This window comes from Mobula hypostoma, chromosome 19 (genome assembly GCF_963921235.1).
Source record: "Mobula hypostoma chromosome 19, sMobHyp1.1, whole genome shotgun sequence".
NCBI lineage: Eukaryota > Metazoa > Chordata > Chondrichthyes > Myliobatiformes > Myliobatidae > Mobula > Mobula hypostoma.
The window spans coordinates 57,263,786-57,552,143 of NC_086115.1; the positions used below are offsets into that span (position 1 = coordinate 57,263,786).

At 41.5% G+C, this 288,358-nt stretch overlaps 1 protein-coding gene, 1 long non-coding RNA gene and 1 other non-coding gene across 34 annotated transcripts; 1 reads left to right on the top strand and 2 right to left on the bottom strand.

Annotated features, from left to right (window-relative positions):
• The first annotated feature begins 308 nt into the window (after window positions 1-308).
• tcf7l2 (transcription factor 7 like 2) lies at window positions 309-192,495 on the top strand. 32 transcript variants are annotated; one of them, XM_063071946.1, is made up of 15 exons: window positions 309-852; window positions 1,130-1,199; window positions 1,429-1,553; window positions 74,029-74,130; window positions 154,003-154,135; window positions 171,304-171,394; window positions 172,016-172,102; window positions 180,470-180,610; window positions 181,046-181,208; window positions 181,868-181,975; window positions 182,319-182,367; window positions 183,144-183,216; window positions 183,498-183,570; window positions 184,604-184,628; window positions 190,473-192,495. In XM_063071946.1, exons 1-15 carry the CDS (start codon window positions 664-666, stop codon window positions 190,913-190,915), a joined length of 1,872 nt encoding a protein of 623 aa, XP_062928016.1. In that variant the 5' UTR covers window positions 309-663; the 3' UTR covers window positions 190,916-192,495. The 32 variants fall into 32 exon arrangements, with proteins under 32 accessions (XP_062928016.1, XP_062928018.1, XP_062928028.1 ...); XM_063071948.1 differs by having other exon boundaries at window positions 180,485-180,610; XM_063071958.1 differs by having other exon boundaries at window positions 171,304-171,406; window positions 190,495-190,718.
• Window positions 192,496-219,191: 26,696 nt separating this feature from the next.
• trnat-agu (transfer RNA threonine (anticodon AGU)) lies at window positions 219,192-219,265 on the bottom strand. Its single transcript has one exon. It is a non-coding gene; the product is annotated as a tRNA-Thr (tRNA).
• Window positions 219,266-231,715: 12,450 nt separating this feature from the next.
• Window positions 231,716-278,388, bottom strand: LOC134358750 (uncharacterized). The gene is made up of 3 exons (XR_010020937.1): window positions 278,275-278,388; window positions 270,988-271,095; window positions 231,716-231,962 (listed from the first exon to the last, which is right to left on the bottom strand). It is a non-coding gene; the product is annotated as an uncharacterized LOC134358750 (long non-coding RNA).
• Between the last annotated feature and the right edge of the window lie 9,970 nt (window positions 278,389-288,358).

The following is a 288,358-nucleotide window of genomic DNA, read 5'->3' on the forward strand; positions in this document are numbered from 1 at the left end:
CATGTTGCGATAAAAAAAATCTAGGCACCCTTGACGGGTTGATGGAAAAACTGGAGCAAAAGTTAAGATGATCAAAACAGAGCAGAGCAAAGAAAAAAATACATAAAAAATTTGAGGAAATCAAGTTCAAGGGCTTTTGATTATCACTAAAAAAACCTCAGCCAGCCCCTCTCCCTCTCTCTGTGTTCCCTTTTAATTTATTTATGCAGACGTCATGGAAGTCCCTCCTCATTACTCGATACGCATTGCCCTCTTGTGCATCTCATTAGTTTGCAAGCGGGACAGTCTGTGGAGCTTTTCCTGTCAATCAAAGTGTCAATCAAACAGCGGCGAGCCTTTGAAGTGGAGCAGCCGCCGCCGAGTCTGCAACAACTTCACTCCGAGCAGGAGAGCTAGCTCCTCGGCGTGCATTCACTAACAATTACCGCTCCTGCAATTTATTTACTTACTCCCAGACAGCGAGGGGGGCAAGAAGAAGGAGGAGAAGAAGAAGAAAGAGAGAGAGAGAGAGAGAGAAAAAGAAATCATACTTGCGACGGACTAACAACCCCCTCCTCCTTTCCCCACTCCTTTCCCCTCTCTCTCCGGACGAGTTGCAGCAAGTCGATCACTTTATAAAAAAAGGGGGGAAAAGGGGGCATTTAAAAAAAAACAAAATTAAAGATGCCGCAGCTGAACAGCGGTGGCGGCGACGATCTAGGGGCCAATGATGAAATGATCTCTTTTAAAGATGAAGGGGAGCAGGAAGAAAAGATCTCGGAAAACGCTTCTGCAGAAAGGGATTTAGCAGACGTCAAGTCTTCATTAGTAAACGAATCAGAGACCAACCAAAACAGTTCATCAGACTCCGAGGTAAGGAGCAAACCTCTTGTTTATGTATTTTTATATATGTGAGGGAAGAGAAAGTGTGTTTCTGTATGTCTGTGTGTGTGTGTGGGGGTTATTATTAGTTGCAACACCCACACAAAAAAATTCTCCATCTCATACTTAGCAGGCGTGAGATTGCGTATTTATATGTTTTATTTCACCCGTTTTTAAAATAAATACATTCTTACAACCTGATGATCTCTGCTAAATAATCGCAATTCTTGTGTCTCTCTCCCTGACCCATCCACCATGTTCCTTTCAGGCGGAAAGGCGGCCGCCGCCTCGGCATTCAGAAACTTTTCGGGACAAGTCCAGGGAGAGTTTAGAAGAAGGTGAGTTGTTTGTGAAGGAGGAAAAAAAAGGAAAATGATTTTACTTATTTTTTGTTTGCCTTGCTAAATTTCTTTCGACTATTTTTTTCTCGCTAAAGCGAGAGCGGCTACTTTTTGGGGGAAATGATCTTGTTTTTTTAAAAAGAAGTCAGAAAAAGTTTTGATCCCTAACTTTGTTTGTCACTCTCTCTCGCCTTCTTATTCCCCGCCATGTTTCTTGACCGAGTAGCAAAGAGGCAAGATGGAGGAAGTCTGTTCAAAGGCCCACCATATCCCGGCTACCCGTTCATTATGATTCCCGACCTGGCAAGTCCTTACCTCCCCAATGGATCTTTATCTCCCAGCGCGAGGACGGTAGGTTGTGCATTTACTTCAAATAAAGGAGCTTCTTTAACAAAAAAAAAGTTTTAAAAGTTTTGTGTTCCAGGATAATATTTAAGAAATTCACACTATTTTCCCGTTTAATGAGCAGTGTTGTTTTCCCCACCCCGTTTGCCACGTTTCTCCTCATATTTTAGGTAAAGACATTTACTGTAAAAATAAGGAACCCTCCCCTCCCCAAAACAACAGCTGCAAACTTATTTTTGATGCTCTGGTGACTTTTAAAAGCCCGTGCTGGGTATTTGAGTGCAGGAATTTTTGGGTGCAAAATAAGACCCCCCTCCCCCCCTCAGTCTTGGTTCAACAAGTGGATGTTGTTCAGATTTTCCTCTGACAGTTGCCACTTTCAAGCTCGATTGTTTCAGGGTCTTATTTTTCCTGTCACCACATTTTGTATGTGTGTGCCTTTCTCTTCACACACAGGAATATCCTGTGTTTTTATTTCTGAAAGCTGACTGATTGGGGGGGGGCGTGTTTTTGAAAACGGCAGCTTTTGTGAACAGTCATTACAGTAATTTGTAGAAAGCGATTTCGGATTTCCCCCCCCAGTGCAGGAGACTCCGTTGCGGCGGTTTGCTTTTGTTTTCGTGGCATTCCGATTAGGGGAGTCGGACCTTTTTGTCAAACCTTAGCTGTGCTGGAAATTTACAGGTCATCCTGCGATACAATGGGAGGCTCAGCGGGATGTTACTCTTTTGCGATTGGGGCTAATTTGCTAGACTGGATGGGCTTTATGTCTCGTCCCTGTTCACCTCTGCGATCTCTCAGAACTGTCAGCTCCCCTGAAATACCAGCAGAGTCACGTGAAATAAACTAGGGGGAAACTTCGATACTTTCTGACAACAGGCACTGAATAGTGAACTGCCCTCCTGGACTCGAGTCGAAATCGTCGTTGCATAGATACAGGGCATTTTTATTTACAATTTAGGCCCCTTCTTTCTCTCCTCCCATTCCTCCCCCCCCCCGCCTTTCCAAATCTGACGTCTCAGATTAATTCCACGTGTTGGATTCAAGAAAGGGGTGAAGATGTTTACAGAGAGTGATTTTGAATCTGCTATTCTATGAACGTCTGGGTTACGTTGGCTACAGTGGAGAAATCTGTGCTCTTTCTGTTGACTCATTTTATACTGACACCACAATGCCAACTTTCAAAATGACTCGAGTCAGATTTAATTTGAACTGCCTTATTAATAAATTTTTGGACTTTTGCTAGAAGGGTCTCAACCTTGCTGAGCTACGGATCAATTTTTTTTGGCAAGATGCAGTTTCCCATGCAATTTGAGTCTTATAGTTTTTCCTTGCTGAGTGGCCAACAGAACCGATTCAAGTTCCTATAAACTGAGATTTTTAACTGAAATGATAATTTCGCTCTCGTTTCAAATACAGTTCTTAAAGTTTAACGACTTTGAGTTGAAAATAACTATTTAAGATTTGAAGAGATTACGGCAGAATTTTAGCAGAGCAAGGAAGCTTAAGAAATAAAAAAAAATGTTTGGCCGGTTTTAGAAAGACTTTAGAGCTTGTGTAGTTTTGGTTTAAGAATTCATTGCTTAGAAAAAATATTAGGGTCCATCAACTCGTCAGGCATTGTGTACCAAAGTCGAATGTTTTCAGAGCACATGCACAAGGGAGTTTTTTTTTGCCATTTGGTAGACTAACGTCGGTCAAGTACAGGAGTACTATAGACCTTTGAAATATCCGTTTGTACTTAAATTGCAGGGTATTCTGTGTCCAGTTTCTTTTGAGTAATGCATTAGTTTGAATTACTCTGCTATAGGTCAACAAATAGTAATAAATTAAAAACATTAGTTCCTGAATTTCTTTTGGGGGGGAGGTGGAAGTAATGGTTGCAGTCAGATGAGAAATGATTATAGTGCGTTTAGTTTTGTAATTCAGGTGTTGTCCTAGTGTGTTTTGTGCTAATTTTCAATTAAGATTACATACACAGTTCCACCACGGGACTGTGGACTCAAAATGAAAGGCAAGCTAATAATATCCATTCCTGGAAATTACATGGCTATTTTACAATATAAGCTTTATTACAATGCAGAATTATCATTGCACAGTTCCTGTTTTACCTGGAGCAATAGAATGCTCATCATATTGAATTGACCAGGTGTTGTTGGTCTTTTTTTTAGTAAATAAGATTAGTGTGCTGTATGTATTATCAGCAGTTGATGTATTTTTAAAAAATAATCTTTCAGCTAGGGTTCAGTCAGCCACTATTTCTTAGGGTTTTTCATGACTTGTACTGGTGTTTGCAAGTTAAATCAAATACCAACCTTTATTGTTTTGCTCTGTTTGTGGCTGACCTTTTAAATGCATTTGTCAATGGTGCCAATTCTGCATGCTTCACAAAAGGTTATTTAAAAGTATATTATGATAGCAGTTTTCACACAGTGACCACAAATGTTTCAAAATAAACTTGCAGAAATTGGAAATAGCTGGTCTGTGATGTGCTATATCTTTTGAATTACAGCACAGTCAAGTTGAATTGAGCGATTTTTTTTTGATCAGGTGCAGAAATATTTTGCCTTGAAGGTTAAATTGTAGAAGTGCTGCACAAATGCATTTTCATTTTTTCGATCACTGTATCTTGACAAGAAAGTACTTTAATTATACAAAGAACTGTTGCACTTTACCAGTCATTATTTGTACAGTGAAGATATTCTGTAAATTCTGCTTTCAAAATAGAACCCCTATTTTAATGGAAGCTATTTTAAAAGTGTGGGTGATGCCAGTCTGCAAACACTCCTGATACAGGCAACTGTAATTGTTATGTCGGGTGTATATCGAAACACTGTCTTATTGTTTTGAATTTGTACATCTGTATCTTGCTCTCATAATTGAAAGAAAATGGTGGTTGTGGCTCAAAGAAATGAATAGAAATACTGCAAAACTGGCTGGGAACTCGTGTTCAGCATGACGTGCTTGGGAATGACAGCTGCAGAGATTTGTGAGAACATGACTAAAGTTGGAGGAGATGTTCCAGCTGTCCTATAAAAGTTTTTTTTCCTAACGGCTGGTTCTTCAGTTTCTGAGAACTACATTTAACTCTACGATATAGAAATGTGTGGCAGTGGAACTTTCAAGGGCTGGAGATTGTAGGAGAAATGCTGTTTGCTTTCTGTTTAAAGGTGAATTAGTGAGTCAGAAGTTCCCGGTCTGACTTTGCAGCTACTGTGCGGCCAAAGTTGCACCTTGATGAGCCGTCAGGAAGAAATTTGCCACCCCCAAATCCTAGGCCGGCAATTGCAACCAAGTCATAAATCAGTCGGGATTATTTACAGCATGTGTCATATATGAATGTTGAATTACCTGATGTCACACTGGCCTTGTACCCTGTGACCCAAGGAGGATCTGGGGGAGTGGGGTTTAATGCCAAAGAAAACTGGGGAATTAGAAGTGTGTGAGGATTAGTCAGGATTCATTATTCCTCGCAGTAATGTTTATTTGTCGTTGGTTGTTTTCATTTTGCAGAGTTAACCCTCTGAAAACATGCAGAATTGTAATCTGGATTAAGTGCGTTTACATAGGGTTTTAATTGTTTGTGGTAAAGAGTTGGTTAATGCCTTGCTCCCAGGTGTGTGTGAGATTTTGTAAGTGTCTTCCATCTAGTACTATGGTTACATATGTTAATTGTCCCTAATTGCTATCTCCAGGGGGTTTATGACACTGAATGGGTTCTTTAACACCACATCAGACCCTTTCTATGTGTCTAATGCATCAGTAGTTGAGCAGTTTTAGCAAATGTCTTGGCATTTTGGTTTTGGATTGTGAAAGCATTAGCAGAGCAGGCTACGTTTACAAAGCCTAATTAGTCTGTCCAGATTGTTCACGGCCTGCCAGACCAGGAGTAATTTGCACAAGTAGGGCAGTGCATCTAAACCAGCGCGATTTTTTAAAAAAACAATAAATCACTTGCATATTTGTGCAGTGATTCAAATGGAATTGAGACCGCTCCCATCTCAACATGTGGTAAATTTAAATCAATGAATTGCAGATGTAGATTGTGGTGAGGTTTCTCAACAAATGGAAAACTTCACGCAGTAAATATTTACAAATTGAATTTGAGCACAAGGATTTCTTTTTGCTTTTGTGTTCAGTTGGGGTTACGTAGAACAGTACAGCCCAGGAACAGGCCCTTTGGCCCACAATGTTGTGTCAGACTAGCTAAAATATACATTTAAATGAAACCCAAAATCCCTCCTATCTACAAACGAGAAAATCTGCAGATGCTGGAAATCCAAGCAACGCACACAAAATGCTGGAGGAACTCAGCAGGCCAGGCTCCCACCTACATACTGTCCATTGGCCTCCCATCTTCCTCGTAGTCATGGGCCTGTCTAAAAACGGCTCTTAAAAGGGTGGCACGGTAGCATGATGGTTAGCACAGCGTTTTACGGTACAGGTGGCCCAGGTTCAATTCCTGCCACTGCCTGTAAGGAGTTGATGTGTTCTCCCTGTGGGTTTCCTCCAGGTGCTCTGGTTTCCTCCCACAGTCTGAAAACGTACCGGTTGGCAGGTTAATTGGTCATTCATTGTAACCACTCTTGAGTTTTTTTAAAAAAAAAGTCACATCCTTTTTGAGCCTATCCCGTTTCACCTTCAGCGCATGCCCTGTGGTATTAGATGGGTTTGGGGTAGGAGGTGTGCAGGCCAATTGTTTAATTGAAAAGGAAGCACAGTGTGTTTTCCCCTTTTCTGGTGCAGACTTCACTGTCACTGATGTCCCTTTCTCTGTTTCACGCCATTGAATTCACACTTTAAAACTTTATTAAGATGACTGGCGATGCCAACCGCTCTGAAACAGGTCAGCCAGCTAGAAATGGCTGGTTAATTTAGAAATAGCACTTGCATCAGCAGAGAAATAATAACTATTCTAGGTGGATGGTGTAATTTGTAAAGGAAAGCTGTGGATGAATTGGCTCTTGGCCTGCCTTCTTCCAGCAAAGCCCCCACCCCTACTCAGTCAGCTGAAGTATTGATGGCGGAGGCACCTCTAATCAGTCACTCTAATTGGCAGTAGTAGAGCGATGGTGGGTGGTACTGATGTTTGTTTATGGGTGGGGAATGGGTTGGAGGGGAAGGAAGCTCATTTTGCAAGGGTAAAAGTCAGTTCCTTTGACTGAGATTTAAACTTGGCCGGGCTGAGTCCTGTGTGGAATTTAGTGCACACAGATGAGTTAGTGAACTTGTTCTGCAGTTTGTTACGTGAGCTGCTGATTCTGGTGGGCAGTCTCCGGTGCTGCGCAGTAAGTTGGGCATTTGTTTCTCTTCTGCTTGCTCCCAACAGTGCAGCAGGCTGTGGGGAGGAAGAAAATAACTATTGTTTGTTAAGGGAGTTGTATGCTACATCTCAGCTATTGGCAATCAGTATTACACCGTAACTTGGAAAAGTAAGAGATGTGAAACACTGCAGATGCTGGCGATTTGATGAAGGGCCTCAGCCTGAAACGCGGGCTCTTCATTTCCCTTCATAGGTGCTGGCTGGCTTGCTGAGTTCCTCCAGCATTTTGTGTTTTAATTGAAAAGTAAGGAGCTTTGCTTGGAAACTGCTACATCAATGCAAGTTACTTCATGGGTCCAACGCTATGGTGGAGTGCTGAGTGAAAATGAGTTGTATGATGCAGTTCAATAGATTAGGTGCATATTGATCTGTGGGTATTTATGTTAGAACGTAGGCCATTACAAGAACAATTACCTTGGACCATGATGTCTGTGCCAACCATGCTGCCAGTCCAAACTAATCCACTCTGCATGTGCATGGCCTAAATCTTACTATCTGAATCCCTTTTATATGTTGATCTTGTATTCCACCTCTTCCTCTGGTGCTGATTTCTAGAGGAAATATTGAAAAACCTATTCTTCTTGGGGCCCTTCGTCTTGGCCATTGATGACGTCCTGTCTCCATTATCCGAAGTTGATGGTATGGTTGGAGTTCATCAATGTTTCTGTGATCCGTTGCAGCTATACAGCTTCACCAGAGCCCTGTTGGCTGGCCTAGCCCGTTTCCACGATCTCTCACGATGGGGACATAGGGTTGGACTTTGAGAGGCAAAAAAAAACCTATAATCAACTTAAACTTTTTCCCCCTTTTTAATCCCCTTAAGGCTATGGTCTGTATTACTTGAAAAGTATATTGTATAAATGTTTATGTAACTGCATGGTTGAACTATACTGTGATGCTGTTGCTACCTGCTGCTTTCTGGATACACGGGTCCCGATGTGGCCCAGGGTGCATAGGCATCTGTTTGTGTGTGCCACATGGGTGCGTGCCATAGAGCCTGTCTCAATTTGTGCTCCCAAGAGTGCTGATACAAGCAGATCTTGTTCTGATTTATGACTTGCCCGCTAATGAGACAACAGCACTAAAACCAGCCATTCCAAAGCCCCAGGCAAACAACTGAAATGGGAGAATTTGACAGATGAGAACTAAAGGACAAAATATGACTGTTGCCTTGGTTTCCAGGCCTAGCTTTAGCAGACAATTGTGTGCCTCCAGTTTGGACTCTATTTGTATACACTTCTTGAGGAAAATGCTGGCATGTTTAGTTCAGACATTGAACTTGGCTCCTCTGCTAAATCCGCCAGTTATCTGCTTTCTGATTTCCTGCAGGTGGAAAATCTCATCATGAAGTTGAGCTTCTGCTTTGATAACCCCTATTGCTCTTTTTTTTTCCCCATTTTCATGCTTGTGAGAGACCTGGCCGACGGCCGTCAGCAGAAATCTCGAAGCGTTGGCAAAATCACTACCAATGTTGTCCCTGCTGAATCCTTTAAGAATAAGCAGGCCAGCGTCTTTGCTTTCTTACAGACCAACATATCTGTATGGTACTGATACCTTGATTACACTTGGCCAGCTTTGTTGGGAAGGCCATGACGGATACTCTATTCTGTGTTCATCATGAGATTCGTAGGCAGACAGAGGAAAAGATTCAAGGACATGCACAAGACCTGCTTGAAGAAAGGCAATATCCGTGTAGACTCTGGCCTGTTGACTGTTCAGCGTGGAAAAGGAGCATTTGGGAGCCATGAAGCCAGACAGAAGCCCAGGAAGGAGCTGGCCACATCATAAATTTCCCACTCATCCTCAGCTGGTCAACCACCACCTATCCCATCTGTGGAAGTGTTTGTGGTTCCCAAGTTGGCCTCATTAGCTTCCTCAGAGCCCACAAACCTGGAGTGGAAGTCTGCACACTTGTTCTTGCTCGTCTTACCAATGAATGGTACTGTATTCAGTGAATGAAGACATTCTGACTGGGACAGTGGATGGAGAAGGTGTAATCCTGTTTTTGTGGGGATTGCATCTGGGGTGTACATCCGTGTGAGAGTTACTTTTCATGTACAAGAAGTTCTGGGGCTCTAATGGTCCAGTGGCTGGGATTGATCAACTTAACATGTTTAAAACGGGCCTCCTGTTTTCTTTGTTTCTTTGTTTCCTGTCTGTGGGAAGATGAATCTCAGGATTGTATACTGCACACATACTTTTATAATGTACTTTGAATCTGTTATTGCTCAACGGACTTTTCAATTATTAGGGGGCTTGTTTATTTTCTGATGCAGCTTGACGTCACTGGTACTACAGTTTGCATTCCCAGAATCTGAAATGCGAGGTAAAATTCAGCTTTTGGTTTGACAGATGACTTGGTTTATAGTGTGCTGACTGTTCACCTCCCCTGTCCCTTTCACAACAATGGGTCTGATCTCCCCTCACTTATATTTTTGTTACTGTTCTCTGTCTCCTTTTGTTTTGTCTTATTGTTGCACCTTGGAGCAAATTAGCTCACTTTATAATTCGGCTAATGTACTAACAAAATTAGAAATCAGAATGAGGTTCAATCAGGTATATATCGTGAAATTTGTCTTTGCAGCAGCTGTATAAGGCAATACATAATAATAGAAAAAGTGAATTGTAGTAAGTATGTGTGTAAGTATAATGTGTATATATATTTTAAAAACATGCATGTATTTGTGTGCGTTTGTATACATATGTTAAATAAGTAGTGCAAAAATAAAATTTTTTAAAAAAGTAGTGAGATGGTATTCATTGGTTCAATGTCCAGTCAGAAATTGGATGGCAGAGGGGAAGAAGCCATTCCCCAATCATTCAGTGTGTGCCTTCAGGCTCCTGTACCTCTGTCCTGATGGTAGCAATGAGAACAAAGCATGACTGGGTGATGGAGGTCCTTAATGATGGATGCCGTCTTTTTGAGGATTCGCTCCTTGAGGATGTCCTGGTTACTCCAGAGGCGTGTGCCCACGATGGAGCTGACTAAGTTTATACTCGGTAGTTTAATTTGATCTTGCGTCGTACCCCCTCTTCCCCCGTCCCAATACCAGTTGGTGATGCAGCCAGTTAGAATGCTCTCCATGCTATATCTGTAGACTTTCAGTGTTTTTTGTTGACATACTGAATCTCCTCACACTCCTAGTGAAATATAGCCTCACTTCTCATTTGTATTTTTTTGTGTGTGCTTCAGCGTAACTTGATAAAGATTGCTGAACACAAAAGAGGTAATAGCCTCTGTCAAGAGTAATACTTTATCATAAAACTTCTGAAATTTTGCTCTTTAGGTTGGTTTGAAAAAGTGCAAAGTGGGGAAAGAAAAAATTCACTTAAAACTGCCTGTCCAGTGCAATTGCAGTGTGGGAAATTATTAGATTGATGCTTTGAGAGTATGTGGTAAACTCTATTATGGCTCTGGGCAAAACTGCCAAGTTCACCCTCTGGCTCTGAGGGAGACACGACGTTCAAGTGAAAAGCTGTAATGAAGCCATTCGTTCAGTGGATGTACTTATTCAAGAGAATTTGTGTTTTTGTTTCAATTTCTCTGTTTTGGACATCAGAATGATCAGTTATAGAAAAATATTTTCGGAAGGCAATTGTATGAATTTTGTAGGGAGCTGATGTGCTAGATTGTGCAAACATTTTATTTATTTACCTGGAGATACACCGTGGAACGGGTCCCTTCTGGACCTTCGAGCCTTGCTGCCCGAGCAACCCATTGATTTAGTCCTAGCCTAATCACAGGACAATTTGCCATGTCCAATTAACCTACCAACTGGAGTCTCTTTGGACTGTGGGAAGAAACTGGAGCAGCTGAAGGAACCCCACGTGGTCTCAGTGAAAATGTACAAACTCCTTGCAGAAGACCCTGGGACTGAACTTTGAACTCCCACATGCTCCAAGCTGTATTAGTGTCCTTAACCAATTTCCCCCGGGATCAATAAAGTATGACTATGCTAACCGGGTCCATATTGTTAACGGGCAAACAAATTTCACAACATGAGAGAATCTGCAAACATTTCACAACACGTTAGTGATAATTCTAGTTCTGATGAATTGTCAATGAAGTTTGAGGCCAACGTCAAGTCTGAAGGTCACACCCATTTGATGACTTGCTCCAAGATTTGTTCAGTCAAGAATATCATGGAAGCTCTGTAGAGTGAAATAATACACTAGCAAAAACATTTTTCCCCCTCCCATAAAGGGCATTCTGTGTACATCTGAAATGCAACTCCCCTGGTAATACAACCGTAACTTGATGTACGAACCCTGCTCTGGCTCTTTCCTAAACCAGGTTGATTGGGATTGTTGCTTATCTTGATTCCACCCTAGCTAGGATCCTGGAACCTTCCCATAAATGTTTTAGATAGTAAGGCTGTTGAGCACGTGATTAATTTCAATTAAATGTTATGTTGATAATTTACAACATGCAATTGCAATTTTCTGCTGTTCCTTCTGTCTTGTAGGAAGGACCGGGGGAAGAGCAGATATTAGGCAGGAGGGGGTAAAAGTTGAAACATTCCTTTCAAGAGGTGAAAATACAGTCGAGGATAGAATTCATTGGCCTTAAAATGCAGAGAGGACTGTGTTTGACAAAGAACTTTTGGGAACAGTGTTTTTGGAGCTTGGAACAATGATGACTTAAAGATTTGTTAACTTTTATGGAGGAAGAAAGAGGCGATGATAGCATCGCAGTGCGACGATGCAAAGGGTCAAGCCAGCAAACAGATAGTTGAGGTAGATTGGCAGATTCTGAAGGAATTGCAATGATTTAACGCCAGTGCCCATGTTGATATGCATGTGCAGAGAAAGCTGGCTCAGATTTAGAACTGTTCGAGGGGAAGGCAAGATGATTGGGTTGCAGGTCATGAGCTGTAGCAATTAATGTTTATCAATAAATTCTGTAGCAACCTGGTCTTCATATGGCTGTGGCCTGCTGGGTTTAAACTGCCGGAAAAGAGCCATAAAATAAGCTCAGAGGGGAAAAAAACAAATTGCTTGGCTTGGCTGTAAAATAACGCAATGTCGTTAATTTGTTGTCATTTCAGTGATTATAGGAGTGGGGAAAAGTAGAGGATTTACAAAAATAGGATGGTAATGAAACACTATGATGAAGAAAATGCTTGGAATTTTCAAATTAAACCTGAGTGCAAACTGTTCAATGGACACCTGGATTGCTGCTGAGGCTAAAGAGGCCCTGTTGATGGGGGAGGGGGAAGGGGCTGGTTCTGGTTTCGTGACTATCTGATTCCTTGGCAGAAGGGGGAGGGGTTGGTGGTGTCGTCCGGCCTCCACAGGGATTGCCTCGGGCTGTACTGGTGCTTTGAGAAGGGAAAGCCTGGACATGTTACCCTTAAAATTTCAATTAGACCTCTGGGAAATGAATAAACTAGACAGAGAAAGCTACATTTGCTAATTTTGTACTCCGGAGTGAGGCGGGGGGGGGGTGTGGTGGATGGGGATGGCTGACGATAAATAGCTTCTTAGCATTCTCCAGGGCAGGAATTTCAGGCTGGCAAAAAGCATTGCAGGGAACAAAAGGTGTTTGAGTAGTACTTGGAATTGCTGTTAATGTTAGGATAATTGGAGTAGTCTTGCCAAAGAAAAGGAATGGAGGGCCCAAAGGTGTTTTTCTGAAAGGGGGTTTGGGTTTGGGCTTCATTATAGTCTTGAGCAATCCATGTGTGTGGTTCTTCTCCATTCTCCTAAATTTGGCCCCATCTTGTTTTTCAGAACAAATGGATGTTGTTCTTAAAAACCTCCAATCCTTAAGAAAACAGCCAAGGATTCAATTACTATACAGGAATTTGAAGGGGAAAATAGTTCATTTGGAGGCCTTGTTTGTACTGTGGCAGTCACAGTTAATGTTAATTGTCCACAGTGACTTCCTTCCATTGTATTAATAAATACCCCAGATTTTTTTTTGCACAATAGTTACCTGCAGGTTGTAAACTGTAGTGAATGTCAAGGTGTGTGGCCTTTTAGATTCTGGAGTTGGTGAGGCACAAAAGATATTATTAGCACAAATAATTATTTTGGGGGTGAAGAAAGCCATTGCCAATTTGCAGACGTTCAGCACATAGTCATTTCTTACTCCATTTCCTGTCCCTTGTCCCACTATACTAGGCTTTCTCACTTACTTGGTTTCTTGCTATTGTGTAGGACAGAAATGTTTAATTTGCACTCACAGTTTTTTTTGAGTAGTTTAGTGAATTCTTTATTGATTTCAAACTTGTTTTCTGTTCTGCAGTGCCCTTTTTATTAAAATTGACTACAGTCATCTGTGACCAGTTAAGATGCCTTCATGAGATTGTTCATACTTTTGAATCAATTGCCCATTTTCCTTTCCTAAATTGGAGCTCTTGCTGCAGACCACAGCTCTCACAAGAAGCTTTGGATATGTGGTTTATATTTTTTTAAAAGATCATGTCTGTGGTGCAGGGATGAAGATGACATTATGATTAGCTGTTTGGAATGGGGCAATGCTGAATGTGTGGTTTTTAAAACACCTTAAATTTGGTTCAGCATTGGTTTTACCGTCTCATTCTCAAGCAATGGGATCGTTGGGAGTTTTCCTACGTGGCCCAGCTATAGGAAGTAGCAATGTTTTTTGGTATATTGTAAATGTTGCATTGTATGCAATTGTATAATTCTTGTCTTGATTCACCATTGCCTTCTAGTGTTTGTTAATTGATGCTTGTTACATGCAGAAATGACATGCTTGCAATTCAGCAGTTCCTTGGATGAAGTGTTTTCCTTAATGTATACTTTGGATTGACAAAATTTTTATTGTTTGGTGTGAAAACTTAAACATATTTTACAGGCTTGTGCTGATAATACCAGATTTTTTTCATGCTTTTATTCTAAATGTTTATTTCATTTGCGTGTTGGCTCGTCAGTTAACCTTTTTTTAAACTTTAGATGTGAGAAAGTTTCTAGTCTATCTTTACTTTTTGCTAATACCCATTGGTTTAATCTAAATGAACTGTGCTATTAAAATTGGGAAGTGTTGGTACGTATTTAGTAATTGATTTTAGTTTCTGTTGTCTTTCAGTATGCATATTTTAAGAAGGCTTGGAATCTTGCTATTGTCAGTGTGACAAGATTACTCCTCAATAGAGGGGCAGTGGTTTCACTCTATTAAAGATTTGTTTGTTTTGCTGGCCAACAAGAAGTTTGGACACTGATTGCACATGGTGAGATTAAGCAGGGGTTAATGTGTTATACATGAACAGGGTCTTATCATTGAGTTTAAAAAGCCAAAGCTTTTTAAGAGCATAGTTGCTTTTAATGAGAGTCCAATGCAATATGTGTCTGTACATTTTCTCTTATCTGCATGTACAGTATAAACTTGCTTTTGTTTTGCACATATAGAGAAGTATAATCTTTGAACTTCACTGAAAGGAAGAGTGGGTTAAAGGCTGTAACTATAAATCATTTGTATTGAATAACTGGTCACTTAATTTCCAGCTAAATTAACCCATTCCTACCCGTATGGTATACTGTTAACTGACATTTTAAGTATTTGAGCTGAAAGAGGACTTGAGCGTTTTCAGTCATTTTAAATAATTATGGTCATTTGCAAGTAGTTTTTGGAATTGGCACTGTTCAGTTTGCTAATTGTGAGATTATATCTGTGCAAACTGGATTTAACCTTCTCATGCCTTCTGCTTTATTGTTTCATAGAAGCCTCTGATTTCAAAACCAAACACATACTGAAGTAGATGGTATTTCAATTGCATATTCATATAGTAAATAGGCCATTTTCCCCCCTTTTGTTAAAAACACTAATGCTTTAGCAACTAAAGTTGGAAAGGGAGTTTGAAACAATCTAATATGTTGGTTAATTATGCCAAAACTAATATATACTCAAGTTTTCAAGCCCTGCTTAGTGAATTTTTGAGGTGTAACGATATTGGAAGCTTTATTTTGCTGTTCAGACCCTGTATTAGACTGATGGATTATCTTTGTGTACTGATGAAGTGTTCAGTGTATAATGTTCAAAAATACACCACCTTTATCAAATGTATGGGCATAATTTCTAAAATGAAGTCGCTCTGATGGTTTGTAACTTGATTGTTACCATGTGGAATGTAGTTTTTTTTTGTATATAAGGCCAGGCCAGGAAATTGATTGTAACATAATGTGACAGACTAGATGGTGCAGTTGGGCAGGGCAGGCATTCTTTCACTTCTGGCCTTTATTTAATAACAGGTTTAAATATCTGTATCCTGACAATATTGTCCAATATATAACACTCTCTTTGACACCAACTTGCATTTGTATAACACCTTTGGACACGTCACAGGAATGAAATTGGGTTTATCGGAATTCCGGGCTGCGGAGTGAGCCTTGGGCTGATTCGCCTTTCCTCATGTAATTACCCTTGACAAGAGTGGCTCAGTACAGGACCATGATTACTGTCAGTTTGATGACCTGAAGTTCTTACACCTTCACTGCTCCCTTCTCTTTACTGATAACAGCCTTTACCCCTGTCCAGACCAGCATCAAAAGTTTGGGGGAAAATGCAGACATGCGTTGAGTCGATGTGTAGATGTTAAAATTCAAAATGTACATGTGTCTTATGGCAAACTCTTAGTTTAACAGCTGTCAAGACTTTCTAATGGGAATATGGAGATTCACAAAAGCAATATATATGAAATGATGTTTTTGCAGTTTTAATTAACACTGACCTAATGTTTCTTTCTGACATGTGCTGACTGCAAAATTTAAGCTGACTAATCAGTGGAATGTGAAGGTGCATGAACTGTCTGTTCAAAATGCTTCCATGATGAATTACTTTTGATGTGCCTGTCTGTTGTCATGTAGACAGGTCTGACATCCATTTCACACAGCAAGATCCCAATATTAGAATTCTAAGGAGTGACCGCTTTTTTTTCCCTGGGGGTGGGTGTGGGATGGCAGTGGAGTAAAATCCCACCTCGTTCTTAAATTTCATGTTGTCTACTTCAATTGATTGATCCCATTAATTCACTTCAGTACTGCGATTCTTGTTAATATCTGAATCGGAGAGTGAACTTCCAATCCAATGATTGTGGTGAGAATGTCAGCAAATGAGCTAAACTGATAACCTTGTTGTTGTCAATGCCCGTGCAGGAATAACTTCACAGTCAATATGAAGGCCAGTGAGCATTAAAGATATAAGGCATTCTCCTGTACGTCAGCTAACAGGACCAAACATAACCTAAAACAGATTGCAGCAGTTTAGGAACATTCAGAAAGTGCATAAATTACTAGTAGACTGCAGTAGATGGAAACTTGGGCTTTAGAAGATGCCTTGATGAGAACAGAGGTAAACTGAATTTTACTTACTTCGGTTGTACAATTTTCAAAAAGGAACCTTTGTAGAATGTGTTGATGCTGTTTCCTCTATCAGTTGTCTGCTGCTAATTCCATAGCTGGGAAATCTGAGATAAAATTTAGAATAATCATTTAAAATGATTGTGTAGCACACATTTCTCATGAAGATCTCCTTTAATGTCCTAAATACATTTTTAACTTTTTTGCGATTAGATTTTGTTAAATTTAATTGTGGAAATTAATTACTTAAAGAAAACAAATCATTTTCTCTATTGGATAATTGGTAGACCATGAACTATAGGAGAAAATTAGGCCACTTGGCCCAAAGAGTTTGTTCCACTATTTCATCATGGTTGACCCATTTTCCCCCTCAGCCCCATTCCCGTCTTCTCCCCATATCCCTCATACCCTGAATTTCTGTACTTTTGCTCCGTACTATTTATAAATAACATGGTAGATAATTCGAATGAATGTATTGGTCCTATTTCATATTTGGTTGATTAAATTTGTTACTAGCTATTCTTGGATCTGCCAGCTAAACTGTCAGATTAATGCTGAGTGTAATGGGTTTGCAATGAAGAGATTTACGTTGTCAAATGTACTGAACCACAGCTTGTGGCCAAATGGAGATCGAACCTGGGCGATCAGGTGGGGATGCTGAAGAACCCAACTCCTGAAGCAAAGCAAGATGTTCTTGCCTGTTAGCTGGCATTCTTCTGTTACACAGTACCTCAATGATTAGCAGGGCCAGGGTTTCACTGCTGTTTGTGATTTAACAGCACATGACAATCATCATTACAATTTAGATATTATCAAATAAAACATTTTGAAATGCCCTAATATACAAATATTTCCTTTTTTAAAAATTTTTGTTGTGATTTACACAGGAAAGTAAAAGATGATAAATATTGTAGGAGGGATGGAGTGAGTTTGGTATCGTAACTCCTGCATTTTCAAGTTGATCTGGGGTTCTAGTCAGGTCTGTGCTCACTTTAGAAATGTTTGCATCATTGTCTCTGCCATGCAGTGAGAATACAAAACTTAACGGCTTTGTACAGTCCAGGTATCTACAGCGGACACTTCCAGAGAAAACCAAGAGAAGTAGCTCTCACTTTAATTTTTGAAACCTTTGTCCATTTATCACCTCCCAGGAAAGTCTTGGGCCACAGTAGCCTGCAAGAAATTGGGTTGGCTGTCCAGCTAAGATGGCACAGAGATGGAATAGAGCTTGTGATCCTATAGTTTTAATGCTATAGTGTAATTTCAAGTGATATTAACTGTTATGCATGTATAACCCAACTGCTAAGTTCTTGCCTATCCAAAATTTAAGTCTCCTGCATACTGTAGAACTGCAGGGAATTTTAAACAAGCTCCTCTGTCGTTGTCCATCTCTCGGCCTTTTCTAAGTCTTTGGTGATTTTCCTTGTTCGGTTTGGGTTGTTGGAGGTTGCCAGCAGTGCCCCCACCCCCACACCATTACTGTCTTTACACTGCTCAACGTGACTCCATTATCCAAGTGGATGTTTGGAGAAGGTGTAAACACGTAAACTCGTGCAGATGCTTTCAGCTCCTCTTGCTGCAGCAAAATAACTCTTGAAGGGTTGTGTTGGCTTCCTCCTTCGTATGTCCTGACTGACTCGACGAGCTTGTCAGGTGAGGGGTGTTGGGAAGAACTTTGGGTTAACAAGTTGGAGACCAAAAGTAAGCTCTCTCCTTTGAGCACCAGAGGCAAACACTAGCTGGAGATTTTTCCTGTCTGTCGGATGAACTTTGAATGCTCGTACTGTTGGTCTATTTGTCAAAAGATTGTGTGCTGTTTTAATTAGCTCCCCTCTGAATCTTGGTAAATATTTCAGATGTTAAAGGCAGAAAACGTGAAAACAAAGTGATTGAAATCGTATCCCATGCCCAACTGACATGGTATCGTATCTTGCAGAAATGCGTGTAATGGGGCTGAGGAGTTTCTGGAGGTCTGCAGATAATGAGGATTGTTTTAGACGGGTGGGGGGTTGGGGGAACGGTTGGTGAGGGTAGTGAGAGGAGTTGTTTACACAGCTGAATTGGTGCTGTTGCCTAGGAGGTACATTGTTCCATTCTGTTTTTTTTTAAATACAGAAGAACTCATCTCCTAGCAATTCTGCACGAGACTTCAGCTGTCTAGCTGCCCTCATTACCACTTCGGTTCTGTGTTACATTGCCTGGCCCAGCACTGGGTTTCATCATTTGTATTCTTGTTTACTTAGGAACTCAGTGCATGAAACACAGGGGTTGGTGCTTTAAAAATGGGAGTCCGCGCTGTTTACTGCCTTGAATGTCATCAAAACAATCCTATAAATGGTTTCCAAGTGAAGTATTTGCATGAGACTGAAAAGCTTTGTTATGCAATATTTCGAACAGTTGCAACTCTTTCCTTTTATTTGCTGTCTTGTTTTTTTTAGGATTTATTTGTATTATTTTATTGATTGAGGTACACTGCAGAGTAGGCCCTTCCAGCCCTTCGAGCCATACCACCCTGCAATCCCCCAGTTCAGTGCCAGCCTAATCGTTTACAGTCACCAATTAACCTGCCGACAGGACTGTGGGAGGAAACTGGGGTGCCCAGGGGAGACACACTTGCTCACGGGGAGAATAGTCACAGTCATAGTGCATAGAATGTGCAAACCCCTCACAGACAGGGGTAGGAAGTGAACCTGGTTCACCTGGACTGTGAAGCGTTGTGCTAACCACCATGCCGCCCCAAAGATATTTAAGAGGGCAAAGGAAAGCTGCTTCAAAGTTATTAGAAAAACGCAAAAGCCTGCAGATGCTGGAAATCCAGAGCAACACACGCAAAATGCTGGAGGAACTCAGCAGGTCGGGCAGCATCTACGGAGAAGAGCAAACGGTCAACATTTTGGGCCGAGACCCTTCTTCGGGTCTCAAAGTTATTAGAATTTTGTATTTTTTTGGGGGAGTGGAAATATTTAGAAAGTTCCCATGATTACAACTGGTAAAAGATAAGTATTGCAGCTAACTTACTGAATAAAATTCAGAATTGTTATTTTTTTTTGTAATGTGGTTTAGTGTAATGTAGCAGTTTAGTTAAGTAGATATTACTTTCTCCATTTATTTTTTTTAAATCTCCTTTAGCAGCACACTTTTTCAAGAGAAATGTGTAATGACCCCTGTGCTTTAGGAGCATTGACTTGTTAATCCTCTATCCAAATTGAAGACCGGTAAGCACAATTCATCTTGGCGTGCTGTGTGGGGGAACTGATGCTGCGCTTACTGGAGCAGATGTTGACATACGGGCAGTCATAGAACTAATTGTTGTTTGAATTACCCGTTATGATATGATGACAAATCTCCTGTGTTCCTGCCACTGGAGCAGAAAATGTAGCTTGAATTGGAATGATGTTAGCAAGTGTAAACTGTATTTCAACAAGATGGATAAATGCAATTATTGAGGAGACCTGTAGAGAGAAAATCCATTTAAATCTCGTAATGTTAAGCAGAGCACTGGTTAATTCATTTGGGCCAATTTGCAGGTGATATACGAGTGTCGGTGCACATCAGTCAAAGAGGGATGGATGTGTTAAGAGTGATTGGATGCGCTGAAGCAGATGTTGGCTGTTTCTTGCTGGGACAGCAGCAGAGAGGTGCACTATTACAGCTGCTAGTACAAATGGGTTTGGGAAGCTCAAATGGCAAAAAGATGCACTAACTAATACTGTCGAAGCAGTGCAGTGTAAACACAGCTAGAAGAGGTACCTTGGGAAGAATGAGTGAGCCTATTTTCCAATAACCATTGAATGTTTGAATAATTACTCCCCCCACTCTTTTTTTAAAGAAAAAACAATATTTTGGAAATCAAACATAGGTGGTTAAAGCAGATTAGCAATCTGTGAAAAACAGATGTAATTTTAAAAGTTATATTTCTGTGAATGAAGAGGACGTTTCATCTGATGTCAATGGTGTAGTTGCTTTTTGTTTTACATAAAATAATTGGAGGTGGTTGGGGTACCAAATTTGCATGCTTTTTAAAAAAGTATTAATCTGTTTATGCTTTTTTATTCCCATACAAGGTTAATATGGTAACATATTGTGTAGTAATATATGTTTCTGCCTCTCAGCAATCTATAAATAGAAAAGTTCTTAGTAGTTCCTCTCTCTCCAACAATTGCTAGAGTCGCTTATTACATTTTTCCTGCCAGCCGTCAAGGCCCTTGGAAAGAAATATAAAGAGGATATAGTTTTACTTCAGCAATCCCAATCCTTCCTGAGACAGGCAAGATATTCAGAGTCACTAATTTTTAAATTTTTGGCTAGGGTTGGGGGGTGGGGTGTGGTGGGTGACGGATAGACCTGCACCCATTTATACACGTGCTCTGAGGGAGATCAATCCAGTATGCAAATTCAGAACACAAGTGGTTTTAGTAAAAGGAGAATTGGTTCACAGTTTGAAACCACAAATATAAAGTGTGCAGGTTTCTGATTTCAAATTGCTTAGTTCATTATTGTCCTCTGCCTCAGCATACATGGCTTTAAATGTGAGTGTTAGAATTTGTATGAACTGTCTATGGTTAGCTTGGTTTGTGGTTTCAAGTGTAAAGTGTAGTCTGTTGATCCTGATTGCACATTTTGGACCTTATTCACGAGGTTCCTCTTTTTTTTAATATAAATTATGACTACACAAAACTTGCTGGTTTCTGCCATTGCCTTCCGTTGTTGTGCTTTGTTCCTACAATTTAATTAGATCGGCTGCTTTCACTCAGCGGTTTCTTAAAGATGCGATGTGATTAGTTCAAACTTAAACTGTCACCACATGATAATGAGGTCAGTGCATCGATAAAGTGAGGCCATGTCAATTCAGGATATTTCTACTGAGTTACCCTGATATCATGTCTCGTTTTATTCTCTAAACTTAAGTGTACCTTTTGGATTTTAGTATTTACCTGTCTAGTGCTTTAGTAACGGAATGAAGTTCAGTCATCCTTTTGAACTTAAAATCTTTTAAAATATTTGTTGATGATGACACTTCTGTTGAATAGATTTTCTTTCCCCTGGTGGAAGTGTTGAGCTGAATAATCTGTAACTGTACATGAGGTATAGTTATACTCCATTCATTTGACATACTGAGTTATGTTTTTAGTTTTTGATAATTAATGTCCTTGAACTACTTCCAACTGAACTGTGGGTGCTGGGGAAAATTTGAGTGTAGGTGCTCTGACTGCTTGTGAAAAGGTTCTGCTTGTGTTTTCTAGACATGTCATTTCTAGATTTTAAGCCTCTACGATTTGTTGTGTTTGAAATGTTCTTACTGTGTTTTAAGACTTTACAGAATTTTTGTGAGGGGGAGTGTGCTTTCTAGGTTTCATTTTGTTTTGATTCTATTTTGGTTAAAAATTGATGTAGGCTTGAATGTATTCAACAACCAAAACAAATTTCTGAAGAGAAATTGCATTCCAACGGCTGAGCATTTGTGCTGTCTCTGTTACTGGAATGTTTACAGGAAGCATTAATGTGTGTGTGTCTGTGTGTGTGTGTGTACACACATACGTGTACCTTGCGCATTAGTTTGCCTCTTTAATGTTTCTTAATGAATCTCTGCTTTGTGTACAATCCTGAAATCCTTGTGACAGTGTTTATGTTGTCAATAGCGATGGGCAACATTCCCGTTGGGTTGCAGTGAAATGTGAGCTGCCATCATGTCACGAAATTAAAAAAAAATGTAGTCATTCTCTTTATTTTTTTTTGTTTGAAGTTTAAAGTCCATTGGATGACTTTCTCTTGTAGATGGGTGGCACGGTAGCATAGTGGTTAGCACAAATGCTTTACAGTACAGCGACCTGAGTTCAAGTCCAGCTGCTACCTGTACGTACTCCCCATAACCATGTAGATTTCCTCCAGGTGCTCCGGTTTCCTCCCATCATCCAAAGATGTACTGGTTGTTGGGCTAATTGGTCATTGTAAATTGTCCTGTGATTTAAGGCGAGGATTAAATCGGTGGGGTGGGTGTTGCTGGGCAGAGCAACTCAAAAGTTTGGAAGGGCTTGTTCCACACTGTATCTCAATTTTAAAAAAAGGAATAAAGAAAACTTGCAGAAACAAAATTGTATATTTAGCTTCTCTTAGAAACCTAATTTAAAATTAGTGAGAGCATAGTAATAAAGTGAGGTAACCAGAAACATTGTTAAAAAGGTTACACCACCGAGGATACGAGACGTGTTCCAGAATTTCATCATTCCTTTTATTGAACAAAATGCCTTTAACCAGAATATGTCGGGTTGGACTTAAATCCATTCCTGCTAATGTAAGACTTTTAGGAAATCATTGCAAAGACAAATACTCCTTTGTTGTAATTTTTCCATTTGCTATTTGAAGCATGTGCTTTGTTAGTTTGTTTCAAAGTTTCTGCACGTGATTTTTAAGAGAAATATTGAATTGGCGTTGTGTATGGCTGCAATTCCATCATTTTCAGCCCTTACTCAGGCTCTGTGGTGGGGGAGCAGTTTTATTTAGGCAAATAGTAACGGCTGATTTCATTTATATTTGCTTATTTGCTTTTCCAGTCCCGTGCTCAAGTTAATGTTGTGTCCCAGTTCATTCCCGATATCCCTGTTCTGTTTCAGGCTGGCTCAGGAAGATCTTATTTACTTCAGAGCTGTTGGCAGGACAGCAGGGGCAATCTGGACTAGATTATGATTTATTATGATTTATGAATTGTTGCTGGGGACCTGAGGCCTCGTAAATTGTGAACCTTTTCCCTAATTGTTTACAGAGGCTGTTGGCAACTGGTGCTCTGTAGCTTAGTGGTTGTGTATGCGATCCCATTGGAATTTGCAGGGCTAGATTAAACCCCAGGAGTGTGTCCGGCAGTGTAGTGTTGTTGATGCTCTTATGCAAAGATCGTTACAAAATTTAATTTGCATCCTTCTTCATTGTTAAGCATGATTTTGACTTTTGTCCAAGCTGTGTTGCTGCAGGGTACAGAGGTTTATTTCAAGTAATAACAGGGAGTTGATGGGAAGTGATTTGTTGAAGGAAATTTTTGACAAAAGCTTTTTTTTTGTGTGGTCTGGGGGGAAAAAGAAACTAAATCCTCCATAAAATATTTTAAAACCAAGTAGGTAGTTATATTTGTTCCAGACCAATTTAGTTACCAAATTCATTTTGTGTATTTATAAAAGCCACTTCTATGAATCTTAGAAGCATGATCTAGTTTTGTTTTATTATTTTTCTACTTTAGCTAAGGAGTAGTGAAAGAGTTAATGGGGCTCTTGCTCTTCTGCCAGTTGCCTGTTCTTATCATAGCATCAGAGAGAGGAATTGAACCTTAGTAATGGTGATTTACCTGGCATGCATTCAAACCGAGAGGTATTTGCCATCTAGTCACTAGAAGCGCACACTAGGCAATGCGAGTTTGTTTAACAGAGAGTGCTCAGTGCTGCTGGAGATACTGCTGGTTCTGTTTGAAAGCCTGTTCAATGAATTTGGCTGAGAGTGGCCTCTGTGAGGAATGCCACTCTTTCTGCAGGCTAGATTTACATTCTGACAATTTATGTCCAACTCAGTGTTTCCAGGAATGCATCATCTCAATCTAGTTTACTTGAGAATTTTGCAACCTAAAATTCCTGAATTCTAATGCTTTTTTTTCCAAAATAAGATGCTAAATGCAATTTGGGCCATTTTAATTCAATAGCAGTTTTTGAAGTGTTCAATTTTGAAGTGTGGGTGGCGCGGCAGTGTAGCGTTTACCACAACTCTTTACAATACTGGCGACCCAGGTTTAATTCCTGCTACTGCCTGTCGGGAGTTTGTACATTCTCCCAGTGACTGTGTGGGTTTCCTCTGGGTGCTCCAGTTTCCTCCCAAAGATGTACCAGTTGGTATGTTCATTAGCTATTGTAGATTGTCCTGTGATCAGGCTAGGGTTAAATCGGGGGATTGCTGGGGGGGGGGCGTGGCTCAAAGGGCCGCAAGGGCCTATGCTGCGCTGTATCCCAATAAATAAATAAATTTTAAAATCCATTCTAATCAGTAATTTGAATTAACAGATAGGTAATGCAAGACATTCGGATTATCCCTGTACATAGCCTTTTTATTGACCTTTTGAGTGTAGCACTTGGTATTTCAAGATTTAGCTTTCAAATTAATGACCCAGCGTTTGCTCATCACTGACCTTCAGGAATGGCATCCGTGAAGATTTAACAGGCTCTTGAAGATGCATTGCCCCACAGTCCCAACCCCACCTCATTTAGGGAGGTGAAGTCTAGTAGAAATGAAGTCATCAAACAGCCAGTTACCACTGACAGTTCTTGCAGGCATTAAATAAATGGGTGTCTATTTAGTTGACTTTAATTGCTTAGGAAAATGCAGATGTGTACAGGGGTTATTCTAGCATCATAAATTACTTTCAAAGATTCAAAGTACATTTATTATCAAAGTATGTATGCAATATACAACCCTGAGATTCATCTTCCTCACAGACAGCCACGAAACAAAGAAAAGCATCAACCCCCCCATGTGCAAAAAAAATCCCAAATTGTACAAACAGCAAAAGAAAGGCAGAGAATACAAGACACCAAATCATAAAGACAACGGAAGTGTCCAGGCATATTCAGTTCAATCCGGTGCTGCAATGCCCGCGATCTGCAGGCTGCGGCGGTAAGCCATCTCAATCAAAAGTGTCCAAAACAGTGACCCCAAAAAAGGGGGAGGGGGAGTATGGATTTTTAAAATTATGAAATGGAAGGACTGATGTCTCACACCTATTGGTTTGTCAGAGCTGGAGAGGTTGTTCAGCAGCAATAATGACTTGTAATCAATAAAAGAAATCCAGTTTGTGTTTCATTAAGCAATGGATTTTTGCAGTGAGAGTAACAGCACCCAGAAGGTTGAAAGCCTCTGATTTTGTGAAGATGAAGACACTGTTGTGGAGCTAGTGGGGAAGTGAGTTATGGCCGACACGTTGCACATTTCTACATTTTACAGTACTTGATATGTGTGCGAGCCAGAAGGTGCAGCCAGTTGACTGTGATTGGGGCTGTAACAATGGCAAAACAGTTTCCAGGTCAGTGAGAGTTGAGAAACTGCTGCTTGCAATGTGCCTTTCAAAAGATCTTTTGTTGATAAGCTGCTGAGTTGGAGGGTTCCTGGCTGAATTGTGATGGTCAAATCATTACTGATTCATAAAAATTAACCTCTGAATGTCTGTGTGCTGGTCTATTGTTTAATATTAGCTCTTAAAACTCAATGAAGGAATGTTGCTGTTAGATGTTATACTATCCTTGAGTTTTAACCTTACTGAGAAAAAAAAGAGGTCCACCTTTAATTTTGTTCCTTTTTCTTTTCATTGAGTTTGTTAACTTGTGCGTTTGTACCGAATTCTCACAAGTGGATTCATTATTGCAGATATTACCTGAAGCCCTGCTTTTCTCTACATCAGCTGGGATTCCATGTGCTTTATGTTATAAAGCCCAAATTAACAGCTGTTTTGGTTTTTCTTCACATGGATCTGACTGTAGGATTAGGTTCTGTCCTCATGTGAATCAGTCTAGTTTGATTTATTTCAGGTCTATCAAAAAGATCAATTAAGCTCTTTCAAATTAAAGCTGCAATGAGCCCCCCTCCTAACATGTCAGTAGCGTGAGCTTACTGCCAAACTGTGTTGAAGAGGTCCGACATGTCGATTTAAAGAAACAAAACAGCCTCTTTTCTTAAACAGGAGATTTCGTTCTGATTAACAAATTCCACAGTGTTCTTCAGTTGTGTAGTGCAGGAGGCGTGTTAGTGCTGATGCATTACCAAAGGATATGTCTTAAGATGTATTCGTTTTCACATGGTTCTAACTTTAGTTTCTTAAATTTATAACATTTCAAAGAGAGACCAAGAAGAGTTTTAGATGCCTTGCATGTCATTTGTTTCGTTAAAATTTTGAAAATAAGCTAATTTGATTAAATTAATCTCTCACTTATAACATCGAGAACAGAATGACCAGAAACCCTAAATCTTCTGTACTAACTACTGCCTTTGTGTTCATGAAAATGGCTGTCAGACAGGCAGACTAACAGGAAATTAGGTTACTACTTTGGTTCCAGAACTAATGTTTTCCTAAGCCTATTTCTTCACACTTTTAGTGGCCAATTTATATTATCAGACTTGTGCTGCAGAACTTCTGATGTTTTTTTCATTTGATCAAAAGCTATTTAAAAATTCAAATCCCAGTATTTTGAATGTGATTTCCTTTTCCCGTTACGCCTGTTAATTAGTGTCCGGATCAACCACTTTCAGATAGGACTGATTCCGAAATGGGATTTCTGCTTCACAAATATTGATCAGAATACTGTAAACCTGACCGGCATGGAGAACAAATGAAATGTAAGAGTTTTGTGCTGTTAGTTATTTGACTTTGAAGCTTGCAACTTCAGCTTTGCTATGCTCTCAATTTTCCTTTATTTTTCAAAAACAAAAAAAACCCTTTGCATTTAACTGTCCAATGCAAGTGTATTGCTTGAAGTCGTAGTGGAAGGTGGGAGAGAGTAGAAAATCTTCTTTTGTAGACTTTTCACAGAATGATGTCACGGCCCGTAATGTGGGTAGGTGGGAAGGGCCTTCTATTTGGGAGGAGCATTCTTTCAGTCGAGAATTGGTAAGTAGACCTTCAGGAGGACAAAAAGCTATTTGCCTTCAAATTAATCAGCTATAGTAATTGGGTTATTGGTACAAGACAAATTGCAGGCTACAAATCCTGTGGGATAATTTTTGACAGCAATTGCAATGATGTGGGTTGTAACTTAAATATGTTTGAGGAAGGCTGGGCCATATGCCTGGCAAAAAGAAGACAATACTCTGTGCCAGTGCTGGAGAAATTGTCAGGACAGAATATTGGTCAGACAAAGCAGGAACAAGTGAAGACTTCAGGCACCTCCTAACTTGTTCTGTGTGTATTCTTAAAAGCTTTGAATTTTTCATAATTTTCTCATTACATTTCCTTTCAGGTCCAGTAATTGAATATTCAAGTGCTGCATTAGCCTGATTTGAGGGGATTTTCATAGCATGTAGATAACTGGACTAGTAGGAAGTTAGGGAATCTCTGAGAGATGCTCATGAATATTCAAATTTGAAATCATTGACTTGACCACCTGTGATCCAATCTTTGATCATCACCTACCATATTTAAATATCTATCTTGGTTCTGATTGGCATTTTTCTTGAAAGTTAATTAGTTTTGTACATCAGTGGGAAGACTACAGGTGGTCAGCTGGTAATTAAAAACCCCCTGGGGTTGAAAGTGCAGAATTCTGCTGATGGGACATAATGTTCTTCCAGGGATGGGGGTAAGCAGAGAAACTCTGGGCCTGTCCTAGAATTAAACATAAATTCAAGAGATTCTGCACGTGCTGGAAATCCAGAGCAACACACACAAAACACTGACAAACCCAGCAGGTCAGGCAGCATCAATGGAACCGAATAAGCAGTCGACGTTTCGGGCTGACACCCTTCTTCGCGACTGAGAAAGAAGGGGGAAGATTCCAGAGGGAGAGGGGAAAGAGGCTAGCTGGAAAGTGATTGGTGAAACCAAGTGGGTGGGAAAAGTCGAGGGCTGGAGAAGAAGGGATCTGGTAGGTGAGGAGAGTGGGCCTTGAGAGAAAAGGAAGGGCGGGGGGGGGCGGGGGAAAGTAGAAAGCAGGCGAGAAGAAGTAAAAGGTCAGAGTGGGAAATGGAAGAATGGGGAGGGTGAAATATGCTTTAAGCAGACCAGTAAAATTGGACTGGAAGCTGCTCTTGTTCGTAACATCAAAAATTTAAACTAATTCAAAGGAAGAAACGGGAGTCCAGGAATGCGGGACTAGCTTCGTGTTTACTTCAGGCGAAGCATGCAAGTATCACATGGTGGTGTGATGACATATGCAATTCAAATATTTGTACATATAACCCATAATAAATGGTTTGAACAAAGAGCGCTTATATACACACAAGATTACTGAAATATTAAATGTACAGCAATTCCCCTTTAACTATTATTCCTCTTCATTTTCACCCTTTTCTTTCTCCTTTATTTTGTGTGGATGCAGTTCTTTGCTTGTCATTTATTGGAGCTGGACGTTCCAGTGGAACCATAACAACTGTGTTCATTGGTTGAAGCATAACAATATGCAAGTACAACAAATTGTGCACATTAATTAGATTCTGATAAATTGCACCTGGATTTTCAAATTTATTGCTTCCTCTCCTTGAGCACAACTGCCCTCTTCCTTTTTGAAGATTTTGCTTTTCCTACTAGTATCTGGGCTTGCAATTAGTTAATAGGTTATTTTGTTGTCATTTTTTTAAAGCAGCCTATACACCTGACCTCTAGAGCCATCGGTCAGCAGACAATACTTTATTGCTCATTGAGTCTGTCTATCAGGCAGCCGCTTGAACTCCACAGCAAGTCCGTGATACACTAACGGGAGATACAATTTAATGTTTTGAATTTCACTGATTGAAGATACTACCCCAACTGTGTATTACCAGTACTTTGACTCATAAGCAGCAATTTCCTTGAAGGCCACTTTTTTGGGAAAAGTTACTACACTCATCAACAATGAGTTTGAGATTCTGTCTTTGATTCTTGCAAATTGAGATCCTGATTTTTCATCTGCAGCCACAGTGTAACTAGGCATCTGCTCCAAAGCAACGGAAAAGAAAATGGAGCCAGTTTGGTTTGATTTGATCTTTTTTATTCCCTCCCTCATTATAATGTCGCTGAAAGAATGTTGCTTGGGCTTTCCTTGCAATCTTTTGTGTTGTGTGAGGTAAAATAAATATGAGCGGACTCCCAGGTAACAGAAATAAGTAGCATCTGTGGAAAGAGAAAACTGTCAATGTGTTGCATCAGACATGCTTCCTTTGAGCAAGGGGGAGAGCGGGACCTCACTCGGAATATTGTGAACAGTTTTGGGTTCCCTATCTAAGAAAGGCCGTGTTGACATTGGAGAGGTTTCAAAGGGGGTTCATGAAAATGATTCCGGAATTGAAAGGCTTATTTAATGAGAATCATTTGATCGCTCTGGGCCTGTAGTCACTGGAGTTCAAAAGGAGAAGGAGCAGGGTCTTACTGAAACCTGTTGAATTTTGAAAGGCTTAGACGAGTGGATGCAGAAAGGACCCTATTGTGGGGTGAGGGGTGGTGCTGTCTCAGACCAGAAGGCTCAGCCTCAGAATAGAGGGACACCTGTTTAGAATGGAGTTGAGGGACTTCCTTTAGCCAGAGAGTGGTGAATCTGTGGAATTTGGAGCCAAGTCATTGGGTATACTTAAGGCAGAGCATGAAAGGATTTGGGGAGAAGGCAGGAGATTGGGGCTGAGGGGGAAAAGGATCAGCCATGATGAAATGGTAGTGTAGGCTCAATGGACCAAATGGCCTGCTGCTACATCTAGTGATTTTTTTTATAGTCTTGTGGAGGAGAGTTTTAACCCATCTCCACGTTCTTTGTCCTACACTGCAAGAAGGCTTGCTGACTGGAAACATTGACTAATTTCTCTTTCCACAGATGCTGAGTTCTGCCAGAACTTTTGTTTTTGTTTCAGATTCCAGCATCTGTGTAGTTTAATTTTGGTCTTTCCTGGGTTGAATTCCAGCATGGCCAGACTTTCCAAAATCAGAGGCCCAAATTACATGTTGTTCCAAGTTCCTTGGTTTGCTAGCATCATGTTGGTTTTGTTAGGAATAGTGCTGTGCCAGATTATTGTAAATGGATGAGGCTAACCCTGAGGTTGTAAATAGTCCTTGATGGAATAAATATTGAATGGTGTCAAAGTCTCGATGCTGGGTAAGAAAGCAGAGCACTCTGAATTTCTCATTTTTAACAATGCTATTTACACCACCTGCACAGTTTGTTTTATACCAATTTCCTGAGTGATCATTTTACATTCTAATATCTTGCGCTTTCTAACCAATAATAGTTCATTTTTAAAGGCTATTTAAAAGAGCTTTGGCCATCTCATAGTTATGTCTGTGATCTGAATAGTGTTGGTTCTAGAAGTAATCTAAACAAGGTCTTTTTCCCTTGATCAATTGCCTAGTGAGACCAATTTGACCCATTTCCTAGAAAGAAGATTGCAGAATAAAATTTGGGAGTGATGTTGGGAGATGACATCTTTTTCTGACCCTCCAGCCTGAATGAATCCTATTATATTCCGAGAAGGATAAATCCAGGGGGTGACATGCTTTTCCCTGACAGCGGGTACTAGCTTTCTAGTAGATGTGATTTAAAAATATTTCAAGGTGATTTGGCCCTCTGATCAAACTATTGAATTTGTTGAAAACACACGGCCATTCTAATCTGCTGTTGTGCAACTTTCCTAGAAGCCAGGATCCACATCCTTGTTATCTAGGAACTGTTCTGTAACGATCTTGGCCAGAAGCAGTAAGTTGCCTCAACCCTCTTTAAGGTTTAGTGCAGAACCAACTCTGCTCTGGGAGTTTACTGCAGTAGCTCACCGAGTTTAGCTAAAGGGAGTAATTCCAAGATTTGCATATTTTTACATTCACATTGAATAATTTAGTGTAATATCCTCAAAACCACAAAATGGCAAGATAATGGATATTAAAGGCAGTATTTGACTAAGTATGGCATTGAAAGCTGTTGTAGAACAAAGACAATGGGCATTGAGGGGAAAACACTCAAATGGTTGGAGCTAGCCCTCACGAAGGAAGATGGATAGAGTTGTTGGAGTTTAATCATCTCAGTCCCTGGGTGTCGCTTCGAGAGTTCATCAGGGTTGGGTCGTGCACTCTGCAATCTTTAGTTGTCATGAATAATTTTCTTTCCATTAGAACGGGGTGGGGGGGGGGGTCCCAAACTTTTTTTTAATGTCATGGAATAATGCCATTAAGTAAGGGGTCTGACCCCAGATAGGGAAACCCTGCATTAGAAGGCCTGAAGTGAAGGTGTTTGCTGATGATTATAAATCTTACCGAATATTGTGCATCACGTGCTTGCAAGCATCAAATCCTAGTCCATGTTCAGGAACAAGCTCGTAATTAGAAAGATTTGTGCCAGGCAGTAACTAACCCAGTGAGAGCGTCTAACCTCAGTGGTTTCACCTTCTCTATCGATGCTCCAACGACCAGAAACACGATTGGAGCAATCAGAAAGATCATGATATAGGGACAGGACACGCCAGTGATACCTCTAAGGCACAAGTCAGTGGTACTGTGCGATAATCTGCATTTGCCTTGATGGTCAGAGCTCTGACAAGCCTGTGTAACTCGGGGTAAGGGAGTTCTCATTGACACTATCCCAATCCCAATCTTCTACCTTTTTTTCTTACTGTAGTCTATAGCACCTGCACGATGTAGAGAGGTTACTGGCCTACGGCACTGCAATAGCAGCTCTCTAAACTTCAACTCTTGTCACCAAGGGTAGCAAGCTCAGAGGGACACCACCAGCCGCAGCTTCCCTTTCAAGTAGCACAGTATCTTGCATGCTGTGAAATTTGTTGTTTGCAATAGCGGTGCAGTGCAAAGACAAAAATTAAGGCAAAAGTTACCAAGTAAATAGTGCAGAAAAAAGGAATTATGAAGTTGTGTTCTTGGATGGCTCAGAAATTCAGTGGTGGACGGGAAGACCTATCTCTGTATCTGGCGAAGGAGAGTTTTCTGGCTCCAACACCTCCTCCCTGGCGATGAGAAGAGGGCATACCCTGGAATGGTAAGGTCCTTAGTGATGGCTGCCATCTTCTTCAGGCACCTCCTCTTAATGGTGAGAAGGGTTCTGCCTGTGTTGGGGTTGGCTTATTCCACATCTCGGTGTGGCCTCTTGTGTTTCTCTGATGTAAAGAGTCTTCTGCTCTCCACCATACACCTGTAAAAATTGCAAGTGTTTGATGACCTCAGACTCCTAGTGAAGTTGAGCCACTAGTGTGCCTTCTCAACAATTCAGTCAAAGTGTAGGGTCCAGGATAGATCCTCTGAGAAGTTGATGCCCACGAGCTTGAAACTGCCCATGCTTTCCATCACTAACCCCTTCAACGAAGACTGGTGTGTGTGTTCTCCCAACCATCCTTTCCTGCATCCCGCAATCGTTTGACTGAATTTATTGTTGCTAACTTTTTAGATCCTGGGACTTCCCTCCCCCAATACTGTGGTGGATTACATTCACTAGAATGAATGTGAAAGTTCAGTTAACTAAATTATTGCACTGTCTTGGTTAGCAAATGCTGGCTTGCCCAGTTATCTTACTAAATTTTCAAATCACCAGTTGCTGCCCTCAATTTAAAAACGAGTCAGGGATTGGTGCAGTTTTAGCTCATTCTGGCAATTGGTTATTTATGGGGGTCATATTTTCCTCTTTGGTCTTCATTTTCTTCATCTAATTTGGCATTTCATGACCTTAGAATATTTCAGGTTGAGATCTTCATGAGAGAAAATCTTCATGTGTTACCAATATGAAACAGAAACCCCTGTACTTGCATTTCAATTTTTTCACTGGTGTATATCACAAGTTGTGGTTATGCAACCACTGATGCCAGGCAGACAATCTCTGAAGAGTATTGAAGATGGCTGGGGTCACCCGTCTTGTAAAGACACCACGCAGAAGACACAGTACATGATGATGTTGACCATAGCAAAGTTTAACATGCCTCAACACCAATAAAACAATCAAGGTCAACTTTCCTGAATTTGTCCATTATTCTAAACAGTTTGGTATTGATCAGTGGCTTCTCCATGCGTCCCTCCGTTAAGGGTAAGGGCCCATGGTCTAAAAAAAGGGCTGGGAACCCCGGTATTACAGTATTTACATGCTGTAGCTGTTGTTTTTATTCCCTCAGAACACTTGCCACACAGTGTTTGATTTTAGCAAACAGATTCACATATTTTTGTAGAACTCGTATTTTGTAGAAAAATTACTTCGCAACTTGTCGAGCAGCACCACAATATCCCCTGTGTCCAGATCTGTAGAGGGAGAGGTCGTTCTTAATCAGTGCATGTTTATATTCATAAGAGCCAATTCCAAGCCAAATATTTAAAAAAAATTATAGTTATTACTTTCATTGTTTTTTTGACAAAAACACTTGAATTTCCACTCATTCGATTTGGTTCAATCTTTAATAAGATTGAACTGTTTCAACGCTAACACCTTCCAGCCTTCACTTTTTGGCTTAGATTTTACATATATCACAGGCTGGCAGCCTAAGAGCCTGGGACTTCCCCACACCACACTCGGCTGCTTTGATCTCGAGCTTTGGAGGTAACATCAAAGGAATTGTTGAGAAAGCCAGCCACTACTGTGAAGTTCAACGTTCAAGTTGATGGCTTGGTTGGGGGCGTACAGACAGACTATTGAGTTTTTGCCCCTTCTTCACTAAAGATTCACTGTCCTGTTTTGAGGTTGTTAATTTTTAAACTCTCTCAATTCTTTTAACTAAAGCAAGGATTGTCCATTAATAAAAGAAGAAAAATACAGTGTGTTGTAATGGTTCTTTTAAGTTGCTTGTTTGAGCAATCATGGCAGTGCATTTGGGCTTGCACCTGTAGCTTTCAGTTCGTCTTCACAGAATTGTGATGCTTTTTTACCTGAATTTCACCCAGGCATTACAGGATTTGCTGAGCAAATTTTCAAGTGTCTTCCTACTTCCATTCAACTATAAATCTCAGAGTCGGAACTTGGATTTTGTTCAGGTTTAAGAGCACAATATTTCATAGAAATGCTTATTAAGTAAGGCCCTACCTGAAATGCTGAGTGAGCTTTTTTTTAAAAAAAAAACAAAGAGATTCTGCAGATGCTGGAAGTTGAAAGTTACAGATAAAGTGCTGGAGGAACTCAGTAGGCCAGGCAGCATCTGTGGAAAGGAATAAAGAGTCGATGTTTCAGGCCGAGACCCTTTAATCAGAGTCGAAACACAAAAGCAAAAAGGATCGTCTGTTCTGGAGTCGATAATCCCCTTTCTGTTCCCAATACTCTCCCATCCACATTCAGACTACATTTCACTGCTTTACCGTATGTGTGGTTCCATGAATGAATGGTTTTGATGGAGGGTCTCAGTGGGAAATATCAGCTCTTTTTCTTCTTCTCCTTTCCATAGATGCTGTCTGACCTGCTGAGTTCCTCTAGCATTGTGTGTGTGTGTGTGTGTGTGTTAGTTAGTGTTAATTTGTGGGCTTTAAAAATACAAAATACAACTGAATTATGGACTGAAAAGGCGGTGATTTCTTTTCACTAATTGCAGTAATTTGCAGGGACTTGTGTGCAGTGACAGGAGGACCGTGGGTCTAGGATAAAGTAGATACCTTTTTCGGGAGTGAACAGGAAGGAGGTCAAGAACGCTGGAGCTGGATGAGGGTACTCTTTCAAGTTGCATAACACACTGCAGTCGAGGCTCTTCTGTGTCATTATTTGAGTCAGGTGTAATGTAAACATTTATTTTGGAGGTGTGTATAGGGTAAAGCAATGAAACGTGGTCTGAATGTAGATTAATGAGTGCTGGGAATAGAAGGGGAATCATTGTCTTCAGAAAAGGTGATCTCTTTTGCTTTTGGGCTTTTAGTCTTCATTGGCACCACAGATTTAGCAATTGCCACGTAGTGAACAGTAGCGTAGTGGTTAGTGTGACGCAGTTACAGCTCGGGACCTTGGGGTTCATAGTTCAATACCGGCATCCACTGGAAGGAGTGTGTGTGCCTTCCCAGTGGAATGTGTGGGTTTCCTCTGGGTGCTCTGGTTTCCTCCCACAGTCCAAAGATGCACCAGTTGGTCGGCTAATTGGTCAGTCCTGTGATTGGGCTAGGGCTAAATTGTGGGCCGCTGGTACGGTTCGAAGGGCTGAAAGGGCCTATTCCGCACTGTGTCACTAAATAAATAAATTTAAGAATAAATGGCCTGCTCGGGATTTTGAGGCTGGTCTGGTAGATTACCTGTCCATTTGGATGTTGTTATATTTAATACTCACTGATGCACTTCTTAACTTTTTAAAGATGTTATGTAATAACATCAGAAATTTTCTTGCAGCCCCGTTATGCTTGAAGGATGCTCATGGATGAGAATCCCTTAAGTTGGATGAGTGGTGTATGAAACAAGGTCCTCGGTGTGTTGAAGGGGGCATGAGAATCTGGGTAACAGTTTGTTAAGGAGAGCATGAGCATTAGCACCTGGTGAGCTAGATGCTGAACCATTGGGATTTCAAAACAATCAGATTGTGGATTATTGGAGCTTGACTCTTGTGAGTGCATACAGTTAAATAGAGCCTGAAGGAACATGAGTATCTTCTCGAAACAGATTCTTTTTTAAGACTCCACTGAAACCTAAAAGCAATTCTTGTTGTAAAAAAGCTTATCAGCCCGGAGATGGCCGTGGGTCTATCTACCCAACTTTTGATAGCTAAGATTTCTGTCAATGCGCCATTAGTTTATCTAGGAAATGTCTGTACAGGGATGAGTGTTGCATTAGTTAGCGCGTTTGTTTTTCGCAAGCTCTTGCACCTTCTGCACATGGAAATCCAAGGCAGCCGAAGAATTGTATGTCAATATATTGATGCAAGGGGAATATGGGGTTAATGAAATCCAGGCCAATTCTTGATGTGTTTTTGAGAAGTACAACTTCGGAGGCAGAATTCGTGCCCTGCTTTCAGCTTTCTTTCCAAGCTGTTTGAACAAATACAGGCATGTTGGAGCTTCTTGGGCCTGCCCTGAGGCCATGAAACCTGAGGCCCTTTGCCCCACCCCCACCTCCACCTCCAGTCTCTAGCAATGCTTTCCATTCACAGTCATCTACTCTTCTTCTCCCCCTGCCCCCCAAGCTATTCTGGCTGTTCATTTTTTTCCTCTTGCTTACAGTAAAAGCTGAATTATTTTGCATCCATTCTTTTAAAAGATGAGGACTTAAGAAATGATCAATTTTGATAGAGCCTAGTGCATCTCGAATCCCGGACGTTGTGGCCGCGTTATTAAAACCAGTTGGATTGCTTTTGAAAAATAATGAAAGCAAAAGCATCTCTGCTGACTGCATCTTTTGTGGGAGGTGAAGTTAGGTATTGTAGGTTCTTTTTGTCTGCAGGCCCTATCCTATTAACTCTGTGATTGTTGGGATAGGTGCCTCCCTGAGATGTTTATGGTTTAATTACTGAATTACTCATTTATTAACTGCTGCATTTTTATTCCAATGTTGAATTTGCTGACAAAGCCAGCCTTAAATGCCTGCCCTTCATTGCCCTCCAGAAGACGGTGGCGCACCACTTTCTTAAATGCTGCAGTTCTTCCTGACAGGGCATTTCCATGCTGCTGTGGACAGGGAATGCTGAGATTTAGGCCCAGTAGGCATGAAGATGCAGCAATGTGTGAATGGTGTGCAAATTGTGGAGAAACTTGCGAGTGATAGTAAATAGTAAGGCATTTGTCAACAGTACCCCGACATAGAGCAGTGAGAACAATTTAAAAAAACGTGCCTTGGCAAGTTGCTTGTGGATGGTAGACATTGCTGTCATGTTGTGTTGCTAGTCTCTCTCCACTAGTGCAAGTGTTAAGAGAGCTTTGACGTCATGGGGCGGGTCTCTCGCTGTACAATACTCAATCATCACTTGCTACTGTAGTCGTAATATTTGTGTGGCTGATATCTAGCCCTGGGTGACCTAGGTGGACTGAACACTGTTGCTGGGTGTCCATAAATGGTGATTAGATTTTCTTCTGTTGGAATGAGCCAGGACCTGGTGCAAGTGTTGCTGGCCCCTTGAGCCATTGAATTGTGAGTGGAGCTGAACACTGAATCGGTCAGAAATGTCCTCACTTGTGGATGAACGAGCATGAGAAGTACAGAACACTGCCCTGAGGAACTTGAGCGCCGTTGCCCAGGTGTGGTCAGAAGCTCCTAACATCCAGATTTATTGTCTTTTTGCTTGGCGTGGCTCCAGTCAGTTGTGAATCCTTTCCCTAATTTCAGTTTTGCTCATTGCTACACCATAAGCAGCATTCATGACATCAAATACTGATGCTGTTGCCCTCCTTCCCCAGGGATTTTGTCAGCTAAACACCAGTCTTGAAGATACAGAGGAACTGCATGCCTTCACTACTATAACCAGGGAGTTGTCAGGACCTGTTGCATCCTGGACCATCAGCCATTTCTTTTTCATTCTATAGAGTGAATCATACTGGCTGCAGACCTGCTTTCTTTCATGATAGGAATCTCAAGCGATTGGCCAGGTAGATGATCCCACTCAACACTTCTTGCGGAAGATGATGACAATCACTTCAGTTACACCCACGCGATAGTCATGCCAAAAATCTTTTAACCAGTCTCATCATCACAGGCACACAGCATTTATTTAATATGGCATATGTTGAAAATAATACTATAGTTCTGTTTTAAAAAAAATTCTTCATCTATATGAGGTGCCACGGTAGCTTGGGGGGTAAACATAGCACTATTACAGCTCTGCGCCTCAAAGTTCAATTTCGACATCAACTGTGAGGAGTCTTTACATCCTCCCAGTGGAACGTGCGTATTTTCTCTGGGTGCTCCAGTTTCCTCCCACAGTCCAGGGACCTGCTGGTTACTAGGTTAATTGGTCATTGTAAATTGTCCCATGATTAGCCTAAGGTTAAGTCGGGGGTTGCTGAGTGGCGCAGCTGAAAAGGCCAAAAGGGTTTATTCTACGCTGTACCTCAAGAAATAAATAAATAGTGTTTTCTCCTGCAAAAAGGTTTCTTGCAAAATAACCTGTGCTATAATTCAGTTGATTTATTAAAGGCAAAGAATGAATATTATTTGCCAGTCTGGTGCTCCTGCTTCAAAGTTCTCTTTGGATTTCTTTTGAGATATTTTTGCTTATTGATATAGTTTCCAAATGTTAAAAGTACAATGATCAGACAGGGTGAATTCTGTAAAAGCCCATTTTGAGTGATTCCTAGGTCCTGCCATTAGATGAAAGATTACATTTTCTGAAAACTATTGATGTGCTTAATGAAATTGCTTTTAATCTTGTAAGTTTGATACCTTGTTAAGATGGGGAAACTTGCGTATGAAGAAATGAACTTGATTTTCTTACGATACAACAAACACATGCAAATACCTTATTGCCCAATTAAACAAATGTTTCCCAATGAATTGATTCCTAGATTTTGAACTCTACCCAAGAATTTGAGCCTCAGAGTTGACACAATTGACTTCAATTGTTGTATGTAAATTATGTGTGATCTTTACAATGGAGTTTCTGGCAAGACCTTTCCCTCCTTTTTTTTTCCCTTGTACTCCCTTTGCACTAATGATTTTCTTTCCCTTCTCCCCTTGGAAAGGATATTTAAAAATTATTTTTCAAAAATTTGGAAGAGAATTCTAGAGGTTTTGAGAGTTGGAGAATAAAGATTACAGTTGCAGATCAAGTATTTTGTAGCAATAAAAGATTTTGTGAAAATATTTGTGAAGCCCCTTTTCAGGATTTCCAACAAGTACGTTGCCCATATCACCAAGTATATTTTTCCGCTGGAAGTCTGCAGGATTGCCACATTTGCTCATGATTATTCTCTGACCACTTTGATGTTGCCTTTATGAAAGGGTTAATGCTTGTTTAAATCCTCTTTGCCAGTGGAAGACTTTAGCAACAGAATTTGCTTTACTTTTTTGTGTGCTCTCTTTGTAAGAAATTGGCACCAATGGCTACAGTTGACATCATTTAGCAGTGGAGAGGTACGGGTATCCCAAGGAGATCTGACAAATCATTGGAATGAGTGGCTTTAGGAGACATTCTGTCTTCCCAAATTTCCAGGATTAAAGCTCTCATTGCCTGCTGACGGACAAGTGTGTGGGGATAGTCCTGCATTGTGTGAGGATTCGAGAGGAAAGCCCTTCACAATAGACAATTAAGACATTCAGCTTGTTTTTGATTGGGGCGGGTGGGAGGAAGAAGAAGGTGGGAGTACTGATGCATGCTTTGTAGCCTATACTGTGGAAAAGACAACTAGGGGATTACTGATTGAGAAACGACTGGGTGATAAATCCTGAGAGGGAATATTTATTTCCCAGCTCTCTGGGAGGGAATGGAAGTCTCTGTGATCCTGCCTGTCGTATAATTTACTAGAGCAAGATGATACTTGAATGAAGAAAGACTCTTGGCACAGCATCTGAGTAGATTAAGGGGGAGGAGTAAAAGGTAACGAAGGTCAGGTTGACTTGAAACTTCAGATTCTTGACCACCAACAGCTGACAACATTCAGTAACATTGTTGTCCAACTGCAGTGGTGTACAGGCAAAGGCTCATCTTTAAAAGTTGTTGGTTTAGGGTTGTGGAAGATAGATTACTAGAGACAGCAAACTGCCATCTGAGATTCCTTAGAAGAATATACTGTGAAAGTTTTGTATGTTTTTTATTAACTGCATCATGCCACGGAAACCTGCATGAGCACCGGCCTGATGGGCCACAAGGCTTGTGACAGACTTTAAAAGAAGACGTGGCTGTTCTACATTGCTAATATCACTGTAATACTTCACTTTATAGGAGCTCCATTCTTATTCAGTGTAATAGGAAACAGAATAATTTCTGAGCAGAGCTCCCTATAGAGCCTCAAATTATTTTGCCTGATCTTTACATCGAAGGCTGGAAGTTGTAGCAGTTGTGTTTTAAATTAATGGGCTCAGTTACCTCCTGGAATGAATGGAAAACCAACTAGTTTAAGCCATTTTGCTATGATGACTAACTAGAGTGGGCCTCTCCCTAATGTAGAAATTGTTCTTACTCATTTGTTTGCCTATATATTGGCTAATACAAAAGCAAACCTTAAATTCCTGTTTAGGGAGGAAGGGAATCAAAAAAGATACAGTATTAATTGTTAACAACGAACTGGACAGTTTAATAAGCATACAGCAAACAGCATTAAACGTTCAGCTGCATCTAAAATAACATGGGGACCATGTAGTGAACCCATTTTCATTGGGTTGTTCAGATGAGGTCCTAACCTTGTATAAATATAAGATTGGTATCTTGGAGTTGTTTTGTAGATTGATTTTCTGTTCCCGCCAGGACCACCAGACACAAAAATAGTGAATTTCCCCAAGCAGTAAAGCTGACCGACACCTCCACCCACTAACTCTATCATTACTTTATAGTTTCCCATCATTTACCTTATCTACCGCCCTAGCGTCACTTTATGGACATACAATAAAACTATGTATATAAGCTATCTTGCATATTTGTATTTATGGTGTTATTGTGTTTGTTATCTTTTGTGCTTTTTTTTAGTGCTGTGTCAGATCCAGAGTAAAAAATATTTTGTTCTCTTACACTTGTTTACAGGAAAGAACATTAAACAATCTTGAATCCAGAATCTTTTACTTTTGGAGGTTTTTATAAGGCAGTAGTTGTTTGTGCTCAATCAACCATGTATTCTTAGTCATTGGTCAAGCCAGATCATTACTGATGGCCATGTGGTTAATTGAGGTATTGAGGAATAACGAGCTTCAGGGTGGTTCAGAACTGTTTTAAAGCATTTTACGGTGGTGATGTTAACCTTTTTAAAAGACTTTGTGTAAGTGAAGGAATTGTGACATTGTTTCTTTAACCCAATAATGTATTTGTATGAACTAACTCAGCACTCAATCAACCTTAATGAAAGTCAGGCCTAATTAAAAAAAAATCATAAAGGTACCCTATTAACAGTTAAAGGCAGCATTGGACAATTTAAAATTCCTAAATCGCATAAAATAGCGGAAATAAATGTATGAAGCATTAGGTCATACAATTTTATTGAAAGGACAATAACTTGCTGAGTTTAAATACTTACTGGGTATATACGATCTTTTGTTTTGGCTGTTGTCTTGTGTATTGCTTTAAGGGCAAGTGACTCAAATCCACATCAGGTATTCATTAATGACGTTCAGTGTTTCTCCTGACTTTACAAATTATTCAGTAAAAACATTGTGGCTCCATTATTGAGGCTGTGTGTTAGTGGGAAGGGAAGCGTGTTGTATTTATTTGGGCATATAGGAAACTTTGTGCTTTCCTTTTTCCCAAGTTTCAAAGTAAAATTTATTTTCGAAGTACATATTTGTCACCATATACAACCCTGAGATTCATAGTCTTGCAGGCGTTCTCAGTAGATCTGTAGAATAATAATCATAATAGAATCAGTGAAAGGAAGGACATTGCGGGGTATCATTTTAAAAAAAAAGGCTCATATGGCTTGGGGCACACTTGAACATTTGTTCCTGTGCAAGTTGCTGCTGATGTTCTGGGCCATCCATGCCAAATAGCTTTTGTGGATTTTTTTTTAGAACAGTGAATATCAATTAATATTCAAAATGAAATACTGCTTTGTGGTGAAATCACAATAAATAACTACAATTTAAATTTCAACATAAATAGTTATTGCTGCATTTAATCACCTCCTTCCAGAACGCCTGTCTTTCACCATCTTATCCCAGTCTTATTATTCTTAGTCTCATTTGCTATTCACACTGTTGGTCATTGCTTTTTCGTGGCCCAGAGCCTCTGTCCTGATCCCTGTTTCTCTTGTAATTACTGCTCTGTTAGATACGTTGTGACCCTTGTTTTATAGAGTTGATACCTCTAAGTCTGAGACGAGGAGAAAGTTGGAACTGGAGTAGGCCATTCATCCTCTCCAGTCTACTCTTCCATTCAATATGATCACGGTGATTGAATTTTCCTCAGGTCCACTCTCCATAACCCTCAATTCCCAAAGGAACTAAAATCTATGTTGTCTCAGCTTTGAATAATTTCAGGGAAACAACCATCCTACTTCATGGAGTAAGACGTTCCAAATATAGGTAATCCTTTGACGGAAGGCCTTCTTCCTCATCTCAATCTGAGTGGACACCCCTCACGATTTATGATCGTGCCTAGACTCTGAGAGAAAACATTCTCCAAGCATTTACTGTGCCCAGATCCATGAGAATCATGTATCTTTCAATTAGATTGCCTACCAAACTCAACTTTTTCTCGTAAGATAATTATTCCTTACCTGAGATCATCCTAGCCTTCTCTGAACTGCCTCCAACGTTGAGTGGTCCCTTGTGCCTCTTTCCTGTTACGCCTGGGTTTAATCTCACTTTTCTCTTTGCTGCTTGAGACCTGGGACCCCATGGACACTGCATCTTTCTCACCAGTCTTCTTGCTCCCTTTGAATCTCACCTTGCACAGAAATGTGTATATATAGAAATTTCAAAGACATCTGAATGTATTTGTTAGGGTAGCCTGTGCTAGCCATGTTATCCTGGCAGTGCAGCACTTGATCTGGTTCGATTGCATGTGTGATCATCGCAGGGTCTTCAACCAGGACAGCTTAAGGAAGTCTCTGACAAACTAACACCAACATTTCATCTACGGAACCAGAGGAGCCAAAATACTTGGTCACTGTTAACACCCATCAGGACTCTTGCCCTGTCATCCCATGCCAGCCAGGGGTTTGGCAAGTCCAATCCCCTAACCCTACATGAGTGTGAATACCCACAGCATCTGTCCACTGTGTGATCTCTGCCTTGGAGGCCTTTATGAGGGGCGTACTTTTGTAAGGCATCAGGCCCGGATGGTGTATCTGGGCGGCGTGCTGACCAGCCTCTCAAAGCAGTCCATCACTGCAGATGTAAGAGCGACTGGGCGATAGTTGTTGAGGCAGCTCACCCTGCTCTCCTTGAGCACCCGTGTGATTGATGCCCTTTTGAAGCTCCAAATGCAGAATGAGAGATTGAAGATGTTCCTGAATTGGCTGGAGTGTTGTAACTGGAGCCTTGACTTCCTTATTGGACGTTACCAGTGATAACATCTCCTAACTGTCAGTCAACACTGGTGCATCAGCCCACTATTCTACTTCCTCCACACTCATAACAGTGTGGCTGGGCACAGCTCAAACGCTCTCTATACGTTTGTCACTCACCGTTATTGCCGGCAGATGGTGATGAGGAGGCATATAGCAGAGGGATGGATTGAGTTGTGCTATGATCACAACCTCACACTCAACATCAAGGACCAGGAATTGATTGTGGACTTCAGGGGAAACTGAGACAACAGGCAGCAGTCCCCATTGAGGGTCACCTGTGGAAAATTCCTGGGCGTAAATATCTCAGAGGATCTAACCTCGATGCAATCACAAAGAAGATGCGCCAGAGGCTATATTTCATTAGTAGTTTGAGAAGATTCGGTATCTCATCAAAGACTTATAAATGCCTACAAAGGAAAGCATTCTGATTGGTTGGAGTACTGCCTGGAATGGAGGCTGCAGATATTCTAGAATCAGCCATTTCCATAATGGAGGCAACCCTCCCCACCCGTGTCCATCATTAAGGAACTTCACCATCTGGGACGTGCCATCTTCTTCTCGACACTACTATCAGGGAGAAGCTACAGGAGCCCGAAGACCTGCAGTCAACAGATTTCTCAAGGTCTATAAACACTACTTCATTATTCTTCTTTGGCACTATTTGTGAATGTATTATTCCTCTCCACACCTTGTGGTGTACTGGGTGGCAACCTTGTCGTTTTTTTTAGCATATTGTCTGTTTTTTTTACAAGGCCTAGTTGTTAGCTTGATGGTCAATCCAGCATGAATGGAAAGGGTGTAAGGAGCTGGCAGGATTCAAACACTGGACCATTCGCCTCAAACTCCAGTGCTGATGCCACACCACCACCAGCCGGCTAATTTGCACTATTTTGATATTTTAAAACTTTTGTAATTAACCACATTTCATGATATATTGCCAGTGAAAACCTTATTCTGGTAGTGCATTGTCATTAGTTCACACCAGCATTCATTCATTGTACTAGTTTTCTAACATGCATGAATTATTCATCTAGGGCTTATTGGTATGTTAACGGTAGGTGGAGAAGGTGAGAATTATACATTGTTTTTATGCATATTTGTTTTGGACACAGTGCCAGTCTTTTTGTTTCTGCATATTTCCTATCACTAATGATGGATCTTTGATTTGGTTGACTTCTTTCCCAGAGTTTCATCCTGGGAGAGAAGTCAGCCAAGTCATAGTTCAAAGTACATTTATTATCCAAGTATGTACATCATAGGCAGCCTCGAGATTCATCATCATCTTGCATTCAGCCATAAAACAAAGAAATGCAATAGATTCCACTGGGGTGGGGACCCACATAGCAAAGACAGTCAAACGTGTGTGTGTGTGTGTGTGTGTGTAGTAAATCATGCAATCAAAAAGTGAACACAGGACATGAACTGTAGGGTCTCTTGACAGTGAGTCCCCAGCTATGGAGCCAGAAGCCTGTTGGCTGCAGGCCACAGCTGCTGAGTCAGTTCAGTGCTGAGGCGAGTAAAGGTTTGTAGAGTGGTGAGCTGTACCCTGGTTCGTCCTTTGCCCTCGGCCATGATGCCTTGATCTTTTTAGTGTGGCTCGACACTTAAATCAGTTTGTTTTCCACTTTTAAGGCCTGGTCGCCACTGCTTCACTCCAGCCAGAAGTTTCAGTCCAACCACAAGCCTGCCGAATCCAATCACAAACAAGAGAAAATCTGCAGATGCTGGCATCCTTTAGGATATCACAAAAATTACTGAAGATCCATCGCACCATAGTTCTGGTAGTGCTCTACAGTAAGATTTTTTCTAGACCATAATCTGAGGCAAAGTCGTAGCGCAATGCACAGCAGAGCTACATACTGTAGAACCATTATTCTGGTGAGCTCTACACTACAGGTTGATGGAAAATCTTGTTGAAATACCTGGTGTAAATTAGACTTCAGAAAGGCATGGGATGACGGGTAAACACGAGATCCTGCAGATGCTGGAAATCCTGATGAAGGGTCTCGGCCCTAAAGGTTGACTGTTCCCCTCCATAGACGTGCTGAATCTCTGCAGTATTTTGTGTGTGTGCCATGTGATGAAAGCTGCATACACTGCGACTTTCCACAACTATAGATTTCTGAATGGACATTGAACCCACAGACACAACCTCACTACTTTTATTTTCTCTGCACTACTTATTTAATTTAGCCTTTTTTATGATTTTCAGGTTCATTGTTATGTACTGCTGCCCTATTACAACAAATTTTATGATGCATGCTGGTGATATTAAACCTGATTCTGATTCTATACCCATTGCTGTATTATAACTGAAGCAGAACTCCTCATAACGGTTGGGAGCAGAATCTGATAATTTTTTTTGAAAACTGAGTGAAGAACTAGTTAAAACATTATCATTTTTGCAAATAAAATTTGAGTACTCTGTACAATGGCTTGACTTGCTGTTGTTTCTATAGTAGCTTGTGCTCCGTTGTCATAGAAACAGGAAGCAGGAGAAGGTCAGGCCGTACTTTGGGCCTGCTCCACCATTCAACAACTTCACAACTAGTCATCCATATCATTGCTTTGCTCCCACTTCATCTCATACCCCTTGAAATATGTCTCGTTCCTCTATGAACATACCCAATAACCCCACACAACCTCCACTGGCTTCTGTGGTAGAGAGGGGGCAATTGTGATTTCAACATTTTTCTTAGAAAGCTCATTTTCCAGCAACATACATCAAAGTTGCTGGTGAACGCAGCAGGCCAAGCAGCATCTCTAGGAAGAGGTACAGTCGACGTTTCAGGCCGAGACCCTTCGTCATTTTCCAGCAGATGCTTTTGTACAGCATCCAAATAAGTAACTAGGTGAATGCTGGGCTGGTAATACAGAGCAAAATGTGTTGCTTTTCACAGTGTTCCTCCCTCCATTTCTCCCGCCTTTCGGACCTAACTCTGATAAGCACATCCAGTGCCGTTCGGCTACTCATTATAGAATTTAAAAAAAAGGAAAGGTACGTCACATCTGGAGTTTCTCCGGTTAGCGGACGATTTCCCTCCACGCCTCACTGACGTAGTGGGGAACCGCGTACGAGGCAAATTACCATTGCCTTCTGCTGGGTGAGTTTCCAAAGAGAATCTCCAGCTCGTAACCCAGCACGGATGGAAAGCGTGCAGGGGAGCCGGCTGGATTTGTACTCGCGATCTTTTGTCCCGAAGCCCGGCACTGATGCCACTACACCACCAGCCAGGTCAGAGAATAAATCTTGTCAATTTTCAAATACCCATCTACGGTAATTTATTTCATTTTATTTATTTAGATAGGATCTTCTGACCTTCGAGCCACGCTGCCCAGTAAACCCAGTAAATCCTAATCATGGGGCAATTTACAATGAACAATTAACTTAACAATCGGTACGTCTTTGGACTGTGGGAGGAAACCCACATGGTTACAGGGAGAATGTCCTTACAGGCAGTGGTGGGAATTGAACCTGGGTCACTGGAACTGCAAAGCATTGTGCTAACCATTATGCTACATGTTAGTCTGCAATGTACAGAACATTGTTGCTGTTTAATTATGTGTAGTATTCCATTGACTTTGGTGTGCTGCTATAAGCCCCCTGTTTTGCAGTCAGTGCAAAGGCAGCAGTTGTCTACACTGGGGGCTCCCAACATTGTTTATATCATGGACTCCTCCCATTAACCGAGGGGTCTGTGGGCTCCAGGTTAGAAACCCCTGCTCTACACTGATTCTGGATTCTTGTCGGGTTTCCGTGGGAATTTAAAGGGGCAGCATGAAGTTTAGGCCATTAGAACCCAACCCCCATACTAAGTATTACACTGAGTTAAAGTTACTAAAGATGCACACTGTATTTAATTTTAAACATTCCCTAGGTAACTCAAAATTATTTCCCAGCATGTGTTAGAATTCCATTTTTCCAACTGGCTTGTTTGGTGAAGTTTGTAAAAATAGAAGGAAATGCCCTTTCTTCATTTAACTATTTTGGAACAGTACCCCTGAGCCATCAGCCTCTTGAACCAGTGGGACAACTTCACTCAGTTTCACATGCCCCATCACTGAACTGTTCCCACAACCTATGGACTTACTTTCAAGGATTCTTCATCTCATGTTCTTGATATTTATTGCTCATTTCTTTTATTTTCAGTTTGTTGTCTTCTGCACATTGGTTGTTTGTCCATCCTGTTGGGTGTGGTCTTTCCCTGACTTTATTGCGTTTCTTGGATTTACTGAGTACTCCTGCAAGAAAATGAATCTCAGGGGTTGTATATGGTGACATACACGTACTTTGATAATAAATTTACTTTGAAGCCCCATCCTTAACAATTTATTTGCCTAACCTGCCAAAGACCACCTACCCCTACAGTAACAGAGCCTGCAGATCCTGCATTAGACTCGATCATCTCATCACCCAATTCACTAGAGTGAGAGCAAGTCACTCTTGAACTGTCTCAAGAAAGAGGAGGTTTCAAAGAAAGCAAGCCTTTGTTTAATTTCATTCAAGATCATGATCTTTGTTTTACTTTTTTTTTGTGTTGATATCAGGTTGTCAACATCTCTGTCCTTGTTTGGACATTAAAGTTTTCACTGAACTTGTGGTTATGAAGAAAGTGATGTGGTGGGAGCCACCGTGTTCAGGTGATCTGGCCGTTTGAAAGAGGAAAGTGAAATGAATAGAGTGAAATTGGAAATCGCATACCATGCCTCCATATTTGTGGCTTCTCTAGCTATACACCAGGCTCTGAGTATAACCTTGAAATAGACTCCCCGTCTTGTTCATTCTCAGTTTAATTGTGCTTTATTCTGTATTAAGTCCTTTCAGGCACTTTGCTTGTGACAGGTTAAGATTGATGAGAGAGGAGGGAAAAGCTTTAAAATGTTAGCACCAATTGTTGGTGCAAGCCCGCTGAGGTTACCTCTTACATTAGCCTGTACTCTGTGTACACTCTCCAACAATGGGCTTCAGTCTGATCCTGGAACTCCACTGTAACAGCAAAGGATTGCCTCTGCTTGCATCAGTCCATTTTCTAGACTATATGTGCAATTATGGCCATTTTCTGCTGTGGGCACAGATTCCAAAGAAGTTGCATTATCCAAAGTTCTTGCTGATTTCCTTGTCAATTGGTGTGGAGATCCTTTGTCACTCTTTCAATTTTGATTGACTTTTTACCCAGATACAAATCTGAGGTTACAGGGAATGGGTACAATGATAAACTGTGAACCGAAAGACATGGTGCATGATGTGGTGTGAGTGTCACTGACAGGGCCCATTGCTTGAGACGATCTTTACTGAAATGGAAACCTGGAACAGCACATGTTGAAGTTTAAATGCCCCCACCTATAATTTAGGGTGTGCAAAAGTGCATCTTGCTGTAGATGTGACATTTCCATAGAGAGGCGTGCTGTATCTACAGACTGCAGATCAGTAAATTATGACTATAGCTACCATAAAAGTGCTGACTGCTGCTCTTAGCTCTTTGGACACCAGTGCCAATACAATTGAACCGATGATTCATTCACAGAATACTACCACACCTATAATGACTTCAACTTGTGTGCATCAGGCGGATTATTACTACAGTGGATAAAGTTCAACATTCAAACCTTATCAGGCACCAACCTGAGCTGGCCTTGAGGTGACATTCTTATCCAAAGACTTTCTGCACCCCAGCTGTAAGTTAATCACAATGGTTACTTAGTAAAACCACATTATAAATTCCAACTATTTTAATTACATTTTTCACATGTGGAGTTACATACAGCATATCAAGAGCCACTGTTGGGCAGTACTTCCCTTAAGTGAATGGAAATCAACAAGTAATTTAAAAGATGCTTGAGTAGGATTGAAATTTTTGATTTGTCAGCTTGTTATTCAAGATGGATGACAGAAAGGGTTTTTTTTTGTTTGGTATTACATGTGCCAACTCATGGCTGTGTTAATAAAATAGTTTCTTAGATCATGGGCAAAATATTTCTTTTAATTTCATTTCCCTCCCCCTCCCTATTCCCACTTTACAAGATGCCTAGCACATTTCAGTTTTGTACCTGTGTCATATCAGATTACTTGATTCCATTTCCAAACTATTGAACTGTGATTTCACTTGGTGTGTTGTGGTTTTCAAAGTTCAAAGTCAGTTCTTTAGTGTTTCCCAGCTAAACTTTAGGTGTGGTTACCTTTGTGTGGATGAATTTTCAATTCACTTGAAATTCCACTTGCACCCAGTGACTAGAGCAGTTGTTATCACTGACATTGTGGTTATGAACTGTTGCCTGTTTCTTCCACCACTGTTTTCATATAAATTATCTGTGGTAATTACTGGTTGCCCCCCACCCCTACTGGGGCATGGGGCATAGGCCGCCGACAGCCGCCCGCCAGAGTCCTCTGTCCTGGGTCACTCTTTCCCCAGGCGTAGCCTATCTTCTTGGCATCAGCTTCAAGTTCTTTGACCAGCCTTTCTTCCACTTTCCCTGGAGAATCCATGTTAATGTTTGCCTGGTGATGTTGACACTTGGTGTCCTATCCAACCCCGTTTTTCTTTTCCTTATTACTTTAAAGTTCAAAGTAAATTTATTATCAAAATACATAAATGTCACCAGAAACAACCCGCAGATTAGTTTTCTTGTGGGCATTCATAGTAAATCCAAGAAGCACAATAGAATCAATGAAAGATGGCACTTAACAGGATGGACAAAGAACCACTGTGCAAAGGACAACAAACTGTGCAAATACAAGAGAAAAAAAAGAAACAACTAAGCAATAAACATCAAGAACATGAGATGAAGAGTTCTTGAAAGTGAGTCCATAGGTTGGTGTCGCTGCTGACTTCTGGCCAGCAGATTCCGATGGAATTCTCTCAGACAGCGCTCTCCTGCTAATGGTCTTTGTTGTCCTCCAAGTCTCTGTCCCGTACAGAAGAACTAGCTTCATGTTGGAGTTGATCAGCCTGATCTTAGTGTGCTGTGATAGCTCTTTGGTGCACCAGATATTCTTGAGCTGGATGAAGGCTGCCCTAGCTTTGCCAGTCCTTGCCTTAACATCAGCATCATCGGTGCCACCCTTTCTGTCAATGACATTACCCAGGTAGGTGAAGGATTCTACCTCCTCAGCTGGACTTCTCTTCAGTAAGTGGGTTGACACAGATTGAGTTGATCTTGAAGACTTAGTTTTCTGTTTGTGGATGTTAAGGCCCACTTGCACTGATGTAGTTGCCAGGTCTGTTGTTTTTTTTCTCCCCCTGCATCTACTTATGGTATGGGACGGAAGAACAATATCACCAGCAAATTCTAGGTGATCCAGTTGTTTCCATAGGGTCCACTGGATCCCATTCCTTTTCTGTGCTATAGATATCTTCACGATCCAGCTTGTGATCAGAAGGAACAGGAAAGGGGACATCACACATGCCTTGCCTTGACTTCTTTCCTCACCTGGAAGCTGGTAGTCAGCAGCATGTTTGATCTGGGCCTTCTGCTAACTCCAGTTGCTTCAGCTCATGGTTGCTGTCTTAATTGAACAAAGATGTGGCTTGCATATTAACTGGAAGTGGCATGGTTTCTCTACTTTGCTTGGCACCGGCTCAGGGTCAATTTGCTTGGCAGCAGCTCAGGGTCAGTATACCAGCAGCAGAGATGCACGGGGGTGTAGAAATTCTGGGGTTTGGCTGTTTTGATGTAGCTCTCCCACGTTTGAAATAGTGTCTGCTTTTCCAGATGGCTTTCAGCAGTCATGGGGGTGCTTCGAATCCGAGTGGGCAATAACTCGAGTAGGCTCAGAGTGAGGGACTGGATGGGTTTTCTCCGTCTGCTCTGGTTTCCTCCCGCAGTCCACAGGCATACTGGTTAGTAGGTTAATTGGTCATTGCAAGTTGTCTTGTGATTAGACTAGGGTTAAATTGTGGGTTGTTGGGCAGCACAGCTACTTTAAATAAGTAACTAAATTCTGTATACCTAACTGAATGGGGTGCTGGTTCTTAAGTGAATGCAGGCAGACTGAAATGTGAAGGAACGATTTCTGGGAAATTCATAGACACTAACAATATTGCTGCCTTTGTGCAGATTGAACATTAATAAAGAAACCCAGATAATTTTGTTCAGTTGTTCTGCAAAGGACATTTTTGCACAAAAGAGGAGTTGAGTGAAAGAGTATTTGTGCAGAGGGATTTAGCAAAGGAACTTGTAGTTTGAGGAGTCCATTGACAAACAGGAGTTCATCAGGAACTGGGCTATAATTGACTTTGTTCTGTCATAGGGCAGATTCATTGTATCAATATTTGTATGATATATCACTCTTTGTCCAATGATTCATTTGGCGTACCTCAGAACTAGTTGGCACCAGACGTGGAGGTGTGGCATGCTATTTCTAATTGCCAATCCTTGAGGCACACTGCTTGATTTACATTGCTGTTTCTTGTAATTTCTTACAATGTTCTTGTGTTGTGAAATCATTGATTGGCATACCCATTTACACTGACTTTATGAACTGATGGAAGGGGAGAAGTAGATTTAGTACGCCAGAATTTGGACAGCACCAGGATTCTGGGTTAAGCAGTATCTCTCTTAGTGGATCTTTTTCCTCAGTGCTAATCTGAATTTATTGGATGTCAATAGCTAGATTCATCAAACTAACTGATCTTGTTCTAAACAATTATTTCTTTGTGTTGGCCCAGGGTTGCAGTATTGTTAAAGAGGTAGGATTGTGTAGGTCCCTTTTGAAGCGACAATTGTGCATTGGCATTATTGAGCTGTGAAGTGAGCATGATTTATCTATTAATTCATCAGGGCAGCATGGTAGCGTGGTGGTTAGCACAACCCTTTACAGTCCCGGCGCTCCGGGTTCAATTCCTGCTGTTTTCGGTAAGGAGTTCATGCATTCTCCCCATGACCATGTGGGTTTCGTCCGGCCATTCCAGTTTCCTCCCACAGTCCAAAGATGGTAGGCTAATTGGTCATTGTCAATTGTCCCATGATTAAATCGGGGGTTGCTGGCTGTCCCGGCTCGAAGGGCCGGAAGTGTCTGTCCATGCCATTTCTCAATAAACAATATATGGTATGATACAAGCTCAACAGGTCAGGATTTCTGGTAAGAAAGAAAATTAATATTTGGGACAGATTAGCTTTGTCAGAGCTGGGAAAGAGAGAAGACAAGTCAATGTTGCAAGGAGGGTATTTTTCATATTAGTTTTTTGTGTTTGTATAAAAATCCATTTGGGTGTGGAGATGCAGATCTGATGCCCATCATTCAGAACTGATGACACTTTCTGCTTGTAACTGTTGCTGCATTCATGAAGCCTTGCTTCAGGGGTTCCCAACCTCGGGTCCATGGACCACTCCGTTAATGGTAGGGGTCCATTGTCAAAAGGTTTGGAACCCCCTCCCCACTTAACCTGCCCTTGATAGATGGAAGGAGGTCCATGGATATTGGTTTCGGGTCTTGACAAATCAAGCATGTCTACTGTTGGAACAAACCTTGGATGTTGTGATGTTTTACTGCACAGGGGGCATAGACTTTAACATTGTTTGTGCAGAATTACTTGATGGTAGCCCTTCAACTACGTACCAAAAGGGTAAAGCATGGCATATACGATGGGGGCAAGGACTTCTGCAGGATCCCTGGAAATTTCTCAGAATCTGACTTATTATCACTGGCTTGTATAACTTGAAAGATATTAAGTGAACCATGATGCTGTTAAAGAATCGGTGCCTTCAGGAAGTGAGTCGATACAAAGAATTTAATTTTGCTGCTACTAATGTTACTTTTAGTTACATATACACGGCACACCTTACAAAACTTCTTTATGGTCTTTTCACCTTAAGTCTTAATTGTTAAACATGGGTTAATTTATTGTGTTTGATTTTACTTGTCCTTGTAACTTGAAATGGTAAGGGAATTGATCTTGATGTTGTATTGCAGCTTGTAGAGTTCACTTTGCTATTGTCTAACTTGGGTGTCTGGAAGCCATCTTGAATATACCCTAGACCAGGGAATTTTCCACACGTGGGTAGTGGTGATGCATCTTCTGTCAGCAACCTCAGAGCAGATGGTCATGGTAGAACTGGCAGTTCCTTCGGAAGACCAGATTGAGGAGCCATTTGAATGTAAGAAGGCCAAATACCATGAGCTTGGTAGAGCAGTGCAAGGCTTTGCAAATACCTTATGAATCTTTTTCTCTTCACCTCAGGTGATCTGCTAAGACAGGGTTCACCTGTTTTGCAGGTCTCGTGTCAGGTGTGCAGTTGACAGATTTGAAGTCTATTCTTAGATGACAGAAGGCTATGCTTGTGCTGAAGGTGTTGGTAAATTAATCATCTGTGTTAGCCACGGCGAACACAGATGATTAATTTAGCTCATGGTTGCTTTAATTGGCTCTAATGTACACCCATGATTTAAGGTCAACGTTAGCAAGCTGCCATGAGGTACAAGTAAGAAATTACAGCAACATATTTACACCTCTATAAGATGTAGGTATATTTCTGTAGGCTGCTAAATTTGAGGAGTGTGCTCAAAGTCAAAGGCTTTGTCCATGTCAATCAGCCATGTGAAATGGACATGATAGGCCAAATGGCCGAATTCTGCCTCTATGACTTTTACATGTTAGTAAGTGCTTCTCCTTGCACTTCTCCTGGAGTTATCGCACACTGAAGATGATGTCACCTGTTCCTCTATAATTAGATGAAACCCTCACTGTGATTTGAGAAATGTGCCTTCTGCCACTAGGAGGCAGTAGCTGTGGGGTATCCCAGTTCGCCTTTCCGTGTGGCACACTGCAGGAAGATCTGTCCACAGTATCTGCAGCTGGGCTTTTCTTGTTGAAGATCGTTCATGATTAAGGTGTCCCTGGTGTCACTTCACATGCCATTCTCTAGCCAGCAAACTAAATTTTCAGTGGGACAAGAATAAGCTGGCAGCACCCTAGATTCAGCCATTAGTGTTTACCAGACTCTCTCATTATTTGAGGGAGAGACCATGTGGATGCCTGCATTACTGGCATTCAGTCAGGTAATGGTAAGGGCTCGATCAACCACTGCGTAATCCACCTTGCTATCTCCAACCCTCGGCCCTCAAAAACAATGGCAGCACCTGAAATATTGTCGCTAGAATAAGAATGTGGGGGGGGGGTGGTGTGCGGTTATGTCTCAGTCGGCACCTCCTGATTCTCATTATGGAGTTGGTCGTAAGTAGTGTCTCTGAAGTGACTTCTTTACCAGGTATACGAGGTCTGATTTACTGAGGACTTGGAGAATCGGAGCTAATTAACCACAGATTTGTCTTTTTTTGGATTAGTGGCCTACCATAGCTTGAGGATAATGATATAGTTGTAGCATTACCTGAAGGTGAGGTCCAGCAGAAAACCTAGCACCTATAAGGGCGATGGTGTAGAAAGACCGAGCAGTCTGTAGATAACCGTGACGGGCAGATTTTACAACGCTGTCTGACCCTTCTATAGCTCAAATAAGTCAAAACCATTCCTACTGATGGCCAAAAGCTTGTGCAAGCTCATCAAAGACAGAGATATACGAAGGTTTCTTCCACCGTGACTCTATCCCACTGTAAACTAACTAGTTCAGTCTTGCTGACGCCTGTGACCCACAGGATACCAAAATGGTCAAAACCCAACTGTTGTCAATAAAAAGGAAGTCTTGAGGGCTCACCAGTATTTATGATTAATTGATACCCAATGAAGACCAACTGATTTTTAAAAAAAAATTTCACTTGTGTTGCGGGACCTTTTCTGATCTAAAGTGGTAGCCACTTTTCCCTTTTATTGCTTTAAAAATAATCTATTGGTTTTGATATTTTTGTGCTCTATAGACCATATATCTAATGGCCCACCCCACTGAGAGCCAAGAGCTAATGCAAACCCAACAAGGACAAAGATTGTGAAAGATGCGATTTAGATGAAAGGCTGGTCTTTTCCAATTCAAGGGCCCACTGCACAGGACAACCAAGGCAGGCTTTGTCCCATTGCAGCATGTTTCTTGAATCTTACAACCAAGTTTTTTTTAATATGTATTTAACTTTAAATCTATTGAACAGGACTGACATCTGCAAGAGCTGGACTGTTACCAATATACTGGAATTTTATCCGTGCTTCTTTGGGATGACTCCAGTCGGCCAGGTGCTGGATAATGTGTTTGCAATGAATCGGATAATGGTGCTTTGCACACGTAGAGTTGCAACAGAGTCCAACCACAAGAGCAGTTTTGATTTTAATGTACCTAAATATTGGATTTCTGCTGTCCAGGGATCATGGCTTCTCTGAGTGTTCTCGTGTTTTAGATTTAAAAGTTACTGTAGTTAAAGATGCGGTTCTTTCTCTATTATACATAGCAACTTCAGAGCAATTACCATGAAGAATTTTTCTGAAACCGTACTATTTGAAAGATTGTAGCAAAAGATGATAACTATCAAACCATTGTAGAGTAATGCAAGCTATCGGTTGTCTGTTGACAAAAGGCAATGAGGGAGAGCAATGGATATTACCTATATCTCAAAAATAAATGACGCAGGAGTCCAGTGGATTTTGGCACTATGGTAGTTCAAGTAATTGTCTTAAAAAAGCGATTTTTAAAAAGTCTTAAAATAACGATCTAGCAAACCAGGAAGTTATAGAGTGGTGAGCCTTGCATCAGTGATAGGGAAATTATTGGTGAAGGGTTATTTGAGTTTGTGGAAGGATTTTGTCTCCATGGGCTTTAGTAAAATGCAGTAAGCTCTCTCATGGTAGGTTCATCCAGACGATTAAGTCGTGGTATTCATTATGTTGGTAAATTGTATCTGTTGGTTGTTGACGACAGAAGTGTGTTTCTCTGACTGGGTGTCTGCTAACCAGTGGTGTTTCTGCAATGATTAGTGCCAAGACTTCTGATGTTTGTAATATGAATGAAACGCAGGTGGTTTGTTTTGTATGTTTGCAGATCACCTGAAAACTGGTAGTTATAAACAGTGAGAAAGGCTATCAAATGATACAGCGGGATATAGATGAGTTCAAAATTTGGGCAGAAAATGGCAGGTAGAATTTAATCCAGACAAGTGTGACATGTTGCATTCCGGGAAATCAAATGCAAGCGTAAAGTATACATTAACTGACAGGACACTTGTGAGCAATGATATGGATTCAAGTCCATAGCTATCTAACAGTGGGGTAAAGAAAACTTCTGGTATGCTTTTCATCGATCTGGGCATTTCGTATAAAATTAGGAAGCTGCCTTGCAGCTGTATTAAAATTTGGCTCAGTCAGATTTGGGAAAAGTGCGAGTTCTGGTTGCCACACTGCAGGACGGATGTGGAGGCTTTGGAGAGGGCACAGAGGTGGGTGGCTAGGATGTTGGCTTGTGATGGAGTGTATTGGATAGTTTGTTTTCTGTGGAGTCTTAAGATGCTGAGGGGGGTAGCCTGTTAGGAATAGAAAGTAGTGACGGGAGGCTGAGATGGATTTGATAGTTGGTGTCTTTTTTTTCCAGAATTGAAATGTCAAAAGCAGAGGTCATAGATTTAAGATGATAGGCTGAAAGTTAAAAAGAAATTTGTGAGGCAAGTTCTTTTTTTTTCTCACTTTTCACAGTGGTAGATATCTGGAGCAAGATGCCAGGCGATGTACAGTGATGTCAAGAGGCTCATGAACAGAGAAGGAATTACAGACAATATACAGAACAATTTGGCATTTTATTTAGCACAGATAATCTGGGTTAAAAGCTCTTTCTATGACTTGAGGTTTGGAACAGTCTTTAGGCTTCTCCACAGTATAGTGCCACGGAGGTCTTTGCTGGAGTTTAGGTGAGTTGTCCTTCAGGCTGCCCATTTCAGTGGTCGATAAAGAAATTGAGAATTGTTAAAATGCCATTTGAGGAACTCAGCAGCCATGGTGGGTGACCAGACACAGCTCAAGATGTTATCCTCATTTCTGCTTTTTGAAAGAGCCACTGTCTTCATTCTATTTACTTGCTCTTTCTCCTCAGCTCTGCAGATTTTCCCTGTTGCATTTTTCCCAAACTATTCCTGATGAATAACAGTGCTTGGCTCTTGTTACTCATCTTGAACATCTGCCTACATGAAGTAATGAATTGATTCTGCCTGGTGTTCATTGAAATGTTTCTGAGAAATTTGTAAATCATTGTATGAAGTCCAAAGCTTTTAAGATTAGGGACTCTTTTCCCCCACCCATCTTAACTGCATTTTATAGGAGAGCGTCCTGACAAGTTGCATCTCCATCTGGCATGGAGCAGCCAAGCATCAGACCGGAAGTCCCTACAAAGGACTGTGAGAATGGCTGAGAGGATGATAGGTGTCTCCCATCGGGGGCGTTTGTCAGGAACGTTGTGTATGCAGGGACCTTAATATTATCAAGGATCCACCCATCCATCCAGCGTCCTCTTTGACTTTCTACCATCAGGCAGGAGACTAAGATGCATAAAAACAAGAACAGTCAAGATGGGAAACAGTTTCTTCTCTCAGGCCATTAAGCTTCTGAACTTGCTGCTGCATCGCATTCAAAGTGTCACTGGATAATCTGTTCCATACCTTACAGTATTTAATATTAATACACTTTTTAGTTTGTTATTTAAGTGTGATTTGTCTCTCGATTTTTATCCTTGCATTATGTTATTGTGTTATGTATACCACTGTGCTTTACACCCTGGTTTGAAGAAATGTTGTCTCATTTCCATATACGTTGTGTGGTTATATGTTATATACATATATATAGTTAAATGGCAATAAACTTCACTTGACTTGAAATTAAATTGATATGAGAACTAGAAAATGGAAAATGGCAAAGGAAGCATGGCATTCAATGTCTTATGCCATTGAGTAAGATCATAGTTGGTTTGTAATACAACTCAATGAACTGACTTCTATTTTAATATCTTCACTACACATTGATCTGTCAATGCACTGGCACAGTAGGTTAGTAAGTTTGCCATTTTGCCTTGGGTTATGAATCTACCTAGAGATGCCCAGAAAACAAGAACCTACGTCAATATTTGACACCAAGTGGTCTAATCTCAGATGCAGACCCGAAAGAGTTTATTTTTAGGGAATTGAATACTGCATCCAGAGAGATAGGATACCTTAGCATCACAACCACAGTACAAAAACTGATGTGCTTCTACCTTGCACCTATGACTATTCAGTGCAGATAGAATTTTGGAAGTTTTGCTTCTGTTGCTAATAGATTGGGGTCTGCAGGCTTAATGTCCCTATTATGAAACACTGGGATTACAATTTGGCAAACTGGGAAATGGAAGCAAATTGAATTAGTATAGTTGACCTTGTTTTGTGGGAAGTGCGGGTCTCAATAGGATTGTTGCAGGAGTGTAGAGGGTGTTTTGAGTTGCCATGCATCTCACAATCTCGTTACCGACCACCTAACTAATCAACCACATAGCTGCAGATTTGTGCGAGTATGCTGCTGATTTCAGGATCATCTCTAACTCTTGTTTGGCTTCACATTGTGAATGTGACATTTTGAAAACATGAAATCTCGTGTGCCAACTTTGGCGAGAGACATATTTGGGAAGGTGAAAAAGAATTCAGATTTGCTTTTGGTAATTTTGACTTTGATGTAAGAACAGGGTTGCTTGTCCAGGCTGAGGCACATTAAATTTGAGCTTTGAGTGTTACATGGGCAATACTTCATGACTGAAGTCATCAGCCTCTTGGATCAAAGCAACATACACAAAATGCTGGAGGAACTCAGCAGGCTAGGCAACATCTGTGGAGGAGAGCAAACTGTCAACGTTTCAGGCTAAGGTCCCTCAATCAGGACAGATGAAGGGTCTCGGCCTGAAAAGTCGGCTGTTTAGTCCGCTTCCTGACCTGCTGAGTTCCTCCAGCATTTTGTGTGTGTTGCTTTGGATTTCTGGCATCTGCAGACTTTCTTGCTTTTGAGGTGCTTGAACCAGTGTGGATAACCTCACTCACTCATCACTGAAATGTGTGCACAATCAATGGACCCACTCTCAAAGACTCTTCATCTCATGTTCTCTATGTTTATTGGCTGTTTTATTTACTATTTCCTTTTTTTTCTTTTCCTATTTGCACAGCTTGATGCCTTGCACATTAGTTGTTTATCTGTTGAGTGCAGTCTTTCATATTTTCTATTGTGTTTCTTGGTATTTACTGTGATTGCCTGCAAGAAGATAAATCTCTGGGATGGTGAAGTATCTGTACTTTTGATAATAAGTTTACTTTGAACTGTTAAACATTTGAGAGTTGATCATTTATTTCCTGGAAGCATCCTGTTGTTACTGTGTTCTGAAAAGTTACTCCCAAATGCCATGTGGAATTTGAGCTATAACTTCATACACAAAATATTCGTGTTATATTGCCAGCAGCAAGTTTGAAAAAGAATCTCATTCTTTTGCCTGCAGTTTGGAATGTTCTGATTTATGACTTTATTGTTAGATTATATTAAAACAAATAAATGATCCAAATGATTTGAGATTTGTATTTGAAGGAAATGCTTGCAATTGTGTAAAACATTTAACAACATAAAGCCGTGTGAAATGAAGGTGAGGTTTGGTAGCTCGGGTTGGCTGCTTGTTTGTAGGGGTGTCTGCCGAGCCTGGCCGTTAGGTTGCAAACGTTTCTTCACTGGTCGAGGTGACATCATCAGTATGCAATTTTGTTTATGCTGATTGCTCGTGCTTCTATTGGTCCAACTTGTTCTGATTGGTTGGCTGTCATGCTGGCCGCTAGTCACAGCTGGGTCCTGGCCAACAGAATACCTGAGTGAGCAATGCTGACAACAACCAATAACCAGGGATATACGTCACTCAGCTATCCGATTGGCCGGGACCCAGCCGAGACAAATTAAACCTGCGCAACAGCCAGCCAATCAGAACAACGAGTTAGACCAATATAAATGCGAGCACTCAGCAGAAATAGCATTCAACTGTGCACTAATAATGTCATCTTGGCCGGTGATGAAACATTTGTGATCTAACCAACGGGCTTGGTGAGCAACCTTACAAATAAACCTAAGGATGTTTCAAACGGCTCAGGGGTCTTGAGTCTTGTTCCTGAATTAGTATGGGATTGTATCTGCCAGATTTGTTCAAAGCCAAGTAATGGAAGCTCGGTTACCAGTGTTCGGGTGTTGAGGAATAAATACTGACTGGGGTGAGACCATAACATGCGGGAGCAGAATTAGGCCATTTGGCCCATCAAGTCTTGGTCGATTTTCCTCTTAGCCCCAATCTCCCATTTTCTCCCTGTATCGCTTCATGTCCTGACTAATTAAGAATCTATCAATCTCTCTGTCTTAAATATATTCAATGACTTGGCCTCCACAGCCACTTGTGGCAACGAATTCCACAGATGCACCACTTTCTGATTAAATAAATTCTCCTTCATTTCTGTTCTAAATGGATGTCCCTCTATCCTGAGGTTGTGCCCTCTGGTCTTAGACTGCCCCACCATAGGAAACATCTCTTCCACATCCACTCTATCAAGGCCTTTCACCATTCGATAGGTTTTAGTAAGATCTCCCCTCGTTCTTCTGAATTCCAGTGAGCACAGGTCTAGAGACATAAAATGCTTCTCATATGATAAGCCTTTCGATCCTGGAATCCTTTTCATGAATCTCCTTTGAACCCTCTCCAATCTCTGCACATCCTTTCTGAGATGAGGGCCCAAAAACTGCTCACAGTACTCCAAATGAGGCCTCACCAGTGCTTTATAAAGCCTCACCATTACATCTTTGCTTTTATATTCTAGAGAATACAAACATTGCATTTGCCTTCCGCACCACCAACTCAACCTGCAAAGCAGCATTGTCCCTCTAAGTAGTCATACCATTGGACCTTCTGCACCCAATTGAGGGGTAAATGGGATTGGTATGGCACCAAAAAAATAGCCCTACTAGTGCACAGGACTCCCTCCAGTTTGTTGGTGCTTTTGTATTGTCTATAGAGAAGAGTCTAAAAAGAACAGCCTTCCTTTTCAGGGGCAAAAGTTAGTAACTAATGTATAACTGAAACTCTATTGCTTTATATTTCACTATCACTCGCACAAGTAATTCAAAGCAAAAATAATTCTAGGAAAAGCAGTTAGTAACTATTGAATGTGACCTTAGGGAAATTTCCATCATTAAAGTTAAACAAAAGCATTATTATCTATGAAATACAGTTGAAATTCTGCAGTGTTTATTCCCCTTGTCCTTGTTCATTTTGGAATGATGCTGGATTTGATGTATTTTAAAATTTAAACTAGGGTGAGATGCAAGGTCATGCCAAGTTGCACATTTTAGTTGATGCTTCTGCAAAACAATGTGTGTATGCTGTATCAGCCATGACCACTGAATTTGTCAGCCTTTTTCAAAAGTGCAGAAAACTAAACCGGGGATGTGCCCCTTCCTTCGTCTTTCATTACTTTCTCCTTTCCAGGATATTTATTTTTTTTAGGGTGACGAGTTACATACTGCAGTGCTGCTGGTGTAATTTAAATTTCTACCCTCCTTCCACCCATTTGCTACCAGATGTGTTGAAACAAAGAAGTGATCCATTCAGACTGTTTGTTAAGAGAGGCAAATGAGTGGGAGGAGTTGGGCAGTGGCAAAGATTAGGGTCACACCTCTGGTGCAGAACTGGTGTGCTTCCATTCATAGTCATTATGCTCCATACTTAATTCATTACGGGAAATGCTAAGCTCATTAGTTAATGTAGACACATAGAAATTAAAACTGTAGCTATTAAACTAATCAACCCAATCTGTGGAGGCAAATGATTCCTTACGAAGGGTCCTGGCCTGAAACGTTGACTGTTCATTTCCCCTCTGTATATGCTGCCTGATCCATTGAGTTCCTCCAGCGTTCTCTGTGCGTTAATCAGAATTCCAGCATCTGCAGCTGCTCGTGTCACCATTAAACTAACAAACTATCGTTCACAATGTGCAGATTACACGACAAATTATCTACTTGTCTCCCTCGCGGAATAGGCCCTTCGAGTCACACCACCCAGTAATCCCCCGATTTAATCCTAGCCTAATCACAGGACAATTTACAATGACCAATTAACCTACCGACGGGTACATCTTTGGACTGTGGGACGAAACCAGATAACCCGGAGGAAACTCACACGGTCATGGGGAGAACGTACAAGCTCCTTACATGCGGTTGCGGGAATTGAACCCCGGTCGCCTGTGCCATGAAGTGTCGTGTTAATCACTGTGCTACTGTGCCTCCCATTAATATTAGTTGGCGCCCAATTAATACAAGTAGGTTTGAGGATTTAGATTCCTTAAAGCCAATTCCCAGCACCTGAGTGAACACACTGTGGTGTGGATGCCAACATAAATCATGTGTACTCTTTTAATTGTTGAGCGATGTTTAAAAACTTGTGATTAAATTGTGCCTACAGTGGGTAAACAGAGGCTGAAGCATTGTGCATTTTTAATTGAAAATGTGACAATCAGCTTATTTATGTCATATCTTGCTTGTTTCTGCATTTTATTTGTATTTTACCTATTTATACCTCTCTGTTACTTGCTTTTTTACTTCTCTATAGAGTCTATCAGATGAATTTTTCTCTGTGATTTTTTAAAATTATATGTTCGCTTCCCACTTGGGCTGAAACTCAAATAGAATGATTGCTGTTAAAGGTCTTGGGTCAAGTAAGTTGGACTGTCTCCATTCATTCCCAGTGGATCCCAGTCCAACATAAGCTGGCAACGATTTGGCCCTGTTTTTGCAACAATTTGGAAATCTTGGCATCAGCTGGGGAATTTAAAAACAAATAAATGATCCAATTGGTGTGCAAGATCCTGTGCAGGATATGCTTATCCTGAAATTGCAGCTGAAATATGTTATGGGGCAAAGTTGAGAAAGAAAAATCCTCACCCATCTATGCTTCTCATTGAGCTCCATGGCCAAATTATTTCATTAAGAGCAGGTTAGTATCATTTTAACTCTTAATTGAATGATTGAAGTGAGGTAGTTTTCATGGGTTCAATGTCTGAAATTGGTTGACAGATTGAAATTCCTGTTGTCAAGATCTCTGAGGATCTAACGTGGACCCAACATATCGATGCAGCTACAAAGAAGGCAAGACAGCAGCTATATTTTATTAGGAGTTTGAGGAGATTTTGCATGGCTCCAAAGACACTCGCAAATTCCTACTAATGTACTGTAGAGAGCATCGCCATCCGGTATGGAGGGGCTATTGTATGGGATCGAGTAAGCTGCAGAGAGTTTTAAGCTTAGTCAGCTCCATTACGGGCACTAGCCTCTGTAGTATCCAGGACATCTTCAAGGAGTGATGCTTCAAAAAAGCAGTGTCCATCAGGTAGGAGGTACAGAAGCCTGAAGGTACTCAATGATTCAGGAACAGCTTCTTCCCCTCTGCCATCCGATTTCTGAATGGACATTGAACCCATGAACACTACCTCACTACTGTATTATTTCTATTTTTGCACTGTCTATATGTTTAATATTTATTTATTTTCTATTATTATGTGTTGCATTGTGCTGCCATAAACACAACAAATGTCACAACATATGCTGGTGATATTAAATCTGATTCTGATACTTAATGAGATTCCTCGTGCCCTCCAGAGAGTAGTTTTATGAGTAACATTTGCTGGTGAGAATATGACCCAGTGATTGTTTGTTGTAAGACTAGCCTGGTACCTTGCTTGGGATGTATCCCAGAAACATTTCAGCAGGTAGAACCTTTTGCAGAGGGTTGTGAAGGCAAGGTCATCAGAAGTATTTAAGGGAGATTAATTTAAAGTTTTTAACAATTCATAGTGGTAGGAATAGCACAGAGGAAACGTTTGCGGATCAGCCAAGAATTGGATCGTGCATGTGGGACTGGTAATATAGTTATACAGGGGATTGAAATGGTGATGTTATAACTAGATATTTGAAGGAGCTGGTGGGTAACATGCATCTTAGTTCGCCATTTTCCTAACGCAGAATATTGAATTGGAGGACACTATCTTCGGAGTGGGTGGGCAAACTTCAAGGGGAATGCTAAACTCTACACTAGTCCACAGAAAGAATATATCCACGAACAAATCCTGCTGGGATGTATCCTGTGAAGAAGTGAACTTGTAGTAATTTATTCAATGAACACTGGATGATTTCTTTTAGGATTAATTTGTACGACAACACCCAGGCAGTATGAAATGTCATGGCAGGTATAGCATGTTTGGGTAAGTGGTTAGGTTTGGACTTGTGGTTCCCAAAGTTTTCCATTACGGAAGGGTTTATTGAGTCATGCCTGTGTGCGTGTAGACTTGAGCAGTTAAACTCCGTAGTTAGTTAACATAAGCATTATGTTGTAAGTTCAGTGTTTATCCCAGTAAACAGACTGAAATTGAAAGCTGTTCTGAGGAAACATTTCAGGAATAATCCCAAGCATTTGCAGAGGAGGAAAATAAAGTCAGCCTGGTCAGAAGGCAAGCTGTAAGAGCTTGTTTTCTTTTTGGAGCAACAGTAACATTTTGATGTGCAGTTGAAAATATGTAATCATTAATTGCTTACAATTGTTTCAGTAGTGATAATCTATCTATCATTTTATGTCCATCAGATATTCTATTGCTCAATAGTGCCATTATAAACCCACTGAACAGGCTTCCTAAATTGATATCCCATTAACTTTATAGAATTGCCTCTTTAAAAACCTGATGCTTGTGCCTTGGAGGCATTGATACTGGATGTTGTCAGACAAACATGAGTCACTGGCAGCATTTAGGTTGGGCTATTTTCTGGAAAGCATTTGCAAAACACTTGAGCTCTCTTCTCAGTCTTTCCTTGGAGTGGGCTTCCACTCCAGCTTGAGTATCAAGTCCATTTAATGTTTATTTTCTGTCATGTAAAGTTTCTAGTTTTTCATTTATGTTAGCACTTTTCACAGGAAGCCAAATCTCTGTGAAGGTCGGCCTAATGTCCCACAATGCCTCTGGTCACATTCAGGTTGTTGCCTGGGAGTAATGGTACAGTTGAGGAATAGGTCCTTAGGCCCAAGATGTGTAATTATACTCGTAATTGCGAAATAAACTAGTGGCTTTGTCTACTAGTGTCCATGTTCCTCCATTCCCTACACATTCTTGTGCCTATTTAAGAGCAGCTTAAGTACCTCTATCATATTTTTTCCACTACCACCCCAGCACCCTATTCCAGGCACCCTGTAGTAAAGTCCTTTGAACTTACCGCCCCCCCCCATGGATGTTCTTTAGTATCAGATATTTCGACCCTGTGGAGAATGTCTTTGCAAGTTACAAACTTAGCAGGTGATGGGTGAAGCCAGCTGAGTGGGAGAGGGGGAATGAAGTAAGAAGCTGGGAGGCGATAAGTGTGAGGTTTTGCTCCTCCACCCTGAGAGTGGCCTCATTGTGGCAGAAGAGAAGGCCATTGGGCCAACATGAAGATGCTTTGCTCTCAGTGTCTGTTGCTGTTGAAACTACACAAATTGCTAGAGTGCCTGTGATACAGATTTTGGAGCTGAAGATGAGAGAAGCATTTCAATTGGAAAGAGCTTTGCACAGAGAATGACACACTGGTATGGAGGTCGTATAAAGAAGGTATTAAGTACCAGTATGGATCTAATATAAAGGGACAATAAGTCATAATGTGGATGTAATATAAAGAGAGTATTAATGTATCACTGTGCTTCTGATATAGAAGAAGCATTAATTGTCTAGATTTAATTAATAATGTACAAAAGGAAGCATTAAAAGACAAGCCCATTGGATCAGTGAGCAGCATAGAAAATCAACTGTGATCACATCTGACAGTGTTGCAATCTGAGTTAGTATACATGCAGGTGCATGTGCATTCTGACAGATAATTATTCATATGTCTATTAAAATAGGCCATCTCTTGCTGTTGATAAGAGATACAAGAAGTGGTTTAAGTGGCCGTCTGGTATTTTCAGTAAATATTATTAATTAGTGTGCTTCATAGTGCTTGGTTAAGGATTGGAAAATTATCACTTTACTAAACGGGGTTTCCATTCCTTTAAGATCCAGAAAATTGGAAATCCTGGAATGAAAACACTTGTACCTGTAATGAAGGGTGATGGAAGCTTTATTGCTCACACTGGAAAAAATGATCAATAGTTGTCCTTTTAACTTCTAACCTAGGTTTACTTTCCCTCATTTGTACATGTTCTTACTAACTTGTTAAAAATTGTTCAAGAGAGATGTTCTCAATCCAGTGAGTGTTGTTGGTTGTTCTCTTTCACTTAGTTAGAAGCATTCACCTTTACTTTGGTGTGTTGATCTCTAGTGATAGGTGCTTGGATGTTGGTGCCATTCTTAATGAGAAGGCTAAGTTTTGAAAAGAGTAGCTAAAGTTTCCTGGAAATGTTTGCCTACTTCAGTTTTCTGCAACCCTTACTGTTTTTTTTTAAGAAATGAATTCTGCTTGTGAAACTCTGCCTGGTTCTCTTCCCCCATGTACACACATAAATGTAGAACGTGCCCAGGAAGAAGACTACCAAGTAATGCTGACATATTGAAGATCATCACATTTTTCTTCTTAGGATAGGAATTAATTCTTTCTCCTTGTTGCTGCTTTCTAATTACTAGGTAGTCCGGAAAGAGGATGCAAGTTTTGATGGGTGAATGCAATTTGAAAAGAGTTTGACTAGGAGATGGTGAAATTCCTTCAATAACTGGAGCTGGGCTTGAATCTTGCTGTCTAAGACCTGGATGCCAGCAGTCTTATGTTTAAGGACACTGATTAAATGGATGCTGGATAATTTTGTTTCATTCTAAACCCAAAAGAAATCAAAAATTGGACTAAATCTTTCACTTTATAAAAAAAAGATTATAGATGTAATACTTTATTGAATCTGGATTTTAGATTTGTAGTTTTGAAAATTATTTTTGTATATTGCTATCCATTATTATGCAATACTTTATCTATTGAATCTGGATTTTAGATTTGTAGTTTTGAAAATTATTTTTGTATATTGCTATCCATTATTAAGTTTATTGGGGAGACTATTTAGGGAATAATGCATAACTTGTATTCCAGTGTTTTTTCTACCTGCACTATTAAGAAACCTAGTTTTAAATCGTGCAGAAATATTTCTGCTTTTGGCAATTCATCATTAAACCTCTTGACCTGTGCTTCCTCCTCAACTTGCCTGGTCTAGAATTTAACGCTGTGTGCAATGTGCAGAAAGCATGGGGCCTCAGCAATTATCTGGCGTCTGTTTCCATTGTGTGAGTGAATTGTTTGTGGGGTGGTTACTACTATGTAACTCTGTAGGACGGCTTGTGCCCATCTGGTTTTGGTTTTCTCTCTCTGCAGTAGGGGCTGAGTCTCATTTCCTCGCACTCACAAGGCACTACAAGAAATGATCTTGTTATGCCTTAACATAATTGAAAATTACATGTTGTGCAGACCAGCAGCACTCAAATGCAGACACATAAAACATTATGTGATTCAGGTAAAGACTCGGGGAAAAATAAGTTGCATTGGTAATAAAGTTAACCCCCCCACCCCCCCACAAAAAAAGCAGATCAGCAGGGTTGAAACTTGCAAGATGTTAATTGGATGTTCAATTCTGTTGCAAGTCTTTTTCTTCACTGCTTTTTTTTTAACTTTTAAACAATTTGATTGAAATGCAAAATTCTAAATCAGATCTGTGTCAAGTCAAGGGTATATCTTCCCTCTGCACAAATTCATTTGATAAGTGGCTGGAAAATCCTCCACTTCGCAGTTGTTAAATGGACCTAGATGTATAATTTAAAAAAAAATACACTCCAACAAAGAAATCTTTTATGCATTTACAATTTGACATCTGCAGTATAACTTGGATGAATGTTCTTAAAATTAAAGCTTCTCATCGACATTTATTTTACTAAATGGCAAGTAGACCACTAAGATGTCCTGCTTTACTGTCTCTCTCTCTGTTCAATATACAGAAGCCTTAGCTCTCACTTACTGCCCATTATGCGGCTGGCGTTCAGGGCAGCGATGAATGTCCTCCATCTCTGTCTGTTTAGAACGATTTTTCATTGCTGTTTCCATAACAATTGTATTTTTGACTAGTCAGGGTTGTTAGCCCCGAGCTGAACCCCTGAAGGGCTGGTGGACCACTATTAGTCTGGCCTCTACACTTTGACCTCCTTGGCCTGGTTGACCCCACCAAGAGCCAAAGCACAAGTCCCTGACTCCAGCCAAAGTAGCTCTCTGGGTCATTGAGGTATGTAACCCTATGATAAGGTTGTGGACCTCTTGGAGGAAGCATTGGCTCATGATGACAACAATGCACAGTAAATATTTCTTAGCGTTGATTAATTTATATCTTACATGTTGCCTTCTGATTTGTGCAAAGTGCCAATTTGTGTATGGGCTTTAGATCAAGAGTTTCCAACCTTTTTTTTAACGCTGTGGACCCCTACAATTAATTGAGAGGTCCGTGGAGCCCAGGTTGGGAACCCCGGCTTTAGATGAACAGATGGGATGATCTGAACTGTATCGTTGGGTGTGGTGGTGGTTTGGATGTTAAAGGCAGAAGGTCTAGCAGAAGAGAAAAACTGTGCATTGACAGCCAGCTAATTGTAGAACAACCTGGGTGCCCAAGATGGAAGGCAAGTTTGGCAACAATTGGAAAGTCTTTCATGGCCAGAGAGCAGTCATGTGCAAGTTTACTTCTCTCTGACAAAACTGCACCATTATTCTCAGTTATGTTCTTTAGGCCGGGCAGTAGCATAACTGGAGGGGATGGTGCAGACTGAGGGGATATAAGTCCAATGTTAGTGTGATGTAAGCTGGTTTGAAAGAAACTGTTTCAATGGTTCCCTTTAATATCAGAATGTATACAACCTGAAATTCTTGCTCTCCACAGACACCCACAAAACAGGGAAAAAATAATAAACCCAAGACAAAGATTAGACTTGAAAATACATAAACCCCAGCCTGTTGCATTTCCTATATTGTGCCCAGGTACACTTGCTGATGCTGTTCATAGTGACTTCTGTTCCAGAAAAAAAAATGGTAACTGGTCTTAAATGGGAGCTAAAACACCTTGAAATTTGCACACTTTGGCTGCTTTTTCACACAGATGTTGCACTCGGCCAAACTGAATTTGTTGCAAATCAGGAGTTACATTTAATATTATGTAGTTAGAATTCATTTGTAGATTGTAATTTATTATGCTGCTTAACATTCTACTGAAGGCATGAGTTTTGCAGCATTTGGAGCTTCCGTTGTGATGAGAGCTGTTGTGGCGATTGGTGGTGGTGTTCTGATGCCATCACACGTGGGAGGAGTTCACGGACGGTACAAGCAGGGTTATCAGTAAAGCTCAATGGTGTATCCTGCGTGCTGACACCCTGGTGTGCTGTGCACCATCCCTCAGTAATGAACACAACCAGAGACACTGATGGGTGTCATTAAGGCGCTGTAGAGAAATGTATCTGAAGTATTTATGAATAATATTGATGGAGATGAGCAGGTGTTTCTCGGCAGAGAACAAATGTGTAGATTTAAGAGAGGTCCAGTTAACAGTGAAACTGTACATGGGAATCCAGCAGTGGGTGTGTGTGTGTGTGTGTTTGTGTTCTCAGGGTAAGGATGTGACAGGTTTCTCAGCTCTTGTGTATTGTTACCTTGGTATGAATAAACACAGGGTGTCCATGTAGATTTAGAGCAGTGCTTCCCAATCTGGGCTCCACGGAGTTCTCGGTTAATGGTTAAGGCCCATGGCATAAAAAAAATGGTGGGAACCCCTGATTTAAAGGATTGTAGGGAATGCCCAGTGTCCTTTGAGAGATGAGTCTTCAGTCCATGGGTTGATGGGTTAAAATTTTTAAGTGTCTGTGTGTGTGTGGACCTCCCAAGATATCAGCGCAGTAGCGTAGTGGTTAGCACAGTGATTTACAGTACCAGCGATCCAGGTTCAATTCCCGCCACTGCCTGTAAGGAGCTTGTACGTTCTCCCCGCGACCGCACGGGTTTATCCATGGTGTTTAAGTTTCCTCACACAGTCCAAAGACTTACCGGTTATGAGTTCTCCTTAAACTTAGGCATTTTCTTTTAGAATGTTTTGTTAGTGGTAATTGATGCTTTTTACACAGTGACGTTTTAATTTGAGAAGTTAAGGATGAATGATTGAAGTTAATGATAACGCTCCCTTTGTGAACTGAGTATCCCAGTGGAATAATGTTGCATTGTGATGAATGGTATTGCATTCAGATTTTAATTCTGGAAAATATTTATTGATGTAAAGGCCTTGCATCCATTACCTGGCGAATAGAGAATTACATTGAAGTGTTTAAAGGCAATGTTGATTACAAGATGGCAAATACTGATAATATTCAGAGTACTGAAAGCAAAATTGCAAAGAGACCTTATGGACAAATGCAGTATAATCACATTTAAAATTTTATCTAAATTAGAGAAGTTTTGGGGAAAAAAACTGGATTAGCCTCTATTCAAGAAGTAATGGGACAAACTACCTTTTTTGTTTTTTTCCTTTAAGAAAGAGAGGGTATTCAGGCATCGGGTCTAAGCCAATTCAGAGAAAATCCCACTCCCATTTATTTCCCTGGAACACATTCTGTCTCACCTGCCCACCAAATCTGTTCTAATTCTCCTATCACCCACTGACACATGGGGTAATTTACTGTACCAATTAACTTAACAAGAAACACATCTTTGAGGAGGAAACGCGACACCCCATAGAAACCCACGTGGTCGCAAGAGGAACGTACAAAATTGACACGCCTCAATGTCAGAGTTAGGAATTAAACGTGAGTCATTGAAGATGTGAGGCAGCAGCTCTTCTTTGGAAAATGCCAAGTGAGTCGCAGAAGGTGTCACAATTGTTATGCTCAATTTTAAAAACAAAATTGTTAGTGATCTTAATGAAAATGAGTCTGCACAGAACATCTTCAGTGTTGGGATTGTCCTTTTTGTCCTTGAGGTCAATGGTCGGAATCAGGCTATGTCGTAAACTTTGAGAGGAGAACAGAATAACAAATATTGGCAGTTTGTGTGAAGAGTAAACAATAGCCAATCATTTATTCTTAAAGGAACAATTATGTTTTCCAAATCTTACTAGCCACCAAATTATTGGCGGAGTTGTATGGGAAATCCAGATGCTGGATCAGGTATCATTGGCATATTATGTGAAATTTGTTGTTATGCGGCAGTGGTACATTGCAATATATAATAAAAACTAAATTGCAGTAATATATAATTACTGTAATTTACAGCACTTGATTTTATATAGTTAATTAAGTATGCAAAAAGAAATAAAAGTAGTGAGTTAGTGTTCATGGGTTGAATGTCAATTCAGAAATCTGATGGCAGAAGAGAAGAAGCTGTTCCTGAATCATCTGAGTGTTGTCTCCAGGCAGTGTTGTACCTCCTTCCTGATGGTAGGAATGGGAAGGGGGCATGTCCTGGGTGATGGGGGTTCTTAATGATGAATCCCACCTTTGCGAGGCACCGCTCCTTGAAGATGTGCTGGATGCTGCGGAGGCTAGCACCCATGATAATTTTGTTTCAATTTCTGCTAACACTACCAAGGTAATTTTCTATTCTTTGTCTCCTTCCTCCTTCCTATTGGCTGCTTCTGTATTAATGTACCTCCAAATCTCCTTGTAGCAACAAGTGCAGAAATGGGAAAACCCCGTTGTATTGTGGAAAGGATAATAGAACTTGGGTTATTCGAGGCCAAGGTATTGATGGGTTTGACCGTTCCTCTTCTGTTTGACTTGTAGCTCTCATTATCTCTAAAGCACTCCACTAAGATATTCGCCAAACCAAGTATTGACTGTAACACAATAAAAAGACATTACAATTTTATCAGAAATCTTTGCTTTTTTAAGAAAACTGATTCTGATATGACTTCCTCTTGAAGCATATCAACAGAGATTGTAAAAGGCTACACAATCAGTTGCTAAAATTATGTGTATGCATGCACTTGTGTGTGTATTTATAGGGAACTTTTTAAGGATTGAAACTCAATTGCAACTGTTCATACTTTAAACAGATTTGGTGTCGTAACTTGAATCTATTTTTGATACTGTTCTGTTACTCATTGTTATCAGACAACAGCAGCAATGTGAAGTTTCTTTTATCAACAGTGTGAGTTTAAGAACACCACCTTGTAAATAAAGTCATAGTTCAAAAAATATTTGATTTGTATTGAGTGACCCAATATGTGCATTTTTCGAAAGAAATGTGCCCTTCGCCAAAGGAAGGTCAATTGAGGGACTGATTTGAAGTCTGACTAATATAAGAATGATGAAGCTGAACTCATTTTGTTACTTCCATAGACCTAACACCTTTCTGTATTTGTACAATTACAGGCAAAAATCCGCTTTCTCCATAGCGTGTTATTGTCATTTTTTGCAGTTGGAATCCCTATAGTAGTAGTACAACACAGAACCAACCCTGTATCTGTACTGGAGCATTTAAACTTAGAGAGTTTGCTGGAAATTTTATATGACCTTCAACTTTTTATCTGCACTTGTTCTAAAAAGTGTTTTTGAAAAATGACTTGGATGCTCCTGATTTTTCATGGCCCATTTGGCCATAATCTCATATTCTACTATCTTTTAAATTCATTTTAAAAGCATGGAGAGCTGTTTTCTCCATTCCGTTTTAAAATTGTCATTGGTTTAAAATTTATTTCAGATTTACATTTTACCTACTTTTACTGTTTTGCCATAATGCCAACTCAATGCACGAGTCTTCAATGAACTTTGCGCAGAAAGCAAATTATCGAGTGTGCTTGGATTGTTGTCTTCAAGAATTCTTCATTTTGATAGCTGTCACTCTTTCTGCATGGCGCAGATTCCCTGCAGATGATTCCAGATTGAACTTCAAATTGGAATACAGGAGATGCTGCAAAACTTGTTAAGTCTTTTGAAGGCCTGTTTTCCTTGAGATCTGTGCTCTGCCCCCTTTACGAATAGCCACAATACCCGAGGAATATATTTCTTCTGTACAACGTTGTTTCAATAAAGCATATTAATTTGTGTTTCTTCCATGAGCGTACTACTAGCACCTACTTAACTACAGTGATGCTGATTAAATCATTGTTCCTTGTCAGGGCTGTATGATTTGGCGATCTTTCATTGATCAAGTGTGTGTGTGTTTATTTTGAATACCCAGAGGCAATATAAAGAATTAAGGAAGTCACATTTTTCTGTTGAATACCTGCAATTTTGATTATTGTTGACCAGTAAATGCTTTGGAAAAACAAGAACTGTATGGAATTAATCTTCTGTTATTGTGCGAGTTTCTAAGGGGCAAATGTAAGCGTTTATAATATTAGCAAAATGTTCCACTCGTTATCTTTACGTGCAACTTTGAACATGAATGTTAGAATATTACCAAGGGAATCAGAATGAGATTTGTCGTGCTATGGAATTTATTGCTTTGCGGCACCAGTACAGTAGAAGACAAAAAAATTACTGTAGGTTACGAAAAATAATAGTGCAAAAGAGGAAAAGTGTTCAGTAATCCGATGGAGGGATTATCTGAGTACTGTGCTGGTATATGGCGCTATTCTTCAGAGTATTGATGATAAAATTGTGATGGAGTTTAATTATGTATTTGTAAGAAACAGCTTGTCATACCTTCAGATGCAGATGGCCGGAATTTCAATCATCTCTTCAGCTCATCGAGTCTTTTTAACAGTTTGTCAAATTCTCCATCCTTATTCCAACCCAGCACATATAATTCAGTAAATTTTTATTTTTGCTGTTACTTCCCATTTTATTCCTAATGTGTAATTCTCTTTCATAGAAATGATTTGGCCAAGTCAACATGTTATAAATACGTGCTAATGCGGTGGAATTGTTGGGAGTGAAGGAAATTGTTCCACTCCTGTTTGAAAGAATGTGACAATTGAAAGACAGAGCATGGTGCTAATTTGAAAGCAGATGTAAATTCACAAGCTAAATCAATTTTGCTGCACTGTGAATGTGTTCTGAAAATGTTTAGTGTCCAAATGAGCCCAAGGTAAAATTGATTATATAGATCTATACTAAGGACATTATTCTCCATCATGGCAAACGTTTTGTTTATGACAAATCATCATTATAATTTTTCATTTTAAGTTTTGTGTTCATTTGTATTTATAGATTTTTGTTCTATTTTATTTTAATCATTTTCCTTTATTCTGTTTCCCATCTCCAGTACCTGCAGATGAAATGGCCTTTGATTGATGTACAGGCAGGGAGCCTACAGGGTAGGCAAGGACTGAAGGATGCTAGGTCCCCATCTCCAGCTCACATTGTTGTAAGTAGTGGCTAGATCCATTTTCTTTGCTTCAGTGGGATCATCTGGAACTGAACTGATTATTTAACAAAGTGGAATTTGAAGTGATGTTGAAGAGATGTAAAGTGGGTCTATTACTGTTAAAGCATACCTTGGGTTTTGCAGAAGGATTCAGTGATACACTTGTGGCCTTGCTTTTCAGGTCTGTCTTCACCATTATTCTGTAATTTTTGGAGGATTAATTGATTAAAAAGGGGACAACCACGGATGCAGTTTGTGACTCCTGCTTCTTTGCAAGGGGTATTGTTTTGCAGCTTTCTCCAAAAAAAAAATCAATGATCGGACAGACATCTATCAGTAGAATTTAAAATCAGATTTTTGTTGTAAAAAAATCCTTTAAAATATTGTCTTGTCCCTTGAAGTGTGTTTACATTTCTAAACGTGTGCAAGTTTATCAGCTCCTCTGGCCCTAAAAAGTAATTTTGTGTATGTAGAATTCCCTCTGCTGAACAGTTTTGAGTTCACTGCCTTTTAAATATACCTTTTGATACCTTATTTGTAACAATTTACTGTAATCTCTGAATGTAACTTGAGTTTTGAAAATTGGTTAGTTATTTAAAATTGTGTTTTCTATTTCCTTGTTTGTTGTCTGCAAGAATACTTAAGTGTGAATGGCTGCTAAGCGCCTTCGAAGACATCGTTGCTGGTGGATGCCAGGTATTCTTTTGAACTCGTGGCCATCAGCTTCTGAAAAGGCAAAATTCATGCTACCGAGTTCATTTGATCTCTGTGTGCTGTTTTGTATGACAGCAGCAAGCGCTATTGTAACAGCACTGTGCATAATCTCTCACTCAGTGTCAGCAAGACCAAGGAGCTGATTATTGACTGCAGGAGGAGGAAACCAGAGGTCCATCAGCCAGACCTCATCGGAGGATCAGAGGTGGAGATGGTCAACAACTTGAAATTCTTTGGTGTTGTCATTTCAGAGCCCAGGGTTCGCGCGTCAGTGACATTACAAAGAAAGCACATCAGTGCCTCTACGTAGAAGCCTGCAAAGATTCGGCATGTCATCTGAAACCTTAACAAGCTTCTATAGATGTGCGGTAGAGAATATATTGACTGGCTGCATCTTGGCCTGGCATGGAAACACCAGTGCCCCTGAATGGGAAGGTCTACAAAAAGTAATGGATACACCCCAGTACATCACGGGTAAAGCCCTCTCCACCATTTAGCACATCTGTATGGAGCGTTGTTGCAGGGAAAACAGCATCCATAGTCAAGGACCGCAGCACCCAGGCCATGCTCTCTTTTCACTGCTGCCATCAGGAAGGGGGTGCAGGGGTACAGGAGCATCAGGACCCACACCGACAGGTTCAGGAACAGTTATTACCCCTCAACCATCAGCCTCTTTAACCAGAGGGGATAACTTCACTCTCCCCATCACTGAACTGTTCCCACAAACTGTGGACTCACTTTCAAGGACTGTTCATCTCATGTTCTGGATATTTATTGCTTATTTATTTATTATTATTATTATTCCTTTCAGTATTTGCACAGTTTTTTGTCTTTTGCACACGGGTTGTTTGCCCATCTTGTTGGGTGTAGTCTTTCATTGATTCTGTTGTTTCTTTGTATTTACTGTGAATACCCACAAGCAAAAGAAAAACGAGAACTTCTGCAGACGCTGGAAATCCACAGCAAAACACACAAAATACTGGCTGACTGAGCAGCATTCTGTGGGCAAAATCCTGAACAGCTGGAGGAGAGACCCATGCATTCCATGGGGAGGACGTACAAACTCCTGTTTCACTTCTGATTGTACTAGCACTAACAGAAATTGTGCCGATAGAAATGGAATAAAAACACTGGAATTCATAGGGCAATGGAGGGGGAAAAATAATCTCAGGGTTGTATATGGTGACATATGTACTTTGATAATAAATTTACTTTGAACTTTGAAATTAACCTTGATGATGGTGTATGATCCTGAAGCTAATGAATCCAATGGACAATAAAAATTTTGCTTCCTGAATACTTTTGGGTGTACCTGAATGGATTTTGGACTGCTGATCGTGAAAATTGCCATGAAGCTGCTCCATCACACAGCATTTTGTTTTAAAATCACTTAATTTGTTATTTCAATCCTTAATTCAAGACACAGAGACAAATACCAAGCTTAAGAAAAGCATTATTTGTTGGTCCACAAATCAAACAGGTCATTAATGACAGTCAATTTGAAGAACTTCTATTGGGACTGGAGAAAATCGCATGGAAGGCATTGAAGGATGTTGTTGAAAACTTCCTTGGCAACTGCAGAGCATCAAACTGTGTGCAGCTGATTGACAACACGCTTCTAGCATACAAAACAATGAAGTGCAACATGTCACTAAAGATTCATTTTCTGCATTCACATTTTAGATTTTTTCCCCCTGCAAATCTCTGCACTGTCAGTGAGCATGGTGAAAAGCTTCACTGGGACATTGCAGTCATGAAGAAATGGTAGGAAGCAACTGGAATCCATCAGTGCTGGCTGATTATTGTTGGACACTTAATTGGGAAGCCCTAGACACTGAGTACGAACAAAAATCAACAACTATTGCCGAGTGTCAGCACTGTTATGCAATTCAATAAATGTTAATTTCTTTGTCTAAATTCCTTCATGATACAAGTAGTCTGAAATTATATTAGTGTTCACCTTCAAGTGGCCTACCATAAAGAAAAAAAAGCCCGAGGAAGCAACACATTCGAAAAAATTTGTTGTCCAGTGATAGACAAGAACTGCTTCCTTTGGTTCTTGCTGGGAAGGGCAGTGTGGAACTTCTTGAAAGGTGTGCTCATTATTTTTTTGTAATTCCACTTAAGTTCCATTTTCTAGTTCCTCTTTTTTAAGAAAAACTTAAGGATCCTCTGTGGAAAAAGAACCCTATTAGTCAAACTTGGGTTACCAGTTGATCATATGAAAACTGATGCCTCTGATTACAGGAAGCCTTGTTGTTCTTTCAGAAACATTGCTGACTATCGTATTCTCCTGTGCGTCTGGAATCAAACTGACTTATTATCACCACTAAATGATGTGAAATTTGTTTTGGGCGAAGCAGTACAGAACAAAAATGAATCCTGGATTGGCCTCTACAGCCACCTAAGGACCCACCAATAGACAACCCCATAGGAGAATGTCATATTGGATGCAAGTGATCACACTTCTATTGTAGTTCAAAGACAAATCTATCAATTACAAAAATGAATAATACAAAAAAGGAACAGCAAGGTACAGTCCATGGATTCATAGACCATCCAGAAATCTGATTGCTTACCATTTCCACGGTTGACCTCTCACTGAAGACTGAATTGTGTTCTCCCGACTTCCCCTTCTTGGAGTCCACCGTCACTTCTTGGTCTTGCTGATGTTCAGTGCAAAGTTCTTGTCATGACACTAAATCAGCAGGTCTACCTTGTTCCTGTAGGCCACCTGGTTGCCATCTTACAAGTCCACCAACCACTATTTGTGATATTGGTTGATGGTATTTACAATCGCGGTGAAATCAAGGTTTGGCCATGGCAAATCTTGATTTTCTCTTTACTGTCTCCCATTCCTTGTACACAAGTTGTGCAAAATTGGCAGGGTAATAATATACAAAATAAAAAATCTCCCCTGGAACCATGATTTTAAAGTTCTCTTCTCCAGCCATGCTTGGAAACAGCAGAGGTTTCAAAGTAAAAGTTTTGCTGCTTTATACTGGTCACTTGTAATGTGATATTGGGAAGTCTGGTCCGTACATGGACTCCTGACATTTATCCTGCCAAGGGCGCCTCTTATCCCAGCAACAGATCTGTAGATCCTGATTTTTGGGGGCCTGTGAGTTTGTTGCTGTGATAAGGGAGCCAGATTTATCAGGGATAACTGCCAGGAGCAAGCTCTTGGGCATCGCTCTCCTGGGATGTGCATTAGAATGATAATGGTGCAAATATAGCAGTGGAGTTGTGCAAGTCCTTGATGTTTTCTCCTGCAGCTTTGCTGCTCTGCATTCATAAGCACGAGTGAACACTGAGTAATGCTGTTTGCCCTGTTTCAGCGACAATCTGCATACTGCAGTCTATTCCTCTTCCACTCACCAAAAAACTTTGCAAGGCACAACAACAGCTAACCAGTACTTAAATTGCGTTATGTTATCATCAAGCCCTGATTAGTTGTGTAGTTGATAAATTTATAATTTAGTTATGGAATAAGCTGTTTATCCTAAAAGCCTGGAGGCAGTTCTCTGATAGCTATCTGGTCACATCTATCCTCCTGTCTTCTCACTGCCCTCCTCTGCCCTCCCCCTCTCACTTTAGATTGTAGATTCATTTGTAAATCTTCAGTGAAAGTAAATTCTTTTTTTTTTCAGTTTACATATTCAGCAGGAAGCTTCTCTCCCTAACAGGGCCGAATAAATTGATGACTGTTTCTTATTGCCAAAGTGTTCTAAATAATTGCTCTATCTGTTCGGGTTGCACGTGGGATTTTTGTGACCGACTAAACTTCAGGAAATATTATGAAAAGAAAACTTTGTTCTATTAAAATATTTTTGTTCGATGCATGTGATACGAAAAGCTGGTATACTTTCTGAGTGAAAAATTGGTGTGCAGAGGAGATTTTTAAAATTTAGAGATACTGCATGGAACAGGCCCCTCTGGCCCTTTTAGCTGCATCTCCAGCAACCCCAGAATTGACCCTAGCCGGTATGTCTTTGGACTGTGGGAGGAAACCCACGAGGACACGGGGAGGACTTAGAAACTCCTGATTTCACTTCTGATCATTGCAATAGCACTAAAAGAAATTGTTCCAACCTAAACTGAATAAAAACACACTGAAATTCATAGGGCTTTGAAAGACTTCCATTACATGAGGCTGATGTTTTGCCCACTTTCTTTGCAGTGCAAGAATATTTGGAGTTTTGAATGGAATCAGTTACTCAATATTTTGTGTTTCTATATTTAAAGCTTCGTGTTTGAACGTTGCAGTTGGTTTAAATTTTTGTTCCTGTGCAAACTATTACTTTAAGTGAAAGAAGATGTATCATTTATAAGGTATTATCATTGAAACCTATTGAATAATGAAAGGCCTAGATGAGTGGATGTAGAGAGGATGTTTCCTATAGTGGAGGAGTTTAGGACCAGAGAGCACAGCCTCAGAATAGAAGGGCATCTATTTAGAACAGAGATGAGGAGGAACTTTAACCAGAGGGTGGTGAATCTGCAGAGTTCATTACCACAGATTGCTCTGGAGGCCAAATTATTGGGTATATTTTATGCAGAGTTTGATAGGTTCTTGAATAATAAGAGTGTCAAAGATTATGGGGAGAAGGCAGGAGTTGGGATCGAGAGAGATAGCAAATCAGCTATGATTGAATGGTGGATCAGACTTGATGGGCTGAATGGCCCAATCCTCTTACTTGATATTATCGTCTTATTTATAAAATGGAAATGATTTACTGGACAAATGCATTTGTTTATCTCTCTATGCTCACTTCATCTGTAATAGAAATAGTCCAATTCCAGATTCACGGTGAACCCTTGCACACACACTACTGGCTTTGTTCCATGGATATTTAGAATGCTGTGATTTAAAACAAAATCAGAATGCATTTATAATTTTGTTATAGACAGTAAGCAGAGAGTGCTTTTACGGTGAGATGTCAATAATTATGCAGCTATTTCACACCCAACATTTGCAATTTAGTAACATGTTTTTCTCAAAATTCTGAACATACCTCTCTCTGAACACTGATGTCTTGTCTGAATGCCAGATACTGTTATGTTAGTTGACTGCAGTTGGAAATATTTTCAATACTTGAGTTCACCACATAGTGTGGGATTTCTCACAAAACATTGCTTTGTGATTTAGAGGAGCTGATATTAATTACTGTTGGTCCTTCCCTATCACCCCCACCGCATAAAATGATATCAAAATTAGAGATTTGTGCTGGCTGTTAGCATACATTTCTTGGCTCATGCCCAACAAAATTTTACTGCTAACGATTGTGATTTTGATACAGTATCTGTGAAGATAAGTACTAAAACAATTTACTTGGAAATCAAAACTGAAATTATGAACAGCTTTGCTCATATCTTCAAAATATTTTAACACCCTGTTGTAATTGTTGCCACAGTGATGTGCTGAGTCAAGGGTAGGAAGTTAAACAACTTTGATATGGTGCTGTTGAAATGTGCACACATAAACCATTCCTTAATTTGTCATCCTTAGAGACTGATCTGTGTCAGTAGGCATATGTATTGCTGTTCACTGTTGACTAACCCATTTGTATTAAATCTAGCTTAATCTCCTTTGTATAGTCCCGTAATCCTAGAAGAGACAAGCTTGAAGGGGTGTAATTGCAACTTTCTTGGCTCGAAGCATCGAAATAAAGAGTGACAATAAAAATATCAGTGATTGATCTTTTTGGATGGTATGATAGAATAAGACTATTGAGCAATGCATCTCAACTGGATTTGTGATATTGGTTCAATTTAATATCGGAGAATGTTTGCAGTATACAACCTGAAATTCTTGCTCTTCACAGACGTCCACAAAACAGAAGAAAAACTCCAGAGAATGAATGACAGAAAACGTTAGAATCCCAAAGCACTCCTCCCACGGCAAGCAGCCGGAAAAACATCGACACACCCTCCCCTCCCAGAGACCATTTTTATAGAGCCCATCAGAAACTACTGTCCATCTCAACACCTCGACATCTCAGACAGGCGGTCCCACACTAGCGACCCGAGAGAGCTTTGAAAGTTAAAATACCCTATCTATCAGTAATGTGTTTATAATTTTCCTGTATTCCATTGATTGCAAGTTGTCTGAATTGTTGTTTTATTGTTTTGATGAGTCTTTATCATGACTGTACTTGCTGGCAGTATTTCAGGTGTCTTATTTAAGTGCTGCCTGTTTGGATCAGTCGCTATAATGGCTTCAATACAACCGTATTCAGCCAAGCTGTAAAACTAGTACATGACACCAGTGCCAGAGATCATGCTCCTGTCAAGGTGCACCGTGCTATACAGTTAATACCTAGTCATGTACTCATAATTAAGAAAGAATGTGCTCTGTGTCTTTTACTGATCAGAAGACTAATGTATATTGGGAAGCATAAAAACAGGAAAAAACAAAGTTACTAAAATATTTAAATTTTTCTTGTTACAAGGGACTGTTTATTAAACTTGGCATAATTAAAACAGCTGGATAAGGTGGGTAATCAAACTAGCGAGGCAGTAGATGACATTATTTTAAGAATGTTCAAGTTTATTGTCATTCAACCATATACATGTATACAGCCGAACGAAACAACGTTCCTCCAGATCAAGGTGCGCAATACAGTGCATTTAACTCGCACAGCACACATCAAGTAATATCACAAATAACAAGATGCATTTATGACACAAGTGATGCCCAGAGGTTTAGCTTAGATTAGATTATGAGGACACTCAGTCCTCCTTTATTGTCATTTAGAAATGCATGCATTAAGAAATGATACAATGTTCCTCCAGTATGATATCACAGAAACACAGGACAGACCAAGACTAAAACTGACAAAAACCACATAATTATAATGTATAGTTACAACAGTGCAAAGCAATACCGTAATTTGATAAAGAGCAGACCATGGGCACGGTTAAAAAAAAGTCTCAAAGCCCTGGAGGTCCCATTATCTCACGCAGGCGGTAGAAGGGAGAAACTCTCCCTGCCATGAGTCTCCAGCGCCGCAAACTTGCCGACGCAGCATCCTGGAAGCACCCGACCACAGCCGACTCTGAGTCCGTCTGAAAACTTCGAGCCTCCGACCAGCCCTCCGGCACCGAGCACCGAGCACCATCTCTGCTGAGCGTTTTGACCTCACCCTGGCAGCCGAGGACTCAGGGCCTTTCCCCTCCGGAGATTCTGGATCACACAGTAGCAGCGGCAGTGAAACAGGCATTTCAGAAGTTTCACCAGATGTCCCTCTGTGCTCTCACATCTGCCTCCATCAAATCAGAATTGTGCACGGCACCCTACTCGACAGATAACAGATATTCACCACCGGAGTGGCTGCTGCACACTGCGTCGCGCCGCCATCTTCTCCTCTCACCGGACATCAGCACCAGACAAAGGCAAGTGGTCCTGGGTTTGAATCCGCCTCCCCCCCCCCCACCACCGACTCCTTGCACACTTTCCATCCGTGCTGGGATGAGCGTCAAGCTAGTAACTCAGCCTTGTAAAAAAGCAGACTAAATGCTGAAGAAACGGCAAAGTTGCCACCTGATGCGCCAGAAGAGGAATCACAATGATTTATGACACAAGTTAAGAAGTAAGCAGTATAACGCTACTACCACTTAATGAGACCTGGGTGGTGGCAGGGAATTCGGTAGTCTTGTGGCCTGGGGGGAGAAGGTGATTCCCAACCTAACAGTTCTTGTCCTAATCTTATTGTATCTCTTGCCTAATGGTAGGAGCCAAAGAGATCGTTGGATGGATGGGAGGGATCATTGACAATGCTTAGCACCTTGCAAATGCAGTACTCCTGATAAATCTCAGATGGGTGGAAGGGAGACCCCGATGTAATTGAAAAGAAATTGCTTTAGCAACAGCGCAACTAATGCCACTTATCATTGAGATTTACAAGTTTTATGGGAAGATGGAGCTACAGCGGCAGACCTTGCAAATTTGGAACATCGTTGTTCTTAAAAACAATTTTTAAAAATGGCAAATTCACTGTAGCAGAGTGTCATGGAAAAATGATGCCACAGATCTGACCCTGGCTGATGAGTTTCGTATTCTTGATGTTCTGCCATTGATGGTGTTGCTAATGTAAATGGGGCCTGATGTTTTGTTATTGATAGTTTTGCCCCAATGTGTTTGTTTTTGGTCCTTGCTTAAGAGAACCTCAATTTAGGTGGATTAAGTGCCCACTCTGTATAAAACACAACCAAATCAAAAGATGTCAAAGTAATTGCAGGTTAGTTTAGTCCTTAAGCATCTGACAAAATCTTTACTTTCTTTCATAGAAATATATACACATTTTTAAATTTCATGCCCAGTTTTCAACCTCCCTCACTTTACGTCTGCCTCCACTGCCACCATTTGAACTGCTTTACTCTAGATTCCTAGAGGCCTTTTGAAAGTAATTGTGACGGGTGACTGATCTGGTTGACATGTTGTTGATCTAGTGATTTATTGGTGCAAAAAGAAACTTTATCTAGATAGGACTTTAAAGATTTTTCCAGTCGAAACAGAAACATTCAACTCCTCTACATGCGTTATCTTGACTTTGTCCAGTGACATCAGAATCAGGTTTAATATCACCGGCATATGTCATAAAATTTGTTGATAATAGAGAAAAATGTTTGTTTGTATATAGAATGGTTAAATGAGTAGGGTAAAGATAATTTTAAAGAAAGTCGTGAGGTAGTGTTCTTGTGTTCAATGTCTATTCAGAAATTGGATGGCAGAAAGGAAGAAGTTGTTCCTGAATCGTTGAGTATGTGTCTTCAGGCTTCAGTACCCCTCTATCTCCTTCCTGATGGCAGCAATGAGAACAAGGCATGACCTGGGACGATGGGGGTCCTTAATGATGAATGCTGCCTTTTTTGAGGCATTGCTCCATGAAGATGTCCTGAATACTAGGGAGGCAAGTGCCTATCATGGAGCTGACTAAGTTTACAAGTCTCTGCAGCTTATTTTGATCCTGTGCAGTAGCCTTCCCATACCAGACGGTGGTGCAGCCTGTTAGAATGCTCTCCGTGGTACATCTAAAGAAATTTGCGAGCGTCTTTGGTGACATACCAAATCTCCTCAAACTCCTAATGAAATATAGCTGCTGTTGTGCCTTCTTTGTATCTGCGTCAATATGTTAGGCCCAGGATAGATCCTTGGAGATGTTGACACCCAGAAACTTGAAATTACTCATTAAAGAGGCAATTTTACATGAGGATTGGCTATTGGTTGGGATTTTAGGAGAGTATCTAGGCCATTGCACCACAACTAAGAAGCTATTTTAATCTTGCATGCTTTTTGCTAGATCTTTGATTTGTATGGAGAATATTAAGGTGGCTTGGTAATGCAGAGCGCCCTTGGTGCACTGCCACACCTGTAGAATTTTGACATTTTATCCAAAATCCAAATAAGCCTGAACACCTGAGGCAAATTCCCTTTGTGTTGGGTTTTAGCAATTTGGCAAGGCTGGTGTTTATTTTCTTTTCTCTAAATGTTCAAGCTCATCCAAAACACTGTCAAAGAAACCAATGTAGAAGTCCTGCTCCATTATTAATCCAGTACCAACACTCATTTAACAATCTTAGTCCTCCTACTCAATTTCTTGATGTTCCATATCTCTATTTTCCTTCAACTAACACTGTGCTCTTAGGCAGGGGTTCCCAACCTTTTTATATGCCATGGACCAATAACATTAAGCCAGGGGTCCAGGTTTGGAACCCCTGTCTTTGAGTTCTGTGTCTCAACGGCTGTTCCACTCTCAGCAGAGGTACCTTTTACTGTCCAGACCACCCCCCACCCCACCCCACCCCCCAAACACCTATTGTGGCAACACACACAAAATGTTGGAAGAACTCAACAGATCAGGCAGTATCGATTTATTTATTTTTAAACTAATGTCTTTGTGCGTTTTTGTAATCACTGCCTCCCTTTGGTTGAGTGTCATTTTTTACTGATGTGCTCTTGTGATGTGCTTCTATGTTAAAAGTTCTATGTGAACATATGTTTGTGTTGTCATAGTCTGGTGAGTGTCAGGAAGGGAAAGGAATGAGAGGGTATGAAATAAAGGATGCTGTATTAGTGTTTCCAACTGCTCTCCTGGGGGTGGGTGGGGGGCGTGGAATGTTGTCATTCTAACTTGGATTCCCTGTAAACCTCTTGTGCCTTACCCTTAAATGATGCCCTCTAGTTGTAATCACCTCTGTAATAGGGCAAACCTGGCTTCTGTTCCCCATACAATCTCATATATTGCATTCGCTTTCCCACCTCGGCCTAGTCCACCCGAAGGCAGTCAGCCTATGTGATTTCACTGTACAACAAAATGATTCAAATTATCAAATGGAATGAATGAAGAAACAAACTGTGTTTTCAGTTATGAAATAATTGTAATACGTGGTGTTTTAACTTTTAACAGCTAACAACCCCTCCTCCTTTTCAACATTTTATAATATTTGAGGGAACTGACTTCACTTAATGTTTTGGGAAATCATTGTATTTGGAATTGTGATCTATACCTGGCATTAAGAATGCCAACACAACAGTTTTCCACAGCAGTGAACTTCTAGGATAAAATTACGACCATTGCTTAATGTAAAATGGTGTTGTTTTCTTTTAATTTTGCCAGAATTAACTGTGCAGCAAATGGAGAGGATTTTCCAAATAGCTCGTGCAGTTAACTGTACCCTGTTGTAGCATTTTTTTAAGGAGTTTGGTAATCTAATCTTGTTACTTCGTGGGTTTTTTTCAGAATAATTGACTATAGCCAGGAGATTTCGTTTGTTTTATAAATAGCAAATGTGTTAGTGTTAGAAAAAACTTTACATTCTTCAACATGAGTTACAGTACTGTACAAAAAGTCTTAGGCACATGCATATAACTGGTACTATATTTGGAAATGTGGAGTGGAGAACAAATTTATAAATCTGGCTGGAGCAAAGGATGTTGGGAATGGCGAGGGTGGAGTGCCACGGGATGACTGCGGGACAGGTGGCAGAAAAGGAGTGCTGAGGGGTGGGGGGTGGTGCAGGTACGGACACACCCAGCCCTGAGACACCAGGCAGGGTCATTTGATTCCAAACAATTGGTTTATTGATCATTACAGAATGTCTCTCTGGTGCATCTTGTTCTCTCCCATCTTTCTCCCCCTTTTCCCAACCATGACTCCCCTCTCCCAGGCCCCTTCCCACTCTCAGTCCACAATACAGTCCCATATCAGAATCAGGTTTATCATTACTCATAAATGTCATGAATTTTCTTTTGTGTGTGGAAGCAGTACAGTGCAATTCATAAAATTACTACAGTACTGTGCAAAAAGCCTTGTGTGCCTAAGACTTTTACACAGTACTGTATCTTCATGACTCTTTTACTGGTAACTTTCAATGCATTTCCATTTGAGGAGAATTACTTTTATTGCAGTTAATGTTTATTTATGTTTTAGGTTATGAAGGCTGTGTTATTTTTCTAAATCTATTTACTGTTGCAAGATGTATAGCATCTGCAGTTTTGGCTGAATCCGTACTGAACTTGCCTCTCAGCATAACTCATGTCTTTAGCAAACCTGATCAAACTGCAGGGAGCTGGCAGCCCTCGAAAGTAATGGCCTGGTGGGGGGGACACCTCGATTTAACAGCACACATTTACAAAGTGAAATCTCAATATTCAGATTGTCCTCAATTTGTGTTTTTTGTCTCTATGGAGTGCTTTTTATTTCATTGTATAACAATCTGAAGAACTTTGTTTATGTTTGGCCGTGCTTCCCACGAATGGTTGTGAACATGGGCATTGCGTTTGCAAGGGTATTCTTCAGTTGGCATGAGGTAAGATGGTTGGTTTTCATCTCTGGTGTGTTCCTTTGGAGCAGAAATTACTTGATGGCAGATGTGACTTGCATTTCAGTCTAATTTTTAATCTGATTTTCCCCACACCTTGAGGACAGTTCTAGCCCTGTTACTGCTACCTCAGCTAAACCAAAGCACAGATGATCATTTGAACGGAGTACTGGATATGGTACAGTGAGGTGAAGGGTCTGATTCCTGGCTCTATTTGGCCTGGAAACTCAGTTCGTGTGGAGTCTTCTAGAGGAATGTCTGGTATTTTATTTTAAAATTACTTGCCACAAATAATTGTGTAGAGAGAGAAGCAACTGACTTGCAACAAACAGACTATTGTACAATGGAGAGAGAGAAAAGAAGTCAGTGTAATTTAAAAGAAACAATCTGTTCAAAGAGCGGAGGGAACAAATTGCAACAACTACTTCTTCTCTTCCATTGCTCCAAAAAACAGCAATTACTCCAGAAAAATATATCAAGTAGGGATTAGTTGCCTATAAATTATACCCATAAAATCTAACTTTGCTACTCACTGCTATATGTTCACCAGTTTTGATTTGTGAAAAATGCCTAATCATCTCTATAGTGTATTACAGACTTCTAAAAATTATGTTTCACTTTTTATTTTTTTTAATAATTTGTGATTAAGTATTCTGGGGAATGACGAACAGATGCTACACTAGAGTTGTAAGTATTATCAAAGGTCTGACTCCACTGTTGTATTTCCCAGTAGCCTTGTGCAGGAATGAAGCCGCACTGGAGAACACTTTGCTCAACCACACTAGTCCTTGTAAAAGTGATACTTAATGTCTACAATTTCCTACTTCAACTGAAGTGACAATTTTCTTTGAAAGTTATGAATGCCATCCTTTCCAGATTATAACATTGTATTACATGTACAAAAATGATTTTTCTTTTTAGCAATTGGCTCAAGTCTGTATCTTTTGGTTACCAACCCATATTCTAGCTAAAGCATTTTTTCCTGATCTCTCCAACACCCCCTTGATTTTGAGAATTTTCGTAAAATCTTGCCCGTGAGAGGTGTGTCTCTCTGTAATTTGCTCATTTCACCAGTCAGATATAAAGATTGTCTTCACAGATTCGATATTTAAGCTTGATTGCATTTAAGAATAAAAAAAATGAAGAACAGATACTGTTGTTTTGAATTAGTTTGAATAATTATTGCTGAATATGAAGGGTGTAAGTGAAGATATTTTGATATCAGCCAGCTGGATGTTTCCTGAAGGAGGGTAACTTCTGTAACTGCTGGCTGTCCAGTTTGCTAATACTGTAAAAAGCTATTTGCTGTCCTTTGCACAGATTACCCTCACCTGTTGTCATTTGTGGGTTAAGGAATTGCTCAGTGAAGCCCTGGGCAGAAACTGGGGGTGCATTGATTTGGCTGATGAAAGCAACGTCACCCCAAAGTCCAACTTGGTAGCAGCATCTTTTACTGCCAGGATTACAAAGAAGGATCTTCTGACCAGTCATCTTTCGAGTTTTGTAAAGACTAGTCTGAAACCCATTGGACTCTGCAGCGTCTTTGCCTAGTTCCAGAAACTAAAGAGGTTCAAAATCCCAATTTGTGGCTCATTTAATTTCAGGCAAATTGCAGTCATTTGCTTATACATTACTGTGCAAAAATCTTCGGTACGTTGAAAACAGATTTAAACCTGTAAAGCAAAGTGAAGACATTCTTGTCTTTGAAAAGCAAAGTTGCTTTTAAAAATAAATGAAAAGTTTCTAAATATGAAACATATTACTATAAAGAGTAGTAAATAGTAAAAAAAAACTAAATCAAATCGATATCTGGTGTGATCACCTTTGAAACTACATCAATTCTCTTGGGTACACCGCTGTGCAATTTTATAAGAAAATCGGCTGGTAGGTTGTTCCAAGCCTCTTGGAAAACTTGCCACAGTCCAGCAGACTTTGGCTGTCTCACTTGCTTCTGTCTCTCCAGGTAATCCCGGACACCTTCAATGATTTTGAGGTCTGGTCTCTGGAGGTCTTACCATCTGAAATCATATTTTAAAAATCATATATAAAATCATAAACCATATTTAAAACATATAAACTATATAAAATATAAAAATATATATTCTGGGATTTTCCCCCTTCCCTTCCAGTCCTGAAGAAGGGGCCTAGAACGTCAGCTGTTTGTTCATTTCCATGGATGTTGACTGGCCTGCTTAGTCCTGCAGCATTTTGTGTGTTTTGCTAAAAAAAATCTTGAGTGACTAAGACTTTGGCACAGTACTGTATGCAGAAATGGCTTCACCCCTCTTTTTACTGGCAATAACAAGAGCGTTGCTTGTTGTTCTTCCCCTGCAGGCTATAGTTTGCAAACAAGTATCATAACAGATGACTGTAGTAGAGGATAAAAACTCTTTAACAGGCAGAAACTATGAAGTGATCTGAAACACTGCAAGCATGCGGTTTTATTTTGACAGAGAAGTGCACGTTGGAGAAGGTTATATTTCCAATATACTGTATTTGTACAAGTAGTTGAATGGAAAATTCTTGTCTGAAAATTAAAACACATTCTTCCTGGAATAGATTTAATTGCATTTACACATATTGGGCTTTAGCAACTGAATGTTGAAAGTGACAACCTAGATCATAAACAAAAAAAATGTTATTGCTTCAGGGAGCTGGCTCACTAGACAATTCCACCATTGTATTGGTGCATTTTAAAGGCAGCAAACAGATTTGTGGTTTAGATTTTTTTTGGGGTGGAAGGTGAGGAGATGCAACACTTGAGTCTTGACTATTGTAAGGGTGGCTGTCAGCAGTTAGAGGAAAGCTGCAGGTTGTTTACAACATTAATGGGACTGATTACTTTTCCCCTGCTGCTTGGTTAAATGGGATGGGGGAAAAAAAAACACCAGTAATTTTCCCTCCTTGCGCACCCTCCCTGAAACAAAAGCCGCAGAGGATAACTGTTCCACTTGAGCGGTAGAAGGAAAGTTTGAAAAGAAAACTATGGAAACATAGATTTGAGGTCACGCAGACCGTGGAGTTTTAGAACAGCCCACTCTGAGCTCTACTGGAAAGGAATAATGTCGTCTTTTTCCTTCCTCGGTATTCTGTCTGAATGATAACAAGTAGCCTTTTTCATTCATAGAATGTTCATTTGTAACTGAGTTTAAAGAATAAAAATTATAAATGATTATCCAACAAGACAGTGTCTCTTTGTTGATCCATCTAGGCTCTATTTCAAACCCATTTAAGAGTGAATTTGCACAATGGAATTCCCTCGTTCTTCTTAGAAATTGGTACCTTCACCCTTTCGGCATAATTCAATCAATTAAGTAAAAGGATAATTGGACAGTTTAAGACAGTGAAGTGATTCCTTATCAATCAGCTGGACTTTTGGATAGAAATTACTGAAATGTGCAAGGGCTGAATCTTGAGCTGAGGAAGTTGCTGACTATAACAGTTTTTTCTCCGTTAAGGGCTGCCTCCTGTCTATTGATTGCAGAACAACATTGATTTTTAACAGAGCTATTTCTGCCACTCAGAGTGAATGGATGCAAAGAAGTGACCTACCTCCCAAAAGAGCTTGCAGTGCATTCCTAAAGTTTGGTGGTGAATTCAACATCAGTGCTCAGGCTCACTAGAATGGCATACCCAGCCAAATATTGTTCTTAAGTTCAAGTTTATACTGTCAGGACTGTTCATATACAATCAAATGAAGCAACGTTCCTCCGGACCACGGTGAACACACAATACATATATCGCACACAGCACATAAAACAACATATTACCACAAATGAGTTAATAAAGTATAATTCAAAATGCATGTGAAGTGCATAGCACAGGCAAACAGCTGGCTGTCCAAGCAACAAGACCTCAGCAGTGGCAGGGTATTCATCAGCCTCTCAGCCTGGGGGAAGAGGCTGTCACCTAGTCTGGCATTCCGAGTCCTGATGCTCCTGTACCTCTAACTGTAGTCCAGGGTTTACAAGGCCTGCGGAGTTGGTACATGCCCATTGCATTTTGTGCCTAACAAATTACAGGTGCATGAGTTGTAGAAATACCTCAAATGCTTGTGCTTTGAATTCTACAGTCCCTTTTGGGGGGTGGGGGGGAGGTTATTAAATTTCAAGGTATGACAAAGTCAATCAAAACAGGTCTTTTGTGTGATTGTGATTAATTAATTAGCTTTACAAAGGTGCCACTATTTTAGCTGCAAAACAGTTTTATACAGTATACTCTAATTCCCAGTGGCCAAGAATCAATGAAAAGCCACATGTAAAAAGACAGCAAACAGCCAGTGTGCAAAGGACAAAAATCTGCAAATACAAATAGTAAAAAACAAGTTCTAATTAAGCAACAAATATCAAGCATTGTGATGGTGAGCTGTTGAAAGTGAATCCATAGGTTGTGGGAACAGTTCGGTGATGGGGTGAAACATTTTAGTTTCTATGCCCATTCTGGCATGTTGGTCATGACCTCCTCTGGTGCCAAGATGAGGCCCCCCTCATGGTGGAGGAGCAACACCTTGTATTCCACCTGGGTAGTCTCCAACCTGATGATATGAATATCAATTTCTCCTTCTGGTGAATAAAATTCCTCATCCCACTTCCTCTATTCCCTACTCTGATATTTTTACTACTCCTCACCTGCCTATTACCTCCCCATGGGTCTCCTCCCCTTTCTCCTACTGTCCACTTTCCTCTCCTCTCCGATTCTTTCTTCTCCAGCCCTTGACCTTTCCCATCCACCTGGCTTCACCTATCACCTTCTTTTAATTCAGGCATTTCCCCCTTCCCTCGCAATCCTGAAGAAGGGTCTCAACCTAAAACAACGATTGTTTACTCGGACCTGCTGAGTTCCTCCAGCATTTTCTGTGTTACTTTGGACTTGCCACATCTGCAGATTTTCTCATGTTTGTGAAGGTTTGATTTGAGCAGCTCACTTACAAAATCTTATGGAATGAGAGTGGGGGGGCGGGCAAGGGGGAAATATACAAAGCACAGAGCGGGGTCTAAAATGCAAGCAGATGCGTAAGCTTTGGTGGCAATCAGTAGCATGTTGTTGGGTACTTTTAGTGTAGTACCTTTGCACTCTTGATGTTGATGCAAGCAATTTTGAATAGAAAGTTTGGCCTTGAAATGATGCTGTTCAAGTACAGAGGTACGAGCCCATTAATCTTGGGTTGGTTCATTTCTACTGAAACACTTGAGTTTCGATGGAATGTAATAAACTTTAATTTGCAAGCAACCTGAAATTGTTTTCACCATTAGGTGAAACTGGAATTGGATAATGTTAATCGTCTGTTGGAACGGGAGGCAGGTCCGTCAGCTTGCTCCCTTTTAGAGGGAGCGGGGTTAACATTTATATAGCTGTTGACTAGTGCCTGCTGTACTGATGTGTTGGGCGTGAGTGGCTTGTCATTGGGAAATGGGTTCATTATTGCTGCTCTTATTTGCCCAGCAAGGCAGAAAGCAATCACACATTAGACATCTGATAATTAGTTTGCTGCTAAATTATTTCACACAGTGGCAGATAAAATTTAATGCAGGAAAATGCAAAGTGGTGCGTATTGGCAGGAAGAGCAAAGGCAACACAGACCAAATGGTCATTTTACATCAGGAGCACAGAGAACAGGGTATAAAAATTAAGTGGCAGAACAGATTGAGGAAGTGGTTAACAAAGCATGCAGAATCCAGGGTTTCACTGATGCATTGAACACAAAAGGTTATGTTTGTTCATTTGTTATGTGCCTTGTCGTATGACATAAGTGATCATGGTCCTTCCACAACCGTGATTTTTCTACACAAGTGGTTTGCCATTGCCTTCTTCTGGGCAGTGTCTTTACAAGATGGGTGACCCCAGCCATTTCTATACTCTTCAGAGAGTGTCTGCCTGGCATCAGTGGTCACATAAGCAGGACTTGTGATATGTACCAGCTGCACCCATAACTTCACATGACCCTGATCAGGGCGCTAAGCAGATGCTACACCTTGTTCAAGGGTGATCTGCTGGCCTGTGGAGGGAAGGAGTGCCTTACACCTCCTTTGGTAGAGACATGTTTCTACCTTGAGACAAATACAATATTATTCAATTCCAGTGGCCACATCTGGGCATCAAGTTTCCAAGGAGAGTGCAGAAAAGATCTACTGTGGAGGTTCTAAGGAAGAGAGTTTAGTTACAATAAGGATAGACAAGTGAAGCTGAAGGATCAAGACTGAGGAGATTTTTGTGGTGGACAAGTTTAGAAAGGGCATTAGATAAAAGCCATTTCTGAGCATGGAGGCACATGAACCATGTTGGAACAGTTTAATCTATCGTTACCAGTGAGTGGTTATATTCTGCTTGAAAGTGTGCTGGTTTCAAACTTCGTCGTGGCTTTCAAATAAAAATATTTGAAAATTTAAAAGAAAACTCAGGGCATTGGGGGGGAATTACAATGTTTAAGTGTTTCTAGAAAGAACCAGCACAGACTCAAGTCCATTGATCTCCACCTGTCTGACAATGATTCTGCGGCAAAAGTTACATTTCATGAGCTTGTGTGATGCCATTCCTAATTTCAGGCTTATTCAGTCATTGCTTCTGCTGCACAGTTTGGTAATTTTCCGTATTTTCTTCTTAGTGCCATAACTATTCTGCATATGAAGGAACTTTTTTATGGATCAACAGATTGAGAATTATCATCTTTGCTGAAGTTGAGCACCATGTACATTGCAAAGCAGTAGATGTATTCAGATTAAATTGCTGTCTGTGATTGGTGAACATTTGAGAGGGCAAATCATTATTTAATGTATATTGCAACGCAGCAATCCCCCAGTTCAATCCTAGTCTAATCACAGGACAATTTACCATGACCAATTAACCTACTAACAGTGTAGGAGGAAACCGTAGCATCTGGAGAAAACCCACGCGGTCACGGGGAGAACTTACAAACTCCTTACGGGCAGTGGCGCCAGTTGAACCCAGGTCGCTGGTTCTGTAAAGCATTGTGCTAACCACTACGCTACAATGCTGCCCTGCATTGCTGGGTATGCCTCAGAGTTCATTTGCATGGCTTAGAAAAATTCTGCCGCCTGTCTTACTTTGACTCTTAATTTGAAAGGAATCGACTTTACTGAATTGTTGTGTTTTTACACCACATCCGGTGTGTATGAACACTTCAAGCAAGGTTAATGGGTGGTTATCACAAGTGAGATCTCTGCACTTTCAATAACTTTCTTCCCAGCTTGTGGGGAACTGTGGTTCATTTCTTGGTTCACTTCTAGATTTCACTTACTCGGCATAAGCAAAGGATTGGAACGCTGGAACTTCCAGACTACAACTCTGAACCGGGGTTCCCAACCTTTTATGCCACAGACCAATACGATCAAGGAAAGGATTGGAATGCTGGAACTTTCAGACTGCAGCTCTGAACCGGGTTCCCAACCTTTTTTATGCCCTAGACCAATACTGTCAAGGAAAGGGTACGTAGACTCCCAGGTTGGGAACCACTGCTGTGAACCAACAAGGACGATTTGTTTTCCGAGGAACCTCTCAGGTTTCCGACAACCTTGCAAGGAAGCAAGAGTAAGGAAGTGATTTGGCAGGCATCACGGATAGGAATTGAACGCAAGGCCTAATGCTCTCTGTAGCAATTACTCAGTCAGCTGTTGGCCGAACCCATATTAAATTCTTAATGCTTTTGAAGATGCTGGCTTCAAATCAATTCCAGTTTTACTATCCAAATAAATTTCATGTTGAGGATCAGTGGCTGTTCGGAATGGATTTTTTAGCAAGATCTTCCCTTCTAGAGTTCAGTGAAACCCTTTCCCACTGCTCCCCCTCTGTTTTTTCTGCTGCCTCTGACCCTTCACCAGCTAGTCTCTTTCCCATTTCCCCCACTTTTTTATTCAGGCATTTCCCCCTCCCCCCCACCAGTCCTGAAGAAGCGTCTCTGCCCGAAACGTCGACTGTTTACTCTTCTCCATGGATGCTGCTTGACCTGCTGAGTTCCTCCAGCATTTTGTGTGTGTGGCTCCTTGTTAATTATTAACATTTGGTGTGATTCAGTTGTTAATGAAGGTATGCACCTTCTGGACCTTGGACTAACCCTCCCAGTAAAAATCACTGACTCATGTAGGAAGTAAATTGATTTATGATGTAGGCCTCATCTTACAGTGACTTGGCTTCTGTCATTACTGTTCATGCACTTACTAATAATCTTACAAGCTACAGTTCTGATGCTGCTCTTTATGTCATTGTGTAGGTTTTGCTGTGGCATTAAAATGGTTTAGATTGTTGCTCAAGTCATACCAAACAAGCAAACATGTTAAACTACTTATTTTAAATCTGTAAACTCTGATAGTAGAAATCCAGAATCCCTTCTTTGAATTACTTGTCTGCAGTCTTCCACTAAAGTGAAATTTGATCTGTTGTTTCCAAAGGCTATTCAAAGCTACTATATTATAGACAACTTTCCATTTCATCATATGCTGTTTGTTGATCATACAGATACTTGAATAAAGAAGGACCTGTCAATGCATAAAGTAGAAACTAGCTTTTCTTTTTGTTTTGGATTCAATCTAATTTCAAGCCATAAAATTTGAAAACATGCCTAATTTTACAATTTCCCATTTCTGGTCCTTTTGTTTACTTGGCGGTTTCCTTGTCCTTTCTTTGCAAATCTGCAGGTTGCTTCAGGGTGGGTCTGAGTCCATTTATAACGTTCAGTTTTCACTGACGGCATGTTTTGACAGAGCTCCAGGTGTCTCTTTGTTTGCCTCAACGTGGTTCAGTGGGCCTACCAATTAGTGTCAAGCCAAAGCCAGTGGGTAATTTGGGAGGTCATGTGGTGAAGGGGCGCTTGGTAAGATGATCCATAGCAGGCTGTGCCTTCGTCCTGTCAGGAGTGGCCTGAGAAAGTTCACTGGTGAGTGATGAAGTAGATTTGGCACACAGACATTCTAAACTTGACAAATTTTTCATGCCTTTCCCGGTTCTCTCTAACTTGACACCCTCTGATTCTTTTAAACATCTCAAAACAGGGAAGAGCTCATAACTAAACCCCTTCTCCAATATAGTATCCACCCAAAGGTCAGTGTTAAAATATGTTTCACTATAGTTACGGTTGTCCTTGCAAAGACTTAGGTTAGCTTCTAATAGATACTAATGTAACACTGGGTCTGTAGGACATTCTGCCCCCATGCACATTTCTGCAACTTAAAGCTGCTTTGGAAATTTTGCTTGACCCCCTTCAAGAGTAAAGACAAACTAATTTTCATTTAACTACCGGTGCCAGGAGCCTGCTTTGTCAACAGTTTGGGGGGGGGGGTGTGGTTTGGGGAAAGACTTATCTACCATGGCAAAACTAGAAGTTTCCATTTTGCATATCCACACTTTAATAATATACTTGGTACTTTGACTATTTTCACATTTTACACTCATTTTCTAAATTTAAAATACATTAAAGTAGGATTTTTGAGCAAATCTACACAACGTTGTGCATCATGTCAAATCAAGAGAAAAATTCCAAAATCTGTCAACACTTACTAAAAGTTTAAAAACCAAAATTGTGAGGTTGACGAAGTATTAATGCCCTTTGTACTTGCTGTGCTAACTTTCCTCAGGAGCAATATTACCGTACCAGTTCACAAAAATTTTTGTTAGGGAAAATTAGAGGATCACCTGTTTTGAATGAATTCATAAGAATAAATACCCCCTCTCTCTGTATAGTCCAACAGTATGGTAGATTTTCAACAGACCAAACCAAAATGAAGACAAAAACATTCAAGGCAAGTCAGGGAAGTGATAATAGAGAAGCACAAATCTGGGGAAGGGTGCAAGAACATCTCAAAGGCACTGAACGTAGCTTAGTGCAGTCCATCATGGAAAAAAATATGAAACCATTACCACACTGTCTAAATCAGGCTGCCCCTCTAAACTTAGTCACTGGAAAAGAATGGCACTTGTAAGAGAGGCTACTGCGACACTAATAATCACTCTGAGTGAGCTGCAGAAGTCATTGGCTGCAGCTGGAGATGAAGTTCATGGCTTCACAATCTCTAAGGCCTTGCACAAAAAGGGTATTTATGGAAGAGTGGCAAGGAAGAAGCCCTGGCTTTTTTTTTAAAAAAAGAGCATATTCTTGCCTATAAGCATCACTTGGAAGATGCTGGAAAGATGTGGAAGCAGTGTGGTCAGATGAGACTGAAGTGGAACTTTTTTGGCCTCAACACTGAGTGGAACGTGTGGCATAAATCTACTACTGCGCATCAGTCAGGTAACACCATTCCTACTGTAAAGTATGGCAGAGGTAGCAGCATCATACCATGAGGCTGCTTTTCAGCAGCAGGGATTGGAAATCCTGTCAGGATTGATGGGAAGATGAATCCTGGATAAAAACCAGCTATCCTCTATCAGAAAGTTTAGACTAGGGAGGAAGTTAGTCTTTCAGCAGGACAACGACCCAAAGCACACTGCCAGAGCAACCATGGAGTGTCTTCCAATGAATAAAATTGATGTCCTTTAGTGGCCAGGACAAAGTCCTGACCATAATTTGATTGAACACTTCTGGCAAGACCTCAAGATTGCAGTTTGCCACCATTCCCCAACTAACCTGGCACAGCTTGAGCAATTTTGCAAGGAGGAGTGAGTAAATCTTGCTCCATCACATTGTGTAAAGTTAATAGAGATTTATCCAAAAAGACTACTGACCAAAATAGCTGCAAGATGTGGTTTAACAAGTACTGAGAAAAGGTACTTAAAACTGACAACATACCAGTTTTTGATTTTTTAGTTTGTATTTTTCAGTTTTCCTTGTTTGTGGTCTCTACTATGAAAAACAGCATGTAATTCACAAATAGAATATCTCAGTTAAATTAAACAAATGCCCTGGTTCATTTATGTGAACAAAGGGTTGGGGGCTGAATACTTTTACAAGGCCCTGTATATAATACTTGCCTTTGCCTTTATTGCATGTGACTCAATTAGGGGCTTGTTTCATTAAGATGCGTGTAAGATGGTAGGCTTTTTTTTAATAAAGGGCTTAACATATCTTACTCTTTCACTGAAACTGTTTGCTTTTAATAACAGAGCACCTCATTTTTTACAGCTTAATTGTTAAAGACTTTTTATTTACTTCGTGATAACTTTGTAAACACAGCGCAGTAAAATAATTGAAGGCCCAGTGCAATCAACTATAAATTATTTTCTGTTCTTATGCTATAAAAGTGTATTTGGAAGTGACTGGATGTCTAGAACATCATTTCCCGACAACAATTCTGTTCATAATGAACATGGTTTTGGTACCAGGAAGAAGAAAAATTGGATGACAGACGAGCTTCCATTTTGCCAATGTTCTTCTTCCACAATGCAATTGTAGTCACTTTTGGAGGACTTGTTCAAGTTGGATGGGTGGCAGAATGGAGATGTGTCTCTACCAAAGGAGGGGTAAGCTGCTTCTTCCCTCCACTACCCTGCACGTCACTCCTGGGCAAGGTGTAGCACCTGCTTAACCCCCTCAGTCAGGGTCACGTGAAGCCATGGGAGCAGCTGGTGCATATTGCAAGTCCTGGGTATATGACCACAGATGCTGGGCAGACAGTATCTGAAGAGTATGGATAATGGCTGGGGTCACCCATCATGTACCCAGAAGGCGACAATGGCAAAGCACTTCTGTAGGTAGAAAAAAAATTGCCAAGAACAGTACAACATGTAATGAACAAAAAAATTCAAGATGGAAGTCGTGAAATGAATGCAGGTCATTTAGGAACAAAAAGATGTCATGGGTGGATTTACATGAAATAATGAACAAACTTGGAACTTTTATAACCCTGTTATGATAAAAGCCTCTTTTTTTCATAAACTAAATGAGTCAGGAGGGTTTAACTGTATGAAAGAAGTAAGAATGATGTCAACTAAATATAAAAAAGACTCAAGAAGGCTTGGAGCAGATAATGGGTGAGCGGTGGGTGGTGCAGGCAATGTTTCTTGTCTTTAGCAAACATTCCCACTGCTCTACCGTAGTTTTAATTGGAAATAAACAAACATCTTTCCATTGAAGCAATAAAGTGCTAGAGACTTGATATCTTACCAAAATGGCTTCATCAAATTTTTATGGACTTTTATATTGCATCTCGCATTTGTGCTAATGCCACACGCGAGCTATTCTGAAGATAACTGAACTTTTTGGTTTGTCGTTCTCCAGTTCTGTTCACCACAGTCTTTGTGAGGAACCTTTCCCCAAACGACAATCATTATAGACAAATCTTCCTCCTGACATCATCAGTTCTTTATTTTCTGGAGTACAAGTTTTTCATTAAGTTGTAATCATTTCCTTTCCAGCATCCTCAAATTTTGATGATTTAATTTTAAATTTATTCATTAATTTTTGACACTTGGTTAGTGCTCGCAAGGATATTAGGTACTCAATCCTAACTACCCCCAAAAATGTGTTTCTGAGCTGCTGGCTTCAACTTCGCTAGTACTTCAGGTCCATTACTAACCCATTCTGTTCTATAGCAAGTTCAACGATTTAGTAATGGTATTGATGAAAAAACAGGAGTTTCATATCGGCCATGGCTGCCAGGATGTTATTAGTGGGAAACACCTTGATGGTAAATCCGTTGAATGTCAAAGGTAGGTGCCTCTTGGGACGGAGTTGGCCATTGCCTTGACACGCTTGTGGCACAGAGGTCACTTTCCATTTATTAGCTCACGGCTGATTGATGCCTAGGTTTGCTGAATGCTGACATGAGTGGGCTACTTAGTTTGTGCGTGTGCAATGGGTTTAAGTATTATGCAGTCATTTCCACTTTTGACCTCAAGATGGAAGGATTTTATTGGTGAAGTAGCTCAAGATGTTTGGGTCTAAGGCGTTGTCCTGAGGAAATCCTACAGTGACATCTTGAGGTTTGGTTGATTGATTTCCACCACCAACAAACACATTCTCTTGTCTGGGGTATATCTCCAACTATTGGAGTACTTCCCTCTTCATCTTGACTTCCATTACACCAGGAATCCCTGCTGCCACACTCATTCAATTGCTGACTGGACGTCAAGGGCAATCAATTTCTTCTCATTTGCCTCTGGAATTCAGCTCGTGGTTTGGATCCAGGTTGTGATGTGTTCTAGAGCTGAGTGGTTCTGGCGAAACTCAGGCTACGTCCATGTTACGCCATTTAATTTTGAAAATGAAGCCTTTTCTCTTCATTTTGATCCTCCTTCCACATTTAAACGGAGTTTTCATCCCCCAAAAACGGAGCTTAAACACCTCCACGTTCTCCACTGCTGTGCTGAATTTGTAGTCGTTTGTAACTCGCAGAAACAGCTCGACTTCGTTGTCTGTCTAAACGAAGAAGTCCAGTCTGTTTTTTCCAGCGGAGGTTTTCTTTGTATTCCTCGAAGGGGAAGACATCGTTGAAAACTTTCTTTCGCTGTTGTTGTTGGTACTCTAGTTTTTGACCAATGGAAATGGCACAATGCCGCCGCGGAAACGCAAATATTATAGAGTTTCCTCTTCGCTTGTTTTCTGTAGATGTGTCTGCGCATGCCCAGTAGGAGTAGATTCACCCAAATATCTTGTTTTAGTGTGGACAGAGATATTTTGAAAAACGTCTAGTGTGGATGCCTGTCGCTTTTACTTGAAACCAGCGTTTTGAAAATTATCCGGTCTAGTGTGAACATAGCCTCAGACTGGACATCATTGAGCAGGGTATTGGTGAACAAGTGCAGCTTGATAACTCTGTTGATGGCTCCATTGTCACCTGATGATTGAGAGGTAATTAGGCAGAATGGATGTGTCTTGCATTTTGTTAATGAATTAATTTTGATCTTCACTTGTCTCAGAAGTCTCATTTAGCAGCCATTTCTTGATCACTGACTTTCTCTTTATCAGAACATTCAAAAGTTTTGGCTTAGGAGATGCCGTTACCCTTGTCAATTAGATCTATTGCTACATCTGTTTCTAATCCCATTTTGTGTCCCATTTCATTTTTGAAGTTCAAAGTACATTTGTTATCTGAGTATGTACACATTATACAACCATGAGATTTGTCTCCTTACAGGCAGCCACAAAACAAAGAAACCCAATAGATCCCATTGAACAAAGACTACCAAACACTCAATGTGCAGAAGAAAAAACAAATTGGGCAAACATTCAGAAGCAAGCAAATAACTGAATTCACAGAAGTGAGTCCACAGCCGCGAAGCCAATCATCACTGCGGCTGATCCAGTAGCAGGCCACAGCCTCAGTTCAGCGCAGAGCTGAGTAAACCCCGCAGGGCTGCGGTCTTCCTGTCTCTAGAAGCTGAGCTCATTGAAGACTTCACTGTCTTGGAGCTAATTTTACCCTTCCCAAGAATGCATGGGAAAATAAATCAGATATTCAAATTTTGCCGATGTCAGATGTGATAAACGATCTGTTTTAATGATCCTTGTGTAGCCAGATCCTGTTGGTTGTGAGCTCGTGATCTTTATCCCCCGACCCTCTTTGGTGTCCTTTACCAGGGGTTCCCAGCCTGCTGTACACTGACCCCTTGCTTAATGCTATTTGTCCATGACATTAAAAAAAAGTTTGGGAACCCCTGTCCTACACCTTGCCTGCCCTTCTCTTTCCTTCTCTTCCCACAGGCTCCTAAACTCCTAACTTGTGTTTTTTTCCCCCCTCCAACCTTATTCAGAAGTTTGAAACTTCAACTTGACACCACATATTCATTTTTTGTCAAGTTTCTTTTATCCTTCATTTTACAGCCTTAAAAGTTTGGTGGCGTCCTTTTGTAATGGATTTTTTTTTCTGTATGTCAAAGCAGAAAGCATTGAAACGCTGATGTCCTCTAAAATTTGAAATGCTTCTTTTAAGTAGAGTTGTATTTCAATAAGTTTAAATGGTAAATGAGAGTTGAATTATATATTAAAAAAAAATAGAAGAAATTCAGTTGATCTGCTTCACATTTGCTACTGTAAAGCAGGCTTTGGCCTTGCGGCACTATCTGTAATTTGTGAAGGGTAGTGAATATAGAAGAATCCATGCAAGTATGTCTAGACTTCCCTCGCCAGTACGAAGCCTTGTGTGTGGACCTGCCTCGTATTGTACCTGATGTCACAAAACATTCTTCATTTGGAAGTGATATGAGCTTCGAATAGGATTGCAATAATAGATGAATAACTTGCTGTTCCTGCACAACCAGTTCCACTACCCCCATTATCACGTATACCTGTATGCATTCCATTGCCCTCCCTCAGACATGCACTCACATGCATTCTTTCTCGTCTTTGTGCCTGTGTGCTCCCTTGTTTATTTATTTATTTTATTTCGACATACAGCACGGAATAGGTCCTTCTGGCTCTTCGAGCCGCACCACCCAACACCCGACCAACTTGACCCTGGCCTAATCACAGGGCAACTTACAATGACTAATTAACTAACTTTTACCTACTGGTTAAAGTGCGTCTTTGGAATGTGGGAGGAAACCGGAGTCCCCGGAGGAAAACCAGGCACACACGGAAAGGAACGTACAAACTTGCTTGCAGCAGACATTGGAATTGAACTCTTGGCGCTATGAGTGTTGTGCTAGTCGTGGCACACCATTTGCAGCACGTAAACCTTCCTTCTGCATTTAGCACACAGACGCTCTTTCAGTGATGTTGGCCTCTTTAATTTAAAAAAACACTCATTATATGTCTTTTGGGATTGATCTATATCCTATACATATGTATAGGATGCCTATGACTTTTGCAAAGTACTATTGTAATTTTATGTATTGCACTGTACACTGCCACAAAACGAAACAAATCTCATGACGTGTCAGTGATGATAAATCTGATTCTTATCTGGGTCTGTATTGTGGACTGTGAGTGGGAAGTGCGTAGGGAGAGGGGAATCATGGTTGGGAAAAGGGGAAGGGAAAGGGAGGGAGCAGGAAGCACCAGAGAGACGTTCTGTGATGATCAATAAACCAATTGTTTGTAATTCAATGGCCTTGCCTGGTGTATCAAGTCTGACTGTGTCTGGACCCGCCCCACCCCGTCACTCCTCTGCCACCTCCCCCACACCCCTGCCACAGCATTCCATCCTCACCATTCCCAACAGATTTACAAACACCCTCTCCAGTCCATGTTGACAAATACAATACTGTGGAAAGATCTTAGGCACCATATATATATATATATATATATATATGCCCAAGACTTTTGCACAGTACTATATTTGTCTGAATGATACCTTCTCTGACCAATGTGTCAGGTCGTTTGCCTTTTTGGATACTGTGTCATGTGCAGGCAAGCAAAAGTTTTCCTAAAATTCTGGGCAGTGGACATCCCTTTTCTACTGCTAAGATTTTATTGTCTTTGGGAAACAGGAAGTTTTGTTCAAGTTTTTTTGGCCTGTTCATTGTAGAGTTCATGCTCTTTCCAATTTCACATTGTTGCCGTAGCCTGATATTGACCTGTTATCCAGCTCTCTCAGTTGATGCTAAGATAATGTGAAGCTTAATGTGATCTACAGAACAGAGGTCAAGGGTGAACACAAAGGTCGTCAGCAAACATTCATTTATATGTCATCAGCACCAGTACTTGTCAGATCAGGCTCCATTAAAAGAGCTTAAATTGACAGTTGACTAGAGACTCCTTTATGGGAATTTAAGGAAGTATTCGTTGGGACTGAAGAAGAGTATACGTAAAAGGAGCTTCTGGATAGCACCGAAGTTACTTGGAACAGTATCTAATTACTGTTCCTCCAATGCTACATTGAAAAAGGAGATATTTTATTCTTCAAAGTTCTAAGTACATTTTGTATCAAAGGATGAAAGCAATTTACAACCCTGAAATTCGTCTTCCCCGCAGGCGATCATGAAACAAAACAGAACCATGGAACCAACCAGCTGAAAAACAACTGTATCAAACCACCCCCCCCCGGCCCCCCATGCAAAACAAACCTCAGAAACCGCCACAAAGAAAAGTGAACAAAATCACGGGATATAAAACACAAAATTAAAAGGCACATTTCAGTACAGTTCAGCTCAGTGTTCATTGCCTGTGTGCCTCCCAAATATTGCCTAAAAGTAACAAAAAAGAGCTGTTAAAGTTCTTCCAGTATTCAGCATCAATTCTGATGGGAAATAGTACAGTCAGGGTAGAGATTTGGGCCACTGAAATGAGTTAGATGGTAACAGTTGAATGACTTTTACATATTTTTCTAATGTATCTGTATAAGCTAATTCAGAAGAGTAGTGATAGTGCAGGTGGTGTTGTAATCAAATGCGTGTCTATGTTTGAACTTGGAAGCACTCCAGGACGGAAGCAGAGTTGTAGGTTTCAGAAAATCCTTTCCTGGACAAATTTTAGTTCAAATAAAACTTCAGTGTTATGCAGCTATTTTAAATGGGATAGGCTTTAGCAGATGTGATATCTTGTTCCTTCTCTGCATTAATGCTTTCCCTACCTCCCCAAGCAAAAGTAAACTTCGAGAATTGCTTATCACAAGTGCTTCTGACCACCTTAATTGAGAGGTAGGTTTGCAAGAAGTGGGGCCAGGGTTTGCGCATTTCAAATTGCATTGTGATTTTGGATTTCCTCGTAGTGCAAGCGCGAGACCCAGCACTTTGCAGTCACCTGTGCTGCGTACAGGCCTTTTGCAAGGATTGGGAGTTTTAAAGCACTTTGCTGCCAGTGAGCATGAAGAGGACTGGTGCAGCAACTCCGGCTGCAGCCCTCAGGGCGCACCGGCAAGTGGCTCTCGGATGCCAGTGGATCTCTGAGGACCTCGTTTATATTTCAGAATTGTTTTGGTGATTGACAGCATCCTCTTTTTTAAAAAAAAAATTGACTTGTTTTGTCAATTCATATTACTGGAAAGGGGGTGTTCTAGAGTTACGTTGGGTTCACACCAGCAGTTTAGCCTATAATTGGCACAAGTTGACTAATACTTAAGAAAGCTGTTCAGAGATGTCTCTGCATTATGAAAGACTTTCTTCGCTCTGGAAGTAATTACAGGTTTTTTTTTTGTGCAAATGCAGAATTCTGACTTAAGTGCTTGTCAGTTGACACTCGGGCCGAAAGCATATTGCATGGATTTGAGTTGAATAGCTGGCTTAGCTTTGTATGGTGTTGATTTCATCCAACACACGGTGGAATCTCATGAAAATTACAGTTATTCAAAGTTGTTAATAGTTTTTTCAGATGTTCTCAGGAAATGTTTTGGTAATGTGTGCACAAGTACAGAACTGAGAGAACTCTTGGCACTTATCAGAAGGACTCTTCTGGAACTTTGAGAATAATGTGATATAACAAAGATGAGTTTAGAAATATCTATTGAGATACAGTGTGGAATTGGCCTTTCAAGCCGCACCACCCAGCAACTCCCAATTTAACCCTAGCCTAATCACGGGACAACTTACAATGATCAATTAACCTACTAACTGGTAAGTCTTTCAACTGTGGGAGGAAATTGGAGCACCCAGGAGGAAAAAGCCCACACATTCCACGTGGATGATATACAGACTCCTAGGTGATGTTGGGATTGAACTCTGAACTCCGATAGCGTTGCACTACCCCAGTTACGTAACCAAAGCATTGACAGTGCTTATGCAGAGAATTTGGTAATGAATTGATCCACACATTAAAAAGTTTCTCATGCTAATAATGTCTTTATTGCTATATTAATAAACAAATAGATTTAAAAACTTAAGCTGCCAATTGCATTAGCCATAAAGTTAAATTTTCTTCCCTCCCTAGCGTCTTGTTTAGAAAGTAGTGACCACTTAATCCTGGCAATGGTTCTACTGACGGGTAAGTGAGAGGCCATTCAAATGGTTGTTCTTGATGTGCTGATAGTAAGCTTAAGGATACTGAGAGCAGAGTAAAGGAGCCCATCTTTGACCAGACACCAGTCTGCGGCAGTGGGCATTGACAGCTGAGGCTCAGCTTTCCTTCCTGTTCTCGTGGATGGACAGCAGCTACTGTTGCATAGCAGGGAGGTCAAACCAAGCGTGCTGTCACACCATCTTGGCTGAATATCTCAGTCTTAAGTTGTCAAGTAAATTAGCTGTTGGAAGAGACAGTATCTTTGTATATAAACACAATAATAGATTCCGCAGATGCTAGAAATCCAGAGCAAAAGAAATGCGCGTGCGCACACCTGGAGGAACTCAGCGGGTCAGGTAATATCCATGGAAATGAATAACAGGTTGACATTTCAAGCCTAGGCCCTTCATCGGGGCTGGAAATGAAGGGGGAAGATACCAGAATAAACAGGTGAGAGGAGGGGAAGGAGGAGGACTAGCTGGGAGGTGACAGCTGAAGCTAGGAAAGGTGAAAGGCTGGAGAAGAAGGAATCTGATGGGAGCAGAGGGTGGACCTTTACCACCCACTTGGCTTCATCTGTCCTCTTCTAGCTTGTCCTTCTTCCCCTTCCCCTACTTTCCTATTCTGATATCTCTCCCCTTTTTTCCCCAGTCCTGAAGAAGGGTCTCAGCCCGAAACATTGACTGTTTGTTCATTCCCACAGATGCTGCCTGGGCTGCTGAGTTCTTCCAGCGTTTCATGTGTATGTCTTGTCAATTTTGTTTTTATCATTGACCCTTTCTGACTGGACCTTGATCCCAACCTCTCACATAGCCATAAAAACAGGCAGGTGAAGGTGGTGAGGTGTACTTGGTTGTGAAGTTATTTAACCTATGGTAACCCAGCATCTAATTGACGCCTGAAGGGTCTGCTAGCTAATTTGGAGACTAGTACCTGAATCCCACCATGGCAATTGGGAAATCCAATAATTAGTTATTCAACCACGGAGCTCTGTGTAAGCGCAGCTAATTTCGCTCCCCCCACCCCAACCTGCTGCTATTCTTGAACTTACAAATCCCTTCAATACTTATCTAGCTTCCTTTTCTAATCCTCCATTGATATCCCTGGCAGAGTGTTCCCAATGCCAACTACTTGCTGCATCTACACGTATCTGTATTTGTGGCACCTCATCAGGAGCCTTTTGGAAGTTGCATAGATCCAATTGCATTTTTCTTATTAATTTCTCTGCCACTTTTATATTACTCGGATATCCCCGTCATCCAAACGCCAGTGTTTTTAGTTATCTAATTTGTCAATAATACACCGAAGTGCTCTATCAAGACACTGCACGTTTCCAAACGATTGTATCCTTTTCCTGATTATTCTTTGTTGAACTTCCCACTGAGTTTAAGATGATTGGACACTGGATTTCCCACATCCTTTTCTGAACAAAGGTGAAATTCTTGAAAGTTTCTAAATTCGTAGATCCCTCCCCAAGTCTGCAGATATTTAGAAGTTTATGGGTAGGCCTTCTGAATTTTTTCTGGTCTCATCTAGACCAGGTGATCTATCCACTAAGGGTAGCGAACCATGTTGGAACCTCCTGTGAACTTTGAGCCCATCCAGAATTGCAGTACAGTCGTCCCTCAGTATCCGCGGGGGACTGGTTCCAGGTCCCCCCCCGCGGTTAGCAAAATCCGCGGATGCTCAAGTCCCTTATATAAAATGGCGTAGTATTTGCATATAACCTACGCACATCCTCCCGTATACTTTACATCATCTCTAGATTATTTATAATACCTAATACAATGTAAATGCTATGCAAATAGTTGTTATGTTGTGTTGTTTAGGGAATAATGACAAGAAAAAAAAGTCTGTACATGTTCAGTACAGAGGCAACCATCGTAGCTCTTCTGGGAACGTTGATGCTGCCTCGGCGTCATCCAGTGCCGATTCTCCCATGATCTTTTAAGTTCTTGAGACTGTAGCTAGCGCTTTACATAGCTAGCCAGCCATCCCTTACTCGTCTTAAACTGCTTCCTCTTGCTTGCAACACAAGTAGCAAACGAACGAGACGCGAGGCGAACAATGCCCAAGCAACGAGTGCTGGAGAGAGACTGAGGATCTGTGGAATGGCGGGAGGCTACAGCAGGGTATGCCTACACATCACTTCATTCGCGTGGATTCAGAGTAGTGCTCGGCGCACAGCAAATTCGAGTTTTGCTTTTTGGAACTTTCTGGAATTTTGTTTTGAATATTTTCGATCCGCAGTTGGTTGAATCCGTGGATGCGGAACCTGTGGATATGGAGGGCCGACTGTATATCTTTTGCCAAGACTCCAGCATCTTCCTTCGTGAAAACTGATACATAAAGTTCTTAGTACTTCTGCAATGTCTTCCTGCATCAATGTTTCAGATTGACCCTCTCCCCTTATACTGCCTTCCTTCTGTTCACATGCCTAGAAGATATTTTTGTCTGCTGCAGCATTTTCTCATGCTCTCTTTGCTGGTTTTATTTCCTCCACTTCCCCCTGAACTTTGTTCCTTATTATGTTAGCAACCAGCACCTATCATTTTCTCAATTTTTTTTCCAGCTCATTTTCTCCAGTCATCATTTTGGTCAACCTCAGTGTTCTGGCTTCAGTTTCCCCTACCCTCTCACTCCATGAGAATGTACACAGTGTGTAGCTGAAACATCTTCATTTCAAACACCTCCCCCCAATTTCAGTTTCCTGGCAAGCTTTGATTTCAGCTTAACAGTGATTTGTGCTTATTCCTCTTTTTTTAAATTGTTTGGCTATCATTACCTCCGTATGGTCTATATCCTTGTCCATAGCAATCGACATAAGGTTCTGAATGGCTGTTCCCTAGATGTTCCTCGAGTCCAGGGGCTCCAAACCTGGGGGTCCACAGGCTCCTTATTTAATGGTTGGGGTCCATGGCATTTAAAAAAAAAGGGTTGGGGACCCCTGCTCTAGTTGAATTGCTCAGTTCTCTATTTCTCTGAATTGAGTACACTGATATCACCTTCCTTGGACCAACAAAAGGAAAGCTGACAGTCATTCAAGTCACTGACAGAAACAGACACAGAATCCTGAAGGGACTCAGCAGATCAGGCAGCATCTGTGGAGAGGAATAAACATTTTGGGCCGAGACTGGAAAGGAAAGGGGAAGAAGCCAGGATAAGGAGGCACGAGGAGGGGAAGGAGTACAAGCTGGCAGGTGATAGGTGAAGCCAGGTGAGGCGGAAAGTGGCTGGATGGGGGAGGAGGGAATGAAATGAGAAACTTCAGAAAAGGTCTACCTGACTCACTAATTTCCCTTCAGGGAATGTAATTTACCACATTTATTTGACCTTAATGTGACCATTTATGTACAGCATCATGCTTGGCTCTTAATTCCCCTCTGAAATGACTTATTTATGGTGTACAAAAATGGGAGGTAGCAGCTCTGCTCATATCCTCTGAATAAACAAGGAAAAAAGGTAAATTAAGTGCAAGGTGATGAAGTGCAATGAATGTCAAAGGAAAGACTGAGGAGAAAACAAATGCTTTTTTTCTTCGCCTGATCGACGTGGTTGAGTGTTGGGAAATGCACCCCAAAACTAGGTTATTTAAGATGAAGGAGTTGCCCCATTTCCACCTGTGTGTTTGAGAGCTGTGGGGATCATTGGTTGGAGGAGCATTTTCCTTCTCGTAATGTTGCATAGCTTTTGGCGTAGAGATGGGGAGCACAGTAGAATGCTTCCATGATGTAACACTCGAAGGCTGGGGTTTTGCATTGGGTCATTTAAATGAGCGCTGGATTCCGAAGGCTTTTACTGGAGCTGCGTACTACCTCAACTTAAAGCGAGTCTTTGGCATTATCGGAGGGATAAATTATTTGATGATTAGATGATGTTTAACCTGTCTGGAGAGTCTTGGAGCTCATTTGCGGACTGGATGTTGGAAGTGAAATATAATTGCTGCCTCTCGATGTTTGGTGGGTGGAAGGAGCATTAAACAGCCTGTCATGTAAGGTTAGGAATATCTAACTTAATGAGTTGCATAACGTGATGCTCAAAACCCGCCTCCAGGGCCAGTTCCATTGAAATGGTGCTCATATATAATAGATAAATGAGCTATTGTAGATGTTTCTTAGATTTAGAATCTATGGACTTTTAAAATTATTTTGATTAACTTTTCTTTTAGATTATGGCTATTTAAAGAGCATTGGCAACATATGTAGCTCTCTAATATAGTCCTGACTCTCATCCTTCATCTGTGTTTCACTGATGCCCATTACGAAGGGAAGCATTCTGTTGAATGTACAGTACGCTGTCACATTTCACTGGAAGCACTGCAGGTCCATTGTTTGAAGAAGTCGTCTTGCTAAGTAGACGATGGATTCATAGAGGACTGTAAATTCATTTATATGAAGTAAACATTGTTCAGAGGAGCTTTCCATTATCTCTGGATTTTATTTCTGCTCAATACAAAATAAAATGCTTGACGTGCTGAGCTGGTCATGCAGCATCAGTGGAGATAAAAAAGCGAGTTAATGTTTAAGTCTGACTTGCTACTCCCATGAGGCCATGTGGCAAATCACAGAGAGAGTGAGGGATGGATTGAAAAAAAGGAACCTGGAAGGGTGGAGACCAGAAGGGACTGAATTGCCTGTTCTTGTGGTCCGAGTGAGGCTGGTGCAAGTGAGCTGCATGGAGAAGGTGTAAATAGAAGGGGATGACCGGGAGTTGAGATTGGGGTGTGAATAAATAATGCAGGGTTTTGGGATACAAAATCCAGTGTGTTGGAAATCAGAAATGAAAGCATTGCTGGGAATATTTATCACATCAGGCTACTACACAGGGCCAAAAGAAGCTGCAAAAGGTTGTAAATCTAGTCAGCTCCATCTTGGGTACTAGCCTACAAAGTACCCAGGACACCTTTACAGAATGGTGTCTCAGAAAGGTAGCACCCATTATTAAGGACCTCCAGCACCCAGGACATGCCCTTTTCTCACTGTTACCATCAGGTAGGAGGTACAGAAGCCTGAAGGCACACACTCAGCGATTCAGGAACAGCTTCTTCCCCTCTGCCATACGATTCCTAAATGAACTTTGAATGTTTGGACACTGCCTCACTTCTTTAAAATACACAGTATTTCTGTTTTTTGCAGTGTTTTTTTAATCTACTCAATATACGTAATTGATTTACTTTACTTTATTTGTTTTTTCTCTCTGCTAGATTATGTATTGCATTGAGCTGCTGCTGCTAAGTTAACAAATGTCACGTCACATGCTGGTGATAATAAACCTGATTCTGATTCTGAGAAATACAATTAATATAACAGAAGACCTTTCGGTATTTATAAGGTCTATGTAGCTAGGTTCTTTACGAGCAAGGGGAAGGAAGTTACTGGAGTAGAAGAGAAATGGAAGTTGGTGCATTCAATCAGCCATACCATCAAGGAATGGCAGGACAAACTTAACAATCAGGGAGCAGCCGAGAGTGCTACCCACTTCAAAACGTTCTAGTGTGGCATAACGTTGGAAATGGAAATCAGTGGGTAAATGGTTGAACACGAAGGGATGTGGTCCAGGTGGAAGTTAAGGGTTGATAAGAGTTGATATTCAGCCCACTAAGGTTGAGTTGTCCACGAAACAGCCTAGGTCAGTGGGTTTGATGAATAAGCTCGAGTTGGTGAACAGAGGGTTAAGTGGTAAAACAAAGAGCAAGTAATGCGAAAACGATTGTAAGGATCAATGTCAAGCTGACAGTGATGAGTATAAAAGACCCAGAGGGAGGGAACCTGGTAGGTGAGGAATTCCGAAGTTGGATAAGGGGCGTGCAGTTTGGACTCCTGATCAAGAGGATAGTGGGCAGGAAGGGAATGGCAACCATTATCTTTGGCTTGGAATTTACTGAGAAAGGATGAGGTGAAGGAAGCTGAGGCTTGATCATTTGGGATCAGTGAGTGAAAGATTCAGAAGGACTGAACATAACACGTCATAAATGGAATTCTAATGAGGAAAGTGGGGACAGAGGAAGCTCAAGGTAAAGAAAGGTGCAGATCATTAGAATTTGCAGGTAGAAATTCTAATTCTTCATGCCAGAAAAGATTTTAAAAATCTTTTTCTTTTCTGTTTCAACTATGTAGGTGGCAAAGGGTGAAGTGAAATTACAGGTCAGGGCATCTTTGAAGACAGCTTTAATTAAATCTCAGGATGTTATGAGAGTGATTTGAAGAAATTCTGTTTAGTTTATTTTTCTAGTTATCTATTTACCCTTCTCACACTTCGAAATAAACTCTAATTTTCTAAAGTAACTTTCGCTGCAGCCCAATTGTTCTTTCCTTTCATCTCTTTTTAACCTTGATTTCAATCTTGTCTTTCCTGTGAAAACAGAAGTGATACACTGATTTGCACACTCTTCTCCATTCCGGCAGTGTAAGCTTTTATGTCATAACATCTGATTCTCTTGACTGAGCAAGTAGTCATGCATTCAGGCTCGTGACTAGGGGTCTTAGGATAGATGGTCCTGGGTTAGCTGGAATGGTCAACACTTGGGCTGTACTTTTGTGTGTATCGCATATTGAGTGTGGGAATTTTTGTGTTGTGTGTTAATTTGAGTAGGCAATTTATATGCAATTTTAGTGCACATTTTGTGCATTATTTCCTTTCAAATATTCCTGAATAATTGTTGGATCAAACAATGTTATTCAATATACGTTTAAAATGTATGCTGTGGTGTCACATAAGTGATTATAGGTTTAAAATAAATTCTGTGAGCCAGTTTGATACACTGGTGTTCCGAACTCAAATTCGTCTATTTCAAGTTAAAACTTGGGATTTCTTGTATATGAGGAGTAGAAAACCAATGAGTTTTTAACTGTTGGATGATGCAATGTGTCTGTCTTATATTAATGGGAACATTATATATTTGGTGGGTTTGTAGTTGAAGGATTTAGGCTTGAATTGACCTGTTTTATTTCCTGTTTTTTTTTGCAGTATATTTAAGGGTGTATTTTTTTTGAAGTTTTTTTTTGTCTATTTTGTTCCACTAGCCATGTGCCCACATTCCTCAGTGTTGTGGCTTCTGGAACTACTTTGGGTCTTTGGTTCTTTGTAACCATCAGAAGTAGCTGGAAGAGGAATTGCAAGAAATGCAAGTTAAGTTGATTAATAATGGTTGAATCGGGTGTGCAGGTATAACAAATCCAATCCTGTAGGAGACATTTTATAATATTTTCAGGAGGCAGAGCCTACAATCTTCTTTATAGTTAACGTGGAACTAATCTTATCAAAGGAGGGGTTGTTTTCTGGGCTTTAAGGAAGAGAAGGTCCAATGGAAGACAGAAAGTGAGCTGTCAAAATTTTATAAAACTTATGATGCAAGAGGCTATTTTTACTAGTTTTAAAACTGCACCTAACCTTAATTCTACCTTCAGCCCTCAGTCTAGTTCTTCAAGTGTTTTGGTGACAGGAAACAAACCCTGAGTCGATCACTGAAATTGTGCTTTCACTTTTATGGAAGAAATGACAATTCAAAGAATTCACATAATCCAGTAGCCCTTCCCAAGTCAGCAAGCAACCAGGTCAGAACATTCTGACCTACAAAGTTGAAGTAAACTCTGAGGAGCTGTCGTGGTCTTAAACCAAATGGAAAATGTCAGATTGTAACCTTTGAGATATTTTTGTCACTGAAATCTGTCAGAAGAAATTCAAACATTTGAGCAGGTGTACATTCAAAGAGGGGTGTTCAGATTCCAAATGGTCAGTGGTGGTTGTGAGGTGGAGCTTTGGTTTCAGCCCATGACAAAGTTCAGTTTATTCTTAGAAACCAATCATTGTGCTAGAATTAACTAAGCAAGTTGCCGGAATGAAAAGAAAAGGCTTGAAGTTCTGTGTATCTGAGCAGGGCAACCCATTACTGATTAATGGAGAAGATTTAACCTTCAGCAGCTCTTCTCGATGGGAAGGAATGTCTTGGGCAAGAAGGTGCACAACAGCAATCTTTGTCTGTCACTGTGGCCATGAACTCCTTGAACCCCTTGTAAAGTTCAAGGTTCTGAGAGCTAGTTCTGATATAACTGTTGTGCTGTTTCTGCTGTGAAAGTATTCAAGAGAAGACTTGTACCCGTCTACAACAAAACACGAACACTGAATTTCAAGCTTACAGTTTGGACTTGTTGAGAGAGAGCAGTCTCCATTACTTAGACATTGCATAGGCAATTGCCTTTTTAATTTTTGTATTAAGATCGGTTGCAATTTGAGCTGGTGCATGTTTATAACTGGTTCTCAATTTAATAATTTCTTCCATGTAATTGTTTGAAAACTGCTCATTCCAAAATTTTGCACCTCACCTTCCCCTCAGTGTAAAGGACAGAATTTTGCAAATCTCTATTGTCTTGGTTATAATAATGAGGAATGGGGGGAGAATAAACAAGGGGATAATTTCTACATATGGTGATGTCACAGTATGCAAATATTTCCACTAGTCAATATTTCTTGTGAAATAGCATGCCCATTTGGAATAAGCTTATCATTCTTAAATACAACAATGACAAGTAATCATCCCACATATCTACTTAAGACCAACAAAAAAAGCTTTAGAATTCTGTTTACCCAGCATAAATTACTTTAGGAGTGGGATTAAAGATGTGATTGGTAACACTCAAGTCCTGAAGGAGCATTGTTATATCTCGCTTCTTAAGCATTTCTGGTATAGTGACAGAATATGATTAATAATGCATTGAACTGTGAGATGCTTTGTACTGATCCTTCCTCATGATATTCAGGCTGATTTCTTAGATTATTTTATCTCCTCTGCCACTAATGTGGGGGAGGATACCCAAGGATTTCTGCCATTTCTCTCAAGCAACGCTTAATCTACAATTTTAGCATATGTGTAGGATATCTATTCTGGTTATATAAAATGTCTACAAATTCCAATTAATAGATCGGAGGGCTTGCATTTGATAGCACCTTTCACAACATTGGGCACAAACATACTAAAGAAATGAACGTTCAGAGTCAAACATTGCTTTTTTTTATACAATTTATTAACTGAATGGAGTCTAAATTACTGTGGGAAACCTAAATTGTTGGTATGTTGTGGTAAGGTTTTGAGGGGGTATACAACCCAATGCTCAGAATATTAAGCAAAGTTGGGCTGTTGTCTGTAGCAAGTCACACCGAAATTCCAGAAGCGGGAATTCTGCTGGTGTAGCCTTCCCATTTTTTTTTTCTTTGACTTGGACATTTTTGTGTTCTAGAGAAATCATGACCCATCATTTAATAGAAATTTTGCCTCTTGACTTTTATCTTTGAGGGTAATTCATACAAAAATTACTCCATACAAGTTCCTAGGATGATTTTTCTAATGTAGTTTTGTCTTACCTAGATCAGGAGTCCATGGACCACTTGCTTAATGGTGGTATTGGTCCATGGTGTAAAGACAGTTGGGAACCCCCGGTTTAGATGATTTCTCCAATGTAGTTTTGTTCTAGATCATGGACTTCCATGAAAACAAAGTTGCTGTAATGAATGTCATGGTCTTTCCTAATAAAGCAATAGTGCCTTTGAATGGTGTAACCTCTCTTGTGTTGGTTGTATTTGTCATTGTACCAGTCCTTTAGTTGGTATCAGTGAGTGGGGTAATTATTACCTAAAATTCATTGGATTTGTAACTTTACCCTTCAACTTGCACCAGAGCAGTTGTGCAAATGCCATTGCAGAGTTTAATTCAAGTACTTATCATGACTATTTAGTCTATTTTTAATGGTTTTTGAAGGATTTTTCCTATGTTGGTTTGTAGACGTTATTTCACTCGGGTATTTGATTATAATCTCATGTCAGCATATAATTGATAAATGAGGCTGAATTTCACAGTTAAAGCATTCTTCTGTTTAGTAATGGGTCCAATTAAAATTTTACATATAATGCTCTTATTTCAATACCTGATTTTCTTTAAAAACACATGGCCATAGAAAGGGTCATTGCCCTAGCTGGAAAATATTTACACTGTGTGACGCACATGCCTACTCAATTCTGTGGCTCCTACCATTTACACACATCCAGATCTATTTAAGATTAGTTTTCTATTTCCACCCTGGTTCTTGGTGTACCTCTGTTACTGTTAAACCCCATTCCCAACTAACTGTTAGCGTCACTCTCAAGCATTAGAAGTGATAACTGTTGTAAGGTCAGAGGTATGCTCCACTCGACTGGTTGTGGCTAGCTTCATATGCGGGCTGGGCAGAACAAAAGCAGCTTTGTGCCTAAACTAAGTTCATTTAGGTGCAATGACCTTTCATGTTGAAATAAGTGGTATGCGTTAAATATGAATGTAAAGTGCAGAACAGTAGAATTTCTCCCAAGTTTTTTTACTCAGTGCTATACATGAATCACGCTCACATTAAGGATTGCACAGATTACGCACAAAGCAATGCTGCCTTTGTACTAGCCCGGTCATAACCTTGGCATCTACTTCAGAATAATACTTCCATCATTACTGGGTAGCTTTGTTTCCTGTCCATGTCTCCCCCACCCCCCAGCCCCCAGCTCCCAGCTCCCAGCTCCCAGCCCCTTGAAGCCATCTATTTCTGTTGAATGAAAAGTAACAATTTTTTAAAAAAAAAACCTTGCTGTTTACAAAAAAAAAGTGGATTTGGCCAATTTGGTGCTAGGATGGAAATAAACAAGCTATTTGACTTGGAAAGCTGACAGCTTACAGAGAGGAGAGATCAGTTTGCACCATTTTCCCACCCAGTCCTCACTTCAAAGTGCTGAAGGCTGTGTTCTGACCAATCTATAAACCAACTTTCCCCATTGTACTTTGGTGTGTGAGAAGAGCTAATGCTGGACAACAAAGATTATGCTTCCTGAATACATGTGGATGTACCTTATGAATTCTGAGCTGCTGATGGTGAAAATTACCATGAAATTTCCCAATTGCACCATTTTTTTTTCTTTTTGTAATCACCTATATTTGTTATTTAAATTCATAATTCAAGTCACAATAACTGATGCCAAGATTTAGGAAGGCAGCTTTGTTGGTCCACAAATCAAACAGGTCATCGGTGACAGGCAATCCAAAGAGCTCCTAGTGGGACTGGAGAAAATCGCATGGAAGGCATTCAAGGATATTGTTGAAAATTTTCTTGCAACTACAAAGCTGGTTGACTACATGCTTCAAGCATACAAAACCATGAAGTACGACATGTCAGTAAAGGTTCATTTTCTGCATTCCCATTTAGACTTCTGCCCTGCAAATCTTGGCGCCGTCAGTGATGAGCACGGTGAAAAGTTTCACCAGGGCATTGCGGTTTTGGAGAAACTGTATCAGGACAACGGGGGTCCATCAATGCTGGCTGATTTATTTTTGGATACCGAAGTGAGAAGGCTCAGACAATGAGTACAAATGAAAATCATCAACACAACATTTTTGGCTTAGCTGAACTATTGCAAAGCATCAACACCGTTAAGTGTGCCATCAGTAAGTGTAATCCTGTATCCTGTTGTATTAGGCAGTCATAAAATCAAACAATATGAGGTGGCCGTAATAGATTTACAAATAATTTTTTTAATTTATTAAGATACAGCGCGGAATAGGCTCTTCTCCCTTTGAGCTGCACCGCCCAACAACCCCCCCCCTCCCGATTTAACCCTAGCCCAATCATGGTCCAATTTACAATGCCCAATAAACCTACCAACCAGTAAGTCTTTGGAATGTGGGAAGAAACCGGAGCACCTGGCAGAAATCCACGCGGTCACGTGGAGAACATACAAACTCCTTACAGCTGTTGGCGGGAATTGAACCCGGGTTGGTGGTACTGTAAATGAAGTTGCAACTTATCTCCTACAATAAGGAATCTGTAGGAAGTGGCAAGCACTATGAAAATCAAGTAAATAACATTTGTTAATATAGAATATCAGAATGTACTCTGTCTACCATAAGGTTCTACTTGCATTGCATCTTTATTCTTTGTCTTGATCCAACTTTGAAGAGCAACTTCAGATACTGAAAATCTAAAATAAAAACAGGAAATTCAATTGTTTTTTAAAAAAAAAAGGTCAGCCGGGCAGCATCTGTGGAGCGAGGATCTGATTCATTTTTGAGATGGATAACCATTTGTCATTGACTTGAAGCATTTAATCTGTTTATGTCTCTGAAGGTTCTCAGTCATCCAGGTCATTGTATTAGTAGCAGTAAATCCAGGCAACTGGGTTTGCTGTGTTGTCTAGAAGACATTTCGCCACTCATCCGAGAGGTTTCTTCAGTTCAGAAAGTTGTCCACCCCAAGGATCCTATACCCAACACGAACAGAGCAATATTGGAAATGCTATCCAATGCAATGTATATTGGCGAGACAAAACAACCATTCACAAACGGATGGCCCAACGTAGGAGGGCTAACACCTCAGCTCAAGACTTGGCTGTATATCTACACCTAAAAGACAGGGGACACTCTTTGATAACAATGTGCACATTTTGGACAGGGAGGACAGACAGTTTAAAAGAGGGGTTAAAAAAGCTATCTTTGTCAAACTGGAAAACCCATCCCTGAACAGAGGGGGTGGGGTATGACTCCACCTATCAGCTACTTACAATGTAGTCCTAACATCTCTACCCTGGTGTCTCCACAAGAGTTCATATTGTGACAAGAATACACATAGATTAAGATGTAGCTGGCCTGGGCTGGCACCAGTGGAATCAGCAGTTGGTCTGCCACCTGTCTTCAGGAGAGAGAGAGATAAGGAAAACAATGGAGCAGCATTTGGAGATGTTAATGAAGGAAGGAGAGCTGGCAAGAGCGGCTCCCCCTTTGAACCCTGAACTATTTGAAGTGATGGACAGGTGATACCCCAGCAGGGGGATAAAAAGGGACAGGTTCGCTAAGGCAGGACACACATGACACCCGAGGTAACAAGACCCTGGAAGTGGTGCGTCTCTCACAAGTCGGTGGAAAGTACCAGGCCATAGACGCACAGGTTGGAAAGGCACGATCGGCGGGAACCTGGTGTGTGTCCACCCTTGCCTGGGTGCTGGGTTCACTGCAGAGAAACGATCGTATCTGGAAACGGAGGAGTCACGGTCGGTGACCTTAGATGACATCACGAAGGACTCGCCTGAAAGCTGACTGCGAAGCTCTGTGTGGAAGCCTTGAATATTCATTCGTTTTGCTCTCTCTCCTTCCCCCCACTGTCCATCTCCCACGGCAGCGATTACTGCGAACTGAACTGAACTAAATTGAACTGAACTTTGCGTCACTTTGAAACTGGTCATTTACCCCTAGACAACGATAGAGCTTGATTAATCCTGTTATCTTAATTCTGTGTGCATGTGTGTTTATCATTGCTGAACTGTTGCATTTATTATCCTTTTGATAAGAGTACTGTGTTGCTTGTTTCTTTAATAAAACTTCCTTAGTTCTAGTAATCCAGACTCCAACTGAGTGATCCATTTCTGCTGGTTTGGCAACCCAGTTACGGGGTACGTAACAATATCTTCATTCATGCAAAGTTAAGACTAATGACTCTTTCATTACCTCTACGGCTCTTAATAACCCTCATGTGATTGCTATACCTTTAAACAATTCAAGAGTGCAAAACTATCCACCATGGATAAGAACTGAAGAAGCCTCTCGGATGAGTGGTGAAATGTCTCCTAGACAACACAGCGAGTCCAGTTGCCTTGATTTACTACCGCTTGATGTTTAATCTGCTTCTATTTTCTCAAATGCTGCCTAACTTGAGTACTTTCACTTAACAGTGCACCTGGGATCATTGGGCTCGGGTAATATTTTGATTTCATGTTTGGACCAATTCTTATGTTAGCGGTTTGGATATCTATTGGAGCAGCTTGTATTATCTGATCAAGACTTGGCTAAAGCTAGAACAATGTAGATTTTCTCCACTAAGAAAATCACCCCATGTAATGAGGTTTTTGGGGAATGAGACTAGCTGGATTGCTGCTGCACAGACCCATTATGGATTCGACAAGGCAGCTTGTTTCATTCGTATGAGCTCCATTCTGTCATGGAAAAGAGAGAGGCAAGAGACTGTAGATCAGGGGTTCCCAACCTGGGGTCCATGGCATAAAGAAGGTTGGGAACCCCTGCTGTAGATGCTGGAAACTGAAGCAGCAGATAAACTTCTGAAGGACCCGGTCTGATGCAGGGATTTCACCCAAATGGTTCACAACTTCTTTTTCTCCCACAGACCCACTGAGTTCCTTCAACAGATTGCTTGTTGTTGTGATGGAAAATTATTGTTCTTCCTGTAGTCAACATTGCTGCTGCTGTTTATGGGAGAAATCTAACGCGTGTGTCAAGTACCTCAAGTAATATAGGTGCCTAAGACTTTTTGCATATTTGTCAACGTGGAGTGGAGAGCGAGTTTGTAAATTTGACAGGAGCAAAGGATGTTGGGAATGGTGAGGGTGGAGTGCCGCAGGAGCGGTGTGGGACAGGTGGCGGAGAAGGAGAGTCGGGGCAAGGGTTGGCACAGGTGCAGACACGCCGAACCCTGAGACACCAGACAAGGTCATTTGATTCAAGCAAATGGTTTATTGATCATTATAGAATGTCTCTGGTGCTTCCTGCTCCCTTCCCTTTCCCTTTCCCTTTTCCCAACCATGATTCTTCTCTCCCTGCCCCCTTCCCACTCTCAGTCCACAATAGAGACCCATATCAGGATCAGGTTTGTCATCACTCACACATGCCGTGAAATTTGTGTTTTTGCAGCAGCAGTACAGTGCAATACATAAAATTACTACAGTACTGTGCAAAAGTCTTAGGCCACCTAGGTAGATAGATAAACACACACACACACACACACACACACACCGCTAGGGCTTTTGCACAATACTGTACTAGATCACGGAAATGGACAAAGGCCACTCAGCAAATTACACTGGTTCTGCCATCCAACTAATTGTATCTGTGTATTTCTCTGATCCTGTCTGTTAATGAATGACTGGAAAAGTTTATCTACTCTGAATCCATATGGAAAGTTCCATATTTCCATTACCTTTTGAATGAACATAAAAACCTGCTTCCAAATTTACAGTTTCAAGCTGCTTGGCTCTAATTCCAAAGCTGTCTTCCCTTCTGGATTCCTCATCAATAGTTTCCAAGTATTTGAATCCTTCAACTGTTTTTAAAGATCGCCGATAATTCCCACTTCAGCTGTTTTTGCTCTGGGAAACAAACTGCGTGTCTGCAACTTGTCGTAACCTTTTAAGATGCGGTCTGTTTTGGTTGTGCTGCCCCTGGGGTGATGGGCGGTAGGGCGACATGGTAGTGTAGTGGCCAGCACAAGGCTTTATCTGAGTAACCTGAGTTTAATTTCTGCCGCTGCCTGTAGGAACTTGTACGTTCTCCCCATGACTGTGTTGGTTTCCTTCGGGTGCTCTTGTTTCCTCCCACAGTCCAAAAACGTACTGCTTGAGAGGCTAATTGGTCATTGTAAATTGTCCCACGATTAGGTGAGGATTAAAAATTGGAGGGCTGCTGGGCGACGTGGCACAAAAGACTGGAATTGCCTATGCCTATTTTGCATTGTCTTAATAAATTTTTAAAAATGATTTGTAAAACGGTTATGCTTGATTTTATTACTGCCTAATGCGACAGGATGTAGGAATCAGGACTGCACCTGCATTGTGGCTACCTCTTTTTAATCATCTGCCGGTTATGGATTTGTTTACTAGGTGGTCTGGCTCAGAGGGCCAGAAGATCCTATTCCGAGCTATATCTCAATAAATAACAGTGCTGAGTTTGGTAGCACAAATGGTTGACTTAGTTCATTCCTAATTGCTTGAGTGTCAGCTCCCATGAAAAATGGCCTAGATGACCAGCTCTGCAAGGTGTGATCCATGAAGAAAGGTTGAGAAAATTAAATCTTTTTAGCCTAAGTAGATGGAGAATGAGAGGAGACATGACAGAAGTGTTCAAAATCATTAAAGGTATAAGTAAAGTGGATGCTAGCTGCTACTTCAAAGTTAATCTGTCATCAAGGACGTGAGGCCATAGGTGGAAACGGGTAAGAGGAGATTTCAGACTACGATCAGGAAACATTTCTTTACACAGTGAGTTGTGGACACATGGAGCAAACCTCCTAGTTGTGTAGTTGTGAGTAGTACCTTAGAGACTTTCAAATCTAAACTCAATAGATATTTCAACGCACCATGTAAATAGGAATTTGGCAAGATTTGTTGAGCCGAATGACCTGTTCTTCTCAAAAACTTGCAAATGTTACAATTCTGTTGAACCTGATGGGAAAACTTTGCAATTATCTATAATGCAGGCCTTTATTGCATCCATGATTTGTAACTTTTAAACAGTAGTCGTGCAGTCTTAGGAACCCTGTGGCTGATGCCTGGAAATCTGATTGATCCTTCTCGGGCGGGCAAATGTGAATCATGCATTCCATCGCATTTCATCACATTTCAGTGTAGCTAAGCTGTGGGTTGAAGCATCAGTTAGACTAATACTTTTGCATGTAGTGTTGGTTGTATCCGGCCATGGGACCAGTGGGAGGTTCTTGAGCACAGGAAAGTAGGGGCTTGAATTGGTGACTCCTTAAAAGTTCAAAGTAAAGTTTATTATCAAAGTCCATGTATGTCACCATATACAACCCTGAGGTTCACATTCTTGTGGGCATACTAATTAAATCTACAGATTAGTAACTATAACAGAATCAATGAAAAACCAGCCACAGTGCAGAAGACAACAAACTTTGCAAATAGAAGTATAAATAAATGGCAATAAATAATGAGAACATGGGATAATGAGATAGTGTCCTAAAGTGGGATCATTGATTTTGGGACTGTCTCAGAGACAAGGCAAGTGAATGTGGTTGTCCCCTTTTATTCAAGATCGTGATGGTTGTGTGATAGTAACTGTTCTTGAACCTGGTGGTGCGAATCCTGAGCCTCTTGTACCTTCTACCTGATGGCAGCAGCGAGAGGAGAGTCATGACCTGGGTTGTGAGGGTCCTTGATGATGACTGCTGCTTTGTTATGACAGTGTTTCATGTAGGGAGATGTGCTCAATGGCTGAGAGGGCTTTACCCATGATGTACCAGGCCAAATCCACTACCTTTTGTAGGATTTTTCATTCAAAGGAAAATCTGAGTAAAGCAGGCGTTCCCAACACTTTTTTTAATACCATGCACCCCTACTATTTACCGAGGGGTCCGTGGGTCCCAGGTCGGGAACCTCTGGAGTAAAGTACTTATCCTGTTGTCTCAATCTGGATTGTTCAGTCGTCACAGGTTGCCAGTTGACTCTATGCAAACCAGTTGATTCTGGAGCACTTCGTACATAGAGGAAAAAAAAAGCTAAATACAATATGCAGTTCTGAAATCTGCAGCTGACTTATTTGAATAATCTCCTGAGATGTTTGAACCCAAAGAGAAGATATAGCGGTAATTATTAAATCCCGGTAGCAAACTGACACTGAGCTGAGAAGTTTGACCTTGCCAGCAAGACAAAAGCAATTTAGATTGTTATGAAGAAGTTTTAAATTTGATTTCCTTATCCTTGCCCATGTTCACTGTCTTTCACATGTTATATAAGCAGTTGCTTCTGAAACAGTGATTAGCGTAGTGCTCTTAAAAATAGCAATTAAAGGACACCTTGCCAAAAGATTTTTCTATTTTCTGAACAAATTATTCACCATCTAATTCATTAAAAGTAACCTTTTTTTTGCGCACTGCCATGCTGTTAAAATATCATCTTTGCGAGGATTGCTGATCCTTCCGTGCTTAATTTTTTCATACACTTTGCAATCATGTGGTTAGTTGCAAACATTTATGTTTGTATATAATCAAACGTTATAGGGGATTTGCACTCCCCCCCCCCCAAAAGAAGTAGAAAATTATACACTATTTGTATGAAATGAGCATTTTGAATTTCTCATGTGGTGTGATGGACTGAAATTCCACAATAAAAACTACTTGGAGTAATTGAAGGTAATTGCACCCTTTGGGCATCATCAGGCTGAGAATTGCCATGTAACTGCGGAATGGTATTAAGTGCACGGGCTTGTATTCCATATAATATTACAGAATGAACCAACTAGGCTGAGCAGTTGATTAATTCCAAGCGGACAGTGATAATGGCAGTTTGTCTCCTATGATTACATTAAGCAGTAAATGATAAAACCTGTTAAATCTTCACCTGTGTGAAGATTTTATGGTTGTTGAGCAGATCCTTCCCTTGGTTTTAAATGCTTTAGCCTTCATAAATCATAAAATACTTCCACTGTGAAAGGCAAAAGGAGGTATACAGGCAAGGTGCCTGTATTCTATATGCTATCAGGGAATTAAATCAGCAATTTAAACCTTGAAGAGATAATCCATGTACTTAATGGAGGCAAGAAACATTTATAATAACTGGGTTGTAAATAAACGCAAATTGCTTCGGAAACCATATCCAGCCACCTTCCGCAAGCTAATTGTCCATTACTAGTTTGTCTATACACTAATTAAGGAGCAAAATGTGTGGTGGATCAGTCAGCATTTGAAAGGGAAAGATAATATTTTGGCTATAACTGCTTATTAGCAATTTAAACCCAGCATCAGGCTCTTGAGCAAAAACTACACTTAGTTCTCTATCCATTGAGATGTTCCCACAACAAGTGATCTCACCTTAAGGACTCTATCTCATTATCACATGTTCTTGTTATTTAATACTATTTATCTATATTTGCAATTGTACAGTTTGTTGTCTTCTGCACTATAGTTCTTTCATTGTTCTAAGGTTCTTTTGTTATCAAAACATGTATCTATATACAACTCTGAAATTCACCTTCTCCAGATAGCCATGAAACAAACAAAGAACATGAAAGTCATTCAAAGAGAAACATCAACACTCCTCCTGCCCCCGCACAAAAAAGAATGGCATCCCGATCATCAATCCCAGCCCCCGAACTCCTCCCTTCATACAAAATGGAACAAGAACATTGACCCCCCACCAAACAACCCCTCCCCCAGTCAAAAAAAAACTAACAGAACATCAACCCCTAAACCCCTTCCCCTCGCACAACAAAACAGAAAAGGAAAGGGCGCTTTAAAAAAAAAAGAATATAAAAATTATAAATCTGAAAAGGTCCACAGTCCATAAATGCTCTAGTCCAATCCATAAACATAGAACCATAATGCCACCTTCCGATATCACGGACATTCATCGAAAGAGAGGGACAGCACACGAGGCAGAGGGGCTGACCCGCCTGCCACACAGCGATAGGCTGCTTTACAGACTCCTTCCCCTGGCACTGATCAAAAGGAAAGTAGTTAGTGCTGAACTCTTGCTTGCCATCTGCATTTGTCTCAATGTCTCAATATTCCTCAATGCTTTAATCAGTGAACTGGCATGGAACACCGGCTCACATCCCATCGTGAAGTTTCTTTGCCCCGAGGCCGTCTGAGTATGTGCTCGCTTCCCGGAATTTTCTCGGAGATAGCAAAGTGCTGGATCACTCAATTGATCTATAAATCACAAGCTCCAACGGTCCCAGGCACATATTTTAAGTGGAAAAACAGACATAGAAGAAGTAAAATAGACATTTTCATGAGCTATCTGGAAGATATCGACCGAGGGAGTGTTGTACGAAGGAGCCATCTTGACCGAAACCACATTGATCCTGTCATTGTTACGATTCTATAGATTTGCTGAGTGTGCATGCACGAGAATGATTCTCAGGATTGTATATGTTGACATGTATGTACTTTGATAATAAAATTGACTTTGAACTTTGATCTTCCAGCTTGTGAAAGGTTATGTATTTCCTTTATCTCCAGATTTTCAGCGTCTTTTCCTTGTCTCTGAACTGAAGCTTTCTCCCTCATAATTTTCTATCACTCTTAAAACGCCTTTGTTCTACACGCTTTAATTTCAGTCTGTCTCTTAAATTAATTTTAATCTTCACTATAAAAAAGAAATATTGGCCTACATTTTATCTTTGTATTTCTGAGTGATCTCTTTGTAGTGGTGAAGATATGAGCTGTGGTTTGTTGCAATACATTTACTTGGTTTGGGAAGACTGTTTATGAGAAGCATTAGCTGTATTAGTATATTAACTGATTAACTTGAAAATATTCTGTGGTGGTATTCCTTATTATTTTGCTCCTAGTAAGATGAGATTCTAATCGATCACACTTGATCATACTTTATATGGAAGCTATAAATCACACAGTCATCTTCATTTATGGTTTGTGTCGTATGACGTGGGCGGTTGTGGTCTTTCCATAACTATGATTATTCTTGGCAAATTTTTCTATTGAAGTGATTTGCCGCTGCTGCCTTCACATGGGTGACCTCACCGTTAATCAGTACTCCTCTGAGATTGTCTGACGTCAGTGGTCACATAACCAGGACTTGTGATACGCACCAGCGGTTCATACCACCGTCCACCATCTGCTCTCAGTGGCTTCTTGTGGCCCTGATTGGGGGGCTAAGCAGGGGCTACACCTTGCCCAAAGGCAACCTGCAGGCTAGCGGAGGGAAGAAGCACCTTCTAGCTCTTTTGGTAGAGACTTGCAAATTGCCGAGGACCCTGTAACTTTTCAACACTACGTTTTCATCAAAACTAAAATACTGCAGATGCTGGAAAGCTGAAATAAAATGGAGAACAAAGCCACGCACTCAAAATACTGGAGGAACTTGGCATCTATGGAAATTTGACATTTCAGAATGAGACCCTTCTTCAGGACTGAGAAGGGAGGGGGAAGATGCCAGAATAAAAAGGTGGGGGGAAGGGAAGGAGGACTAGTTAGAAGGTGATAGGTGAAATCAGGTGGGTGGGAAAACTAAAGGGCTGGGGAGGAAGGAATCTGATAGGAGAGGAGAGTGAACCAAAGGAGAAAGAGAAGGAGGGAGCCCAGTGGGGGGTGTGAAAGTCAGGTGAGAGGAGGTAAAAGGTCAGAATGGAATAGAGGAAGAGGAAGAGGAGGATGGAGGTGTGAAAGTTGTTTACTGGAAGAAGAAATTAATATAAAATGGAGAATGCTGAAAATACTTTGTGGCTGAGCATCATCTATGCAGAGAAAACAAAAGTTAACATTCCAGCCCAAAATTCTTTTCTAATGTAAGAATTAAATCCATTTCTCCACATGGACAGCATAGCAGTGCATTAGTTCATGGTGCTGCCTCGCAGTTTTAGGGACTCGAGCATCTATGCTGACCAAGTTTCCTCTCTAAGCTAGTCTCATTTGTCTGTATTTGACCCATATCTTTCGGAACCTTTCCTATCAGCGTACCTGTTCACGTGTCTTTTAAATGTTGTTAATGTACGTCAGCCACTTCCTCCAACCGCTCATTCAATATTCTGACCACCCTCTGGACTTGGGCTTGATTGTGACTGTGTAGGGTTTGCACAATCTCTTCTTGACCATGTGTGCCCTGGTTTCCTTGCTGGGCACTGTAAATAATGCAGGTGAAAATGTATCAAAGGGGAGTTGACGAGCATGCGTGAATGAAAGCAAATTGCCAGAGGTACAGGACAGGGGGAATGGGGTTATTGTGATTGAACCTGGGAACTGGAATGTATCAGATGGGCTGAATGGCCTCCACTTGTTTCATTTGTAAGTGTAATGTACGACCATCTGGCTATTCTCCTTCCATCTCTACCCCCCACCCCCCACCACCTTTTTATTCTGGCTTCTTTCCCCTTCCCCCTTCCTTTCCAGTCCTGAAGAATGATCTTGGCCCAAAACATCGGCCATTTTATCCATTTTCCATTTTATCCATTTATCCATTTTCATGGATGCTGCCTGACCTGCTGAGTTCCTCCAGCATTTTGTGTGTGGTGCTTTGGTTTACCAGCATCTGAAGAGTCTCTTGTTTTATGTGTAAGATTTCCTGCCCTGCTGAGCAATTGGTACATTTTCACCATATCCCACTAAACATTGTTATTTGGTAGTTTTTATACTTCCTTTGATGTTGAACCACAGGTTTTATACCGCAATAATAAAAAAAATCACCATTAATATTAAAAGCATAGCTTCTGAATGGATCAGTATGTGTATGTGTCTGTATAATATGGGGACACGCTAAACTGCGAGTTTTCCTACGGTGATTTTGGGCTTTGGCTAAATTAGCCAGGTTCCTTCCCGGCGTTGCTCAGTCGCAATGGACAAGATTTGCCCACTTCCAATTGGTTGCTGGTGGCTTTCTGAAATTGCTCATTTTTAAGAATGTTCAATCTTGTTTGCCAGGATTGAGTTATGGCTCTTGGTCCTCATTGGTCAGGGTCAAATTTAGATGTTGCATGCTAGTTGTCTATGTGATAACGCAAGTCAGCGTAATATGATGTAGAGAGCAAGCTGTTGTCTATGTAGCAAGCTCCCCCACCCCACGCAGCTGATAATACAAAGGAACAGCAGAGACTGACACAGTTTGGCACCAGCGGCATCACAGGAGTTGTCATTCATCATTGAACTCGATGTAAGACTGCCTTGGGGACTGCAGCCCTGGATTTTTTTCCTCGGGGTTTACTCCTGAAGCCTTCCCCATGAGTGGGTATAGCCACAAGGCAGCGGAGGTTTGAGATCAGAGTTTTCCTTCTAGATGAACTGCCAACCGCAGCTGATGAGCTCTTTCTGTCCGAAGCAACTGATTTTAAGGCGCCAGCAACCCACCTTTGCCCCTTCTCCTGTCTGTAGAAACGGTTCCATCAGGCTTAGTAGCTAAGCCACATGTGAAGGCCAGGAGCTGGACTTGGTTGTCAGAGGCCATTGGAGTCGCATGCCACTGGAAGCATTTAATAAATGGGGAGGCTAATCCCCCCTCCCCGGGGTATGACGACCCAAGTCACTGTTCACACATCAGAATCAGGTTTGATATCACTGGCATATGTTCTGAAATTTTGTTGTTATGGTTCTGCAATTCTTAGTAATAAAAATTGTAAATTACAGTAAGAATTGTCAACTTAAAAAAAATATGTAGAAGTTAATATAAGTATCTAGTGCGAAAAAAGAGGTGAGGTAGTGTTCATGGGTTCAAGGTGCATTCAGAAATCTGATAGTGGTTGGGAAGAAGCTGTTCCTGAAGTGCTGAGTGTGTACCTTCGGGCTGCTGTACAGCGTCCCTGATGGTAGCAATGTTCTGGGGGATGGGATCCAGAAAAGCCTAAGCCAATATATGCTTCGGGTGGTCGTTGCAACTTCGTGCCTTTAATTCTAACTTTGAATTCAGTCATGTTGATTTGTAGATGTTAATAATGTTAATAGTTTATTTATTTATAGAGTGTGGAATTGGCCCTTCGAGCTGCACTGCCGAGCGATTTCCCCCAATTTAATCCAAATCTAATCACGGGAGAACTTAAGGCGCCAGCAACCCACCTTTGCCTTCGGACTGTGGGAATAAACCCACGCAGTCATGGGAGGACGTACAAACTTGTTACAGGCAGTGGCGGGAATTGAACCCAGGTCTTCTGTACTGTAAAGTGATGTGCTAACCACTGCACTACCGTGCCTCCCCATGAACTTAACTCATGACTGATTTAGGTGTGTTTGTTCTTAATTGGGGGTATTTATAATGGGGTTTAGGCACTGAAGACTTCACTTTTCATCCACATTTGCTTGGAACAATTGGCAGAAGACAGTGTAGGTGCAGAAGACATTTGACGGGTGAAGTGGTGAACAGTGTTATCAATTTTACATCATAAATAAAAATGGAAACCATTCACTTTGAATAGAGGAAGTTAAGAGGGGATGGGGGGGTGTTGCTTAAAGTGCAGAGTTTTGAAAAATGATATTCACCATTCATTAAATCCTAACTAGAAGTATTTCAAACCATCAAAAAGAAAAGGAAAACTTTTTTTTTCCCCAAAGACCTTTCAGGTCCTCTAACAAGTCAGAATGGTGTAAACAGAAACCATAAATGCTTTCAAATGCCGACAGATATTTGGGCAAAGTAGAGATGGTTTGAAGAAATTTGGCCACAAAGTCAAAAAGAATGTCAGGTCCAGTCCTGACAAAGGGTCTCAGCACAATAGATGCTGCCTGGCCTGCTGCATTTTGTGTGTGTTGCTTGGATTTCCAGTATCTGCGGACTTTCTCTCGTTTAAGAATGTCTTATGACAGTATGGCATTAATAAGTAGGAATGGAAATTCACAGTAGCTGCCGGCTATTAAATAGCTTTTGTTACAGGGTTACAAATTTTAGTGTAGCTGTCACCCTTACAGATTCAGTTGCTTTGGTCTGAGTGTATAATTGAAGGTTATGAGGGCTGTTGGGCCCTGGTTGGAATCATGGAAGCAAAATGCCACAGGAGGGAAGCCACTTGACCAGTTGTGCCCATGTCAGGCACCACGGTAGCATTGGTAGTTAGCGCGACGCGAGTTCCAGACGTCGGAGTTCAATTCCGGCGCCATTCCGTAGGGAGTCTCTGTACGTCCACCCTGTGGAATGTGTGGATTTCTCCAGTTTTTTTGGACCGAGTCATTGATCACGTGATGAGGTTAGGCTTAATCAGGGGTTGCTGGGGTAGTATGGCTTGAAGGGATGGAAGGGGCTACAGCGTGTTGTATAACTAAATAAATTAAATTAAAATGTCAAAGATGCTTTTCATTTTGCTTTCAAAGTGTATTTTGTCAGCTTTTGTTTTGTTTGGGGCGCTGGATTTGGACACTGAGTATATTTGTAGAATTTGATTTACTTACTGCCTGAATGAGTAGCAATGTAGTCTTTCTGTTAATGCTTAGACCGACTGTGCCCAAGGTAATGATGTGCACCTGAACGGGAGTCTCAGGTGTACAATGTTATCAGTTGCTTAACAACTCTATTTATAATATTGCATTGTTCTACAATTTCCAGTCATGCAGTGCTCTAGCACATCTAGTGATGGTTATCCATCAGCTCTGGTAGCTGTAATAAAGACAAATTGAATTAATAATTGCTTTTTAAATGCCAAAATGATTAAGACAAGCAGCCTGAACTCCTTATGTACTTTAGGGATTTCAGAAGTGTGCAAACTGATACTATAGTGGTATTAATTTATGAGCAAATAACATGCATTTTTCTGTGCGGTTCTCTCTTCACATCAAATAATACATCAGTTTAGAAATTTTTTTTAAGTGGATTGATTTAGGGACAAGTGATTATGGTTCTGTAGCTTATCATAGTCTCGTACTTTACAATATACTATGATTTACTGGGGAGGCGATGTGATTAAAAGCGAGAATTCAATGTGCATTTAAATTGCCTCGCAGGCTTGAAATGTAAATATTTTAGTGAAGCATAAAATATTATACAAGTAAGTTTGACAGTGTTTTGCAAAATAATGTTTCTCAAAATTAATCTCAAAAAAGATTAATTGAATCCTTTTGGTAATTTCCTTAAAATGTATCTTCATACTGTAGAAATCTTAAAAATGTAATGTAGATGTTTTTTAATTATATATTGTTTCATAACCTAAGAGGTAGAATAACAATCTGCAGTAACCTAAGAAATAGATGATTTAATGTACAGTAGGTGGAAACTGATAAATCTTGTATCAAAAGAACCAAGTGGCATATGGTCTCAGCTGATCGATTAAATTTAATTTTGGATGTTAAAAATATAACATTGCTAAGACTGATAGTGTTATGCCAGAAATGCCTGTTTTATAAATCTCATGCAGCAAGACTGGACAGGGTGTAGGTGCTATCAGCCTGATTAAACTGTGTTTGGGGTTTTTACAAGTATAAAATTGATCTTGTAATGAAGGCTGAAGTATAGGGGCCACTTAAGCAAGGGGAGGGTTTTCTTTGTAAATAATAGATCAAGAGCACCAACACTCTCGCTTAATGGAGTCGTGTGCGGCATGAGCTTCAAGGACAGAACCAGTAACCGCAAATACCGGTAATCAGCAGCTTGTGGTTACTGTTTGCAGCTTCTGGTCAATGAACGAATTGGTGTTTACACAACAATAAAAAAAATGGTCACATTACTCCAAATCGTGGTATAAATGTCTGAAAATTAGTACTGACTTTTGTGTTGAATTACAGAATTTAACTTCACCCAAATAGGTTTAGAAATCTTCAAATTTTTAACTTAAAAATAATTGAGTTAAAAGAGAAACTTAAACATTACTGTTTAGTAGTATAGCATGGCTGTGATTATTTCAAATTCTCTGTGGCAATGAGTGAGCTGAAAGATTCTGCAGATTGGGATTTTTTTTTAAAGCAAAAATTGTTGGATGTTAAAGTATTGGAGAATCTTTGAAGATTCTTTCTCTCCCTTCCTGCCCCAAATATGTCCATGGTGTTCTAAGGCAATGCTTAAAGTCCTTGTAACTCCTTTAACCTCTATATTTGGAGCATGCAAATTTTCTTTTGGTACCATGGAACATTCAGGCAGTATTAAAGCATAGAATAAATTATCCAGCAGTGCTCATGGTTTTAAATATGACAAAATATCCAAATATCATCTTATTTGAGCCACTTGAAGCATGTTTTTTTTGTATCTTGCCTCTTCTGTCAGTTAATAAAAATTGAATTAAGTTCCTGCAAATGGAAAGTAATATGCACGCAATTTTTAAATAAATTGAAATGATTTAAGTATTTTTAAGTTGAGGTACAATTTTTTGACATCATTTGAGATGCGATTCATCCCATGTTATTTTAACAAAATTAGTAAATGACTTGTTTGATTTATTATCTCTTATAGACACTCTTACAACTGAATTTTTAACTGTAGTTGGAATTCAATAACTTTTGAAAGAAATTACATTGGTCTTTTAGAATAATTTATTAATTTAGCACTAACGCGGAAGAAGATACCTTTAAAACGCTGAATAAATTGGCTCTGCCTGACACTCATTTACACATCTTGCTAGTCTTTAAAAGCAGAGCTATGTTTCATGTGGGAATGTCTACCACAGTTGTAGGAATGAGTGCAGCTTTCCTCGTGTTACTGTGCGATGCCCCCACCTCCGAGGCAAAGAGAATATCAAGGAACACCAGGGCTAGGTTCCAGCATGCACTAAAAGAAATTAATACAATGCCAATGGAATGTGTTTACAAAAGCTTTTGCGGTTGGAATTGAGCACCCTATCTGCTACCATCCTACATTTTGAGCTGAAAAATGTGTATTTGCGAGTCACCGTTATCTGATATTAAATATAAATTCTTAATTATAATTTACAATATGTATTTGGTTACACCAGATAAATCAATATATTTGTAGCAATGATCGAGTCACAAATTTCATTCAAGGCTTGCCACTCAGCTATCCCAGTCAGCGTGGAGAGCACTGTATTAGAATTGTCTGGCAGTATTACCGATCTTCGGCATTATGGCTGGTATTGTTCAGTGCTGGAAAGCAGAATCTTGACAGCTAATTGATAATCCTGCCATCAGCTGTTTAGACATTTTTCCTTTGTGACATTGGAAAAAAAAGACAGGAAAGAGAATAGGAAGCTCGTAAATAATGTCAAAAGATCACGAAATCAATGGCCAGAGGAAAGTGATCTGTTTATTTGGTGGAGCTGCTCTTTTCTGTTCACATTAATTCCGAGCAGTAGTCTTCAGCAGCCACGAAATTTGCTTTTATTCACTCCCGAGGAGATGTAATACAACCATAAAAGCCTTCTCATAAAGTAGGGATATCAGCCGAAATAGTTTTTTTTTAACTGTAGCAAAGTAATGTTTTCCACATTACTCTTAAACTCCATTATCCAGTGGTAGTCTCCTGAACAAAGCATAAAAAGTTTATAATTTTTGTCTTATTTTGATGGATGAAGTGATTTTGTAATTTAAATTTAGAAAAGTTAGGCCAACAAAGTGCAGAAATATTGCTATAAATCATTTATTTCATGTTTCTACGTACAAGCTAATGCATTCTGAATCTTCCTGAACCCACCTAATTCAACTTCTCTCCAAGTTACGTGGCTGATGCTGAAACTGGGCACGTTTCTTCATGTTGTATTTGAAAATGGCACAGTAGATATAGGATTAAAAAACAAACAATTTCTGGACATTTCTAGATGATAAATTTAATTTTCTTAGCTATTTGGAAGTCTCCTTTGAAAATGAATTGGTAATGAATGCATTCAGTACTGCAGAATAGATTTACCCTCTGTTTCAAATAGTTGACGTTATCGGGCCCTGTCATTTGTTCTTTCCCATTTTCGAGCTGCTAATTGATGTTTTTGATGTTGGCAAGAAAATTGAAGAAAATGTCATGTGTGAACCAGAGCGGAAGTTAATAAGATTGACTTCGTTGACGGAATATACAATGAGCGAAGAGACCGCATAATGGGACCGCTGCAAATTTGTGTCCTCTCTTTAGAGCCTCATGCTAGGCTGCAGTCGATAACGAAAGATGGAACGTTTGCGAAGATTCTTAATCTCATCTTTTCAATTCCTCTTCCCCACCCCCCACCCCCACCCTCAAACCCTTGCTTATTTAGTTGCGTAAGCAGCTGCCTATCCAGAAGTCCACTGCCTTGGTCAGCGAAAGCCTGGTGCTTAGTCTCCCAGGGCTGACCAACAATGCCTATTTTTAATGGTGTTTTGAGTTTGAAAGCAATGAGTCTTAAAAAGGTTAGATTAAGATCCTTCTTAAAGAGGGGTATAGTGATATCAAGCAGGGTCATTGCATACCCTTTGATGAATAGTGGGGGGAGGTGGCAGGGGGGAGAAAAACTGAAACTTTTATCCCGCAAAATGAAACAAGTGACAACATGGCGCCTACTTGAGTCCTTTGTTTTAAAATTGGCAAGAAGCCGAGAATATTTTAAATTTTCCTCACTTAAAGCAGAAGTCTTCCAGCCGCACTCGTTGCACTAATACGTGGTATGCTGCGCGTACGTTTAGAACCATTGTAGTCTTTTGTCCTCCCTATTTTGAAATTCGTTGGAAGAAATGCTTGTTGGAAACGTGCATTTAATTACCAAATGGATTAGTTGGGTGAGGCTTGCAGGTTCTGTCTCCTTGGTCTTCAGGGAAATGCGCTAAAGCCTTATACCCCTCAGCGCTTTTTATTTGAAGCCGCTGCACAAAATGGGGCCTCGGTTAGTGCCCGTCTCTCAAGGATATTCGAAGACCGACATTATTCAGAGGCTAGCCAATTAATTCCGCGGGCTATGATCAGTTAGAGCTTCCTTTCACTTCTGCCATTTGAAATGCTAACACGATGAAAATTTTTCTCTTGGTTCATGTCCCTGGGCAAAGCCACCGCCGCAGGCTGCAGGAAGAGTCCTCAGAATCTCATTGACTGATGAGAGCAATAAAGGTTGCGATACGTGATTTACAATCCAAGTGCTTTTGACTCGCATAACAAACTGGATCTAATATATGTATCTAGCAATTTTTCCATGAAAATGTATCATGGTTGCTGTAGGTCTGGCCATTCATGTTCTTAAAATGCTTTTGGGTAGCAGGGTGTGACGGAGCTCTTTGCTGGTTCCTTATGGTCTCAAAAACTAATCACTGAAATTACTGATGCATGATTGAACCTAGAAAATTGGCCAAAGATGTCCTCTACACATCTGTGCTATCCTACATTATTTTTAGCTTTACAGAGAAAGAGTTCATGAGTATAATCATATGCACAATTAATTGGTTTTGGTGGAAATGGATAGTTTTCACTGTTTAGTAGTGTCCCACGCTTCTAATAAATTGGCCTGTCTATACAAGAGCTTTTTGCCTCCTTGAAGAAAGGAAGCCAGGTGATGATAGCAGAATGACAAGTTGTACTGCTGCAGAAATCGGATTGTTCTCCTAAATTGTTAGTAAAAGATGCTGCTTGAGATGGGTATCTAGTTCTGTAGCTGTCTGCGAAGAGTAACGCAGGTGGCTCCCTGTGGCTGACTTTTCCTGACAAGATGCCATTAGAAATACCAGTCCCGTTGATCAATTCAGTTGACATGACAGAATTGCCGTAAGGCCTAGCTCTTTGAGTAGGGCACTCTTTTTTTTCCCCCTTCTTTTTCTTTGCACTAATTGGTGAAAAGGATCTCTGAGCTGGTGGCCCAGGAAACTTTCTGAACAAATCTTATTGGAGTGTTGACTTCATTAGAATTGTAAGTGGGACCCCAGCAGCTAGTACAAAAAGTTAATTTGTTCCTGAATTGTATTGTAGATGATTTCATTAGTGAACAGTGTTTTGGTGAGAACTGTCTAAAGGAGAGAACTAACCCTTTTTTTTGGTGGTGAATTTGCGTGAGGCGTTTCTAGAATTTGATGGCAAAATCATGGTGGATCCTTCCAGATCATTCTTATTTGTTTAAAGAAACATGCTATTTCTTATTATCAGTTACTACGCTTTGTAGATAAATAAATTACTACTTTAGCTGAATAAGTTTAAAATGTAGCTTACAAAAGCTCTCATTTGTGTCCCTTCTTAACAATTTCCTTGTTTAAAAATTAATTTGTATAGTGTAACAGATATTCTTTAAAAACTAATTAATTTGTCCTCTTGTAAACATGCTAAATTTTTAAATTACAATTTCAGTATTTACCAATATCTTAATTTTTCAAGTTGGCATGGGGTCTGTTCTGTGTACAAGAAATAATTGTTGTTCCTAATGAGTGATCTAGGGACTAATTCCTAAGTCATTTAATCATGCAGACTTATGTATTTCAATTATTTTATTATTACAAAAATAATTCCCTGGTCTGGTGAAGCAAATTCCCATTTCAATCTTGTTTATTTTTCATACCCATATCGTGCTTTATCATTGCATAGTTGATGTTCTGACACCAGTGCTTTGGGTGATTACAGATTTTTTATTTCTTTAATCTTTTTTGTTATTTTATTAGAATCTGCTAGCTTTTTTTAAAGATTTGAATAATAATACAAGACTCTGCATTTAATTTGTTCAATAAATCCACAAAATAAGCTACAATTTACTTGTGATCTTTTGTGACACTATTTTACAAATATTAATGGTCAACCCTTAGCATAAGGATTTAAGTATGTGTACGCAAATTAATCCTCGCCTTGATGACAAAATAGCGAATGTAAGGAACTGCAGAATTCTCTGCACTGTAAACATGAAAAAAATTCCAATTCCTGTACTGCAGGCGCTAATAAAGGTGAAATTGGTTTTGTTTGACATGTTTAAATGATGCTGTTTGTCTGGACAGATTAAGATATTAGTTTAGAATTAGTTGTTTGCTAAAATATGCACTATTAACATTATCAAGCTGTCTATTGGTATAAAAAATCAGACCTGACGAGTGTGAAAAGCAGCGCATCGAGAACTGGGCTTTAAACCCTCTGCGGATCGTAAAAAGGATCAAAGCAACTTGTTTTATGTGTCTGTGCGAGACTTTGAAGTCTTCTCTGCACCTACAGCACTGATTTCATCAAGTTCACTAGTGTCTTAATAGCAGATCAATAACTTTCAAAGTCAGTGAGTTAATTTGATACTAGGGCTGATGTGATCGTGCTGCGTAAGTAGAGGTAGCGGGAGCTGTCTGCTGTAAATGTTCTGTCAGGGAAGTGCTTTCTGCACCCACTGTTACAGAGTCTGCAGCCTCTAACTTGGTTTGAAAGCTTCAAATTTGACACTGTCCCAAATATTATCTATTGTTGCTAATGCTCCATCCCGAGCATTCCCCCCCCCCACAATTCTAAAGAGTGTGGTGTTAAAAAAAAAATCATTTGCCCCAAGACAAGTAAAAATGCAACAGATTGTTCCAAATGCCTCAGGATGTGTGGCTGAAATTGAATGGTGCGGTATCTGGCCAGAGAAGTGGACACTGCTTCACGTTAGCAGAGTTTATTTCAGACCAGGGAGGGGAAAGAGAACAGTTTGAGAGAAAAGGACACATGCGCGGGGCGAAAATCTGAGAAGCTGAAAGAAACATTTTCAAGAGATTTGCCATCTGCATATGGAGCTGCAGGGTTGTTGCAATGGGGTCAGACTGCTCATCGGAGGACAAAACTCCAATTTAGAATGCTCATCTAACAGTTGCTAATGGTATTAGGGGCTGTCAGTAGATTAGTTCGGTAGCCATAGTTGCTTGACCCAGACAGCATCGTTTCACCGGTCAGATGGCATTAGCTATTGCATCTGTCAGTTTGCTGTGTGTGTGTGTTTTTTTATTTTTCTCCTCCTCCTCCTCCTCCCCAACCTTAAATCACCTTTCAAATAAAATAGCTTTAAAAGGTTTAACATTGCAGAGAATGGAAAATGAGCCCGGTGAGCAGGGATAAGACCGGTCCTATACTTGCCTGCTTTTGGTGCATCGGGATTATGCTCAAAGGGTGGTTGAGAAAATTAAACATTATAGGTTTGCAATTCAAATGACTATAGTCTAGACTTCCTTCTTTAATACTGCATCTGAACTTTTCTTTCCCATTATGAATCCTGATTTGCGGCATGGGCACTTTCTGTAGCGCAATTTTTAAAAAAATTGTATAAGCTGTGCGCGAAATCACTGAAGTACACGGGGAAGAAGCTTGAAGTAAACACGAGTAAATAGCAAATGATATTTGCCGTGCGTTTGTAGATTTACAAGAAAGCAGGACATGTCTTTAAACACAAGGAGTGTTGGTGTGCTTTCACTCTAAATGCAAGTTGGTCCAAGTTGCCTTTTTCTTGATTTTATGACTTCCAAATTTCCACAAAAATTGGCAGCATCAAATTTGCTCCTGGAGTTTGGGCAGTGAAAAGAAATATGTTTTTTGTCCTTTGATTTTTCAAGGTAATTTTTCTGTAAACTAGATTACGATGTACTCGAACAAAGGTTCTGATTTAGTACTTTATCATTTGCAAAATATTTTTGATACAGTTTATGCAGATGTAAGCGAGAGAATATGGTGGTTGCCCATTGCTTTTAAGGAAGTGTTGATTATAATATTTGTGTAGGAATTATTTAGGATCCTGTCTTTGAGTTGATGTTGTCAAGATGTAGGATACAGACAATTATCCCAAGTGGGTTATAACAGTGCATTCCTTATTTAAATGATGCAGATTTGGGAAGAAAGATTCTTTCTTCATTCCAGAAAGCTCTGAAGAAAAATTTCAGACAGCTGTCGAAAAAGATATGCAATTCTTTTAATTTTTATCATCCACCTTGCCGCATTTGTAAGTTCGACTTGTACATCTTGTTTGCTTTTTCTTCATACTTAATAGCCTTCACTTCATTAAAAGTGTATTAATCTGGCTGTTAGTCCCCAGGGGGAACCCATAAGATGTTACTTTTTTTTGTCTCTTTTTTTAGATTGCAAAAAAAAATCTAGCAGATTTGGACCCTGTCAGTCAGAAATAATTGTGTTCTTAATCTTGTCCCTGATGGATGGCTCGGAGTTCAGCATCAGGCCAGCTCCAATGACAAATACAGTATTAATATTCATTAACTGCTTTGACAATGCTAATTTTGATGCAGTCGTAAAGGGCCTTCCAAAGTTAGCGGCCAAAGCATCAGAGCTGTAGAAGGTGGCAAGATAATTTGTGCTGCTTTGCTGAGCTGCAGCTTTCAAAGTAAACCAAAGCTAGGTAAAAAGTTCTGAAGTATTGTGAGGCAAGGCTGCGGAAGTAATACAATCACAGTCTGCCGAAAATTTGACACCTCCGATGAAGCTTGTTTGACTGAAATTTCAACCAAGTTGTAACAAAAAAAAAGCATAACATGGTAAGTCAGCGCATTTTTTGATTTTGTTTAATCTTTTGATCTTTTCAATTATCACCATTTGAAGATCAATAGTCATTTTTCCCTAGTATTCTTTAAAGGCGCTCAGCGGTGTCATTCTGCGTGTGTTAGTAACGCAGGCTTCAAAAGTGGGCAGTGAAGCTTTATGGAGCCGCTTGCCACATTCGGCAGTAGTAAGCATTAAGTGTACAGAAATTCAACCTTAATTTTTGTTTTTGTAAACTTGGATTCAATATGTGAAAATTATTGTGTAGTTTTTGTCATTTCTCGATGAGCGTGTTTAGCTGAGCTGGATAGGTGGGAAAAATAAAAGGTAGGTTAGCTTCTATACAGTGTGGGGGAGGAGTAAAGGGCAAAAATTTTTCTTTTTGTCTGTGGCTTCAAAATACCACTCAATTTAACATTATGAGAGGCTGCAACTGGTTTTAATGTTGCCAAGTAAGCGAGCGACAGTTGATCTTTTGTTCTTTTCTGAACTGTTAAGGGTGGTTTGGGGCTGCTTCTGATCAAATGAACGCTGCCATCTCGTTATCTCTTTCCCCGCGAAGCAAGGTAATTCACTGACTAGACCTCAACTTGAGCATCTTTTCCTGGAGAGCTGGAGTTGGATGCAGTCGCTTCGTTGCCCCTATCTCACTCAGCAGCATCTTGGCTGTAAATGGCTCAGGTAGGGTGCTGCCCTCCAGTGGATATGCCCACATGACGAAGAGCTGGCTGATTTGTACCGGAACACAGCAACGGCAGCATGCTTGAATTCGGGCAGTGCGAAGCATCGTAATTTGAGTAGGTGTAAATGGTAAGTTAGAACAATTTAAGGAGGCCTGACTGTTGAGCTTTGAGAAGTGCTATTTTGGACAAACAAATACGATGAATTATTTTGCTGCGTGTTTCATTTTAATTACAATTTTTTAAGAAAAATACAAAACTTTTTGAAACTATTGAGGGAAGGAAGTATTTAATTTTTTTAAACCGGATGCAAAATTGAAGTTGATCTGATATGGCAGGTTGAATTTGCCTCCCTTCTTTCCCACAGATTTGTCTCTGTTTCTCCCTCTATATTCCCCCCACCCCCCCCCGATGGCTGCTCCTCCCTGCCCACCACCCCCCCTCCCACCCCTCAGTAATTGCTAGGTAAATATGTGAGCTGGAAAGGTCTGGTATTTTAAGTGTTCACCTTCCGTCGCCTGTGTGGCGAGCTTTCGTCCAGCTTCTTTTTCTTCTCACATCCTCCAATCCCAAAGAAAGCTGTGTTGAAGTTGTCCATCCTTTCTGCCACACTTAATTCTCATTGTCCTAAATGATTAGTAACTGTCCATCATCAGCAACCAAACTCCCAGTTTACTTAAGAAATTGCACGTGTAACAAAGGAAGCTGCTGGAGTGTGGTGGCCACCCTGAATAGAGGGAGGGAATGCAATTAGCTGCTTCGTGGTTGGGCTTTTTATATGTCAAACTGCAGCCTCACTGCGTTTGTTAGCGCCTGTATTGCGCCATATAAAGAGAATTCAAAGGTTTTGTTTTGGTATTAAGGCCTTAAAGATTTCTGGCCGACACTTTGCACGCGAAGGCCAGATTAGTGTGGGCGCGAAATAGAGGGGGGACCTGCACCCTGTTTAGTTTCTCCAGTTCTTGTACCTTGTCATTTTCCTTGCCCAGCATAGACAAGGAAAGGCGGATCGTGTCCCATGCCACCTCCAGCTGAATTTAAAATGTGTGTGTGTGAAGTTTGATTTTTTAAAAAAAACTTCATGGGGTTATTGCACAATCCTGTAATGGGATCGAGGGGCAGGAGTTGGTGTAGACGCGAAGTTCCATCTATACTGAGAAGGTGGGCTGAGGGTTAATAGGACCATTTATTACTTTTTTGCTTTTATTGTGGAGAAACGGGAACATTTGAGCTGCCTAACCCCCTCCACCACCTCCCCCCCCAACCTCAACCATCACACACACACACACACACACACACACACACACACACACACACACACACACACACACATTTTTTTTAAAGATGGAGAGTGTTTTGTTTGGCGTTGCAATTAGCTATGGGAAACAGTATGCAAAGCAACTCATTCCTTGCAATACAAAGGCTGCTCCTGTATGTTGTATGTAGCCGAGGTCAGCCAGGAGAAGCTGCAGTGAGCTCTAGTGCGTTGCCTTTTCTCCTCTGCCATAATTAAAAAAAACTGCTGGAATTGATAGCAAGACCTCACAGGTGTTTGTTTTTATATGTATTTATATATCTATATATATATGTGTGTGTGTGTGTGTGTGTGTATGATATATATATATTGCCACTGTGACAAGAAATGGAGCTTTCTTACAGCTCTACCCCCAAAACTTCAGCGTGAGGGATTTGACATTCCCACAGATGTGACTGCATGCCACAGTTTGCTGATCATGCTCCCTTAACCGCTGTTCTTCGCTCCTGCTCTTACTGATACCTTTCCATATAGAGTTGAGGCATTGTCATTTTGGTAATCCTAGGAGAGTTGTAGGCTTTGGAAGGAAAATAAACAGTGTGCAAGAGGTTATCCCCGTGTGTGCGGTCCTGCTCCTTCCTAAGTGAGTGTTTTGTTGCAGTGATCTGTTATCGTTTGTGTCCTCAAATTTTGGTCCCTGCTGTACAGCAGGTATAGGATTGCACCCGGACTAAGATGCAACCAACGGCAAACTTGAATGAGGATGTTGGTTCTAAAAACACCAGGCCACAGAACTGGGAAGCTCTTGATCTTTTGAGACATCTTTTTTTAGTACTTTAAAAAAAAGACGCTAGAAAAACCAGGAAGAAACAAGAGCGCAGCCGGCACCAAGGCAAGAGAGAAAAGGGGGGGGAAAAAGTTGTAGAGGTTAAGAGACAACAGAAGACAAAGCAGCATGTACCCGAGGGATGCAATTTTGCTGGGAATGGAAGAAGGGAACAATAAAGAAGGAACGTTAGCCTCTGGGCTCTCCTTTTTCCATCAGTTTGGTTGCTGGCACCTCAATCTAAACAGCTGGGTAAGTTACTGTATGCTACAGTGCACGGTTATATTTTATTTCACCCGATAGGCTTCAGATAAGGCCAGTCACTGTGGTTAAGAGGTGGTCAGCTCAGGTAGCGACCTTCTATCCAACACTTGAAACTGACCTTTGTAACACCGCTTTCATGAGAATTTCTTCTGTGAAGAAGAAACAATAAAAAAAAGCGATTCTAGGCAACATAACATTGGGTTCGCATTAGGAAAGTTGCTTTAACCATCTCGATACTGATTTTCTTTCTCTATAGCTATCTAGTTTGAGATATTTTACACACAGATTTCAGTGCAAATTGTACATTTAAGGATCCGAATGCATTCTGACACTCCACTGTCGTGCTTCCAGTTGAGTTAAATTGTACTTTTAAAATTGATTTGAAATGTACTCATAGTTTCAGAAAGTGTTTCTTAATGTGGCTCAACTATCAAAGCTGTTTTTGATGCAACTGTATGCAAATCATGTATAAAAACCAAATGCAAGAGAGAGCTTTTTCCTTTTACTTTCTAAATGGCATTTTGAAGGAGAGGGTTGGCTTCCTTAATTAACTCTTTATAATCAGAGACATCAGTTATATCATGAAACACAATATTTTCATTTTTAAGTGCTTAACATTTTCTAGTCTAAGAAAGTAGCTAAAATACCATGGAGTCATTTCCTCTCTTTTAAACTAAAGTAGTGTCTGTGATCCTCTCCAGAACTGCACAGCTACTGAAGATTTGAACTGAACAAGAATAGCTTAAATAAATTATTAGAAGCGGGGTGCTCCTCGGACATAATAGGTGTACGCAGAATCATAAACAGCAAGTTGTTTTTCCAACATTTCTGTTCTCATTTAGATTTTTGAGAGACAGAGGATAATATTTAATTTTAATAAAGGAATATGCCGAGAGAATTATTGATATGTACATATGAGTTTGTAGGAAAGCCTCACTTTTGCAGTTTTGGTATACGTTACTGTTCTGTGGGGTCATGTAACAAAAATCTTCCATTCAGTGATATTTTAGAACACAACCAAACACTGACCTAGGTTTGATAACGTGTTCTCTTTGGATTTATAAAAAACCTAATGTATTAAAAATGTAAATACGTTGAGGTATTTATTTGTGTGTGTGTGTGTGTGTGTGTGTGTGTGTGTGTGTGTGTGTGTGTGTGTATATATATATATATATATATGTATGTATGTATATGTGTATATATAATACTTGTATTCATTTTCATATTCCACTGCTCTGGGGCTCTCTCTCTTTCTCCGGCAGTGAACAAAATTAATGCCAGATGTTTTGAACATACCACCAGAACAAATAAAAGCGCACTTTAAGACAGAAATTTTTATTTTTTTCCCTGATAAATGTTAAGTGAGCTTCCGCACCCACCTACTCGCAATGTAATTAAGCCACAAAGCACTTGTATATTCTGGTTAATGGAATTAACGACATATATGGCATTGACTATTATTTGAATAACAATTACACAGACGTGAAGTCCGCTTAGGGACGACTTGCAGTAAATGTTAAACAGTCATGTGAATTGGTTAAACATCAATTATATATGATGACTTGGTAGTTGGTGCCCAAAATTGTAGAGAAAAGTCGGTATTTGAGATTGTATGAATTTCCTTCAGTGGGGATAAGAACAAAATATTTTAACCACTTCAAATACTGTGTTTATAATATATTCAAAACCTAAATTTGCCTTGTAAAGTATTAATTTTCCTGCAACATTTTAAAGTGTCTTGGCACCAATTTGTTCCCTCTCCCATTTCATCCATGCTGTTTAAGCTGTTACCTGAGTATATATTTTTTTAAATCTAGAAAAATGCATCACAGATGGTGAAACTATCTTGATACCTGAGAGGGAATGTTTACCTGACGGCCAATTTTAATCCCAATCTATTTTAATTGCAAGATTTGTAGTTGGTAAGGAATATTTTAGCTCAGTTTTGCAAAGCTGAAAGTCTCAGAGACTGACTGACTGATAATGGTAGTGGTAACAGTTTAACCAATTTAACCTCTGATCACAGCCAAACAGGCTTCACCTTGACTTTAGTGTATGCGCTTCTGACAAAATGCAAGAAAATAAATTCCTCAATCTCTTCTTGTAAGGCGAAACCTGCTAAAGAACAATTGATGGCTCGGTTTCTGGCACTTCCAATATGTAGTTGATTGCCACTCAAAATTTCTTGGTAATAGTTGGGTATAGGAAACACTTTGTTCTCTGTCCCGGTCTCCCCCATTAAGAGGGCTCAATTATATTTGTTGCTTAATCACTCAATATTGTAATTTTGCTGATTGAAGCCACATTAATGTTACCAAGTTCTGTAGGCAAAACGATGGACACAAAGGTGCTGCCGTCATTTTCCATATGTCTTCAAAACCTTTTCAAGTAAAAAAGAATCCTTTATTGACAATATCTGAAATTGTCTAATGGTCTCCCTTTCTGTGGCTCACTTTTTTTCCAGCTCGCACACGAATGCTTTTTTTTTAAGTTTATACTGAATGGATATTTGGATTTGAGCTTTGCTGCCGCTATTTACCGGGTCACATGCCTGGCAGATGTCTTGTTCTGCTGGAATTTGTCAACCTGAAACACCAATCGATCATAGCCTGTCAGTTAACTTTCCTTTAACTACTTGTCCAGTCTGGCTCATGCGTCCTACACAGAGTTCAGTCATTGTGCTGCCTACTCTGTGAAATGTTCGACTGAACTCTTGTAAGTGCAAATTGATTCCACTTCTGCTCAAGGCTCCTCTCAATAAGCATATGTGCATTGTAAGAAATAGTGACTGCTTTGGAAGCTGTAACCTTTCTGCCCCCAAGCTCAGTGTTATCAAACGGAAATAAACCAATAACCGTCAAAATAAATCCACTACAAATAAAATATTCTGCGCTTTAGACGGCCGCTTAGAATAAATGAATGTGTAAATTAAGATTTATCCAAGACTTGTTAAGTACCAAATAGCACGTATTAAAATACAGTGTGTAGGTAATTTAGCAGCTTAAGTGTGGGAATTCTTTCAAGATAAATATTAATAGAATAAATAAGGGTGGTCAAAAACAAATTTAAAATTCTAAAAGGGGGCTTACATGGACAAGTGGCCTGATTCTAATTATAATACATTTTTTTTCTAATTATGTGCATGTTTTGTTTATGGGTGACATGGTAGTGGAGGAAGCTGCGAAGCATAGGTCTTCGAAATGTGTCTTATTTTTTGTATGACTTGGACTTATAAAGGACCATAGTATGTGTAAAATGAGTAGAATTACTTAAAGCAATTGGGGATAAAGGACTCCTTTCAGTAAGCCATTGCATGCCCAATGGAATGTATGCTGCAGTGAGCGTAACTCAAATATTCTCAAGCATTATTTAATGTACTATAATGTGACATGTTAATCCATCGTTTTGTCAGCTTCCTTTTTCATCATTTGCCCCATTTTCTTTGTCTTTTGTTCACTGGTCATTTAGCCGACAATCAGAGATATTTCACTTTACAAGTCCCATTCACATCTTTAATTGCAGGTCCACACACCCTTCTTCTTCAAGCCCAAAAACGGGGATTTCATTTTCCTATTTTCCTTTGCCAGTTATAGCATTCGTTAGGAGTTTATTAGATGGCTATTTGGAAATAACCCAAACAATGATTTTTAAAGTACAACTGGTTAAATTGCCTGCAGTTCTTTTTTTGCTCTCTCATTCTGGGAGCAATGGAAAGAACTGAGCTAGGGATGAGGAGTTTTGATTTATGTATTTGTCCCTTGAAAGGCTGACTTCACTGAATAGTTATTTGGTGGGAAAGTTTTGCAAAATGCCAGGGTGTTAACTGAGAATGCAACCCACAAGGGTGGCTGTTTTTCTGAAACTCGGATCGTTTAGTGACTAGAATGTGCTAGGAAGTGGTGTAATTGAGCAATTAACGGTTAACTTTAAATGTGTTTAATAGCAGTAGTTCTCCACCACATGCCTCCAGAGGATAATAGGCCCCAGAGCATGATTTTAGTTTGGTTTTGCTAATACAATTGCAGCAATTGGGTGGCCAGAAAGTGGTCTTTCTTTCTTGACAGCTGAAATAGTTTGGAAATACGTGAGAGCATTCGGGAGCAGTTTTGTGCTGCTTGGTCGTGTGGTATTGTCTTGGTCTGCTGTCGTGTCAGTGGTCCTGTCATCGTTTGTTGGAGGAGACGAGAGGCCTCTTCCTGAGCAGGAGAGTTTGACTAGTCAATGAAGGCCTTGTCCTTGGGAACAATAGCCCACTAACAAAGGGCAAGACCTTGGCCAGAATGAGCTCTATAATACTGTGAAAGGGCGCAGACCACTGTATAAATAAGAATAGGAAAAGTAGATTTGGGAGAAAATGCTTACTCAGGTGTGAAGGATTTTTTTCTCTGCTGTTTGGACAATGTAAAGAAAATATTGAAAGAATGCATGGATTTAAATATTGTCATTTAGCAAACCTTTCAACATTTGTTTGTGTGGAGAGTTATTGAGTGAGGGTTGCCAAAGAAAATTTAACTATTAATAGATTTTATTTTAATGACGATCTCCCTGCCCTTTCAGAATTGCAGTTGGTACACAACCGTGCAACAATTAAGGAGTTAATAGAGAGCAGACTTCTGCAATAAGAGACTCGAGTGTGGCAGATCATTAAGATTAGTACCTTTTCGAAAGTAAGCCATGCCTCAGTATACCGAGCTCAGGGCGAGTAATTTGAGCAAAGCTAAGGACTTGCCAGAATTAGCCTGGAGCCCAGGGAAGGCAGACTGACAAACCTCCTTGTATAGCTGCTTTTGTTTTTATTATACTTTTGAGTACAAATGCACTTTTCAGACCCAGCCTTTCTTCCGCTGCAGAGGAGTGCGGTGAACGCAATAGGGTGCATTCAGTAGAAGGGACAGACTAGAATGATGGTCGTAGCAGTTCCAGTTTGTTTTGCCTGCTTCTTGATTAATGACATCAGAGGTGAATGGGAAGCTTTCATTTCTCCCGGGTTACCAATCTTTTTTTTCTTAAAGCAGGGAAAGATTATGAGTGTTCAATCAGTCTTTGACTGTCACATTCCTGACTGTGAATGTTATGCATGCTCCACCCTGGTGAAACATCTCCCACTGCACATTATTTGGAATGTGACGCTTAAATACACTTGAAAGGTCAGAGGTTGACGGTAGAGTTTCCTGGGTAAAGTGCTGAGCGGTGGTCGAAGAGGAGGAGTTTCCTTCACAGCCTGCCTACTACCTCTGTTTGACGGACAGACCCACTTCCCCCAGGCATTTCCTACACTTCCTCCCTTGGCAACAGCCTAATATTCTAACATCCTCTTTCCTTCATGTAAATCCCAAGTAACAGTCTTAAATCGGCAATAGTGATATGGAGATCTTGTGTGGTTTCTCACTGGTTGTAGCTAATTGTTTGCTATACTTGTAGAAGAAAAAACAATGACTGCAGGGAGACAAGTGGTATGATCTCCAAGGACACGTGATGGGGTGAGGGGATACCCTGGAGAAAAATGGGGTGGAAGAAAAAACATTACTGTGACTATTGGAGGCCAAGGTTGCAAAATCAGTATCGAGCAATTCAAATTTTATATGTGTACTTGTCATCTTTCAGAAGGGAGTTGCTGGTAACACAGGGTTTGTTATTTCCATGTGAAAATAGACAAACGTCGGATTGAACGCTGTGGATAAAATTCGAGCACGATATAATCAAAATTTTACCGCAAAATCTGCCAACAATTATAATTTTAAAATTGCCCATTCAATATTGATGCTCTTTTCAAAGACCTTAGAAGTCGTGTCCACATGGAGCATCAACCCCTCCGAGGTTTCTGCAAGTTAGAATTGTCATCTATTAGAGAATGTGTATATGTATAAAAATTTCTTCCCAATTCCTACCTCATCAACAACACTGTGGATCCCACAGTCTCTGGCCTCTATAAAAGTCTTAGGCACAAAAATAAATCTTGCAATTGGTCCTCTCTCCCAATCATTCCCAAGGTGTCTGTCCACCTCTCAGCCACTCCCATACCTTGCCCTCTGCCCACTTGATGCAAATCCAAACTCACCCGTTTTCTGCAGCAGATGCTGTAATCCAAACCATTCAATGTCCTTGGACTTGCAGTTCATTAAGGGAGAGAATAGTTATAAGCTAAAACATTCCACTAAATATTTAAAGGTAAGTACAAACAAGAATGGTTATGTAATTTAAGCTGCTTTATCTGTCCAAGAACTTGTGTGCATCCTTCTAGCGAAACGATGACAATTATTAAGAAATCAGTATTTTCTGCAATTTTTACTGTCTTGTCAGTAGTTCAGCTACAAGTTTTTGAAGTTCATTTCTTAACTTAAGTGGGGCCATAACTTTATCTTTTTTTCTCTACTCTCTTCCAAAAATAAATATATGGTCTCTCATTGCCTGCCCACTTAAAGCTGTGATATGAAGTGTCTGCTTTATCTTATCTAGTGGGTCTCATAACAAGTCATGATTTTTAAATCTTCGGTGTGTATTGCCATTTTCCTTCCTATTTTACTATCGACATTTTCAGTCAAAAATTAGCTGGCCCTGTGCCACTTCGTTCTTGAAGGCACAAAATTAAAACCTTCAGGAATTGGGAAGGATTAATTATCAAAATAAACTCTTACTTTGGATTTCTTTTTGTGCACTGCTAGCTGCACGAGTCATTTTTAGTTCAGATGTATTGCTTGCTACTGAATTCAGCTGGTGATGGGTGATTTAAGACTCTGTGTCAGTGATGCCTCAGTGTTTCTATTTACAAACCAGGCTGTTACTTTAGGCACTGATGGTCTGTTTGGGGAGGTGGTGTAAGAAACGGAATTAAAATCAATACAGTTACTAACAAGTTAGTAGAATTCACTGAATCCTGTCATTTTAACTCTACTTGTAACTGCCTTAAGATTTTTCCTTACTATTACTGATTCTTCTGTTATTGGACGTCACTGGTAATCGGTTATGCTAAAGAGGACTCTGAATTCGTCTGAAGAATTATTAGTAGTTTGAAAGTATTTCTAGAAAGATGTAAAGAAATATAAATCATTCCATTCTATTATTTTGAAATAGCAAAAAAGATGCCTAATTATCAAATAAAATACATTTTCTAAATTGCAAATTTAAAAAAAAAAGCAGGGAGGTCAGTGGTCCCTGTAAGGTTCTGTTTTGTTTACTTCGATGACGTTTATCCTGTACTTACTGCCTGTTATTCCGCTGGTGTTTAGGGCAGCGATGAGCATCCTCCATCTCTGACTTATCCCATAAATAGACTTATTTTGAGATAGAGTTTCACAGTCCTGTGATTTGGGTGCACCTCTGATGTACTCTGAGTTTAATTCACTCATACAAATTGGGATGTTTGCTCTTGAGCAAATTCTGCTACCCTGTCGTCCACTTTTCAGTCTTTGTTTATTAGCACGATTGATGATGGGGTTTGAAGAGTCGCTTTGTGCTAACAGCTTGTTTCTGCCTTGAATTGTTATTTACTCTACAAGATGCGTGTAACACCTGACTCTTTATTAGCAAATGGATTTTAAAGTGCAAATAAACCTGGGACCAACTTGTGAGCACGAGTCACTTGGGCCACACTATTTATTGATTACAGCTCAGCATTTAATACCATCGCCCCCTCAAAACTAAGTAAACCTCAAGATCTGGGCCCCATTGAGCAAATCTACATGAAACATTGCCGTAGAAAAGCAGCATCCATCATCAGAGATTCCCACCACACAGGCTGTGCTCATTTCTTGCTGCTGCCACCAGGCAGAAGGTAAAAGAGCCTCAAGACTTACTCCACCAGGTTCAGGAACAGTTACTACCCCTCAGACTGTTGTATAAAAGGGGAAAACTACAGTCATTCTATTTCTGGTATTCCCACAACCAGTGACCTCTTTAAGGACTCTTGTTATTTTGTGATCGTTATTTATTCCTATTTATTTATATCTGCATTTACACTGTTTGTTGTTCATTGATGCTGTTTACAGTTACTGTTCTATAAATTTGCTAAGTATGCCCACAGGAAATAGATTCCTCTGAATGTACAGTGCTAAATATATTTTCTTTAAATGAATGTAAGTTCATACCAATACTGTTCAGCTCCTCTTGTTGTGTTTTCTCTCCCTCTGCTTTTTCTTTCTCCCTCTTTGGTTTCCCCCAAACTTTTTTCTCTCTCTTCTCTTTTTTTTTCTCTCTTTGTAGTAACTTACTTATCAGGAAGATTTAGAATGTTTTTGGGAGCTGTCTATCGTATTATGTTGGTTTTGAAATACTTAATAACTTTTTATAGAAAAGTTAGAGAAAAGTACGGCACAGAAACTGGCCCTTTGGCCCATCTAGTCCATGCTGAAACCAATTACACTGCCTACTCCCATCAGCCTGCACCAGGATCATAGCCCTCCATACCCCTACTGTCCATGTACCTATTCATACTTGGCTTAAATGTTGAAATTGAGCTTGCGTGCACCATATGTGCTGGCAGCTTGTTCTACACTATCGCAAAGAAGTTTCCCCTCTTGTGCCACTTATGCTTTTCACCTTTCACCCTCAACCCATGACCTCTGGCTGTAGTCCCACCCAACGTCAGTGAAAAATGCCTGCTTGCATTTACCCTATCTACACCCTCATAATTTTGTATACCTCTATCAAATCTTCCCTCAATCTTCTACTTTTTTTGTTCTTCGTTAGCTTTCTTGATATTGAAATGCACGCTCTTTGAATCCTCCATACCAGCAATTTTAGTGCTGTTGAAAGAAGCTGACCATAATGGGCAGTGCCCAATATTACACCTTTTAATCAAAACAAAAGGAGATTGTCTCTATCTAGTTCGATCTGACTCTCCTCTCAATTATTCTTTTGGTCTCGAATGAAATTGGTTACTTAGTGCTGTTGAGTGGGCAGTCAAATTCTGATTGTGAGTTACCAGTGTACAAGCAAAGATACTGGGGCGTAACACAGGAGTAATATGAAAAATGTCTTCCTTTGATTTGTAGATCATTTTGCCAGGTTTCTTGTTTATAGCAATGCTGGTGGTCCGAGGAAGACGATCTAACTCTTTAAGGTGATAACAGTGAATCAATGACATGGCTATACAGGGGTATTTTGTGCTCAAACAAAGAAACTGAGTCATTATTTATCAGCTTAAAAAATACAGGCATGTGTTGAACTTGGCTCAAGGCACTTTTCTCTCTTGGACTAATTGACTTTTGAACTCTGGCAAGGTATTCAAAAGGGACTCGGATCAATTCCTGTCTCATCAGTGGGTGGTTTGGTTTATAGGTTGTATCAGATCAGGTCCTGGTGCCGTCGTAGAAGCTGGATGGCTGAAATTCTTCTTCTGTTCACCACAACCTTAGGAAATAATCCAAGTCCTTTGACCTACATTAGAACTGTGATCTTTGCAAAGGAGGTAAATGTTTTGTGTGTGTGTGTGTAATCTCGATGAATTAAAGCTGTCTTGTCTGACTAAAAATGTGAGCCTAAATGTAGATTTTTTGAAAGGAAAAGTGGTGCAGATGAAAAGAATCTCTCAGATGAGATGTGCTGCAGTTGGATTGTGTAGGGCCCTAATTGACTTTTGTTTGTCAGTAAATGTTTCATTGCAATTAAAATTAGTTTGTTGATGAAGGGGAAGAACGTGAATCACCATCTACTCTGCATTGTCCATGTGTCCTGTTACTCATTAGTACAGTTGCAGGCGCCAATTAGAAACATGAGAGACTGGAGACAGTAAATAACTATCTGTAGCCTCCTGCTGTTTGCTCACAGAATTTTGTATCAAATTCTTTCCAAGGCATAGATTTAAAGGAAGCAGATGATGCCAGTGGACAAAGCCTTCTGCTGAAAAGCAGGCAATTGTGATTCCACTGCCTAAAATGCCTCGTGGCATCGCGATGAAATCTTCATGCTGAAGTTCAAGGGTTTGCATGTCATTTGTTTCAATGGGAAGCTAATCTGTCTTTTTTCCCAAGCAAAGGGAGTTTGTGGTGGCTGCTGGTCATTATCAAGTCGTAACAATATTAGTCCTGCAAATCCTATACATCAGTCATGTCTTGAAAACATGCGGAACTTTCTGAGCAGCTTTGAAAATGACATTTTGCACACTTGGTGTTCTGTGTAACTAAAGTAGGACCCAATAATTTAATGCCATTATGGTTTCATGTTTGACAATTATCTTAAAACTTTTATTCAAATGTATACCCTTCAGCCTCTTAAATAGAATGCAGTATTGTGTTAATGTCTTTGGTGGGGTCCCAGAAATAGTAATCTATTCTGGCTGTTGATGGGCAGATGGCGTGGTCTGGTAAAACATGGCATAAAGTGTTGACATTGTCACTTTTACTCTGAATCTTTAATTATGTTGTCAGACTCTCAGCCCCGAGTAGTAAAAGGGGTGAATTTGAATTACATACTCACTGTCATTAGATTATGCGTGTAACGTAAAGACTCTACATCCCACTAATAAAGCAGACTTGATGATACTATAAGCCATTAACTTTTTTTTCTGAATAGCGTCTGTCTCCAATCCTCACTTGTGTGTGTATGCATTAATTTTGCGCTGTAGTAAGTTTGATTTATTAGAATTAATTTGATCTAATGCAGTGTTGCATGAAGTACAGTTCTTGTGATTTTATGGTCATATTTATGTTTTGGGTGAATTGGATCTTGTACAAAATTACCTACTCTATCTGTAACAGTATGTAAGAGTATCGTGGGCAAGTTCAATTGGATTAAACAAAATAGACAAAAGACCGGGTATTTTGATTCTCCTGGAAATTCATAAACCCAGTTAAGTGGCAAGAGGAAACACATTGGGCTTTTCAACTATTTTATTAGTTGTATATCATTGTAGAAGGGCTGGTATTTTAATCATTTTTTTCTACCTTGGATAACCTTTTGGACTCTTAATTCCCTTAGTATAAGGTGGTTCCTGTTTAATGGGTTTTATTTGTGATGTAAAATAGAGTATGTTTACTATCTCACTGTGTTTTTCTTTCCTTTTTGCACTACTTAATTTATATATTTTACAGTACTATAGTACTGTGCAAAATTCTTAGGCACATATATAGAGCTAGGGTGCCTAAGACTTTTGCACAGTACTGCATAATTTTATGTATTGCACTGCACTACTGCTGTTTATGGGGGGGGGGGGGAGGGAAGCAAATTTCATGACACATGTGAATGATGATAAACCTGATTCTGGTCTGAGTCTCTATTGTGGACTGAGAGTGGGAAAAAGGGACAGTGAGAGGGGAATCATGGTTGGGAAAAGGGGAAGGGAGAGGGGAGGGAACGAGAAGCACCAGAGAGTCATTCGCTAATGATCAGTAAACCAATTGTTTTCAATCTAATAACCTTGCCAGGGCTGGGTGTGCCTGCACCCACGCCACCTCTCCCCCACCCTGCCCTGGCACTCCTCTGCCACCTGCCCCACACTCCTCCTGTGGCGCTTCACCCTCGCCGCCCCCCCACCAGATTTACAAACTCGCTGTCCACTCCAAATACAGTACTGCGCAAAAGTCTTAGGCACCCTAGCCATATATATGTGCCTCAGACTTCTGTACAATACATCCTATTTATAGTCTTCTATATTATGTATTCCATTATACTGCTGTCGCAAAAGTAACAAATTTCACAACATTTTTCCTGAGATGTCAAACCTGATACTGATATGTTTGCTAAGAAATCAAAACTTGATTAATAAATACGAACAGGCACGGTTGCTTTATACGTCATTCAAATTGCATTCCTTTATTCTAATTCTTTTAACTGATAACATGTTAAAATAAAATCTGACTCAGAACCATTTATCTCATACAGGTCTCTTGGTTTTTGGCACCACCTAATCTGTTCAAGTACTTTTGTTGGAGGATTAGCAGAAGGCTGTTAAATATGTGTTCCCTCCCCCATCTCCCCTCACCGCCATTCTGGATTCGGCCTGGTGCCATTAATCTGGTCATGATTTATTGGATGGCTACTCTTGTCTAACACACTATCTTTCCTATTTTTCTCTTGACAGTCTAACAAAGTACCTGTTGTGCAGCACCCTCACCACGTTCACCCGCTAACGCCGCTGATAACGTACAGCAATGAACATTTCACGCCAGGTAACCCTCCACCACACTTACCAGCAGATGTGGATCCCAAAACAGGTAGGTCAAGCGCGTGAGAGAGAAAAAAACCTTCACTGGTATTGTTTTCTTCAAAAACATTTTTTGTTTTCTTTCAAACAAATTTTTGCTTTGTTCAGAAGCTGCTGGGGAAATCCATGTCTGCATTCGAACTCAATGTTAAATATTGTTTGAATGCTTCTACATTTCCAGAAACGGACAACTGCAATTTTATTCAATTTAATTATTTTTGTGTTCATTTTTAAAATTTTCCTTTTGTGCCTTTGTTTACGATGCATTGCTCAAAGGCAAACAGAACAAAAAAAATTTCCCTTAAATATGATTTTATTCAAGATTTTAATGCTACCATGAGTTGGATATCTTTTTTAAATGAATGTGTGCCATTGGCCAGACTGCACTGTTGCACATTTTCTAAATACAGGGTTCCCCCGCTATCCGAAAGTAGTGTGTTCCTATGAAACCGTTCGTAAACCGAAATGGCATAAAGCGAAGAAGCAATTACCATTAATTTATATGGGAAAATTTTTGAGCGTTCCCAGACCCAAAAAATAACCTACCAAATCATACCAAATAGCACGTAAAACCTAAAATAACAATAACATATAGTAAAAGCAGTAATGATGTGATAAATACACAACCCATATAAAGTAGAAATAATGTATGTACAGTGTAGTTTCACTTACCAGAATCGGGAAGATTTAGCAAAAACCGATTTGTAGAAAAAAAATCAGCACGTACACGCATGCGCACATACCTGCCTGCGCAAGGCTTCGTACTCAAGGTAGTCTTTCTCAGGGTAAGCACAAGTTTAAAGCGGGTGCCTTTTTTTTTCGTAAAAGCAAAAATTCTCTTTGGATTTCTTTTGGTTAGTGAAAACAGGTACTAATGTAGGTCCTTCATAAAAGCGAACTTTCGTAAAGCGGGGGACACCTGTACACACTTCAAGATTCAAGATGGTTTAATGTTGTTCGTCAGTGTAAAGGAGAACAAAATAATTGTTAATCCGGATCCAGTGCAGCATGAAAAATTCACAATAAGCGCAAAGAACTTGTTGATATATTTTATGGGTGAAATTAAAGGTTTAAGAAGTATGCCCACCCTAAAAGTAAAGCCTTTTTAAAACAGTAAATTGAACAATCCCTCAAATTGATTGGGACATAATAAAATATATTAGTGCATGGAAAAATTCTTCTTCATTTGGTTTTATTTGACTCTCCATCATGGCATTTGTATTGGGATATTTATGCAATAGTGCTGCTCTTGGATTCTTGCTTCTCATTCCAGTTTTGCCTGGGGGGGGGTCAATTTTGTCATGCCTCTTTCTTCAGGGATTCAAATCCAAAAACAAGGTTATGCTTCTTTTGTAGATTTTGTGCTCCTTTGCTGGGGAATATTGATGGAAAGGAAGGTGTAGAACAGAGTTGGATGGGTGAAGGAGGGTGGGGTGTGCGGTAGGATGAAGAGAGAGAAGGAGAATCATTTTTTTTCTTCCCCTAGATACTTAAGTATCTAGAAAACTTATAAGCTCTGAAGGAATTCTCAGAGCTTGCAGCAACAGCTAAGTCTGAATATTGTAAGGGAAGCCCAGAAAGTTTGTCACAATAATCAATCACCTAAATGACAGACTTGCTGAATGTAGCCAAGTCACAGGTTCCTATCAGTTTTATGTAACTGATATTTCATCAGTTATTAACTATGAATCCCATTTAGAGCAGATAGCACAAAAGAAGAGGCTGACGAAATGTTTGATATTGCAAGCTCTTTTATTAGTTTGCTGCCCAGTCTCTGTACTGACTGTTCTCTTTGTAAGGGTGTTCCCTTTCACTGGTCAGGTAAGATCAGGTTCCTTGTGGCAGAATTCAGAAAAGTAAGCATTGAGGTGAAAGCGTAAGTTGTATGTTAAAATCTCCATTCACGCATTTTTGAGAATTTTCATCAACTTGTAGTTAGCCTTACTAATCTTAAAAACAAATCGTTGAAGTAACAAAATTAACTAGGTACATGATCCATCATTTGTAAGTGGGACAATGTTAGTGTTTTGAATTTTTCATAGTTAATGTTTAAATCAGCTTTTACACTTGATCAAACTGAAAGGAAGAACGTCTGCCCATCATGCATCTAGTTTTGAATAGAGTTCAGATTGTGCTGTTGGTTTATTGGAAAATGCTGTACGTCATTTGACTGTTTAAATCTTGCTGTTGATTTGCCGGCAGATTCACACACATGAGTTCAGTGCTGTCTATCTGCAGTGAAGATTTGGCACCCCAATGTTAATAATGATCTTCAGCTGGGTAGCAGTACCTGTAGTGTATTTAATAATTGAGTAATTCTGTAAAAATATTAACATAGAATAGTACGGCACAGTACAGGCCCTTCGGCCCACGATGTTGTGCCGACCCTCAAACCCTCCCTCCCATATAAGCCCCCACCTTAAATTCCTCCATATACCAGTCAAGTAGTCTCTTAAACTTCACTAGTGTATCTGCCTCCACCACTGACTCAGGCAGTGCATTCCACGCACCAACCACTCTCTGAGTAAAAAACTTTCCTCTAATATCCCCCTTGAACTTCCCACCCCTTACCTTAAAGCCATGTCCGCTTGTATTGAGCAGTGGTGCCCTGGGGAAGAGGCGCTGGCTATCCACCCTATCTATTCCTCTTATTGTTTTGTACACCTGTATCATGTCTCCTCTCATCCTCCTCCTCTCCAAAGAGTAAAGCCCTAGCTCCCTTAATCTCTGATCATAATGCATACTCTCTAAACCAGGCAGCATCCTGGAAAATCTCCTCTGTACTCTTTCCAATGCTTCCACATCCTTCCTGTAGTAAGGCGACCAAAATATTGTTTGATTAAGCATTCTTTGTTTACATAATGGCATACGTCACGTCATGTGTGCACACCTCACTAAAGAAAAGAAACCAAGTACCTGTTTCCCTGGCTCCCATGTTTCTTTTTCGATTACTTTCTGGAATTACAAACTGTAACAATGAACAAAGAATGCTTAATTAAACAATGTATTTACAATATTACTCAAATATTACTGAAATATTAAATACACAAAGTACCAGTAGAAGGGAGAGAGTTCTTGGAACCTGCAGTTGTCTCCTTTTTATCTTGGTAGTGTTATGTACAAGGCTATTCTGAGTGGCGGGGTGGAGATACGTCTCTACAAAGGAGGTGTAAGGCATTCCTTCCCTCTGCCAGCCTGCAGGTCGGCCTTGGGAAGGCGTAGCACCTGCTTAGCCTCCCAGTCAGGGTATGTGAAGTCATGGGAGCAGGTGGTGGATGGTCGTGTGAGCAGCCGGTACACATCACAAATGCTGGTTATGCGGGTACTGACTTCAGGCAGACAATCTCTGAAGTGTATTAATAATGGCTGGGGTCACCTGTCTTATAAAGACACTGCCCAGAAGAAGGCAATGGCAAACTTTTCTACAGAAGTTATTTGCCAGGAGCAATCGTCATGGAAAGACCATGGTCACCCACATCATAACGACACGGCTCATAATAATGATGTCATACGACAAGGCACTTAACGATGATGATCCTCACAAATGTTCCGTGCTTGCTCAAAGGATGTAAGCAAGGAGTAAGTTCTATCTGATACTATAGTTTGCTTATGCAGACTTCTTTAAAACCAGGTCCAGCACCTCCTCCAGCACAGCTCTCCTATCTAAAACTTAAAGAGAATTGCTATTGATTTCACCAAGTTCTTTTGCCTTTAAGAATATTTCTTGACCAGGTGCCATCCATTAATAGTTCTCCACCAAGGGAAGATTGCCACCTTTGTGGAATGTTAGTGGATAAATTGAATCAATAGGCAGCAGTGGGAAGATCCTTCCTCTCTTCTTAAATGGCAATAGAAAGGATTTTGATCAATCTAACTGAGAATTTTTATTTGTGAATTACATGCTCCTTTTTTCACAGTGGAACCTCAAAAAATTGTACAGCATGAAAAAGGAAAAATTCAAAAACTGAAATGTCAGTTGTTCAAAACTACTTTTTCCCCCTTTTGCTCAGTACTTTGCTAAACCACCTCTCACAGCTATTATAGCCAGTAGTCTTTTTGGATACGCCTGTATTAGCTTTGCACAACTTGATGGACCAAGATTGGCCCATTCTTCCTTGTAATATTGCTCAAGCTGTGCCGGGTTAGTTGGGGAGTGGTGGTGGGCAGCAATCTTGAGGTCTTGCCAAAGATGTTCGGTTGGATTAAGGCCAAGGCTCTGATTGAATCACTCAAGGGCATCAGTTTTCTTCATTTGAAGCCATTCCATAGTTGCTCTTGCAGTGTGCTTTCGATTGTTGTCCTGCTGAAAGACGAACTTCCTCCCCAGAAGGAAGAAGATAGCAGAAAGGATCTGGGATCTCTCTGTATTTAATAACATTCATCTTCCCATCAATCCTGACCAGATTTCCTGTCCCTGCTGCTGAAAAGCATCCCATAGTATGATGCTACCTCCACCATACTTTACGTATGGTTGTGTTTTTAGATATACGCTACACGTAACCTTTAGTACAGAGGCAAAAAAGTTCCACTTCAGTCTCACCCTCCTTCCATGGCTTTACAATATCTTCTGTGTGATGCTTTTTTCAAAGTCTTTATGGGCAAGGATATGTTATTCTTTTTAGTCAGGCTGCTTCCTTGCCACGCATCCATAAATGCCCTTCTCGTGCAAGGCCTTAGAGATTGTGGAGTCATGAGCTTCATCTCCAGTTGCCGCCACTGATTTCTGCAGCTCGCTCAGAGTGACTGTTGGCATCACAGCAGCCTCTCTCAGAAGTGCCATTCTCCAATGACAAAGTTTTGAGGGGCAGCCTGACCTTGGCAGTGTGGTAGTGGTTTCATCTTTTTCCACTTTTTCACGATGGATTGCACTGAGCCCTGAGGTATCTTCAGGGCTTTTGAGATGTTCTTGCATCCTTCCCCAGATTTGTGCTTCTCTATTATCATCTCCCTGACTTGCCTTGAATGCTCTTTTGTCTTCGTTTTAGTTTGGTCTGTTGAAAATCTACCATACGGTTGGACCATACAGAGAGGGGGGTTATTTATTCTTATGAATTCATTCAAAACAGGTGATCCTCCAATTTTCCATATCAACAAATTTGGTGAGTTGGTAAGGTAATAGAGTAAATTGCATCTATTGCACCTGAGGAAAGCTAGCCTAGTGATTACGAAGGGGATAAATATGTTTTCAGCCTCACAATTTTGTTTTTTAATCTTTAGTAAATTGTTGACAAATTTTGGAATTTTTTTTTGATTTGACATGATGCACAATGTTTTGTAGATTGGCTCAAAAATCCTACTTCGATGTATTTTTAAATTTAGAAAATGAGTGTAAAATGTGCAAATAGTTGGGAGCTGAATGCTTTTTCAAGGCCCTGTAAAATTTGACACATTATCAACTTTGCAAATACTGGTTAGTCTGGACGGCGGGTTGGGTGGGGGGGGAAGGCTGTGTGGGTTGTTAGTTACAGCTCTGGTCTCCACACTATGGAAAGGATGTGGTTGTGCCAGGGAGAGTGCAGAGGAACTTCTCCTTCATGTTCTTTAGATTGGAGAATTTCAGTCATGGGGAGAGATTGGATAGCTGTGCTTGTTTTCCCCAGGTGCAGGAAGCTGAGGGCCAACCTGATAAAGATATATAGGCACAGATAGTTAGAAACTATTTTTCCAATGGTAAAGTAAAGAACATTGGGTTTAAGATGAAAGAAAGGAGGTTTAAAGGGGAAAATTTCATTTCACAGGGATGGGTTGATATCTGGAATGTCCTGCTGTGGGTGATTGTGGAATCAGATACAACCTCTTTGTTTAATGGACCTTTAGATAGACACTGAAGTAGTCAAGGCAGCGAAGGATATGGACCTAATGGGATTAGCAGTGATTGTTGGCTGGACATAATGTGCAGAAGGGCCCATTTCTTTGTAGCATATCTATATGACTCTATCCATACTGCTCCATATAAGACCATAAGATATAGAAGCAGAATTAGGCCATTTGGCCTATCAAGTCTGCTCTGACATTTCATCATGGCTGATCTATTTCCCTCCCATCCCCAATCTCCTGCCTTCTCCCCGTATCCCTTCATGCCCTGATCAATCAAGCTTTGCCTTAAATATACCCAATGACTTGGCCTCCACAGCCACCTGTAGCAACAAGTTCCATAGATTCACCACGGTCTGGCTGAAGAACTTCCTCCTCATCCATTTTTAATGGATTCTGAGGCTGTGCCCTCTAGTCCTAGATTTCCTCACTGTAAGAAACATCCCCTTCACATCTGTTATTCTACAGTCATATGTGGTCAGTGCATGAAAATTCAGCCGGACACATGGTCTGTGCCCTACCCACACAGAGGCAACTTTTCAACAGGCAACTATGTTCAGGTCTGGAGTACTCCCAGGCAGCTATTGAAAAGACCAGATGAGAGAACTGTGATGCACTGTTCAACTATGTAGCTGATTCCTGAGGGAGATAAAAATCTCATGGAGGAGATTTAGTCATGAGCACAAAGAAGCTAGAATTTGCCAGTACATTGTATTGCGAATTTCAGTTAATGCAAAGAAACAAACAAGGCAAATTTTAAAGTGTGAGAATTGTAGTTTAGTTTTAGTTTTCAATATAAATACTTACTTTCTCCTATATGAGGTCTATAAACACGGGACTTGAAATTGCCATGACATGCAGAATAGGTGTATAGATTTGCTGCTTTCTTTTATGAGTTGCTTTGCAAATGTCCTTCGGTTGGATGTTCTTGCAGGTGGTGCCTGATTGGACGGGACTATCACTATTTATGCCTCTTCACTAACCCAGGCAAATATCAAAGGCATTTTGCAGGAATTCTTTCAAATAGCATCTGATGAAGTTCATACAAAAACTTGATCATGGAGGTTTTTTGATGAGAAGGGGAGATTAGAAATGGAGGGCTTCATGGGGGGGAAACGCTATACTCTAGAATCTACACTCTAGAACATGGGTTCCCAACCTTTTTTTATGATGTGGACCAATACTATTAAGCAAGGGGTCGGTGGACTGCAGTTTGGTAACCCCTGCACACAATCTAGAGCAGGTGTTCTTAACATTTTTTGATGTCATGGTCCAATACCATTAAGCGAAGGGTCCATGAACTCCAGGTTGGGAACCCCTGATCTAGAGCATAGGACCATGGAAACCAGAGGAGAGCAGTTGGATTTGCAGATGCCCAAGACCACCTAGTTGGAGATTACAGGTGTCTCAGAAGATAAACGTCTTCTGAGATAGAGAAGATTAAGGATGGGTAGGAATGCAGGCGTGGAAAGATTTAGAAACAAAGATAAGGTTGCTAAAATTAAAACTTTGTATGAACTTGAAGCCATGCAGTAAGAAAAATCTTTTTAACTGAAAAGACTCAGATAAAAGCCACCCTTGCTTTACGTGTGTCCTCCCAGGAAAACTTCCTGGATCACAATTTTCCATAATGTGAAGCCTTGTCAGCTGTGCATATGTCAAGAAAAGTGAGTTGAAAACAGAAGTGTTTTTAAAAAAATAAATTCCATGAAAGCAAATTTTATTTCAGACCTTTGGGTACTGATTTTTAAATTCTATAAGTTGAATTTCTGTTACTCGGACAACCATAACATAAGCTTTACCTGAACATCCATTTAGTAGTTTATCAGTGAAAGGTGAAATGTGAGAGGACTAGTAGATTGTTTGCTGCCTATCTGTATTTAAGAAGGGTGATAGAGAGCTTCCATAGACGAGCGATCCCCAACCACCGGGCTGCAAAGCATGTGCTACCGGGTTGTGAGGAAACCTTATGAGTCAGCTGTACCTTTCCTCATTCTCTGTCACGCAGCGTTGAACTTGAACATAGGGTTGCCAACTGTCCCGTATTTGCCAGGACATCCTGTATATTGGGCTAAATTGGTTTGTCCCATACGGGACCGCTCTTGTCCTGTATTTCCACCGCTAAGGTAGAGCGTTCCTATGAAACCTTTCATGCCGAAATGGTGTAAAGCGAAGAAGCAGTTATCTTTAATTTATATGGGAAAATTTTTTGAGCGTTCCAGACCCAAAAAATAACCTACCAAATCATACCAAGTAACACATAAGACCTGAAATAACACTAATATATAGTAAAAGCAGGAATGATATGATAAATACACAGCCTACATAAAGTAGAAATAATGTATGTACAGTATAGTCGGGAAGATTAAGCCAAAACCGATTTGTGGGAAAAAATCGGCACGTACGCGCATGCTCACGTCACGTGCACACATCACGCATGCGTACACAGGTGCCCACGCAAGGCTTCATGGTCATGGTAGTCTTTCTCAGGGTAAATGCAAGTGTCCCATATTTGACTGCTACTCTTGTCCCTTATTTGGGAGTGAGAAAGTTGGCAACCCTAACTGTAAAAGACATGTTGAGGTGAGTTTAACCCTACTTGAACACCCCTCCCCGGTTCACGGTGCAAAAAAGGTTGGGGACCGCTGCCATAGACCAGTTGGCACAACATTGGTGATGGAAACTCTGCTGAACAAATATGGCGGGGGGGGAGCAGCTTAAAAGCAAAGAAGAATAACGAATTCAAAGCTGAGATCAAACAGATGGAATCAAGTTTAGAAGGGTGATCAATAGCATAGATTTTTAAGAAGAGGATTATGTATAATCTTGTTCAAAAGTGAAAGCAATTTAACTGGCCTTGCGGCCTACTCTTGTATTCTCAGCTGGAAGCCACTGTAGGTCAGAGGGTATGGTGAAGATGTGTGAGTGGTGCATATTGGAACATAGGCATCGTTTTGAATGGCCTTGAGTTCATAGAGAGCAGAACAATGAAGTGTACTGCAGCAGTCAACATTAGCTTGATGGGGGTTTCAACATTCAGATTATGTATATACAGTATAATACAACCTTGAGATTCATCTCCTTACAGGCAGCCACAAAACAAAGAAACCCCAAAGAACCCTTTAACAAAAAGACCATTAAGCACCCAATGTACAGAGAGAGAGAGAGAAAATTGTGTAAATAATAAAAGTAAGCAAACAGCATTCAGAATGGAAGTGAGTCCATAGACAAGAGGCTTAGAGCAGGCCACAGCTTCAGCCTCAGTTCAGCACAGAACTGAGTAAACATCGCTGAGCAGCGAGCAGAACCGTAATTGGCACATAAAGCTGAATTTGGGTGATCAGAAATGTTTTAATAATAAGGACTTGGGTCATGAAGCCTTAACATTGTTTCTCTTTCTACACATATTGCCTGACCTCCTGAGTTTTCCCAGCATTTTCTGGTTTTACTTTAGACTTCAAACATCTGCAGTTGTTTTTTTGAAATTTCCATTTGCTGTTAAAATGGCTTGGTTTCAGACAGTTGCCAAGAAGAGAAGTGGTTATAGCTTGATGTTTGCTTTTTATGGAGATGGTTTGTGTTCATCTGATTGGAATATAATTGAAAGATGGGTGGTAGGGCGAGGTGTTGGGGAGATGAGTATCAAAGAAGCGAGCATCGGCAAGCTGTTACTCGTAAGCAAAGGGGAACCATGGGAAAGAAATGGCAGGTTTTAAGCAGGTAATTTGTGACCAATTTGTAAAACTTGAGCTTGTGGTCACCAGGTTAGTTCATGCTCAAGGTAGATACAGATTGGCTCATTTCTTCCTCCTTGGTTAACACAGGGGAAGCAAAAGGAAGCGGGAGAAAGAAAAAGAGTGATAGGTAGTTCTTTTAATGTGTGAAATATCTGCATTTCCAGTATTCATTCTGCCTTGTTTCCTGACTTGTATTATACCCATTGTTCATATGAGGTCTCCTCTGGTAATGTGACGTTGGCATTTTGCTTGCTTGCTGATCCTTGGTGTCATTTTAACTTTGTTTTCAGGCTGCAATTTAATGCAATAAGCCAGTATATGTGAGGTTAAACCACTTTTCAGTGTAGCTTTACAGTGTCTTGGCCATTAGGTCTATCTACATGTGCATATCCCATATGATCAAATGGACTCCACTTCCACTTCATATGAAGGTTCAGGCTTGACCAACTCTTATTATTTTTACACATTTTAGATTTTAAGAACTTAATTTAAATCAATTTCCTTGCCAATTAGTGTAAGGCCTTTTCCCTACACAACATAAATCACAATAATGACCTGGCAAATGCCAAGTGACTGGTAGCTAGTCAGACTCTTGTACTGCTGTGAGGCAAGTTGGGCAGCACAACACTTTACTGTACCAGCAACCCGGGTTCAATTCCTGCCACTGCCTGTAAGGAGTTTGTACGTTCTTCCCTCGACTGCACAGATTTCCTCCGGGTGCTGTGGTTTCCTCCTGCTGTCCAAAGATGTACAATTGGTCATTGTAAAATGTCCTGAGATTGGGCTAGGACTAAATCAGGGGATTGCTGGGCAGCACGGCTCAAAGAGCTGGAACGGCTTGCTCAGCGCTGTATCTCCATAAATAAATAAAGTCCCTCAAAGGATTTTAATTATTTTGGAATGCATGTAAAATTCTTGGGGTGGGGAATCAGATTTATTTCACAGGTGAAGTTTTAAGGCAGTCTACAATTGCACCTCTCCAAAGCAGCTCACTTCCTGAAGCATTATACTGTAGTCCAACCATGACTTGCACTTTCACTGGTACTGAATCCCCTAAAGCTAAAAGGAGACCATATTTTGTACTGGTCACAGACAATTAAGTAGATCATACAACTTGCCCTCTATTTGGGCTTGTGGTGGCTGTTCATTTATGCATTGTTAAAGTTGATCTTTGATCTTATCTGCAGTGTATTGTTCGGTTCTGTTTCATTTGTGAGAGGAGAAAGGTCGTTACTAGTTTTGTTTGAACCATTTTCCAAGAAGATGCTATGGAAAAGCTCCTCTGTATTCTTCACTTGACACCAATCCAGATTATTATGCAGCATTTTAGGCCCCGTGTCAAGCCCTGTTTGAGCGCAGTGGTCTTCAATTATAATAGTTACAGATTGTAAATAAGTCCCTGTTAGACTTGAAGCCAAAGGTCAGTGTCCAGTACTAACTGTGGCAAATCAATTTGAACCATTGGAGTCATGGACACACGAATGTTTAATTGAGGTGGAGTGGAGAATTGAGATTGGCAAGCTTGAGAGGAAAAGAATGCAATTTATTTGGTGCCTTGCTCAAACTCTTCAGGCAGTGAAGTAACTTATGATAATATAGGATAGAGCAGGGAATTTGGGAATGTTAATCAGTTCCCTGCTTTTGGCTTGGACATCAGGGAATTTTTTTTTCTAGTCCTTTGAGTCGTGCTGCCTAGCATCCCACTTATTTAACCCTAGCATAATCACAAGACAATTTACAATGACCAATTAACCTACTAACCAGGATGTCTTTGGACTGTGGGAGGAAACTGGAGCACCCGGAGAAAACCCACTCGAAATTTGTAGGAATGTACAAATTTGCTTCCGGTAGATGCCAGAATTGAACTCTGAATTCTGGCACCCGGAGCTGGAATATCATTGTGCTAACAGCTTTACTACCATGGGTCCTACCTTTCTCTGCCCTATGAATCATATCAGTTTAGAAGGCATGTGACAACTCCATAAGTTCAGCTGCCCTGGAATTTGAATTATGTGCACAAGGGGATAAGATGTCTACCCACAGAATATAAGCCAAGAGCATTATATGGCAAAGGACTGCCTCAGCTTGTCACTGTCCACTTTGGGTTCATTTATATTTTCCTCATCTTTACCCTTTTTAGTTACATGAGTATCCACAGCCAGAGAATACTGTGCTCAAACAATCATTCCTTCTCCGTGCAGATGGCAGTAGGTTAAATTAGGAGGGTGCCACAATTGAGGCTGATCCTTTTCGTCTGTTTTTCACTTTTACCACCAGCCACAATGGTGGCCGCTGAGCACAACCCCACAGTGGGACCTTGAGGACACGGTTAGCACGGCGCTGTTACAGGGAGTCAGGGTTCGGAGATCAATCTTAGCGACCTCCGTAAGAGGTCTTTGTATGTCCTCCCCGTGGAATGCCTGTTCCAGTTTCCTCCCACAGTCCACAGACATGCTGGTTAGTAGGTTAACTAGTCATTTGTAAGTTGTCCTGTTACTAGGCTAGAGTTAAATCGGAGTTGTGGGTTGCTGGATGGTGCGGCTCAAAGGCCCAAGAGGACCTATTGCAGTGGTCCCCAACCACCGGGCCGCGAGGGAATGATATGATTTGGCGACATGAACCGATATGAGTCAGCTGCACCTTTCCTCATTCCCTGTTACACCCTCTGAACTTGAACGCACGCGAGGTCTGCAAGAATACTGTCAATATCAAACCGGTCTGTGGTGCGTGGAAGGTTGGGGACCCCTGCTGTACTGTATCAGTAAATTAACGAACAAACAATCAGACGAACTTACAGCACACGTCCATCATTCCCCTGAAAGAAAGGCTAGACTAGAAATTTCAATGCGATTGCCTGTGACTCAATATCACAGGAAGTGTCAATAGCTCCCCTGGGCCATGGAGGAAGCTGCTCTAATCGAGTTAAAACCTTCCCGCTTGAGTTTATGATGCATTTTCCTGCTTGCTAGCTTTTCTTTTCCCCCCAACCTTGCCTACATTAATGCTGCTTATCTAATTTCTTACTGCGCCTTTTTAAAAAAAATCAACTCCAAGCTGGCTATCAGAAGGAAAAAAAAATCATAGTAAATTGTGGGCCGTTACTGTGGAGTCATTATAAAATGTATATCGTGCCTTTAAATAAAAAGTCTAGAGAAGGAAGCCGTCGTTTGTTGCAACTAATTAAGCCATTTTCTGCCTGCATGATAAATAAGTGCCCTAACCGTTTTCATATCAATAATTAACACTGCACAGGGGCTGTCGAATTGAATTTCGAACATTTATTCTGGCCTCATGTGGCCTTGAGTGCCCTGGCTGCACCCAGGTGAACATTATTGTGTTACAAACTGTGTTGCTTAATAACACCAGGCAAGAGGAGGAGGATGCTGGATTGTTTGTGGGGAATACGTGGTTTATTGTCTCTAGTTGACCCTTTACTTATGCACTGCGATTTATTTGGGGGCAGAAACAGCCTCGTAGTGAATCAAGTTGCTTCATGGAATACAATGTGCAGTCTGCACAACATACAATATATGAGATTAAAAAATTGATGCTCTATAGTACATAATCTGTCAAATTGGTATCAGAACTGCAGTAAGGTACTTTAGGCCCTCAATAATACAACAGAGTTCAAGGACTTTGAGAGAATCGCTTTGTAACGTGATAAAATTGATTCAGTAGTGAGATAACTAGGGAAATACTTTATGGTATGGCATTTAGAATAGGGCTAATCATCCATTAAATTTGTAGTCCTAGTTTTCTTGCCTGACTTTCTGGGTCCCAACATTACCTATCGAATGGTGAAAGGACTGGATGTGAGAGGATGTTTCCTCTGGTGGGGGTATCCAGAACTAGAGGGCACAGCCTCAAAATTGAGGGGCGAACTTTTAGGACAGAGGTAAGGAGGAATTTTTTTTTTAACCTAAGTGGTTGAACCTGTGGAATGCTCTATCACAGACTGCACTGAAGGCCAAATCCGTGCATATATTTAGGGCAAAAGTTGATAGTTTTTTGATCAGTCAGGGCATCAGAGGATATGGGGAGAAGGCAGGTGTGTGGAGTTGAGTGGGATCTGGGATCAGCCATGATGGAATGGCAGAGCAGACTTGATTGGCTGAATGGCCTAATTCTCCCAGGTCTTGTGGTCTAAATCTCTTGTGTTTGTTGACCATCGTTGTGTCCTTCATTGTGAACTATGAAGTGTTTTCACTGATGTTCAAAGTTCTACATAGTCCAGACATGAGATATTCTGCAGGATATCAATTGTTGGTAACTTGGTTGTATTGCCTGGCTGTCGCTGAGGCATTTAGTTTGACGCCTCTGTGTGATTGCCCAGTTATTTCACATGTCTGTCTGCAGTGGATACGGCCCAGTCCATCACAGGTAAAGCCCTCCCCACCATTGAGCACATCTACATGAAATGTTGTCACAGGAAAGCAGTATCCGTCTTCAAGGACCTCCATTGAGTCATGCTCTCTTCTCATGGCTGCCATCAGGAAGAAGGTACAGGAGCCTCAGGACTCACACCACCAGCTTCAGGAACAGTTATCACCCCTCAACCATCAGGAGCTTGAACCAGCATGGGTAACTTCACTCAACCTCACTTTCCCCATCACTGAACTGCTACCTCAACCTATGGACTCGCTTTCAAGGACTTTTCATCTCATGTTCTCGATATTTAATGCTTATCTTTTCTTTCTTTTCGTATTTGCACAACTTGTTTGTCCATCTGCAGGCTGCATGGATCCCACTGTGTTTCTTGTTATATATTGAGTGTGCTTGCAAGAAAATGAAACTTGGGTTGTATATGGTGACGTGTATGTACTTTGATAATAAAATTTACTTTGAACTTTAGTCTGGTGCCTCGTAATCATCGTCTTGTCATTTCACTTGGAGAAATGATCAGAAAAGCAACTTTATGTTCATTCGTTCGTTGTGCCATGTCGTATGACGTGGGTGATCATGGTCTTTGACCATGATTACTCTTGGCAATTTTTTTTTTAACAGAAGTGGTTTGCCTCTGCCGTCTTCTGGGCAGCGTCTTTACAGGACGGGTGACCCCAGCCATTGTCTGCCTGGCGTCAGTGCTCGCGTAACCAGGCCTTGTGATATGTCCGGCTGCTCGTACAACCACCTACCACCTGCTCCCATGGCTTCACATAACCCTGATCGGGGAGGCTCTGCACCTCGCCCAAGGATGACCTGCAGGCTGGCGGAGGGAGGGAGTGCCTCTAGTAGAGACAAAATTCACTTAATGTATCTGCTAATAAAATATATTGTGGGTGTTAGAAATCTGAAATAAAAATGGTAGATGCTGGAAAGAATCAACAGGAAAGGTCTCTTGGCTGGTGTGGTAACTCTGGTTCTTCTTCAATGATGCTTTTTCATCTGCTATCTGTTTCCAGTATGTTCTGTCAGGTATTTCTAAAAACACTATGTTGCTGTCTAGAAATACGAGATTAAAACTGAAAATACTGAAAAAGCACAGCATGTCAGGCAGGGTTGTGGAGGGTGAAACTGATTTAACACTTCAAATTGATGCCCTTTCCTCAATGAGGTAGAGGGGCTGGAGGTATGAGGTGGGAGTGAGGGAAAGGAAGATAGTAAGTGAAATTAAACTTGAAAGATGGTTTGCGACGGTAGGAGACAAGAAGGAGAAGAATGATGGATCCAGAGGATGTCTAATTGATAATTGTGGAATCCGTATGTGAATTGATTTAATTTGTTTTTGAGAGTGGAAAACTGGAATGTGCCCAGCTGTGAGATAAGATACTGCTTCTTGATGTTTTGTTGAGGTGCTTTATAAAATATAACTGATTGTAATGTTGTGAGGTCACCTGGACAATAGTAGTTGTGAATTCTTCAGCTCTGTTTTTTTGTGTGCATCACACGTTAAATGGCCTTGATAAATGCACTAATGGTGGGCAGAGGTTGACTCTTAATAAGATAAGGGTATTAAATGGTCTAATGAAAGGGTGTTTTTTTTTCCCTTTCAAATTAGCAGCAAAGATTACTGGGAAAAGGGAATAGGTTGCCAAATCATGTAGAAGCATTGCTGTTTGTGTTGCATATAGGACCTACTACCAAGCAGATAAGATATGGGGGCTATGAGGTTTGAGGTTGCCAGAGTATGAATGGGGACGGAACATGCATCAATCCAGGCTGTGGAGGAGAAAAGCAAAGATCTCAGTGATTTGAGGATTGTTATGGACTACCGCACATTTTGAAACTAAATGTTACATACAATCAACAGGAATAGGAGCTGAGAAAGTGGATTAGGAACAAAACAATTACTTTGGGGAATTGAATTGGGAAGTTTATCCTCTCCTAGTGTAATTTCCCTGTCATCTATCTTGTGTGTAATGATCTACACAGCACTTATTTCAGACTCCCTAATAGAGCTCAGATTGATGAGAAACCTGACTTTTGTTGTCCATTTACTGTAAACCATGAGTATGTGGTCAGGAACTGTACCAAAAAGTCCCTGATGGGACATGAATTTAATTCTGACTGGACAGCGCAGAGTAGGAATGGGCTCTGTCCAAAACTACTCTGTTTTAGCCCTCCACACCCCCCCCCACCACTGCCATCCTTGTCTTTTGCCTCCTCCCCTCTGAGTGGCCATCGATGTGTGTGTGTTATTTGGCATCTAGTGGGAGAAAACCATGAAAGCAATTTTTTATTCCCACCACTGCCTGTAAGGTGTCAGTATGTTGTCCCTTTGACTGCGTGGGTTTCCTCCGGGTGCGCTGGTTTCCTCCCACAGTCCAAAGATGTACAGGTTGGTAGGTTAATTGGTCAATGTAAAATTGTCCCGTGATTGGGCTGAGATTAAATCGGGGGTTTCTGGGTGGTGCAGATTGAAGGGCGAGAAGGGCCTATTCTGTGCTGTATCTCAATAAGTAAATAAATATCCAGATTTAGCAACTTTTAACATGTTTTTGATGTCATGGCAAATTGAGCACCTTTAAGTGTGACAAAAAAGTTGAAATCCAATTCCTTGGCTGGGTTGTCAGCAACTCAGCATATGTTCTGTATGATGAGCTGGAGATGATGAAACCACCCCCCCCCCCCCACCACTTCTTATGAGAGTGATCAGATTTAGAATGGGGCTAGCATGTCCATACTACAAGAGGTATTAAAAGAACAAATTTTTGATACAATTTGCAAAAGTGCTGAATGAATTCCTACAGAGGATTTCAAGAGCTAAATGCCATGGAAAGGATCAAATGAAACTACAGTGTTTTATGGGAAAACTCTTTAATTCAGATTTGTGTGAGAGTTTACCCACAATATTGAAAGGGCTGGTCACTCACTACATATCAAATACGTATAGGAATTATGTAAATGCATTTTACCGTATATTCTAATTGTTAAGTTACTGAGGCACAGATATAAATGGTCTCTGATCTTAATATTTAGTAAAAGTTGCCAAAATTATTTTTAAATGTTGAGCCATTACAAGTAAGGTGTAAAACCCAGGTTGTTGAAGGCTTGGCTTGCATTAATTTTAACAGTTGGCAAGAGGAAATTAAATGGACAATGGCATATCTAGACATAACTATGTTAGGAACTTTTTTTGTATCCTTCACTTTTGAGAGTAAACTTCTGTTTCTGCATTTATTTCTAGGAATTCCTAGACCCCCGCATCCGTCAGACATTTCTCCCTACTACCCACTCTCACCTGGTACCGTTGGCCAAATCCCCCATCCACTAGGATGGTTAGTACCACAGTAAGCAGTTCCATTTCTTTTTTCTTTTTATTCCTTTTAATTCTTGTAGAATTTTGTATGTTACTGTGTTGTCCAATTATTGTAATGAGCTGTGATTGGCTACTGGGTACCCACATATTTATTTGGGCTTCTCCCTTGGCAACTCCTGTCAACACTGGTTACTATGACAAAAGGCTACAAATTAAGGACTGTTAATTTAATGTTTTCTTACTGAGTTCTAAATACCAAAAGAGGCCCAAAGCAGAACAGCGGCTCTTTGATTTGATGTATTTTATTTTGGTATAAATTTACATTCATTATTGTTTTCCTTTGGATCTGTAGCCCTCAATTATTGTGATGGCTCCATTAAAGCAAATGCTGCTTCTTCTTTAATTATCACAACAAAACACCTAGTTTTAGCTTGGGGAGAAGGTCTCTGTTGACATTAGCAGAGGTTATAAAATTTAATTAGCTGGTTCTATCAGATTTAGCACATTAAAATTGTTCTTTATTTACGTCCTTTGATCCTGGCTGTGCAATCAACAACATTTTTTTTTGTTCTGGTTCAAATGAGAGCGAGCTCACAACAGCAGAAGTTTCCAGTTATTTTTTTTCCCTTTTTCTTTTCAGGCAAGGTCAACCTGTTTACCCAATCACAACAGGGGGATTTCGGCACCCTTACCCTACTGCCCTCACTGTCAATGCTTCCATGTCAAGGTGGGTACTTTTTGGTCTGGTGACAATCAGATTTTTTTTGTTAAGCCAATAACCTTCCAACCATTTTCTCAACAGCCTCTTTTGTTTTACATCAGTGTTGGCCATTTGTTTTCATTGAATGAGGACACTTTGTGTCCTTTTTTTCTGAATGAAGGTTTGCCGTCTGGCATTTACATTGATCTTATCGTGAACGAGCAAGCTGAATACCATTCCGTAACTAAATGCCATAAATGAACCTGCAAGTGACGCCGTTGGAATGGAGCCTTTGAGACCAGTTCATTTATAATGTACACAAATATTGACTGAGTGGTAAAATATTGTCCCCAAGGGAAGGTGGAAGTGTGAGGAGCATGCCACAATTATTGCACACTTTACATCAATGTTGGAGCCCGAGGGACAATCTTTTAGTACTTTCAGGCAGCAAAATGCAGTTAATATTTATTATACCCAGTGGGCAGAGTCACTTATTGCTACTAGAGCCACACTAAGTCAGTTCAGAGAGCAATAATCTTCATTCTTGCATCACAGGTTAACATCGAATTACTGAGAAAAAAATCCGCTCTTCCACTTGGAGGCGTACAGCTCTTTCTATGGAGCCAATTGGCAGCGATGTTCAGGCACTTTAACAGTGTGCATTCACGCCATAGGCTTTGATATCCAAAAGTAGGCGACAATTTATGGCAGCTGTTGGCCAACACTTCATTAGACTGGTGGTCCAAACAAGGACCTGTTTGGCCTTTGGGCACTTGGGTGAGGGGAGGGGAAACAGAATTTACAGTGATTAGTTCCACTCAGTAAACATTTGGATGCCTTGAATGCCTGTTTTCTTTTAGATCTTGGTAGCACCTTATCTAGTGCATTGCACAATTCAAGTTAAATATTACTCTCCGCAATTACCCACCACAACATTTTGTATCCTCCCATGTCCAGACTGGGTGGCTTAACCTAAAATGATCCTTTCAGGGACACAGGAGTCTGAAGTGCAGCAGTGGATAGGCCTTAAACTCTTACCTCAGCTTGAGATCTTGTTCCTGCTTTTTCATAAACTATAATTTTGCCCATACAAATTACCAACAGCACAGAGTTGGGATCAATAAATAATTGTTCTAACACAAAAAAATGTAGAAAGTAAATACTAAATTAAGTTTTAAAATACTGAGTTATTTTTGCCTACCAACACTTAGTTGCTCGGTTGTAGTTGGGGTTAACAAATTTATCTTAATTTTCAACACAGTCACTGGCTTCAGACAGAGTATTATCTTCTGCTAGTCTATGGAAGCTGTTTGTTCAAAAGCCACCTGATGACCAGTTACTGAGATATTCTTTAATTTTAAAACTAAGCATTTGCTTATCTGAAACAGCCAGCCAATTGCAATGTCTACTGGTTCAGTGTTAGTGTTACCGATACTTTCTTTGGACGCATAGCGCAGAGTAATGTGGAAAAATGCCGTATTCACAATATAGGGAGCCAGACTGATCTCTAAATTACGACATAGAAGACTGTGAGCTCAGTCACATACAGTACTGTGCAAAAGTCTTAAGCACATACATTAGGCTAGGCCTGAGACCTTTGCACGGTTCTGTATTTGTCAATATGGAGCGGAGAGCAAGTTCCAAAATCTAGCAGGTGCACAGGATGCTGGGAATGGTGAGGATGGAGCATTGCAGGAGGGATGTAGGACAGGTGGCAGAGAAGGGATGCCAGGGGTGGGGTGGGTGGTGGTGACACACACAGCCCTGAAACACCAGGCAAGGTAATTTGTTTCCTAACAATCGGTTTATTGATAATTATAGAATGTCTCTCTGGTGCTTCCTGCTCCCTCCATCCTCCCTTCCCCTTTTCCCAACTACGATTCCCCTTTCTCTGTCCCCTTCCCACTCTCAGTCCACAATCGAGACCCAGATCAGAACCGGGTTTATTATCGCTCACGTGTGTCATGAAATTTGCTGTTTTTGCAGCAGTAGTATAGTGTAATACATAAAATGACTGCAATACTGTGCAAAAGTCTTAAGCACATATGTATAGCTAGGATGCCTAAGGCCTTTGTATGTATGAAGGTGGTTGGGATACAGAAATGAGAGTACTTAGCTCAGTAGTGTTAAGTGTTATTTGGTAACAGGAAAGACATAGCATACAGTACTGTGCAAAAGTCTTAGGCACCTTAGCTATTGTACGGTATGTGTCCAAGGCTTTTGCACGGTTCTGAATATAACCATCACAACTACTCTTCATAATCACAATCTTTTCCAAATTCTTAAGTGAGTTTCCTGCCTGCAACACTCTTGGCTACTTTAGTTGTCTCGAGTAAACCAGTGATTGCATTGGCCTTGTGCATATAAGATGGCACTTCACTTCAGAGAAATGTGCAGTTAACCCGAACCGGAAACTTTAGTGAACCTACCTGTTGCTGCAGTAAGGAAATTCCGGTAAAGGGTAAGCTGCAGGGACAGGAGCCACAACGGGAAACAGTTTTGAGTTATCCCGAATGTTCACTTTTGGCAGAGGACAAATCAGATTGCAAAAGCAGCAAAATAAAATATTACAAGTGAATGTGAAATAAAAATGTAATATTTCTAATTGAGAATCGAGTTAAGTCACTGACCTATCTTTGTTGTGTTTCTGATTTGCAACGGCAAGTTTTAAGACTAAAAGCATTCATTTTTAGGCTGCGCCATTGATTTGTCCCCAGAGCGGAGGAATTCATTGTAGATTGGCTATAAACTTACTACCAGCCACAGAATGTCAGTTTTCACAATGACTTCATCACATGATTCATTTTGGCATGGGTCTGCTCTTAAATTACATGTTCGGTTTAACTAACTCCTGCCATTTTTACTGGTGTGGAAGTACTTTTACCGGCCAATGTTAAGGCACAGGCAGTGTGTAAGTAAGGGAGCACGTGTGCTTTCTTGGATGTGGTACCTGCCCTTTTAGACACGATGTTACCCCTGCTTCCTTGGGTGGTTTTCACTCAGAGGCACAATGGAACAGAACAACAATATCATTTAGGATTGAGATACAGCCTTTCCCACCCTTTAACCCACACCACTCAGCAACCCACATACTAATACAGGACAATTTGCAATGGCCAATTAACCTACCAACAGGTACGTTTTTGGACTGTGGGAGGAAATCCGAGCACCCGGAGGAAATTCACGCGGTCACATCCAAAACTGCTTACAGGCAGCAGTGGGAATTGAACTGGGGTCAATTCCCACTGATACTATAAAGCGTTGTGCTAACGACTACGCTACCGTTCCACCGTGTCGTGCATGTAACCAGACCCACTGCAGCTTTTGAACTGCACAGAGTTTTGAGTGTACGTAGTTGGTTTCTCGTTCTGGAAGCAAGCTGTCATGTGACTTCACAGCTGTTTCCAGCCTAATCAGAATCAGCCACTTCCTTTGGAAGCTGCTCCATTATGGAAGCAAGCTGTTAAAAGCTATTTCATGTCCTTGGCTATGGCTGTACCAATGCATTCTAACTGTCAATTCAATTATTGAAAGATTAGAATAGAAATTAAATTAGGTTTGGAACTATCCATTTGGCCATCTTTTCATGTCCTCGATTATTCTGTACTGTGTAGCTGATTAGTAGCACACTAGTCCTGACCTTATGCATTGTGTTCCTATACACCTGGAGCTACCCAAGGAGGTAGCAAGTGGAACGGGCAGAATTATTCAAAGCAGATCTAATAAGACAGCATGCTCTTAAAGGTGTATTGTCATCACGATACATAAGCACACACTTATTCTCACACAATCTGTATATCAATTGGCTGTCTCATCAACTAAAGGTCAAAGCTTTGTTGCAACAAAGCCAATAGTATTCTGTAAATTGTGTACAGAGTATTCCCCCTCAGCCAGCTCACTAGTTGTATTTTTAGCTTTCTTTTGGGGCTAAAATCAAATTATATGAATTAGACCCCCATATTGATACTATATAAGCTGGCCGGTGGTGTAGTGGTTTCAGCGCCAGACTTCGAGGCAAATGGTCCCAGGTTCAAATCCGGCTGGCCCCTTGCACGCTTTCCATTTGTGCTGGGTTGAGCGTCAAGCTAGCAACTTGGCCTCGTAAAAACCTAACAGGTGCTAAGGAAGCTGCAAGGTTGCTGGCGTAATAGAGGGGGCAGTAGTGAAAATGGCACTACCCAATACCTAGCTCATCTCATTACTGAATGTGCACATTGTCCATGAGAGCAATTGGTAAACTTTCACTCACTGTTTCCTCATGGTCTGATATTAAGTGTGATTTTCAAAGATTAGTAAATCCAAGGGACTTCTAGGCCTTTATAATTGGTAACTGCAGCAGTGTATTCTTGAATTTCTTTTATACTGAGCCACCACATGTATTTGGACTCGCATTGAATCTATCCCTCTTGCACTCGTTCCCTTTACCCCTTTTGATTATTGCTTCCTGTGGCTGCTCTTTAGATCCTAAACACAAAAAAAAAATCAACACAAAACTTCTAGGCTTGTATCATTAAACTGTGCAGCTGAGAACATTCAGTGCTGGTGTATGGAGCCTAAATACTGACAACAAATTATGCCTGCAAGCTTCGATATAATTATAGAATTGGTAAACTATATTGTGGCAATAATGAGGCCATCGTAATGGAAAAACGCAATAATTTTAACAAGATTAATTGTGCCAGCTGTGTAAAATTTAAATAGGTATTTAGCAATACTGAAGGAGACATAAAAAAGTAATGAGGCATTGTAAATCTGTGTCTAATTTTAACTAGCTGATGTAGCTGCCATGGTGAATAAAATCTGTATATATTGAAGTTTGCAACACACCAGGTCTCATCACTCTGTACAATGTTAATGTCCGCGCACATACAATAAACACAAACAACAGTAAACAAGAAAGTGGTAAACAGCGACGCATCAGTGCTGTTCAGCATTCTGAAAGCTACTGTTTTGATAGGGGGCTTTGACTGCATACACACAGCCCCAATTAATATGGTACCAGCTAATTTCCCAGTGGCTACAAGTATATTTACAAACTACTCGATGACACAGTATTTAAGCAATCACTAATTGCTCCTAATGATGGGTTTATTTTCTGTTCATCTGATTTAGAGTTCAGCTAATTTAATTGGTGGAGGTTTAGACTTTCCTGATAGGCTGAAAGAGCTAATGCATTTTGATGGTAGTTGTTAATTAAATTAGCATAGATTATTAGCAAGGGTTGCCATCTCTGGAGACCGAGTAGATCTGTCTGTGAAAGCAGAGCATTTAATAGGGGCAGGACAAATTAAGGCCTTTAAACAAAAAATAAAATGTAGTTGTTCAGCAGTATAACTACTGGGCTTCACGGTAGCCTGGTGGTTTGCACGACACTATTACAGCTTGGGGCGTTCCAGAGTTTGGAGTTCAATTTCTGCACTGTTCCATAGGGAGTCTCTGTGCGTCCTCCCTGGGTTTTCCCGGCTGCTCTGGTTTCCTCCCACACTCGAGAGACGTATCTGGGAGGTTAATTGGTCATTGTCAATTAGGTGATTAGGTCAACATAAATTGGGAGCTGTTGGGCAGCATGGCTCAAAGGGCTGGTAGTCCCTACTCCGCACTGTATTGCTAAATAAAAATATTTCTATTTATTTATTTAATGAGACGCAGCATGGAGTGGAGCCTTCCGGCCCTCGGAGCCACACCACATAACTGCCCACTGATTTAACCCTAGCCTGATCACAGGACAGTTTACAATGAATGTTTTTGGACTGTGGGAGGAAATCAGAGCACGCGAAGGAAATGCACGCAGTGACGGGGAGAAATCCCTTACAGACAGCAGCGGGAATTGAATCCCAGTCATCTGTACTGTCAGGTGTTGTGTTGAACACTACATTACTGTGCGGCCCCACTTTAGTGGAATAGAGTAAAGAAGAATGTAAACTCGAGAGATTCTGCAGATGCTGGAAACACACACGAAACACCACAGGAACTCAGCAGGTCAGGCAGTATCCGTGGAAATGAGTAAACAGCCGACGTTTGGGGCCGAGGCTCTTCACCAGGAAACCTACGTTATGAAAAAAGGATGTGTTAGAAATGTCCAAAAACCTCCGTTGTTACGTTTGTGTTCCTGGCAGGTAAGGCGGGAGCTGTGAGGGCAGAAGGTGTGCATCACAAAAGCAAAAGAGGAAGGCATAGGGTTTGTGTCTCGAATGATGTTGCTGATTTTGGGTTGTATCTCTTTTGATCTCCCCCTTATACACATACATACATACATACATACAGACACACACAGACACACACACACACACACACACACACACACACTCTCTCTCTCCTCCCCACAAATAGGGGCCAGGTTAGCAGTGAAAGAATGCGATCCTCACACTTGTGAAGGCAATCGTTAAAGCAACTTAGTTTTTTTTCCTATAGGGCCGCATATTAGTTATTCCGATATAAGGGGGAAGAAAAAGAAGAAAAGGCATTTGTGCGGTAGTCGGGTGATGGAAGAACACGTCTGTATTATTCGTATGACATCCATAGGAAATGTAGTCTCCATGCCCTGCCAGAGCACACCTTTTGATATTTATTCCAACCAGCAGCAGGGCAGTGATTTCTTGGAATTAAGTGATGGGTCATTATACTTTAAACACAGCAGAGAGGCATAGACTGGCAATTAAACAGCAAAAGCTGACACTCACTTGTGCCACCCCTGTGACCTTGTTAGATTGAGATGTTAGAGCTTCAGGCCCCCTCAGCCTGGTAAATTGGCTGAAGGTGCTTCTCCTGACTAGGGCCTGCTCTGAAATGTGCCGCCTTCAAAGGGATCAGCATCATGTATAAACCATAATGTGGGTTTGCGGTGGTTCAGAAAGCTCGGGAAAATTGAGCTTGGAAAAGATGAGAGATAACAACTGCACAGGGAGAGGAGGGGGAATAATGACAAACTGGCTGCAACTCAAAGAGGCTGTTTTTTTTTGCAAGGGGGAGCAAAAGCATCCCACAGCTCGCACATAAAACGAAGTCAGGCAGATGACATGCAGTTAACAGAAACATGTCAACAGTGAAATAAAGTGAGAGTGAACGTGATAGAAGCCCCAGAGACACCGGGGAACAAAAATGAGTTTGTTCGTAACATGGCCTGCAAGTTTATGCACATCATTATATTCTGGCTTGAAGCCATAAAAGCAGTCAGGATTTTTTCATAATTAACTGTTTAGAATTTTCAGTTTTTACAATGGAAAATATTATTTATATATTCCTTCAGAATTATGTAGTTCTATCTATATAACTCATTTATACCAAACATGAAATGTTATTTATCATATCCTCATTCAGATATACCTATTAAATAATGCAACAGCTAAAACAAATTTCAACTATTTTATAGGTAGTGTGGAAGTAATCACCTTATGATAGATTGACATTTTATAGTGTCCATTAACTTATGAGCCCTCATAAGTCTCTTCAGGTAATGAAATAAATGGAGCCACTTCATCGGATGAAGAATAATAGGCTTGAGATTTTGAAAGCTCTAGCGCCCTATAAAATGCTTCACCTGTCTACCATCTTATGTTTGCATGCTATCAGTAAATGGTTTTTTTTTCTGCTGCTCACCTTGATAATATTTCACTCTAGGAATAAGAAATTTGTGCCCTTCAGCTAACACCGTCACATTTTGCATGGTGTGTATTCGGACAAACACATTTGCTCCACTATCAATTTGCTGTTTTAGTACGAGCAGTGAATACATTATTATGGTAACAGAAAGTCATTATGCTGGTGTAATATGTGATGGGTGGGGATGAAGTTGATGTAGTACAAATTCAGACTGAAAAATCAAGATTCTAATTTGATTAAATGTAAGATGGGACAAATTTAAGAAAAATTGTTTGGCTGCATGCAAAAATAATTCCAAAGTGGAGTATGTTTATTATTTCAATAATATTTGGGTAATCTTGTTTATGTATATTGTTTAATTAAGCATTCTTGTTCATTTAAATAATTTATGACTGGTTATATATAAAAATACACTAATTGCATACGTCATCATGTGACCGTATGATACGTGCACACCTCACTGAAAGACAAAGTTACACCCACATTTCTTGGACTCGTGTTTCCTTGAAATAGTTTAATGTTTTGAAGTTATAAAACATAACACAAAGTAGCCCTACAAAGCTCATTTCTGATGAGCTTGGTAGCAATACTGCAAGAAAATTGTATTTTTATAAAATTCTACACCCTTCAATGTTGTGTACTTAAAGACAACCAGTTTTGTAATGGAGTGATCTTAGTGTCAGTAATGACATAGAGGTGATAGTGACAGCTTATAATTGCATATGATTTTGTTTGTATATCAAATGTGTGTCCATCCCTTCCGTTCATTCATTTCTGTTCTGTTGATTTACACAGTTTTCTCTCTGGTAGGTTCCCCCCACACATGGTTCCTCCGCACCACAGTTTACATACAACGGGAATTCCCCATCCGGCTATAGTCACACCAACTGTTAAACAGGAGTCTTCCCAGAGTGACATCGGATCCCTCAATAACTCGTAAGTCTTTTTTGTCCGTACTCTCTGCCACATCACATTCAACGTGTCAGCAATTAATTTATTACATCCCTACAATATTTAATTAATGCACTTTATTTATGCATAATTCATGTGTAGATATAACTCTTGCACTTTCCTGAGCTATTGTGTGTTACATGTAGTACTCTGCTTTACATTCCGGACCGGAGAAATGTTGTCTCGGTTGATGGTATATAGCTAAGTAATCTTGACTTGTCTAAAGCTCACTTTATTTTTACGTGAAGCTAAGCTGAAACTTAAAAAATTGAAGGTCTGTTTAAAATTATGAAATATACACTGTTGGTTTAGAGTTTTCTTTGTTGATTTTGATAATGTTGTTAATCATGTAGTGTTTTCAGAAGAGAAATGACCACTTTACTTCACTGAGGTAGTTGGTAATTGTACACATTTCCTCAGAAAACATCATCAGGACACCAAAAAAGAAGAGGAAAAGAAAAAGCCACACATAAAGAAGCCTCTGAACGCATTCATGTTGTACATGAAGGAAATGAGAGCAAAAGTGGTAGCGGAGTGTACGCTGAAGGAGAGTGCGGCAATCAATCAGATTCTTGGCCGACGGGTAAGCATCTTGAACCAACAGAAGTTTACAAGAATAGTTTGGAGGAAGAATCTGATTGATCAGGGCAATCAGCATAAAGTGTAGGACACATTTCATACAGCATATCTGTAAACATTGGAAGCAAGTGCTCTGATAACATTGAAGGATACAGCATGCAGTGTGATCTGTTTTACTAACAGGGAACAGTTTAATGCCAGCATTTAAAATGGACTAGAAGAGCCTCATTAAGATACTGTAAACATCTGTCTGGCTCTGATGCTGTGTATGTTAAGCATTACTTTTCCATACACAAATTCCTCCTCATCTGTAAAACAACTAAACCTTTTTCACCATTGTTCTGAATTGATTCAGCTCATTTCTTTCCTGGTTTTCAAATTAATTTTTTTTTTGTTACATTCTCTCTCTTGTCCAACTTAAGCATAGGTGGAGATCAACTGATACTCTGTGGTTTGTTTTGCTGTAAATTCTAGTTTATGATCCTTAATATTAAAATGTTCATGCTTATAGATGGGTTAATCTTGATGTGTTCTGTTTCATTGTGGAATATAGCTCTTTAACAATTTCACAACAGTTCTCAAGATCAATTCATACAATATTTTATGTAATTAATATGTTCTGTTTCTCTCACCCTGCCATGCCTCAACCGTGCCTATCTGCAGTGGCATGCTTTGTCTAGAGAAGAGCAAGCGAAATACTATGAGTTAGCCAGAAAGGAACGGCAGCTTCATATGCAACTCTACCCAGGCTGGTCAGCACGAGATAACTACGTAAGTTCCATTCTTGAACACTTTCACTGCTCCCCACCCTTCCCTGTTCCTTTTTACCCCCCCTCTCTGCAGGCCCGGTGGCGTACACTTCATACACGTCAGTTTAATGCTACAAGTAATGACTGGAGTGAAGCTGACGGCATTCTGCTGTCTTGAGGGCCTTTTGCATGCCACAGAGCTGTCGTTCATTTTGTTTTCTGCTTCTCAGCGCTGATTGAACTGTGTGTGGTTTTTTTTTATTCTTTAGTAGCGTTTTGAGTCTGGTTGGCACGGTTTTGTGAATCTAATGGACAAACTGAGCTTGTGTTTCTTCCCCTCCCCACTTGCTTTCTCTCCCTAATAGGGCAAGAGGAAGAAGAGGAAAAGGGAAAAGCAGGCAGGGGAGACGAATGGTAAGTAGGCAGCAATTATCTTCCATAATAGAAGGCACCCTTCCCTTCACAAACCAGAATAACGATGTTTAATCACGTGAAACCCTAGCTGCTGCTAATCTTGTTTTATAACATTGTTAATTATAATTGTATGTGTATAGTTTAATTTTATGGCTGGTTTGTCTCTACAAGACTGATAAAGTAATCATTGCATGTATCTTAGATATTCTAATGCTTGTTTTTATGGAACACTTTTTAAAAAACAAATATTGCATTAGCTATGGTAACAAAATATTTTAAAGCTTATTGTAGTTTGTACTTATTGTCTTGTATTGATATTAATTTGGGCTGTACCTGTTTTCTGATGCATCCTCATAATTAGCCTTGCGTGCCAGACTAATCCCGTTCTGTTTGCCCTGAGAAGGCATGCATGTAATATTGACCCCGCTCTTCCTGCTTCTTCTGCAAAGCACTTTAACTTCCTTCACCTAATTCAAGCCTAACATCCTTCGCTGGTGCTAACCTTCCGGTTTCTCACTCAGCCCACTCATCTTCTTTTGTGAATTCTGATTAAAATCAACTATAAAATAATGCAAATTTGTATTGCCGCACAATGTTGGTGCTTTTTAAAATGGGTGCAAAGAATACAGCTGTGATTTTTTTTTAATACATTTGTTTGAAATTAGAGGGCATTGCTGATCACTGGTAACAGATAAATTGATTTATTCCATTTTGTTTTCTTGTCTCTCCTTCTTCCTTTTCTGTCTCCTCTGCTCGCTTTCTTCCAATTTGTTCAGATCTGAGCGCTCCTAAGAAATGCCGAGCGCGCTTTGGCCTTGATCAACAGAATAACTGGTGCGGCCCGTGCAGGTGTGTATCGTTTTCCCAGGTTTGCTATGGTTGGTTTCCGCTGGTTTAAATTGGCACTTTCCCCTTCATGCTCTCACCGTCTCAGTGTTTTGATTGGACGCTGATTCCAGCCCTTGCGCCTGTTGGTGCTCGGCAGTGTGAATTTTTGGATTTCTTTCTTTAAATGCGATGAGGGGAGAATGCCAACTTGGCCTGCTAAACCACTAGCTCTGGCTGAGATGTCACATCCAGTGAGCAGAACCCTCCATTTGCTGTTTTTTTTGTTTACTTCATGCTAACAGATGCAAATACTCCAAAGAAGTGTCGGGCATTGTTCGGGCTAGACCAACAGAATTTATGGTGCAAACCTTGCAGGTATACTCCCATTAGGCCTTCCGGAATTAAATATGCCCTTTATTGGATTTGTAGTGCATTCATGTGACTGTTCCTGTGCTCTAATGTGCTAATATTCTATAGCTTTTTTGCAGATTTTGTTTTTTTTCCCCCTTTTTATTTTATCTGTTGCCTTTTTATTAGCGGCATTGGTCTGTCTCCTTGCAAGCACTATTCACCTTCATTCTTCCCCCTCCCCTCCGCCCCCCCCGGCCCTTCCCAAACGGTGGTTGCGATGGGCCTGTGACCTTGTGTCGGAGATTGGTGCAGTGAAACCTAGGGAAGAGGAGACTTGTAAACTGGCTGGAACTACTAACCGCACTCGACGCATTAAAGATCTGTTATTACATGTTTAAGTATAATGTAGAAAATTCTGCCACTTTTGGGCGAACATGACTTCATTGCAGTTCTTAGTGCACAAAGTGTACTGATAATCTGTGCACGAGGCCATTATAATGAGTAAATGTGGAATTTCATCGTGCAGAGCTGACAGTTAATTTATTTTTGAAGTTACCTTATTAATATAGAGTAATAATAGTTGCCTCACCTGAGTAATTATCACAGCGTTGTACAACACAAGTTTCCGACAAGCAGAAAGGTGTATGTGCACTCCAGTAACTGTCTTTTTACATTTTTATGTATTAATCGCCAATTTATTTTTAGTAATTGGGCGTCATACCAGCTACAAGCTCGTTCAGAGGAAACTTTCATTTTCAGGCGAGTGCAAAATCTGTTGGACTATCTTTTTAAATAACAGCAATTAAGTTTTTTTTTCTCTCTCATAGTTGTCTTACAATTTGGTTTAACTAAACAAACTCAGGCATCAAACGGTCAAAGGCTTATCCACCACAGCTAATCTGCATACTCTAGAATTTTCTCGAACTTTTCCTATTACCAATTCTCTAATTCTGAGGACTTGACTGGGTAGAGGGAGTGAATGTTCTGTCCTGTTTATATACACCTTCCTGTTGACCGCATTTGGTTAAATCTTATTTCTTTGTCCTGACACATGCAGTCTTTGAAGTGGGAATGTTGTCATGGTAGGTATTTGTTTCTTCAAAGTTGAAACTTTTTTGTTTATCACGTGCACCTGGTGCTTGCTGTTTTCTTCCTTTTCGTATCATTTCTGCTGCTTCAGAATGTGTGGGCAGTCTCTCTCACCCCATTTAATTGTCGATAATTGAACATACATGGGTAAAGTCTGCTGATGTAATGAGGTTTGTAGAGACTGTACACGTGTTTGTGTGTTTCTCTTTTTAACTCGTCTTTGTTGGCATGTGTGTTAAGAGTAACTACCATCATTCTATAATCACAACCGTAAAGTGTAATTAATATTTAAGTATAATTGTGCTTCTGACTAAATTACATGATTAGTAGATTGATATGTTCGTCTTTTTTTGTTTGAATGTGTCGTTTCTAGTATATGGTGCTCAAATTAAAAGCAAATATAATGCAAGATGCAGCATGGACAATTGCCAAGTGATGGATGAACATCCGTGAGCTACTTACAGGCAATTGCCAATTGATACTGGGAGGATTTGTACATTAACAGTAATAAATTGGTCACTTCCTTTAAAGGACTTTCATCATTTTGGCTATAATGAACTCTGCAGATTTTTGTATTGGTTAGTTCTTTGGAAAATTAATTTTCAAATTGTAAAATCACTTACTTGCTTAAATTTAACATAAATAGTAAAACATGATCAGTAAGAAATCAAGCAAATAAATACTAGGCGTTCTTCAAATGATTTTAAATGCATGTTTGTTTTCTTTAACACTATTGAATGCTTCGTAATAAAATTGTCTCTTTCTCATTACAAATACCCAACCTGACCTAGGGTTAGCATGTCAGTTGAGGAAATTTCTTCAAAAATTGTTTTGAGTACGTTTAACTTGATATTCTTTAGGCCTTGCTACCGTAATTATGCTGTCTACATAGCTATTAAATCAAGCTTTGGGTTTCCTGAAACAGTTTTATCACCAATTGTCCATTCAGTCCTGTGCTTTTGATAGTACGGGTGTGAGTACTCCAGTTTATTTCAGTTAGCTAATTGTTTTTGAATCCAGGCAGGGTAAAGAATCCAGGGACGAAGTATTGGTGGGCTCTGATACTGTATGGAAGCACTATAGTCAGTCACTACTCCATCCCAGCAGTGTTGTCACCCAGTCCTACCCGAATGGTTACTAGGCAGTGCTGTATTATTTGACAACTCAAAATAGGGGTGGTCAAATGTATTCACACCCTTTTAAGCTAGTTCAGTTAGATAAAGCCAACCAAATTATTATAAACTGTAGATTGAAACTTCAGATCTTGCTTTTAAAAAAAAAACATAACGTTTTGAAACTACCCAGTGGGCACAGAAATTGGCTTTGAAGTCCAGCTTTCCCTATCTGACCTGAACTAGTGTCCTTTGCATGTGTTTGGCCCGTGTTCCTTCAGACCTTTTCTATGCATGTACCTGTCCAACTGGCATTTAAAAGTGGAAATTGCACCTGCCTTCACCCCTTCTTCTGAGAATTCTTTCCTTATACCCACTGCCTTCTGTGTGGGAAAACTTGCCCTTTAGATAGTCTTTGAATCTTTCCCCTCTCACCTTAAACCTATGCCTCCCAGTCTCTCCTTGTAACTCAAGCCCTCCAGTCCAGGCAGCATTCTTGTGAATCCTTTTACAGCTAGTTCCTTTAGAGAGAGAACTAGCTGAAGTTTTGGGTCAATAATCCTTCATCAGATTCTCTGCTCGAAACTTGTGTTTCACTCTTCACGAATCCCATCAGAATTGTTGAGTGTTTCTTGTATTTTCTGCTTCCATTTCAGATTTCCACCATCTTCAGTAATTTGGTCAACGCGGCTTCCTAAACCCAGACTTCAGTCTGAGATTTCCCTCTATTAACTGTATATTCCCTCTAATTTAGGAAGTATGGAGATTATTTCAACAACATAGTTTTCAGTTTACACATTCTTTTAGGAATGGGCAGTAACATTTCAATTAATTTGATATTTTTCAAAATTGACCAGATAGTTAATTTGAAATTTCTTGACCAAAAAAATGAAGTTCAAAAGACAGTATAGTTTATAATTACAATTTGTTGTGCCAAGGATCCTTGGGATGTGTTAGTGACTCCACATTTGTAGAGCACATAAAGGAGACAAATTAATCAAAACACCAGTGCACATAGTGGCTTCCAAAATCCAAGGCACAGACAGGACTTGCAACTGAATGCCAGACCAACCCTTCGCAGAATGTTGCTGAAAAGTGGGCAATTTTTATAAATGGAATGTAGGATTAAAATAATGTTAATTTGCTAAGAAGTAACTTTTTGGAAAGTAAATGGTATTCTCAGTGGGCTGATCGAGTCTTATAGGCCTTAGATGACGGAAGCTAAGGCTCCAGTCCTGGATGCTCTCAGACAACTCTGACTGTTAAGCCAGGATGCAAAATTATAATATTTATTCTTAGCGACATATTTAAACTATAGAAGCTTTTATTACAAAAACTAAATAATTAAACTTTTTTAGATATAGAAATGCATCAAAACACTAAGAAATAATTCCAAACTATGGCTTAAAGTGACTCTTAGGATTTTCTGTTAACTTACAGACTGGGAGTTCTCATCCAAGTGAATGGGGATTCTGTTCCTACATCAGGTTTGATTGCTGGTGGACTCCCTGGTGTAATGATGCAGAAGTGCAGCACATTGTGGTTGTCAGCACCTGCAGAGACCCACATCAGTCGTGACCGACTCGTCTGGGTACAGCTCAGTGCTGGCATTTCCCTTCAGGGCCACTGCCACTGGCAGCACAGGCCAACCCAAGATATTTATGCCATGGTTTCACATTCATTCATGTGATTCCTCATGCAGTCTTATTGGGAAATTGTGCATTTACCAGCAAAGAAGATGAGTTAAAGACATTACCAGAATTTAGTCTTACAAATTAAAAAGAAGCACCTTGTCAGTAGGATGATTTGGAGTAGACAGAGAAACTGGTCTGTAGCTGAGGAGGAATCATAGATGATGAGCGAAAATAAGAAAAGTAGTTTCTAAACTTATTTTTAAAGAAAAAACATGTATTCCTGCTTTAACCTGGAAGGTGAAAAGGATTTCTGGTGTAATTGACAGAGTAGTCAATTACACCAGGGGTGGTATGGTAGTGTAGTGGTTAGCACAACGCTTCACAGTACCAACAACCTGCGTTCAGTTCTCACCGCTGCCAGTTAAGGAGTTTGTATGTTCTCCCCATGACCGTGTGAATTTCCTCCCACAGTCCAAAAAAGTACCAGTTAACAGGTTAATGGATCATTGTAGATGGTCCTGTGATTAGGCTAGGGTTAAATTGGGAATTGCTGGGCAACGTGGCTTGAAGGGCCTATCCCAGGCCGCATCTCAATAAGTGAATGAACCAAAAAATAAATCATAGTAGGAATCTACCTCTCTGTGTGGCGGGTGGAGATGCGTCTCTATCACAGGAGGTGTAAGGTGCTCCTTCCTTCCATTGGACTGCAGGTCACCCTTGGGCAAGATGTGTAGCACCTGCTTAGTCCCCCAGTGGTAGTCACGTGAAGCCTTGGGAGCAGGTGGTGGATAGTTGTTTGAGCAACCACTGACGCCAGGCAGACAATCTCTGAAGAGTATTGATAATGGCTGGGGTCACCCATCTGGTAAAGGCACTATCCAGAAGATGGCATTGAAAAATTTGCCAGGAACAATCATGGTCAAAGACCGTGATCGCCCATGTTATACGGCACAGCACATAATGATGATATCATACGACATGGCACATGATAATGATGTGTAGGAATCTATGGCTAAACTGGAAGTGAAATTGTGCAGGAGTTTTGGCATCTTGCTTGACATTAACCTTTCATGACTAACAGTTGCTGAAGTTTTCAAACTTTATTCTTGTCCCCATCCCAGCTCTACAGCTGGCTGTTAAGGAATTATTTGCTTTCAATTTGAACTTTGTAGTCCAAATATGTTTGCAATGTGCTGATGCAAACTGAGTCCAGCCACAGACCTATGTTTTTGCTCTCTGTCTTGGTGTCCCTAAGCTGGCTGGTGGCGTAGCAGCATCAGCACCGAACTTCAGAGCGAAGGCTCCCGAGTTCGAATCCAGCCGGCTCCCTTGCACACTTTCCATCCCAGCTGGGTTGAGCTTCGAGCTAGCAACTCGACCTCGTAAAAATAAGAAAGCCTGCTAAGAAAACGCTGTCATGACGGTGTTCTGATGACTTCACTCAGAGTTAAGGGCTTTCTTCTTCTTCTTCTTCTTGGTGTTCATTTATAATATATTTACATCCTAAACTCTGAGAGCTGCAGTTTATGAACTGTTGTGAAGTGTCAGGAAATAAAGCTACCAGTTTAAGTACACCTTCCAGAAATGGTAACTCCAACCCGGAAGCTTTCCATCGTCAGTTCAGGGCTTGAGCTAAGTGAAGACTTATTCACAGGGGCGGCACGGTAGTGTAGAGGTTGGCACAACACTTTACCAGTACCAGCAACCAGGATTCAATTCCTGCCGCTGCCTCTAAGGAGTTTGTCCGTTCTCCCCGTGACCGAGCGGGTTTCCTCAGGGTGCTCCAGTTTCCTCCCACAGTCAAAAGACGTACAGCATTGGTAGGTGAATTGGTTATTGTAAATCGTCCTGTGATTGGGCTAGGATTAGATTGGGGAATTGCTGAGTGGCAGGGCTCGAAGGGCCCATTGCACGCTGTATTGCAATAAATAAATAAACTGCTGCCCGGTGACTAGCAATGATTTTGTTCAGGGTTGGTCTCGAAAGCCCCTATTCATTTGGCAATTACCTAGTTGCATTTCTTTCTCTGTTTTGAGCCCACCAAGTTGGTCCTTTCATCTGCAGCTTTTGTTCTAATGTGGCATGATGTATTGCTTCACTGGCATGTTCCTGTCTGTTACACTGCCCTTTGTTTTGGCGATCCTTGAGTTTAACCGCATGCTTGTGGTCCACGTGGTACCACAGATTTGACCCAGCAGGCTTCTGTGGCTTGAACTGTCTCAGTGTATCTTCCCACCCTGGCCCTGCAGATATGGACACAGGCTTGTAATGGGTGTGAAGTTCCAATGTGGTCTGAGTATTGTTTGTAGTAGCATATTTTCCAAGAAAAATTAATGCCTCCCCCCTTTTTTCCTTTGCAAAATGAAGTAGAAAAAAGATCATTGAAACTGTGAATACTAACATTAATTTTCCTCAATATTTGTGGTGAGAATTCACTGGGGCCTATTGATAAATGTTGTTGTTTGCAAATTTTGCTTGATGGTAGAACTGTAACTTGTTTGTGACATGAATCAAGTGTACTCAAATGATAATGAGTCCGTGGCCAAAATGGTACAGGGTTATGAAGCACAATATATAAAAAAAATCCTTCTTTCCTCTCACAGATAGCTGGAGTGAAAATGATGCATTCAAGGAAATCTATTAATGAATTGAATCAACCAGCCCTTTGTTGACTTTTGTTTTCCATTGCAGACCATTTAAGAATCAGCCACAGCCTGCAGGCCACAGAACCAGTTATTCTTGTTTTTATTTTTTATTTTTTTTCCCCTTTTGAATTTCCATAATTTCTTATTCCTTTTCCTCCTTTCATTCTTTCCTTGAGTATTTTTCTCCTGTCTTCCTCAATTTGGTGCGGTTCTTAACAGATAAAGCCAAAATACTGTAATTTTGCGCGCGTTTCACACCTTGTGGAAGTTTAATCTTATTACATTTAAATAAATTTGTAAATCCCTGTAGATTTTGCTGTCTTAATTGGGACTTGCATTTAGCTATTAAAGTTTTAAATGTCATGGATACAACTTTGTTGCCTGAATAAGATTACTTTCTTTTTCAAATAACCAATTCCATTAGTCTTTTTGCCCTTTATTTACAGATAAATCTTTCCCTGTTTCTAGGAGAAAAAAAAAGTGCATTCGCTACATACAAGGTGAAGGCAGCTGTGCCAGCCCACCCTCTTCAGATGGAAGCCTATTAGACTCTGCTCCCCCTTCCCCTTCCCCTTCCACCGCAGACTCTGACCCACAGACTGAACAAATGCAACCTCTTTCACTTACAATGAAACCTGACCCTTTCACCCACCTCTCCTCGCCATCTTCCTCTGCCTTGTCGACAAACCCGGCGCTCAAGTCCAGCACCGTCTCAGCTGTTAGTTGCCAGAATGGGGCATTAGAGCACCGAAACCTGCACCAGTCCACGACCTCGTCTTCATCGCAGACTCGACCTTCGACTTCATCCATGTCACTTGTCCATTCCCACGGTGCTTTGCAAGAGACACAGTCCCAGCCACTTTCACTTGTAACCAAGTCTTTAGAATAGCTTTTTAGCATAGTTGCTGGTGTTCTTTTTATTTCATTCGTGCCATATGGCTACACGTTAGTAGATGTTATGGAGTGCATTGGTCAATATTTGACCCATTGTTATTTCAAGGTCCTCTTTGAATATGTAGGATAAGCCTTGAGAGATCCTGCCAACCTCTTGTCAACCATTGCAAAACCTTGTAGTGTTCATCACTGTCATATGGTTCTTACTGGGTGGAATCTTCACGAGTAAGAGACTGCTACCAGATTCAAAGAAGCCCCTTGTGGGAAGGAGTTGGCTACGCTGTAATATTTGTATTAAATAAGAGCTTGCGAACCAATCATTTACTTCCATTTTATCTCTAAGGGCACAGTGAATGCAGTGCCACCTGTTAATTGTGTGGAACAACTTTTGTGATGTTACGTGTTATTGTTTAAATGTACAGAAATAATGGGGAAAACTGTGTTAATATGCATTGTTCCATGGCGTTGTTTTTTGGGTGGGTGGGGGGGGGGAAACGTGCGAGAAGAAAAAAATACAACGCTATAGGACCAGTAGTATTTATTGCTTTAGAAATGCTTGTTGTATCATGTACGTTGTCTCTTTTAAATATTTTTCATTTCTTCAAACAATGTATAAAGTTTTTTTTTTGCTTAGTGTAAGCATCTTATATATGAAAAGATTCATTTGTTACCAAGGATTTAACATTTTTTTCCTCTGTTGTGATACATGACTGTCACCAAATGAATAATGTAGTGGCGTTGTAAAGAAAAATACAAAAGTGCACAAAATTGTTGAGAAAAAAGCCATTGTACAAAAGAAAACTTGAAGGCAATTGGGGGAGGGGGGATTTTTTTTTGGGATACAAAAAAAAAGGACCTAATCACTCATATAGGGCCCCATACGGACAGTAGCCTTGAGCCTGGAATTGTTTCACCTATATCCTATGTATCTATTCTGTGCCAAACTTCTAAAGGTCGATACATCTTCCCTCCCCCATTTTTGCTGTATTTTTGGTCCTTTTTAGCTGTGAGGTAACATAGGTATGTATGTAGTTTTAATGTTGCTGACTAGTTTAAGCTATAACGCAATGTGTTTGGTAGCTATTGGCAAATCATCCAAAAAATCTTATAAAGCAAAGCATTAAAGGGTGCAAATTAATGAAACCCATGGGCCAAATTTTCTGTACGTTGGGGAAATTTACTCTGAACTGAAACTGCCACTTTTTATGTACACTACTATCAGTAGGTATTTAGTAAATTTTAAAATAGGCATGTTGATGTTGCAAAGGCTGTATACAACTGATGAAAAGGTTCATTCATTTGGTACCATTGTAGTAGAAATTAAACAGTTGTATAGCTGTCTTTTTTTCCATTTTACTAAGAAGCTGATGACCTTTTGTGAATACTCTCAATGTTTCCTAACAGCTGTGATGTTCCTGTTCTGTTTTTTGCTCCTTTTTATTTTCTTTCCATTTTTATTGTTCTGAAACCATTTTTTGTAACGAATCAATGTTCATGCTGTACAGTATCTGTAGCATGCAGTTCTGGATTAATAAAAGCAACTTAGTATGTGCAGAGAATTCTTGTGGTGTCAGTGTTCACTCCGTCAAAGCTACATGAAGAAACTGGATTACCAGCCTGTGGCCTGAATGGCACCAACGGGATGTTACGCAGCAAATTTAGCCGCCTCCAAGTTCAGATCTTTGACATGATGTACTCCAGCAAGGCCCATGGTTTGGTCTTGGTGTGGGGATATTGCTGTGAAATGGGTAACACCTCTCAGTCTATCTTTAGAGAGAGAGAGAGAGAGAGAGAGAGGGGGGGAGCCTGTGGCATGTCAAGCTATCAGATCAACAATAATTTCTGTCGACTGCAAATCATGGTCTCTCTTTGGGGGCTTTGCTGTTGCTTAGTGGGTTGTGGGTGCTGACGCTTTCTGCCGAAATAGGTGGGGGAAAGGGGAAAGGGGGGAGGTTGCTGCTTGGGAGGGGATGGGGTTTTTCTGTCGTTTGTTCTTCGGGGTTCTCTTCTGTTTCTCGTGGGTGTCTGCAAAGAGTAAGAATTTCAGGTTGTACGCTGTATACATTCTCTGATATTAAAATAGAACCATTTGAATGTAAAAGGAGGTGGCATCTTCAGATAGACATTAATCTGGAAATATTTGATTTGGAAGATGGCGAAGCCGGTAGTATTTATTATTTAAATTCTGAAACAGTGCACATTTTGGCATTTCTGTTTAGGCGTGGGTAAACGCTGAAATTCAGAGCTGTTGTCGGTGATGCTCTGCTCCCCAAGGGTACACTTTTCATGAAGCATTCAGTGCATCATCACTGATTTGATTGTGAGCTTCAACATTTATACACATGGTGCTGAAGTATTGCACTTTCTTGAATGAGCTGTAACAGCTTTTAATCAGGCATTGTTAATTATTGTTGAATTACCTGTCTGGCTCTGAAAAGCTGATTTCCTACAAGTGGAATCTACAATTATCTCAATCTCTTGTGTCTACAATTATCTTAGTCTAGTTATGCCAAAATTCCATCCCAATTTTCATCTGTACTTTACAAGTGCTTCAAATATTAGTTCAAAGTGAGAGTTTTTTTAAAATTCTGTTCTAAATTGCTCCAAAACTTGGTTGATAACATCACTGTTGCTGAACATTTAAAGATTCTGTTTTGCGCCTACTTTCTTTGTATCTGATTTTACCCTTTAGCTATTAAAGTCCTGAGTTTCCTCTGATTCTCAGAATTCACTGCTTTGAGACACTGTAAAAGATATGTTTAGTAGGCAGAAGAATGAGATTGTGAACGCACTCTCTGTGCTGGGTTCCCTGAAGATAATATTGTGTTAAAACACCTTTATTATGAATTTCAAAAATAAAGGTTTGGGATTTAATTAAGATGTTTACAATGAGAACATTTTCTCTGTGTTCACCAGATTCTGTTGCCCAGTTGTCTATATGCTGATCCTACTATTCTGCAAGTTAATTATAATAAATTATATTTCGTAATCAAATTACCTTCATTTTAAATGAAGGACTTAGCAGAATTATGGCAAACAATTTCAACCCTTTCTTACTGCAAGTTGTTCAGACTTGGATAGATAAATTACTGCATTTTCAAACTGGATTTGAATTTGCAGTTGGGTTTTGGCAGACGATAGGAGATGCCTGTTCTAATTGTGAAACCGTAACAGGCACTCAGCCCATGAGTACCACTCATGTTCCCCCCTCACCTCCCCCATTTATAGTTTTGTAGCCCCTTTCTGTTCCTCCTCACGTGCTTTGTACACTGTCTGCTGAAGCTGGAAATGAGATGGAAGAGCTTTCTGAAACAAAGGCAAAACGCTGGAAATTCTCAGTGGGTCGGACAGTATCTGCAGATCTACTGCCGGACCTCAGTCTTTCCAGCATTTCCTGCTTTTGTTTCAGATTCCCAGCATCTGTATTTCTTTGTCTTTAATAGAGTTGTCTGTGTCCTTCCCAGCCTGACACTTCATTCTTCTTTCCGACTGTTGCTATGTATTCAGCTGAAGTAATATTTTTCAGCATGTTCTAGACCAGGGGTTCCCAACTTGGGGGTCCACAGACACCTTGTTTAATGGTCTGGGTTCGTGGCATTAACAAGGTTGGGAGCCTCTGTTCTAGACCAGTTTGACTTAACTGTTTATGTATTATTAATTCCTTGCAGTTGCTGATCATTATATCTCACCTTCCTGCAGCATTCCTGCTTTGTTCTATACAACGTATGACATAATAGTGATGCTTTTGGTAATTCTAAATTTTCTATCATTTTTCCAGACAGGTTGATGAGTACGTTGCTCTCCAGATCTTCGTGTTTTGAAAATACCTCCTTTATATTTCTACTTTAGTAAATACCAACTTACCAAAAAAAACCTGCCTGATTGCATAATCAGTAAACTTGACAAGTAACTTCTTGTCAGCAGAGTCTCGTTGCCAGTTGAGAAAAAGATATGCTAAAACTTATGAATTTTTCCCACACTGAAATGTCACCTCAAAGATGTTTGATCAGATTTTTTTTTTACCAAACTTCCTTTAGTGACCTGACTGCATCAGTCTTCAGATTGCTTTTTGAAAATGAGTGTGTTCAGTGCATCACTAGGTGAGTGGGGACCCTCATCTCCGACTGAATGGAACACTGGCAGTTTCAAACTAAATATGATGGGTGGATTAATCTCATTGGATTCTGGGTTCCTTGCTGAAAATGATCGCTGAAAAGGGAGGGAGTGGGGGCGTAAATACATTTTAAATTGATGCCAACAAAAAAAAATACGTGGGAGTGTTACTTTCCAGGTTTTCACAAACCTGTCTTCAATTCGGAGAAAATTTGTTTGATTTATAACTTGTAGTTTTGTGGAAGTACTGAACCGTTCAGGAACAGCACTGGGTGCTGTTGAGATATTATAGCCTGTTTAAAGAGGAAAAAATACACCATCGCAGTGCACTGTTGTTCAACGGTGTATTTTATTTTATTGAGATAGAGCACAAAACAGGCCCTCCCAGACCTTCGAGCTGCACCCGCCCCCCCCCCACCTAGCAACCCTCTATTTATTGTCCCTAGTCACAGGACAATTTACAAGGACCAATTAACCTACCAACCAGTACGTCTTTGGACTGTGGGAGGAAACCAGAGCACCTGGAGGAAACCTACAGGGAGAACACACTAACTCCTTACAGGCAGAGGCAGGAATTGAACCCGGATCCCTGATACTATAACGCATTGTGGTAACCACTATGCTACTGTGATGATTGGAGATCTATTACTGAGAGCCTGTTACTCATTTTATTAATTTTTTTCAGAAGTTTCACTTTACATCATATTTCAAAATATATACACAATATTTCTCCCTCTTAACACAACTGCATTTTCTTCCACACTCCAGAAATGGGTTGATCATCACCAAAGTTTGCTTCTGTTTACAACATCACACATGATCTGATTTTAAAAGGCAACTTTGCATTCAGTCAGGAAGAGAGATTCTTCGTGCTCAGAGGTTAGAGAAATGGCTTCTATAAGAAAATAAACTTGAGTGGCTCTACTAATTGATAAGACGGTGGTCCTGGTACTTACTTCAATATTCTGTCTAATCCCACTTCATACGATGCATCTGTATAACCATTGAACAGGACAGACACAGGGACTAACAATGATCTTTGAAGAGCAAAGTACCAATGCCATTGCTGTAGATGCATGGGCCAAATCCTAAGTGTGGAGAAGGAAGGGTATCTGGGAAATATTGCTCAAGCATAGATCATAATTTTAGATAAGAGCTTTTTAATTTAAGAACACTCCAATTTGGATTGCGAATTACTTGCTGTCAGCTGTGCTGCGAGGAAATGCGAATTGCAACTTTGGTAATGTATTTGCACTCTTTGAAATTTGAATTCTTTTTCTTGCAAGGAACATCAGACTTTAGACAATTTTTTTCCAAGGTACAAACAGAACATGAATTATTCTGAGAAATTTCTTGTAAAATTCTGCTCTGTGTGCATTTTACAATCCAAGAGTTTGAGCATAATCCTAATTAAAGTTATTTTAAAAGCTTGCACCTTTTTAATTCACCACAGTAATTGAGAGTTTGCTGCATATTGAATGCCTCCTGGAAGAGAGCACTGAAAAACCAGTTAATGCTCAATTTATCAAGCATCATATTTGATTTAAAATTTGGTTCTTATTAAACTGTGAAATTCAAATATCAATCACAACATTATACTGCTGTTGCAATACATTTTCACCAAAATGTGCCAGGTGATTGTAATGCAAAATGGGACTTTGGCAGTACAAATTACCTTTAGAGAATACAGATGCAGCGGAGAATGTATATCCCCTTATTTAAGAAAGGGTGTGCTAACATTGGAGAGGGTTCAAAGGGGGTTCCTGAAAATGATTCCAGGATTGAAAGGCTTGTCATATGAGAAGCATATGATGGCTCTGGGCTTGTACTCACTGGAATTCAGAAGAATGAGGGGTGATCTCATTGGAACCTATTGACTTACTAACCGGAAGACCACAATCTGTGCGGATTGGTGGTAACATATCCTCCTCGCTGATGATCAACTTCACTTCAGGGGTGTGTGCTTAGCCCACTGCTCTACTCTCTATATACACATGACTGTGTGGCTAGGCATAGCTCAAATATCATCTATAAATTTGCTGATGATACAACCATTGTTGGTAGAATCTCAGGCAGTGATGAGAGGGCGTACAGGAGTGAGATATGCCAACTAGTGGAGTGGTGCCACAGCAACAACCTGGAACTCAACGTCAATAAGGTGAAAGAGCTGATTGTGGACTTCAGGAAGGGGAAAACGAAGGAACACATACCAATCCTCATAGAGGGATCAGAAGTGGAGAGAGTGAGCAGCTTCAAGTTCCTGGGTCTCTGAGGATCTAACCTGGTCCCAACATATTGATGTAATTATAAATAAGGCAAGGCAGTGGCTATACTTTATTAGGAGTTTGAAGAGATTTGGCATGTCAACAAGTACACTCAAAAACTTCTGTGGTTGTACTGTGGAGACCATTCTGACAGGCTACATCACTGGCTGGTATGGAAGGGCTATTGTACAGGATGGAAAGAAGCTGCAGAAGGTTGTAAATCTAGTCAGCTCCATCTTGGGTACTAGCTTACAAAGTATCCAGGACATCTTCAAGGAGCGGTGTCTCAGAACGGCAGCTTCCATTATTAAGGACCTCCAGCACCCAGGGCATGCCCTTTTCTCACTGTTACCATCAGGAAGGAGGTACAGAAGCCTGAAGGCACACACTCACTGATTCAGGAACAGCTTCTCCCCTCTGCCATCCGATTCCTAAATGGACATTGAATCTTTGGACACTACCTCACTTTTTTTTTTATACATAGTATTTCTGTTTTTGCATGTTTTTAAAAATCTATTCAATATAAATTTTTGATTTACTTTTTTTTTCCCCACTGGTTTATGTATTGCATTGAACTGCTGCTGCTAAGTAACAAATTTCACGTCACATGCCGGTGATAATAAACCTGATTCTGATTCTGAATGTTGAAAGCCCTGGATAGAGTGGATGTGGAGAGGATGTTTCCTATGGTGGGGGAGTCTGGGACCAGAGGACACAGTCTCAGAATAGAGCGGTGTCTTTTTAGAATGGAGATGAGGAATTTCTTTAGCCAGCGAGGGGTGAATCTATAGAATTTGTTGCCACAGGCAGCTGAGGAGGCCAAGTCTTCATGGATATTTAAGACAGAGGTTGATAGATTCTTGATTGGTCAGGCATGAAGGGAAATGGGGAGAAGGCAGGAGATTGGGGCAGAAAGGGAAATGGATCCACTGTGATGAAATGGTGGAGCAGGAATGGATGGGCCAAATAATCTAATTCTCCTCCCTTATCTTACAGTCTTATGGTCTTGTATTGAGTATTTATGAAACTGGCTAAGGACTCATTGGCCTGTTGGGGTTTGTGTGAGCTTGCAATCTTGGTTGTTGACATCTGTCAAATTTATGAGATTTGGTCACTATTGTGCACTACAGCTTATTACTTTCCAACTTTATAGATCTAATTAATGGAACTCCCTGATATGTTTGAGAGCATGCTCTTTAAATCACAGTTGCATGAATTAAAAGTTGTTTGCAGAACAAGTAGGATTTGCAAATTCTCAAAGTTATCTTAAGTTTTAAGTGCAGGCTATCAGGAGGAAGTTAATCCCCTCTCGCAGCTCAGTTGAGGATATAGTGGTGTGATTGTTGTGGCTTGTGAGGTGCCCTTAAGAAAGGAGAAACAAATCAATTAAAATTATTTACAAGCTGTTGAGTTTCTTTGGTTGGAAGGTCAATGGATCTGGTTAACTAGCACCTGGCTGGTTGATGAGTGCAATTTCCCATCTGGTTGACATCAATTGTAAATGAGTAAATGCAAAGTAGATGTAAATCCTTCCGCTGTTATTGCTGGCTTCAGACCGGCTGTTGCTCTGATCCCACCTCAGCTTGTTTTCATACACAGGTGAAAATCATTGGGATATCCATTTATTTCAATTACCTGCTTTAGGCAAACTTTTCTCTACAGTTAGTGATTTTTGTGTTGTTTTATTGTGCTCAGAATTATGGGGCTAGCACCAAAACCCCTCTTGAATATGTCAAAATATTGTATTTTTGACAGATCTGAGGGATTTCTTTCATTATGACAATGACTGCATTTCAGGTGTGGGTAACCGTGAACACTATCCATGTTAAATTATGAATATTCAAGCAAAAAACTTGTTTTATGTAATGCTTTCTCTGAAATATCTTGGTGCTTACATGGAACTGTCGTCACTGTTTATTAAGACTTAACAGATTGGAGCAGAATCAGGCCATTCAGCCCTTCGAATATTCTCCACCATTTAGTATTGGCTGATTCATTAACCCCCTCAGCCTCATTCTTCTGCCTTCTCCCCTTACACAAATGCAAGCCAATACAGTATATAGTAGGATTCACAAATAACAGGGAGCTGTATGACCTGGTAACATTTAAAATAATAGAGACTGGTCCCTGGTACAAGATGTACTTCTATAAAATAGTACTTTGGAACCTCTAATATTTACCATTGCTCAACTTTGAGTCAAGGAGATATTTCAGATTCCACATCCACTGTGCTACTAAAACCCCTCATTTCCAGCTCCATGAATTCACCAGTTGTGCCCTCACCTCAGCCCATCTATTGAAACCTGATACACCTAAACCATTGCTTCTTGGCTGGTTTCTCTACTTCTGTCATATGCAAATGTAAGGTCATTTTACAGTACTATGTAGGAAGCTAAAGCACATGTAAAAAAAAATTCTGTAAAGCTACTTCCCAAACTAATGAAAAGTTTCCAAATATCAAAAAAAGCTACAAAGAGCAAATAACAGTACACAAAAACTAAATCAAATCAATTTTTCATGTGATTACCATTTGTCTTTAAAACATCATCAATTCTCATGGAGTTTTATAAGAAAATTGGCTGGTAGGTTGCTCCAAGTATCTTGGAGAACTCGCTACAGTTCTTCCGCAGACTTCGGCTCTCTTGCTTCCTTCTGTCCCTCCAGGTAACCCCAGACATCCTCGATGATGTTGAGATCAGGGCTCTGGAGGCCATACCATCCGAAACTATATATATATAAAAAATCTAGGGTGCCCAACGCTTTTGCACAGTGCATTAAATCTCAATTAAAAGATTCCCAACAGATTCAAAGTTGTCCCCTAGTTAAGCAAGTTCTCAAATGTAAAGTTCTAACCTGTACTTTCAAAGGTCTCAATGGCCTTGCCCATCTTGTCATTTTTGTTAACTCCACAAGTCTATGAAATACCTCAATTTAGTGGTTCAATGGTTCAATTTAGTATCAGAGAATGTACAAAGTATACAACTTGAAATTCTTACTCTTCACAGACATCTATGAAAAACAGAAGAGAACTCCAAAGAATAACAGAAAAACTTAAGAACCCCAAAGCCCCCTCCGCTCACTCCCGTGCACAAGCAGCAACAAAGCATCAACTCTCCCCCTCCCCCCACTTGTATCAGGAAGCATTAATTTCCATCACCCACCAAGTAAGCAATAGCAAAGCCCCCAGTTATTCCCAATCTGGACTCCTGATTATTCCTGAATTAGCTGGTCAGGAGAGTATCAGAAAGGATGATGACTTTTATAAGTACATTGATATTTCAACTATTATCTCGATGTGTAATGTTCAACCACTACTTTGTATTGTAAAATAGCCAAAAATTGTCAAATTTGGAAAATGACCCATGCTGAGAACTAACTGGAAGCAGCAAACTTCACTCACATAGGACCTTTGCAATCAGATGGATCACAACTCTCTCATTCTGGTTGGATTGGAATCCAAGATTCAACCAATTACAGGCCCTGGACGAAGCATTAACAAGCAGCTGCTCTCTAATGCACAATAGTAAAGAATGATTTTGCTTCAGAACAGAACCATGGCTGCAATGCAAGTGCAGACCACATACAGTTTGATTGAAGTGTCATTCCATTTTATTTGGGAATCACATTTTGTTGTTTACTGTTCTTAATTTGCGTAGAACATAGAACAACACAACAGAGCACAGCACAGGAACAAGCCCTTCAGCCCATAACATTGTGCCGAACCAGCTAAAAAGTAAATCAAAAACACCGAAAAACTAATCCCTCCATATTCCTCACGTTCATGTGCCTTTCTAAATGTCTCTTAAAGGTCTCTAATGTTTTTGCCTCTACAACCATACCAGACATGCACCACTATCTGAGTAAAAAAACTTGCCCCTCACATCCCCTTTGAGCCTACCTGCTCTCACCTTCAGTGCGTGCCCTCTGGGATTAGGCATTTCTACCTTGTGGAGAAAGATACTCCCTGGTTACTCTATCTATACATCTCATAATCTATGCCCCTATCAAATCTTCCCTCAGGCTTTGCTGCTCCAAAGAAAACAACCTTATAAATATATAAATCCTACCAGTACCCAAATATATCCCTTATTCTCTGTGGTCAAGAGATTGATGAACTGGAAAGTTTTTGCCATATTGGTGTTCTACCCCGAATTAGGTGTTTTAGATGATGGGATCGTGTCTTATGCTTACACCTACAGAAAATTGAATAGAAACATTGTGTAAATGCATTCCACGTTTATTTTCTATCTCAAATTATGTACCTATACTGTAGATATAGTAATTTCAGATTGAGTTGTACTTGGATATTGAGTCACAGTAACAAGATGTTTAATTGACTATCCTGTTGTACATACTATTTATTCTAAGTTACTATAAATTGCACGTTCAGACGGAGACATAACGTAAAGATTTTTACTCCATGTATATGAAGGATGTAAGAAATAAATTCAATTTAATTTAATTCAATTAAAAAAAACACAACTAAATGAGTTTCAGGAACATCAGTGGCCAATGAGGTAAAAGAGAAATTCTTGCCTAAGCAACACACACAAAATGCTGGAGGAACTCAGCAGGTCAGGCAGCATTTATGGGAAAGAGTAAACAGTCGACCCTTCAAGTGAAGATCCTTCTTCGGGACAGAGAAGGAAGGAGGGAAGATGCCTAAATAAAAAGGTGAGGGGGAAGGGAAAGAGGCTCGCTGGAAGGTGAAGCCAGGTGGGTGGGAATGGTCAAGGGTTGGAAATGAAGGTATCTAATAGGAAAGCAGAGTGGACAATAGGAGAAAGGGAAGGAGGAGGGGACCTAGGGGGAAGTAATAGGCAGGTGAGAAAGTGACTTATAACCGGCATGTTTTTCCAAGTTAATATATTGTGGACGAACTAAATAATGTTATTTTCAGAACTGAGATATCCTTGGTACAAATTTAATTTATCACTCATTTGAAAATGTCAGATGGTATTTTGGAAATATCGGCTGCAGATTATAAGATCACGATCGCAAATATGGCTGCTACATCTCCAAAGGTTGTGCATGAGTTGGTGTGGAGTTTCCCTTCAGTTTTATGTTGACCTTACTCTAATCCCACTGCTCACCTCTGTGTAGTAAAACTGCAAAATATCCATCTGCAAACACAACGATAAAATATATTCTGATCCAGATAATTACCTAAAACAAGATTATTTTGCCTTTACCAAAAACACTTGGGAGGTTTGGTGTTGGAATACAGAATGTCGACTAATATTTAAAAACATTAAAGGCATCTTAGAGATAAAACTAATTTTCATGATGTCTGACTTACAGTAAACTCTTCAGTAGTTTTTCAAATAATTCAATGAAATTCTGGTGCACTTCTGTACAATTAGGGTAAAAGACCATAAGACATAGGAGCAGAATTAGGCCATTTAGTCCATCAAGTCTGTTCCACCAATCATGGCTGATCCTTTTAGCCCTTCCTCGGCCCCACTACGTGGCCTTCTCCCCGTAGCCTTTGATGCCGTGTCCAATCGAGAACTTACCAAGCTCTGCCTTAAATACACCCAATGACCTGGCCTCCACAGCTGCCTATGGTAATAAATTCCACAAATACACCACCCTCAGGCTAAAGAAATTTCTCCACCACTGTTTTAAATTAACTCCTCTCTATCCTGAGGCTGCACCCTCTTGTCCTGAACTCCCCCATCATGGGAGACATCTTTTCCACATCTACTCTGTTTAGGACTTCCGACATTTGAAAGGTTGCAATAAGATCACCGCTCGTCCTTCTAAATTCCAGTGGGTACAGACCCAGAGCCATGAAACATTCCTTGTATGATGACCCTTTCATTCCCAGAATCATCCTTGTGAACCTCCTCTGAACTCTCCCCAATGCCAGCACATCTTTTCTTAGATGAGGAGCCCAAATCCATTCACAATACTCAAGGTGAGGCCTCAGCAGTGCCTTATAAAGCCTCAGCAGCACATCCCTACTCTTGTATTCTAGACCTCTTGAAATGAATGCTAACATTGCATTTGCCTTCCTCACCACTGACTCTACCTGCAAGTTGACCTTCAGGGTGTTCTGCACAAGGACTCCCAAATCCATTTGCATCTCAGATTTTTAGATTTTCTCCCCATTTAGAAAATAGTCTGCACATTTATTTCTACTGCCAAAGTACATGACCATGCATTTTCCAACATTGTATTTCATTTGCCACTTTCTTGCCCATTCTCCTAATCTGTCTAAGTCCTTCTGCAGCCTACCTGTTCCCTCAACACTCCCTGCCACTTCACTAATATTCATATCATCTGCAACAAAGCCATCAATTCCATCTCTAAATCATTGATATATAGCATAAAAAGAAGTGGTCCCAATGCTGACTCCTGTGGAACACCACTAGTCACTGGCAGCCAACCAGAAAAGAATCCTTTTATTCCCACTCACTGCATCTACCTATGCCAGTAATTCTCCTATAATACCATGGGCTCATAACTTAGTAAGCAGCCTCATGTGTGGCAGCTTGTCAAAGGCCTCCTGAAAGTCCAAATATGCAACATCCACTGCATCCCCTTTATCTATCCTACTTGTAATCTCCTCAAAGAATTCCAATAGCTTTGTCAGGCAAGATTTTCCCTGAAGGAAACCATGCTGACTTTGTACTATCTTGTCCTATGTCACCAAGTACTCAATAACCTCACCCTTAACAATTAACTCCAATGTCTTCCCAACTGCTGAAGTCAGGCTGAGTGGTCCATAATTTCCTTTCTGCTGCCTTCTTCTTTTCCTAAAGAGTGGAGTGACATTTGCAATTTTCCAGTCCTCCAGCACAATGCCAGAGATGAATGATTTTTGAAAGATCAATACTAATGCCTGCACAATCTCTACTACTACGTTTTTCTGAACCCTCAGGTGCAGTCATCTGTTCCAGGTGATTTATGTACCTTTAGGTCTGTCAGCTTTTTGAGCACCTTCTCCCTTGTAATAGTAACTGCACTCACTTCTCTTCCTTCACACACTTCAACACCTGGCACACTGCTAATGTCTTCCACAGTGAAGACTGATGCAAAATATTCATTTAGTTCATCTGCCATCTCCTTGTCTCCTGTTATTATTCCTGTGGCCTCATTTTCTTGCGGTCCTATATCTACTCTCATCTCACTTATTTTTTACATACTTGAAAAAGTTTTTACCATCCACTTTAATATTGTTTGTTAGCTTGCTTTCATATTTCATCTCTTCCCTCCTAATAATTCCTTTAGTTGTTCTCTGTAGGGTTTTAAAAGCTTCCCAATCCTCTGTCTTCCCACTAATTTTTACTTTGTTTTATGCCCTCTCTTTTGCTTTTACATTAGCTTTGACTTCCCTTGCCAGCCACAGTTGTGCTATGCCAATTGAGTATTTCTTCATTTTTGAAATGCATCTATCCTGCACCTTGCTCATTTTCCCCAGAAACTTTCACCATTGCTGCTCTGCTGTCATTCCAATTTACTTTGGCTGACTCCTATCTCATACCACTATAATTTCCTTTACTCCACTGAAATATTCAAATTTCAAGTTGAACTCAATCATATTATGATCATTGCCTCCTAAGTGTTCTTTTATCTTAAGCTCCCTAATCACCTCTAGTTCATTAATTAACACACAATCCAGTATAGCTGACCCCTAATAGGCTCAACAACCAACTGCTCTAAAAAGCCACCTCATGGGCATTCAATAAACTCACTCTTGAGATCCATTTCCAACTTGATTTTCCCAATCAACCTGCATATTGAAATCTCCCATGACATCATAACATTGCCCTTTGGACACACCTTTTCTGTTTCCTGTTGTAATCTGTGGTCCACCTCCCCAGCTACTGTTGGGTTGACAACCGGCATAAAACAACACAAGAAGAAGAAGAAGAAGAAGCAGCAGCTACTGTAGGGAGGCCTGTATATAACTGCCATCAGGGTCCTTTTACCCTTGCAGTTTCTTAACTCAACTCACAGGGATTCAACATCTTCTGATCCTATGTCACATCTTTCTATTGATTTGATGCCATTCTTTACCAGCAACCAGGTATGGGTCTTGCCCACTGTTACCATTGAAGTAATTTTCCTGTGTTGTCTTTTCTTGGCTGAAGACAGTTGAATGAGTGAGGAAAGTAAAACCTGTCCAATCTTAATTATCAAAAAGTTTAACCAGAGTCTAGCTTGTTTCTTTAACTATAATTTTAATTACACCACCATTCTTAAACCCTAGCAACACCCAAAGATATCCCGATTCTCTGAGTTCAAGCAATTAATGAGCCTGGAAAGTTTTACACTTTGCTTCACTACACAAAACTTTCCATTTAGTTAGGTGACTTGTTTTTCATTTAAATATAGATTCTGATCAACTTTCTACAGCCGTACTGTTTTGCCATGTGTTTAACAGGTTGTTATGTGATTATTGACATTGTCAGCCCAGATTAATTGACTGTTACCTTAAAGTGGAAGGTAATTTCTGTTTCTATAACCTAATTGCCAGAATAAATGTAGAGAAGGATAGGATGTTTCCTACAATCATTGTTAATTGGACCTCTTTGATTATACATTTTGCCTCAATCCTAATTGAGTGTAAACCAAAAGAAAGCAGAGAATGTAATACTAATGGCTTTTGCGTGGAAAAACTTTTTTGGACCACTAACTTTTTTGAACAAGTTGAATGATGTTGTCATTGAAATTAGTGATTTAAATTCTGATTATTGAATCAAACTACAATTTTGTTTTGGGGAAGAGGTAAAGATACAACCTGAGTGATGGACTGAAACTGTCTGTTAAGTTTATAATCTCCAAAATTAAGCAAGCTGCATAAAGGGCAGCCAATGGGGTAATATATTATCAGATTCTGAATCAGGTTTAATGTCACAGACATATATCATGAAATTTTTAAACTTTGCAGCATCAGTACAATGCAATACATGATAAATATAGGCAAAATACTGAATTACAGTGTGTGTGTATAAAATATAGTTAAATTAACACAAAAACAGAAATAAAAAAAGTTGTGAGGTAGTGTTCATGGGTTCAATGTCCATTCAGAAATCCGGTGGCAGAGGGGAAGAAGAGGCTCCCGAATTGTTGAATGTGTGCCTTCAGTTCCTGTACCACCTGCCTGACGGTAACCATGAGAAGAAGGCATGTCCTGGGTGGTGTGGGCCATTAATGATGGACACCGGGCTTTTTGAGACACTGCTCCTTGAAGATGTCCTGGATATTATGGGGTCTGGTACCCATGATGGAGCTGATTAATTTTACAACCCTCTCCAACTTACATCGATCCTGTGTAGTAGCCATTCCCCAACCACCCCCCCCCCCCAATACCAGACGGTGATGCAACCAGTGAGAATGCTCTCCACAGTATATCTGTAGAAATTTGCAAGTGTTTTTGGTGTCTTGCCAAATCTCCTCAAACTCCTCATGAAATATAGCCGCTGTCTTGCTGCCTTTGTAGCTGCATTGATATGTTGGGACCAGGTTAGATCCTCAGAGGTCTTGACACCCAGGAACTTGAAATTGCTCTCTCTCTGTGAGGATTGGTGGGTAAGTAAGAGAGTTCTTTGTGACAGAGTATTTGAGAATTTTGTGGAAATTTCCCCAACAATATTATGAAGGAGGAGGAATTTCACTTTAAGTTGCTGTGAACAATACAGGGGAATTACAAGAAAATTGGATATGTACTTGAAAATTAAAGAGATTGTAAATCTAAAAGCAAAGAGGACAGAAGGGGAGTTAATTGGATAGCCCCACTAGAGGCAGATGTTTATATATAACATTTTATCACAGGATAGAGGGTTTTTATAAAATATATATTCTTGGAAATATTAATGCTTTCATTTCTTGTACCAAGAAATGTTGATTGCTGGTTTGAAGGAGTTTATTGTATTGATCGAGGCCGTAGAGAAAAGTAGAAGGTCTTTGAGTTGTGTTGAATGTGAAGCTCATGGCTGGCTTCTCTCCCCTGGATGTTTGTCTGCCTTAGCATTAGTCCCACTGACCCTCCAGTCTGATCAGGAGCAGGAGGAGAAGTGCCGAAGGCTTGGGCCTCTTTGCTTAGAGATGAGGCTGAAGGAGGTGAAAATGAAGGGCTTTTGTGAGCAAGGCTCAAAGGATTGCTGTGTTTCCAGTGCTCCTTGGCATCTGTTCTTTAGGTCAAGCATCTTATATTAAGCTTTGGCCTTTAGGTGCTTGCAGAGGTGTTTATTTTGTCTTGAGATAGGGTGACTGATTCAATCCTGAGTGCCTTGTGTTTGCCTTTAATTGGTTTCTGGACTCCGCGCCATACTCATCAATCTAGACCTGGTGTTTTTTACTCGGGAAGCCAAGAGTCTCCCAAATGGCCCATGGCAACCAAGATTCCCATCTCGGCTCAGGCCCATTTGCCCTCATTTGACCAATATCTCTCTGGTCTGGGGGTAGAACCCTGACGATCAAACACCAGAATTGGCGAGTCTGGAGTTAGAGACCTGAAGGTCAAAGCCCTGGGTTGGCTTGTGCAGAGGTCAGAGGTCTGCAAGTCTGGTTCAAGGACTGGAGTTTGGAGGCCCAGAGTCCAGGGTCAAAGACTGGAGGCCCGAAGACAACCAGTCTTAGGCGGGAGGCCTGTCTGTGTATGAGTGCAAGCTTGGGAAAGTGGCTTGTTTTGTTGTTGTTGTTCTTCAGCTGAATATTGTGGCCACGCTATTTTTGCAACAGGATGTGTGATGACACTTGCAGACTGCCCCAGCACATTATTGGGTGTGCTGGGTGATAATGCAAACAATGCATTTCACTGTACGTTTTGATATACATGTGACAAATAAATCCAAATCTGAATCTGAAACCTTTTCCAACCATGGACCTGTCCAAGTGCCTTTTCACAAAGGTATCCCCAATGGCTCAATAGTGGGCTTCTTTGGCCACTGGAAACAGAGAACTTGGTCCATGTAGCCTTACAGACTCCACTTAAAACTGATCTGTGTTTTAGCAGGATGAGCTAGTGGTATGTGACTGCTGTCTGTGTATCTTCATTGTCTGCGACCACTTGCACAATCCATCATATCTCTGTCCACTGTGACCCCACATACTAGCTACGGTGACAGACCCAGAAAGGACAATTCCTTGAAACTATGGATTTCCACTTCAGGGTTGGTTCCTGTAAATTATGGAGATGAAGTATTTAGTCTTTTGGCACAGAGCCACAGGAGTATAATGGAATCAGTTGTAAAGATCATAAAATGTGACTGTGGGGAAGCCTTTATTAAACACTAGAGATGAGGAATGTCTTGGTTATAATGTGTCCACAGTCGCTGTCTGTTGGTCTACAGAGATTGGAGGAAGGGTAGGATTACACCACCATCCTCTCACATGAGCTACAACCCTACCCACCTCTGGATATTGGTAATATCCGGAGACCCAAGTCATTGTGATGGCTGAGCATTATTGTGATGTTAGGTTAACAACCTGCAACTGGAAGACTGGAGCTCGAAAGACAGAAATTTATCCTGTTGTGTCTGGGTCTGGATCTTATACCAAGCCTTTGCAAATTAATTCTGAATGTTCTTATCGGCCACTTGGAATCATATGTATGTGAAAAGTGAAATTTTGTGTTTAAGAAATAAAATTGACTTGAGAGCAGGCAGCCTTTGCACAAAATTTGGAGTTTAAGGGAAGGAATTTTTAGTGCACATGCACTGTTTAAGAGGGAGCTGATTCCAGTGGTCACATACAGTATGTCCAGCATTACTGAGGTGTGACTTAACATTGTACAACAAAAGTCCACCTATTTCCTGAGGTAACCTTCACTCCATATCCAATGGTTTCAATCAAATCGGGTCTGCCAGAGTCATAAACCGGAGGAAATCTGCAGATGCTGGAAATTCAAGCAACACACATCAAAGTTGCTGGTGAACGCAGCAGGCCAGGCAGCATCTCTAGGAAGAGGTACAGTCGATGTTTCAGGCTGAGACCTGATGGCATGAACATTGACTTCTCAAACTTCCGCTAATGCCCCACCTCCCCCTCCTACCCCATCCATTATTTATTTACATACACACATTCTTTTTCTCTCTCTCCTTTTTCTCCCTCTGTCCCTCTGACTATACCCCTTGCCCATCCTCTAAGTTTTTCCCCCCTCCCCCTTGTCTTTCTCCCTAGGCCTCCCGTCCCATGATCCTCTCATATCCCTTTTGCCTATCACCTGTCCAGCTCTTGGCTCCATCCCTCCCCCTCCTGTCTTCTCCTATCATTTCGGATCTCCCCCTTCCCCTCCCACTTTCAAATCTCTTACTAGCTCTTCTTTCAGTTAGTCCTGACGAAGGGTCTAGGCCCGAAACATCGACTGTACCTCTTCCTAGAGATGCTGCCTGGCCTGCTGCGTTCACCAGCAACTTTGATGTGTGTTGCTGCCAGAGTCATGGTGAGAAGTGGGATGCTTCTGAATTCCTACTCAAACAGTGTTGCCGGCAAACGTTTTCCCTGAATAAAATTTTTTTTGGGATGTCAGATATTTCTAACACATTAAATTGCATGGTTTTGTGAACCAACCTTCCTTCTCCTGGTTTATTTAAATTTCCTGAAACGGTGATTAAATTTGCTTTTGCGTGATTGCAAACCGGGACTTCGGGTCCAGTAAAACCACAAAAGTTTCAACAGGCAGTGGGGGTGTTACATTGGATACTAGTTTGTCAGAAGTTTGATGAAGTTGTTTCCTACTACAATTTTAATTTAATTTATTTGCTATTAATAATAATTATAAAGTTCTGCCATTGTTATCTTTTTCTCTGGATCCTAATATTTGCAGACCACAGGTCAGCTCAGAATCTAATCATTTCTTCCACACATTGTTTTGATTTGTTTCAAAAATCGTTTATAACTTTGAAGTCCTCAACTTTGTCTTCAAAATGTGCTCATGGCTATCCCTGCCTTTGCAAAAAGTTTACACCCCATACTCTGCCCGTTGACTGACTGCTGTTCCAGTGCATGTCGTGGGTGCTGCCCACAGTTCGAAAGGTGTTGGTTTCAGTGCAGCGGATTACCTCCTTTGACTTCTTAATCTTCCTGCTTTACCCCAGACTTCCAATCTCAGCTTTTGAAGAGCAACTTCATCCAGTCCTCCTTGTGCCCTGATGAAGGGTCTTCAACCTGAAAGATAAACTCTGTTTCCCTTTCCACAGATGCTGTCTGACCTGCTGATTATTTCCAGTGTTTCTGGATTTTCAGATTTTAAAGTATCTGCATTTTTTTTATATAGATATTTTTCTCCTTTCTATTTGCATTGGCTCCACAAATATTTTGTGATGGCTTTATCTTGAAAGCTAGTACTGATGCCTCAGGCCTCCAATGTTCGAGGTTCAATCCTGATCTCTGGTGCTGTTGGTGTGGAGTTTGTAAGTTCTCCTTGATACTATAAGTCTCCTTTCACAGTCCAAAGACTCGCAGGTTGGTAGATTAACTGAGGCCATTGGTTGGTTGGGGTTAAACACGAATGTTGGTGAGCCCCAGCTGTCTATGTGCTACACAATCCAAGGAAGTATGTTATGGACAGTGGGCTCCCCCTCTCCACGCAGCTGATGACTCCAAAGGAACAGTAGAGACCGATACACTTTGGCGTCTGCGGTGTCGCAGGAGTTTCCGGACAGCATTGAACTCCTTTGGGACTCCAGCTCTAGGTTTTTCCTCAGGCTTTACTCCCAAAGCCTTCCCCACGAGTGGGTATTAGCCGCAAGGTAGCAGAGGTTTGAGATCAGAGTTTTCCCTCTAGATGAGTATTTTTGTACTTTTCTATGACTCTAGAAGTTTGGATAGGTACATGGATGGCAGGGGTATGGAGATCTATGCACCTGGTCTAGGTCAATGAGAACAGGCAGTTTAAATGATTTACCAAAGACTAGATGGGCCGATGGGCCAAAGGGTCTGTTTCGATGCTGTACTTTTCTATGACTTTGTGAGCTGTCAACCAGGGCTGAAGAGTCCCATCTGCCCAAAGCAACTGGTTTTAAAACACCAGTAACCTGCCTTTGCCCTTTCTGCTGTCAATAGAAATGGTTCAGCTGGGCTTAGTAGCTAAGCCACACGTGAGGGGTTGTCGGAGGCTATTTGAGGCACACGCCACTGGGAGCATTTAATAGGTAGTAGGAGTTTATTCCCACTACCACCCCCAGCCACAACAATCTTAAGGAGCCTAGGTTAATTAGCTACTGTGTGGTATCCCTGGTGCAGATGGGAGGTACGAAAGTTAAGGTAGAGTTGCCTATATAAGAGAGAATATATCACAGGGAAAGAATTGGGGAATGGAATTATTCTAAAGTGTGGCATACTCTCACTGGGATAAAGAGCATTCAATCAGGTATGAAAATCTGAGGAAAGTGAGTCAGCGGTAAACGTACAGACACAGTATAAGTGTCCTGATGAAGGGTCTCAGCCCAAAGTGTCAACTATTTATTCCTCTGCATCGATGCTGCAAGACCTGCCTGAGTTCTAACAGCATTTTGTGTGTGCTGCTTTGGATTTTCAGCACTGGCAGAATCTTCTGTGTATGTTTCGAGTTGCATGATTTCATTTTTGATGGCTTGACTTACCCTTCTATCCAGGAAAAGTCAGCCACTATGCATGTCCCTGACCAAGGTGAAAATACAAGCCAGCTGTTCATATTGCTGGCATCACCTCCCTCTGATGCCTCTCCACGTTCTCTTTCGCCCGTGGTGCGCTCTCCTATCAGATTCCTCCTTCAGCACTTTACCTTTTCCATCTTTCACTTCCCAACTTCTCACTTCTCCCCCTCCCCTGCCCTTCTCTTCACTTGGCTTCACCTATCACCTTCCAGCATGTACTCCTTCCCCTCCCCTCTTGTTCTTATTTTAGTTTTGTCCTCGTTCCTTTCCAGTTCCGATTAAGGCTCACCCGAAACCATGACTGTTTATCCCTCTCCATAGATACTGCCTGACCTGTTGAGTCCCTCCAGCGTTTTGTGTGTTGCTTTAGATTTTCAGCATCTCTTGTGTTTCTGATTTGCTGTTGTACTGCTGTCATCGATGTCGACGTGCAGCCTCTGAAGTAGTCACAATGTTGCTTCAGTTACGTGAATAGATGGTGAAAGAATTGACTAAGCAAGGAACTTGCACGATATAAAAATAGCGGGAAATTTCTCCCAGTGTGCCTAAACACACAAATATCTGGTCATTTATGTACGTAGGATTGGTCTGCAAGCCAAAAGGCAGTATTGTTCCAAACAAAGACAACTTTATTTATTTATTTATCGAGGCACAGGATGGAATTGGCCCCTCTGGCCCTTTGAGCTGCACCCCCCAGAAACCCCGATTTAACCCTAGCCTAATCATGGGACAATTGACAATGACCAATTAACCTACCAAATGGATTGGGGAGGGAACTGGAGCACCCAGAGAAAACCTATGTGGTCATGGGGAGAACGTACAAACTCCCTTCAAACAGCAGAGGGAATTGAAGCCGGGTGGCTAGTACTGTAAGGCATTATGCTAACCATTAACGCAATAGAAAGGAAGGACATAAGCCGGGAAGATGTGGAATCGATATGGGTAGAGCTGCGTAACACTAAGGGGCAGAAGACGCTGGTGGGAGTTGTGTACAGGCCACCTAACAGTAGTAGTGAGGTCGGAGATAGTATTAAACAGGAAATTAGAAATGTGTGCAATAAAGGAACAGCAGTTATAATGGGTGACTTCAATCTACATGTAGACTGGGTGAACCAAATTGGTAAAGGTGCTGAGGAAGAGGATTTCTTGGAATGTATGCGGGATGGTTTTTTGAACCAACATGTCGAGGAACCGACTAGAGAGCAGGCTATTCTGGACTGGGTTTTGAGCAATGAGGAAGGGTTAATTAGCGATCTTGTCGTGAGAGGCCCCTTGGGTAAGAGTGACCATAATATGGTGGAATTCTTCATTAACATGGAGAGTGACATAGTTAATTCAGAAACAAAGGTTCTGAACTTAAAGAGGGGTAACTTTGAAGGTATGAGTCGTGAATTAGCTAAGATAGACTGGCAAATGACACTTAAAGGATTGACGGTGGATATGCAATGGCAGGCATTTAAAGGTTGCATGGATGAACTACAATTGTTCATCCCAGTTTGGCAAAAGAATAAATCAAGGAAGGTAGTGCACCCGTGGCTGACAAGAGAAATTAGGGATAGTATCAATTCCAAAGAAGTAGCATACAAATTAGCCAGAGAAAGTGGCTCACCTGAGGACTGGGAGAAATTCAGAGTTCAGCAGAGGAGGACAAAGGGCTTAATTAGGAAGGGGAAAAAAGATTATGAGAGAAAACTGGCAGAGAACATAAAAACGGACTGTAAAAGCTTTTATAGATATGTAAAAAGGAAAAGACTGATAAAGACAAATGTAGGTCCCCTGCAGACAGAAACAGGTGAATTGATTATGGGGAGCAAGGACATGGCAGACCAATTGAATAATTACTTTGGTTCTGTCTTCACTAAGGAGGACATAAATAATCTTCCAGAAATAGTAAGGGACAGAGGGTCCAGTGAGATGGAGGAACTGAGTGAAATACATGTTAGTAGGGAAGTGGTGTTAGGTAAATTGGAGGGATTGAAGGCAGATAAATCCCCAGGGCCAGATGGTCTGCATCCCAGAGTGCTTAAGGAAGTAGCCCAAGAAATAGTGGATGCATTAGTGATAATTTTTCAAAACTCGTTAGATTCTGGACTAGTTCCTGAGGATTGGAGGGTGGCTAATGTAACCCCACTTTTTAAAAAAGGAGGGAGAGAGAAACCGGGGAATTATAGGCCGGTTAGCCTAACGTCGGTGGTGGGGAAACTGCTGGAGTCAGTTATCAAGGATGTGATAACAGCACATTTGGAAAGCGGTGAAATGATCGGACAAAGTCAGCATGGATTTGTGAAAGGAAAATCATGTCTGATGAATCTCATAGAATTTTTTGAGGATGTAACTAGTAGAGTGGATAGGGGAGAACCAGTGGATGTGGTATATTTGGATTTTCAAAAGGCTTTTGACAAGGTCCCACACAGGAGATTAGTGTGCAAACTTAAAGCACACGGTATTGGGGGTAAGGTATTGGTGTGGGTGGAGAATTGGTTAGCAGACAGGAAGCAAAGAGTGGGAATAAACGGGACCTTTTCAGAATGGCAGGCGGTGACTAGTGGGGTACCGCAAGGCTCAGTGCTGGGACCCCAGTTGTTTACAATATATATTAATGACTTGGATGAGGGAATTAAATGCAGCATCTCCAAGTTTGCGGATGACACGAAGCTGGGTGGCAGTGTTAGCAGTGAGGAGGATGCTAAGAGGATGCAGGGTGACTTGGATAGGTTGGGTGAGTGGGCAAACTCATGGCAGATGCAATTTAATGTGGATAAATGTGAAGTTATCCACTTTGGTGGCAAAAATAGGAAAATAGATTATTATCTGAATGGTGGCCGATTAGGAAAAGGGGAGGTGCAACGAGACCTGGGTGTCATTATACACCAGTCATTGAAAGTGGGCATGCAGGTACAGCAGGCGGTGAAAAAGGTGAACGGTATGCTGGCATTTATAGCGAGAGGATTCGAGTACAGGAGCAGGGAGGTACTACTGCAGTTGTACAAGGCCTTGGTGAGACCACACCTGGAGTATTGTGTGCAGTTTTGGTCCCCTAATCTGAGGAAAGACATCTTTGTCATAGAGGGAGTACAAAGAAGGTTCACCAGATTGATTCCTGGGATGGCAGGTCTTTCATATGAAGAAAGACTGGATGAACTGGGCTTGTACTCGTTGGAATTTAGAAGATTGAGGGGGGATCTGATTGAAACGTATAAGATCCTAAAGGGATTGGACAGGCTAGATGCGGGAAGATTGTTCCCGATGTTGGGGAGGTCCAGAACGAGGGGTCACAGTTTGAGGATAGAGGGGAAGCCTTTTAGGACCGAGATTAGGAAAAACTTCTTCACACAGAGAGTGGTGAATCTGTGGAATTCTCTGCCACAGCAAACTGTTGAGGCCAGTTCATTGGCTATGTTTAAGAGGGAGTTAGATATGGCCCTTGTGGCTACAGGGGTCAGGGGGTATGGAGGGAAGGCTGGGTTCTGAGTTGGATGATCAGCCATGATCATAATAAATGGCGGTGCAGGCTCGAAGGGCCGAATGGCCTACTCCTGCACCTATTTTCTATGTTTCTATGTTTCTATTATGCCACCATGCTGCCTGATGATTGATTATTGATGGTAAAACCCTTTAAGACAGGGATTCCCAATCTGTTTTATGCTATAAACCAATACCATTAAGCAAGGGGTCCGTGGACCCCAGCTTTAAGATATATTAAGGTTGTGAATAGCCATTGACTACCTATGCACCAATCGGTTTATTTGGAAGACGTGAAATGATTGAAGAAGTGACAAACATCTTTCCAATCAGAGAAAGACAAGGCATGATAAATAAATAGTGTGCTAATTCTGTCAGTTGCAGGACGTTTGATTATGTGGCGCATGAGGCCACCAGAAGTGAATCCAAGAGTAATTTATCAGAGTGCCAGGGAAAAGTGATCTGCTCCAGATGGATCAAAACCATATTGTCTTTGCTTTGTGAATGTTAATTGTAAACAGAATTTATGATATAAATGTGTTTCCCTTCATTGAAAACCACAGTTCAGAGCAATGTAGTGCAAAATTGTATTTCCTAAAACAGAAGACCTTGCTTTAATGGAGCCACAGTGGCAAAGCATTTGTCTCACAGCTCATTGGTTCTGGGTTCAGTGTCATTGGAGGCCATTATTCTTTAAGTGACAAATTTATTATTGATTATTTTGAGATACAGCATAGTAATAGGCCCTTTCAACCCTCGAGTCCACACCGTCCAATTGTACCCATGTGAACAATTAACCTATGTTTTTGGAATGTGGGAGGAAACTGGAGCATGTGGAGGAAACCTCCATGGTCAGGAGAAAGCATGCAAACTTCTGATAGACAGCAGCAGGAGCTGAACCCAGGGCGCTATTGCAGCCTACTGGTTCTGGAACCCTTTAATATCACAGTTAGGGAATAATTCTGGTTCCACTGCCTTTGCTGTATCCCATGTAATTATCATTTCTGGATATCACCTGGAGTCGGGTAAATCTAACTTCCTGTGATTGTGGTGATATCAGGAGGAAGCTGAAATCGATCACCCAATTGGCACTTCAGGCTGACAGTAGTTATAAATACTGAGCCCCGCCCCTGTGCAGATTGAGATAGTCGTGGAACGTCACGCTCAGTTGTCTGGTTAATTGTTCTCCACCATTCATGACCAGGTGACAGGATCACTTCACCAGTTCACATGCTGAATCCACACGGAGCTTCCATGTACAACGAGTAAACCATTTACAGCGGAATTTACCATTCGTTTTTAATCCAGCTGTGTCAGTTATTACATAATATTAATTGTTGTAATTCTGCATATTCTATCATCAAAAGAAAACTTGTATTTAGAATCAGAATCAGGTTTAATATCACTAGCATATGCTGTGAAATTTGTTAATTTTGTGGCAGCAGTACAATGCATTACATAGTAATAAACATGAATTGTGGTAAGTATATATAAAATTGTTCAATTACAAAAGGAGAGCAAAAATGGAAATAAAAAAGGAGTATGGTGATGTTCATGGGTTCAATGTCCATTCAGAAATCTGATGGCAAAGGGGAAGAAGCTGTTCCTGAATTGTCGAGTGTGTGCCTTCAGGCTCCTGTACCTCCTTCCTGATGGTAGCAATAAGAACAAGGCGTGATCTGGGTGATGGGGGTCCTTAATGATGGACACCACATTTTTGAGGCAGTGCTCTTTGAAAATGTCTTGGATACCACAGAGACAACTACCAATTATGGATCTAACTATATTTACAACTTTCTGCAGCTTACTTCGATCCTGTGCAGTAGCCCACCAACACCCCCCGCCCCCGCAACTCAACCCATACCAGATGGTAGTGCGGTCAGTTAGAATACTCTCCCTGTTACAACTATAGAAATTCGGGAGTGTTTTAGGTGACATAGCAAATCTTCTCAGACTCCTAATGAAATATAGCTGGTGTCAGGCCTTCTTTGTAGCTGCATCGAAATGTTGGGTCCAGGTTATATCCTCAGAGATATTGATACCCAGGAACTTTGAAATTGTTCTCTCTTTCCACTTCTGATCCATGTATGAGGACTACTGTGTGTATTCCCTCAACTTTCCCTCTCTGAAGTCCACAATCAGTTCTTTGGTCTTACTGATGTGAAGTGCAAGTTTGTTGCTGTGACACCACTCAACTAGCTGGTATATCTGGCCGTTGTGTGCCCTCTTGTCACCATTTGGAAATTCTGACAACAATGGTTGTATCATCAGCAAATTTATAGATGGAATTTGAGCTGTGCCTACTGTGCCTAGCCACACAGTCATGAGTAGACCTCTCTACACAATATTATGTCTGTTTATAACCTCAGCTAGTGAATTAAGACCATAAAACCATAAGGTATAGGAGCAGAATTAGGCCATTTGGCTTATCAAGTCTGCTCCACCATTTCATCATGGCTGATCCAATTTTCCTCTCAGCCCCAATCTCCTGCTTTCTCCCCAATATCCCTTCATGCCCTGACCAATCAAGAACTTATCAACCTCTGCCTTAAATATACACAAGACTTGGCCTCCACAACTGCTGTGGCAATGAATTCCAAAGACTGACCACTCTGGCTAAAGAAATTCCTCCTCATCTCCTTACTAAAAGGACACCCCTCTATTCTGAAGCTGTCTCCTGTGGTTTTAGACTCTCCCACCATAGAAAACATCCTCTCCACATCCATTCTATCAAGGCCTTTCACCATTCGTTAAGTTTCAATTAGGTCACTCCTCATTCTTCTGAATTCCAGTGAATACAGGCCCAGAGCCATCAAACATTCTTCATATGACAAGCTATTCAATCCTGGAATCATTTTCATGAACCTCCTTTGAACCCTCTCCAGTTTCAGCCCAACCTTTCTAAGATAAGGGGCCCAAAACTGCTCACAATACTCCTAAGTGAGGCCCCACCAGTGGTTTATAAATTTTCTACATTACATCCTTATTTTTATTTGCTAGACCCCTCGAAATAAATGCTAACATCACATTTGCCTTACTCAGCACAGCCTCAACCTTCAAATTAACCTTTAGGGAATCCTGCACAAGGACTCCCAAGTCCCTTTGCACCTCAGATTTTTGTAGTTGCTCTCCGTTTAGTAAATAGTCAATCCTTTCATTTCTTCTACCAAAGTGCTTGAACATGCACTTCCCAACACTATATTCCATCTGCCATTTCTTTGCCCATTTTCCTAATCTGTGTCCTTCTGTAGCCTCTCTACTTCCTCAGAACAGTTTATCTTCAAATCATCTGCAAACTTTGCAACAAAGCCATCAATTCCATTATCCAAATCATTGACATATAATGTAAAAAGAATTAGCTTCAATACAGACCCCTGTGGGACACCATTAGCCACCTGCAGCAAACCAGAAAAGGCTCCCTTCATTCCCACTGTTTCCCTCCTGCCAATCAGACACTGCAGCTACAGAACTTGGGGTGGGGGAAAGTGGGACACATTTTAATTTTAATTTTAGAGATACAACGTGTGATCTTCAGCCTCGCCCAGCTTGTGCTCATCTAGGGGAAACAGCCGTTGGCCCCGCCAGACTGGGTAATCATGTTTGTGTGGATGCTGTGTAATGTTATATAGGTATCCGTTAGTCTCGTGAGACCGTGGATTTGCACCTTGGAAGGTTTCCAGGGCGCAGGCCTGGGCAGGGTTGTATGGAAGACCAGCATTTGCCCATGCTGCAAATCTCCCCTCTCCACGCCACCGATGTTGTCCAAGGGAAGGGCAAGGGCCAGTACAGCTTGGCACTGGTGTCGTCGCAGAGCACTGTGTGGTTTGCTTAAGGACACAACACGCTGCCTCAGCTGAGGCTCGAACTCACGACCTTCAGATCACTAGACTGACGCCTTAACCACTTGGCCATGCGCCAACACTGTGTAATGTACACCAGTTACAAACCCACAATGCAAAATATCAGACAGTACACCATATGCAATTAAATGATTGAAATTTATGAATCTTAATCTGAATATAGGGTTAGTAATGAAAATAAACAAAAAGAAGGGCCCAAAGTCAAGTCAAAGTCACGTTGGCGCTCACTCAGTCATCATTCTTCCACCATCGGTCTCCTCCGAATGTCGCCCACCTTTGGACCCTCAGACCCCAGTCCACTCCGTCCGGTGGTCTACCAGCTCTCTCCACACGCGTCCCCCCCTCTTCATCCGCGAGAAAACATCTTTCCAGACTCTCAAGACACAGTAACAATCTCTTATTGGCTAACATGCATCCTGTTATCTCCAGCCATAACCCAAACATTGCCGCTACAGAGAAACCGTTACCCCAGCAGTAAACATTACAAAGAAGTCATTAGGAGAGGTGATTGATAAGTTCGTGGCCTGGGGTAGAAGGAGTCAATTTTAGAAAACCTAGCACATTTATTTTTCCTACATTTACACACTCAGTCCAGCAGTCGTGGAGCACACGGATTCCTTCTTTGTAGAAGTCGGCGTCTTGAACCTCCAGAAGTGGTCCACAGCAGGGGTGAATGATAAGTTCATGGCCTAAAGTAGAAGGAGATGAGTTATACAGCTCTCATTACATGCATCTGCATTTCAACTGTTTGAGTGAAAATGCAGAATGCTTCAAGTTAATAACTCATCTCCTTCTACCTCAGGCCATGAACTTATCAATCGACCCTGCTGTGAACCGCTTCTACAAAGAAGGGATCCGTATGCTCCACAACCGCTGGACTAAGTGTGTACATGTAGGAAGGGACTATGTTGAAAAATAAATGTGCTAGGTTTTCTAAAATTGACTCCTTCTACCCTGGCCCACAAACTTATCAATTACCCCTCATACATTAGCAGTGAAACCTTACAACGCATTACGCTCTCCCCCCACCAAATTTAGTCATGTCCTCATGACGTTGAGATAATTTGCCAACCCTTCCTGCAAAACACAAAGCCCAATCCAGGTGACATAGCTCCCCAAAACAGTAGAGATCACGCCCTGTTACCCAGGCGCTATGAAGGCCAACCTATCTGGTGGTCTCCTAATTCTCTGAGACCTCTGTACCTCCTCACCTAGTTCTTCAGGCTTAGACGCTACCGGGGATACTTTGGGTCTACTTGGCGAGTCCTCCCTGGATCTATCACTCGTGGCCCCTTGCAGCTCGGAGCCTTCTGTCCCGTGTCCAGGCCCCGCTTCCTCTCCTTCAGGGTTCTGCTGTAACCCAGGCTGCCCACAGATAGCACCGCCCCCCCCCGCCATTTCACCTGACTCAGTGGGAGAAGGGCCAGGAGACTCTTCCTCAATCAATGGGGAGTTAGCGAAAGGCAGCATGTACCACACATCCAGGTCACCTTCCTCCGAATCAGTATCCCTCATGGGTAGGGTGGGGCCCGGCCCAGCCTCTCCCACTGGGGGCCCTGCAATCGCCCTGCATTTTCGCAGAGTCCCCTTACTAGCTGTAGATTACAAGTCGGGCTCTGGGTCTACCTGCACCTCTTGTCCCAGGGGCAGCAGGTGGTTCCGATGGAGAATCTTGACAGGCCCATTCCCCTCCTCTGGTTTCACCCGGAAAACTGGTAGGTTTGGCATCTGACTCTCCACCACATAGGGTGTGGCCGCCCAGCGGTCAGCCAACTTGTGCTTTCCAGGTAGCCCCAAATTCTTTATGAGGACTCGGTCTCCCGGCAGGAGTTGGGAGAACCTCACTTTCTGATCATACCTCCTCTCATTTCTTCGATTCTGCTTGGCGGCCGCGACCCCAGCCAATTTATAAGTCCTTTTCAGCTCTCTCCTCATATCAGGCACATACTTCAGATAAGGCTTCGGTGGTAAGTCACCCTCATCAGTCCCAAAACAAAGGTCAATGGGCAACCTTGCCTTGCGCCCAAACATCAGATAATATGGCAAGTACCTAGTAGCTTCATTTCGTGTACAGTTGTAACAGTGAACCAGATGCCTCCATCTGATCTCCAGGGTCTCGAGCACGTCTAGCAAGGTCCGATTATACCTCTTAGGCTGGGGGATCACCCTATGGGTGATAGGACGTGGCCCTCGACTTCTCAACTCCAAGCCCAGTAACTCATAGATGAGTCTGCTCCCAAAATCTCGTCCCTAGTCACTATGTATCCGCCTGGGAAGGCCATAATAAACAAAATACTTCTCCCATAACACCTTTGCCACCGTAGTCGCCCTCTGGTCCTTGGTAGGAAAAGCCTGAGCATATCTGGTGTAGTGGTCCATGATGACTAAGCCATTCACCGTGTTGCTGGCGTCGGGTTTGTTGGACAGGAAATCCATACACACCAGGTCCAGGGGCCCTGCACTCTGCAAGTGGGACAAAGGAGCTGCCCATGTAAGCAGTGTCTTCCGGCGTATGCAACGAATGCACGACTTGCAGTATTCTTCAACCTCCAACTTCATTTGGGGCCAGTAAAACCGGTCTCTGAGCAATCCATAGGACTTTTCCACCCCCAAATGTCCAGAATCATCATGAAGTGACTTCAACACAATCCTCCAGTACTTCTTGGGCAGAACCAATTGGCAACACCAGGGTTGGTCTGGGGGTGATGTGACCCGGTATAAGATCTGGTTCTTCAACTCCATCCGAGGCCATTCTTTCAGTAATGGAGGCACCGAAGCGTGTTTTGTCTTCTCCACCTGAACTACGTTTCCTTTTCCAACCACAGACCAAATAGTGGCAATGCCCGGATCATCTTGCTGAGCAGCTGCCACTTCTCCAGAACTCAATTCCGGCAGCTGATTTGTCTTCAGAGCATTCAAGTTACAGTAAACTTGGGTATGGCATCATCAGAAGCCCCCAATTGATCTACTGCTCGATCCTGCCCCTGCTGTCCATCTGCCTTCACTGTGATGGCAAACTGACACATGGCCTTCATCCCAGGGGCAGAAACGCTCTCCCACTCCTCGTCCATGTCCAGCCCCTCATGCGCCCATCGGGACAAAGCATCCACATCAATGTTCTGGCTCCCCAGCCAGTACTTCAGGCTGAAATCATAGGCAGACAACGCTGCCAACAACTGATGGCCTGTGGCAACAGTTTCACCGAGGTCAGGATATAAGTTGGGGAGTTGTTGTCCGTCCTCACCTCAAACTTGGACCCGAAGAGTTAGTCACTCAGCTTATCCACCTCCCCCCACCCATTTCAACGCCAGAAATTCCAGCTTGCGTGTAGGATAGTTTCTCTTGGAGGGCGAAAAACTCTGACTAACAAGTACCACAGGTGCCCTGATCCTGATACAGGATGCTCCTTAAAACCTCTTGGCTGGCTTCTGTGTGCAGTACATACGGTAATCGGAGGTCCGCAAAAGACAGCACCGGCGCCTGGGTCAGCAACTCCTTCAGCGACAGAAAAGCCTCCTCCCATTTTACTTCCCACCTCTGTCCAAAGGGCTCTGACTGGTTTAGATATTCTCCACCCTCCTGTCCTTTTTTTCCCCTCCCTTTCTTCCTCAAGGGAGGGTAACTACACAGAAGCTGATTCAAGCGGTGACTCACTTTGGCGTAGCCTGTCAGGAATCTCCGATAATAACCACAGAACTCCAGGAACGAGAGCAGGGCGCTCACAGTCTGGGGCCTTGGCCAAGTGGTCACCGCTTCTATCTTAGCCTGGTCTGTAGCTACTCCATCCCATGAGATTATGTGTCCGACATAGCTAACAGATGTTTTGCAGCACTGGCGTTTGTCTAGGGAAAGTTTTAATCCTTCAACTTTCAGGCAGCCGACCACCTTCAACAGCTTGCTTCATGTTCTTCCAAGGTGGATTCAAATACTATGAGATCATCCAAGTACACCAACACCTCAAGCAAGTTCATATCCCCCACCGTCTTCTCCATGACCCCCTGGAAGGTTACAGGGGCTCCAGATATGCCCTGGGGCATCCTTTCGAACTGGAAGAATCCCAGGGGACATATAAGTGATGTCTTCTCTTTGTCGGCCTCACTCATCGGGTTCTGGTAATATCCACTCCTTAAATCCAGCACACTAAACCACTTCGCACCACTCACACAGGCCAGCACATCTTTGACCCTCGGGACCATATACTGGTCAGGGACGGTGTGCCTGTTCAGAGTCCTATAGTCCACACACATGCGTACCTTCCCGTTCTTCTTCCGGGCCACTACTATTGGGGACACATAGGGGCTTCGGGACTCAGTGATGATCCCAGTTTCCTTCAACTTACACAATTGCTGCCGCACGTCTTCCATGTCTGCAGGGTCCACTCGCTGCGACCTCTCTCTAAACGAGGTGTACTCAGTCACCCGGATAATGTGAGCAGTGCTCTTGGAACAACCCACGTCAAACTCGCCAATGGAAAAGACACCTTCCAGCTTGGACATGTTCTCTACCAGCCTCCTCTTCCAACCTGGCGGCACCGGGGAGGCCCCGAAGTTGAATGACACAGCGGTCAACTTTCCCCCCTTTTCCAATAGTTTCTCCCCGCCGTGCCTCACGGGCGCACTAAACATTACCGTCACCGGGAACAAATGCGCCAGGAGCATCCCCCGCTTGAAGGTCACCTCCCTCTTCGTAGTGTTCCTGACAATCACTGCCATCCTGCTCGCCTGTACCACCGAGGGCTTCTGCAATTTGGGCCTCACTAGTACTCCAGCAGGAAATCCCAACTCTCTCCCTCGTGGTCTTCTGGAGTGTCCACTAAGAGGGCTTTGCCCTCAGGCACTCTGGGAAATTTGAGGGTCCCTATCACTCTCGCTACTTCCCCGGGCCATACCACCATTGGCTTCGACTGGGTAAACCACACAGTCCCTCGTTTAAATTCGGTATCCAGCCCAATGCTGGCACGCACTTCCTCAAAAGCAGCTCGAAACACTGGGTGCGCAGACAATGTTCCCAGAAAGCTCTTGCCAGCCTTCTCCTTGCAGGCCCCCACGAGTCTCCTCACGAGGGGTGTTGGTCCCCACCAGAATTGAAACACCGCCCCCCTCAACAGGGTCCGGACAAACCAGCACCACTGTGTCAAGAACCTCAGGCACTCCCACATCGGCCTCCAAGAACTCCAGTTTAACTGATAAGTAACTATTGTATGGATAATCACCAGCATTGATACCCCAATCTCCAGTACACTGAATGGTGTCAAGGGTAAATGTTTCAGATACCGGTTGTAAAACAAACAGTACAGTAACATGACTTGCGACCCGGTGTCGAGTATGACTTTGGTGTATACTCCCTCAATCCATGGCAACACACTGGAGCGTGGTCCCACTAAGCCTTCAGGATTAGGGTCTTTTGCTTTCGGGAGTTCATTGGTACATTGCTGGGAACATGTTCCCCCAGACACACCAGGCCGTTTCCTCACTGGGTCTCCTCTAAGTTTGCTGACACTTCTCCCTGCTTAGATACCCGGGGGCTCGTTCTCCGAGGGGCTTCCTGCCACTCACATACCCGCCAGAAGTGTCCCTCTTCTCCACAGTTATAGCACACACAACTGGCCACCCCTCTTCTCACGGAACCCCGGCCACCCGTAGCCCTCTGCGTAGTCTGTCTCTACCAGTCCTATCATATGGAGGGTCCACACCTGCTGTTAACACCCGGGGCATCTCAGTTCTCTGTTCTGCCACCATTTCCTTTACCATTTCCCGGGTTGGGCTGGCCCCGGTCACTTCACCACAAGGAGCTACTACCAAGGATGGTACCCTGCTGACGGAGTCCTCTCGTGCCCCCAACGCGTTCTCCTCTGGCACCACTCTGATCAGCTGAATAAATGTGGGAGGAGGCGCGTTTTACGGGACTGCCAGAGACCCCAAACAATCATGTCCTGGGGTTGGGAGCCCTTGGCTATCTGGTCCATCCTTAACTTATCCACCTCAGCTGCCTGAATGACTCCGCCCCCACCCCAGTGCCACAAACAATTTAGCTGCCTCTCTAGCTGAGAAAGGTACATGGAAAGCTTCTCCCCCTTCTCCTGACGCATGTTTTGAAACTTCCCCAGGAGCTCCAGTGGGCTCCCTGTCATACCAAAAGTGCTCTCTAATAAGTCTAGATACTCAGCAAGGGGAGCAGAGTGTTGGTTAACTGTCGCGCTTCTAACTACATCAGCCGCCAACCCCTTCAAACTTTCAACTAATCTCTGTCGCTTTTCATCATCAGAGCACTGGCACTCATCTAACGACTCAGAGGTCTGCTTCACCCACGTCTCATACTCCTCTTCCCCCTCGGGGGTGGGCGTTATTCCAGAGAAAATTCTTAGCTTCTGGCAGGGACCCGCTACCTGTGCACTGGGCCACTGATTCGCCAGGGAGGTAAGGGCTGATGCCAACTCAGAACCCTCACTCTTCACTGGGGGACGGGGACTAATTAAACTTTCCAAATCTGACCACTCTTTCCCCTCTCTCCTCAAAACGATAGACCCCTGTCTCTGAAATCTCGGCCCCCAACTGCGGGCAACTCAGCTTGTGACACAGCCTGCTGGCTCCCTTCTCCTCCTCTCTGACAGTATCCATACCAGCACTGATTTAAACAGGGCAATCACACAGCATCCAACAGAATCAATCCTGGACGAGCCCCCACCATTGTAACCCTCAGGCTCGCCCAGCTCGTGTTCGGTCCGGGGGAATCAGCTGTCAGCCCCGCCAAACTGGGTAATCACATTTGTGTGCATGCTGTGTAATGTACTCCTAGTTACAAACCCACAACGCAAAATATCATATGCAATTAAATGATTGAACTTTATGAATCTTAATCTGAATATAGGGTTAGTAATGAAAATAAACAAAAAAAAGGGCCCAAAGTCAAGTCAAAGTCACGTTGGAGCTCACTCAGTAGTCATTCTTCCACCATCGATCTCCTCCGAATGTCACCGACCTTCGGACCCTCAGACCCCAGTCCACTCCATCCGGTGGTCTACCAGCTCTCTCCACACGCGTCCTCCCTCTTCATCTCTCCTCGACAAAACATCTTTCCAGACTCACAAGACACAGTAACAATCTCTTATTGGCTAACATGCATCCTGTTATCTCCAGCCATAACCCGAACATTGCTGCTACAGAGAAACCGTTACCCCAGCAGTGAACGTTACAAAGAAGCCGTTACATTAGCAGTGAAATCTTACAGCACATTACACGTGGATTAGGCCATTTCATCCCAACGAGCCACATTGCCCAGCAAACCACTTAATTAACACCAGCCTAATCACAGGACAGTTTACAATGAGTAATTATCCTAATAACCAGTACATCTTTGGGCTTTGGGAGAAAGCTAGAGAACCCGGAAGAAACTCACAGGGGGAATGTATAAATTCCTCACAGACAGCATCAGGATTGAACTGCAAGCTCTGTAATGCCCTGACCTGTAATAGCGATGTGCTAGCTACTGCACTACCAGAGCACCCAATTTGCTCATCCATCTTAACTTTCCAATCTCAAGGTGGATGGATTTAAAGTACTTTAAATCCAGATGATTAAGAAATATAAACCATGAACATTGAGCTCTGAAGTAAAGAAAACCAGGATATCTGATCACAAACAAGAGACAATCTGCAGATGCTGGAGATCTAAGTAACACACACAAATTTCTGAAGGAACTCAGCAGGCCAGGCAGCATCTATGGAAAAGAGTAGTTTTTTTCCCACTGGATAAAAAAGATGAGGAGATGAAGCCCTCCCCCCCCCACTCCTGTTTTCACCTGTCAGCTTGAGTTTATCCCTCTCCTCTCCCCGCCCTTTTACTCCAACTCCTCATCTTTTTTTCTCCAGTTCTGCTGAAGGGTCTCAGCCCAAAATGTCGACTGTACTTCTTTCCATAGATGCTGTCTGGCTCGCTGAGATCCCCCAGCATTTTGTGTGTGTTACCATGACATCTGATATGTTGTTAATCTGTTCTTTATGACTGTTTTCTGCCTTTATTGCAAAAAGATTTTGTCCAGTACCATGTGAATATTTAGTCCCTTTCTCGTGTCAAAGTAAATTATATCTCGTACATGGCATGCTTCTCTGAGCTTAAAGTCACTTCAGTAAAAGTGGCTGTGAGATCTTTTCTCAGGTAAATTATTTTAATAGGAATAGTGCTATTAGGATTCTACAATTAATGGGATTTATGAGATAATTTATTGTAATATTATTCAGTCACTGAGTGCTTTGTCTTTTTTATTAACCTAATATAATGGCACACGGAGAAGGTTTCAACTAATGGAGACTGACAGATTGACACAGCCATTGCTGCACACGGTGCTATTGAGGAGTGGACAGCTGGATGTTTAAGGTACTATTTGAGCTACAATAAAGCTTTCTGGATTTAAATAAATGACAGAGACTGTAATTGGAGACAGCGCGGAGAAGCCATTCATATTTGTTCCCTTTAGATAAGGATGACTAATGGACTGCTTTGCCCAACTAGTTCTGTACAATATCTGATCTGTTCCTTAGCATGTTATTGTGTGCATTAGCTTCACGAGGAGAAATACCCTCTGTCTAGCTGTACAGATATGTGGCGTCTTGCCAGCTCTTGTGTAGTAACTGACTGACAATGAACGGAAGAGCAGTTTGCTGGCCTTTCACACTAGCTTTCAATTCCTGATCAACTCTTTGGAGCCTTTAAGACTCCAGCTAGAAGTTTGGAAATAGCCACGACAATGAAAGCCGGATAAACCCAGTACAATACATCAAATCAAAAGCCAATGCAACAAGATTTTTTTTAGGCTGGTGAAAGCAAAATCATTTTTGGGAAAAGCCTCTGTGCTTATGAGTTGCACTGATCTTATAATTTAAAAATAAAGCCAATAGCAAACAGTCTTGCCCCTTGATTCGGGGAATCCTCAAATATTTTCTGTTTTAGTTTCCAAAATATATGGTTTTTTTTTCCAGAGCCATTCAAGTGACATAGGGAAGCGCTCGGAGGCATCTACACAGAAAGCCTTTGTTGATTTTTTTTTTCGCTGGGACATACTGGAGCTTGAACATTAAACTTAACAGTTTGACATTCCTCTGTCCTAGTTGTGTGGGTGGGTAATGTAATACTTTGTAATTGCTCTTTGACATTGAGGTCTGGATTTTGAGGTGATAATATGACTAAAACTGTCAGTGTTTGCTGTCTGTAGGTAGGAAACTCCCAGCAGGTTTTGGAGTCTGCATTTGCACTGTTGAATGGAAAAGTTCAGAAATTACTGCTGGCAGCGTCTTACAGCATGTGTGGCTGAGATTTACAATGATCCTGAAAGAGAGCAGGAGTTGGGAGCGTGTAACATCCTAATAGACCCCCTCTGAACCGGAGGTGCAGTTCGACATGTCAGAGCTGCAGCTAAAGGAAGCCAGAGAGGTCGTCCGCAAAGCAAGGGCAAGGTCAGCTCCAGGACCAAGCAACACCTCGTACAAAGTGTATAAGAACTGCCCCAAACTCCTGCTGCGTCTGTGGAAGATCCTATGAGTCTTCTGGAGAAGGGGGAAGATCCCAGCACAGTGGAGAGAGGCTGAAGGGGTGTGGATCCCGAAGGAGGAAAATGAACACCCAGATAGACCAGCGCCCCATTCATCATCTGTGTGTCGAGGCGAAGATCTTCTTCAGTGCCGTTTCTAATTGGCTGTGCACCTACCTAGCAAAGAACACCCATATTGATACATCAGTCCAGAAGGGTGGCATTTCAGGGATGCCGGGCTGTCTGGAGCATATCGGTGTGGTGACACAGCTCAACAGGGAGGCCAGAGAGAACAAGGGCAACCTGTCAGTGTTGTGGCTCGACCTGGCAAATGCATATGGCTCCATTCCGCACAAGCTGGTGCAGCTCACACTGACCAAATATCACGTCCCCAGAAGAATCAGAGACCTTATCGCTGATTATTACAGCAGCTTCAGGATGAGGGTCTCTTCAGGAGCAATTACATCAACCTGGCACAAGGTGGAGGTCGGCATCATCACAGGGTACACTGTCTCAGTGACACTGTTCTCCCTAGCCATGAACATGCTCACTAAGTCTGCTGAACCAGAGTGCAGAGGGCCCAGAATGAATTCCACTCAACAGCAACCACCTATCAGGGCATTCATGGATGACCTCATAGTCACCACAGAATCAGTCCCAGGCTGCCGGTGGATTCTGCAAGGGCTCGAAAAGCTGGTGGAGTGGGCCCGGATGCATTTCAAACCTGCCAAAAAGGGAAGGTGGAGAACAAGTTCTGGTTCAGCATCGCAGGCAGAGCCATCCCAACCATCACAGAAAAGCCAGTCAAGAGCTGAGGTAAGGTTTTTGACAGCTCTTTAAGGGACACGACATCCATTCAGGTGACCTGAACCGAGTTGGATGGCTGGCTGAAATCTGTGGACAAGTCTGGCCTACCTGGGAAGTTTAAAGCCTGGGTGTATCAGCATGGCATTCTTCCCACAATCCTGTGGCCCCTCCTCATCTATGCAGTTCTGATCTCGACAGTCGAAACCTTAGAGAGGAGGGTTAGCAACCACCTCAGGAGATGGTTGGGGCTGCCAAAGAGCCTGAGCAGCATCGCACTCTATGGACACCACAACAAACTGCAACTGCCCTTTAATCCTTGGAGGAAGAATTCAAGGTAACAAGAGCCAGAGAAGTGCTACAGTATAGGGACTCAAGTGACCCGAAGGTGGCTAGAGCAGGGATCCAAGTAAGTACTGGCAGGAAGTGGAGGGCAGAGGAAGCTGTTCAGGAAGCAGAGGCGAGGCTGCGTCACAGGAGACTGGTGGCACTCCACCAGCTTTTCGAGCCCTTGCGGAATCCACCAGCAGCCTGGGACTGATTCTGTGGGAATGAAGCAACAGGGAGCTTGGACAAGATGGGAGAATGTGGTTGAGAGGAAAGTGAGCTGGGCTGATCTTTGGAAAGCCGAACCACACCGCATCCAATTTCTCATCCAGGCAGTGTACGATGTGCTTCCAAGCCCATCAAACCTGGACACATGGGGCAAAGCAGAGTCATCTGTGTGCCCACTGTGCTCCAAGCGAAGAACCCTGGAGCACATCATCAGCGGCTGCGCAAGGGCACTTGGTGACGGACAGTACAGGTGGAGGCATGATCAGGTCCTGAAGACCATCGCTGAAGCCGTCAGCACAGAGTTGAGCGGGTGAAGCGGTCCCGACCCTCCAAGCAGACCATTGCGTTTGTCAGAGCTGGGGAGCAGCCAATACCTGCCAAAAGAACATCTGCAGGCATTCTGACCTCTGCAAGGGACTGGCAGCTGTTGGTGGACCTCGAAGGGCAGTTGAAGTTCCCCAACCATATCGCAGCCACCACCCTGCGACCAGACATTGACCTAGTGTCTGAGTCTACTAAGCAAGTGGTGCTGCTGGAGCTGACAGTCCCATGGGAAGATTGCTTGGAAGAGGCCTTTGAAAGGAAGCTCTCCAAGTACGCAGGACTGGTCAGCAACTGTCAGCAGGCTGGATGGAGAGTGAGGTGTCTCCCAGTGGACCTTGGTTGTAGGGGATTCGTAGCCCGTTCCTTAGAGCCTTCAGCAATTTGGGCATCGAGGGAGAGAGGAAGTGGAGAGCCATCTGCAGTACCACCGATGCGGCAGAGAGGGCCTCAAGATGGCTGTGGCTCAAAAGAGGGGAGCTATGGGGTCATAAGTAGCTAGCCATCTGGACACAAGCTGGGGTCTGATCAGCCCCGGCTGGGTCACCTGGAGGAGGGTGTATGATGTTGAAAGACCCGAAACATCCGATGATTCCAGGAACATCACTGAAGATGTGTCCAGGAGCATCAGTAGATGTATGTACACAACTGCAATTAAGATTGCTGAACTGATCAGAATATCACTTTTAAAGCAGCTATTTACCTAGGAAACTTTAAAACTGTTACACCCTTGGAGAATGTGATCTGTATTCTTTATGGTGACCTAAGCTATAAATATGACAATATACTGGAAAGATAAAACAATCTAATTTCCTCAAGATAGATATTTTGATGACTCGGAAAATAATTTGGCCTTTATGATATTTTGCTCAGGTGCTAATCTAAGCTGGGTCCAATGTTTATTGTGCAAATTACAAAAAAAAAAGTTTAAAAATGGTGCTTTTTACTTCCTGGTTTAATGTCCAGGAGAGTTTTTCAGCTTGATTGGATGCTCACGCTGCTTGATGACATCACTGTTGCTGAATTGCAAAACTTTTGGGAGAGGCAGAACTGAAGTTAACATTGTGGGTGGTTATGTGGAAATCCGCAGTGCAGTTGATTGCCTGACTTTTGTGCAGATGTTTTCCATCGGATTAGAGGCAAGGTGAAGCACTTCATAGTTGACTGAAAAACCTGGGCAGATTTGCAGGTTTGGAGGAACGCCGAGGAAATAAACAATAATGCTGACTGTGTAAATTCTGAAGACAAGTGAATGTGGCAGATTTACGCGTTATCTCAAACAACAGCAGAACACAAGCATGAAAAGTAGTTTATTAGTATACAGTAAGTGAAAGGGATAAAAGTGGAAATGTGAAAGAGGGGGAAGTTAACACCATCATGCAGAATGCAAACTAGTCGCTATTTTCACCATGTGGTTACTGAAGTGCCAAGCTGTGCGTATTCCATACTGCGAGAGAGAGGACTCCGTGCAGGTTGGAAGTGACCCGGCTCCAGATTGTGGGTAGTGGCCATTTAACGCGAAGCCCGAAGATAATGTTCCACTTCTGCTCAAGCTGCAAGACACAGATATTTGATTGGTTAACGGGTCGTGCAGTTAAATTCACACTCTGAAGTTGTTACAGATACTGTAGAGAATGTCATAATTGTAAAAGTCAGTCCTGAGATCGAAATCACTCAGTCTGCTACATGATCCTCAAAATGAATAAGATACACTGGTCAACAATGATTTTGCTTCCTGAATACTTTTAGGTTTATCTTATGGATTTTGGGCTGCTGATCATGAAGCTCACCACGAAACTTCCCTATCATGCACCACTTTAAAAAGTTGCCTTTATTTCATAATTGAATCAATTTATAATTCAACCCAGAATAACTGATACCAAGATGAAAGAAGGCGCTTTTCTTGGTCCACAAATCAAACGGGTCATCAATGACAGGCAATTCTAAGAACTTCTAATGGGACTGGAGAAAATTGCATGGAAGGTATTCAATGATGTTGTTGAAAATTTTCTTGGGAACTACACACCACCAAGCTGCCTGCAGCTGCTTGACAACGTGCTTCAAGCATACCATAAAACTGTAAGATGTTAGATCAGAATGAGTCCATTTGGCCCATTGAGTCTGCTTCACCATTTCATCATGGCTGATCCATTTTTCCTTTCAGCCCCAGTCTTCTGCCTTCCCCCTGTATCCCTTCATGCCCTGACCAATCAAGAATCTATCGATCTCTGCCCTAAATATACATAAAGACTTAGCCCCACAGCTACCTGTGGCAAAGAATTCCACAGATTATCCAGTCTTTGGTTTAAAAAAAAAAGTTTCTCCTCATCTCCATTCCAAAAGGACACCTCTCTATTCTGAGGCTGTGTCATCTGGTCTTCAACAATCTCACATAGGAAACATCCTCTCCACATCCACTCTGTCAAGGCCTTTCAACATTCAATAGGTTTCAATTAGGTCACCCCTCATTCTTCTGAATCCTTGTGAATACAGATCCAGAGCCATCAAACTCTTTTCCTATGACAAGCTATTCAATCCTGGAATAATTTTCCTGAGCCTCCTTTGAATCCTCTCGAGTTTCAGCACATTCTCTCTAAGATAAATGGCTCAAAACTGCTCAGAATATTCCAAATGAGACCTCGCTAGTGCTTTATAAAGTCTCAACATAAATCCTTGCTTTTATATTCTAGTCCTCTTGAAATTAAACATTGTATTTGCCTTTCTCACTATAGACTTAACCTGCAAATTAACTTTTAGGAAATCCTACACAAGGACTCCCAAGTCACTTTGCACCTCAGTTTTGTGTATTTTCTCTCCATTTAGAAAATAGTCAACCCTTTCATTTCTTCTACCAAAGTGCATGACTAAAAACTTCCCGAGACTATATTTTATCTGCTGCTTCTTTACACATTCTCCTAATCTGCCTAAGTCCTTCTGTGGCCTCAAAACTACCTTCCCCTCCACCTATCTTCATATCATCTGCAAAATACAACAGAATAATCAATTCCATCGTCCAAATCATTGACATGTAACATAAAAATAATCGGTCCCAACACCGATCCCTGTGGAACACCACTGGTCACTGGCAGCCAACCAGAAATAGCTCCCTTTATTCCCACTCTTTGCCCCTTGCCAGTCAGCCACTGCTTTATCCATGCTAGACTCTTTCCTGTAATACCACGGACTCGTAGCTTGTTAAGCAGCCTCATCTGTGGTATCTTATCAAAGGTCTACTGAAAATCCAAGTACGCAACAGCAACTGATTTGTCTATCCTGCTTGTTATTTCTTCAAAGAATTCCAACGGGTCTGTCAGGCAAGGTTTTCCCTTCAGGAAACAGTGCTGACTACTGCGTATTTTATCATGTTCCTCTAAGTACCCCCAAAGCACATTTTAATAATCGACTCCAACATCTTCCCAACCACTGAGGTCAGATTAACTGTCCTATAGTTTCCTTCTTTCTATCTCTCTCCCTTCTTGAAGAGTGGAGTAACATTTACAAATTTCCAGTCACCTGGAATCATCCCAGAATCTAGTGATTCTTGAAGATCACTACTAATGCCTCCACAATCTCTTCAGCCACCTCTTTCAGAACTCTGGGGTGTACATCATCTGATCCAGGTGACTTATATAACTTCAGACCTTTCAGCTTCCCAAGAACATTCTCTCTAGTAATTGTAACTTCATGATCAATGGCTCCTGGAACTACAACTATACTGTTAGTGTCTTCCACAGTGAAGACTGATACAAAATACTTAATTCAGTTCATCCGCTATTTCCTTGTCCTCCATTACTACCTCTCCAGCATAATTTTTCAGCAGTCTGATATCCATTCTCACCACTCTGTTACACTATGTATCTGAAGAAACTTTTGGTATCCTCTTTAATATTATTGGCTAGATTACTTTTTCATTCCATCTTTATGTTCTTAATGACTTTCTTAGTTGCCTTCTGTTGGTAATTAAAAGCTTCCCAATCCCCTAACTTCCCACTAATTTTTGCTCTGTTATATGTCCTCATTGGCTTTTATGTAGGCTTTGAATTCTCTTGATAGCCATGGTTGTGTCATTTTTCCCTTAGAATACTTCTTCCTCTTTGGGATGTGTATATCCTGTGCCTTTGGAATTGCTTCCAGAAATTCCAGCTGTTGCTGCTCTGCCATCATCCCTGCCAGTGTTCTTTTCCTTTCAATTCTAGCCAGCTACTCTCTCATGCCTTTATAATTCCCTTCACTCCACAGTAATACTGATACACCTGACTTTAGCTTCTCCTTTTCAAATTTCAGGGTTAATTTGTTCAGATTATGATCACTTTCCCCTAAGGGTTCTTTTACCTTAAGCTCTCTAATCAATTCTGGTTCTTTGCAGAACACCCAATCCAGAATGGCCGATCCTCTAGTGGGCTCAACCACAAGCTGCTCTAAAAAACAATCTCATAGGCACTCTTGAAATTCCCCCTCCTGTAATCCAGCACCAACCTGATTTTCCCAATCTACCTGCATATTGAAGTCCCCCATGACTATTTTAACATTGCTCTTTTGGCATGGATTTTTCTATATCCCATTGTAATTTGTAGGGCACATCCTTACTAATGTTTGTGAGTCTGTATACAACTCTGGTCAGGGTTTTTTTACCCTTACAGTTCCTTAGCTCTATGCACAACGATTCAACACCCTCCGACCCTTTGTCACCTCTTTCTAATGATTTAATTTCATTTTTTAGCAGCAGAGTCACACCACCCCGTCAGCCTCCCCGCCCATCCTTTCAACATAGTGTGTATCTATGAACATTAAGCTCTGAGCTATAATCTTCTTTCAGCCATGATTCTGTGATGCCTACAACATCATACTTGCTGATCTGTAACTGTGCCGCAAGTTCATTGACCTTATTCTGTATACTGCGCTCATTCAAATACAACATCTTCAGTCCTGTAGTCACCCTTTTCGATTTTGTCCACCTTTTAAGTTGCAACTCATACTGTTGACTGCAATTTTGCACTATCATCAGCCTCTCCTTGCTAGAAGTCTCACTACACATTTCCTCTGTTTGTAAACCAGCTACCTCATCCTCAGCACTATCACTCCAGTTCCTATCTCCCTGCTAAATTAGTTTAAACTCACCCGAGCAACTCTAGCCAGCCTGCCCATAAGGATATTGGATCCGCTCAGGTTCAGGTGTAAACTGTCCCTTTTGTACAGGTCATACCTTCCCCAAAAGAGATCCTAATAATCCATAAATCTGAACCCCTGACCCCTGCACCAGTTCCTCGACCACACAGTCACCTGCCAAGTCATCCAATTCTTACCCTCACTGGCACGTGGCACAAGCAGCAATCCCGAGATTACTACCCTGGAGGTTCTGTTCCTCAGTTTTCTACCTAGCTCACTAAAATCTTTATTCAGGACTTCCTCACCCTGTCTACCCATGTCATTGGTGCCAATATGTACCAAGATTTATGGCTGCTCACTCTTAGCCTTGAGAATACCATGGACACGATCCGAGACATCCCTGATTCTGGCAACAGGGAGGCAACATACCATCTGGGTGTCTCTACTGTGCCCACAAAACCTTGCCTCTGTTCCTGTGACTAATCTCCGATCAACACTGCAGTCCTCAATCCTCTTCTCCTCTCTGGTCTTCTGAGCCACAGCACCAGACTCGGTCACCGTGGCTTGCCCCAGCAAGTCACCCCCCCCCCCAATAGTATCTGAAGTTATATACTTATTATTGAGGGGAATGGTCACAGGTGTACTCCGCACTGGCTGTGCATTTCCCCTCTCTCTCTCCTGACAGTCACCCCGTTACCTGTCTCCTGCAATCTAGGGGTGACTACCTCCCTGTAGCTCCTGTCTTTCACCTCCTGGTTCTCCCATATGAGTCAAAGGTCATTGAGCTGCAGATGCAGGTGCAGATGTGTTTATCTGAGAGAATGGATGTCTCTTAGACTTTCCACTTCTCGCACCCAGGACACAACACTGCCCCTGGAGCCATTCTCATTATACAATGCACTAATAAATGAGGAATGAACAGAGACAGTGAGTAACTTACAAGACAATCTCCCTCACCCAAGCCTGATGAGCGAGCACACTCAAAGGAATGGCTATGCCACTTGCAATTAAATTACTCTAGTTGCCCTTTTAATGAATCCCTTTTGATGATTGCTATACAAAACCATGAAGTACAACATGTCAGTGAAGATTCATTTTCTGCATTCCCATTTGGTCTGCTTCCCTGCAAATTTTGGCGCTGTCAGTGACGAGCATGGTGAAAGGTTTCACCAGGACACTGCGGTCATGGAGAAATGATATCAGGGCAACTAGAACCCATCAATGCTGGCTGATTATTGTTGGACATTTAAGCGAGAAGCTTCTGACAATGCATACAAATGAAGATCATCAATAAAATATTCTTAGCTTAGTTAAACTATTGCAAAGCATCAGTACCGTTATGTAATTAAATGTATTGTATTCAACAAAAGTTAATTTCTTGTTTCTCCAAATGCCTGTGTGATACCAGTAGTTTGAAATTGTATTTGTGTTCAGCTTCAAGCAGTCTATCATGTAAAAAAAATTCTGAGTAAGTAACACTTTTGAAAAAAAATTGTTCAGTGATATTAAGAATCTAAGACTTAATTTTAAAAAAAATCTGTTATTTATTCAATTTTCAATTAGTTTTGTACTTGTGGAGTGAGATGCTTATGTACCTGGTTTACTTTAATAATAATTTTATTTGAAACAGATAAAATAACCATTTATAAGTACTTTTAACATGATCGCTATTGGGAACAGTTTAGTTATTCTAATAATTGTCAGAATCTTTCTTTCTTTGCTTCCAAAATCTTTGGTCGTCTTCTCATGGGGGCAGATGCAAGCTACTGTATTTAATAAAAGTGACCAGTTCTTCATCCGGCTGACCTTTGTTCAGGTGAGAGATGAGATGTTGTGAGCTGATTGACTTGAGTGGTAACAGTGAATGTTCATTCCTGGCATTACATTTGACCTACACAGGCTTAGGAGTCATGAAATAGAATAATGACAAGGGACAATGAGTTGTCTTCACCCCCTTCCTCCTCTCCCTATGCTGTAGGCGATGAGAGAAATTGGACATGAATTCCTGCAGCCCTGCATTTCACAAATCACTCATCGAAGGGTAGAAATATGAGAGCAAAGCTCTCCAGTTTCTGAAAAGAAAGTCTCAGAGTAACATTTTAGAGATATTTGAGACATATAATTGCGACAAAGAATCTGAAGCAATACTTTCTTATGCCAAGCTAGCAAGCCAAAAGGACACAGATCATAGAATGTGACAGAACAGTGAGTCAGTAACACCCAATGTTGTGAAATAAAGTTTGTTGCCAAGTGTCAGTGTTTCTGTACATACAGCATGGTCGCAAACCCAAATGAGACCAACGGGTAGCATGTACAAGCAGAGTGGTGAAAAGAGTTCATGGGAATGTGACAGAACTAGTTTGCGGGCATTTTGAGCAATTTGATTATAGCTTATTACATGAGTCGCAGATTCATTTGCAAAGAATGATTAGCCATCTGTGTTTTTTTACTGTATTGGAATTAATGCTTGGAATTCAGTTTGTGTCAGTCATTTTTGGTGAATGCTCGTACTTATTGAAAGAATGGATGTCTAGTTTTTAGATTCACACAGCTTTGTGAGTTTATCTTGCTCTAGAAGCTCTCCTTGTTCCCTAGGATTCAATTGACAAGCCTTAATATATCAACTATAAGTACATTGGCTTCTATTTCACTTCTTGTTGAATGTTCTTGGAATCTGTTTATGACAGATTAGTAAGTTTTTTGATTTTCTACCAATTTTGTAATTTCATGTGGGATTAAACCATATTTTGAAAACCTAAATTTTCAAAACGATTGTGCCAAATAGATATACAAGACTTATTGTGTTCGCAGTCCTCACTTCTTAACTACAGTGTTAAGAAGTTTTGGAAACACTAACATTTTCTGTTCCATATTCCTCTCTCCTGGTTATAGTGGTTAGGTTAGGGTTAGATACCATCTGACATGACATTGATATAAAAGGTCTGGATTTTGAGGCTGTAATGACATTGTCAGCATTTGATGCTGTTATATATTGAAACTGAGTATTTTCTGGAGTGCTTTCGTGTCAAATTTTAATGTTCTTGTGAACGTACTGCCACTTTGAGTGTGTTATCTAACTGAGCGTTTTTGTCACAATTGATTTTGTTACCTCATTGGCCCCTATCGCAAATCTCTGCACAGAGGTGTAAGTGTCTATCTGCAACATTTTTTTGTCTAGATGGAATTACTGCATGCAACCCAGCACAATGTTATTAGTTGTGCATTGCATTTTGGACTTCCCAGAGGTTGGTTTGGCTTCAGTCACCTTGGGCTTCCAATATCCAATTTTTAAATCAGTGTGGAGCACATTTTCTTTCCTTTCTTGCATTTAGCAAGTGAGGAATATGAATGCAATCAGCCTCATGTATCTAATGCAAAAGCCAAACTGCTGGCAGAACTCAGTGGGGAAAATGGCAGAGCGACAGCTGACATTTCAGATCAAGATCGTACACCAGGACAGAGTGTAGAAGGGAGATAACTGCAGCCCATCCCACACCAAGCTCCATCTTTCCCTTTTATTCTCTACTTATCTGTTTCTACTCGTATCCACTAACTGCCATCTCCCAATTCCACCTCTCCCTCCCCCCCACCTGGCTCCATCTCCCCATCACCCCTCTTCTTGCCAAGCTCCACCTATCCCCTGCCAGCCCCTGCCACTCTCACTGCTAGATACTGGCCATCTCCGCTCTGCATTCTCAGTCCTAATGCAAGGTCTCCAGCTGAAATGTGGACCATTCCTTCGCCTCCTCATGCTGAGTTTCCCCAGCAGTTTGCTTGTGGCTCCAGATGACTGCATTTGCAGTCTCTTGTGTCTCAGAGCCTTCTAGATCTGTTTAGGGCAATGTTTTTGGGTATTCAGGCCAATACAATTGTAGGCATGGGTAACTATGAGTTAGCATGGAATTTTGAATGTATTCGAAATTATAATTTGGACTCGTGTAGTAATTAATTGCATCCAGAGGCAGTGAAGACATGGATTCAAGTTTCAACCACAAGTGAGCTGAGACAGGTTTGGAGATGGCTGAAGATGGAAGTAAATAGTTTTGTTAATGGAGCTGGAATGTAATTGGATTACATCAGAGATGCCCTCCTTTCTTAAAAAAAAAACAGACCGGGGTTCCCTCGCTCTCCTGTTGATGCTGCCCTCACCCAATCTCTTCCATTTCCTGTATATCTGCACTCACTCCATCTTCCTGTCACCTTAATAGTGATAGAGTCCCTCTTGTCATTACCTACCACCACATCAGCCTCCACAGACAACACATTATCCTCTGTGAGTTCCAACATCTCCAAAGACCCTGCCACAAAATGTATCTTTACCTTCCCTGCCTCTGCTTTCTACAGGGATCACTCCCTCCGCAGTTCCCTTGTCCATTTGTCCCTAATCCCCCTCCAGGCACATCTCTGAAAGCGGCCTAAGGCCTGCACCTGCCCATACACCTCCCTCATCTCCACTCAGGGTCACAAACATCCTTCCAGGTGAGGTAACACTTCACCTGCAAATCTGCCGGGGCTGCTTATAATGTCTGGTGCTCCTCAGTAACCATAAGATATAGGAGCAGAACTAGGCCATTCGGCCCATCGAGTCCACTCCACCATTCAATCATGGGCTGATCCAATTCTTCCAGTCATCTCCACTCCCCTTCTTTCACCCCATTCCCTTTGATGCCCTGGCTAATCAAGAACCTATCCATCTCTGCCTTAAATACACCTAATGACTTGCCCTCCACAGCCACTCGTGGCAACAAATTCCACCGATTTACCACCCTCTGGGTAAAGTAATTTCTCCGCATCTCTGTTCTAAAAGGACATCCTTCAATCCTGAAGTCATGCCCTCTTGTCCTAGAATCCCCTACCATGGGAAATAACTTTGCCATAGCTAATCTGTTCAGATTTTTTAACATTCAGAATACTTCTATGAGATCTCCCCTCATTCTCTTGAACTCCAGGGAATACAGCCCAAGAGCTGCCAGACGTTCCTCATACAGTAACCCTTTCATTCCTGGAATCATTCTCGTGAATCTTCTCTGAATCCCCTCCAATGTCCTTTCTAAAATAAGGAGCCCAAAACTGCACACAATACTCCAAGTGTGGTCTCACAAATGCCTTATAGAGCCTCAATATCATATCCTTGCTCTTATATTCTATACCTCTAGAAATGAATGCCAACATTGCATTTGTCTTTGCCAATGACTCAACCTGGAGGTTAACCTTTAGGGTATCTTGCACACGGACTCCCAGGTCCCTTTGCATCTCTGCATTTTGTATTCTCTCCCCATCTAAATAATGGTCTGCCTGTTTATTTCTTCCACCAAAGTGCCTGACCAACCCTAATTCTGAAATGTCCTCCCAAAATGCAACACCTCACACTTGCCTCACATTTTTCCAGCTGGACCAGAGCCTCCTGCAGTCATGGTTAGATTTCCTCACTATCCACTACGTCCCCAACTTTGGAGTCATTTGTAAATTTGCTGATCCAGGTATCCACGTTATCATCCAAATCATTAATATAGATGACAAATATCAATAGAGCCAGCAATGATCCATGTGACCCACGACTTGTCACAGGCCTCCAGTCAGAGGGGCAACCAACTACCACCACTTTCTAACTTCTGCCGAGAAGCCAATGCCAAATCCAACTTGCAAACTCATCCTGCATGCCAAGTAACTGAACCTTCGGAACTTTATGAGGCAGTTTTCCCAACAAAAGGCCTCTGCATTTGCAAGCAAGATTTGGACTTGGCACCCAACTTAGAAATGGAGGTTGCGGAATCAAATAGGAAATGCTGTGTTTAATAAGTTTATCTCTAGTGGCCCATGAAAATCTGAATGGCATCACATGTAGGGAGTGTCAGAGCATTTGTCATGTCTTCAGGTAAATAGACTTATTTACAAAGCCTCTGCATGCAACCAGGGTTATAAATTACAAATAAAGGTCAAAAGTTGAAGTGATTAAGATGATTCATTTGTTTCCTGTTGCATGTTGGTGGCCTCAAGTAATTCCTTCATTTATAAGTAATGATTCATTAAGTTGTACTTTCTGTTCCCTATTTTAGCTACCAGTCCCATTTTGATATTAGCTGAATCATTCAGAGCTGTGTGAGGAGCATGTGTAAGTTTAATGCTTTGGTTTCTTGCATCTTCAGGTGGGTCTCTGATGTCTGTACCAACCCTTTTCCATCTCTCTCTTCACGAGTTGCCTTATTAATAGGCACACCAGTATTATAGTGACAATGATCGTAAGTGTCATTGGAGTCGACATCTTGAATGAAAGGCAAGTTAGCTTGTCTTCCAAAATATTAAATTCCATTCTTTTTGGAGGTGGATCTAGCTGGGAGGGTGGGTGATTTAGGAATGGTCAATGGGTCATCTGGGAGCTGAAAAACTGAACGCAATCTCTTTCTACTTAAATCAGTTAAACAGAAGGGCGGAGGAAGAAACAGGAATATGGAAGAAAATTGTGAATTAGATTCAGCAAATGCAGAAATGGTAAAACATGAATTGAGGGGAGAAAATAGTGAGCAAATGAAAAATAAAAGAGACTTTATTTCAGAAATCTTCTGTGCACTGCTTAGGAGGAGTGAGAGACAATAAACCTTCATAAACAAAGCCTGGGGCAGGCCTTTCAGCCCTTCCAGCCTGTCCTACTGTTCATGACTGATCCAGTTTCGGCCTTCATGCCATTTTCTTCTTTCTGCACCTTTGCCTCCCTTTTCTTTCAAGTTTCAATCAATAATTATTCCTTTGTGCTGCAGTGCTTTATAGTCTCCAGTATTTCAATGGTTCTTCAAGTTTCTGGGGTAGGAACATGATTTGATCGTTATATTGTGAACACATGCAACTTAGGATCAAGTGTGGGATCACTCCCAGTTACTTTCCCCAAGCAGTAAGGCTGCTCAACACCTCCACCCACTAACTCCACCATAACTTTATTATTTCACGTCAGTCATCTTAACTACGGCTTGGCATCACTTCAAAGGTTTCAAAGGTACATTTAATGTTAGAGAAATGTATACAATATACATCCTGAAATTCTTTTTCTTCACAAGCATCCATGAAAACAGGAGTGCCCCAAAGAATGACAGTTAAATGTTAGAACCCCAAAGTCCCCCCCCAGTTCCCCCCACCCACACAATAAGCAGCAGCAAAGCAATGATCCCCCCTCTCCACCAGCAAGGAAATATTGGCTCCTCCTACCGAGTACTCAAGCATGCAGCAAAACATCAATAAAGACACAGACTTGCAGTACCCCAAAGACGACACATTCACCCGGTAATTCAACATACCACAGTGTGTGTGTGTGTCTGTCTGTCTCTCTCTCTTCCCTTTCCCCCCCCCTCGGGAAAAAATACACAAACAATCTTAGTATATATTTATTGTGTATTATTCTTTTTTGTTATTGTGTTTATCTTTTGACTTTTTTTGTGTTGCATCAGATTCAAAGTAGCAATTATTTTTGTTCTTCTTACACTTGTGTACAGGAAATGACATCAAACAATCTTGAGCCTTGACATATGGAAACCCATTAAAATAAAGTGAACGAAAAATCAGGACAGAGGTGTTTCAGCTTGATTGATTGAAGTTGCACATGTGGCTATGAAAATACTTTTTTCTGGGTAAATGAAATTTTGATTGAGAGACAAGTTGATGAGAGAAAGCATGCAGTCGGTGATAAATTGAACAACAATGTCAAAACTAGTAAATTGCAGCTGTGAGATTTTCTTGACTAGAGACAATGTGCAAAGAACAGCTTAAAGAGTAAAACCCAAGCTCTGTAGGGTCATTGAATGGTAATTAAATAGTTCAATGGAAGAGGTGCTTCTAAAACCTAACAAATACTTTCAACCGAGATACTGAATAAGGGTCGTGTGAGTGTGGAATGAGCTGGCAGCACAGGTGCTGTATGCGAGCTCGATTTCAACATTTAAGATAAGTTTGGATAGGTACGTAGGTGGTAGGGGCATGGAGGGCTTTGGACCTGATGCAGGTTGATGGGAGTAGGCAGGTTAAATGGTTCGGCACAGACTAGATGGGCCGAAGGACTAGTTTCTGTGCTCTACTTTTCTATGACTCTATGATCAGGAGCAACTTTTTATTAATACATAGTTAATCACTTAGATTTGCTTTTTAGGGATCAGACGGTGGCTATCACAGGAATGCAAGGACACTGGATGTGTCAAGTAACAAATGAGTTGAGATCCACACTCAAAACTATCTGCAGTGCGATGGGCGTTTAGACCATAAGACATAGGAACAGAATTAGGCCATTTGATCCATCGAGTTTAGTTTTCTTCAAATCAGGGAGATGAGGAAATTTTGGTAGAGAAGAGCCCTCCACACAAAAATGCTTATTCATTATTTGGTACAGGTATGAATAAACAGTCGACGTTTCGGGCTGAGATCCTTCATCGGGACAGCAAAGTAAGGGGGAAGAAGCCAGAATAAAGTGGGGGAGGGGAAGGAGCACCAGCGAGAACATGATACGCCGAGCCAGGTGGGTGGGGGAGGGGAAGTGAGAAGCTGGGAGGTGACAAGTGGAAAAGATAAACGGCTGGAAAAGAAAGAGTCTGATAGGAGAGGATAATGGATCATTGGAGAAATGGAGGGAGGAGGGGTAGGAGGGGAGCTGATGGACAGGTGAGGAGAAGAGGTAAAAAGCCAGTGTGGGGAAATAAAAAAGGGAAAGGGGAGTGTAAGAAAAATTACAGGAAGCTGGAGAAATCAATGTTCATGCCATCAGGTTGGAGGCTACCTAGATGGAATATGAGGTGTTGCTCCTCCAACCTGAGAGTGATTTCATTGTGTCAGAAGAGGAGGCCAAGGAGTGACATATTGGATTAGGAATGGGGATTGGAATTGAAATGCTTGGCCACCAGGAAATTCCCATTTTTGCGGATGGAGCTGAGATACTTGACAAAGCAAAGGATGCTGCACCGGGAGCACTGGATACAGTAGATGACCCCAACAGATTTGCATCTGAACCTGGAAGGTGTATTTGGGGCCCTGAATGGAGGTAAGGGAGAAGGTGAATGGGCAGGTATAGGACTTCTGCTGCTTGCAGGGATGAGTGCCAGGAGGGAGATTAGTGGTAAGGGATGAATAGACAAGGGAATCACAAGGGGCGATCCCTGTGGAAGGCGGAGAGTGGGGAGGGGGAGGTGTAAAGATCTTCGGTGGTAGGGTCTCATTGAAGATGGTAGAAGTTGCAGAGATTGATGTGTTGGATGTGGAGGCTCGTGGGGTGATAGGTGACAACAAGAGGAACTCCATCCTGTTAAAGTGGTGGGAAGATGGGGTGAGTGTGGATATTGGGAAATGGAGGAGATGAGTGTAAGGCCAGCATCAATGGTGGAGGAGGGAAACCCCATACTTTGAGGAAGGAGGGTATTTCTGGGAACAGATGCTGCCGAGATAAAAGAACTGAGAAACAAGGGTGGCATTTTTTATTTTATAAGGGAAAGGATGGGAAGAGGTATAGTTAAGATAACTGTGGGAATGAATGGGTTTATAAAAGGTTTTGGTAGACAGATGCTTCCAGTGATGGTGACAGAGAGATCAAGTAAGAGGAGAGAGGTATCAGAAATGGACCAAGTACTGTAAATTTAAGGGCAGGGTAGAAGTTGGAGGCAAAATTGATGAAATTGACAAGCTCTGCATGGGTGAATAAGTAGCACCAATGCAGTCATCAATGCAGCGCAGAAAGAGTTAGGGACCATTATCAGAGAAGGCTTGGAATGTGGGCTGTTCCACATCGCCAGCAAAGAGGCAGGCACGGCTGGGGTCCATGTGGGGGCCCATAGGAGCCTGGAGAAAGTGGCAGGAGCCGCAAGAGAAATGATTCAGGATGAGGATCAGATCTCCTCGGCAGAAGGTGATAGAGCTGGGGAACTGATCAGGTTTATTGACAAGAAAGAAGTGGAGAGTTTTAAGGCCTCTCTGATAGGAGATAGAAGTGTATCAGGACTTGGACACTTCTGTGAAAATGAGGTGATCAGGAACAAGGAGATTGAGAGCATGTGAATTATTGCTGATATTACTGTAGGTGGGAAGGAACTGAACCAAGGGGGAGAAAATGGAGTCAAGGTATGCGAATACAAGTTCAGTGAGGCAGGAGCAGGTAGAAACTATAAACATACCTTTACATTTAGATTTGTGGATCTTGGGTGAATTGAGGAGAGGTGAAGCACTGCCTCAGAACTGAAATGATGCTGCTTGTCTTGGATGCTTCTGGAAGTGTAGATTTCACCCTGATGCCATTATTTTCCAGATTGCCAGTACGGAAGGAAAGGGAAGCGTATCTGGCTGAGGTAAGACTGAGCTCATGATGCGCACTTTACAAATAAGGAGCACATTTATCTTGTGAAAGAGCAACCTGGGTGAGGACAGATTATGCTTCTTTCTCTATACCAGGCAAGGCAAAAGCAGACAGAACCACAATCAAAGCCTTAAAAAAATTGTCGCTTATTTTAGACAACCAATGAGTGTTGCAGCCATTTTATCACACATAAAGAGCTATCATTTGAAAGACTCTTTAGTCTATAATAATAAACATAACAATAAATAGTAAAACACAACAGCCACATGTCAGTTAAAATCAAGTTATAAGTGTCCAGTACAAGTTAAAAGTGTCCAAAGCAGAGTCAGGTAGAGCAGCTATTCAGCAGTCTGACTGCCTGTGGGAGGAAGCTGTTTAGTAGCCTTGTGGTTTTAGTTTTGATGCTCCTGTAACATTTGCCTGATGGCAGAAGAACAAACAGTTCATAGAGAGCGTGTGAGGGGTCTTCAAAGATGTACCGTGTCTTCTGGAGGTATCGACTCTGAAAGAGGTCTTGGACAGAAGGTAGGGAGACCCCAATAACCTTCTCTGCTCCCCTAACCACTCTCTGCAAGGTTTTTCTGTTGACAGCACTGCAGCTGGAGTACCAGGTTGTGATGCAAAAGGTCAGCACACTCTCAACCACACCTCTGTAGAATGTGGTTAAGATGTTAGTGGGGAGTGATGCTTGTTTAAGCTTCCTCAGAAAGTGCAATCTCTGCTGGGCCCATTTCACAATCCCAGTGGTGTTCCTGGACCAGGTGAGATTGTCCGAGATCTGCACCTCAAAGAACTTAATGTTTTCCACTCTCTCCACTGTGGAGCCGCTGATGCTGAGGGGTGTGTGCTCAGGCTGAGGCCGTCTGAAATCGACGATCATCTCCTTGGTTTTGGTGATATTAAGCATCAAGTTGTTATCACTTGAAGAAGCAAGTGTTGGTTTCTCACCGTACATTCTGATTTCACTCGCAAATGTCCTAGGTCTAATTGCAATATTGTGTCCTCTAATTGTGCTCTTCCCTCCGAAAGAGAACTTTCTCTTTAAATTTTAAGTAGATATAGACTCTGGGCCTCCCCTCCCAGAAGTTACTTTTTGGCCTTGATTATTTTGGAACCCCTCTGTAACACTGAGTGAATCTCTATTTTCTAATTAAGCTGAACAGATCATCATTCAAATCCCATTCCCTGATTTATTTTTAAACCTTGCCAATTGCACAGATAAAGTGACAGACAACATTCCCTTTATTTTGTTTTCCAGCTGCGCAGACCAACCATTGTTCTAGGCAGGAAATTTTTACATGACCTGACAACTGCACAACACTTCAAACTATGAATATTGAGAATGAAAACTGAAAAATCGCACTTTTGATTTTACTTATTAATTATGGGGTTTAGTGAAATGCAGTGCAACAAAGAAAACCTTCCATGTTTCGTTATTGTTTTTTCTAGTTGCGTCCAATTCCTGCTGCATAGCAACAAAGGCTACGTGAGCGGGAGCATTTCAGTTACTGCATGGCCGCGCATCCGCACAGCTTAGAGGGAACTGTGGTGAGAGAACATGCTACACATAATGCATACCACCCAAGAGCATTCAGATATACTGCAAAGCAGGCCCAGCTGCAACCAGTTTTGAAGAATTCTTTGGCCCTCCATTGGTCAGGGTTGATTGTGGATGTTGCATCCCAGCTGTTTACAGGATGCAGAGGCCAGTATGCATGCCAGAGCAGTACGATATGGAAAGCAAGCTTTTGCCCATGTAGCTTGCTCCCCTTCTCCACACAGCTGGTGAATCCAAAGGAACGGCAGAGACCGACGCAGTTTGGCACCAGCGGCGTCGCAGGAGTTGCCAGTCAGTGTTGAACTGAATGCATGACTGCCTTAGGGATCCCAGCAACAGATTTTTCCTCTGTTTATTTCCCAAGCCTTCCCCGTGAGTGGGTAGCAGAGTTTTCCTTCTCCTAGATGAGCTGCCAACCAGGGCTGATGAGCCCAATCTGCCCGAAGTGACTGATGTAACCCATCTTTGCTCCTTCTCCTGTCAGCCTGGCTTAGCAGTGATGCTATACGTGAAGGCCAGGTGCTGGACTTTGTTGTCGGCGGCTATTTGAGGCGCATGCCTTTGGGAGCATTTAATACGTACTGGGAGCTTATCCCCGTTACCACCCCTGGCTGTAACAACCTTAAGAACTCTGATCTTAACATATAGCAAGAGTCGGCCATAATCCTGGAAGTTCTGTCTGAGTGCTTCAGTTGTTTGTTACACACAACCTTTTTGGTAGACAAGTTTTAAATAAAAACACGAATAACTGGAACTCTAAGCAACTAAAAGCTTATTTTAAATTGTCTCCCTGTCAGCTTGATTAGGCTGGGTCTTTCTGCGGTCTTGCTCACCAATGTACTTGAGTATGATAGATTTCAGTCCTGTCTTCCAAATGAACTGATTAATTGATACTGACAGCTTTCAATGCCGATGGGGGGGAAAGATCTGTAAAGATTCTTGTAAAATTCAGACAAGTTGATACATGGCTTGAAAAGCCATCAGCTTAAAAAAAAATCTGGTGGTTAGCACTTGTGTTTGTGTTGGATGTCTCCAGTGTGATAGATGGGCTGCAGTGGGAGAAAGGCCTTTGTTTGATGCTATGTAACAAGAGTTTCAAGTATTATGAAGACTGATCTTTTAAGAATGTGAAGTATTATGGAAGAAAGAAAGGGCTTGCATTTATATAGCACCTTTCATGACCTCAGGAGATTCCAGGGAAATGGACAGCCTACGTTGTGCTTCTGAGGTATAGGCAGCCTTTTAATAAAGGGCAGTCTGGATGTAGTGGACTCAAAGTTCCCTCTAATATTTTTAAAGCTGCATGGGCCAACCATTGCTCTGAGCAGGGAATTTTTACACGGCCTGAAAACTGCACAATACTTTAAGTGCTTTTTTTTTTGGTAATAGGCATACTATGAGTATTTAGAATGAAAATTGAAAGATCACATACTTTTGATTTTATTAATTGAAGGGTATAATGAAATAAAGTACAACAAAGAAATTCTTACATGTTTTGTAAACTTTTAAACTTAGTCAGCATCGGTGTTCAGCAAGCCGGCGGTTTATTAACAATTAGCCACTGACTTCCATTCTGTGTTTGTTGTTACAATTTATAACAGTGTTGTAACTTGATACATTGATAATGTAAATATGTTGAAGCTCTAAAATGTTTCAAAGTAAAGGTTGTGGTATGTTTATGATTTAGAATATTTGTGGATTATATGGATTGCCCCATAATTACAGTGTACAGTATTTCACAATTGTGATAATATAGATTTCAAAATTATATTAGCATAATTTCAAAATCATATGAACATTATATAAAAGAAAATTCCAGCTGTGCAGTAACAAAAGGCTGTGTGAGAGGGAGCATTTCAGTTAATGCGCGGCTGCACACTTGCACAGCTTGGAGGGAACTGTGGTGGTCTATTGGATTTACTAGGTAAGATTTAATTGAGTAAATCAGATGTTTGGAATACTGTCCATTTAGGAAAGGTATTTTAATATTAGTTAAAGCAAGTGGATTAATTTTATGATATCAAAGATTGGTCAGGAGCAGGATTGTTGGCTGCTGGCCAGACATGAGAACTCTCATCCCTATTATTGTGACTTAAATGAAGATAAGACCACATCGTATGAGTAATTAATGCAGAAAACCAAGTAATTGGAAAGGGTTCACAAACTGTTCCTTGCAACTGTATAAAAGATACTGACTGGTGGTGGTCACAGAATTACAGTGACTGTGAATGGGCTTTGCCAGTTCTGATGTATGATCTGATACAAAATGTATTTCCTCTTCATGTATGATGAGTGGCAGGCCAGACTACAGAGTACTACTGCTTCTGGCTGGCTGTAAACTCGGCACCATGCAAGGCAGCGCAATCTGTTTGACTGGTGTCTTATCCCCACCCTCTTCACAACATCACCTATCACCCACGCTACGAGGATGTTGACAGGAGTAAAATGCTTCTTTTCAAAGGAAAGGCTGGATAGTATTGGATTTTTCTTCCCTTGGAGCATAAGAGGTTGAGGTTTATAAAATCCTGAGAGAAATTAGATATGATGAATAGGCAAAATATGTTCCACTGGGTAGAGGAGTCCAAAACTAGAGGGTCTGGGCTTAAATTAAGAGAAGAAAGATTTATGGTGTTACCTGAGGGGCAAGATTTTGACACACACAGTGTGGTGAGCTGCTAAGGGAAGCGGTACAGGCAGGGGCATTTACAGCATTCAGAAGATAATTGGATAGAAAAGGTTTAGAGCAGGTGTTCCCAACTTGTGGTCCACAGACACCTTGGTTAATGGTAAGGCTCCAGGGCATTGAAGAAAGAGTTGTGAACCCCAGTCTGGAGGAATATAGTCAAACTCAGGCAAATGGGACCAGCTCAATCAGGAAAATTGGGCAACGTAGATGAGGTGGGCTGAAGGACCTGTTTCTGTGTTATAGAGCTCTATAAACTCCATGATAATATCTATGCTGACCACCATTATTCACACGCACTTGCAGAGTCTGGACCCAGCCCTAACATTCCCATGGCATCTGTGGTGTGGTCTGGAGGTTATGTTGACTGGACTGGTAACCTGGTTGACCTAATTATTTAGAGGCATGAGTTCAAATCTCACCATGGCAGCTGGAGAATTTAACTTGGGTTAATTAAGTCAAACCATGGCATCCATAAGACTCCAGGTTTGTTTTAAAACTCACCTGACTCACTTCTGTACTTTATTGTACTGCGATCCCAGTCTTGTCTGGTTCATGTGTGACTCCAGGTCCAGAATAATGTGAAAAAGGTGCAGAGGATGTTCATTAGAATGATTCCAGGAATGAACTGGTTAACGTACATGGAGTGTTTGGTAGCTTGGCCCTGTACTCACTGGAGTTTAGAAGAATGAGGGGGATCTCATTGAAACCTATCAAATATTGAAAGGCCTAGAGAGAGTGGTTGCAGAGAGGATGTTTCCTATAGTGCAGGAGTCTAGGAGCAAAACACACAGCTTCAGAATAGAGGGACCTCCATTCAGAACAGGGATGAGGATTAAGTTCTTTAGCCAAAGCATAGTGAACCTGTGGAAATCATAGCCACAGACAGCTGTGCAAATCATTAGATATATTTAAAGCAGAGTTCGATAGGTTCTTGATTAGTAAAGGTGTGAAAAGTTATGAGAAGGCAGGAGAATGGGTTTGAGAGGGCTAATAAATCAGCCATAATGGAATGGTGGAGCAGACTCGATGGGCTGAGCGGCCTAATTCTGCTCCTCTCTTTTGGACTAAAGGTCATGGTTTTTAACCAATTTCTAGCATGATAGAGTAGACCACTCACTCAGAAACAGTTAGAAATGGATCCCGCTAAGGAGCATCAGGCCACTGTCCCTCACACCATCACTGACCTTATTAACTCTGGGGATCTCCCATCCACTGCCACCAGCCTCATAGCTCCCTCACCCTGCACCTCCCGTTTCTACCTCCTACCCAGGATCCACAAACCTACCTGTCTAGGTAGACCCATCGTTTCTGCCTGCTCCTGCCTCACTGAACTTAAATCTGCATACCTCAACTCAGTTTTATCCCCCCTGTCCCTTCCTTCCAACATCTTTGACATTTCACATACTCTTGATCTTTTCAGTATTTTCAAGTTCCCTAGCCCCAAGCATCTTATTTTCACTATGGATGACCAGTCTCTATACACCTTCATCTCCACCAGGAAGGCCACAGAGCTCTCCATTTCTTTCTGGACACCTGACCCAAACAGCTCCCCTCCATCACCACTGTCCTCTGTCTGGTGGAACTTGTCTTCACTCTCAATAATTTCTCTTTTGGCTCCTCCCGCTTCCTTCAAACAAAAGGTGTAGCCATGGGTACCTGCATAGGTCCCAGGTATGCCAGCCTTTTTGTTGGCTATGTGAAACAGTCTATGTTCCAAGCCTACACTGGTGTTACTCCCCAACTTTTCCTATGCTACATCGATGATGTCATTGGTGCTACATCCTGCACCCATGCTGAACTCGTTGACTTCATCCACTTTGCCTCCAACTTTCACCCTGCCTTCAAATTTACCTGGTCCATTTATGACACCTCCCTCCCCTTTCTCAATCTCTCTGTCTCCATCTCTGGAGACATCTTACCTACTATAAACATACTGACTTCCACAGCTACCTGGACTATACCTCCTCCCACCCTGTTACTTGTAAAAATGCCATCCCCTTCTCTCAATTCCTCTGTCTCTGCCGCATCTGCTCTCACGAGAGGCTTTTCAATTCAGAATGACGGAGATATCCTCCTTCTTCAAAGAAAGGGGCTTCCCTTCCTCCACCATCAACGCTGGCCTCAACCGCAACTCTTCCATTTCACACACGTCTTCCCTCACCTCATCCTCCTGCCATCCCACCAGGGATAGGGTTCCTCTTGTCCTCACCTACCACCCCCACCAGCCTCTGCGTCTAGCACATAATCCTCCATAATCCTCCATAATTTCCGTCATCTCTAGTGAAATGCCACCATCAGGTACATCTTTCCCACCCCCACCACTTCCTGCTTTCCACAGGGATTGCTCCCTATGCAGCTTCCTTGTCCATTCATCCCTTCCCACTCATCTCCTTCCTCAGGCCACACAGTCTGGAGGAGCAATACCTTATATTCTGTCTGGGTAGCCTCCAACCTGATGGCATGAACATTAACTTCTCAAACTTCCGGTAATGCCCCCTTTCTCCATTCCCTTCTCTCTCCCACCTAATCTCTTGACCTGCCCATCACCTCCCTCTGGTGCTCCTCCCACTTTTCTTCCGTCCATGGCCTTCCTGTCCTCTCCCATTAGATTCCCCCTTCTCCAGCCCTGCATCTCTTTCACCAATCAAATTCCCAGCACTTCACTTGACCCCCCGGTTTCACCTATCACATTGTGTTCCTTCCTCTCCTCATCCCATCTTCTAACTCTGACTCCTCATCTCCTTTTCTCCAGTCCTGATGAAGGGTCGCAGCCCGAAACATTGAGTATGCTGTTTTTCATAGATGCTGCCTGGCCTGCTGAGTTCCTCCAGCATTTTCTCTGTGTTGCTTTGGATTTCCAGCATCTACAGATTTTCTCTTGTTGGAAATGAACAATTATCATTTGCCTGGGCATAGATATCTATATCCCGTATCTTCTCAGTAATATCCAGTCCATGGAATATCGAGTTCTATCTCTGTAGCTATGTTCAGTACCCCAACTTCCATCACCTGGATCGACTCTGGTAACTGCTCCCTGGAAACTTCAGCCTGTTGGTCTGATGAGTCTCTTGGGCTGAAAAATAAGGAGAAAAATTCCTTGCCGCAGGAAATCTGGGGAAACCCATGGTTTCTGCAGATGTTCCAGCTCCTTAATAGAAAGGCATGAGTGACCACAGGCAGTTTATGGAACTGGGCAGGAAACTCCATGCCTGCAAAGCACTGGAAGGTGGAGAGAGGGAGTCACAGATAATGATCTTGCATTAACAGGGCCAATTCAGTTGTCACAATAGAGGAAATATGATAGCCAGTTTGGGCCGAGCAAAGCCCTCATGGGAATGGAAGGAGTTCTCAGTAGTAAGAGGAGTCCGTGGGGCTGCAGGCAGCTACTGGCGATAGAAGAGCTTACACTGTTGAAGACATCAAGGAGAGGCTTTCACAAATTCAGAAAATGCAAAAATGGAGAGACAAGTAAAAGATCACCGGGCAAGTGAAAGTCTGCGGTCACTTTCCACTGAAAACAGTGGTCGTAGGCTTTACTGTGATGAGTCCATCTCCTTGCAGGATTAGTACGTAAAAACAAGTTAATGGGTACAGTATTTTAGAGTGTGTTTGTGCAACTGGGTGGCAGGAAGAAATCTTGAAACTATTGCTTCATACATCACATTGTTTGAGCTGTAAAAGAGTGCTTTGTTTTAGTAGGGTTGTTTTCACTGCAGGGGGGCCCTCTGTAGGAAATAAGAAACTGATTTTGCTGCATTCTTTGCGCTTGGTGCTCTTCTCTCACTTACCCTGGCTCCTCCTCCTCCTCCCCACTCCTGGCTGCTTAGTTTTCTGACTTGTCTATAATTTTCTTTTCTGCTGTTTTTTTGAAAACGGACCAAGCGAGTGAACTGCAGAAGGAGCGATGGCCGAGCAGTTCTGTGACTGTGCTCATAGTCCTCCGGCCTGCCTCTTTGTGGTTTCTCTTTTACTGGGGTGGGAAGAACTAGTCAGTGTGTTGCAAGGTCAACAGCAAAACTCAGATTATATTTCAGCTATTTCCACAAAACACATTGTGGCTTTCGTGGAGGAGACTTGTTTGAAAAGACTTCTTGTTATGCTGATTATTTACTTAAACTTTCCGATTGGTTGATTGTCACTGGGTCTGCGCTATTCATGGGAACTTTGCGACAAAGAATGCACAACTAGCGACAATCAATCTCCGAATCAGTGCTGTAATATTTACCTTCCTAATAGGCTCTTTAGGGAATGTAATGTTCACGGTTTCGACAGAAAATTATGCAACCTAGATCTAAATCAAAATACTTTGTACATTTTAATCCAACATTTTCAGTAAGAGTTATTTTCTAAAGGATATATATTGATTCAATTGAAATCCAATTTTAGTGATTAAAATTGATATTTTCAGTACTATGGAACTCTCACAAAGCTGCAATTATGTATGCGAGCTTGATAGAGTGACAGCACCATTTGGACAAGCTATGTGAAGTTTACCCTTCATTTTGCTCTGTACAGGCTCCAGCTGGTCACACCTCGAGTGCTGCCCTTTGTCCTCTGCCACTGTGACCTTGACCTGCCCAATACTGTTGTCATTATTAACTACAAGCTGCGGTGATGGGGTGGGGAGTAGGTCTGTTTGCGAGCTGAAAATGAAACGGACAGCATTGCACGGCCTCACATTCCCCCAAGTTCTGATCAGGCATCGGAGGGAGATTAAAAAATCTGCTTGAGTGGTGCCATGACGACAACCTCTCACTCAATGACAGCAAAACCGAAGAGTTGATTGTCAACTACAGGAGGAGGAATCTGGAGGTCTGTGATCCAAGCTTCATTAGGGGAATGGAGACGGAAAGGGTCAGTAGCTTTAAATACTCTGGCATTAACATAGCAGAGGTTCTGTCCTAGGACCAGCACATAAGTTCATCATATAGAGTGGCTCTACTTCTTTGAAGTTTGCATGCACTTAGCACATCACCAAAAACTTTAACAAACTTCTACAGATGCACAGGGAACGTATCCTAACTAGTTGTAGCAAAGCCTGGTATGGAAACACCAGTGCCCAGGAATGGCTATAGTACGTGGTGGGTGCAGCCCACTCCATCTCAGGAAAACTCCTCCCAGCCACTGGGCACCACAACAAAACAGAATCCATCATCAAAGACCCTCTCCCATCAAGGCCATGCTCTCTTCTCACTACTACCATCAGGCAGGAGGTATAGAAGCGTTAGGTTCCACACCATGAGAAAGTTTGCAGATGCTGGAAATCCAAAGCAACACAAACAAAACACTGGAAGAACTTAGTGGGACAGGCAGCATCTATGGAAAAGAGTAAACAAGTCAATATTTTGAGCTCATGAAGGAAATCAGTCCTGATGAAGGGTGTCGCCCAAAATGTCGATTGTTTACTCTTTCCCATCGATGCTGCCTGGCCTGCTGAGTTCCTCCAGCATTTTGTGTGTGTTGCGTTCTCACACCACCAAGTTCAAGAACAGTTAATAACCTTCAACCATCAAATTCCTGAACCACCATTGATACCTTCATTCAACACTACTCTGAACTTATTGTACGATCTATAGATTCACTTCCAAGAGTGCTTTTCAACTCATGTTCTCAGTACTATTTTCATTTCCACAATTTGTCGTCTTCTAACATATTGGTGCTTACCAGTCTTTGGTAAAATAGCTTTTAAAAAAAATTCGATTGCATTTTTTTTGCCTGTGAGTGTCTGTGAGAAAATTAATCTATGGTAACATATATGTCAGTCAGTCAGTGGGTGCCGTCCCGAATCCGGGGTTGGCGGCTATGTACCTCCATCTTCTTCGATCTTGCCGAGTACAGCCTCTCCTCCAGTTTGTTCTTGCTGGCCGCCTTGGCACTGCCCGCCGCCGCCCCCGCCGAACTCGAGCCTGAAGCCGTGTCGGCCGCGGCCGCGGCCGCTTCTTCGAGCTCGACTCTTCCTTAGGCGGAGGCCTTGGGCAGGTCCAGGCACACGGTGCAGCACCCAAGTTCATTATATCTCTTCTAACTAGGTGCATAGCATATGATTTGTAGATACGTGCTGAGGCTTTAATCTCTTCCACGGAAGATGGCCGTTGACTCACAAGGACCTCATCCCCCCTTTGTCAGGTCTTTTTTTTTTAGTCCTGCTGGGTGTCCTCACACCCTCCTCACCAGATTAAGTCCGGTGGGGGAGCCGGCCCAAGTCGCCGACCATATTTGTACTTTAATAATAAATTTACGTTGAACATGAGCAAATGTCCTGTGGTGAAGATAGAAAGCTGAAAAAAAAACTTGGTGTGTGTGTGTGTACGCATGTGGGAGGGGGTTAGCAGTGTAGTGGGAGGGGAATGGATGAATGCCCTGCAGTGTTACAAGTAGACATGAAGCTCGTAGAAACTTGGTTTCAAGTTCCACATACTGAAAGTTAGAGCTGTAGGTGACTATCACAAGTCTCCATGCAGCTAGAGTTGTAAATTTAGTCAGCTCCATCATGGGCACTAGTCTCTGCAGTGTCCAGGACATCTTCAAGGAGCGCTACCTCAAAAAGGCGGTGTCCGTCATTAAGGACCCCCATCATCCCAGGTCATGCCTCGTTCCCATTGCCACCATTGCCAAGGAGGTATAGGAGCCTGAAGGCACACACTCAACAATTCAGGAACAGTTTCTTCCCCTCTGCCATCCAATTTCTGAATAGACATTAAAACCGTAAACACTAGCTCACTACTTTTTTATTTCTATTTTTGTACTACTTATTTAAATTAACTATTTAATATATATATTTACCATAATTCAGCTTTTTCTATTATTATGGACTGCATTGTGCTGCTACCACAAAGACAACAAATTTCATGACATATACTAGTGATATTAGACCTGATTCTGATTCTTTATAATATTACAAAGCCAAAAGTCACAAATGAAAATTCCACTCGGGCAGGGATCATAAAGGCTTGCACCCAAGCCAGTCAACTGTACCAGTTCACAGATTAAATACTGTATGACATGGGAAGACAATGGCATTCTTTCAAGAAAGTTGTTTTTTTCATGTTTGAATGATGGAATCTGTTGATAAGAGAGGGTGTCCATAATAGGTTTAGTAGACAATGTCAATCAGTGCAGTGCAAAGCTCAATTTAACTTAAGAGTATCAACCTTATGTCATGATGTGTGATTTTGGTATTAAATGTAACAGACACCAGGCACTTGGCCTTTGGGGACTGATGGGGTTGTTTGCACACTTCTGGCCTTCTAATGAGATATGTGCGGGTCATATCTATTGTATTACTTTCCGAAGTCCTTGTTTTCCCAAGGAGCTTTCTCAGCACATGCCTGCCACGTATCTAGATCCCGAATAGCAGAAAACAAGTAACAGTCAGACTTTATCAGAGCTTGTTCTTCAGAACAGTTAACAGGAGGTTATTCATTAATCCAAAATTTACCAGTGATCCAGCACATGGTGATCTTATAACCCATGACAGAAACAGTGGTTCAGTAATTCATTCTGAAATAAGTCCTGAATGTGAAGAGGTTTTATTTGTAAACTCTCATTTATCTGTCGAGAAGAAATGAAGAGTATAATTTAAAAAATATGTTGACAAGGTTGTTGGAAAGTTATTGCCGCCAATAACCAGCGGTTATTGTCATCCTCTGCTATCCTTGGCTGATGGAGGTACAAGTGATGCCTTGTACCGTTGTAATCAATGTGGCACAGTCACCCCCTTTAGGCAGGGATTCTGCCTCCATGCCTTGAGTGATGGGAATCTTCGTAGTGCCACATGTGGGTGATGTGTGACTTGGAAGGAAAGTCATGGCCGAAGACGTTCCCATACTTTTGCTGCCCAGGGCAGCCCGATAGCATAGAGGTTAGCATAACGCTTTTCAGTATGGGCAACTTGGGTTCAATTCCCGCCGCTGTTTGCAAGGAGTTCGTACATTCTCCCTGTGACCGTGTGGGTTTCCCCGGTTTCCTCTCACAGTCTAAAGACACAGAGTGGTTGGTTGGTTAACTGGTCATTGTAAATTGTCCTGTGAGTAGGCTCAGGTTAAATCGGGGGATTGCTGGGAGGTGCAGCTCAAAGGACCTATTCCGCGTCGTATCTCAATAAATAAATAAAACCTTTCAGCTTCTCCTGGGGTCAGCTGGGGGAGTGCTTTTGAAGAAATCTGGTGGGTCCCACATGTTTTGTAGCTGTTGTACATTGGAAATGTTTGAGGTGCTGGAAGGAACACAAATTAAGTGAGGTGCTTCGTCTTTTGGTGCCATCAGCCTGCTTAGTTGTGTGATGCCCTGATTGTTAATATTAATAGAGACAAGGCTAACTTTTACACGGCAGAGTGGCTTTTCCTTCAGTATCCAGCTGACGCAGCACAGGTCTCACTGGTGAAGCATAGTTTTATATTTTCAGCAGTAGGGTAAATCAGAATTGCTGAAGGCAAGGAACTGAGCGGACCACTGAGGTGTAGGTGCCAGCTACCAGTGGAAGCAGGGCTGTAGAGCAGAAGACGGTGTGTGTGTGTGTGTGTGTGTGTGTGTGTGTGTGTGTATAATACCAAAACCTTCAAAGCACAAAGCTCGCACATCTCCATTCATCTTCCCTCAACAGCAGCTGAGGATTCTGTGAATTAGCATCACCATCAGATAATGGTAAAGTTTTTGACAAGGCCTCTGGGTCCTGAAACCCAGGCGGGAGAATATTTAGTCTGCTTAAATAAGCTCCTGCTGATTTTCAGGCATTTGTGGTCAGTTGTTTTAAACAAAAGTGGCAAGAGGGAAATTGGAAATTCACAAAGCACCCCACTTTCCCTCGGGCTATTAATGCACAGGTGTATGTGGACTGCTCTGATACTGCTTCCAAGTTTCTGGGAAGTTTAGGTTCCTGGAGCCATCAAAGTCAAAGTACATTTATTATTGAAGTATGTATGAAGAATACAGCTCTGAGATTCATCCTCAGCAATAGTGAAACTGTGTACGTGAGTTTGCAAACCAGCTCGTACTGTTGGTGTCACTGTTCCCTCTAAGCTGCACAGGTGTGTGACTGCACAGTGACTGAAACGTTCCCGCACACATGGCCTCGCTCGCCGTGCAGCTGGAATGTTCTTTCATTAAATTGTCACGTGGTTTTCAGGCTGAGGGAATGTTGATTGTTCTGGCCAAAGTCAAGTTTATTGTTGTAGCACAAGTATATGACTGTACAGGTACAATAAAAACCTTGCACTGGCATCACACGAACATAGCATTAGCATAAGCCATGTGTTCCTAACCTGCGGTCCATGGACCCTTTGCTTAATGGTACCGCAGTATTCCCAAGGTAAACAACCTAAGCATCAACTTTTGCAAGGAAGCACACAATAAAAAAAAAAGTCAATTTTAGTGCAGTGATTAAAGTGGCCGTCATCTTCATTACTGTTTTCTGAACATGTCCTGGCACCTGGAGATAACAGGGTACTTGTACTCCTGATATCATCATCATTATGTGCTGTGTTGATTGACGTGGCCAACCATGGTCTTTCCATGACCGTGACTGTACTTGGAAAATTTTTCTTCAGAGGGACGGAGTGCCTTACACCTCCTTTGGCAGAGGGGCATCTCCACCCCACCGCCCAAAAGTGGTTATCATGCTGCTAATGTCTAGTGATTAGTGTTGCTGCAGTTGCTTCAGAAACTGAACGATTGAAAGGAAGTGGCTGTTCTTGAACCTTGTAAGGGTTCAGGCTTCTACTCCTCCTGCCTAATGGTAATTGTGAGACGGTGGTATGGCCTGGATGGTGGCGATCTTTGATGGCTGATGTTGCCTTTTGAGGTGGCTGATGGTGAATTGAATTGAATGACTTTATTTCTTACACAAACAACAGGAATTCTGCAGATGCTGGAAATTCAAGCAACGCACATCAAAGTTGCTGGTGAACGCAGCAGGCCAGGCAGCATCTGTAGGAAGAGGTGCAGTCGACGTTTCAGGCCGAGACCCTTCGTCAGGACGAAGGGTCGACTGCACCTCTTCCTACAGATGCTGCCTGGCCTGCTGCGTTCACCAGCAACTTTGATGTGTGTTGCTTTATTTCTTACTTCCTTCACATACATGAGGAGTAAAAATCTTTACGTTACGTCTCCAAGTAAATGTGCAACATGCAATCATAGTAATTTATAATAATTTATAATAAATAGAACAGTCAATGTAATATAGAAATACACTCAAATCTGTGTGAGTTAATCAATCTGATGGCCTGGTGGAAGAAGCTGTCCCGGAGCCTGTTGGTCCTGGCTTTTATGCTGTGGTACTGTTTCCTGGATGGTAGCAGCTGGAATAGATTGTGTTTGGGGTGACTTGGGTCCCCAGTGATCCTTTGGGCACTTTTCTCACGCCTGTCTTTGTAAATGTCTTGAATCATGAGAAATTCACAACTACAGATGCGCTGGGCTGTCCGCACCACTTTCTGCAGAGTCCTGCGATTGGGGGAAGTACAGTTCCCATACCAGGCAGTGATGCAGCCAGTCAGGATGCTCTCAATTGTGCCCCTGTAGAAAGTTCATAGGATCTGGGGGCCCATACCAAACTTCCTCAACCGTCTGAGGTGAAAGAACTGCTGTTGTGCCTTTTTCACCACACAGCTAGTGTGTACAGACCACGTGAGGGCCTCGGTAATATGGATGCCGAGGAACTTAAAGCTGTTTACCCTCTCAACCCCAGATCCACTGATGTCAGTAGGGGTTAGCCCATCTCCAATCCTCCTGTAATCCACAACCAGCTCCTTTGTTTTTGCAACATTGAGGGAGAGGTTGTTTTCTTGACACCACTGTGTCAGAGAGATGGCTTCTTCCCTGTAGGCCACCTCATTATTGTTTGAGATTGGGTCAATCAATGTAGTGTCGTCACAATTTTCATTAGCAGATTGGAGCTGTGGGTGGCGACACAGTCACTGGTATAGAGGGAGTAAAGGAGGGGATTTAGTACACAGCCCTGAGGGGAGGTTGGGAGGGATGTGTCTGTGATATATTGGGCGGAATCCACAACACTCTGCAGAGTAGTGTAATCTGAGTTTTGGAGTAAAAAAGAAGAGACTTGTATTTTAAAAACGCAAACAACAGGAATTCTGCAGATGCTGGAAATTCAAGCAACACACATCAAAGTTGTTGGTGAATGCAGCAGGCCAGGCAGCATCTCTAGGAAGAGGTACAGTCAACATTTCAGGCCGGGCCTGAAACGTCGACTGTACCTCTTCCTAGAGATGCTGCCTGGCCTGCTGCGTTCACCAGCAACTTTGATGTGTGAGACTTGTATTTTAATGGGTTATTCCAGAAGCTTGGACTGCCCTTCCTTAGTAGCATTGTTAATGTACACAAGCTTCTATGATTTGTAATGAACTTTTAATAGGAATTTTGATTGAGGGAGGCCACCAAGAAAATCTTTGTTTCAAGCTTGTCCATTGGATCCTTTATGTTCGTCTGAGACCAGACAGGTCCAATTTAACGACAGCACTCCCTCAGTACTGTATAGAAGCATTAGCCTCAATTTTAGTTATTGGGGCTTAGTGTGGCACAGAATGGGCCTGTTGAACATTAGACTAGTTGTGGTTTGCAAGGAAAATGTTTGGCTGACTATGGTATGAATGAGAGTTTACTGGATGAGTGTGGTAGTGTCACAGATGGCAAACAGGGATGATGGATGTATATAAACCGTCTGTAGGTCAGTTTAGTGTTAAACAGAACGTTGAGACTATGCTCTCACACACACGTCTGGATCAAGCAGTGTGACAGAAATAAAGTGGTATCAATGCACTTGGTTCAATATTCCCAGTCAGATATGCATAGCGTTAATTCTGTCCTAGTATCGATGAACCTGACAGTTGTGAAGTTCTGGCCTCTGTCAGAGAAGCCACATATATTATGGTGTCAATTCTTAAATAGAAAGGAGGTACCAATTAGAATTGTCTCAGTAAATTTTTCTTTCGCTGGAAGGAAATGGAGAACATGGAGGTGTAGTGGTTATCATGAGGCTATCGCAGCTTGGGGCATCACAGCTTGGAGTTCAATTCCGGCAACCTCTGCAAGAAAGTTCGTGCATTCTCTCCATGAATGCATAGATTTCCTCTGGGTGCCCTGATTTCCTCCCGCAGCCCAAAGGTGTACTGATTGGTAGGTTAATTGTGTTTAGGCTAGGATTAAATTGTTAGGTTACTGCGTGGCACGGCTTGTGGTGCTGGAAGGGCCGAATCTGCGATGTACCTCAATAAATAATAAATAAAAAAATATTTGGTTATCAAACTATTTACAAAATTATCAAGGAAATCTTTTTCTATGGCTTTCTTTGACAGAGACAGTTCTGGCCACCATCTCTGCCGTGGCAGAACGAGTGAACAGGTGAGAATTAGGAAAGCGGCAATGAATGAGGGTTAGGACCCAGGACGGGTTTACAGATTCCCTCAACCTCGTTCATGGTTTTCATGGACGGACTTGGTTCTTCCTCTGTATCCGGTCTGAACCATGGGAAAGCTGCCTAGAGGGAGGAACTGTGTTGAAATTGTAGTTCTTTCTTCAGGCACTTCAGCTCCCATGTGGTACAGTGACAAGGCAGGCAGGGATAGGATTCAGAAGTCATGAATCAGGATTCAAATTCCTTGCACTTGACTCCATTTGGGAACAAGACCCTGTCTCATTCCTAAATGGAGCTAATATTTCAGATTAACTCGTGGACCTGAAATTACAGTAATGGCCCTCTCCCCATATGTTACTTAATTGAATAAACACAGTCCTAGCCATTACTCAGCAATGCGTTTTACTTCTATTGTTTACTTTTTGCGGTTCGATTCCTTTGCATCTAATCAGGCTCTCAACTTGTTTTCTACCACTTCGGCCGTCTTTGTTTATCCAGTGCGGAGCAGCAGGTGGGTAACTTCCAGTGAGTGAGGCTTATAGGCCCAAAATGGCTGTTTGCAGTTTGAGTATGAGACCCAGTTTGTTCCTTGAATAAGCGACTCTTGTTCTACAGCGTTAGTAAGAAGGCCACCTTCAGGAGCCAATCAACACGGACCACAATTAATTTAAAAGGACGTTCTTAGCCTGGTCTGCTGCTGCATCAGTAAGGTGGTGGTGGTGGTGGGGGGGGGGGTGGGGGCACTGGATCAACTCCTGGAGCCAGGCAGCCTTGCCAAGAATAATTTTCCTGGTCCCTGAGGACCTTCGAGGCCTGGAGCAGACTCCAAGTTTCTCCCAGCTTGGCTGCTCAATTTAAGTTCACTGACAGAGTGCCTGAAAAGGGTCATAGAAACTTAGATAAATACACTTCTTGTTACAGGCTGCTCAAAATAGCCAGACCCCAGAAAAATGATCTCATTCCTGTTTTATTATTACTTTTGCCAGGTTTTTTTTTCCTTCTGCTCGTTGGTATTGGAGCAGAAAAGTAACCACGCAGAGTCTACAGCATCAAAAGTTGCTTTCTCCTCTTCCACTGGCACTGAAAGTGGCACTTAAGTGGGGCTTGCTTGAAATGTTTATCAAAGGTATTTGGCATTGTTTTACCCAATACAGGACAAAACAACTATACAAAAGCACAACTATCCAAATTGGCTCTTGCTTATGTGCCTCAGAAACATTTCCAAGTGATTCATTTTAACAGCAGAGTGGCTTTGTGTAAATAAATTGGCTATTGGAACTCAAATTTCATTAATTTATATCAAATGAGTTATATGTCACAGATGCCTGATTTATCATTCATGAGGTGCAATATTCTGGTAAACAAAATGCATAAGATGTTCTGAGATTAATGCACCCCTCTCCTATGACTGGCGTTCAACTAGAGAACTGTCATGAGTGGTTGCTTTAAGTCTTAACCTGGGGTCCGTGGATAGATTCCAGGGGGCCCGTGAACTTGAATGGGAAAAAAATTGCTTTTTATTTTCGCTGATCTCCAACTGAAATTAAGCATTTCCTTCAATTATGAATGTAGGCACCAAACCACAGTAGTATTAGCAGTACCTGTGACTTTGTCACCAACAGAAATCAACGATATTTTCATATCACTTTACAGTTATTACAAATATCTCAAACTGTCGTTTGCAGCACGCTCCTGACTACTTCAAAATTATGGTAGTTATTAGATCTACTAGATCGACCATGTTTGCAGTCCTGCTGTCTGCAGATACCCATGCACCTTAGCTGGTCAATGATCAGGCAGCCCAGGGAATGGATGTTCAATGAGACATGCCTGTTGCTTTGTCAAAGACCACCCTACTGTTTAATGTCCTTAATCAAGCTAAGCGACAACAGTCTTCACACAGCTATGTCTTTAAAAAATAAAATTTAATTTTAACTTATATTTTAAATGTACAGAGTTGTTACTTAATACATTAATGAAGAACATATATTGCTGTATCGCAAAATTGTTTTAAAAATATTTTGATAGCTGTATTTCAATATAATTGGCAAACACAAGGAAATCTGCAGATGCTGGAAATTCAAGCAACACACACAAAATGCTGGTGGAACGCAGCAGGCCAGGCAGCATCTATAGGAAGAGGTACAGTCGACGTTTTGGGCCGAGACCCTTTGTCAATATAATTGGTTTCTTTTGTAATCCTGTGCATTTTATTTTATATATTTAAACACATTATTCTGAGAAGGGGTCCACAGGCTTCAGCAGACTGACAAAGGGGTCCATGGCATAAAAAGGGTTAAGAATCCCCCGGTCTCCGACATACTTCATCCAGACGCTATCCCCTTCAAAGATACCTTCTCAATATACATCTTTTTAAGAGGGATTTACAATTAGAATGTAGGGATGACAGGGGCATTTTGTTTCCAATTAAACATGTGATGTGCAGTTAACTCCAAATTATATAATGCGGTTGATTCCAGGATCATCCTTTGTAAAGCCTGCTAAAGTTGGAAGTACAAAAATATCTGTGCTCAGATGTCCAGCTTTAGAAGTGGGAGCTCATGGTTAACCATGGAGCAAACAGGATGAATGTTTTTGTTTCTAGTGAACAAGCTTGCTATAAGTATGCTGATGGATGCTGGTTACAGAAGAGGTCAATGCTTGACTGTTAAGTTCCCCTGTGATGAAGCAGGGCATTGATATTTAGTACTGTGTAAAAGTCTTAGGCACGTATATATGACTAGGGTATTTGTCAACGTGGAGCTTGTAAATCCAGTGGGAGCAAAGGATGTTGGGAATGGCGAGGGTGGAGAGCCACAGGTGGGGTGTGGGACAGATGGCATAAGGGGAGTGCAGCAAGACAGGGCTTGGCGCGGGTGCAGACACAGCAGGCAACTCATCTGATTCCATACAACTGGTTTATTGATCATTACAGAATGCCTCTCTGGTGCTTCCTGCTCCCTCCCCTCTCCCTTCCCCCTTTTTCCGACAATGATTTCCTTCTCCCTGCCCCTTTCTCACTCTCAGTCCACAATAGATGCCCATATCAGAATCAGGTTTATCATCACTCACATATGTCATGAAATTTGTTTTTTTTTTGTGGCAGCAGTACAGTGCAATACATAAAATTACTACAGTACTGTGCAAAAACCTTAGGCACCCTAGTGATATATAAGTGCCTAAGACTTTTGCACAATACTGTATATTCCTAAGGCTCATGCAAGTATAGTAACTTCTGTTTGACGTACCAGAAACAGTTCCAAAGTTAAGGATGAGGCCGAAATATCGGGGGAAAACTATTAACATTGATCTAGTAGAAGCTACAGTGAATAATGACTTAAACTGGTATCTTATATGGTCAGGTGTCAATATAATGGGAGGGGGTCAATCTCTTTGACCCCTCTACCATCAGGCAGCAGCTACTGTAACATTAGGACAAGAACTGTGAGGATGGGAAACAACTACTGAATCACGTATGAATCTCATGCGTTCTCATCATGTATGAAGCGCCAGTAGCGTTACACTGTTTACTTTTTAACTTGTAGCGTGTATGCACCTTACTATTTGTTAATTTATTTGGGGTAGTATTACTTCATGAGTTTTGTGTGTGAGTTATACGTACTGTGTAGTGTACTTTGGTCTGGAGGACATTGTTTTGTTTGGCAGTATACATGTGTACGGTTGAATGACAATAAAGTGAAATTGAACTTACAGAATGGAGCAATAATCACACAACAATCTAATGGTTCACTCTTTCAAAAAATTACTTGACTCTTAGAATGGTGAGAACTTGATACTTACAATCTACCGATGCAGAAATGGAAACTTTTAATTGTGTTTAATTAATTAATTAATTTATTGAAAAACAGTGTGGAGTAGGCCTTTCCTGCCCTTCGAGCCACAGAATCCAGCAATCACCCGATTTAACCCTGGACTATTCGCAGGACAATTTAGAATGACCAACTAACCTGCCAACTGGTATGTCTTCGGACTGTGCGAGGGAACTGGAAGACCCAGATGAAACCCACACAGTCACAGGTAGAGCATACAGACTCCTCACAGACAGCAACGGGAGTTGCTGGTACCAGAAAGAGTTGTGCAAACCACTATATTACCGTGCTGTATGACTCCTGCTAAACTACACAAACTGACAGACAACACTTACCTTTCGAGCAATTTATAAAAACGAAGAATGCTAACTGAAGTGGTGGTTGTCCACATTTCTGGCGAAGACAGGAAACCCGTGTGGGAGAGTCTTAACGTGGAAAAGACGTTGTGCTGGGGCAGTTCCACTCTCTCAACCTCAGAAGTCCGGGTGCAGATGTATGAACAAGGGTCACAAACTGGGGTCTTCCTTGGTTGTAATGGATGATCATGAAGTCTTTTGTGGCTTGTCATGTCCTTCATTCTCGACGGAGCATTGCAGTGCAGCCTGCCTGGCCATTGGATCTCACTATAGATCTCATCCACCCTGTCCACCAGAGCCGACTTCACATGGCAGGACAGGCATGTCCCTGATTGTTATTTGAAGTATGGTGTCTATGATCACCCATTCAATGATGCAGCAACTTGATAATGATTTGGATGAATTGTTTACATTTTAGCAGTTGGATTTATGTGTTGGTGCAAGCTTAGGTTTATACATAAAGAGGTTCTTTGCCCTTAAGGCTGCTTGAGGGAGTTAGTGTGTGCTAGGGCAGGGGGTGGAGTGAAGAGGGTGGCAAGTTGAGAAGCTGCATTGGGGCACAACCGGTCCTTTGGGACGCCAGTGACCAAAAGAACAATCAGTGCATCTCTTTTATCAATCAGATTAAAGATCTACAATATACACAAGGAAGAACAGATAGTGGGTGGGTTAGAGTTCAAGAGTAAAAAATCTTTCGTATTGCCACTTTCAAAATTCAAATGTAGCCCACAGTCACAGTTCATAGAAAGATGCATCAAGGAAACAGGGTTTTGTTCCATTGAGTCACACCTGCTGTAATGGGGCCCATCGTTGGTTGGGGTCGACTATGGATGTGGTGTGCTATGCAAGTCGGGGCAGTATGATATGGAGAGCAAGCTGTTGCCCATGCTGCAGGTTCCCCCTCTCCAAGCATCTGATGAACCGAAAGCCACAGCAGAGACTGGTACAGTTTGGCACCGGGAGCATTGCAGGAGTTGCCAGTCAGCGTTGAACTCAGTGTAGCACAGCCTTAGGGACTCCAGCTCCGGATTTTTAGTCGGAGTTTACTCCTGAAGCCTTCCCTATGAGTGGGTATAACCTCAAAGTTTGCCATCAGAGATTTACTTCCCCTAGATGAGTTGCCAGCCATGGCTGACGAGCCCCATCTGCCTGAAGTGACTGGTTTTAAGGCGTCAGTAACCTGCCTTCGTCCCTTCTCCATTCAGTAGAAATAGTTCTTCCAGGTTTAGTAGCAAAGCCACATGTGAAGACCAGGAACTGGACTTGGTTGTCAAGAGGCTTTTTCAGACACACGCCATTGGGAGCATTTAATAGGTAGTGGGAGCTTATCCCCACTCTCTCCCCTGGCTGTGACAATCTTAATGAAGTAGTTGGTTGGACACTGATTTTGATATTAATTTGTAGACCTTGACAACTCATATGGCACAGCACCAGTGAGTAGTGGTTATTGCAATCATTTTACAGCTTGTGTGGGGTGTACGGGGTGTTCATGAAGGGGTAACATCTCTGGTGAAAGAGCTTGTTATATCCATTCTGACCAGCTTATTCTCCTTTGGGACCTGCAGCCTTCACCTGTGGCTCCAAGAAGCCGTTTTCTTGCAACAGCAGTCTCCTCCTGGTACCCAGCTTCGACATGCGGGCTAAACTAGGCGAGGGAAGCCGGCAGGCCTCATACCCCAGTGAAATAGGGGCATGTCTGAACTAGCATGTGAAGTCAGCTCAGACAGACGTGGTGGATGAGATCTGCAGTGAAACCCAATGGCCAGGAAGACGGTACTGCAACGCTCCGTGGGGAGCAAAGGGGATGAGAAGGAACAGAAGAAGTCACTGTAACCAAGGAAGACCTGAGTTCATGATGCTTGTTTGTACCGCTGGACCCGGACTTCCGAGATCGAAAGAGTGGGACAGCCCTAATGTAATGGCTTTTCCACTTTCAATACTCTCCCGCTGAGGTCTCCTGTCATTGTTTGATACGACGGACAATGAGCGTTATGCATTTGTGCACGGCAGGATCCCGTGAACATTCGTGTGATAATGATTAGATAAATATTGATCAGGAAACTGGGAAGAATGTCCCTGCTCTTGGTTGTTTTTAATGTGTAGTTCAAAAACTGCATGCAGGAAATAAACAAATACAGCACAAGGGTTCCTTTACACTTGTAGTGCAGGTCAGTACAGATCCATAGTTCTATGCATCGATGGTGTCAGCACATCCTGTATCCAGAGACAATGCATTCATGTGACCCCCTTTAGGCTCTATCAACATTTCAGTGTCTGAGAGGCTCAATGTCTAAGGGCAGTTCAGCCTGAGACTGCATTTCTTCCCCACCAAACTTCAATGAATCCCTTAATATATACTCCTGCAGTCTACAATGTACCAGTCAGCAGTGTTCCCTGACGAATGTCTCAGTGTAATGGAAAACTAGAACTTTCGTACAGGCCAAAGTGCTTCTTTCATCGAGGTGGTGATGTGTGTGTGTGTGTCACTGCGAACAGCCCACGTAGAAAGTTCTTTTTATACAGTTGCTCAGGGGGAGACTTGAGAAGAACCTTGCTCTCTTGCTTGGGTTATCTAAGGTTCAAAGTTAAACTTTTATCATCAAAGTACATGTATCTCACTTTATGCAATCCTGATTCACTTTCCTGTGGGCACACCCAACAAATCTATAGAATAGTAACCATAACAGAATCAATGACCGGCTGCCCAACGGGGGCTTTCAACCAGAGGCCGAAGACAACAAACTGTGCAAATGCAAAAAGAAGAAACAATAATATAAATAAAAAAAAAATGTAGGAGAAGAATTAGGCCATTTGACCCATCAAGTCTGTCCTGCTATTTCATCATGGCTGATCGATTTTCCCTGTTAGCCCCAATCTCCTGCCTTTTCCCCGTATCACTTAGTGTCCTGACTAATTAAGAATCCATCAACCTCTATCTTAAGTATACATAAAGACTTGGCCTCCACAGTCGCCTGTGGCAACGGATTCCACAGATTCACCACTTTAAATAAATATCAAGAACATGAGATGGAGAAGAGGTGTATTTAAAAAAATTTTTTGAACAATTTTCTGCAGTGCACAGAACATCGCTAATGATCATCAGCACCATCTTGCAATAAACTACATTCACTTGAAAGATCTGAATGAAATAAGGTCCTGTTACTGCTAGTGAGAGACAAATTACCCAGCCGCTTGTGGTGACTCCCAGCACCATGCTGTCCCCTCCTCACTGCAAACTTGCACTTTAATGATGGTACTTTATTGACTCTCCTCTCTTCCTCACCAGATTCTGGGCTATTGTGCATTGGCCATGCCAATGCTAAAGTTATGTCTGGGTCTTTTGAGTGATTGCCTGTCGAAGGTCAACTACTTTGGTGCAAAAAATCACAGGGACAGATTGTCAGTCCACCTCATGAGTTGCTGGGCAAAGCAGCTTGTTGGGCTGGAAGGCCCCTGTCCTGTACTATATCTCTAAATAAATAATAAATTAAATATGCATGAAGATACATTCTCTTTATTAAGTGTACTGTTACACCGGCTTGTTAATACAAATATCTATTCAGCTAATCACGTGGCAGCAACTCAATCCATAAAAGCATGCAGACATGGTCAGGAGGTTCAGACCAAATATCAGAATGAGTAAAAAGTGATCTAAGTGTCTTTGACCGTGGGATGATTGTTGGTGCCAGATGGGGTGGTTTGAGTATTTCAGAAACAGCTGATCTGGAATTTTCACACGCAACTGTCTCTTCAGCAGTCTTTCCCAACATTTATTATGCCATGGACCCCTACCATTAACCAAGGGGCCCATAGATTCCTGCTCTACAGTTTTACAGAGAATGGTGTGAAAAACAACAAAAAAATCCAGTGAGCGGCAGCTCTGTGGGCGAAACTGCCTTGTTAATGAGAGAGGTCGGAGGAGAATGGCCCAAATGGTTCAAGCTGACAGGAAGGCAACAATAACTCGAGTAACCAGGCATCACAACAGTGGTGTGCAGAAGAGTATCTCTGAATGTACAACACGTCAAACCTTAAGTGGATGGGCTACAGCAGCGCAGTGTAACTAATAAAGTGGCCACTGTGCATATGTTCCATGTGGTAACTCAGCACAACTCCTAGTATGGAAAAACACAATGAGGGAACTCTGAAGGGGATGGTGGGGGGGGGGCGGTGATGAGGCAATAGAGCAGAAAAGGTAGAAATAGAAATCACTGAATAATAAACGTAGTCAAGAGTGAATGGGAAGTCTATCTTGATAATGAGGTTAAACCTCATTTAATTTTCAAAAAGATTTTTTTTATGACTACACATCTGTTTTAGTATATTTGTACATTACTTAGCTGTTAATTCTTGCCGTCACCTGGTCCAGGAAATTGGCAACCTCCTCAATTTTCAGAGCTTTGCGAGTTTTCAACTCTCACACTGTGATGCCAAGTCGAGCATTAAAATTGCAGGTGTGCCTTTATAACTGTGAATTAACCATCAAAAATAAATGTTTGAAACAATTGTGTCAAAATTAAAAAACTTCAAACATAACCTGTTTGTTCCTTTATATTGTATCTTGCTCCAGATTTATTTTAATCCTTTAATTTTAATTTCTCATGTAATTAATTTTGCGTGTATTTCTTGCATCTCAACATCTATTTGGTGGAGGGGAGGACATTTGCTAAAAGAGGGCTGCTAAGAGTACTTTTACAGCAAAATCTAGTGTGTGTGGTCTGTTTAAATGGGAATTGGGCTAGACCAGGAGTTCCCAACCTGGGGTCCACGGAACCCTCAGTTAATGATAGGGGTCCGTGGAATAACCAAGGTTGGGAACCCTTGGCCTAGACTCATCTAAATGGAATGGGAGTTGTAATGGGACAGAGGGTGAGAAATAGCATAGGATGGCGCAGTGTAGGAAATAGTAGCTTCCAAGACTTTAGATGTTTTGGCAGAGTCATATCTGGCTGGTGGGTGGAGATACCTCTCTAGGTCACCCTCAGGCAAGGTGTAGCACCTGCTTAACCCTCCGACATGGTCATGAGAAACTATGGCAGCAGGTGGTGGATGGTTGTACGAGCAGTTGGTGCGTATCACAAGTCCTGGTTTTGCGACCACTGACGCCAGGCAGGCAATCTCTGAAGAGTATCGGTAGTGGCTGGGGTCACCCATCTTGTAAAGACTCTGCCCAGAAGTGGTTTGTAGAAAAATTTGTCAAGAACAATCATGGTCACGGAGACTATAATCAACCATGACATACAACACAGAACATAATGATGATGATGATGATGGTGATGATGATGATACCAGGAGGATGAATGAGTCACCTCCTGGGGCCAGAGATCCTTGCAGACACATGTTCAGAAAACAATGCAATTAAATGCTCTGACAGTACTTGTTTGAGAATGCTATGATTGTAGCCACTGTCAAAGTAATTTTTCTGTGTTGCTAATGCCAGGAGTGTACTTGAGTACAATGATCTTTTCGATTAGATTAGCTTTATTTATCAAACTGTACAGTGAAATGCGTTGCTTGTGTCAGTGACCTACACAGTCTGAGTGTCACCATGCTTCCAGCGCGCACATAATATTTACTAACCCTAACCCGTACACCTTCGGAACTGAGAAAACTGGAGAACACTGAGGAAACCCATGCGGTCACAGAGAGAACGTACAAACACTTTACAGACAATCAAACCCCAACTGGTGATCATGGCCATTGTAAAATGATTGTGCTAACCGCTATGTTTCTGTGCTGCACCATATGAATCGCCAATGTCTGCAAATTAATCTCAAAATCAGTATCTGACAAACTGGTTGCTTAAGACTGTCGTAGCCAGGGGAGGTAGTGTGGATAAGGCCCCACTACATATTAAATGCTCCCAAAGGCATAACATCTCAAATAGTCCCTGATAACCAAGTCCAGCCCATGGCCTCACTTCACTTGGCTTAGCTACTAAATCCAGCAGAACCATTTCTATTGACAGGAGAAGGGGCAAAGGTAGATAACTCGCACCTTAAAACCAGTTGCTTTGGGCAGATGGGGCTACTCAGCCGAAGTTGGCAGCTCATAGAACATAGAAATTTACAGCACATTACAGGCTCTTCAGCCTACAATGTTGTGCTGATAACCTTCTCTAGAAACTGCCTAGAATTTCCCTACTGCATAGCCCTCTATTTTTCTAAGCTCCATGTACTTATCTAAGAGGCTCTTAAAAGACCCTATTGTATCCGCTTCCTCCAGCGCCACCAGTAGGGCATTCCACACACCCACCATTCTCTGTATGAGAAACTTATCCCTGACATCCCCAAATGTCCCTATTTCCAAGTACCTTAAAACTGTGCCCCCTCGTTTTAGCCACTTCAGCCCTGGGAAAAAGCCTCTGGCTCTCCACACGGTCAATGCCCCTCATGATCTTATACACCTCTATCAGTCACCTCTCATCTTCTGTTGCTCCAAGGAGAAAAGGCCAAGTACACGCAACCTATTCTCATAAGGTACACCCTCCAATCCAGGCAACATCCTTGTAATTCTCCTCTACGCTCTCTCTATAGTATCCACATCTTTCCTGTAGTGAGGTGACCAGAACTGAAGTGGGGTCTAACCAAGGTCTTATATAGCTGTAACATTACTTCATGGCTCCTGAACTCAGTTCCATGGCTGATGAATGCCAACACACCACATGCTTTCTTAACAATGCTGTCAACCTGCACAGCAGCTTTGAGTGTCCTATCGACCGGACCCCAAGATCTTTCAGATCCTCCACACTGCCAAGAGTCTTACCATTTATATTATATTCTGTCTTCAAATTGGACCTACCAAAATGAACCACTTCACACTTATCTGGGTTGAACTCCATCTGCCACTTCTCAGCCCAGTTCTGCATCCTATCAATGTCCCGCTGTAACCTCTGACAACTCTCCAGATTATCCACACCACCCCCAACTTTTGTGTCATCAGCAAACTTACTAACCCACCCTTCTTCCTCATCCAGGTCATTTATAAAACACAAAGAGGAGGGGGCCCAGAACAGATCCCTGAGGCACACCACTGGTCACCGACCTCCATGCAGAATATGACCTGTCTACAACCACTCTTTGCCTTCTGTGGGCAAGCCAGTTCTGGATCCACAAAGCAGGTCTCCTTGGATCCCATGCCTCCTTACTTTCTGAAGGAGCCTTGCATGGGGAACCTTATCAAATGCCTACTGAAATCCATATATACTACATCCACAGCTCTACATTCATCACCGTGTTTTGTTACGTCCTCAAAGAATTCAATCAGGCTATACCCACCCATGGGGAAGGCTTTGGGAGAAAACCCAAGGAAAACTCCAGAGCTGATGTCCTTAAGTCAGTCCTACACTGAGTTCAAACTGCCTGGCAACTCCTGTGATGCCGCTGTTTCCACACTGTATCCGTCTCTGCCTTTCCTTTGGGTTCATTAGATGAGTGGAGAGTGGGAGCTTGCTCTTCATATTGTACTGTCCTGGCTAGTATATAAACAGCTAGGATGCAACATCCATGGTTGACCCGGATCACAGAGGGGCCTCTGAACCAAAACCTTGGGCATCACATCCCCACTACTCTCCAAAAAAGCAGCAGGCTACGAAAAATGCTGCAGTAGATACTTATTTGGGAGTTAGATTGTCCCAGAAACAACCTGGTTAGGGGATTGCTCAGGAGTTATAATGGCAGTGGCTTCATGGACCACATACCTACTATTCTGATTTTCTCCCATTCATAGGTCAAATTTGAAGGCAGAATGTAGTATAAATGGTAAGACTCCTGGCAGTGTGGAGGATCAGAGCGATCTTGGGGTCCATGTCCATAGACGTTCAAAGTTGCTGCACAGGTTGACAGTGTTGTTAAAAAGTATATGGTGTGTTGGCATTCATCAATCGTGGGACTGAGGTCAAGAGCCGTGAGGTAATGTTACAGCTGTATAAGACCTTAGTTAGACCCCATTTGGAGTACTGTGTTCAGTTCTGGTCACCACTACTGGAAGGATGTGGATACTATAGAAAGAGTGCAGAGGAGATTTACAAGGATTGGAGATGATGCCTTATAAGAATAGGTTGAGTGAACTTGGCCTTTTCTCCTTGCAGCGATGGAGGATAAGAGGTGACCTGATAGAGGTATATAAGATGCTGAGAGGTATTGATTCTGTGGATAACCAGAGACTTTCTCCCAGGTCTGAAACAGCTCATATCAGGGGGCATAGTTTTAAGGTGCTTGGAAGTAGGTACAAAGGGGATGTCAGGCATAAGTTTCTCACGCATGAGAGTGGTGGGTATGTGGAACACACTGCCAGTGATGGTGGTAGAGACAGGTGCAATAGAGTCTTTTAAGAGACTCTTAGACAGGTACATGGAGCTTAGAAAGATAGAGGGCTATGCAGTAGGGTAATTCTAGACAGTGCCTAGGCAGGCAATGGTGCAACCTGCTGCCCGTCAAAGTTATTCTACAAGGCCACTGGAAAAATGGGCTGAAAAGTGGCAGATTAAGTTTAACGCAAGTCAGTATGAGGTGTTGCACTTTGGGGACAAACCAGGGTAGGACTTGCAGGACTCTGAGGAGTGTGGTAGAACAAGAGGATCTGGGAGTACATATCCACAATTCCTTGCAAAGTGGTGTAATAGGTAGATACTGTAAAGTCACGAAGAAAGTTTTTGGCACAATGGCCTTGATAAAATAGAGTACTGAGTAGAGGAGTTAGAATGTTATGTTGAAGTTGCATATGACATCGGCGAGTTCGAATTTGGAGTATTTTGTGTAGTTCTGGCCACCTATCTTAAGGAAATACTGTATAACAATAAGCTTGAAAGAGAACAGAGAACATTTACAAGGATGTTAACAGGACTTTAGTTACAGAGAAAGGTTGAATAAGTTAAGACTTTATCCCCTGAAGCATAGGAGATTGAGGGGAGATTTGCTAACAAAATTATGAAGGGTCCAGAGCGGGTAAGTGCAAGCAGCCTTTTCCACTAAGGTTGGGTGAGGTTAGAACTAGAGGTCATAGGTTAAGGGTGAAGGGTGAAATGTTTAAGGGCAACCTGAGGGGAAACCTCTTCATTCAGAGCATGGTGAAAATGTGAAACAAGTTGCAGTGGAAGTGACACACATCAAAGTTGCTGGTGAACGCAGCAGGCCAGGCAGCATCTCTAGGAAGAGGTACAGTTGACGTTTCGGGCCGAGACCCTTCATCAGGACTAACTGAAGGAAGAGTTAGTAAGGGATTTGAAAGTGGGAGGAGGAGGGGGAGATCCAAAATAATAGGAGAAGAAAGGAGGGGGAGGGATGGAGCCAAGAGCTGGACAGGTGATTGGCAAAAGGGATATGAGAGGATCATGGGGCAAGATGCCTAGGGAGAAAGAAAAGGGGGAGGGGGGAAAACTCAGAGGACGCACAAGGGGTATAGTGAGAGGGACAGAGGGAGAAAAAGGAGAGAGAGAGAAAAAGAATGTGTGTATATAAATAAATAACAGATGGGTACCAGGAGGAGGTGGGGCATTAGCGGAAGTTGGAGAAGTCAATGTACATGCCATCAGGTTAGAGGCTACCCAGACGGAATATAAGGTGTTGTTCCTCCAACCTGAGTGTGGCTTCATCTTTACAGTAGAAGAGGCCGTGGATAGACATGTCAGAATGGGAATGGGATGTGAAATTAAAATGTGTGGCCACTGGGAGATCCTGCTTTCTCTGGCAGACAGAGCGTAGGTGTTCAGCAAAATGATTTCCCAGTCTGCGTCGGGTCTCGCCAATGTATAGAAGGCCACATCAGGAGCACCGGACACAGTATATCACCCCAGCCGACTCACAGGTGAAGTGTTGCCTCACCTGGAAGGACTGTCTGGGGTCCTGAATGGTGATAAGGAAGGAAGTGTAAGGGCATGTGTAGCACTTGTTCCGCTTACAAGGATAAGTGCCAGGAGGGAGATTGGTGGGGAAGGATGGGGGGGGAGGGATGAATGGACAAGGGAGTCGCGTAAGGAGCGATCCCTGCAGAAAGCAGAGGGGGGCAGGAGGGAAAGATGTGCTTAGTGGTGGGATCCCGTTGGAGGTGGCCACACATTTTTGTACCTCTTCTTAGAGATGCTGCCTGGTCTGCTGCGTTCACCAGCAACTTTAATGTGTGTTACTTGAATTTCCAGCATCTGCAGATTTCCTCGTGCAGTGGAGGTGGTGAGTGTTTCCCTTACTCTACCTCGATGTACTGATGTGATGACGTAATCTGTACTGGTGGCATGCAAAACAAATGATTTTCATTGTACCTTGGTATGTGTTTTTATAATAAGCATTTACCACTGATTAGCCATGATCATATCAAATGCCAGGACAGGCTGAAGGGGCAGGGTGAACTATTCCAGCTCCTGTTGTGTAAAGCTGCGGCAAGACTGATGAGAATTTCCTCATGTTTGAGAATTTTCTTTCTTTGTCTTTACATCAGACGTTCTTAACTACTTCTAGTAGTCCTCCAAGAGAAACACAACATTGCCGTGGTTTGCAGGTTTGCGTGCCTCATTGACCCAGAGAGATTTGTTGGCTGAAGTCAAGACATTATGCTTTGGCTCTTGGTAGGGTCACCCATGCCCAAACAAGTCAGAGGATAGAGGCCAGACTAAGAGTGGTCCATGGTCCTCCACGTATGGGGGTTCAGCTCAGCACTAAGAGTCATGAGTGGTAAAATAACATTGTTGGTAAGGGTCTTGGCCCAAAACGTCAACAGTGCTCTTTTCCATAGATGCTGCCTGGCCTGCTGAGTTCCTCCAACATTTTGTGTGTGTTGCTTGGAGTTCCAGCATCTGCAGATTTTCTCTTGTTTATGAAGAATCCTTCTACACCCGGGACCTGCATGACTGGCACTAGTTAAAACTGAGAGGAAGCTACTGACATGATGAAAGAAGCCCTGAATTTCACCAGGGATTGAGGACCTTCATTGCTGTCCTAAACACCAGTGGCGGCACATACATTCACAGTAACATTCGCTGAAGATATCCAGATTCAAGAGATTCTACAGATGCTGGAAATCTGGAGCAACACACACAAAATGGTGCAGGAACTCAGCAGGTCTCAACCTGAAATGTTGACTGTTTATTCTCCCCCAAAGATGCTGCCTGATTTGTTGAGTTCTTCCATCATTTTGTGTGTGTTCCAGACTGTTGTGGACTGGAAGCAACAGCCAGGGGCAAGGAATCAGCAATTAAGCTGTGATTAATAGAGGATCTTTTCAAATACCTCCTTTGTGCTGCTGATTGTATTGTTGAAGTGCTGGACAGATCTCCAAATGGCAACAGAGTTATAAAAATCAGTATTCGATGCAGATTGACACCATGATCTATAAGTTTTGCATTCTTCCTGTAAACATTCAAGTTTATGTTAACCCCTTCAATGACATGAAGATTGGCAGATTCTGCTCAAATGTTTGTGTAAGCGCCATGAATGCCATTTTGGTATCTAAAAGGCTCTCCTGACACACACCAATCACATCACTGATTTGAATTTTATATCATACAGTATATCCTTTGTTTTTGAGCACTGCAGCACTAGAATGATGCAAAGTTTTAGTCATAAGTTTATCTTTGATTATTTTTCACCATCTGAACAATGAAGAGCTTTCAACTTAGATTTTGCAGAAGTTTCTTTGGCTCCGGCATCTTACTCACGTTTCTCCCCTTCAAGCGGCCTCTTGCTTTCACAGCGCTTCTTCTAATTCAGCGCAGGACAGGAGAGGGGACTAGAGAGAAAGATTAGCCAGAGATTCCGCAACTTGATGCCAGTGCTTCTGTCCAGAGTCCACAGGAGGCATACCTTTTAATTTAAAAAAAATTGTTGTGTTGGAACAACTGACTAGTTTGAACCAGTTAACCCCATCCACTCTGTTAGAAAACTGTGGTTGAGCACAGTCAATCTGTATTTCATTAATGCATAGTTTGTGGATGAAAAACATTTTATCAAATTACACCAGTCATGCTGAAATAAACAATAACCTTCGCCTTTAAAAGTCACCTCAATTAACTTTAGACTAAGGTAACAAAGAATCAGTTTATATATTATTTATTTTATAATCATTTCACTTAGAAAAGCAAATGACAAAGTGTCAAATCTAAATGCTGAGAAGAGCAATCGTTTCCAGAAGTTACTTGATATACAAGTACTCACTTTCAAGGACTCTTCATCACATGTTCTCGATAGTTATTGCTTATTGATTGATATATTTATTTATTTGTTGCCTTTTGCACACTGGTCATTTGTCTGTCCCGTTCGTGTGGTTTTTCATTGATTCTATTGTGTTCCTTGTATTTACTGTGAATGCGATACTACGTTCATTCCACACTAACATATGGAAGGAAATGTTGGACAATATCAAAATGAGAGAAGACTCGAAGCTGCAGAAATGCAGTTTTGAGAAGAATGATGAAAATATCATGGAGGGACAGAGAAACAAATGAGGAAGTGTTGTGAAAACCTGGAATAAGAAGAAAGCTGACATCATCAATCAGGGAATGGCAGCTGGAATTTCTGGGATGCGTACTTAAGAAAGAAAAGTTCGAACGTCTTGCAATGACAGGAAGAAATGGTAGAAGAAAAGTTGTGGTCAACAGCATATGGTATTCATCAAGGGATGGACAGGCACACATTTTGAAGGGCTTATTAGAACTTCTCCGACTAAACACAGATGGATAACCATGATCACCCACGTCACGCAACACAGCATATAACAATGATGATGACTGTGAATGCCTACAAGAAAATGAATCTCAGGCGTGTATTTGGTGACATATATGTACTTTGGCAATACGTTTGTAGATTTTGAACATTGAACTTTGAAGGTTGGTACCTCCTGCTTAGGTGCATAATGGACTATAGTAGGCTGCATGATGAATTCATTACACTTGCACTGGGAGATTCTTTCTTTTGCCTTTTGACAAGAAGAGTGTTTTACAAAAGAGATTAATTCTGTTCTGTTGAATTTTGTGACAGCATAACCCAAGTTATTATGAGCAAAATCTAGATAATTCCTGTTAAAGGAAAATAATGACAACTCTGACAGTCTACCCAGCTCCCTGTGGGAAAAAAGATGATGAATATCATCAGTATGTTGCCTGAACCACACGGATCAGTGTCCCAGTCAGGAAAGCAATGGCAATGTGAATATTGGTGCTGAGTGTCCTTTGCCAGATATGCTTTTTTAATAATCTGGTATTGCTGCTGGGTTCCTGAAGTGCTTGCCCTATTCAGCTGGCTGTAAGCCAAATGCAGATCAGCAGGGAATTGATTTGCGAAGGTCGATGGCTTGGAAGACCCAGTGAAAACACTGGCAGCTGGCTCTACTGAGGCAAGGCAGTTTTACAGTTGGCTTGCAGCCAGGTGTGCAAGGCCTGCACTTCGGGACCCTGTTGGTGTTAGCACACATCTACAGAGAAACCACCTCTGCCTGATGCACTGAACTAACTTCACCGAGCCACCAGGCTGTTTCAGCATCGTACAAAACTCTCTCCACTGCCATCTGTGCCCGCCTTTTCCTCAAAGATACTCTTATGTTTTGTAACTTCAAAACATTAAACTAATTCAAAGAAAAACACGGGAGTCTGAAATGCGGGTCTAACTTTGAGTTTACTTTAAGCGAGGCACACCCGTATCACATGGTAGCGTGATGACATACGCAATTCACGTATTTATACATATAACCAAAATGAATTATTTAAATGAACAAGAACGCTTAATCAAATAATATATATACAAGGTTACTCAAATATTATTGAAATATTAATTACACAACAGATACAGATATCACTCTGTGCAAGATACTAACTTTCCAGTGCTGGCCAGGATTGAAAGGTTCTTTAAAAACTGATAATCTTATTCACTGGTTTCAGTGACATGCTGACGCTAGAGCTGGCTGTACAGGTCCCACATGCAGAGCTTTGGCACCATTGTGGGGCTCATCAGATTAGTGGTTCAAATCATTTATCATTTATTTCCAACGGATATAGGTTGCAGACTTTGTTTTAAACCCGCTTACTAAAATACGTAGAGTAAATTCAAATTTATTAACTAAAATGTTCTTGCCTAAGAATTTAGCTCTTTAACAGTACGTTGACAATTGCATTGTCAATTAAGATACTATAAACACAAGAGAATCTGCAGATGTTGATACTGTGCAAGTGTTTTCTTTTGTAACCTCCAAGCATTAAACTCATTCAAAGCAAGATCCGGGACTCTGAGATTACGGGGGTAACTCTGAGTTTACTTCAGAAAGGTGTTCACATCGCACATAATAGTGTGATGATGTAGGCAATTAACATATTTTTACATATAACCTGTAATTAATTATGTAAATGAACAATAAGTGCTTAAGCAACACACATAAAAGTTGCTGGTGAACGCAGCAGGCCAGGCAGCATCTCTAGGAGGAGGTACAGTCGACGTTTCAGGCCGAGACCCTTCGTCAGGACTCAACCGATATACTGTATAAATATATAAGTTGATTAAGCATTCATGTTCGTTTAAATAATTAGTTATGGGTTATTTCGATAATATTTGAGTAATCTATTGAAATATTAAGTATACGACAGCAAGCTCTCTAGTTTTTGTGTCAGAGGTTTACAAGTTGAAATGGGCCCATATGTCATCGCTACATCTTTCGTTGGCATTTGGCACTATGCGATCAGTGGGAGGGTATAGAATTGGCATGGGGTAGGGGTGTCTGTCACAGAATCAGTGCCTCTTCAGTCCTTGGATGAAACCGCAGCCATGGGGAGGTATTGCAGCTCATTGCCTGGAAAGCCCTGCCTGCCAACTGGGGAAGCCCAGGTTCTTGTGGGAAAGGGGTTAGAGAACCAAACTTACTGATTGTCCACTCAATGCAGCCTGCTGGACCATGTTGAGCAGAAATTAGCAGCTATATCAGCCTACATAATACTAATGGTTACATAATAGCTGGAAATTGGTACCCATAAGGTCTTCTGAAATGTTCTGATAATGCGTGTACCTTTTTTCTTTACTTGGGAAAATTAACACTGTTTTGTGTGAAAAAAACGATGCACGAACACTATTTAAGCTTAGAGTTCAAGTAAGTTTATTTTCAAATTACATATATGTCAGCATATTCAACCCTGAGATTTATTTTGTTGCAGGCATTCACAGTAAGTACAAGAAACACAACAGAATCAATGAAAAGCTGCTCCCAACAGGATGGGCAAACAACCAATGATTTTGCAATTGTGCGAAAACAAAAATAAAGATAAATATAACAATAAATGACCAAGAAATATCGAGAACATGAGATGAGGTCCACTTGAAAGTGAGTCCAATGCTTCTGGGAACAGTTCAGTGATGGGGCGAGTGAAGTTATCCCCTTTGGTTCAAGAGACTGATGGTTGTGGGGTAATAGCCCTCAAAGGGTAATAGGCTCAAATGCTCCTAGAGCTTAAATTGTGTGTATTATGCATGTGAACACTTTAAGGTTTTTGCAGAAGCTAATTGCTCCCAGATGCTTCAGTAGGATTCTCCTTGGAGCAACGCTTGACTGGGGAAATAAGCAGAGGTCATTTTGAACTGGACAACCTGACAGGAGAGGGAAAAACAGGAGGAGTTTGGGAAGGAAGGAGAGACCATGACAGCTAAGACAGTTTAACAAGCATCGATGAGGAACAATGTGTGTGAGATCTACACTTTAATAAGAACATCCTCTTGGAAATCTGCCACCTCTGTAATCACAGCAACAATCTGGGAGCAGCTTAACGACTGCTTTGTCAATGGCTGTTAAAGAGCACACTAAGGGCATGACCAAAACTCCTTTCCAGCCTGCAGTTGGAAATATTTACAATATCACAAATTTTATCTTGCATTGCAAAGATAGTGAAGTCCCTGAAAGTCTCTACTGAACAGTTACATTCAGTATTTTTCTTGCCAGGGCCTAGTCAGCTGAGTGAGCACCACTAGTTCAGTAGAAGCCAATGAATACACGTGGATCTTTTTGCAGGCATTATGCAACCTCACATCAGCTCTGTGTCATATGAGAACTGATCAGATTCATACCTGTTGCAAACTATTCAGGTTATTACCCAGTATTGTCACAGAGGTCTTGAGACCATTTCTCTGCACTGCCATTTTCATTTAATCTCCCTTTGTAAACCCAAGGATGGTGAGTGTTTGACAAAAGCTATTTGCAAACCTTTTGGCTGATGGTTCCTGCACACTTACATAGCAGCTTTACGGCGAAATCCAGGTGTATCACAAAACCTGACAGAACAGGCCACTGGCCGCCCCTGGATCATCTCTGAAGGAACCCTGTCACGGTTGGTGGAATGGTTTGGTGGTGGACTGCATATTGCATAGCATCATCATCTTCAGTGGATAACTCTTACCATCATCTGGTATGTGCTGTGTTGTGTTGTATGACATGAGAGATCATGGTCTTTCCATGACCGTGATTGTTCTTGGCAAATTTTTGTACAGAAGTGGTTTTCCATTGCCAACTTCTGGACAGTGTCTTTACAAGACAGGTGACCCCAGCAATACTCTTCAGAGATTGCCTGCCTGCGATTGGTGGTCACATAACCAGGACTTGTGAGATGCACTGGCTGCTCATACGACCACCCACCACCTCCCATGGCTTCACGTGACCCTGATCTGGGGGCTAAGCAGCTGTACACCTTGCCCAAGAGTGACCAGCAGGATAGAGTCATAGGGACGTACAGCACAGAAACAAGCCCTTCAGGCCATCTAGCCCTTGCTGAACTATTTAAGCTGCCTACTCCCATTAACCTGCACCCAGGCAATAGCCCTTCTATCCACGTACTTATCCAAACTTCTCTTAAACATTGAAATCGGGCTCACATGCACCACTTGTGCTGGCAGCTCATTCCACACTCTCACAACCTTCTGAGTGAAAAAGTTGCCCCTCATGTTCCCCTTAAATTGTCACCTTTCAACCTTATCCCAGGACCTCTGCTTGTAGACCCACCCAACCTGAGAGGAAAAAAGCCTGCTTGTATTTCACTATCTATACTCCTCATAATTATGTATAGCTCTATCAAACCTCCTCTCAATCTTCTACTAGCGGAGGGAGGGAGCACCTTATGCTGCTTTTAGTAGAGACGTATCTCCACTAACTCTTATCACCAGAACTTATTGGAGTTGGTGGAGCAAATGAGGAGGATGTGTCAAGAGGAATGGGAGCCACAACCTAGGCAGCCCCCTTCCCACCTGGGCTAGCTGTGAAAAATAATTAATAGTAATTATTAATTATAGTTATAATTCCAATTCCTTCATCACTGGTCCCTATTGTTTCATGCCACTTATAACTGGACTCCTAATTCTGAGTGCAGTAAAGGTCCCAACTTTCAACTGCAGATGCTTCTTTCCAATCAGATCATATACTGAATTTCACCTGAGGAATCCACAGGCTGATTTCATTCGAGGGAAAGATGTCTGTAATAAATTAAAGTCATGTTGTTATTTTTTAAGATTTGCCGAGCAGTTGAGTATATTTAGACATGTTTGAATGGTTTTCTTTCCATATATTTTTAGGTACTTTAGTAACTTTCTCAATTACATTTTTAAGTAATTGGTCACATTTTTCAATAATATTTTAATAGTCTTGGAATGTTTCAGTGGCAGTTTCTGACTATGATAAACATACATTTCGCTTTTACAGCTTTGCTCACGGGCTGAAACTGGCATTGTGGTTTAGCTAATATAAAAACTGAAAATGTAGATCAGGCAGCATCTTGAGAGGGAGAAGCAGAGATGATGTTTCAAGCTTGATGACCTTTCATCACAGTCTGTGATTTAGCCGCCCGGCAAAGAATTCTTCTTGAGCTGCATTGCGGCAGTTTTTGTTCTGGATCTCGGGTGATGGGATTGAAGAGCTGCCACTCGGCAGAGTTTGGCCACCACCTTCCAATGAGTTCCTGGGATAGGATGCAAATAAAGCAAACCAAAACATTCTGGAGGTCAGCAGTGAGTAAGAGGTTGTGTAGATTCACTGCTGATTACATATTCATCGAGTCTGCCCCTGGGTTACACAGGAAAACAATTTTTCTTTTCAAAAGTGTTCCTTCCTCAGAAATTTTTTTTGGTTTATGATAGACTGCTTGAAGCTGAACACAAATATAATTTCAGACTACTGGTATCACGTAGAAATTTGGAGATACAAGAAATTACCTTTTATTGAATATAATGTGTTTAATTGCATAATGGTGCTGATGCTTTGCAATAGTTCAACTCAGCTAAAAATGTTTTGTTGATGATTTTCATTTGTACTCAGTGTCTGAGGCTTCTCGCTTGAGTATCCAACAATAATTAACCAGTATTGTTGGATTCCAGTCGCCGTGATACTGTTTCTCCATGACCACAATGTCCTGGTGAAACCTTTCACCATGCTCATCACTGACAGTGCCAAGATTTGCAGGGAAGAAGTCTAAATGGGATTGTAGAAAATGAATCTTTAGTGACATGTTGCACTTCATGGTCTTGTATGCTTGAAGCGTGTTGTCAATCAGCTATTAAGTGATTGAATCAACTCAACTATTGAGTGATATAGCAGAGAAATAGGCCCTGCAACGTCTAGGCTGCTCACCAGGAGAGGAGAGCTTCAGGAGATGCTGTTCAGGTAGTGCAGTGAATGCAAGCACAAGGGTTCCACCTGCCCTATGACACCAGCTTGCATCCTGCAGTGACTCATTTACCAGTATTTGATCCATTGTCCATTATGCTTTGGCAATTCACTTCATGGTGTTCGAGTGTTCTTGCCATGGTGGACTGAATGATTGTGGAATGGCAGAGTGCATCTCAGGCAAAGATTTCCCCACCACTCAGTACACGTAGTGCTGCCACAAGAAAGCTGCATCCATCATCAAAGACCCCCACCACCCAGGCCATGCTCTCTTCTCACTGCGGCCATCAGGCAGGATGGTCCCATACCACCAGGTTCAGGAACGTTATTATTCTACAACCATTAGGCTCTTGAACCGGTGTGGGTAACTTCAATCACTATCACTCTGAACTGAGTCTAAGACTAACAGACTCACTTCCAAGGGCTCTTTACGACATGTTCAGAGTATTTCTTTTGTTTGCACGATTTATCTTCTTCTGTACCTTGGTGGTTCTCCATTCGTTGTTTATGTATAGCTTCTGTAAAAATCCATTGTATTTTTCCTGTAAATGCCTGAAAGAAAATGAATCTCAAGATAGTATATAGTAACATAGCAACGCACACAATGCCTGAGGAACTCAGCAGGTCAGGCAACTCAGTAAACAGTCGACACTTCTGGCCGAGACGCTTCATCAGGACTGCAAAGGAAGGGGGGAAAATCAGTATGAGAAGGTAAAAGGATAGTTAGAAGGTGATAGGTGAAACCAGGTGGGTGGGAAAGGTCAAGGGCTGGTGAAGAAGGAATCTGACAGGTAAGTGGACCATGGGAGCAAGGGAAGAGGGGACCCAGGGAGAAGTGATAGGCAGGTGAGAAGTGGTAAAATGTCAGATGGGAAGAATGGAGAGGGAGGATATTTTTTTTTAACCACATGAAGAAACTGACCAGATTGGAGGCTACCCAGATGGAATATAAGGTGTTGCTTCTCCACCTTGAGGGTGGCACAAGAGGAGGCATGTCGGATCGACATGTCGGAACAGGAATGGAAATTGAAATTAAAATGTTTGGCCACCAGGAAGTTTCACTTGCAGCAGATGGAGTGGAGGTGCTCAACCAAGCAGTCCCCCAATGTACTCTGATAATGTACTTTTATGTACTTTGATAATAAGTCTACCTTAAGTTTTGATGGTGAGACCACATTGGCTTGTTCAAATTCGAATGTTCGCTGTAAGCATGATGTTCGCCTCTCAAGTGAAGGTAGGGGCTGCCGTGGCACCACATCAGGGAGGCAGATCGTCTCCTATGTTGGTAGATCTGTTCCTGTAGTTGGCAAGGTTGTAAATGCTCGTGGCTCTGGAGATGGGGTGATCGGAGGTTGGTGTCTGAGCAGAAGACCGGTGTGTCATGGGAGATGGAAGACTAAGGCTGTGAGCCCAGAGACCCGAGATATTTGGGCACAGAGCTTGAAAAAGCAATGCAATGGACTTTTAACGTCGTAAACCAGCGAGTTGTTTGTTATGTCTCCCCTCTTGCTGTGTAACAGAGACATCTCTTTCTCCCTTACTAGATAGATTTTTGCATAGCAACGGAATTAAGGGTTATGGGGAAAAGGTAGGAAAAAGCTGAGTCCACGGCCAGATCAGACATGATTTCATTGGGTGGCAGAGTAGGGTCGACCTGCCAGATGGCTGACTCCTGCTCCTATTTCTTGTGCCCAGTTGACCCCAGGTTTCATTTGCCAGGACGATAAAGAAGCTGCAAATGTCACCTCACTACAGGAAGGATGTGGAAATGATAGAAAGGCTGCAGAGGAGATTTACAAGGATGTTGCCTGGATTGGCGAGCATGGTTTATGAGAACAGGTTGAGTGAACTTGTCCTTTTCTTCCTGGAGCGACAGAGGATGAGAGGTGACCTGATAGAGGTGTATAAGATGATGAGAGGCATTGATTGTGTGGATAGTCAGAGGCTTTTTCCCAGGGCTGAAATGGCTAACATGAGAGGGCACAGTTTTAAGATGCTTGGGAGTAGGTACAGAGGAGATGTTAGGGGTAAGTTTTTTACGCAGAGAGTGGTGAGTGCATGGAATGGGTTGCTGGCAATGGTGGTGGAGGTGGATACGACGGGGTATTTTAAGGGGCTTCTGGATAGGTACATGGAGCTTAGAAAAATAGAGGGCTATGGATAACCCTAGGTATCTAAAGTAAGTACATGTACGGCACAGCATTGTGGGCCGAAGGGCCTGTATTGTGCTGTAGGATTTCTGTGATTCTATGTTTCTAAATTCAGGATAAAGAAACTGGAAATATAAACTAGCCAAATCAGAAAAGTGGTGACACAAATTAATAACATTAGAAAAAGAAGCAAGCTGAGAAACGGAATTCATTTCTTGATGCAGAGAGTAATTACACTCAACAATAGAACTTCAGTTAGATTATATCATGGACTCTTACCATTAACCGAGAGGCCCATGGACTCCAGGTGGGGAAACTCTGAGTCTGACCATCCTAGCGTACTGAGCACAGTGTGTATAATGAAGATATTAGAAATACTGAAAATGATGCAAAAATACTTACCTATCCATTCTGGAATATCTACCGATATCTGATACAACTCTGGCTAGGTCTCAGCTTTCTGGAAAACAGACCAATGTTTGTTTATTCAGAGATACAGCGAAGAATTGGCCCTTTTAGCCCTTTTGAGTCTTGCCGCCCCACCAACCCCACAGCACTTATTTAATCCTAACCTAAACACGAGACAGTTTACAATTAACCCTGTGGGAAGAAACGGGAACACGGGGATAATCCATGGATTCCACGGGGAGGATGTTCAGAGACTCCTTACAGAACAGTGCCGGAATTAAACTCTAAACTCTGGAACACCCCAAGCTGTAGTAGCGTCGTATTAACTGTTATAGTCCCGAGGCGTATATGCTATGATGTTGAATGTCTTTATCCTAGGAGAATAAGTGTACAATTGTTGTTGCTGAGTGCCTATGGACGGTTGTCCATAGGGATTTCATGTCAAGATATGGAAGTAGATTGCCAGGCCTTTCTAATGCTGCTGCCCAGGTTGGGACCTGGCCGGATTCGAACTCAAGACCATCCTCCTCAAAGTCCAGTGCTGATGCCACTACACCACCAGCCAGC

Excerpts from the sequence above, each read along its gene's own strand:
- tcf7l2 (XM_063071945.1), top strand. The coding sequence starts at position 664 with ATGCCGCAGCTGAACAGCGGTGGCGGCGACGATCTAGGGGCCAATGAT. Across the intron at positions 154,136-171,303 it reads AGATGTGGATCCCAAAACAG|GAATTCCTAGACCCCCGCAT; the intron begins GTAGGTCAAGCG and ends ATTTATTTCTAG. Across the intron at positions 181,209-181,867 it reads ATCAGATTCTTGGCCGACGG|TGGCATGCTTTGTCTAGAGA; the intron begins GTAAGCATCTTG and ends GCCTATCTGCAG.